This window comes from Oncorhynchus keta, chromosome 1 (assembly GCF_023373465.1).
Source record: "Oncorhynchus keta strain PuntledgeMale-10-30-2019 chromosome 1, Oket_V2, whole genome shotgun sequence".
In the NCBI taxonomy this organism is placed as follows: Eukaryota; Metazoa; Chordata; class Actinopteri; order Salmoniformes; family Salmonidae; genus Oncorhynchus; species Oncorhynchus keta.
The window spans coordinates 54,005,737-54,288,463 of record NC_068421.1 but is presented as its reverse complement, the minus strand read 5'-3'; the positions used below and the strand labels follow the sequence as shown (position 1 = coordinate 54,288,463).

The window sequence follows — 282,727 nt, the reverse complement described above, 5'->3', positions numbered from 1 at the left end:
TGTGTAGGCCTCCTTGCTCACACATGCATTTTTAGTTCTGCCCACAAATTTTCCACAGGATTAAGGTCAGGGCTTTGTGATGGCCCCTCCAAAACTGTGACTTTGTTGCCATTTTGCCACAACTTAGGATGTATGATTGGGGTCATTGTCCATTTGGAAGACCCATTAGCGATCAAGCATTAATTTCCTGACTGATGTCTTGAGATGTTGCTTCAATATATCCACATAATTTTCCTTCCTCATGTTGCCATCTATTTTATGAAGTGTTCCAGCCCCTTCTGCAGGAAAGCACCCCCACAACATGATGCTGCCACCCCCGTGCTTCACGGTTGGCATGGTGTTCTTCATCTTGCAAGCCTCCCTCTTTGTCCTCCAATCATAACGATGGTCATTATGGTCAAACAGTTCTATTTTTGTTTCATCACACCAGAGGACACTTCTCCAAAAAGTATTAGCTTTGTCCCTGTGTGCAGTTGCAAACTTTAGTCTGTATTTTTTATGGCGGTTTTGGAGCAGTGGCAGCCTTTCAGGTTATGTCGATATACAACTTGTTTTACTGTGGATAAAGACACTTTTGTACCTGTTTCCTCCAGCATCTTCACAAGGTCCTTTGCTGTTGTTCTGGGATTGATTTGCACTTTTCGTACCAAAATACCTTAATCTCTAGGAGACAGAACGTGTCTCCTTCCTGAGCGGTATGACGGCTGCGTGGTCCCATGGTATTTATACTTGCGTACTATTGTTTGTACAGATGTACATGGTACCTTCAGGCGATGAACCACCAGACTTGTGGAGGTCTACAGGTCTTGGCTGATTTCTTTTGATTTCCCCATAATGTCAAGCAAAGAGGCACTGAGTTTGAAGGTAGGCCTTGAAATACATCCATAGGTACACCTCCAATTGACTCAAATTATGTCAATTAGCCTATCAGAAGCTTCTAATCCCATGACATAATTTTCTGCAATTTTCCAAGCTGTTTAAAAGCACAGTCAACTTAGTGTATGTAAACTTCTGACCCACTGGAATTGTGATACAGTTAATTATAAGTGAAATAATCTGTCTGTAAACAATTGTTGGAAAAATTAGATGTCCTAACCGACTTGCCAAAACTATAGTTTGTTAACAAGACATTTGTGGAGTGGTTGAAAAACGAGTTTTAATGACTCCAACCTAAGTGTATGTAAACTTCAGAATTCAACTGTATTATAGGCAGGTGTGTGCCTTTCCAAATCATGTCCAATCAATTGAATTTACCACAGCTGGACTCCAATCAAGTAGAAACATCAAGGATGATCAATGGAAACACGATGCACCTGAGCTCAATTTCGTATCTCATAGCAAAGGGTCTGAATACTTATGTAAATATAGTATTTAATGTTAAAAAAATAACTGTTTTTGCTTTGTCCTTATGGGGTATTGTGTGTAGATCGCTGAGGAAATTGTTGTATTTAATACATTTTAGAATAACACCATGGCCAGTGTGCGCAAATAGATTTAGTCCCCCACACCAAACGCGATCATGACACGCAGGTTGAAAAATCAAAACAAGCTCTGAACCAATTATATTAATTTGGGGACAGGTCGAAAAGCATGAAATATTTATGGCAATTTAGCTAGCAAGCTAGCTAGCTTGTAGTTGCCATCCAATTTGTCCTGTTTATGTAGCTAGCTTGCCGTTGCTAGCTAATTTGTCCTGGGATTTAAACATTGTGTTGTTTTTTTAACCTGAAATGCACTCCGACAATTAATCCACACATAAAAATGGTCAACCGAATCATATCTAGTCATCTCTCCTCCTTCCATGTTTATTTTCCTTCTTTGGACTTTATATGGTGATTGGCAACTAACTTTCATAATAAGGTGCATTACCACAACTGACCTCAGTTCATCCTTCAATCCCCCACGTGGGTATATGTTCCTAAAAACCAATGAGGAGATGGGTGAGGCGGGACTTGCAGCGCGTTGTGCTTCACAAATATAATCAATTTCTATTTTAGCGCCTAGCAACGCAGACACTCGTTGGCGCACGCGAACAGTGTGGTTGCAATGATTGAATAACATGCATGTGTACATTTAGTTTGCAATGCTCGAGCACGTGACGCGACCGGTGTGGTCAGCATGTAAGGCTGTAAAGTAACAACATGTGGAAAAAGTCAAGGGGTCTGAATACTTTCCCAAGGTACTGCACATTTATTTTATTTAACATTTATTTAACTCGGCAAGTCAGTTAAGAACACATTCTTATTTACAATGACGCCTACCCCAGCCAAACCCAGACGACGCTGGGCCAATTGTGCGCCGCCCTATGAGACATGCACCTATCTCAAGTTAGTATCGGGCCTCAATTGTCAAGATTTCAACACGGAATAGACCGTGACTGCTCCCTCCGTGAGCTAACATGGTGTTTCCCATGTAAACAGCAATTTTTCAAGCATCTTTTGTGCTTTTCAGAAAGGAGGTGTTTCTTCTCCATTGAAAAGCTGAGCTGGCAGGGTCAGGTTGTCCTTGGACACAAAGCGAAGATAAGAACAAATGTAGTTTACGTTCAATCAGGAAGGCTGGTCTTAATGGTCGTTTAACCTTATTCTACATTTAAGTAATTTAGAAACTTACAGTTAGTTTATTCAACTAAATATAGCTAGGTGTCAACCACATATCAGTGGGAATAGTGGGAATAGATACAAATGTATCATCAGAATAGCGTCTTGTTTATTCTCCTCTTTCCTGTTAGCCATGTGTTGAATGTCATTCACCTTTACAGCCCATTAGCGCGGCACAATCGTGCACATTCTTCACGCTTGCTGTTTAATAGATGAGCTCACTATCACAATTATCACCTTTCTCTCTCTCGCTCTCTCTCAATCAATGGGCGAAAATCTTGGGATGCATTTTTATATGTCAACTTAGCCTTGTTCTCTCGCTTGCTGTTTTTAAGCAACAGTTTGAGACAACCATCCACCTCCCCACAACCACCAGCAAAAATAACCTTCAGGCCCGTCATTGGAACTCCTTTCCCCAGGTGGGAGGTTTCAATGCCTGCTACCACATCATCTGGCTCCGAGGAATTTCCCTCAGAGACAAGGCCGTTCCCCAAACTATTTCATAAAATGTCATATTGCATTCTGTCTTTGTTGTTCATTAAGTTAAAGCCAGTACTCGATTTTAACTCGCGGGAAACATTCACAGGCTACGAGAGAAAATGTGGTAACCACAGAAATGAACAAAATCATTCTTTCTGCAGTGGCTAGATTGATATGAAATGACAAGATCATCAATTCAAAGAGGGACTTTTTCAACCAACAACAACACACAGAATGAGTTGCAGCCAGAAGTGTCTCAGCGGTTCTTAGGCATCCCATCAGACGCCTGAGATAATACCTCCGTTATTTAACACAGGGGCGACTCCCGTGTAAATAGGCTTGGTATTGGGCCGCCACTTTCCCAGGCCTCTCCCTGACTGACTCCCTCTCTCATCATCCCTTTCTCACAGCTCCCAGTCATGTGATACTGGGCACCCTGCCTGCTCACCACACACACTTTGCAAGCAGAAACACACACACTCCTGCGGGCTGTTTGAGAGACTCTGGAATTGAATCCCGAAAAACAGTTCTTTTTTTTTTACATCGACAGTCAGGAAAAAGAGAGAATCTTTCTCTCATAAGATATGATTATTTGTTTTCCCGTCATAGCCAGCACTGGAGTTTCCCCCTAATAACATCAAGAAGACTTGTTTTGCATGACTGACTTGACACCCTTTGTGGAATACCCCACTTACAGAGGTCAACGCTACAGTCAAGGCTGCAGATGTTTTGAGTTGGTGAAAGCTGATTGGCTTTCTATGTTTTTGGATTGCATTTTAAAGATGCACTTTGCAGAAATCGCTCCACCTAATTTCAGTTTATGTGACAAAGGAATAGTGTAGAGAGTCATTGAACCATCTAAACCGCTGTGAAAAATATTTTCAATAACGAAAAATAAGTTGGTGTTCAAAGCCGAAAGTAAAAGAAGCAAAAATTACATTTAAGACCGGGAAGCATAGAAATAGTGCACATAAATCTGTTCTAACTCTCCTGAGACTTGCTTTCAACCAGATTTGGTCAGGTTGCCCCAAAAAGTGACATATTGCAGATTTAACTGAAAGGTGGAGGTGGCACTCAGGTAGGCCATCCTTCAGTAAAATTCCAACATGATGAAGACAGGTTTATCATGACAGATAGAGAGGATCCTATTCAATTAAAACATATGCTCCTGCACAGCGAGAGAGCATGTTCAAATCAACCTGCAGTTGAGTTCCGCGTATGGTGGCTATGACCAAACAAGTACACATACACATATAGTTGTGGCCAAAAGTTTAAAAAAATGACACAAATATTAATTTCCTCAAAGTTTGCTGCTTCAGTGTCTTTAGATATTTTTGTCAGATGTTACCATGGAATACTGAAGTATAATTACAAGCATTTCATAAGAGTCAAAGGCTTTTTATTGACAATTACATGAAGTTGATGCAAAGAGTCAATATTTGCAGTGTTGACCCTTCTTTTTCAAGACCTCTGCAATCTGCCCTGGCATGCTGTCAATTAACTTCTGGGCCACATCCTGACTGATGGCAATGCTTGGAGTTTGTCAGAATTTGTGGGTTTTTGTTTGCCTTGAGGATTGACCACAAGTTCTCAATGGGGAGTTTCCTGGCCATAGACCCAACATATCGATGGTTTGTTCCCCGAGTCACTTAGTTATCACTTTTGCCTTATGACAAGGTGCTCCATCATGCTGGAAAAGGCATTGTTCGTCACCAAACTGTTCCTGGATGGTTGGGAGAAGTTGCTCTCGGAGGATGTGTTGGTACTACTCTTTATTCATGGCTGTGTCCTCAAGGCAAAATTGTGAGTGTGCCCACTCCCTTGGCTGAGAAGCAACCCTACACATGAATTGGTCTCAGGATGCTTTACTGTTGGCGTGACACAGGACTGATGGTAGCGCTCACATTGTCTTCTCCGGACAAGCTTTTTTCCGGACGCCCCAAACAATCAGAAAGGGGATTCAGAGAAAATGACTTTACCCAAGTCCTCAGCAGTCCAATCCCTGTACCTTTTGCAGAATATCAGTCTGTCCCTGATGTTTTTCCTGGAGAGAAGTGGCTTCTTTGCTGCCCTTCTTGACACCAGGCCATCCTCCAAAAGTCTTCACCTCACTGTGCATGCAGATGCACTCACACCTGCCTGCTGCCATTCCTGAGCAAGTTCTGTACTGGTGGTGCCCCGATCCCGCAGCTGAATCAACTTTAGGAGACGGTCCTGGCACTTGCTGGACTTTCTTGGGCGATTGAACAATGAACCGCTCTCCTTGAAGTTCTTGATGATCCGATAAATGGTTGATTTAGGTGCAATCTTACTGGCAGCAATATTCTTGCCTGTGAAGCCCTTTTTGTGCAAACCAATGATGTTGGTACGTGTTTCCTTGCAGATAACCATGGTTGACAGAGGAGGAACAATGATTCCAAGCACCACCCTCCTTTTGAAGCTTCCAGTCTGTTATTCAAACTCAATCAGCATGACAGTGATCTCCAGCCTTGTCCTCATCAACACACACCTGTGTCAACGAGAGAATCACTGACATGTCAGCTGGTCCTTTTGTGGCAGGGCCGAAATGCAGTGGAAATGTTTTTTAGGGATTCAGGTAATTTGCATGGCAAAGAGGGAATATGCAATTAATTGCAATTCATCTGATCACTCTTTACAACATTGTGGAGTATATGCAAATTGCCATCATACAAACTGAGGCAGCAGAATATGTGAAAATTAATATTTGTGTCATTCTCAACTTTTGGCCACGACTGTACACACACACACACTCTGACGTGCTTCCTGCTCTCTGGTTGCATCTTTCTGGGAAGCAGAGCACAGAGGTGTGTGGACACACACATAAGCACGGAAGCAGAGATCTGTGTGTGTGTTTATTTCTGTGTGCGTGTGTGACAGGAAGCCCAAAACATGTTCAGCAGTGTGAGGCCGGTCTCGTACACACATACACAGTCATACACACATGGAGGCAATCTGGCTCGCATTAGGCACAGTGAAAAAGGTGGGCGAGGGCCTCTACATTATATCCCACCTCCCCCGCTCCTTTCACCCTACCAGTCTCCATCCCGCCCCCAGGCCATGCGGCTCCATCCTGCCCCCCCAGGCCATGCGGCTCCAACTCGCCCCCCCAGGCCATGCAGCTCCATCCCGCCCCCCCAGGCCATGCAGCTCCATCCCACCACCAGGCCATGCAGCTCCATCCCACCACCAGGCCATGCAGCTCCATCCCACCACCAGGCCATGCAGCTCCATCCCACCACCAGGCCATGCAGCTCCATCCCACCACCAGGTCATGCAGCTCCTATGCCCCTCTTCCCCCTCCTTCCTTCCTACTTTTCACAGTTCCGTTGGAGTTTGTCAGACTTTTATGTGCTGCCACCTTTGCAAAAACCACATCCTCCCTATTGGACAGCACACCCTAATTCATATCCAGTGTGTGTGTGTGTGTGTGTGTGTGTGTGTGTGTGTGTGTGTGTGTGAGTCTGTTTGAGTGTGTGTATGTTTGTGTGTGTGAGCATGTGTGTGTGTGTGTGTTTGCGTGCGGGCGTGCATGTGTGCATGTGTGTAATGGGATATAATGTGCGTGCGTGGATGCATGTGAGTGTGTGTGCGTGAATGGGTGCATGTGTGTGTGTGTGAGTGAGTTACTACCCATCACCACAATTTGCCTGCGTGGCATTCTCTTTGATACCCTCTTTGTTCCATCAAAGCTCAATGGGTGTTACAGTAGTCTAGTAGTCTAGATGCCAATTAGTCCTCAATAAGAAGACCACACCAGAGCCATGTGGGCACAGAGCATGGCACGGAGATAAAAGTACAGGCAAAGGAGGAACCTTAATAGTGCGTAGCCTTGAACACGCACCAGCATCAAAGACGACTGAGGTTAGCTCGAGGACTAGACGAAGACCTTGCAAATGCAGACCTTGAACTACAGAACAAAGTATTTACAGATTACAGTCTGGCTCAAAAACAGAAACCATATGAAAGTGCTTCAAATGTAGCTACCATATTGCACCTAAAATTGTTTTACATTTACATTACATTTACATTACATTTAAGTCATTTAGCAGACGCTCTTATCCAGAGCGACTTACAAATTGGTGCATTCACCTTATGACATCCAGTGGAACAGCCACTTTACAATAGTGCATCTAAATCTTTTAAGGGGGGTGAGAAGGATTACTTTATCCTATCCTAGGTATTCCTTAAAGAGGTGGGGTTTCAGGTGTCTCCGGAAGGTGGTGATTGACTCCGCTGTTCTGGCGTCGTGAGGGGGTTTATTCCACCATTGGGGAGCCAGAGCAGCGAACAGTTTTGACTGGGCTGAGCGGGAACTGTACTTCCTCAGTGGTAGGGAGGCGAGCAGGCCAGAGGTGGATGAACGCAGTGCCCTTGTTTGGGTGTAGGGCCTGATCAGAGCCTGGAGGTACTGAGGTGCCGTTCCCCTCACAGCTCCGTAGGCAAGCACCATGGTCTTGTAGCGGATGCGAGCTTCAACTGGAAGCCAGTGGAGAGAGCGGAGGAGCGGGGTGACGTGAGAGAACTTGGGAAGGTTGAACACCAGACGGGCTGCGGCGTTCTGGATGAGTTGTAGGGGTTTAATGGCACAGGCAGGGAGCCCAGCCAACAGCGAGTTGCAGTAATCCAGACGGGAGATGACAAGTGCCTGGATTAGGACCTGCGCCGCTTCCTGTGTGAGGCAGGGTCGTACTCTGCGGATGTTGTAGAGCATGAACCTACAGGAACGGGCCACCGCCTTGATGTTAGTTGAGAACGACAGGGTGTTGTCCAGGATCACGCCAAGGTTCTTAGCGCTCTGGGAGGAGGACACTATGGAGTTGTCAACCGTGATGGCGAGATCATGGAACGGGCAGTCCTTCCCCGGGAGGAAGAGCAGCTCCGTCTTGCCGAGGTTCAGCTTGAGGTGGTGATCCGACATCCACACTGATATGTCTGCCAGACATGCAGAGATGCGATTCGCCACCTGGTCATCAGAAGGGGAAAGTTCGCAAAGTCACCACAAGTTCTTCAAAAGATACGGTCAGAGAAGAAACAGGGGACAAGAGAGGTAAAGAGAATCTTCCTAAATCTCTTGCAAAGAGCCAGAGCAGGCAGAGATGTGGAAGGAAGAAAGGAGGGAGGGAGCGAGGGAAAGGTAAGACTCCTGCCCTTCTCAGTGGAAATATGTTTGGGAGCAGAAACCTGTTGAACCAGGTGTGGAGCGAGAGAGACAGGTACAGCAGGACAGACAGAGAAAGGGAAGGTCACACACAAGGAGAAAGGGAGAGAGATCAGAGTGTACTCAGCTTTGGGCTACAACATTGGGCATTGTCCCAAAAAGTATGAAGGAGGAAGCTGTGGAAAGCTTCTCTCCTACAGCCAAGACTTCAGACAAGACAATAAGAGACAGGATGTGTTGTGTGGTGGGTGCACCCCATGGCTCAGTATCGAGTCTGGGACAAATTATTTTCCCAGCCATTGTTAACTTCAAAGAACATACTAAATACTATGTGGTGCCGAAGTATCATTCTTTGAGCTTGATGTCGCCAAGAATTCCTAGGTAAATGACTATCCAAAGGAGTGTCATGGTATGCCTGTAATTCCTTTTGATACTATGCATACTTGCACACAAATTGCATTGAAAATGCAAATGTGTGGTTTGCATAGGGCAGGCCTTGGGTGAATGAAAGGGAGTACAATTATCTCCCTGAGAAGGTGGGTGTATTTGCATACAGGTAAAGGTGATTAGTGAATGTGTTTTTTTTAGCCCCCGGATGTACAGTGCCTTCAGAAAGTATTCATACCCCTTGACTCAGGGGCACAACTTTGGTTTTAGAAGTGAAGGAGGGTATTACCTGACGTGAGGTCTGGGGGCATCTAAAGCCCACTTGCCTAGTTAAATAAAGGTTAAATAAATATAAATGTTAAAAAATCCTGCATTTCCACTCAATCTAATATGACAAAATGTCCCTTCTAGCTGGCTCTATTTAGAACAAAAAGTATACAAAAATCGCCCAGTCATCATGCTAGGTAAGAGATCCTTATTAAATATGTTTAAGTGATAAAACTGAACGAGATCAAAGGTCATTTAATAATGAATATTGTGTTGCACCTTTAACCAATAGCCTAACAAATGAACAAACTCTTTCAAAAAGTAATTGTCATTTTTAAGACATCCTCTATATCAACTTCCATAACTCAACTCTCCCCAATACAAATTCCTTCCCATCTTTTTAAGTAAATCAACAACAAACAAAAAAACACCTACACCTACCGTATACATTAACACAAATACACGGCACATCCTCTATAGAATTAATATCATAGGCCCGAAATCCAAAAAGTGACATATTGCAGATGTAACTGAAAGGTGAAGGTGGTACTCAGGTAGGCCATCCTTCATAGTAAAACTACAACATGATGAAGACGGGTTTATCATGACAGATAGAGGGGATCCTATTCAATTAAAACATATGCTCCTGCACAGCGAGAGAGCATGTTCAAATCAACCTGCAGTGGAGTTCCGCATATGGTGGCTATGACCAAACACACACACACACTCTTCTGACGTGCTTCCTGCTCTCTGGTTGCATATTTCTGGGAAGCAGAGCATAGAGTAGTGTGGACACACACATAGGCACAGAGGCAGGAGGAAGCAGAAATCTGTGTGTGCGTGTTTATTTCTGTGTGTATGTGTGTGTGGCATGAAGCCCAAAACATTTTCAGCAGTGTCAGGCCGGTCTCGTACACACACACACACACACACGGAGGCAATCTTGCTCGCATTAGGCACAATACACCCCATTCAGCTTTAGGATCTGAGTGAAACATTCTTTATTGGTTTCAGGTGTGTTAAACCAGGTACAGGATTCCCAAACTGGGGTATGGTTAACAGTGACAGTTGTGAATCTGATGCAGCCGAAGAGCTACTGGCCCCTTACCCGGGAAAGCACCGAACAACAGACAGGGACGTTGGACCATCGAAGAGGTGCAAATATAATGAGAACTACTGAGAACTTTGGGGTTCACTTATATTGGGAGTAGTGCCTTTCCTCAGCCACAGTGTGCCATAGTACTATCTCACAACTCGATAAAACCTTCACTCTTTCGCAGACATTTAGAAACTAAACATGCAAATTTGAAAAATAAGCCACGGGAGTTTTATTGAGTGAGAATTAAGACGACTTTCGAGTAGTAAGACATGTATAAAAGCAACAGATGCCATTAATAAGAAGGGGATAGAAGCGTCTTATATGGTGAGCTACCGAGTGGCTAGGAAAGGCAAGCCCCATGCTATTGTTGAGGACTTAATTCTTCCTGCTGTCGCTGATATGGCTGGGACAATGCTGGGGCAAAATACCCAAAAAATACCCCAAAAAACTATACAGACAATGTCAAACAACACTGTTTCACGATGCATCAGGAGATGTTTTGAAACAATTACTGTTTCACGTACAAGCCATTGAATTCTATGCTTTGGATGAATCAACAGACGTGGCGGGCCTGGCACAGCTCCTGGATTATGTCCGTTACATTTATGGGGTTCAATTAAGGAAGAGATCCTCTTTGGACACTACAGGAAGACATTTTGAACACTACAGTGAAAATGGTTAACTTCGTTAAAGCAAGCCCCCCGAACTCTTGTGTATTTTCTGCACTATGCAATTATATGGGCAGCGACCATGTAATGATTTTACAACATGCAGAAATGCGCTGGTTATCAAAGAGCAAAGTATTGACGTTTTTTTTAAATTGAGAGACGAGCTTAAAGTTCTCTTTACTGACCATAATTTTCACTTGTCTGACCGCTTGCATGATGACGGGTTTCTCACACGACTGGCCTATCTGGGTGATGTTTTTTCTCGCCTGAATGACCTGATTCTAGGATTATTGGGACTCTCCGCAACTATATTCAATGTGGGAGACAAAAATTGAGGCTATGATTAAGAAGTTGGAGCTCTTCTCTGCCTGGATTAACAAGGACAACACACAGGTCTTTCCATCATTGTATGATTTTTTTTGTGTGCAAATTAACTCAAGCTTATGGACAATGTCAAATGTGATATAGGGAAGCACCTGAATTACGCAGGAACTTTCCAGAAACAGATGACACAAACAACTGGATTCGCTATCCCTTTCATGCCCTGCCTCCAATCCACTTACCGATATCAGAACAAGAGAGCCTCATCGAAATTGCAACAAGCGGTTCTGTGAAAATTTAATTTAATCAGAAGTCACTGCCAGATTTCTGGATTGGGCTGTGCTGAGTATCCTGCCTTGGCAAATCGCACTGCTAAGACACTGATGCCCTTTGCAACCACTTACCTATGTGAGAGTGGATTCTCGCCCCTCATTAGCATGAAAACTACATACAGGCACAGACTATGTGTGGAATATTATTTAAGACAGACTCTCTCCAATACAACCTAACATTGCAGAGTTATGAGCATCCTTTCAAGCACACCCTTCTCATTAACCTCTGGTGCCTTTGGGGCAGCAGCGTAGCCTAGTGGTTAGAGCGTTGGACTAGTAACCGGAAGGTTGCAAGTTCAAACCCCCGAGCTGACAAGGTTGTTCTGCTCCTGAACAGGCAGTTAACCCACTGTTCCCAGGCCATCATTGAAAATAAGAATGTGTTCTTAACTGACTTGCCTGGTTAAATAAAGGTAAAATAAAAAGAATTAATTAAAAATTACATTTCGATGAACAAATAAAGTTTTATACGTAAGATGGCTAAATAAATAGCAAAAGTATTGATTATTATTACATTATTATTTATGCCCTGGTCCTATAAGAGGTCTTTGTCACTTCTCATGAGCTGGGTTGTGACAAACTCACACTCATTCTTATGTTTAATAAATGTATCGTATAGAGTTTGTGTGGCAGGCTTACAATGATGGCAAGAAACAACATTTGAGAGTGCGCTGACACTGGTGCTAGAGGGGGTACGCAGCTGGAGGTTGAACATTTGAAGGGGTATGCTAGGCCAGAGTGACAAACCACAGAAAGGCAGCCCCCCGGGCCAGGACTGAACGGCCCGGTAGCTAGGAATTGCCTAAATAAACCTCCCCTGACGTGGGCATGTTTTCAATACAGACTCCTTTTGTCGTACTATATTCAATATAAAGGCATCCATCCAGACCTTGTAAAAGTTGCCCAATACTCCCCCAATCTTGTAATAAATCAAATCCAGTGATACATAACTTGACATTTCTGCCATCCATTGTGACATTGTGGGACCATAACCAATATTCCAATTAATAGCAATGCATTTCTTAGGCTGTATAAATGCTAGGTTACACAGTTTCTTCTGATAACAGTCTCCAATATCAACCTTTTAAAGCAAACATAAACAGGGAGTATCTGCACATGTTGAGATAAAATAGCATCCTCTTTGCCAGAAGCCAGCCAGCCTTCCTAAGACCATAACATATGTTCCTCCAGCAGAAGAATGACATTTCTGAGTGTGTTTTTCAGTTTCACTGGCATTTAGTACATTGTGATTGGTCTTAAAAACTTATTCTGGATCAAATCCCATTAACGGGATCGATTTGACAACATTCAAAAGAAATTATTAGAAATATTTAACTTTCATACATTCACAAGTGCAATACACCAAATTAAAGCTTAACTTCTTGTTCATCTATCCACCGTGTCAGATTTCAAAAAGGCTTTACGGCGAAAGCAAACCATGCGATTATCTGAGGACAGCACCCCATCAAACAAACACATGACAATCACATTTCAACCTGCCAGGCGCGACACAAAACTCAGAAATAACGATATAATTCATGCCTTACCTTTGAAGAGCTTATTCTGTTGGCACTCCAATATGTCCCCTAAACATCACAAATGGTCCTTCTTGTTCGATTAATTCTGTCGTTATATTTCCAAAATGTCAATTTTTTTGGCGCGTTTGATTCAGAAAAATACCGGTTCCAACTCGCCCAGCATGACTACAAAATATCTAATAAATTACTTGTAAACGCTGTCCAAACAACTTTCCTAATCCAACTTTAGGTATTTTAAAACATAAATAATCCCTAAAAATTTAAGACGGGATAAACTGTGTTCAATATCGGATAAAAACAACGTGAAGCGTGTAACCTGGTGTCAGGGTTTTCCTGTGGTGAAGTAGAGGAGGACCAAAACGCAGCGTGGTTATATTGACTCATGTTTAATCAAAAACGGATAAACATGAACACTACAAAACAATGAACCTGGAAAACCAAAAACAGCCCTATCTGGTGCAAAACACAGAGACAGGAACAATCACCCACAAAACCCAACACAAAACAGGCTACCTAAATATGGTTCCCAATCAGAGACAATGACTAACACCTGCCTCTGATTGAGAACCATATCAGGCCAAACATAGAAATAGACAAACCAGACACACAACATAGAATGCCCACCCAGCTCACGTCCTGACCAACACTAAAACAAGGAAAACACATACGAACGATGGACAGAACGTGACAGAACCCCCCCCCCCCAAGGTGCGGACTCCGAACGCACAACCTAAACCTATAGGGGAGGGTCTGGGTGGGCATCTCTCCGCGGTGGCGGCTCTGGCGCTGGACGTGGACCCCACTCCATAATTGTCTTAGTCCACCTCCTTAGTGTCCCTTGAGTGGCGACCCTCGCCGATAACCTTGGTCTAGGAAACCTAACAATGGGCCCCACTGGACTGAGGGGAAGCTCGGGACCGAGGGGAAGCTCGGGACCGAGGGGAAGCTCAGGGAAGCTCGGGTGAGGGAAGCTCAGGCAGGGGATGGATCTACCAGGGGATCTCAGGCTGAGAGGAAGCTCAGGCAGGTTGATGGATCTACCAGTTCCTGGCTGGCTGGTGGTTCCGGCAGATCCTGGCTGACTGGCACTTCTGGCGGATCCTGGCTGACTGGTGGATCCTGGCAGACTGGCGGATCCTGGCTGAATGGCGGATCTAACTGATCCTGGCCGACTGGCGGATCCTGGCCGACTGGCGGATCCTGGCGGATCCTGGCTGACTGGCGGATCCTGGCTGACTGGCAGTTCTGGCAGATCCTGGCTGACTGGCGGATCCTGGCAGACTGGCGGACCCTGGATGACTGGTGGATCCTGGCAGACTGGCGGATCTAACTGATCCTGGCAGATCCTGGCCGACTGGCAGTTCTGGCGGATCCTGGCTGACTGGCGGATCCTGGCAGACTGGCGGATCCTGGCAGATCCTGGCTGAATGGCGGATCTAACTGATCCTGGCAGACTGGCGGATCCTGGCTGACTGGCAGATCCTGGCCGACTGGCAGATATGGCGGATCCTGGCACACTGGCGGATCCTGGCACACTGGCGGATCCTGGCAGATCCTGGCTGAATGGCGGATCTAACTGATCCTGGCAGACTGGCGGATCCTGGCTGACTGGCAGATCCTGGCCGACTGGCAGATATGGCGGATCCTGGCACACTGGCGGATCCTGGCACACTGGCGGATCCTGGCAGACTGGCAGATCCTGGCAGACTGGCGGATCCTGGCAGACTGGTGGCACTGGCGGCGCTGGGCAGACTGGCGGCACTTGCGGCGCTGGGCAGACTGGCGGCGCTGGGCAGACTGGTAGCTCGGACGGCGCTGGGCAGATCTCAGACGGCGCTGGGCAGACTGGCGGCACTGGCGGCGCTGGGCAGACTGGCGGACTCCGGCACTGGCGGCGCTGGGCAGACTGGCGGCACTGGCGGACGCGGGGCAGACTGGCGGCACTGGCGGCGCTGGGCAGACTGGCGGCACTGGCGGCGCTGGGCAGACTGGCGGCGGCTGGGCAGACGGGTAGCTCAGGTGGCGCTGGGCAGACTGGCGGCACTGGCGGCGCTGGACAGACTGGCGGCACTGGCGGCGCTGGACAGACTGGTAGCTCAGACGGCGCAGGGCAGACGGGTAGCTCAGACGGCGCTGGGCAGACTGGCGGCACTGGCGGCGCTGGGCAGACTGGCGGCACTGGCGGCACTGGGCAGACTGGCGGCACTGGCGGCACTGGGCAGACTGGCGGCACTGGCGGCACTGGGCAGACTGGCGGCACTGGCGGCACTGGGCAGACTGGCGGCACTGGCGGCGCTGGGCAGACTGGCGGCACTGGCGGCGCTGGGCAGACTGGCGGCACTGGCGGCGCTGGGCAGACTGGCGGCACTGGCGGCACTGGCGGCACTGGCGGCACTGGCGGCGCTGGGCAGACTGGCGGCATTGGCGGCGCTGGGCAGACAGGAGAAAAAGGCCCTGGTAGCGCTGGACTGAGGGGCGGTAGCTCTGACAGCGCCGGACAGGCGGGAGACTCTGGCTGCGCTGGAGAGGAGGAAGGCTCCGGCAGCGCTGGACAGGCGGGACGCACTGTAGGCCTGATGCGTGGTGCTGGCACTGGTATGCCGTGCATACTATGCCAAACCAACAGCTTTCTTTCTACTCTGTCCAATACATCCTCCACACTCTCAGACTCAGCACTCTGCTTCACCGACAGCTCCAATTCCATCCATGGCTCTGCCCAGGGTCCTTCTCCATCAAGGATCTCCTCCCAAGTCCATTTATCCAAATAGTGCAGCATCTCCCACTGCTGCTGCTCCTGTTGCTGCTGCCTCTGTTCCTTCTCCTGCTGCCGCTTTTGGCGTTGCCCGTTACCACGCCGCTTGGTCCTTGGTTGGTGGGTGATTCTGTCAGGGTTTTCCTGTGGTGAAGTAGAGGAGGACCAAAAATGCAGCGTGGTTATATTGACTCATGTTTAATCAAAAACGGATAAACATGAACACTACAAAACAATGAACGTGGAAAACCAAAAACAGCCCTATCTGGTGCAAAACACAGAGACAGGAACAATCACCCACAAAACCCAACACAAAACAGGCTACCTAAATATGGTTCCCAATCAGAGACAATGACTAACACCTGCCTCTGATTGAGAACCATATCAGGCCAAACATAGAAATAGACAAACCAGACACACAACATAGAATGCCCACCCAGCTCACGTCCTGACCAACACTAAAACAAGGAAAACACATATGAACGATGGACAGAACGTGACACCTGGAGCGCGCATCAAAACAGTAGAGTCCACTCGGCTGGACCCTCGTTCTGAAAAGCCGTACTTCTTAATTTATCTAAAGTAAAACATCAACCATTTCTAAAGACTTTTGACATCTAGTGGAAGCTATAGGAACTGCAAGCATATTTCTATTAAAACTGGCTTACCACAGAAAACCAATGGAAAACAGATTGATCTCCAAAAATAATTTCCCTGGATGGATTGTGCTCGGGGTTTCGCGTGCCAAATCAGTTCTGTTATACTCACAGACATTATTCAAACATTTTTCGAAACTTTAGAGTGTTTATCTATCCAAATCTACCAATTATATGCATATCCTAGATTCTGGGCCTGATTAGCAGTCAGTTTACTTTGGGCACACTTTTCACCCGGACATGAAAATAGTGCCCACTAGCCTTAAGAAGTGTTTAAACTGCATTAATTTATTTCTGAGATTATATGAATATGACCGGGCATTCAATCATATCTGTATCCATTCATCATCATCAATAGCTTCTACTAGGTCTTCATCACATTTTTGTATTACATGTTTAGTGTCATTGGGAAAAGACTCTTTCAACCCTTGATACAGTTTGGAAATCAACTTTGTAGATTGTCAGACTGCCTTAAAAACCTTATGGCGTATATAGTGTTTGCTGCACAGTGAGAATAAAGTGTTGTATCTGAAAAGAATTCACTTCAGCTCCGTCACAGACTGGTTCACCCTGGCTGACTGACCCTGCTGAGACCCCTGTCACTCTTTGATCCCGCTAAGATGTGGCATGACAAATATTTACCTTGGTGTACAGTGCCTTCGGAAAATATTCAGACGCCTTGACTTTTTCCATGTTTTGTTATATTACAGCCTTGTTCTAAAATGGTTTACATATATTTTTTCTCAGTAATCTACACACAATATCCAATAATGACAAAGCGAAAACATTTTTGCAAATGTATTAAAAAAAAATTGATCATCCTTGAGATGTTTCTACAACTTGATTGGTGTCCACCTATGGTAAATTCAATTGATCGGACATGATTTGGAAAGTCACACATCTGTCTATATAAGGTCCCACAATTGACAAAAACCAAGCCATGAGGTCGAAGGAATTAGAGAGCTCCGAGACAGGATTGTGTCGAGGCACAGATATGGGGAAGGGTACCAAAACATTTCTGCAGCATTGAAGTTCCCCAAGGACATAGTGGTCGCCATCATTCTTAAATGGAAGAAGTTTAGAACCACCAAGACCCTTCGTAGAGCTCGAGTTTGCCAAAAGGCACCTAAAGACCCTCAGATCATGAGAAACAAAATTCTCTATGATGAAACCAAAATTGAACTCTTTTGCCTGGAGGGAACCTGGCACCATCCCTACGGTGAAGCATCCCTAATCCGCTATTCAAATCTATCTAGTCCTACAGTGTACCTCAGGCCAACAGCCTAAAAGGATGTGACACCACCACTTAACATACCCTGTAACTCTTCTAATGTCCCAGCTCTGCAGATTATCCTGCAAAAAGACAATCATTAGATCACTTGTTTTGGTCGAAAAAATGCAACATTTACTTGGAGCTAACTCTGCAAATAGCACTGCTAGGTGAATCAATCAAAAATATAATAATACTCTTAGCAAAAATGTCTATCTTTAATTTACAATCTCTAGAAAATGTGAGAATAGAAAGGTTCAGAACTTTTGTGAAACATCACAGCACAGTGAAAATCAGAGATAGATGATAGATGGGAGGGGTTGTGGGTAGCTGAAGGCTGGGACCATAAAATGTATATAGTATGTATAAGCTGGAAGTAGAAGGCTAACTATTGTTGTCCATTAGTTTAATCCAATTAGGGGATGAGTGGCAGGGGAAAATAATAAAGGAAAATATATTTAAAAATATATACTCTACATGAACACAAGTACGTGGAAACCTGCTCGTCGAACAACTCATTCCAAAATCCTGGGGATTTATATGGAGTTAGTCCCCCTTTTGATGCTACAACAGCCTCCACTCTTCTGGGAAGGCTTCCCACTAGATGTCGGAACATTGCTGCGGGGACTTGCTTCCATTCAGCGACAAGAGCATTAGTGAGGTCAGGCATTGAAGTTGGGCATTTAGGCCTGGCTCGCAGTCGGCGTTCCAAATCATCCCAAAGCTGTTCGATAGGGTTGAGGTCCAGGCTCTGTGCAGGTTAGTCAAGCTCTTCCACACCGATCTCGAGAAACCACTTCTGTATGGACCTCACTTTCTGCACGGGGGCATTGTCATGCTGAAACAGCAATGGGCCTTCCTCAAACTGTTGCCACAAAGTTGGAAGCACATAATCATCTAGATTGTCATTGTATGCTGTAGCTTTAAGATTTCCCTTCACTGGAACTAAGGGGCCTAGCCTGAACCATGAAAAACAGCCCCAGACCATTATTCCTCCTCCGCCAAACTTTACAGTTGGCGCTATACATACAGTCAGGTAGTGTCCTCCTAGCATCCGCCAAACCCAGATTTGTCCGTCGGACTGCCAGATGGTGAAGCGTGATTCATCACTCCAGGGAACACATTTCCACTGCTCCAGAGTCCAATGGCGGCGAGCTTTACACCACTTCAGCCGATGTTTGGCATTGCACATGGTGATCTTAGGCTTGTGTGCGGCTGCTTGGCCATGGAAGCTTCAGCACTCGGCGGTCCATGTAGTGTATACTTTAATCACTCTACCAACTAACCCTATACTCATTAAAACTCATCACCTTATTATACAACTTTAACCCTATCTGATCCTAACCGTCTGATCCTACCCCAGGCCAACAGCCTGAGCTGACAGGACACTACCACTCAACACACACTGTAACTCTTCCGAAGTCAAATCTCCTATCCCCAAGTACTTCTTTGTAGCTGCCACCACAACAACTATTTTCTGTGATTTGCGTTCTATTTCTGCGGTACGGTATAAACCCTAGTGAAGCATATATCACTCACTGGTCTATCCCTCTGTGCTGGCTCTATTCATAGGGATCCACTCAGAATCCTTCTCCCTTGACCCATCCTCCTCTACTTTCTTCACTGCCTCAGCATACAACACCTTCTGCACTACTCGGGACTCTAGCCACCTCAACCTGCCTCTATTGCACCGGACACTTCTGATCCCCAGCAACATGGGCACCCCTATAGTTGACACACACAACTTTATCCACCGAAACTACACAACCCTTTATCCCATGCTCTCCTGCCCACTTCCCACATCTTGGAATCCCCATCCTACACATTGCTGCGACAATATTATTCTTCTCCCGACTTTGTTTGCAGCCCGGTGGCATCCTGACTCCATCTCATAATCGTCCAGCTCACCTCCGAAACTCTGTTAAACTCTGCTGTGCCAGTCCAGAGATGTTAGGGAAAGAAAAATATAGTTTCCATTCATTTTCCAATGGGATTCTTGTCGACCAATCCATTCACGTTGTCATACTGCGTCACGCGGTTGCTAGAATTATCGTCACGCAATCCCTTCTCAAAGTCAGGGTGTGAGTCGAGAAACGCGCATATTATACTCAAAAGTACAGTACCAGTCAAAAGTTTGGACACACTTACTAATTTCCTTTATTTTTACTATTTTATACAATGTAGAATAATAGTGAAGACATGAAAACTATGAAATAACACACAAGGAATCATGTAGTAACTCAAAAAGTGTTTCAGATTCTTCAAAGTATCCACCCTTTGCCTTGATGACAGCTTTGCACACTCTTGGGATTTTTACCCATATACCAATAGGTGCACTTCTTTGAGAAGCATTGGGAAACCTCCCTGGTCTTTGTGGTTGAATCTGTGTTTGGAATTCACTGCTTGACTGAGGGACCTTACAGATAATTGTGTGTGTGGTACAGAGATGAGGTAGTCATTCAAAAAATGTTGCACACAATGAGTCCATGCAACTTATTATGTGACTTGTAAAGCAATGTTTTACTGTTGAACCTTATTGACTAAAGACATTTCAGCTTTTCAATTTTTTATTCATTTGTAAAAAAAAAAAATGAAAAACAGAATTTCAGTTTGACATTATGGAGTATTGTATTTACACCAGTGACCCAAAATTGTATCCATTTTATATTGAGGCTGTAACACAACAAAATGTGGAAAAAGTCAAGGGGTGTGAATACCTTCTGAAGGCACGGTATTCTGTAGAGTCAGGTGTGTGTACTTTATTTGGATAATCTGGATTTGTCCTTCTATCAACAGCATATGAGCTGATAAGAAACTGCTCGCTAAGGTCACAGTTAGGGTTAGAATAAGGGTAATGATTAAGGTTAGGGTTAGGGTAAGGGTTAAGCTTAGGGTTAGGATAAGAGTTAGGGTTAAAGCAAGGGTTAGTAGATAGTTAGTTGAAATGTTACTGATAGTCTTGTAGAGAATCTTCAGATGGACCACCAAGATAAAGTGTTACTACTGCGTGTTCAATGCATGCTGGTCATTACTCTGTTTGCTCACTTCAATTTGATGGACCTACGATGTTACGGCTACATTTCCCAATTCAGCAGAAACGTGCATAAAGAGTAACACTGTTGACATTAGCACAAACACACACACATATGGGAAAGCTAGGCTAACACAGGCACACTCACAAAGCAAGGCACGCCGACGCATGTTGCATGAGAACGACAAAGGTCACAACGCTCACACCGTCCTATTTCTATGTCTCAAACAGCTCCTGTAAAAAAAACAGACAGACAAAAGCAACAGAAAAATGTAAGTTCCTCCATTTACCAACTAGCACCTTATTTTCAGCATTACAATGCTGGCATCTGTCATAGATCAAACTCAGCGTTCAAATAGAAAAGCATATTTTGACAGAGCACCGAACACTGGTTGAATGAGATAGGATAAGCCCGCGTGGTATTCTCTTGCACAAAGAGGGGAATGCCGCGTTCCCTCATGCTTACGGTTCTACAACCGACATTGTGGGAAATGGAGACGTTTGGCCTCTGTTCCTCTCCTGCCCTTTACCAGCGATGGTACACTTCCTCTACCAGGCACTTTCTCTCCACTCAACAGCTTTCCCAGAACACCACACAGAAAGAACTTTCGCTAAGAGCGTCATTGGAGAATGTGTCGATAGGCTACTGATAGGATCGAAAGAAAGGCAGCGCTGCTCTTGGATCAGCTTACTCCAGTCACATCTTACCTGAATATTATACGCTGATTGTACAAAAATTAAGAACACCTTCCTGATATTGAGTTGTAATAATATATGCCATTTATCAGACGCTTTTATCCAAAGCGACTTACAGTCATGTGTGCATACATTCTACGTATGGGTGGTCCCGGGGATCGAACCCATTACCCTGGCGTTACAAGCGCCATGCTCTACCAACTGAGCTACAGAAGGACCCCCCAAGTGCAGCTTTAGTAACAATGGTTCTCTTAATTATTTGTTTCGATATCTCACAAGTGGGATTCACCAGAATTAGCTTGAAGAACCAAATCATACATGCCTGTGGCGAATGAAGGAGCCCCTCCCCTCATACTAAAGAGCCAATTGCCCGTCCTCTGATCATTCTCGTTCTTCTGAGTCAGAATGAGGTAAAAGAAGGGGAGGACGATGAGGCCGTGGACAAAAAGCTTGTCCAGAACAGTGATGGTGTACCAGTCCAGCTTCTTTCCAAGAGTAGATGGGTCCTGCATGTCCAGGATTTTTCCAGCAATGAGAAATATGATCCCAAATGGAAAATACCTGTCCGGAAATTTAAAAAGGAAGAACTGTGTTTCACTGTTGTTCAATAAACACCTCCTAAGACTTTCCATACAACCTACAAGTAACTGCCAAAATAAAGTAAACATCAACATAAAGTGTCTTAATTAACAGGGAGTTGGGCCACAACGAGCAAGAACGTTGATTGTTAAATTTGGTTGAGATCTGGTGACTAAGACGGCCATGGCATATGGTTTACATCGTTTCATGCTCATGAAACCATTCAGTGATCACCCGTGCCCTGTGGATGTGGACATTGTCATCCTATGGGGGCTTAGCCATGGTAACCAAAATAATGGTCTGCCCAGCATTATTATACATGACCCTAAGCATGATGGGATGTTAATTGTTTTAAATAACTCGCAAACCACACCTGTGTGGAAGCACCTGCTTTGAATAAACTGTATCCCTCATTTCCTCAAGTGTTTCCATTATTTTGGCAGTTACCTGTAGCTCTCCTCAGCCTGACTTGATCTGTTTCCTGTTAAACTGTTCACAGGTGTGCCATCAAGTTTATGTCGCCAAGCGCAGGTTTTTCAGCTATTAAATATTTTTTTTAAATGCTCACAAGCGTGTGAGGATGTTCAGCATGCTCAAGAATGATCAGAGGGCAGGAAAGTGGCTGTTTAGTATGAGGGGAGGGGCTTCCTCATTTGCAACTCGACCTGTCTGTCTCCGACAGACTTGTATAATTGGTTCTTCAAGCTACATAGAGATTCTGGTAAATGGTGAGATATCTCACTCATAATATCAGTAACCTTATGTGTTGGGAAACAGCTCAGGGCCCGTATCCACAAAGCATATTTAAAAAGGTCATAAGAATCCTGTTAAAACCTGTTTTAAGACAACGAAGTCTGAGCCAATAAAACCCACTCATGAAAGTTTATCTCAGCTGGTGATCATGACAGCTTGAGGTACCACAAGTTATGGAGATGGCGCCTATTGACAATGTTCCAAATTATGGGGACTAAGCAATTGCAATGAGGCATCGCCAGCTTCAAATGTTGCAATGATAAAATGTTTGATATCATTTTGGCCTGACACGATCACTTTGCCTACTCTTAATTCTTGGCTAACATATTGGCATGCATAACCCTTTTTTCTAAAAGCAATTCTGATGGTTGTTAAAAGCGGAATTTTGATAATTATACTGTTATATCAACACACTCGTCACTCCCGTTTAACAACTCCAAATCGCTTTGGTACAGTTGGCATCAAACACAAAGTTAACATAGGCCCTAGATGCCTACAATTGTCCAAATTACAGGCATGCCCAATTTTAGCATATTTTTTAAACAACGTGATATTGCGCTTAGGGTTGCAAAGTGAGGGTATATTACTGGAACCGTTCTAAGTTTACCAGTAAACTACCACAATTTTGGTATCTTTCATGTAATCTATCACAAAACACCTCGTGGCCTTTTTAAGGTACTTCAGATTATCACAGGTGTCTGTAATTATCTCTGGCCCCCAGTCAAACTGGTGGCAGTTGTAAAAAAAAGTCAATAGATGGACAATTGGCAGAGATAATTAAAAAATTGTAGATTACATGCTTTTTTCATTAATTGCGCTATTTTCTCTTGAACTGTATGGTCTATCTACTAGAAACTGTTGGACATCATGGATAAAGATATTTTTAAAAATCACTATATATGAATACATTTTATAAAAGTTATTAAAGTATTAATTACCAAAATTACTGAAGATTATGATAATTTTGGTCAATTATTGGTAGCTTTGCAACACTAAGGGTTAACTTGAAATAACATGGACTGTAGGTTATTTGGCATATCCTGTGAAATCATTTTCAAAACTGCTAGAGATACTGTTGCATGTAGGTCTAGACTATTTATTATCATATAGTAATATCAAAACAGTCTTTGAACAACTCCAAAGCAACTGCATATGGCGCAGGAACCACTGACTCGCTGCATTTTCCTATTATCAGGATACCTTCTGGTAACTCTTAAATGGTTAAATATCTATTGGCTAGGTCTGACTCTTATGACTAAAGAGGCTTCATGCATAGCTTTTATTTTTATCCATAAGAGTCGGAGGAAAATGCATCTATTCCAATTTCCTACTCTAAGAAGCTTTGTGGATATGGGCCCAGAGGTTAAACAATGCTCCTACGAATGTTCTTACAATGACTTGACCCTTAAGATGCTTTTGGGAAACCAGGCCCAGGTATTTCTCCCAATGCAAAGTTTTAATTCTTGACTGTTTTTTTTTTCTCCAAAGGGGAATAGTGCTAAAATATAAAAGCATAGCAACAACCGGAAATTGTCTTCACTATAGTTCATCTCTATTTATTTGGAGGACTCTGAGGAAGTCGTCAGATTCCACTCAGGCTCCCGAGGGGCGCAGCGGTCTAAGGTACTGCATCTCAGTGCTAGAGGCGTCACTACAAGTCCCTGGTTCGATTCCATGCTGTATCACAACCGGCCTTGATTGGGAGTCCCATAGGGCGGAGCACAATTGGCCCAGCATTGTCCGGGTTTGTCTGCGGTAGGCCGTGATTGTAAATAAGAATTTGTTCTTAACTGACTTGCCTAGTTAAATTAAATAAAAATAAAATAAATCAATAGCGAATTGGCTCTTCAAAACTTGCATGACCATCTGTGGACTAGAGACATACAGTATAATGGCAGTGAAAATGTGAAGGAGGCGACTGGAGTGGAGATTAGGGGAGACTCGCAGAGTCCCTTCTGTCCTCCACAGCAGCGGAAACACAAAGCACAGATCCTATCGGAAGCATCCGCCTACTGGTTAACACTGGCTACCGCTCTCGCCCACACATGGATGAGGAGGAGGGGGAAATGAGGGGAGAAAGAAGGAGGACGGATGATTGTTAAGCACAGTGGTGATGTGGAGCAGGGTTGGGGATTTTGCCACAGAGATTTAATGAGCAAGCTCCCGGCAGAACCACCACGACGCATGGTCTATTCAAACAAGCTGCACTCGTAACGGAACAAGAGGGAGGTGCTTGCACGACACACACTTGTATTGCTCCTGTTGGTCAAACAATGTGCAAAAAGCTTTTCATGTCAAAACAGTGGCTCAATACTCGCTGTGTGTTATTACAGCTGTAACACAAGCCTTGCAACAAAATGTTTTATAAACCAATGTGCAATTAGGATTGTCTATGCAATCCTTGACCAGGGCTCATATAGGGACTAGGGTGCCATTTGGGACCCGGCCAGACAAAACACTAACGACTGCATATAGAAACAGCTCACAACTGTGAATCTGTTCAGTAGCCATTTAAAATGTGGCACAAACTAGATCTTTTTTTCCATGCAAGTCAATTGCTTGTTATAAATCGAATCATTTGATTCATTGTTCACAGAATAATATATTAGATAAAACACCCAGAAAACAGAACAAATTAATGTTACGGTGACCCTAATTCCTAACCATTAAAACCTACCAGGACCTTCTTAGGAACCAAGGACAATTAGCTGGCGACACATGGGTGGGTGTGGGTGAGGGGGGGCAGAAGGCTACACAGTGATAACTCTGCCAAGTAGTGCCAACAGCTGCAGAGAGGCTGGCTATGATAACCGTGTGTGTGTGTGTGTGTGTGTGTGTGTGTGTGTGTGTGTGTGTGTGTGTGTGTGTGTGTGTGTGTGTGTGTGTGTGTGTGTGTGTGTGTGTGTGTGTGTGTGTGTGTGTGTGTGTGTGTGTGTGTGTGTGTGTGTGTGTGTGTGTGTGTATATGAATGAGAGAGAGAGAGAGCGAAAGAGAGAATGACAAACCACATTCCCTCCACTCTGCTGCGACTCTGTCAGTAGAAGTGTGTGACCCAGAGACCGGTGCAACCATATAAGGAGAGAGGAGGAAATTAGACCAGGAAGTGGGAAGTCCTGCTTGTGTGGAGCCACGTGGTTTCCAGTATTCTGATGCGGTCGCTGACAAACATGGGCCGACACACACACACACACACACACACACACACACACACACACACACACACACACACACACACACACACACACACACACACACACACACACACACACACACACACACACACACACACACACACACACACACACACACACACACACACACACACACACACACACCTGAACACTACGCGTAGCTTACGACTGCCAATAAAAACATTTCGCTAAAGTCAATTGCAAGAACAAGACAGTGGGGAAATGAGGCAAGCCTGGTGTGGCGCTTCCTTCAACCTTGGACAACCGTTTGGGCAATCAGGTTAATTAGTGCATTTCCAATAATGACACTAAGCACTGTGTTGCAATCTTAACAGTACTGCCATGGCGTACAATGTCCGCAATAATTGTAATGCTCACACAATGTGGGCGCGCGCCTGCCAGCCTGCCAGCCTGCCAGCCTGCCTGTCCGTCTGTGTATGCGAGTGCATACTGTATGTGCATGTCTGTGTGCACGTGTACACACACACACACACACACACACAAATATGTATACAGAGCCAGACACGCACTGTATGCCTGGCTTGGCCTGTCCGTGGTTTGGCTGGAACATAGCAGGGGGCCAGCGTGGCTGGGCTGTGCTCTATAGACCCCTTGTGCATGCAGAGATGACACAGACCAGTCAAGGCAGCCACTGACGTCTCCAATCCCAGAGTCGACGCACCACGGCTGGGCACCCAGCCACTCCGCCTGCCCCTGCTCCAGCACTGACTCCATGCAGCAGACCTTGAGACAGACATACAGTACAGTACTAGATGACCCAGGGTCTACTGACAATAAATGGGACACTACCAGTTCAGTATCTCTTCCTTGTCTACGGTCTTAGTCTTATCACAAGGGCTACAGCATTGGCTGTCATTCATTCAGACTCAAGCCTTTATCCAGGCTTAGGCATAGTTCTCGACGCAACAATTCAGGAAATGTATTTCGACTGAATACAACATGAATTGCGGTTCATTATCTGTATTTTTGCAGAAGGGTTAACTATGTTTTTGAAAGAGGTACATTCAATTTCCCATTCATTCATTCCCTGAATCACACAGTTGAAGTGAACGGAGCTTATCCTGTCCTTCAAAATGGGCATTGCCGATGTGTACGTGATAGGTTCCTAAGGAACATAGGAAATGTCCGTCCCTCTGAATGTTACAGTAAAGATGTCAGGAATCAGGATTGCGTATGCCACAGTTTGTTCCTCAGAAGGGAGGCTTGTGTTTGTAAAAGTCAACAAGCTGATAAGATAAGACCTCAGGCCCAGTTCAACAGACTGGCAGCTGGCTAGTTGGCTGCGTTTCTGAGTCAGACAGAGCACTCGTATCATGCTGTGAGAATGTAGGCCTAAATTTGAATAGATTAAATCAACAAAACCATATTTGACACCATTTCATTTCTATTCAACAATGATTCTTTCTTACTCGTTCATTTGATTAAATTAGGGCACTTGTCGATACGGTTTTGCAAGGGGGTATCTGTTCTGCTATGTTTGCAGGTGTATGCATGTTCAGGCATGGTGTGTGGGGGTTGCTTTGCCAGCACCATTGTGAGTAAACCAGACAGAAAGAACAACATTGACCTTCAAAAGGTAACCTTTTCTCACAGTAAATAATCCACATCGGTCGACCTCAAGTTGAGTCACAATAGAAAGCCTCATGGAATCCCTCTCTCTTTTTTGTCTGGGTGAAATATCATCACATTTGAGATCCTATTCAGAGATGAGCCGGTAGGCAAAGCCCACTCCTGCCTGCCCACTCACAGCGTCATTCACAGACCACGCTAGAATCTTCCTCTGCGGTGCAGCTGTAGTCAACCACACACACACACACACACACACACACACACACACACACCCATACTCTCTCTCGTTCTCCCACACGCAAAGCGCCCTCTGGGGGCTGTATAACTTTTGAGATTATAGACACCCCTCTTCACACTCCCACCCCCGCTAATTGTTCTCTTTGACGTACACAGGCGTGCTGGGGTGTGAGGATGACACACAGGCACAGGCTTTGCCTATCACTGTTGAAACCATTGTGTGATTCTGCTTGTGTTCTCAGCCATCTGCTAACACTGTCCTGCTTACCGGCGCAGTATTTCACTCAGTATAGTGCTGAGATAAAGCAATGAACACTCTTTGGAGCTTTCTACCACGTACAATTACTGCTGCACAAGTGACACCTGCACTACAACAGAAATGTAGAAGAAACATTCGATTCATGTATTAACAGCAGCAGAGGTCAACAGAAATAAGTTGTGTTCTGTCCTTACAATTAGCACTTACAACCCTGCACCCAAAGAGAGCGTGCAAATCGTTCACCGACACATTAGCAATCTATCTGTCCAAATCCAATGTATACCCGGGGATCACAGCTGCTAATTAGCTTGACAGCTTGTGCAGCGTACAGGTTGTGCACGGTCCAAACCAATGACTAAAACAAACAAGTCTCAGCTGTCTTCATCTCCTCAATGGCTGACTTAAATCGTTGCTCATCATGCTGTCCCGTGTGCTCTCTTGCTCTCCGACGTAGCCTGTGTCACCTTCCGCCAGGCCAGAGGTTTATAGGTAAACACGACCTGTGCAACGCTGATATGGTCCTGATTGCACCTGATGGAGGGAACTTATATTAATGAAGACACATATAGGCATACTATGCATACTGTATATATATTAAACAATATGGCCATTATGAACACGCAACAATCAATGAGAAAAAAATACACAACTACACACACGCCAAGATATACAAGATACTGTACAAGAAATCATGAATTACCGTGCAATAACAACAGCTCTGTACTGAGTTACTGTACTGTAAAAACAGCTCTGTACTGAGTTACTGTACTGTAAAAACAGCTCTGTACTGAGTTACTGTACTGTAAAAACAGTTCTGTATTGAGTTACTGTACTGTAAAAACAGCTCTGTACTGAGTTACTGTACTGTAAAAACAGCTCTGTACTGAGTTACTGTACTGTAAAAACTATTCTGTACTGAGTTACTGTACTGTAAAAACAGCTCTGTACTGAGTTACTGTACTGTAAAAACAGTTCTGTACTGAGTTACTGTACTGTAAAAACAGCTCTGTACTGAGTTACTGTACTGTAAAAACAGTTCTGTACTGAGTTACTGTACTGTAAAAACAGTTCTGTACTGAGTTACTGTACTGTAAAAACAGCTCTGTACTGAGTTACTGTACTGTAAAAACAGCTCTGTACTGAGTTACTGTACTGTAAAAACAGTTCTGTACTGAGTTACTGTACTGTAAAAACAGCTCTGTACTGAGTTACTGTACTGTAAAAACAGTTCTGTACTGAGTTACTGTACTGTAAAAACAGCTCTGTACTGAGTTACTGTACTGTAAAAACAGCTCTGTACTGAGTTACTGTACTGTAAAAACAGTTCTGTACTGAGTTACTGTACTGTAAAAACAGTTCTGTACTGAGTTACTGTACTGTAAAAACAGTTCTGTACTGAGTTACTGTACTGTAAAAACAGCTCTGTACTGAGTTACTGTATTGTAAAAACAGCTCTGTACTGAGTTACTGTACTGTAAAAACAGTTCTGTACTGAGTTACTGTACTCTAAAAACAGTTCTGTACTGAGTTACTGTACTCTAAAAACAGCTCTGTACTGAGTTACTGTACTCTAAAAACAGCTCTGTACTGAGTTACTGTACTGTAAAAACAGTTCTGTACTGAGTTACTGTACTGTAAAAACAGCTCTGTACTGAGTTACTGTACTGTAAAAACAGCTCTGTACTGAGTTACTGTACTGTAAAAACAGTTCTGTACTGAGTTACTGTACTGTACCTCTGAGACACCCCCAGGGAGTAGGGTAACAGCCAGGGTCCCCATTGTACCGCACCCCTGGAGCAATTGGGGTTAAGTGCCTTGCTCCAGGGCACAGGGACAGATTTTTCACCTTGTGGGCTCTGTGATTCGAACGATCTTTCAGTTACTGTCCCAATGCTCTAACCTCAAGGCTCCCTGGGGACAGCTCACGAGAACCGTGGCTAGGGTGACAATGTCAGCCGAATGCCAGTGTGGAAATAGGAATGCAACATGAGCGATAAGGGAGGAAGAAAACGAGCACGGTCTCAGCATACAGCAGCTCTAGCCTAAGAACAACAACCACCGGTAGAGAGAGAGAGGGAAAGCCCAACTGAGGCAGGCTCGGGGCTGGTGTGTATGTGTGTGTGTGGTCTTTCACGTGTGATATGATGAAAACTCACTTCTACACACAGACACACAGACACACACAGTTCTGTACTGAGTTACACTGACCGCACACACATTTGCAATAGATTGTGCAATAATAGTCCAGTTGCAGAAGTCATGGAGCGTGTGTGTGTAAATAGGGTGATTGTAATGTCCGGGGCTTGAACCAGTAACCTGGCTACTGGTCCACCTAACCTATAACCTCTATCCTCCTGGCCGTTGGCCGACTCGTAAAACGAGCCTGCTCTAGTCCTTTACTAATGCTAACTGCTACTCCAGTGATAGCATCTTTAGAATATTATTACCACACAACAGAAGTCCCTTGCTCTGTTTTCGCACCTGTCAAGCATCATCTCGTGGTCATTCTTATAGTAAGGGGGGATTCCAGAAAATGGCATTGGGACTTTAAGTAACTCTCCCTTTTTGACTCAAACCGTAGAGCTAAACATCTGTCCAGTTCTACTCACCCTTCTTTTCAAATAAACACCTTGCACCTTGAGCCTGGGGGGATTTCCAGGGTCTGTATGCTGGGAATCACACTGTCTTGGTCTGACAGAATCAGAAAGTGGATAGAAGGTCTTTCTTCTTCTTCTATGTGTGCAATGAATCAATGAGAGCTTCATTTCAATCAAAAAATCTTTTGGAAATGTAAGGTCTATGTTAAATTAACAATTTATATTCAGTGAACAATCTCAACTCAAAGTGTGCAGAGAAAGTGTCGAGTCTTCAGACGATGGTGCAAATTACAAGGGAGCCAGGGGGGGCTCAGCTCCCCTGAATGAGACATTAGCTCCCCTAAATGCAACATAAGTCAAACTTTTGGAGGGTCTCCTAAATAATGCCAATTTCAACTATTCCCCTATTTGTTAAAAATGCAGTGGTAAATATGTTTTACAGTAGTAGTACATTTGAGTAGTAGTAAATATCACAGCACTTTGTGACATTGGCTGTTGTAAGAAGGGCTTTATAAATACATTTGATTGATTGAGTGGTCTCCAAGTACCTCTTGAAGAATATTATGTTTAAGGGTTACTTCCAATTTGGCTCAGTCTCACTCTCCCTCGCCCTCTCTCGCTCTCCCTCGCCCTCTCTCGCTCTCCCCCGCCCTCTCTCGCTCTCCCTCTCCCTCTCTCGCTCTCCCTCGCCCTCTCTCACCCTTCCTTCGTTCTCCCTTGCTCCCTCTCGCCCTCTCTCGCTCCCCCTCGCCCTCTCTCGCTCCCCCTCGCCCTCTCTCGCTCTTCCTCGCCCTCTCTCGCTCTCCCTCGCCCTCTCTCGCTCCCCCTCGCCCTCTCTCGCTCTCCCCCGCTCTCTCTCGCTCTTCCTCGCCCTCTCTCGCTCTCCCTCGCTCCCTCTCGCCCTCTCTCGCTCTCCCTCGCCCTCTCTCGCTCTCCCTCGCCCTCTCTCGCTCTCCCTCGCCCTCTGTCCCTCCCTCTCGCCCTCTCTCGCTCCCCCTCGCCCTCTCTCGCTCTCCCTCGCCCTCTCTCGCTCTCCCTCTCTCGCTCCCCCTCGCCCTCTCTCGCTCTCCCTCGCCCTCTCTAACTCTCCCTTCCTGCCAGTTCAGAGCGGCAGAAAAGACACACACTCTTCAACCTTTTTCCTCCACAGAGTTCCCTCTTTTTCTGTTTCACTCCCTCTCTTTCTGTTTCCCTCCCCCTCTCTCGCTCTCCCTCGCTCCCTCTTGCCCTCTCTCGCTCTCCCTTGCTCTCCCTCGCCCTCTGTCCCTCCCTCTCGCCCTCTCTCGCTCCCCCTCGCCCTCTCTCGCTCTCCCTCGCCCTCTCTCGCTCTCCCCCGCCCTCTCTCGCTCTCCCTCTCCCTCTCTCGCTCTCCCTCGCCCTCTCTCACCCTTCCTTCGTTCTCCCTTGCTCCCTCTCGCCCTCTCTCGCTCCCCCTCGCCCTCTCTCGCTCCCCCTCGCCCTCTCTCGCTCTTCCTCGCCCTCTCTCGCTCTCCCTCGCCCTCTCTCGCTCCCCCTCGCCCTCTCTCGCTCTCCCCGCTCTCTCTCGCTCTTCCTCGCCCTCTCTCGCTCTCCCTCGCTCCCTCTCGCCCTCTCTCGCTCTCCCTCACCCTCTCTCGCTCTCCCTCGCCCTCTCTCGCTCTCCCTCGCCCTCTGTCCCTCCCTCTCGCCCTCTCTCGCTCCCCCTCGCCCTCTCTCGCTCTCCCTCGCCCTCTCTCGCTCTCCCTCTCTCGCTCCCCCTCGCCCTCTCTCGCTCTCCCTCGCCCTCTCTAACTCTCCCTTCCTGCCAGTTCAGAGCGGCAGAAAAGACACACACTCTTCAACCTTTTTCCTCCACAGAGTTCCCTCTTTTTCTGTTTCACTCCCTCTCTTTCTGTTTCCCTCCCCCTCTCTCGCTCTCCCTCGCTCCCTCTTGCCCTCTCTCGCTCTCCCTTGCTCTCCCTCGCCCTCTGTCCCTCCCTCTCGCCCTCTCTCGCTCCCCCTCGCCCTCTCTCGCTCTCCCTCGCCCTCTCTCGCTCTCCCTCGCCCTCTCTCGCTCCCCCTCGCTCTCCCTCGCCCTCTCTCGCTCTCCCTTCCTGCCAGTTCAGAGCGGCAGAAAAGACACACTCTTCAACCTTTTCCCTCCACAGAGTTCCCTCTTTTTCTGTTTCACTCCCTCTCTTTCTGTTTCCCTCCCCCTCTCTCTCCCTCCCTCCCCATCTCCCCATCTTAAGTGCTCAACTTCTATGACTAGACCATGTCAATACAGTCCCACTCCCTCAGATCATTACAAGTCAATATCACTGCCTCAGTGGCTCCTCTCAAGCCTGAAGACACACTCAAATGTCCACTGTGTCTGTTTTATTGCTGTTGAATCACTCCGTGCCCACAATACGGGGGTTTAACAGATCCCGAGCTCCAATACAGTTGTAATATCGGTGATTCAGGGCCACAATTTTGCCGTTAGGAATTTACTCACAGCCGCTGACGTCTTTTCAGACTCGAGTGCACAGTGATTCAACTAAGAGAAAGCCTTAAAGGTCCCAGCTGACCAGGAGGGAGCCATAGTATTATTGTGTTGTAGCTCACCGTTCCTTCTACATATTATCTGATATCTGTTTCAAATGGCACTTTTTCATGTTGGGCTCATTCTTTCATCATAAATGGTAGTTACAATGAAATTGTTATTTTTTAAAATTATTATTATATATATTTTTTGTTACAGTGAAATTATGAACAGTTTATCAATATATTGATGTTTCCTGTTATGCCTAATGGAATTCTACCAGTCTGTAAAAAAAAGTGTTTGCTAGTGGTATTTCCCATGACATGGTTTCTCTGAAAATACAACTAAAATGAGACGTTAACCTTTTCATGAAACTCGCATTCATACCATGAAACTCGCATTCATGGGTTCAAGAGCATCACACAAAATGCTGCAACATACAATGTCAGCACAGTGTTGAGTTCCCCACCTCCCCGCTCCCCAAGGAAATATAGAACTGATGGTGGCTAGTACGTGAGCTGGACGGAGTGTGTGTGTGTGTGTGTGTGTGTGTGTGTGTGTGTGTGTGTGTGTGTGTGTGTGTGTGTGTGTGTGTGTGTGTGTGTGTGTGTGTGTGTGTGTGTGTGTGTGTGTGTGTGTGTGTGTGTGTGTGTGTGTGTGTGTGTGTGTCTATACATGAGGTTGCAGATAACGCTTCTGTCCAACATTGATGACATCAGAGAGGGACTTTGGGTCAGAGCTGCTGACGTCATTATGCGCTCACTGTCATACTCAGAGAAGAGGAGGTGGGCGTGTGTGTGTTTGTGTGAACGAGAGAGAGAGAGTCACACCTGGGGCAGAGAGAGATACATATTGAGTAAGATGGTGAGGGAGATGCAGAAAGCAGGGGAGAGACAGAGACAAAAATGAGAGAATGGTAGAAAAATAGCGCAAGAGAGTCAGGATGCCAAGTACCTCCAGGCCATGCATGGCTCTTACTCCTACAGTCAGTTCAAACGACCATTGACTTCTGTGACCTGCTGGGCCCCTGGGGGTAAGGTTGATCTGTGGTCAGTATGGATGAGCAGCCAGTGTTAACCTATAAGTCAGCCGGTTCATATGAATGGGAGACATGGCTGCAATTTGAATTCAGTCAGTGGCTTTAATCACCCCATTCACTATACCAGAGAGAGAGAGAGTGTTCTGGGCAGCTTAGAGTTGTTACCCTGGCAACAGACCTCTGCCTATCCAATGCATTTTAAGAATTGCATAATATGTGTGTGCGTGTCTGTGTATAGAAGTGAGTTTTCATCATATCACACGTGAAAGACCACACACACAAATACCCATATATCCCATATCCTACTTAAATTATTTTGTATTCTTCTATTTTTGCTACATTTGTATCCTCTTTTTTTTCCATTGAGCTTTTATTGTTTTTTACTCTTTTATTCACTTAAAGTGAAGCTCTATAACTTTTTTATAATTTCAGCCAGTAGTTTTGAAAGGGATGCGCACCATTTTACAAATGGTGCCGAAGAACATGGCTGACGTTTTACATTCTCCCAACCAATTGTGCTATTTTGTTAGTTTTTTTGCGTAACTTATTTTTTATCTTATCGTGTACATAATGTTGCTGTTGCCGTCTCTTATGACAGGAAAGAACGGCTGGACATCAGAACAGCGATTACTCACCGAGGACTGGAAGAAACGTTTTCCTTTAACGAGTCCAACGAGAAGGATAATCCTGCTTTCACTGGAACAGGCCCAGATCCACGCCTTTTGCCACAGATCAGGCAGCCTTCTGAGAATCCGTAGGCGAGCGAGTAAACTCCTACTGCCATCCGTTCTTCTTAGTAATGTGCAATCATTGGAAAATAAAATTGATGACCTACGATTAAGATTATCCTACCAACGGGACATCAAAAACTGTAACATCTTATGTTTCACAGAGGCGTGGCTGAACGACGATACAGACAATATAGAGCTAGCGGGATTTTCCATGACCCGCAGAACAGAAGCGCTACCTCTGGTAAGACAAGGGCTGGGAGTGTGTGTCTATTTGTCAATAACAGCTGGTGCGCGATGTCTAATATTGAACCCTATGATAAGCAGATGACCACACTATCTACGAAGAGAGTTCTCATCTGTATTATTCGTAGCCGTCTATTTACCACCACAGAACGAAGCTGGCACTAAGACCGCTCTCAACCAACTCTATAAGGCCATAACCAAAGAAGAAAATGCTCACCCAGAAGCGGCGCTCCTAGTGGCCGGGGATTTTAATGCAGGCAAACTTCAATCTGTTTTACCACATTTTTACCAGCCTGTCACATGTGCAACCAGAGAGAAAAAAAATCCTAGACCACCTTTACTCCATACACAGAGATGCATACAAAGCTCTCCTCTGCCCTCCATTTGGCATATCTGACCATAATTCTATCCTCCTGATTCCTGCTTACAAGCAAAAACTAAAGCAGGAAGTACCAGTTACTTGCTCAATACGGAAGTGGTTAGATGATGCGGATGGTACACTACAGGACTGTTTTGCTAGCACAAACTGGAATATGTTCAGGGATTCCTCCAATGGCATTGAGGAGTACAACACTTCATCGACGTGCATCGACAATGTCGTCCCCACAGTGACTGTACGTACATGCATGACAGCATCAGCTGTTCTGGATGACTGTGTGATAATGCTTTCGGTAGTTGATGTCAAGAAAACCTATAAACAGGTCAACATTCACAAAGCCGCTGGGCCACCAGGACGTGTACTCAAAGCATGCACGGACCAACTGTCAAGTGTCTTCACTGACATTTTCAACCTCTCCCTGACCGAGTCTGTAATATCTACATATTTCAAGCAGACCACCATAGTCCCTGTGCCCAAGGAAGCGAAGGTAACCTGCCTAAATGACTACCGAACTGTGGCATTCACGTCGGTAGCCATGAAGTGTTTTGAAAGGCTGGTCATGGCTCACATCAACAGCATCCTCCCGGACACCCTAGACCCACTCCAACAGAGCCACACCCGCCCAAACAGATCCACAGATGACGCAATCTCAATCGCACTCCACACTGCCATTTCTCACCTGGACAAAAGAAACACCGTATGTGAGAATGCCGTTCATTGACTACAGCTCTGCGTTCAACACCATAGTGCCCACGAAGCTCATCACTAAGCTAAGGACTCTGGGACTAAACTCTGCAAATGGATCCTGGACAACAACACATCTTCCACGTTGATCCTTAACACTGGGGCCCCTCAGGGGTGTGTACTTAGTCCCCTCCTGTATTCCCTGTTCACCCACGACTGCTTGACCAAGCAGGACTCCAACACCATCATTAAGTTTGCTGGCAACACAACAGTGGTAGGCCTGATCTCCGACAACGATGAGATGGCCTATAGGGAGGAGGTCAGAGAACTGGCAGTGTGGTGCCAGGACAGCAACCACTCCCTCAATGTGAGCAAGACAAAGGAGCTGATCGTGGACTACAGGAAAAGGTGGGCTGAATAGGGCCCCATTAACATCGACGGGGCTGTAGTGGAGCGGTTCGAGAGTTTCAAGTTCCTTGGTGTCCACATCACCAACGAACTATCATGGTCCAAACATACCAAGACAGTCGTGAAGAGGGCACGACAAAACCTTTTCCCCCTCAGGAGACTGAAAATATTTGGCATGGGTCCCCAGATCCTCAAAAGTTTCCTCAGTTGCACCATAGAGAGCCTCCTGACCTGTTGCATCACCTCCTGGTATGGCAACTGCTCTGCATCTGACCGTAAGGCTCTACAGAGGGTAGTGCAAACGGCCCAGTACATCATGGAGGCCAAGCGTCCTGCCATCCAAAACCTATACAATAGAGGGTATAAAGCGCTTAAAAAGTGCATGACTCTAGTCACCCAAGTCATTGACTGTCGCACGGCAAGCAGTACCGGAGCACCAAGTATAGGACCAAAAGGCTCCTCAACAGCTTCTACCCCCAAGCCATAAGATTGCTGACCATTTAATAAAATCACCACCGGACAATTTACATTGACCCCCCTCCCTTTTGTACACTACTGCTACTCGCTGTTTATTATCTATGCATAGTCACTTCACCCCCAACTTCATGTACAAATGACCTCAACTAGCCTGTACCCCCGCACACTGACTCGATACCGGTGCCCCCTATATATAGCCTCGTTATTCTTATTCTTATTCTTATACTTTTTTTTCTTATACTTTTTATTTTAGTCTACTTGTTAAATATTTTCTTAATTCTTCTTGAACTGCATTGCTGTTTAAGGGCTTGTATGTAAGCATTTCACGGTGAAGTCTACACTTGTTGTATTCGGCGCATGTGACTAATAAAGTTTGATTTGAGAGTTTGTGTTTACTCCTCGTTTTGTGTGTACTACATCATCCAATTTGTATGAGTTACGTTGTTTTTTTAAGGGGTGGGGTGGATTGCAATTTGTATTATATGTTACGAATCCAATTAGTACAAGTAACTAATTTGTTGTGCTTAACTCTAACTCTGTCTGTTAGATATTTAACAAAGAACATTATGCACATCTGCAATATATACTTCCGAGTGTGTTTATTCTGACAAGACTGCATCCTTAATGACTTTTCAATTGCTGTTGCAGTGTCCAGAGGTGATCCTGCAAGTAAGCATTTTGTTGCGCTGCATATATTATGTGATATGAATGATTAACAAGCTTTAACCAGAGGGCTGCTGGTTCATGATTTCAGGTTCAATCCACTGCTGTGCCACTGTGCCCTTGAGAAAGGCACTTAAACCCCACAGCTAGGGCGATGCAAGAAGCAAAGTCCTGCCTCATTCCACACACAAACTGACGGAGTCAAGTTGCATGAATCAAAAATGCATCCATTGTAAGAGAAGAATGCCTCGGCAAAATAGGACGACTGCATACAGCGCAATATAAACCAAAGTATCTTTATTCTAAACAATATTCTAACCCTTGTCAGAATAAACACACTCGGAAGTATATATTGCAGATGTGCATAATGTTCTTTGTTAAATATCTACCAGACAGAGTTAAGAGTTAGGAGTGCAGTAGGCAAAACTAACACACACAAAAGATCAAGAGGGATCATGACATCTTGTGCTCTATGGAATGGGCAACTGTGGGTAGGTACTGACTCATTATTCCAATGGGAGACCTTTAAACTGGGCCTGCAATCCATAATGACTAGTATTGTTGGCTACAGTTGGGTTGTGCACAGTTCACTCCTCCTCTCCTCCCCTTCTCTCCCCTATACAAGTGCTCTACCTCGCTGCTCTTTTTCACCCTGGCTCTCTGCAAAGAGTAGATGAGTCACACTGCCTGCCCCTGAGAGGGGTGTCCTCCTTGACACTTCATCACTGATTGAACACATGAGTGAATACACACACACACACACACACACACACACACACACACACACACACACACACACACACACACACACACACACACACACACACACACACACACACACACACACACACACACACACACACTCTACCTCTTTCCGGCAATCCCCTTTCACCCTCTCTTGCCCTTTCCCTCCACATTATTCTCTCTATCCTGCCTCTCCCCTCTGTTTTTCCTCGACCAACACTGCTCTCCCTTTCTTTCTTTCTTTCTCTCTGTCTTTATTTCTTTCTTTCTTTCTTTCTTTCTTTCTTTCTTTCTTTCTCTCTTTCTTTCTCTTTCTTTTCTTCTTGCTCTTTGAATGCCAGACGTGCAGTCCAGTGAGACATCCTTCTCATCAAGGTTATGGATGGGTTACTGTGTGCGTTTTTATTCCCCTTAAAACTGCAGCTTCAGTTGTGACTAAGAACAATAATCTGTAGCCTACTCTGTAACTTAACCTGTTCCTGTTTCTACTCTGGGCATTAGGACCTACGTGTCATTTGTACTTATTCTGTGCATGAATTGTATTGTGTACACACATCCAGATGCTCAGCTCGTTTGTGTGGTTTTGGGAGAGGTTCTCGGGAATATTAATGTGGACTGGTTGAGGTTATCGGGACAGTATTATGCCCAGTTTTAAATAATTGCATAACAAAATTAGGCTGTAATGATGAGAGCATACAACTATTGACTATGAAAGTGTGCTGTTTTCTGCTGACTTAGACAGTTTGTGTCATAAAGCAGGTTGGATCATTTGCATACAGGGAGGGACCGGGGAATCTGGTCACAATTCAGACTCAGTGGGCGGATAAGAGACACATTTTATTACCATGTGTAGACGCAACAAATCTTGATCACATACTGATCGGATCATCTTGATCGGATGACGTCAACCACATGTTAATGTAAGGTGTGTTATGTCAAACCAACCAGTGTCTGTGGTGTATCACAGCTACTTTAAGCAACATAACTTAATCATGAATAAGGAAGAGAGAGTAAAATGTGAATTGCTTAGCTATATAAATAGGACAGGGAAACACAAGTTAAGTATATTAATTCATTATTCATTGCACTTACAGAAGATAAGCACCATTATCATTGCAAAATTAGCATCACCATTCAATTGGGCACTCCGTACCACCACACACAACAAGTCTCTCAGAAGGCAGCATAAGGTTTTTCAACAGAAGAGTCTGCAACTCCCATCAAGACAGACCAGCATTTCTCACACTTTTAGAAGTTTATTCACCATCATTTAGTCTAAGGGGTTTTCACACCTCTGCCCTGGAAGAGGCCAACACAACCGTTCACACACCACATCCAACCCCCTTCTAACCTCCTTCTCCCTGTGCCCCTACTCTGACCTCTCTGGCACCCCCCCACCAGCTGCCCAGGTGTAAACATTTTGCACCTCTTCGCTCACTGAAGAATTTACCAGGGGAGACATGCCTTTTTACTCGTCCTGGGAAAACCCAACTTTAGTTTAACTGAACTTACAAAGGCAAAACAATATTGTCTGAAACAACAGCTTGACAACAACTTGAAAGAAAAGTGACTTTAGCTGAAATAATCTAAATCCCTCATTACATTTTGTATGTTAGGCATTTAGCAGTAGCTCTTGTGCAGCGGCTATTTAGCTTGTATGGAAACAGGTCTGCTATTAATGCATTGGCTAAATCCAGCTAAAAAATGTAAGTAGAATGGTTCTCGAAGCGCAAGTGTTTAACACAAGGAGTAAATTCAACATTAGGCATCCACATTTGTCTGCCCGGCCGGGGCGTATATGTGGATTAGCTTGAAGAAAACAACTAGCGAATGAATTAGCGTTAGCACTGATTAGCATTAGCATTAATATGCTCATTAGGTGATGATATATAGATGACTCTGACACTCTTGAATCCACTAAGGTTAAAGGCAGTAGAAATCCAATTGAGCCTCAAGGAGGGTACGCTAGCCATGCTACAAGCCCCAGGAGTTACACTAGCTAACATGCTGTGTTCACTGCAAAACTGTGAAGAGAAATTAGGAAACTAGCCAGACCAGTCATTGCGGAGGGTTGTTGTGTTCTTGTGAATATTTTTCATAATTCATAGACATTGTTACTTTTCTCAAATGCCGAAAATCCAGTGTTTTTATATCAAAGCGTTTTGTTATTATTTTAGTATTCTGTTATGTATATAAAGTGTAATATTGGGATGCAAACTCAAAATTGAATACATTTCAACTCTATATCTGACATGGTACAAGTGTCTTTTATTTAAAGACCATAACAATGCATGTGAGGTGTATACTTTTGTTTTAAAGTAGATTTGTTTAAGACTACCAATAAACCCTCTGTGTGACCCTTTTACTGCAGTAAAAGGTTAGGAGCTAGTAACTCAAGCATTTGGCTGCTAAACTGTGTATATCTGCTAAACTGTGTACGTGACCGATAAACTTTGATTTCTAAGGTTACATACTGTATATTAATATGGGCTATTCTTATCCCTTTTCTTGGTAGCTTGTCATAGATAGACATAATATGGAGAAAAATAGATATATTTGTGTGTATGTGTGTGATGTTGGGCTCTCTCATTCGTCCCAGGCTTTTGGGAGGGAGGGTTGACAATGAGCCGGGTGTAAGTAATGTTCCCATGAATGCATAAGAATGCATATTCCTACTGTCTGCATTCAACCTCCATTCATCTATGCCAGAAGTGACAGCAACAACACCCAAATGACACCATTCTAATTTCCTGACAATGAGCCACGCAAGTGGCAACATGTATGGCATCGGTTATCAAAGCCATCGTTGGTGAGATAATTTACTGAATATATAGGGGGCACGTAAGGACTAACGTCGGACTAATACACAGAGAAAAAAAGTCCGCTAGTAACATTAAAGAGAATGCCGACTCCTTTCATCCAGAGCAGTGGTTCCCAAACTTTTTATGGTCCCGTACCCCTTCAAACATTCAACCTCCAGCTGTACCCCCTCTAGCACCAGGGTCAGTGCACTCTCAAATGTTGTTTATTGCCATCATTGTAAACCTGCCACACACACACACACACACATACGTACGATACATTTATTAAATGTAAGAACGAGTATGAGTTTTTGTCACAACCCGACTAGTGACAAGAGCTCTTATAGGACCAGGGCACAAATAATAATATAATAATAATCAATAATTTTGCTCTTTATTTAGCCATCTTACATATAACAATAATCCAGTTGTTTTTGTTGTCTGTTTTGGGTTAGTACCTGTGTAATTGCGCACCCAACTCACTCAGGTGCTTTCGCTATATCACATTTGGCATTGTCTGTAAGCTTGAGTTAATTTGCACACAAAAAAATCATACAATGAAAGACCTGTGTATTGTCCTTGTTAATGCAGACAGAGAAGAGCTCCAACTTCTTAATCTTAACCTCAATTTTGTCCCCCACATTGAATATAGTTGCGGAGAGTCCCTGTAATCCTAGATTCAGATCATTCAGGCAACAAAAAAAACATCACCCAGACAGGCCAGTCCTGTGAGAAACTCGGCATCATGCAAGCGGTCAGACAAGTGAAAATTATGGTCAGTAAAGAAAACTTTAAGCTCGTCTCTCAATTTAAAAAAAAAGTGTCAATACTTTGCTCTTTGATAACCAGAGCATTTCTGTGTTGTAAAAGCGTTACATGGTGGCTGCCCATATCGTTGCATAATACTTTAACAAAGTTAACCATTTTCACTGTAGTGTCCAAAACGTATTTCAAGCTGTCAGGCATTCCCTTGGCAGCAAGAGCCTCTCGTGGATGCTGCAGTGTACCCAAGTGGCATCGGGAGAAACTGATTGCACGCGTGTTACCACTCCACCTTGTCTCCCTGTCATGGCTTTTGCGCCATCAGTACAGATACCAAGTACATCTTAACCACCAAAGTCCATTTGATGTCACAAAGCTGTCCAGTACTTTAAAAATATCCTCTCCAGTTGTCCTGGTTTCCAGAAGAGGATGTCTTCCTTAATTGACCCCCCATAAACGTAACTGACATATACCAGGAGCTGTGCCAGGCCCGCCACGTCTGTTGACTCATCCAGCTGTAACACATAGAATTAACTGGCTTGTATGTGAAGCAGTAATTGTTTCAAAACAACTCCTGCCGTGTCACTGATGCGTCGTGAAACCGTGTTCTTTGATGAAGACATTGTCTGTATAGTTTTTTAGGCCTTTTCCCCCAGCATTGTCCCAGCCATATCTGTGGCAGCAGGAATAATGAAGTCCTCCACAATAGTATGGGGCTTGCCTGTCCTAGCCACTCGGTAGCTCACCATATAAGACACTTCTAGCTCCTTCTTATTAATGGTATATGATGCTTTTATATGTCTTACTCTCAAAAGTCGCCGTCATTCTCGCTCAAAAAAACTACGTAGCTTATTTTTCAAATTGGCATGTTTTGTTTCTAAATGTCTGCACAAGAGTAAACTTTCGTTGAGTTGTGAGATAGTACTTTTGCACATATAACACTGTGGCTGAGGACAGGCACTACTCCCAATATAATTGAGCCTCAAATCAATGTTGTTCTCATCAGCCTCTTCGATGATCCAACGTCCCTGTCTGGTTTTCGGTGCTTTCCCGGGTAATGGGCCAGTAGCTCTTTGGCTGCATCAGATTCACAACTGTCAGTGTCCATGCCAGCTAGAGCAAGCAACAAATGTAGAATTACTGATGCTAGCATTGGATGTGCTTGTGGAAGCAGAACAACTTGTGTCGTCGAAAGGTGCAGGTGTAGTAATGCTGGTAGTACTACTACCAGTAGAGCTGGTATGTGTCTCTATGGAGGCGGGCACTACTTTTTTAAACCATGTATCAATTTTTGAGCAAACGGAATGAGCAGCAGCTATGTTTGGCTACATACGGACCGTTAGTGGAATTCCCACCAGAGACCAACGGTTAATGTGATTAGATGTTATTTATTTGACTATGCTACCTGTATTTGACATTGTGTTGTTATTTCGCTGAACACTAGATGGTTTAATTTGATTTCTGGCAGTGAAACGAGGCTACTCAGGCGAGAAAAAAAACATCACCCAAATGTATAGCCCCGTTGGAAAAGCTAAATGGACTGTTTGAAAATGTTTAAACATTTTATTTGGCGTACCTCAGATTGGGTATAGTAGGTTAGTAGGTGAGCAGCTAAAATGTCACGTTACAAAGATGTCTGCAGTGACAGTTAATTAAGCAATAATGCCTGAGAAACCAAAAATTATCGTTTCATTTGAATTGTTCTAATGATTCGATGTTGACTTCAATAACTAATGATTTAATAAATATCCAATAGGCCTACATAGGCAACAACTATTATGTTTGGCGAGTTTGACCTAACCAAGCTAGTAGGTGATGTTAATAGTGACGTTTTCATTGATGGCACACGAGTGGAAGAACTGTCCATGGTCCTGGAAATGTTTGGTGACAGCCAGTGTTTTCCTCCTCTTTGCTGGCATGGGAGAGATCGCATTTGTAAAATGATACATTGTTGTACAGGCCTTAGAGGTAGACAGGTATGTATATACAACCCCCAACTGTTGCAAACCAGATAATAGCATGTAAATGTGTAGATGCTCTTTGTTGACCCACAACTCCAGCATATCAACCAATCAGCATCCAGGATCCAAACAACCTGTTTTATAATGAGTAAATACCTCCATGCAATATCATATCGATTCCTCACTGATAATGCAGGTGGAGCCAAATCATACAGGGATATTGGGAAATGATTTCTGCAACAGTTTTACTGAAAACTTTCCACAATGAGGAGCCTAAAGAGAAAGGTCATGTTGATATATATATATATATATGATCTGCTGTATTTTATTTAATATTCGGGCATCTCGGGAAATATCTTTCTGGGGAGATAAACACTTCAATGCTCTCAGGGTCCACCACTCTTCTGAAGGCTTTCTTTTGTTTGTGTTCTTTTGTGAGAACATCTCGTACACAGGGGCACTTGAGGGGCCTTGAACATACATAGATACCCCCTGAGCTTCTGCACATTTCTTGAACCTAGGGTACGAGTCCTCGACACGCACACCACGTTTGTTCAAATTGGTGAGAAAAGATTTCACGGGAAAACAGGGCGATAAAAAAACAGCAAGGGCTTTCAGAGTTCAAGATGATAAAATAGGAATCCTTGTGGATGAAGATATCATTTGAATACTAACTTTGAAGCGGTCTTTGGGTAACGTAAAAAAGTGCCATTTACAGAATATGAAGTTCCAAAAATATGAACCTATAAGCAGACCACCTCCACCACTAATGGGAGGCCATGAAAGGCCATGCTTTAAATATCAGAGCAAAACCCCTGGCGACTCCACTGTACAAATACCAGTCTGGCTGGAAACTCTGGAGCCCGCGGGACAGTGATGCACAGACAGCAGTATTATTGGCTAACACCAACGACGACAACCGTCAGGCAAGCAGGCAGTTGTCAAATGTGGCACTATATTTACACACACACACGCACACACACACACACACACACACACACACACACACACACACACACACACACACACACACACACACACACACACACACACACACACACACACACACACACACACACACACACACACACACACACACACACACACACACACACACAGGGCTAGTGGTAAGGCCTGCTGACTTGCGACCATGTTCGCGCCCATGTGAAGTCTGCGCTGATGGTTTCCAGCTGTAAGCTTGAAACAGTGATCTACTGTATAACTGACAGTGCTGAATAATTCATGGCACAGTTTTAAACCTCAGGCTTTGTAGTGGTAGCTGGACTTTTATCAAACTCTAAATGTTTCGGTGTGAGTTTGACCCTCCCCTCTTTCACTCCCGTTTAATTGGGGGGCATGGAGCAGACAGTACCACACACAAACACACACAACACACACACACACACACACACACACACACACACACACACACACACACACACACACACACACACACACACACACACACACAGTGACCTGTACCCCCCAGTGTGTGTGTTTGTGCATGTACCCGTGGTAAATATGTGTTTGTGTACGGAAGAGAGTGTGTCTGTGCAAATAAGGGCAGAGAACACCATGTTAGCTAATGTGTCATCTGGGAATGCTTGGGGACAAACAGCTCTGTTCCATTGTTGATTGATGGGGACACGATTGCTGCCAGGAAATTTTGACAGGTACATACAGTGCCTTGCGAAAGTATTCGGCCCCCTTGAACTTTGCAACCTTTTGCCACATTTCAGGCTTCAAACATAAAGATATAAAACTGTATTTATTTGTGAAGAATCAACAACAAGTGGGACACAATCATGAAGTGGAACGACATTTATTGGATATTTCAAACTTTTTTAACAAATCAAAAACTGAAAAATTGAGCGTGCAAAATTATTCAGCCCCCTTAAGTTAATACTTTGTAGCGCCACCTTTTGCTGCGATTACAGCTGTAAGTCACTTGGGGTATGTCTCTATCAGTTTTGCACATCGAGAGACTGACATTTTTCCCATTCCTCCTTGCAAAACAGCTCGAGCTCAGTGAGGTTGGATGGAGAGCATTTGTGAACAGCAGTTTTCAGTTCTTTCCACAGATTCTCGATTGGATTCAGGTCTGGACTTTGACTTGGCCATTCTAACACCTGGATATGTTTATTTTTGAACCATTCCATTGTAGATTTTGCTTTATGTTTTGGATCATTGTCTTGTTGGAAGACAAATCTCCGTCCCAGTCTCAGGTCTTTGCAGACTCCATCAGGTTTTCTTCCAGAATGGTCCTGTATTTGGCTCCATCCATCTTCCCATCAATTTTAACCATCTTCCCTGTCCCTGCTGAAGAAAAGCAGGCCCAAACCATGATGCTGCCACCACCATGTTTGACAGTGGGGATGGTGTGTTCAGGGTGATGAGCTGTGTTGCTTTTACGCCAAACATAACGTTTTGCATTGTTGACAAAAAGTTCAATTTTGGTTTCATCTGACCAGAGCACCTTCTTCCACATGTTTGGTATGTCTCCCAGGTGGCTTGTGGCAAACTTTAAACGACACTTTTTATGGATATCTTTAAGAAATGGCTTTCTTCTTGCAACTCTTCCATAAAGGCCAGATTTGTGCAATATACGACTGATTGTTGTCCTATGGACAGAGTCTGCCACCTCAGCTGTAGATCTCTGCAATTCATCCAGAGTGATCATGGTCCTCTTGGCTGCATCTCTGATCAGTGTTCTCCTTGTATGAGCTGAAAGTTTAGAGGGACGGCCAGGTCTTGGTAGATTTGCAGTGGTCTGATACTCCTTCCATTTCAATATTATCGCTTGCACAGTGCTCCTTGGGATGTTTAAAGCTTGGGAAATCTTTTTGTATCCAAATTCGGCTTTAAACTTCTTCACAACAGTATCTAGGACCTGCCTGGTGTGTTCCTTGTTCTTCATGATGCTCTCTGCGCTTTTAACGGACCTCTGAGACTATCACAGTGCAGGTGCATTTATACGGAGACTTGATTACATACAGGTGGATTGTATTTATCCTCATTAGTCATTTAGGTCAACATTGGATCATTCAGAGATCCTCACTGATCTTCTGGAGAGAGTTTGCTGCACTGAAAGTAAAGGGGCCGAATAATTTTGCATGCCCAATTTTTCAGTTTTTGATTTGTTAAAAAAGTTTGAAATATCCAATAAATGTCGTTCCACTTCATGATTGTGTCCCACTTGTTGTTGATTCTTCACAAAAAAATACAGTTTTATATCTTTATGTTTGAAGCCTGAAATGTGGCAAAAGGTCGCAAAGTTCAAGGGGGCCGAATACTTTCGCAAAGCACTGTAAACATGAAGGAAGTTAACAAAACTACTACACTATAACTACACTTAGTGCTGTTGGTAGAGATCAGAAGAAAATCTGAATGAACTGAAACTTGAGTACACAGGGTTTTGTTGTCATCAACAACATCAGGGGGTATGAACACAGGCATACTCCTACCCACACACCCACACACACACCTGGTCTGCAGGGGAACCCAGTTATCAGCAAGTACGGTCAGCTCACCCAGAGTTCACCATAGGGGATGGGGGAGGGGTGTCCGTTCCTGTGGCCAGTCCTGGGAAAAGTGCCTGCACCCTGGCTAGAGGGCGTCAAAATCAACCAGCCAGAGGACCCCTGCCTCCAGGGAGCGGACCCCTCAGGGTTTCACACCTCCAACTCTGGGTCATGGGAGAGCCAGGGGAACACTACAGACCACCGTGACATCAGGAACTAACCAGGGCCTGTCTGAGAGAAGAAATTAAGTGCACTAACCTGACCTGAATCAGACAGGAGGGAGCGAGTGGGTGGGAGGGATCAAGGAGCAGCTAAAGAGGAAGTGAATGATGGAGGGAACGTAGGAGGAGAGATGGAAGAAGGAAGGGAGAGGGGTGCAGGGGGGATATTCTACTAATGATGGAAGTGGGGGTTAGGGCACCCCACCCAAGGAGGAGAAAGTGGGGGGTTGAAGTGTGGGAACCAGCACCCCTCGAAGGAGGAGGGTGAAGCTTGACACGGAGGCCTGAGAAGAGACACGGCTTCTTGTTGATCTAGCTGATAGAGGCTATTAAGGCTGGTAGACAGATTTATGAGCAGACGGGGCTGGACAGGCTTGATTGGGCTTGGCTGGGAAGGACCCCTGGTCTTCTCATCTCAGAGAAACAGAGAGAGGTACACACGAGACACAGCAGGTTCAAGCTACTGGTTCACTGGTGTAGATTATAGATGTTTGGGGTGTCTCTGGGTGACACTTTCTGTTAGCTTGAATGCTCAAAAAAGAAGGCATTACTCACAATCCTTTTCATCGGGATTAATCATCAAAACCTCTCAATTTACCATGTCACAGAAATGGTGGCACTGAAATGGTGGTGATAATTTACGCAGTAAATAGTGAAGTAAATAGTGGATAAACCATAGGCGATGTGCACAATACAATCGTGAACTGCAATATTCCAAACTCATTTTCCCTTCCCCTCTTTTTAAATGTGATGGTTGTTTTCACACAGGAAGGTTGAATGAGAACACATTCTCTGAGGGCGCTTATAGGTGGCCATAATAAAGCAGTCCGTTTCACCAGTAACTCTTACAGACACGGTGTTCTGCATGCCAGAACTCTTTTCAGTTCCACTTGGCATCATCATATGCCAGCTAAGTGGTGCCCACGCTTTGGGAGTGCCAGGCAGGCACCGTAAAGGAGAGTTGACCCCTGTGCCATGGCCGTAGGCGGGCAAGAATGCCAGGCGGTGAGACGTGGTGCTCTATGTGCTGAGAGAGGGTGGGAAGAAAGTCAAAGACAAGCACACCCTGTACAGAATGTTCCTATAAAGGCCCCCAGATAAAGTAGCACCTGATACGAGCCTGTGAGACTGTGGATGTGGGTGTGGGTGTGGGTGTGGGTGTGGGTGTGGGTGTGGGTGTGCGTGCGTGAGTTTACATGAGAGCATCAATCGAAAGTGGGTCAGAAGTGACTAATGACCAGCCTGCATATAATTCTAGATCCATCTAAAAATAAAAGCCAATAAATGAGTCCTCGTGAAAATGAGATGACCCTCTGACAGCTGAGCTGAGGTCAGTTTGGACAGTCTTGGCTTGGGAGAGGAAGGTCGGTGGGGGAGGATGGTCTGATTTGAAGTAAGTCTGTACACAGAGCCAGCCTCTGTGTGAAAGACTTTCCCAGAACCATCCAACATTGAACATAGAAAAATAGCTGTAAAATCCTGACTTTCTTCAAAAAGGGAGGAGAGTAAGTACAGACAGACAAACCAACTTGGACTCATTGGTAGACGTAACATAGTTAAAGTATATTCAACAGCCCCAATTAGTATAATATGTTAGGTTACGCATGGTATGTATTAATTGTGGATGTCCATCATCCATTTGGTATGACATGTTACGAATTACAATTCGTAGAAATGACAATTTGTTGTTGCTAACATTAGCTAGGTGGCTAATGCTAACATTAGCAAGGCCAGGGGTTAGGTTTAGGAGTTAGGTTAAAGGGTTATGGTTAGCTAACATGCTATGTAGTCCCTGATGAGATTCGAACTTGCAACCTTTGCGTTACGAGACGTTCGCCCTTTGGGTTGCCGCATATCGACCCAGCCCAACCACCCTACTTTCGTTTCGCCTTAAGAAATCTTCTGTCTTACGTAACCAAATTAACTAATTTGAGCATTTCGGGATTTACGTTTACTATGTTACGTCTAGTCTATGAGACCAGGCTGGACAAACACAGACAGACAGGCAAGCACACACACAGAGAAGGGAAGTTGAGTGACGAAAGATTCAAAGATGAGTAAAAACTACTGGAATTCTCCTAACCATGAAACTCCCTGTGGGTCAGGGAGCAGATTTACCGGTTGATACCACCCTCTAACCGACAACATAATTTCCCCCATTTTTTACCCTCCCTTTCTCCCTCTCCCTCCCTCAAACCCCCGCCTTTTACAACTTTCCCTCCTTCCCTCTCCGTCTTGTTCTAAGCTCTCTTTTCCTCCTCCCATCACCTCTCTCCCCCCTTTCCCTCTCTCACTGCCCGCCCAGTCCCAGCAGACCTTGCCCTAGCTGGCAGTGTTATGCCGCTCTGGACTTCCCGCGCCTTGCCTTTCCCGCTCCTGACGCTCTAGTGTCAGGTTTCCTTTCAGTGTCTAACGACTCACGTGGTTGGCCGTGCCGGCCAAACGGACGTTTGGAACGAGACAGGAATGAATGACGGGAGGGGAAAGGACTCGTGGAGCCAAGAGGCTAAGCGTCTCCACCGCTAATATAACTGTCAGGAAGGCCACGCTTGTTAAAGTTCAAGGCCACGCCTGAGAAAGAACAAAACAAGTAAAGCCTGCCTGACAGAAGTTATCAGATCCAATACACCAGTCGCATACCACAAAACCTTAGTCTTCTGCTCAGGGGAATGCTAGCACTACTATCAGTACCTGAATTCCGGCAACATCATAAAGTCAACGAGATTTCACATGCTATGACACGCAATTGTTGAATCTGCACTCTTCTCGTCACGAGACCAAAATAACATTCAAAGTTTCAAAGAAAATGACATGCAGCGTAATGACATTTGCCTCCAGCATTTTTTTCTCCAGCCAGGGTTGATTCTTGACTGCTATTTCCAGTATTCTCTCTCTACCTTCTGTCCCCCAAATCTGACCACCGCATCAGCGCTTTTATCGAGCCGACTACAGTACTAGTCTGGCTAGCTGCCATTCCGTTCTTTCCTGAAATACTTAACTTAACAACTATTCCAGTCCAATGCAGCAGCCATTCTTTGGACAGGAGGTGGCCGCATTCCATTCTCATTGGACAATTCAAACGGCTCCAAACAAGTTGGCTTGCAGCTGAACAAGACAATGCAGCCCCTTTTCTTATGGTGACTGACTGACTTTGTCTTTCCGAACATCATTCCAACATTACACACTCAGCGTCAGTGACATCATGTCACACTTTGCTAATAGCACAGGCTAAATGTCGTTGCTTCCTTGGTATGCTAGGGCAGATGAGCGGGAAATGCTGCGTATGACTTCATTCTGACATTCTATTCAAACCTTGCTAGGTGTGCAAGATAGCGAACTGAATTGACGAATCGGTGCGTTGTAAGCAGGACGGCCATATTGTCCTTTAGGTGCACTGTAGATTTTATATTTTAGTTTGATTCTGGAGATACTCTGCTGTATACTATGTCAACCAACGTCATGTGCATATACAGTATAATGTCACTGCTTCTCGCTCTCAGAGCTGGTATGGATGCAGTGAAATCTCTTCCATACATGTTTTCCTTAGATGGACAATAACTTGATATAACAGACATTATAAGCAGACATGATAGCTGATGCTGGGTTTTCAGTTATGGAGTAACCCCAAAGTATATAGACGAATCCTGCAATGGCAACACTACGATGGTTCAAGTCCCTCCTAGGCTCCCTAGATTAGTTGAACGATACTGCTTGGAAGTGCATAAGCTGTACTTTTTCACCCAAACCCACAGGGGGGCTGAGTACATAGGAGATGCATGCACAGATCAAGTTCAACCAGCCCCTCCATCCGCGGGAGCCAGGTAAGCGTTCTGCTCAGAATACGGCTCAACACGTGGCATGTAAAATAAAGAGAGGGAAAGAAACAAGTGTAGCCTGAAACGGCTGGGGAGAGGATGTGAATGCAGCCTGCCTCTGACACCCTCTGGCTCACAACGTCCTCACAGTCCCGCCAATAGAACACTGGGAATGCACACGCAGTGCCTGTGTGGACCCCAGGGCTTGTCAACAGACTCGCTCCATTAGAAACCACCACCACAATCCAAATGACGGTGCCTGGAGCAGGGACACACAGTTCTCTTGCTGATGTACTTAACAATAACGGCTGGAATGCATGCAATTCTTAAACAGGGTCGTGTCTCTGGAGATTTCCCAGAGATATAAATAACAGTATATCTGTTCATTTACAGTACATCCCCAGGAAGAATGACGCCTTTTTCTATATAGTCATTTTCACATTTTCATACTTTTATAGAATGTTTGGGAATGACATAGAGTAAGACATTTGTGAAGATTCTACAGCGATATAGAGTGGGAAAGTGGCCGTGAGGTTGGACAATTAATAGACAATGCAGTAAATAAAACCTAATAAAAACGTGTCAATCTTGTCCAAGGACCGGATGCTACACAGACCTGTGCGCCATAGCCAATCAGAGCAACTGTAAGCCTATAAGCCATTTGCCACAAGGGCCTTGCCATAGACCTGGGCAGTGTGTTTATAGGCAGGAGCAACAGCGCAACTTTAGACCATTACAATGCATTCGCCAAAAGCCACAAAATGCACCTGAATTGATTTCTGCAAATATATAAATACCACAGGAGTCCTCTTACATTTGGGAACTTACAGCCCTATTGAGTCCTCTTACATTTGGGAACTTACAGCCCTATTGATCAAACAAGCGTGAAAAGGTAGGCTCTCTCTCCCTCTCTAAGATCAACAACTAATGTTAGCCAGAGCGATATGAGTTAATATCAAGCGAGGCAAGAGTAGATAAACCCTCAAACTTTTTCAGTTGTATAGTGAACACAAATATAAACACAATGTGTAAAGTGTTAGTCCTACGTTTCGTGGGCTGAAATAAAAGATCCCAAAAATGTTCCATACAAACCAAAGGCTTATTTCTCTCACATTTTGTAAAGAAATGCGTTTACATCTCTGTTAGTGAGCATTTCTCCTTTGTCAAGATAATCTATCCACCTGACAGGTGTGGCATAATAAGAAGCTGATTAAACAGCATAATCATTAGACAGGTGCACCTTGTGCTGGGGACAATAAAATGCACAGTTTTGTCACACAACACAATGCCACAGACCTCTCTGTGAGGGAGTGTGCAATTGGCATGCTGACTGCAAGAATTTTACCAGAGCTGTTGAGTGAGAATGTAATGTTAATTGCTCTACCATAAAACGTTTTAGAGAATTTGGCAATATGTCCAACCGGCCTCACAACTGTAGATAACGTGTAACCATGCCAGCCCAGGATCTCCACATCCGGCTTCTTCACCTGTGGGATTGTCTGAGACCAGCCACCTAGACAGCTGATAAAACTGTGGTTTTGCACAACCAAATGATTTCTGCACAAACTGTCAGAAACTGACTCAGGGAAGCCCATCTATGTGCTCGTCGTCCTCACCAGAGTCTTGACCTAACTGCAGTTCGGCATCGTAACTGACTTCAACAGGCAAATGCTCACCTTCGATGGCACGCTGGAGAAGTGTGCTCTTCACGGATGAATCCCGATTTCAACTGTACCGGGCAGATGGCAGACAGGGTGTGTGGCATCATATGGGCAAGTGGTTTGCTGATGCCAATGTTGTGAAGAGCCTGCCCCATAATGGAGGTAGGGTTATGGTATGGGAAGGCATAAGCTACGGACAACGAACACAATTACATTTTATCAATGGCAATTTGAATGCACAGAGATGCCATGACGATATCCTGAGGTCCATTGTCATGCCATTCATCCGCCGTCATCACCTCATGTTTCAGCATGATAATGCACAGTCCCATGTCGCAAGGATCTCTACACAATTCCTGGAAGATGACAATGTCCCAGTTCTTCCATGGCCTGCTATCGCATTTCAAGGTAAGGCCCAAATGCAGACTGTGTCAAACTAACAATTATTTACTACAGCAACAGGCGCAGGCAAACGACAGGTCAAGGCAGGCAGGGGTCGATAATCCAGAGGAGTGGGGCAAAGATACAGGAAGGCAGGCAGGGTAAGGGCGGGCAGAAAAGGTCATACCCGGGAAAAAACAGGAACAATCAAGAGACAGGAACAGAGGGAAAAACACTGAAAGGCTTGACGAAACAGGAGACAGGAGACAAAGGGCTGTGAGACATGGGTTTAACCCTGGTCACATGAAAGGTGGCATGTATACGAAGGGTTCGGGTAAAACAGAAGACGAACAGCAGATGGGCTAATCATTTTGGAGATGGGAAACAGGCCGATAAATCGGGGGGAGAGTTTGCAGGATTTCAGCAGATCCCGGGTGGATAGCCATACCTTCTGCCTGAGGATCCGGGGTCCGATGGTGATCTGCTTGTCTTTTATTTTTTTTATTATTTTTATTTTACCCCTTTTTCTCCCCAATTTCGTGGTATCCAATTGTTGTAGTAGCTACTATCTTGTCTCATCGCTACAACTCCCGTACAGGCTCGGGAGAGACGAAGGTTGAAAGTCATGCGTCCTCCGATACACAACCCAACCAAGCCGCACTGCTTCTTAACACAGCGCGCATCCAACCCGGAAGCCAGCCGCACCAATGTGTCGGAGGAAACACCTTGGTTAGCGCGCACTGTCCCCGGCCCGCCACAGGAGTCGCTGGTGCGCGATGAGACAAGGACATCCCTACAGACCAAGCCCTCCCTAACCCAGACGACGCTCGGCCAATTGTGCGTCGCCCCACGGACCTCCCGGTCACGGCCGGTTACGACAGAGCCTGGGCACGAACCCAGGGACTCTGATGGCACAGCTGGCGCTGCCGTACTGTGCCCTTAACCACTGCGCTACCCGGGAGGCACGATCTGCTTGTTATTGATACCTGGGAGGTGGGCCGACCGGTCTCTCCTCCAGGTACAACGACAGCGACAGACAAACATCTAGGCAGAAAGTATGCCGACCTCTTCCTCCAGCTCAGGGAAGACTGGGGTGTAACCCAGAAGAAAGACTGGCCGATGACCCACTGAGGGTGCTGAACGCCTTCCAGAACCTGGACGAGAACTGATGACCCCGGTTGGAGATCATGTCCACGGGCAGTCCATGGACTCGGAAGACGTGCTGCACCATAAGTTGGGCCGTCTCCTTGGCCGAGGGTAGCTTGGGAAGAGGAATGAAGTGGACGGCTTTGGAAAACCGTTTGACCACAGTCAGGATGGGAGTGTTGCACTCAGACGGGGGGAGACCCGTGACAAAATCCTGGGATATGTGGGACCAGGGACGTTGAGGGACAGGCAGTGGTTGCAGAAGACCAGCCGGACTTGCTGAGGAGTCTTGTTCTGAGCACAAAACGTGCAGGCGGCAACATAACGTGGCGACATCTGGAACCATAGTAGGCCACCAAAAGCGTTGTCGCACGAAGGCCAGGGTTCGATAGGAGCGCAGGTGGCAGGCAAGCCTGGAGGCCAACGCCAACGCCAACGCCAACGCCAACGCCAACGCCAACTCCAACTCCCCCCCCCCTATCACCAGGCATGAAGGATGGTCTCGGACTCCAGGGTGGCTATGGCGGCGAAACAGGGCATCCGGCTTGACGTTCTTGGACCCAGGCCAGTTAGAGAGGGAAAAGTTGAACCGGGCCCATCTCGCTTGCCTGGAGTTGAGGCACTTGGCAGTGCAGAACTAGTTTTTGTGGTCGGTCCACACAATGAACAGATGTTCCGCCACTTCCAGCCAGTGCCTCTATTCCTCCTTCACCGCAAGAAGCTCTCGATTCCCCACAACGTAGTTCCTCTCTGTGAAGTTGAGGAGGTGGGAGAAGACGGCGCAGGGATGCAGCTCAAGGTCCACGGCAGAACGTTGGGTCAGGACACCCCTCACTCCGACATCCGAAGCATCGGCCTCCACCACAAACTGACAGGAAGGGTCAGGATGAACAAAGATAAGAGCAGTGGTGAAGCGGTGTTTGAGGTCCCGGAACACCTGGTTATTGGCACGTGGAGCACGTGTTATTGGGGGGATCGGGAGAAGACAAGGATGTCATCAATGAACTGGTTCAACACGTCGCGGAGAACATCCTTTACTAGTGCCTGGGGCGTTGGTGAGGCCAAAAGGCAACACCAGATACACCAGATACTTCAGCCAGCGTTTGAACCCCCTCCATAAGACCAGGAAGCAATTCCTTGTGCCTACTGATGGTGGCTCCTTGGGAGGAGATGGTGTTGCGCAGCTGGCCCGGGTCTGCGGGGTCAGTCAGGGCCAGTTCGTAGTACCACATTTCAAGGTAAGACCTTTCTTTTTAAAGGTATCTGTGACCAATCGATGCATATCTGTATTCCCAGTCATGTGAAATCCATAGATTAGGCCCTAATGAATGTATTTCAGTTGACTGATTTCCTTATTGTAACTCAGTACACTTTAACTCAGTCATTTTTAAAAAATGGTTTCATGTTGCATTTATATTTTGGTTCAGTGTAGCTATAAAAGGTCAATGTTTTTACTCTGAGTACTTTTTAAATGAACTACTTTTTACTTGGTTCGTTTTTTACACCAGTAGTTTTACTTCTATTTGAGTATATTTTCATTAAAGTAACAGTACTTATACTTAAGTAAGATATTTCAGTACTCTTTCCACCCCTGACCTTGAGGATTCAACCCTGTGGGGATCTTCAAGTACCATTGACCTCAAGAAGAAGATGAGTCAAGGGCCTATACCGGCCAAAATGGGTCTGGTACAGCCTATATATCAACATAATTTAAAAGCATGGTTTGGCCTTTTGGCATATTTAACACTGGTATGGGAGAACACTTTTGATAACAGCCATTATGATGACACTAAGCTATCATTGTAATGATGCCTCTATTAAGATACCTAAATATGAGCTCTTGCATAGCATGAATGCGCTATAGATATGCTATGGATATATTTCATTAACCTTTTAATAATCAGACACAAAAAAGATTTTGTAATACCTTTTTATCAAAAAGATAGGAATCAAAAATATTGGTACCCGTTTTCACTACCTCAACCTGCGAGGATCACGTCACTAAACCTTCTTCTAAAATATTTTATGAGATTGGAGACGACATTGGGAGGAATCTTAATCATAATCAGACACCTTATAGCTACAGCTCATGGTCCTCCTGGAATCAGAAGACCCAAGCTTTGCAGGCTAGCTCAACCAGCATCAAAGCCACTCCAAGCACTGGAGCCGAGGGAACTAGCCTTAGCCTAACAGCTATGCTAATGCTACACAGGATTCTATGAGCTTAGTCAAAAATTATACAAGAGCACTGGCTCAACTGAGTCTAGCCAATTCATGTCAACACTAAAATGTTTGCTTGGCTTAGCATTAGCTCAGCTATTTTACTGCAAGTTTACTGCTATTCATTAAAACAAATGATGAGAGTTATGGTTCTCGGGAATTAGACTCTCACACACATGCAATGTGACACGTTCTGGGCATTTATCTAAATAGCATGCCTTATATATGTGTGTGTAGATGCAGCTAAGTAGGGTACATCCTCATCAATATCCGTACGACTCCTTACATGCAAATGGCTTGAGATTGTCATGAGTTATAAATGAAAGCATATAGATATGCAAAGCATGTAAAAGCAGCTTGTATTTATTTTAATTAGGATTGGATTTGAATTGGGATTGGATATATTACACTGAAAACCGGAGTTAGCCCCATATCAAGGTGAACTGTGTTCCTCACAAAGGATGACGATGCACATTTGGCCAAAACGTTGACTACGCTGACTAACAGGTATGCCTAACAACTCAGAAAGGAAACCGAAGCTGATAAGTGCAGCAGGAAGCAAATGAAATAGAAGAAATGGTTTATTCTGATGTACTTGGACACACACCCCTCTTACAGTAAAGCTAATAGTGAATTGCCTTCTGTAGAAGGGAGGGTGTACTTCCAGGAACTGATACTGTTTGCTGGAGTGTTGTTGCATAAGACCATATTTTTTTCTCTTGCAACCCAGTCTATGATTTGTCATGTCGACAGTCAGTTTCAGCAGCGGAGTGGAAAAATACTGCTGTACGAGGACAAACAAACTCTGGCTTTTGTATATACATTTTATAATCAGAGTAACTACAGAGAAATAACCAATGTAATTACGCTGGGCTTACAATAGAGCAGAAAGAGAGAGGGGATCCCTGTGAGAGTGGTGTGTGTGTTCTGCAGAGAAGCATTGTTTGGCTCAGCAGATACCTAATATGTATGACTCTCTACCTGTGCTGTTGTGTGGAATGGGAGAGAGTGTGAGTGCGAGAGAGTGCGCGTGTAGGTGTGTGTGAGTGTGCGCATGGTAGCGATTCAAATTATTGTTATTTTTTTTAAACGAAAGGTTAGATTACACATGTTGCTTGCCTCTCTCAAACACACACTGACCGACAAGCGTGGGTGGAAGTGCGAGCGGAGAACAGAGAGAGCCACGCAAAAGGGTAGAGAGAGTAGGAGGAGGGAGAGGAGACGGTATCTGTTGCCTCATCCTGTATTCATATTAATCCATCTTATCCATTATAACACAAGGCGAAGGATGAAAGTGTCCAGTGCATCTGTGAAGAATCTTACTCACGGCAATCCAGCATGTCGAATAAAAACAAAGACCTTGACTGATAGCAGAGAGAAACACGGCCTCATCCACATCGACAGCACCACAGTGGAGACGGTCAAAAGGTCCTCGGCGTCCACATCACTGCGGACCTGAAAATGTTCCCTCCACACTTACGTTGTGGTAAAGAAGGTGCAACAGCACCTCTTCCACCTCAGGAGGCTGAATAAATGTGACTTGGCCCCTTAAGTCCCTCAAAAACCTCTACAGATGCCCCATCGGGAAAATTCTGTCAGGCTCTATCACCGACTAGTACGACAACTCTGGCGCCTGCAGCCGCAGGGCTTTCCAGAGGGTGGTGTAGTCAGTCCAACGCGCCCCCGGGGTCACGCCGCTTGCCCTCCAGGACATCTACTGCGCCCGGTGTCACAGGAAGGCCAACAAGACCATCAAGGACTTCAGCGACCCGAGCCACGGCGTGTTCACCCCACTACCATCTAGAAGGAAAAGGCAGTACAGGTGCCTCAAAGTTAGGACCGAGAGACTGAAATAAAGCTTCTATCTTCAGGCCATCAGACTGTTGAACATCACTAGCCGCCTACCACCCGGTACTCTACCCTGCACCTTAGAGACTGTTTCCCTATGTACATGGATGGAGTCATTGAACACTGGTCACTTTAATCATGTTTACATACTATTTTACCCACTTCACATGTACATACTGTATTCTAGTAACGGCTCCTCCTATATAACTACTGCTGTACACACCTTTTCTATTCATATACTGTCCATATTGTCTATACACACTATTTATTTAATATATATTATATATATTCCAGACTGTGACTATTTCTTATTTTTGGGGGTTAATGTATTGGCTAGATACTACTGCACTGTTGCATTTCTCTGCACCCGAGATAACATCTGCAAACCTGTGTACGCGACCAATACAATACAATTCGATTTGATATTTTTTGTGATGATGTAGGAAAATGCTTGCCGACATATACAGTAAACACGTAGAGTCAGAATGTTCAACTTAAAAGTCGTGGAGTCATCTCTTCACCCAGGTGGGGAGGGAGGAAGGTGATATAGGTCAGAGCATACCAAGGTAAACAACCCTGGTAGTATCACTACCCAGACTATGAGGCAACTCAAGTGCAATGCACCAGAATCTGCCCTCGGCAACAGCTAGCGAATGAAAGGGGTTTCTCACTTAACCACAGAGGAGAGTAATGGGTTTTCCCCCCTGAGAGAGCAAGAGCAGGATAACTTTTCTCCATCTGTCCCTTTCTGTAGTGATGTGACTGTGCAGCTTATTAACTGCTGCCCTCGCCCTTTCCAATTGGCTCTCTCTGTGTTAATGTTGGTGTGCTGCGCAGCAGCTGCTACTTTACGGTTTTTAATGCTTGTTTGTTTAACCTGAGTGAGTGGTTCAAATTAAAAAAGGGTTGTTTGAAAGTACATCTCGTTCTTGTGTTTCCAAGAAGGGGCGATAGGGGAGTGTACACCCTATGCAGCCCGCGTGCCCTCATTTCCATGAGGCCAGCCAGCGGTGGTAGTGTGTGTGGTTCAAGTCAATTGAACGGGGAGGCAGCCAGCCAGCGAGCCTAGTATGTGTGAAAGGGAAAACAACATGCATCAATATGTGAGGAATCTAGACAGTACCCAGCTTGCACAAATCATCCTGAGAGCTTTCTTAGAGCTTGGTTGACCGATGGGTATTTTTCATACGACCTTCCTACAACCTTCTGGGAATGGTGCAGGATAGTTGCATGGCTTTTGAACATTCTCCGCATACTTAAGGAACTTCACAAAGAAAAACATGATTCTCTTGGTATTTCATTCCTTTAACAGAATGTTTCCTAAGTTCAAACATGGTTACAATTATTAAAAATGTTGGTATGTTCTAGGAATGTTCTCCAACTGGTTTGACATTGGGGAATGTTCTCAAATGATTCATAACGTTAAGAAACAATGTTCTTCTGTGGGAATTTCAGTACTTTTGCGTAACGTTTCCTACGGGTTTTACTCGTGGTTCTATTAACCTTCTGGTAACATACGTCTCTTAGAGCGTGTTTGTCACTTGGTTATTTTGCATACAACTTTCTCAAAATAGTCTTGGAATGTTGCAGGATACCCAGCTAGCATATAACGGTCTGAGAACCACATGTTTCTTAGCTGGCCATTTCAGTACTTCAGCATAAGGTTTTCTACAGGTTTCCTCACGGCTCTATTTAGTCATCTTCTCTGAACTTTCCATCATTTTTTTTTTTTTTTAAACACAAGAAAACATTAGTAACGTTGTAAGAATGCTATTTAAAAACGTACACATTCCGTTCTCAGCATCAACCAAATCAAATCAAATCAAATTGTATTTGTCACATACACATGGTTAGCAGATGTTAATGCGAGTGTAGCGAAATGCTTGTGCTTCCAGTTCCGACAATGCAGTAATAACCAACCAAGTAATCTAACTAACAATTCCAAAACTACTGTCTTATACACACAAGTGTAAGGGGATAAAGAATATGTACATGAAGATATATTGAATGAGTGATGGTACAGAGCGGCATAGGCAAGATACAGTAGAACTCTCTATAAGGAGTGTGCTCAGGTGTGTTGGCCACGCCCACTAACGGGCCACACTGGAGCTTGTTTCCTTTGAAACGGAGTCTGTTTGAACAGACAAATGAACAGCTTTGTATGAGTTAAATAATCATGGCACGCGAGCTCCATCCTGGTGGTGCATGGATAGAAAACAGAATATCATAGGTCTGAATCTCACTGATGCTGTTGGCCCAATGAAAATAGAAATGCGTTTGCATGATTAATGCCTAAGCAAATTCATTTCCATGTGTCCTATCTGTGTTTGGAGTTCAAAACAGTTGTGTGTATGCTTAGCCGAGGTTTTAAAGGTCTTATTGAAATATTCAGTGAATGTTTTAAAGGACGTTATTCAAAAACCTCCAAATAACCTTTACATTTTGTTCAAAACATTCACAACATTTATTGCACATTCTCAGCACGTTTTTCAAATGACCTTCACCAACCTCGAATTTCCATTCTCAGAACGTTAAGAAAACCTCCCAGGAAAACTTTCAGGGAACCATAGTCAGGAAACGTATGGCTTTAAGTTCCCAGAACCAATGGGAATCCAAAAACATACAACCCCAACACCTTCCTCTCTCTCTCTCTCTCTCTCTCTCTCTCTCTCTCTGGGGGATTGTTTCCTGTGGTGGGATTCTAGACGGGGCCCCAAACCGTCTGTTAGTTGCCCCCGTTGAGTCACAGTCTACGGGTGAACTGATGTAATAGGGCAGGAATCCGGCCCATACACTGCCAGTCTAGACAGCCTGGTCCGCTCCCTCAACCTGAAGTGGAAAACAATAGTCTGGGGAACAAGCTCGGCCAGGGGGCGCCATTTTGTGGTATTATATCGCCCCCCTGTGGCTGCTAGGTGTAATTCTGTTGAATGACCTCAGTTCTTGCAAAAACAGGTGGAATCATAAAACAGTCAAATGAAAATCACCAATCATAAGGACACAGATCCATACTATAGAAATACAGATATATTCCCCCATTGTGGTTATGCATATTTTACAGTATTTATAGTAACATTTGCCTTTTAAGGGAAAACCCACAACTCTACCCCTGAACAAGGCAGTTAACCCACTGTTCCTAGGCTGTCACTGTAAATAAGAATTTGTTCTTAATTAATTGACTTGCCTAGTTAAAAAAAAAAAAAAAAATCCAAAGACCTTTAAAATGCCTATATAAATGTCAGTAGCTGTGCATTCTGATGAGTCATTGTGACCAGCATCCTGCAGCATCTGACTGGAACAGAGCTCTTACTGCAAAGAGAGCATCTCCAGGTAATGCATTCATTAACACCTTCCAGCTAGCCCTCCTCCCTAACAGCCTACTGGAAAATTGATAACCCACATGTACAGTGCACACACACACTTCCTGGAAACTCAGAGCTGTCGGGAGAGGGGAGGGTTATGATGCTGGCATTTCCTCACATTCTTCCCCGCAATGCAATTGCAGCATCACGGGAGATAGCAGTGGAGTAAGCTGATAGGATGGACCCATCCTGTGGCTGGCCAATCCCTGTGCAGTGCACAAACAATCAGAGAGCAGCCGATAGAATACAAATCGGGTAAGGAGTTTCCCGGTTATTGATGTTACTGCAGAAAATGCTGTGTGTTCTGCAGAGGCGGTGTTTGAGTTGAGGTGACAGATCAATATATGTGTGTGTGTGTGTGTGTGTGTGTACTACGCGAGTATGTTTGTGTAGGTGTGCATGTGGGACTGTTATCACTGATAACAGTCTTGTTTTTTGTTTTGTGTTCCAGTACTAGTAGGGACATCACCTTGTTCTGTGGGTCAGGTCCACATGAAACAGGAACAAAACACACGAGAGGCCCAGCAAGCAACCAACAGAGGAAAGCACTAAATGACAAAGCAAGGATTTCAGTAAGAGTTGGGCAAATAAGGGTTTCACTGACCGAGGACAGAAAGAATAGTCCACGGCTCACCAATTTGGGTTGGTGTCAAATTACAAATGAAAATGAGGGGTGAAATCCTCATAGATAGATAAATGCACTTGTAAATGATTGAAATGGTTGAATTTAAATCAAATTGGCCTCGACTAAGGTCACAAACAAAGGTATAAAGGAGCAGCAGGTAGCCTAGTGGTTAGAGTGTTGGGCCAGTAACCGAAAGGTTGACGGATCGAATCCCTGAGCTGACAAGGTAAGAATATGTAGTTCTGAACAGGGCTGTTAACCCACTGTTCCCCAATAGGCCGTCATTGTAAAAGATAATTCATTCTCAACTGACTTGCCTAGTTAAATTGTAAAAAATAAACAAACAATCAGATTTTTTTGGACAATGCATAGGCCAAACTGCATTGGAAAACTGGCCTGAGCCATTTGGATGGAAATGGTGTTAAGGTGTAGTCACCTCCGTACACAAAGCCGGAGGGCCTGCCTTTTACAGGTGGGGCTCCCGAACGAAGAGCCTGGTAATATAGCCTCTCCCACCCCCTAACCACACCAGCCCAACTCAGGAAAAAGAGCGAGGACAGTGGGCCACCAACCGACAGGGCAGGAGAGCACTTGCTTTGTGAGAAAGAGACAAAGAGGTAGAGGGCCAGAGTATAGTGAGAGGTAGGAGAAGGGGTGTTTTTCATCCCCACCTCTCTGTTGTTTTTGAGGACTATCAGGGGCTATAGGAAAATGGAGAACCTGCAGTGAATTGTTCCAAACAATTCCAAAAAACTTTAGTGCTGGGGACATGTGATGGTGTCCTAAAAGAGTTGTAATATTTATTTGTACATTCATCCATTTTCAATGTTTATGGCAATGGAATGCAGCATCAATGCAGAACTCTTCCAGCATAACTGGACAGTGGAGATGAACTTGTATTTTTTCTGCTGCTTTCCTGGACTAGTCTCGGAAAGTGTCACATAAAATGTGGGTTTTGAACAGCCTGCTAGTTTAAAAATGAGCAAATACCAGTTATGCAATTAGACAGAGGTGCTGTGTCTGACGTTGGAACTAAACTCTGTTGCCATGATACCACAGCCACATCAACACATTTTGAAAAAGGGGCACCTAGGCTTATACAGTAGCCTTAAGTGGTTGGCTGAATCCCAGAGCCTCCCACAAACATTTTAAGGGAAAAAACACACAATAAAACATTTCTCTGACAGAAATCCTTGCCACACGTTGGGGTTTCTATGGCGAAAGCAACAACAGGGTTTGCAGTGGTCTCCCAAAATGACACAAAAAAACCTTTAAGAGTTTCCTCCACACTAAACTCTCCACAAGAGATCAACTCTGAGGTTGGTGGTATGACTCATTTTGCACACAGCAAAAGTGACCAGCATAGACAGCGGACAGCCATATATTCCTATCATGATCAGAAATACTACACTTTTTCCTCAGCAAAAGCCTCCTTTTTTGGGAGAAACCCCAGTTTGCTAAATCAATTTCTGGGAATAGTGGAACACCCCACCAGAACACTCCCTAAAACGGGATGTGTGGTTTGTCTGGGCATTTGGGAGGAATGAAGGGGGGGGGGTAAAATAGGACCAATGTGTGTGTGTCACACTCATATTTGCCCCTCGTTAGGGTCTCGTCTCTTGGCGCGTGTCGGTGCCAGTTGATGCCCTGGTGCGACTGCTGGCCAGCGATGGCGAGTGTGTATTGTGACCCTGAAGCTTCTAGACACGTGTGCGGGGGGGGAGGTTCATGTTCACAGTTATCTGACCAGGCAGCAGCAGCCATACTGACGTCGGTGCAAGTCAAGGAGGAAATGGAAAAACACATCATGTACCTCATGGTCAATTCTTCTGAGGACAGACAAACAGCTCTTTGTTACCATTTATGACGAAGATGTTATCAGCCAATGTTTTATCACTCCCATACATTTTGACCTTGTACTCTGTAAAAATGTATAAAAATAAACTACTGCGTTAGTGTGTACATACATGTTACACACACACACACACACACACACACACACACACACACACACACACACACACACACACACACACACACACACACACACACACACACACACACACACACACACACACACACACACACACACACACACACACAAAACTAGAACACTCCAGAACACCAGCTTAGATTACTTACACTACAGCCAATCATCACAAACAAACATGGGTGTCTGTCCGGTCTGTCTGTCTTCATGAGTCAGCACCGATCCACTAACACGCTGAGCATCGAGTCACTACAGGACACAGGACACTCAACGACACATCAGAAAACCTTGAGCAAGTGTCTATCAGGCTACATCAGCAAGTTCCCAACTGCCGAGAGAGAGAGAGAGAGAGAGAGAGAGAGAGAGAGAGAGAGAGAGAGAGAGAGAGAGAGAGAGAGAGAGAGAGAAAGAGACAGAAAGAGAAACAGAGGGAGAGCGAGAATGAGAATGAGAAAGAGAGGCTGACATGCTCCAGACCTCCACCTTTGACATCATCCTCCATAAATTTCCTGGTTCCCTCCCCCTGAGTGACGATCAGCGTGCGCACAGCAACAACAACTCGAATGACAGGCCTCTCTCACAAGTTACTCTCTCACAAGGCCTGTTCCAAGCTCAAAACCTATTACAGAGACCTACTGGAAATGCAGATTTTTATTCCAGACATGCACTAACACACCCGTTAGGAGGTAATAGAGGTCTATGCGGCTGATTAGTAGAATCAGAGCGAGAATGGAACAAAATCCTGCACAACGGGTTGCGGTCCTTGAGGAGGACTCCGCGTTACAGTAAAAGGTTGTAAAGGTCAGCAAAGGTCAAGAAACTCTTCCCTTTTATTGTGCCTTAGACCGCTGCACCACTCAGGAGGCAACGTTGTTTCTTAACTAACCTTCTCGAAACAATTTCAGAACATCCCTTTAAATAGAACCATGAGGAAACATATAGGAAACGTTACGCTGAAGTACTGAAATTCCCACAGAAGAACATTGTTTAACCTTTTCTGAACTACTGTATTTTAGAACATTCCCAATGTCAAATCAGTTGGAGAACGTTCCTAGAACATTGGCAAAATTGAAATGAAATGTAACCACGTTTGGTAAAGTAATGAAATAAGTAGAAATGTACGTTTTTTTTTTGTCAAGTTTCTTTAATGTGCTGAGAATATTCCAAAGCCAAACATGTATTTATGCCAATTAACCATAGCACAACCATGCTCTCACCAAGCTCCAAGAAGCATTTGGTTCTCAGAACGTCACGTGCTAGCTCGGTTGATTTGCATCTCTGTCCTTATTTCTTGCAGCTTCCTATCCTCATCTCCTTTTCTTTAGAGTTGACCATAAGAGCAGTGCAAAATAAAGGAGTTGCCTTCACCTACATAGCCCTTTGAAACCCACTGAGGAGAGAAGACGCTAAGGGGGCTTTTCAGACAGAGTTTGGAAAGCAGCCTAACCCCCAGTCTGAGTAGAACTGGAACCCATCATGCTGTAATTGTCTCCGATTGCACACGGCTGCTTCTTACGCCACTACCAAACACTAGATAATGCTGAGCAAAGGTAGTGAGGTCATCTCATCCAGATACACACTTTCTCACAGACACACTCAAGCAGTGAGCACACACACACCCAGGGTGGCTAATAGAACAGCTGGCTTCCATTTAGCTCTGGCTTGGCCTCCCTGTCCCCCACCCTGGGCCGTTCCACTGTGCCTGGCCCCTGATGGCTCAAAGATGTGGGTAATCTACAACTCCAAAACAAGGGGGGAACACACAATTCAAGACTGTATGTGTGTCGCAGAGTAGCTCCTTTCTCATCCGGCTGACACACAAAGCCTGCTCTCACAAGTGGAGAAACAATTATGGGTTGTTGATTTTTCTTTGTTGCACTGCTCTGATGCAGATGTGTCTCCCAGACTCCCACAATGCAAAGCCCTCCTGGTGTGGAAAAAGAGAGACACACACATACAGACACAGACAGTGGCGTCATGCCCATTTCAGTGTTGTGGAGTAGTGAACTACATGTAGTTCAACCAGTAATATAGCAACATTTTTCAGTAGTTTGGTGGTAGTTGAACTAAATAAAAATGTTGCAGTGATTTCAGTAGTTAATTACTTTTTTTGCCATGTAGCGGTGTAGCGAACTATTGGAACTACACACAACTTTTTTTGCTCAAATAAAATACGCAGTGAAGTAGGCAATCATTTCAGACCTGCCTAATTCTCACTTGAAACATATTTTGTGTGTGTTTTAAAGGTTAATTTACACATTCTGTTAATATCCGACTCTGATCTGATCTACAATCTGTAGTCTATGACATTTCAGATTTAGATATGATCATTTATCGCAAGGTAGTTTGGATGTAGTGAACTACTTTTTAAAAGTAACTTTCGTTTAAGGAAACCACATTCTTAAGGAGTTGCTTTAGTGTAGCTTAACTTCCTCCAGTGTGAAGTAATTGGTAGCTTGGTAAACTATATTTTTCCGAGTAGCTTCCTCAACACAGGCCCATTTATCCACTCCACTCGTATGCTAAAAACATTGGCGATACTGTTTCTTTTATGCCTAATTACCCAATGCACGTTTCAGAAATGTGGAGTTTAGTAGCTGCACTACCTTTGTAGCTACGGCCTGCGTATTTCTGTCTGTAGTATTTTTTCCAGTCTGTGTGATGGATAGCGAGTGCTTTCACTGAAGGGGGGGAAATCAGGCACTTGTTGTTTTGACCTCTTGACAGAACAGCCAGGGCCTATAGCCTTGTCTGTATGGCGTGTCCTTGCGTCACACCACCATCAACCGTGCTCACCCTACTGTCACCCGAGTAACCGTGCTTGTATTACTGCAACAACAGTTACAGTTCATGAGGAGAAACAACTAAGAAAAATAAAGCCACTCGAAGCCTTCATATTTACTCAAACTGTCCTTACACTAGGAACTTGCTGTGGACTGGAGCCATGTTTTTTCATGCTTTATGTAATGAACATGACAGGGAGGTAAACAAACATAAGCCGATATATCTCAATCTGCTTCTGGGAAGCTTTACAGTCCGAGTGGCGGGAGGCTCGTATACTAGGAAACTAGGAGCACGTACTGTAGACTTAAGCCTTGGGCCTGATGCCAAGACGTCTGAGAACTGTGCTTGTAAAGCGCGTCTTTCACCACCTCGTAGTTCATCTTGTTCACACCTAGCCGCCACATACAGTAGGATATAGATCACATCAAGACCGTTCGCATGGGGCTAAGGCAATGTAATGGTTATGAGTCACGAATTTGACCCTACTGGAGTTGCCGTAGGAATTGTGACGATTGCATTAGGGCACAATATTCAACATTGAAGTGTTGTAACAAGACAACACTTGAAACAATGTTGACGTCGCCTAATGTCACTCAATTATTCGTTGCAACACATGATAGGGCAAACTGAAACGAAAGCAGACCAGAAAGTTAACGGTCAATGGCGTAAAACTGTCATTAATGCGACCCTCTCGTTTCTTGTATTTCCTATCCTAGCCTTAACGGACTTGTGAGAACCATGTACGGGCAACTAAACCCCAATGCTTCAGTTCAGCATTTACAGTAATCATTATCTACCGAGGGATTTCTCTGTGGAAAGAGAGCACTTCCCTGAGCTGGGCTTGTATTTACTGCTTACTGTTTCTTTTGCACCATAAACCCCAATTCCCAGGAGTCCAAACCTTGAGCTTTCCCTCAATCAGAACAAACTGTACCGAGCCTCTGAGATAAAACACAACAGCACATCTGCATGGCTGTGTTGTAAGCAGAGGGGGAGAGCCTGTTAAGACGTGAGCTGAAACCGTATGCACTAGCAGGGTTGACATTTTAACATCCAGCCATACTAGTTAGAGTTGAACTGAGTACAGAGTCAGCTGATCCTAGATCTGTGATTGAGGGCAATTTCTGCTCGAACCTGCCTTCCTTCCGAGCAAAGCCTGTGTGCTAAGTGTTCATTACCTATAAAGCCATTCCACACACACACACACACACACACACACACACACACACACACACACACACACACACACACACACACACACACACACACACACACACACACACACACACACACACACACACACACCTCTGAAAGAGCCTGAGTCACTGTATCCTCCCTAAAGCTCACCCTCTATCACCATCGATACACACATAGGAACTCTTCCTCTTTAATCATTACCACATCCTGGATGAAATGATATTCTCCTTCAACACAACGGGAGACAAGAGGCTACACTACACAATAGGACACACGTGCATGTGCGTGCGTGCGTGCGTGCGTGCGTGTGTGTGTGTGTGTGTGTGTGTGTGTGTGTGTGTGTGTGTGTGTGTGTGTGTGCGTGCGTGCGTGCGTGCGTGTGTGTGTGTGTGCACGTGTGTGTCTGCACGCTTAAAGGGGAAATCAGCAGTTGCTACATCCATTTTGGGACTTATAAAATTAATGATATGTACCCATGGATTCTTGAAGATATAACTTAAAAAGAGCTGAGTTTAACTGTCGTACCCCATTTAACTGTCGTACCCCATTTAACTGTCGTACCCCATCAGAACCCCAAATATAAGCTTGTTTTGCTCCAATGTTTGTAAACAAAGTACATGTAAACAAACACTGTATAGTCTCAAAACATGGTTAAACCCATCATTTTGATATCATGGATTGTCAGTCCTTGCAACCATAGCTCTGTCTATGAATTTGAGAGTGGTTGCATTTCTCCAGCACCATCCCTCAGCTTTTTATCGAAACAGTAGTGGGACACCCTTTGTTATTGTTTCAACTGCTGATTGTCCCTTTAAGTCAAGAGCCCAGGTGTGTGCGAGTTAGGCAATTACCCCTCTCTTCCTGAGCCCACTGGGCCTTTGTTGCCCACCGACACCATGATACCATGTGTTGTGGGATGCGTCAGCTAGACCTGAAAGACTTTATGCAACAGCCGTGGGTCTGAGATGGGTGTTAGCTGGTTAGCCACCCGCGCCGCACGCTAGTAGGCTAACTGAGAGATATCCGTCCGGATGTCTGTATTGTTTTGAAGTAGCTCCGAAATCAAGTGGGGCCCCTGTAGTGACGACATGATGAGATCACATGGGCAAGGGACAAAGCCCTGGGCATGGGACCAATTACACTCTCCTCTACAGCAACTCCTCTGCTCTCACTTACGCACACATGCGCACACACACAGACACAAACATGCACTGACACACACACAGGGATATAGGTCAAGGGTCGAGGGCAATAGGCCAAACTAATAACACACTAATCACCAGAGAGTGAGATGTGACTGACGCCGTGAACCAGGAGAGGTTATGAAATTAAGAAGCTTTTGAGGCTGTGTGCAGTGGCTAACTGTGTCATTAATCATAGACTGAGCGAAGATTTACGTGGCGCTGCATGGGAACAGCACAGAAATAATCCCATTACTCTGACTGTGTGCCAGATAATGCTGTCATCATCATCATGCCACGTTTACCATGCACAGCTTCCCTCTCAGAAGACTCAGATACACACTGATCTAGTCTATACCTAATGGAATTAAATTCATTGGGTAATTGCTAAAGTCCATTATTTAGGGTCTTGATCTTAGGCCTGCTACGTCGTAAAATAAACAGAGACATTTCCAACAAACATCACATCAGCAAGACATACCCGACTCAAGACGGAGTCAAACACAGCAGAACAGTGGTACTCCGTAGAACATGTAGACAACAGGTTTAGATTCAAAATGACAATGGCACCATCTTGTGGGGGGCAATAAAAAAATAATAGAGGGACGCGTTGACACGGCACGACTTCTCCCATCAATTTGCATCGCAAATCATTTCAAAAGCAAGTCCGATTTGTTTTTTACACCAAGACATACAGTATTTAAGATCCTAAAACAAGCCCTGCTTATTTGACGTCCTAAAGGGGAGCGCAAAAGGTTTGCAACTCTGCGAGCCAACAGAAGCTAGTTTTCAACCACTGATGGATTGCACTCTTACCTGAGAAGCAGATACCAGTCAGCCTGACTAGTATACATCTTCTCGATTCACTTTTCCCAAGGCCACAAGCACTGAGGAAGAATTGGTGGACCACATAAGTAATTAAACGTATTACGAAAGCATCCCATTCAAGGTAGACTAAACTCTCCACTGGTTTATGTTCAGGGTCAGGATCTTCATTTCAGATTCAGAATATACTCTCAACTCTCAGGAATGATGCTTGTCAGTACTATGTAACTGTACTACTAGAGCACAGGGCTTGCTGGGCAAGGTTTACAACATAAGGCAAGAATTATAAGGCAAGTACCACAAATGCAGATATTAAACGGCACAGTAATGTGAAAGTGGAAATGTGACAGATCGCCACAATACAGTGTTCTCGCCTGAAAACAAAGTAACCGTGACTGAAGGCTCCAACCTGTTATGAAACAGCCCTTAGCTGTGGTAAATTGGCCATATACCACACCCCCTCGGGCCTTATTGCTTAAACAGGCTTTTGAAAAAGTGGCGAATCGCATCTCTGCATGTCTGGCAGACATATCAGTGTGGATGACGGATCACCACCTCAAGCTGAACCTCGGCAAGACGGAGCTGCTCTTCCTCCCAGGGAAGGACTGCCCGTTCCATGATCTCGCCATCACGGTTGACAACTCCATTGTGTCCTCCTCCCAGAGCGCTAAGAACCTTGGTGTGATCCTGGACAACACCCTGTCGTTCTCAACTAACATCAAGGCGGTGGCCCGTTCCTGTAGGTTCATGCTCTACAACATCCGCAGAGTACGACCCTGCCTCACACAGGAAGCGGCGCAGGTCCTAATCCAGGCACTTGTCATCTCCCGTCTGGATTACTGCAACTCGCTGTTGGCTGGGCTCCCTGCCTGTGCCATTAAACCCCTACAACTCATCCAGAACGCCGCAGCCCGTCTGGTGTTCAACCTTCCCAAGTTCTCTCACGTCACCCCGCTCCTCCGCTCTCTCCACTGGCTTCCAGTTGAAGCTCGCATCCGCTACAAGACCATGGTGCTTGCCTACGGAGCTGTGAGGGGAACGGCACCTCAGTACCTCCAGGCTCTGATCAGGCCCTGCACCCAAACAAGGGCACTGGGTTCATCCACCTCTGGCCTGCTCGCCTCCCTACCACTGAGGAAGTACAGTTCCCGCTCAGCCCAGTCAAAACTGTTCGCTGCTCTGGCCCCCCAATGGTGGAACAAACTCCCTCACGACGCCAGGACAGCGGAGTCAATCACCACCTTCCGGAGACACCTGAAACCCCACCTCTTTAAGGAATACCTAGGATAGGATAAAGTAATCCTTCTCACCCCCCCCCCTCCCTTAAAAGATTTAGATGCACTATTGTAAAGTGGCTGTTCCACTGGATGTCATAAGGTGAATGCACCAACTTGTAAGTCGCTCTGGATAAGAGCGTCTGCTAAATGACTTAAATGAAATGAAATGAAGTAAACCATGCTGAAGTACGGATGCAAAAAACCATAACATAAAGTTAAACCATGCTGAAGAGAGTATGGACGCAAACCACAATATCATCATTTAGTGTCATTCCTATTCAGGGTTGTTGTGCACTGACATAGGTTAGGATGGCATGACACGTATCAGCTTGCAAACAATGTTAAAAAATACAAAATAAATCATTGAGTTAATGAGCCGCATACAAACATGTTGTCTTTTTTACTTGAGTGAGGCAGCTTCAAAATTCAGGTGTTTCAGCCTAGCTCAGTGCTATCTGTGGTGGGGGGGGCAGCCAGCAGAAAATACGGAGCGTAGGGGTTGGTCATGTTCCGTAGTTTCGCCATGATTGGCTCAGTGTTCTGTCACTCATGGGGACATTACGTTACCTCCAAATCCAAGGGTAGAGCTCGAAAATTGAAGCCCCTTGGGTGCTGCCATAGAGTTACATTAGAGGCGCCCATCCAAGAAGGCTCAAGGTAATTGGCCACAGATAAAATTATGTCAAATCACGTTATATCTACAGTAGCTTTGATTGGACTGATCATGTCAACGTCATACTTTCTAAATCTTAGCTAGAAGTCATCATCATGAATCAAGTCGACAATCTACTGGCAAATACTCTTTAATCCTTGTCATATGAAGATAAATAATGTAGAGAAATGATAGCTAAAACGCATCAGTGCTCATCGGCCATTGGACATAAACATTACACAAGTTGTTGGAAATTGCAAATTCAACAATGAGTGGTTTGGAAGGAATCAGTGGCTAACTGCAAGCATGGCAAAGCAATCAGTAGCCTGTTATTCAATGGAGTGGTCTCTTTTACACGCTTAAAAGGAAAAACATTCAACATTGGCCTTGCTGTCAATCAGCATGACTTCTGCCGTGCTCAAAACAATTGGAAACTTGGAGCTGGGAAATCTGACTTCAGCGAGTTCAAGACAACTGGGAACTCAGGAAAAAAGGAGCTCTAACTGGGAAAATATGTTATGAAAAGACATTCAACTCGGAATTGTAAGTCGGGAACCCGGGCCTCTTTCTAGAGCTATGACCTGAAGATCACTGACGTCATCATGATTTGACCTTTTTCCAAGTTTCCAGTCTAGAAAGCACCATAAATCCAGAGAATGCCAGACTTTGATGACAAAATGTGCTCACAATGGACCAGTGTGCTACCTTCCTGTTCAAGTGAGGACAGCACAATGAGGTGAGTACAAAAATGTCTTGTATGGTGCTGCATAAATGATGTAACATGCCAGGGAGATATGTATACTGTAGCTATGACATCACCGAAGTCGTGGATCGGTAGGATAGTCAGTTTTACGAGGGTATGTTTGGCAGCATGAGTGAAGGATGATTTGTTTGCGAAATAGGAAGCCAATTCTAGATTTAACTTTGGATTGGAGATGTTTGATGTGAGTCTGGAAGGAGAGTTTACTGTCTAATATTTGTAGTTGTCCACATATTCAGAACCGTCCAGAGTAGTGATGCTGGACGGGCGGGCAGGTGCATGCAGCGATCGGTTGAAGAGCATGCATTTCGTTTTACTTGTATTTAAGAGCAGTTAGAGGCCACGGAAGGAGAGTTGTAATGACATTGAAGCTCGTCTGGAGGGTTGTTAACACAGTGTCCAAAGAAGGGCCAGAAGTATACAGAATGGTGTTGTCTGCATAGAGGTGGATCAGAGACTCGTGGAATCGTGTCAGCTCTTTACTTTTCAGCACGGTTCTAAACATTTCAAGGTTTTCTGAACAGCCAATGGGTCACTTTCAGCAGGCACAAAATGAGAGAAAACGGTTTGAATCTTAAGAGTTTTGAGCTAGGAGTCTAATCTGAATTTGTCTAATAAGAATCATGTTGATTTGGGCAGTGCCATTGACGTCACCAGACGCGGGCTTTCGTCCTGAATGATTTTGTTTCAGTCCTGAATGATTTTGTTTCAGTCCTGAATGATTTTGTTTCAGACCCGAATGATTTTGTCTCAGCCCCGAGTCTTTTGCCCTGCTGGGATAAACTAGGCTATAGTGCATTTACACACTGCAATGAATACTCCAAACACAAGACCCGGTTTGCCCTGCATTTTTAGTTATGCCTGAGACCAACAAGTGTGTGTATGGTGGCACTTTAGGATGCGGAGTCAAAGTTGTTTTCAAAATCATTTTGGATTTGTCCAAAGAAATTCTATTTCGGCGTGCACGGGTGACTGCTCATTCTCTGAGGGCGAAAGAGCAAAGATGAGAAGGGGGACTGAAGGTAAACTTTGTTAATTTGATGCTCCTATAGATAGTTTTGTTAGCCTGTGATGAGATTATGACCTCACAGTAAAACAGATTAGAGTAATTTACATCATTAACGTCACCACGCACTCTGGCTTCTATTTCTGGTCAATTGCGCAGCCCTACTATTATAAACTGAATTTGCCATATGTGCTACATCTACATCTGATTTAGATTTGCACATGATTGTGGCAGGGGTTTACTCACAACTGCGTGTGGTTAACTGTAGTATCCTGCCTGCTTTCCCCAGAACACACTTTCGCTGTCCAATGATGTTTACATCCTGTTGCTATGGTGCACTGCGCCGCATTGGATTCAGCTGACCTAGTCCTGCTCAAACCACTGTGTTTGCATTGCAGTTTTTATTATTATTTGGGAATAGACAACTGGAAAGGGACTACTGTAGTTGTATCTATTAATCTGTGGATTTCCAATAATCGACAGGGAATATTTCTCTGCTCAGCTTAGTTTTTTTCCATCAGGCTTGTTTATGAAGGCCCCGTTTCCCACCTAAATTCTATAGGGGCCCTTCGTAGTGGTAATTACATCTAGACATGCTCAGAGCACTAATTTGTTGGTATCAATCACTTCAATTAAGACAGAGGAGCTGTAATTACATCCAAAGCTTTTATGGCTACTTGTGGGCCATGTAAAATGCATGGGAGATCAAGTCAAATAGGCTGATAATATGTTCTAATGACATGACAGACTTGCTGTTTGTTAGCGCTATCAATGCAGATCCAATAACTTGACATTAACAACTTACTTTATGGCAACAATTGTCCATGGTTCAACTTCTTAGGACACATGCATTGTATTTGATATGTTACCCATTCTTCAGTCTTACTTCAAATATGTATTTGGTTGTATAAAAGCACATACTATAAATTGTACAAAAGATATAGGGAAGGGAACTAAACACCAAACAGGAGGGATACTTGTTTCACGTTAGGAGTCCCATGACTGTTCACATGCTCAGTGGAGATTTTAGTGTGTAAATCTTGGTGGGGCAAACAAAAAAATGGTTTGGGATGCATGCCAGCAAAGCCACTACACAACAAATCACTAAATAATACATGAATTGCACTATAACGGTGACAAACGGTGCCCACAAACTGTTAGGGCCAACATAAAGCTGTCTCAACACCTTACCACTGGCTATCAAGAGGAACCTTGTCTGGCAGCGAAATAGTTAATTTACTGCCTTTAAAAAAAAACATAGTTGATATGGCTGACTTGCTTAAACAAATGTGTTTTTTTACTGACAATTGAGATGTACAGACTATGGCATAAGGGGATGACGAGCGGATAAGAAGAAATCTGTAATTTCGATTAAGACATTAATGAGCGAGCTGGGACGGACAAAGTCAATATTAACTATTTGTTCAGCACTTTTGAAATGTACAGTGACAGAATTCAGAACATGGGCTGTTCTTACAGTATTCTCCCTGTACACCAAGTCAGAACTGTAGGATAAATAAAGGAGGCATATAATCAGACAATGGAAGCTCTTACAATATTCAATGATTACATTTCTCTAAAACAGGCTATAGGGAACATGTGCACCACCTTTAGTAAGATGGCGCCGACCGATATGGCAGCTCTACTTCTAGGTTCTAAGCAACTTTGCAGTATTTTTTGTGTGTGTTATTTCTTACATTATTAGCGAGAATGTTTTTGTGTGTTACTATAAACAGCCGGAAACAACCTTTGGATATCAGAGCAACGGTAACTCACCAGCATTACAACCAGGAATACGACTTTCCCAAATTGGATAATTTGTTTGTACCTCCCAGGGCAATTGAACTTATTTCAGAGGCTGCTCCAAAACACCACCAGCTGAGAAGAGGTATTTGGAGTCGACTTCTAGTCTAACTCAGGAGGCGTTCACACAATCCACCGCTTCAGAGTATATTACTCGCTAATGTACAGTCTCTGGATAATAATGTAGACACGCTCAGGGTGAGGATCTCTTTCCAGAGAGACATCAGGGATTGTAACGTACTCTGTTTCACAGAAACATGGCTCTGTGGGGTCCCTGTCCATACAGCCATCTGGGTTCTCAGTACATCGCGCAGACAGGAATAAAGAACTCTCTGGGAAGAAGAAAGGCGGTTGTCACGCCCTAACCTTAGAGATCCTTATTTATTCTCTATGTTTGGTTAGGTCAGGGTGTGACTCGGGTGGGAGAATCTGTGTTTTCTATTTCTTTGTTGTTTTTGCCTAGTGTGGTTCCCAATCAGAGGCAGCTGTCTATTGTTGTCTCTGATTGGGGATCATATATAAGTTGTGATTTTCCATTTGGGTTTTGTGGGGAGTTATTTTCTGTTTAGCTGTTTTGTTGCCTGACAGAACTGTGCGCTTTTTTTTCTACTTTGTTATTTTGTTGCGGTGTTCAGTTTATTAAAAATCATGAACGCCTACCACGCTGCACCTTCGTCTCCTTCTTCAACCCACGAAAGTTGTTACAGCGGGGGTGTATGATTTGTGATTAATTACTCATGGTGTGATTGTGATAACATACAGAAATTCAAGTTCTTTTGTTCACCCAACTTATAATACCTCACAATCAAATGCCGACCGTATTACCACCCATGAGAATTCTCTTCGGTTATAATCACAGTCGTGTATATTCCCCCTCAAGCCGATACCACTACGGCCCTCAAAGAACCACACTGGACTTTAGGCAAACTGGAAACCACATATCCTGAGGCAGCAGTTATTGTAACAGGGGATTTTAACAAAGCAAATTAGAGAAAAACACTATCGAAGTCTACCAACACATTGACTGTAATACTCGCACTGGTAAAACATTGGACCACTGCTACTCAACTTTTCGAAATGCCTACAAGGTGCTCCACTGGCCTCCCTTCGGCAAATCTGATCACGACTCCATTTTGCTCCTCCCTTCCTATAGGCAGAAACTCAAACCGGAAGTACCTGTGCTACGGTCTATTCAGCGCTGGTCTGACCAATTGGAATCCATGCTTGAAGATTGTTTTGGTAACGTTGACTGGGATATGTTCCGGGTAGCCTCTGAGAATAACATTGAAGTCTTGCTTCCGGACAAGCTAAACACCTTCTTCTCTCGCATTGAGGATAACACAGTGCCACCAACGTGGCCTGCTACCAAGGACTGTGGGTTGTCCTTCTCCGTGGCCGACGTGAGAAAGACATTGAAGCTTGTTAATCCTCGCAGGGCTGCCGGCCCAGACGGCATCCCTAGCCGCATCCTCAGAGCATAAGCAAACCAGCTGGCTAGAGTGTTAACAGACATATTCAATCTCTCCATATCCCAGTCTGCTGTCCCCACTTGCTTCAATATGTCCACTATTGTTCCTGTACCCAAGAAAGCAAATGTCATCATGAAGTACTTTGTGAGGCTAGTTAAGGATCATATCCCTTTACCTTACCTGACACCATAGACCCACTTCAATTTGCTTACTACCCCAATAGATCCACAGACAATGCAAGCGCCATCGCACTGCACACTGAGGACAAGAGGAATACCTGTAAGAATGCTGTTAATTTCTTATAGCTCAGAATTTAACACCATAGTACCCTCAAAGCTCATCATTAAGCTTGGGGCCCTGGGTCTGAACCCCTCCCTGTGCAACTGGGTCCTGAACCTCCTGACGGGTCGCCCACACGTGGTGAAGGTAGAAAACAGCACCTCCAGTGCAGTGATCCTCAACACAGGGGCGCCACAAGGGTGCGTGCTCAGCCCCCTCCTGTACTCCCTGTTCACCCATGACTGCGTGGCCACGCATGCCTCCAACTCAATCATCAAGTTTGCAAACAACACAACAGCAGTAGGCCTGATTACCAACAATGACGAGCCATCCTACAGGGAGGGGGTGAGGGCCCTGGGAGAGTGGTGCCAGGAAATGATCCTCTCTCTCAATGTCAAAAAACAAAGGAGCTGATCATGGACAGCAGAGGGAGCACGCCCCTATCCACATCGACAGGACTGCAGTGGAGGTGGAAAGATTCAAGTTCCTCAGCGTACACATCACAGACGATCTGAAATGGTCCACCCACACAGACAGTGTGGTGAAGAAGGTGCAAATTTCGCTTGGCCCCAAAAACCCTCACAAACTTTTATTTTACAGATGCACAATTGAGAGCACCCTGTCGGGCTGTATCGCCTCCTGGTATGGCAACTGCCCTGCCCGCTACCGCAGGGCTTTCCAGAGGGTGATGTGGTCTGCACATCGCAACACCAGGGGCATACTACCTGCCCTCCAGGACACCTACAGCACCCGATGTCACAGAAAGGCCAAAAAGATCATCAAGGACAACAACCCCCCGAGCCACGGCCTGTTCACCCCGCTATCTTCCCGAAGGCGAGGTCAGAACAGGTGCATCAAAGCTGGGACCGAGAGACTGAAAAGCAGCTTCTATCTCAAGGCCATCAGACTGTTAAATATCCATCACTAGCTGGCTTCCACCCGGTTATGCAACCCTGCACCTTAGATTTGGAATCACTGGCAACTTTAATAATGGAACACTTCACTTTAATAATGTTTAAATAATGTTTACATACTGCTTTACTCCTCTCATATGTATATACTATTCTACTGTATTTTATTTAATGCCACTCCGGCATTGCTTAATCTAATATTTATATATGTCTTCAAGTCCTGGGGCATGGTCCTAGGGCTCAGGTCCTCCGAGAGAAAGAAAGAAAGAGAGAATTAGAGAGAGCATATGTGGGGTGGCCAGTCCTCTTCTGGCTGTGCCGGGTGGAGATTATAACAGAACATGGCCAAGATGTTCAAATATTCATAAATGACCAGCATGGTCGAATAATAATAAGGCAGAACAGTTGAAACAGGAGCAGCAGCACGGCCAGATGGACTGGGGACAGCAAGGAGTCATCATGTCAGGTAGTCCTGGGTCATGGGTCTTAATTCCGTTCTTTTACTTTTAGATTTGTGTGTATTGTTGTGAATTGTTAGATACTGCTGGACTGTTGGAGCTACACCCGCAATAACATCTGTTAAATATGTGTACGTGACCAATAAAATTGGATTTTAATTGATTTGACCAAGTCAGAACAGTAGGCTAAGTTATGAGGGGGAAAGGGAGAAAATTATTAGGGGGAGGCAGATGGACTACTAACAGCTTACTACACAACATACACTTAGTATTACTTTCTTAGCTACAGTATACATATCTCCCTGGAATATTACATCATTTATGTAGCAGCATACAAGACATTTTTGGACTCACCTTGTTGTGCTGTACTCACTTGAACAGGAAGGTGACGCGGCGGTCCTTGTGGGCAAATTCTGTCATCAAACTTAGTTTGGCATTCTCTGTATTTATGGTTCTTTCAAGACAACTGGGAATTCAGAAAAAAAACATGGTTGAATAATGACGTCAGTGATGTTCAGGTTGGATAGAGGCCCAAGTTCCTGACTTGGAATTCAGAGTTGGATGACCATTCAAAGCATAATATTTTTTTCCAGAGTTCCAAGTTGTCTTGAACTCACTGAAGTCTTGCTGGATTGACAGCATGGCCAATGTATTCAACCTTTTCTGGCCCATGGTATGTTAATCCTTATAAGCTTGGAAAAGAGACCCTTAAACCCAGACTTGGACCACACACCCACTCCAACGAATAGCAGGCTAGTGATTGCTTTGCAACACTTGCAGTTAGCCACTGATTCATTCCAAGTCATTCCAAGTCATCCCACTGTTTCACTCACTGGGATGCTTTCTCCAGTGAGAGAGTTTCAGAAGAGAGGAAGAGGCGAAGCGAGAGGGCTCTCGCCAAAATTTGTCCAGAATAAGCCCAATGCATAATAAGCAGACCTAAACTTTTCACCTGCCTTCCCGCCCTTAGGACAACGACTCCCATTGATAGGGCGGAAACATGAGCATTTTGTCATTTATATACATATCTCTGGTTTCAGACCTGTGAATTGGAAAGGAAAGTTGTCGGGTGTAGTGCACTGATAGGATAATATATTCCCCTAAAGTAAACTGGTGTTTTGCCAAAATTATGTAAGTACTACTGTCTAAAGAAAAACATTCAAAATACATCACCAGAGAGCATGACTTAGCCACAGAGGATCATTAGCTTGTTTAAAAAAAATTGCTGTGGGATTGTTTCAAATCACAAGTGTGTAAGCCTATGCTTATTTGGGAATTGCACAATTTGGGCAGCATGAATAGCAATATGTCGAGCTGATTGAGTTGTGGCTGTCAGTGAAAAGATAATGATAATGTGTCCTGAAAATAACAGCAAATGTTGGCATAAGGAGGTGACGGGTGTGTGGCGAAGATATGGCTTGTCTCTCTCCAGAATGCATGCACTCAGCTCTCCAGAATGCATGCACTCAGCTCTCCAGAATGCATGCACTCAGCTCTCCAGAATGCATGCACTCAGATCTCTAGAATGCATGCACTCAGCTCTCCAGAATGCATGCACTCAGATCTCTAGAATGCATGCACTCAGCTCTCCAGAATGCATGCACTCAAATCTCTAGAATGCATGCACTCAGCTCTCCAGAATGCATGCACTCAGATCTCTAGAATGCATGCACTCAGCTCTCCAGAATGCATGCACTCAGATCTCTAGAATGCATGCACTCAGCTCTCCAGAATGCATGCACTCAGATCTCTAGAATGCATGCACTCAGCTCTCCAGAATGCATGCACTCAGATCTCTAGAATGCATGCACTCAGCTCTCCAGAATGCATGCACTCAGATCTCTAGAATGCATGCACTCAGCTCTCCAGAATGCATGCACTCAGATCTCTAGAATGCATGCACTCAGCTCTCCAGAATGCATGCACTCAAATCTCTAGAATGCATGCACTCAGCTCTCCAGAATGCATGCACTCAGATCTCTAGAATGCATGCACTCAGCTCTCCAGAATGCATGCACTCAAATCTCTAGAATGCATGCACTCAGCTCTCCAGAATGCATGCACTCAGATCTCTAGAATGCATGCACTCAGATTTCTAGAATGCATGCACTCAGCTCTCCAGAATGCATGCACTCAGCTCTCCAGAGTGCATGCACTCAGCTCTCCAGAGTGCATGCACTCAGCTCTCCAGAGTGCATGCACTCAGCTCTCCAGAGTGCGCTCAGTGGTCTGCTGACAGTTATTGCGCATTCATTGTTTCATTATGTGAATAGATCAAATAAAATCCCCATTACATACATGTATGTTACCAGTAGGCCTAGTAAATATACATACTGTTAATCCACCTTCATTTGGTTACATACATTTCTGTTTATTCATATATTAATCATAGTCATTTAACGTTTTTCATTCTTGGAGTGGAAACATTGTTTACAAAGTTCACAATCTGTTACACTTGTGAGAAACAAGTTCATGTAGATAAGTGCCCTTTTGGCAATGTCTGATTTCTGATTGTCTTAACTCGCCACGTCAACCACTAATAAGATGAGCTTCTCGGTACATGTTTTCTTCACCTTGCACAGTAAGTCAATGAAGTCACTCTAAATTCCAAGCATCTGCCTCTAACCCTAGGAAGCTCTTTGCCACCTTCTCCTCCCTCCTGAATCCTCCCCCCCCCCTCCTCCCTCTCTGCAGATGACTTCGTCAACCATTTTGAAAAGAAGGTCGACGACATCCGATCCTCGTTTGCTAAGTCAAACGACACCGCTGGTTCTGCTCACACTGCCCTACCCGGTGCTCTGACCTCTTTCTCCCCTCTCTCTCCAGATGAAATCTTGCGTCTTGTGACGGCCGGCCGCCCAACAACCTGCCCGCTCGACCCTATCCCCTCCTCTCTTCTCCAGACCATTTCCGGAGACCTTCTCCCTTACCTCACCTCGCTCATCAACTCATCCCTGACCGCTGGCTACGTCCCTTCCGTCTTCAAGAGAGCGAGAGTTGCACCCTTTCTGAAAAAACCTACACTCGATCCCTCCGATGTCAACAACTACAGACCAGTATCCCTTCTTTCTTTTCTCTCCAAAACTCTTGAACGTGCCGTCCTTGGCCAGCTCTCCCGCTATCTCTCTCAGAATGACCTTCTTGATCCAAATCAGTCAGGTTTCAAGACTAGTCATTCAACTGAGACTGCTCTTCTCTGTATCACGGAGGCGCTCCGCACTGCTAAAGCTAACTCTCTCTCCTCTGCTCTCATCCTTCTAGACCTATCGGCTGCCTTCGATACTGTGAACCATCAGATCCTCCTCTCCACCCTCTCCGAGTTGGGCATCTCCGGCGCGGCCCACGCTTGGATTGCGTCCTACCTGACAGGTCGCTCCTACCAGGTGGCGTGGCGAGAATCTGTCTCCTCACCACGCGCTCTCACCACTGGTGTCCCCCAGGGCTCTGTTCTAGGCCCTCTCCTATTCTCGCTATACACCAAGTCACTTGGCTCTGTCATAACCTCACATGGTCTCTCCTATCATTGCTATGCAGACGACACACAATTAATATTCTCCTTTCCCCCTTCTGATGACCAGGTGGCGAATCGCATCTCTGGCAGACATATCAGTGTGGATGACGGATCACCACCTCAAGCTGAACCTCGGCAAGACGGAGCTGCTCTTCCTCCAGGGGAAGGACTGCCCGTTCCATGATCACGCCATCACGGTTGACAACTCCATTGTGTCCTCCTCCCAGAGCGCTAAGAACCTTGGCGTGATCCTGGACAACACCCTGTCGTTCTCAACTAACATCAAGGCGGTGGCCCGTTCCTGTAGGTTCATGCTCTACAACATCCGCAGAGTACGACCCTGCCTCACACAGGAAGCGGCGCAGGTCCTAATCCAGGCACTTGTCATCTCCCGTCTGGATTACTGCAACTCGCTGTTGGCTGGGCTCCCTGCCTGTGCCATTAAACCCCTACAACTCATCCAGAACGCCGCAGCCCGTCTGGTGTTCAACCATCCTAAGTTCTCTCACGTCACCCCGCTCCTCCGCTCTCTCTATTATTATTATATTATATGCCATTTAGCAGACGCTTTTATCCAAAGCGACTTACAGTCATGTGTGCATACATTCTACATATGGGTGGTCCCGGGAATCGAACCCACTACCCTGGCGTTACAAGCGCCATGCTCTACCAACTGAGCTACAGAAGGCTTCCAGTTGAAGCTCGCATCCGCTACAAGACCATGGTGCTTGCCTACGGAGCTGTGAGGGGAACGGCACCTCAGTACCTCCAGGCTCTGATCAGGCCCTACACCCAAACAAGGGCACTGCGTTCATCCACCTCTGGCCTGCTCGCCTCCCTACCACTGAGGAAGTACAGTTCCCGCTCAGCCCAGTCAAAACTGTTCGCTGCTCTGGCTCCCCAATGGTGGAACACACTCCCTCACGACGCCAGGACAGCGGAGTCAATCACCACCTTCCGGAGACACCTGAAACCCCACCTCTTTAAGGAATACCTAGGATAGGATAAAGTAATCCTTCTCACCCCCCCCCCTTAAAAGATTTAGATGCACTATTGTAAAGTGGCTGTTCCACTGGATGTCATAAGGTGAATGCACCAATTTGTAAGTCGCTCTGGATAAGAGCGTCTGCTAAATGACTTAAATGTAAATGTAAATGTAAGTCTGATACAACTTTGATACAATGTTGCACTTCACTAGCAAGTCAAGATAGATAGAAAGGGAGGCAGACAGGCGGAGTAGAGAGATTAACGTGATCGAAATTACCTGCATTTTTCCATCGGAATATTTTCTGATGTTTTTATTTGTTGACTTGAGGCCAATGTATTTTACTTAGTTGACATGGAAGTTAAAGGCCTACTTCTGCATTGGCCTATAGGCTATCTCTGAGTTCTATGCACTCATTTCTTTAGCCGCCATTGGACCACAGTGTTTCAATGTGTCCATATGGCAGAGGCTGGTGCTCTCACTTTAGTTGAAATGTAACTATTAGATTTGTATCATTGAGCTTTTAAAAAAATTATTAACCACGTGACAATGATTTTGAAAAACGAAAACGTTATTATTGAATTGAAACGGTTCAACGAAAATGCACATGTAAAAATAATGATAACTGTCATGCTGATCGGCAGAAATGGTAGGATAAATAAGCTTCCCCAAACTTGAAACCAGTGGCGGCTCTAGCTTGTATGGCTCCCTGGACGAACCCCCCGACGAGGTATCTGCTTGGGGAGGATATACACATCTGTGACTATAATCAAAGAGAATTCTCTTGGAAGATATTGCGGTCGGCATTTGATTGTAAGGAGTTCTAGGTCAGGTGAACAAAAGGACTTGAGTTCCTGTATGTTGTTGTGATTAACGACTCATGGTGTAATCACAAGGCATACACCCCCGCCCTTCTTCTTACCAGAGAGATGTTAGTCGTGCCCTAATTTCGTCCACCTTGTTATCTAGAGATTGGACATTGGTGAGTAATGTGCTAGGAAGCGGTGGACGGTGTGCTCGCCTTCTGAGTCTGACCAGTAGGCCGCTCCATCTGCCTCTCCTGCGGCGACCACGTTGTTTTGGGTTGGCCTCTGGGATAAGATCGCATGTCCAGGGTGGAGGTCCGAACAAAGGATCCGCTTTGGGAAAGACGTATTCTTGGTCGTAATGATGGTAAGTTGACATGTCTTTTATGGTAGCGAAGTGAACAGGCCGGGTGGCTGAGGTCCTGGATGATCTTCTTGGCCTTCCTGCGACACTGGGTGCTGTAGATATTAGCCTCTGATGATGATATTGAATCTGATCAACCAGCCAGGAATAGAACTCGCCCCCTGGATCAGATAGCACTTTGACAGCTAATCTGCCTGCAAAGAGCCTTATCTATAAAACGGCCTACAAGGCAGTACCCTGATTTATCAGCCTCTGAGGCTGAAATTGAATCTGATCAGCCTGTCAGGAATGGAGCTTACCCACTGTAAATGTAACTATTATCCACAAAAAATGAAGTGTCCCTTATAATTATACACATATCAGTGATGCAAGCTAACAACCAGCATGAAAAACAAGCTAGCTTTCTAACTAACAAGACTACTGAGCTAACTAGCTAGCTCACAAGATTAGCCAAGTCTTGGGGGCGGCATGCAGCCTGAGAAACAGAGCTGCATTTCAGGCATAGTTCAGGGCTTGAAAGCCGCAAGGCTCCTTGCTGAAGTGGCTATAGTGCATCTGAACAAATTTAATGGACGATGCGTGGTACTTTTGTTATGTCGTGATCACAAGAAAATGATCTTGTGATCATGACCAAACAACTTTTGTCATGTAACGATCGTGAGATAAATAAGTTGTGATCTCGACGTAACGAGTGTACTATTTTCTTATACATATATCCTCTGTGGACTTCCATAACATTGAGTGCTTTTGACCAAGAACTGGCAGGTTGGCATGAAATCTCCTCTGTGCTCTATCGGCACCATGGGCAGCGCCTTACATACTAAAGCAATGCCTTTGAAAACCTAGTCTGACTAAGGAATGTATTTTGCCATTCCATACCCTACATTTTTGCTGAAACAACGCTACTGGCTATACCACCAAGGTTTTGAACAAAACCACCAGCAAGATTGTTTCTTACCTTTCTAGAAGATTTGCAGCCTCTTAATGCTCTGTGGAACTTCCTGAGTGATAGATCATTCCATTCTCCCTGAAATCTTCTTGTAAGATCCCCCTCAAGTGCCAATGGGATTAGTTGAGCTTTCCTCGGGTGTAGCATGCTTCCTCTGTGCTGACTGAACACATTTGTTCAAATGGAAAATTAGTTCTCGCATGTAGCTGTGGACTCGCCACTCATGCGGCCTATGATTTCATTTTGAATATTGTTTTTTTCAAAGAGTATGTTCCATCACAGACAGAAACTCCACTGCCCCCATCCCCTCTTAACTCTATTGCATCTAATGTCCCCCTCAATGGTTGCTGGTTTGAAACAAGGAACTCAATCATTTCCACAATCGCAGACAAAATACATATGATTTATTGTCAGTTAACAAGTGTTGACACCAATGTTACCATTGCACTTCAAACTCTTTCTTTCCACAGTGCAGTGCATTTTAAATGCTCTTTGCTTGATGCGTGTCTAGCGAATCCTTTGGTACTATCAATGGCATGCTTCAATTTAGAATACCCAGCTCTTTGTGAAGGCCTTGTCTGCGTTAGCATTGGACCCAACAAAATGCAGTATCTGCAGTAACCGAGTATTCCAGCCACTCTCTTCCTATTAACCAGCAGCTATTACATGAATACATCTAGACAGAAACTCTGTGGCTAAGTTTGGATTCTAGGCTAACCTGGGCTGGCTCCTCTGTTCTAAGATTGTCAGGAACAGTCGGAGGTGGAAGGGGTTGTGGCGCCATTATCCTGGCAGCGCTTGTGGAAGAGTGAGTAGGCTCTGCTAGCTGGATCACGGCAGCATCATCGCTGATGGTCTTGGCGGTGGCCTTGGTGGTTTAATGCTGCTGCTGCTCATCGCTCTCTTTCTCCGTTGGCTTTGTTTGTGTAATTTGCTGATTCTGATATCCATCCTGGCAGATTAGCTGGTTTGAGCTAGCTAAACAGGCTAAGGCTAATAACACTACCGCTTTTTACAGCTAGCTAAGAAGCTAGCTAACTGAACTCTAGTGGTGGAAAGTGAGGCAGAGTTGAGTGAAGCAGCTTCAACAGTAAACTTGACCCCACCTGGAGGCATATCACGTTATTCACTTAGCCTACCACAGATGAAGCGTTTTCTCCCCACTTTTTTTATGGAAACCCAAATGAGTCCTACATAACCACCCCAGTGGTTTCCATAGCCTCCCAACACACACACAGCAGCACGCTCTGTCCATTGTGCTGACACTGTGTAGCGGAGATACAGATTTTGCTCCAACCTGTCACTCAATTTGAACTTTTTGGAAATAAAACTAAAACTGAGGGGGCACAAGTTTCAACTGAGGGGAGCTAAGCACACTTTTGCCCCATCGTGGAGCCAGGTCCGACTAAAGTCCAGGAATGTTTTTTTAGGTCATAATGACTGTGTTCAGATGGACCTACAAACAGTACCGTTAGGAGAGTAGGGGGGGGGGGGAATGATTAATCAACAGAAAAAATGATTATACTCTTAGGTAAAGTATTTATTTTTAGGATAATCTCTGTAAAACATTTTAAATAGAGAGGTGTAAGACCCTCGTAATACATCACAGTCAAATAGGATGTATTACAAAAGGAAATGGTAAAATGGTAGTGTCCTGGGTAAGATGGGTTAGTCTGTGGCTGTAAATAGCAGTAGAAGAAGTGTCGTTGTTGAGGTAGGGTAAATAATAAGTAATAGGGGGATAAAAAAAATATTATTATTGTTTGTTTTTTAAACGGTTTTGATAAAACAATCAAAGGATGCTGGCTCCATATTTTGTGCAATCTACAAATTACTGTTTTAGTCACTGCACAGTCATTTGTCAGCAGGAATTGAAGGACTACTCATTTTTAGGGAGAGGGCTTAATGAGGGATCACTCAAATGTGAGACATCTCTCCCCCCAAAAAATATGACTACAGTGACAAATAGCAAAAATGTCTGCCAAGCATGACTAAATGAAAAATTATAGCTGATTGTTGATAAATGAAGCACCTTGTTGTATAGTGGAAAAATCTATAATATTGAAAAGTCAAGGTGTCAAGCATCCTCAATCCGTAAAAAGATTACGATAGAAAATTGTATGAGATTGTACAATTTTGAAAGCATAAGTCACTCCCGATCCTGTGTAGTGTGTGACCTGGATGTGGTGTCATTCTCACCCAGAAATACAGCGGCGCGTTACGATATATGAATAGAACGAACATGCCTCTCTCTGATATGTACAATAAGGACTCTCTCGCAGGGCAGGAAGAATGCTATTTTTTATCATGCCCTGAAAAGGATCTCATCATCTGATCTGATCAAATCAAAATAAATAAATACAGAGGTAGCTACATTTAGGTGTTACTCCTCTGTCCATAACATTGTATCTCTGGATGATGGCGTTAATATAAAGCAACACTGAGAAATGTCATGGGGAACATCTCTTCTTGACCCTTCCCCAGTCAGAGCACATGGGAGTCAGTCATGTGTTGCTAATGATAGGGTACGACAGCCTTGAATCTGTATCTGTCGGTGAAACAGTGACACTCTGTAACCCTGTATACTGTAGTGTACACATTGTCCTCCTGGATAGGCTACTACTATGGCCCATTGGCCGTGTGTAATCCCCTTATAGCTGTCTGTTGACTTCTTCCTCTCTCTCTCTTCTGCCCTCTACTTAGTAAGCATCCCAATGGCAGCTCGTACTTGTTCTCTGCAGTGATCAAACACTGTCGCCCTGCAACCTGTCCAATCCTCCGAGCAAATCCCCCCATTGATTTCAGCCCGCTCCTTCCAACCGCCGGACCCGTGGGCTTTTTCGCCGCTAGCCAATCAATGAAGAAGACAGCTTGTTCGGTAGCCATCATCCATCCATCCAGCTGCAGCTTCTGCACAGAACCTCCCTATGCTTCAATAATGCATGACACGACAAGTCAGTATTCAGACGGAGTAGAATAACATCTACAATGTAATCATGGTGCCGTTATAGCAACACTGTCTGGGAGGAAATAGTGAGCATGTACAGGAATGACAGATGTCATTTTCTTTCTGGGAACTAACTGAATACCAAACAGTCAGGCTGTTGAAAAGATAGGGACATCTATTGGGATGAGGGGGTTAGTGTTGGATAAATGTTCTATCATTCTATTCATATTAGGCAAGGAATGAAATGGTACAGCACACCTAAGAACAAGTATTTCTCCAAGTAAAATGATCATGTACTTACTCCTGCAGGACTCATTCCTTAAACTAGTGGTGTAGTGGAGTGTAAACGCAAGTAAAGGCAGTTTACCCACAGTTTACCCACTTTTTACCCGTAGTTTACCCACTTTTTACCCACAGTTTGCCTGCCTTTTGTGGAAAAATGCATTAGTTACTTTTCTCACTGCGACTCTGGCAATCAGAGTTTACCTAACCATTTTATTACCACTACATCACTGCTTTAGACCTTGCATGTAACAGTGTGCGTGTAAATTGACCAATTAACCATTATATGTACATTTAGTTGTCTTTATTTGGCAGTTCCTTTATATGATTCAAATTGCAAAATCCCCTCAAGTGAAATGATTCATCCAGAGCACGTCAAAGGATTTACCAAAAGATCAAATGTCACTGTGCTCCAGATCCTCAAAGTGCAGTCATATTGCTAAAGCAATGCCATGTGCTTTCTGGATTGCAACAAATATTCAATAGGGAGGAGAGGCAAAGCAAGACAATATGAGCATTTGGAGAATAAAATATATTAATTACAGTATATTAACAGAAGATAGGCATATAATGTGATCAACATTGATATAGACACCTAATTTAATGATATGAGGGTCCAAATATTTGTGCTATAGAGATTCATTACATTTCTTCAAAAACGTTTACATTTCGAACGTGCTTTGACTGCTTGTTGCTTTTGTTATTTGTTTGTGCTTTGTTTGGCTAAAGCTCACTTAAATGTTGAAATGATGCAAAATGTCAAGTCAACTGGTAGGAAAGGCATTTCAAATGTACAGCAAAATGCAGAGACCACTTGCAGCTATATTTCCTATATTTGTATTACTACACATGCTAACGTTAATTAGCAACCACTGATAGGCCTAACCTGCACCTGTAATATACAGTGCATTCGGAGAGTATTCAGAGACTTTAACTTTTTCCACATTTTGTTACGTTACAGCCTTATTCTAAAATTGATATTTATATATTTTCCTCCTCAAATCTACACACAGTACCCCATATTGGCCGAGGGAAAACAGGTTTTTAGACATTTTAGCAAATGTAATTCAAAAGAAAAATATGTGAAAAATATATTTACATAATTATTCAGACCCTATGCTATGAGACTCAAAATTGAGCTCAGGTGCACCCTGTTTCCATTGATCATCCTTGATGTTTATACGACTTGATTGGAGTCCACCTGTGGTAAATTCAATTGATTGGACATGATTTGGGAAGGCACACACCTGTCTATTGTAACGGATGTGAAACAGGTAGCTTAGTAACTAAGTTAGCTGTTTCACATCCGTTACACTATATAAGGTCCCACAGTTGACAGAGCAGAAACCAAGCCATGAGGTCCAGGGGATTGTCCGTAGCGCTCGGAGACAGGGTTGTTTAGAAGCACAGATCTAGGGAAGGACACCAAAACATTTCTGCAGCATTGAAGGTCCCCAAGAACACAGTGGCCTCCATCATTCTTAAATGGAAGAAGTTTGGAACCACCGAGAATCTAAGGAGAAGGGCCTTGGTCAGGAAGGTGACCAAGAACCCGATGGTCACTCTGAAGGGGCTCCAGAGTTCCTCTGTGGAGATGGGAGAATCTTCTAGAAGGACAATCATCTCTGCATCACTCCATCAACCAGGCCTTTATGATGGCCAGACGGAACCCACTCCTCAGTAAAAGGCACAGTCCGCTTGGAGTTTTCCAAAAGGCACCTAAATACTCTCAGACCATGAGAAACAAGATTCTCTAGTCTGCTGAAACCAAGATTGAACTCTTTGGCCTGAATGCCAAACGTTACACCTGGAAGAAATCTGGCGCCATCCTTACGGTGAAGCATGGTGGCGGCAGCATCATGCTGTGGGGATGTTTTTCAGCGGCAGGGATTGGGAGACTAGTCAGGATCGAGGGAAAGATGAACGGAGCAAAGTACAGAGAGAGCCCTGATGAAAACCTGCTCCAGAGCGCTCAGGACCTCCGACTGGGGCGAAGGTTCACCTTCTAACAGGACAACAACCCTAAGCACACAGCCAAGACAATGCAGGACTGGCTTCTTTGACAAGTTTCTGAATGTCCTTCAGTGGCCCAGCCAGAGCCCGGACTTAAACCCGATCAAACATCTCTGGAGAGACCTGAAAATAGCTGTGCAGCGATGCTCCCTATCCAACCTGACAGAGCTTGAGAGGATCTGCACAAAAGAATGGGAGAAACTCCCCAAATACAGGTGTGCCAAGCTTATAGCGTCATACCCAAGAAGACTCAAGACTGTAATTGCTCACATAGGTGCTTCAGGTCTGAATAGTTATGTAAATGTGATATTTCAGCTTTTTATTTTTAAGAACTGCTCAAATTTCTAAAAACCTGTTTTAAATGTTTGAATACGGTAGTAACATAACAAAAGGTGGAAAAAGTCAAGGGGTTTGAAAAATGTCAGAACGCACTGTTTAATGAACAAATAACTTTCCGTCAACAACTCTATTCAATCTGTTTCGCTGCAGAAATGTAAAGGTCAACATACAGTGCATTCGGAATGTATTCAGACCCCTTCCCTTTTTCCACATTTGAATTACAGCCTTATTCTAAAATGGATTACATAAATACAAATCCTCATCAATCTACACCCAATGCCCCATAAGGTCAAAGTGAAAGCAGGTTCTTAGAAGAAAAAAAAAGAGTAATTTATTTGCAAGCATTTCTAAAAATCTGTTTTTGCTTTGTCATTATGGGGCATTTGTGTGAAGATTTATGAATCATTTTTCCCCCATCCATTTTAAAATAAAGCTGTAACGTTAAAAAAATGTGGGAAAAGTCAAGGGGTCTGAATACTTTCCGAATGCACTACTGTATGCAGCGTTTACCGTGAATGCAGTCTCCTCTAACGCAAGAACATGCTGTAACGCTGAACTTCTGCTATACAGATTGAATAGAGCCCTTTATTGATGACAATGTCTAGTTCTCAACTCCCATCCAATTACCAGGTAGATACAGAGAGACTGAACGGCGAAAGTCCAACTTGTGCTTATGGAAATGGCCTTGAATTGACGAAAGTCATGTTTCCATTACTTTCACATTAAACTTGATACACTCTCATCTCCCGCAAATCAACCCTATTCCCTTTCACAATCATAAGAGTCAAGTGGCTATCTCATATTAGCAGGAGACAGACAGCTATAGGGAAAAGAGGGTGTACGTGGAGTGAATAATATTGAAATGGGCACTGTGTCGGGAGTTCCCCCTTTTTGTCATTATACCCTGAACAGGATATGAATTCTCAGGGTTCCATATTATTTCCTTTTTCCCATCACAGCAGAGATGCATCAATATTTGACCTTCTCTTAGAACTTGACTCTTGTGTCCCAAACTTTTCTATTCGGGCCTCTAGTGGCATACATTTTTTGATGGAGAGGCAAACCTCCAAATCAAAACCAGTGAGACAGACGGGTTGACTGTGCCCTAGGGGCAATTCCTGGTTAATGGTATGAGCAGAGTGGGGGAAAGGTGGAGATGGGGCAGTGGTATAAAGTAAGGGGGGGGGTTGCCTCTCTCGGGATAACAAAATCCCTCTCAGACGACCCCCACCCCTACCCCAACCTTCCCTCCATTCCTCGAAGTGAGTCTTTTCAAGAACGCACACCCTTTCCACCACCACCACCACCGCTACCCTCCCCAACCTCTGTCTTTCCTCCTAGTGGTCAGGCATCATCTCTCCCTCCCTACATGATGCTGCACTTGCCCTTAAGCTTGTCGGCATGCTTCTGCTTGCCGGAGCGCTTGCCGTCGACGCTCAGACTCATGTTCCTCTTCTTCTCCAGTGTGAGCAGCTCCTGGAAGAGCTCCTTGACGTTGCAGTTCATCTTGGCCGAGGTTTCCATGAAGGCACACTTCCATGCTGTCGCTTGCGCCTCACCCTCCTTGGTCTCCACTTCACGCTGGGTCTCGTCGCTCTTGTTGCCCACCAGCATGACGGGGATGGCATCCACGCTGCCCTTGATGGCCAGCACCTGCTGGTAGATGGGCTTGAGCTCCTCCAGAGACTGGCGGCTGGTGACGGAGTAGACCAGGATGAAGGCGTGGCCCTTGGAGATGGACAGGCGCTGCATGGCGGGGAACTGGTGGCTGCCCGTGGTGTCGGTGATCTGGAGGGTGCACACACTCTTGTCACAGCTGATCACCTGGCGGTAGGTGTCCTCCACGGTGGGGATGTAGGTGTCCCGGAAGGTTCCCTTGACAAAGCGAAGGACCAAGGAGCTCTTGCCCACACCGCCAGCCCCAAACACCACAACACGGTAGTCATTACTCTGCTCCGGCATGTTGGGGGGGAGGGGGGGTTGGGATCCCTGTTGTTATCTGTTTCCTGAGGAAGAGAAGGAAGAGAAGATCAGGAATGGTCATCAAAGGATGGGATCAGAAGCACTATCAGAAAAAACATGAATGCCATTCAACTATGTTGATTGGAATTTGCCTTGTAGTTGAAGCTAACCCAGCAGCCAAAGTTGGTTGACATGATGTCATTTCAATCACTTTTGCCAGCTGGGACAAGGCAATAAAAATATCCCCACTACAATCACATTAGAGTGAGATCATACACAATAGCATAATCATGACAAACAGTGAGCTTTATCTCGAAATAATACATTTTCTTATCTAAATAGCATCCTCGCTATCTTCTTGTGCACTTGAACAATATCTCAGAGACCCTCGACTGAGATTTACAGTGCAACAAGCTGGTCCCTTTAAAGCCAGGCCTGCCATCATAGATTATCATTAACCTGAACAAGACACAGGAGAGGCAGTTAATTGATGGGCTCTCAGATCTATGAAAGCACAGTGCAGTGGGAAGCAGAGGCCAAGCACATTGTCATCAAAGGTGTGTTTGTGTAGCCTGGGCCCACATCTGTTTGTGCTGTCTTGCCAACTCCTATGTAGATTGTCACAGCAAGCAAAAAAAAACACGTCTCAGACTAGGGTATTTTTTTGTGGGATTCAATGTTCCATGAGGACTGCCTTGCGATAATACCAGAGAGTGGAAAGGTATGGAATACATCGACACAATAGACTGATCCAAATAGCCATTGAAAATGTATTACATGTACCATTGATCTTAGTGCTCAGTGGTAATGGATAAAAATGGATGTTAGGAAAAACAATACTATAGCTTCACAGTTGGGGTGTTATGTAGTACTATTGCATTTTCAAATGTGAGCTCAGGTGCATGACAATGAGAGTAATGGAGATAGTTCGGTAAGCTATGCTTGCATGATGAATAACCTTACCTAGGCTTTAGCTCAGAGGGCTAACACAATCCTGAGGCGACAGATAACCCAGGTTCAATACCCAATCAGTCACATGAGAACACTTTCAGACATGAGAGAGAGAGAGAGAGAGAGAGAGAGAGAGAGAGAGAGAGAGAGAGAGAGAGAGAGAGAGAGAGAGAGAGAGAGAGAGAGAGAGAGAGAGAGAGAGAGAGAGAGAGAGAGATAGATGCCATCAACACTAGTCAGATTGCATTAGGGAGTCATTCATCTTGCTGTGGGTATGGCGGTGATGGAGAAATAAAGTGGAATGGAAGGGGGCTAAGCCTGGGGAGGGCTGACAGATTGCCATTGAGTGGGAAGATGACTGAGTGAGAGACTAAGAAGAAGAACAGTGCAGATCTAGATTCAAAATGACCAATTCAAGGTTTTTGTTGGGGGATTTACTCAAACATAGGGACATGGTCAAATTAGCATTTTGCCAGCTATCTGTCACTTAATCAAGTGATCGGTATCAGTTCTGTGTCGTTAAAAACACAAAGCATCACCAACATAAAGTGTCTTAATAGGGCATGGGCCACCTCCAGCTGCCAGAACAGATTCAATGCACCTTGGCATAGATTCTACAAGTGTCTGGAACTCTATATTGGAGGGATGCGACACCATTCTTCCACAAGAAATTCCATCATTTGGTGTTTTGTTGATGGTTGTGGAATACGCTTTCTCAAGCGCCGCTCCAGAATTTCCCTGCTCAATTGGGTTGAGATCTGATGACTGAGATGGCTATGGCATAATGATTTACATCGTTTTTATGCTCATCAAACCATTCAGTGACCACTCGTGCCCTGTGGATGGGGACATTGTCTTCCTAGAAGAGACCACTCCCATCAGGATAGAAATGCTTCACCATAGGTTAAAGGTTATCAATCAGAATGGCTGTGTATTTATTGGTGTTTACCTTGCCCTCTGGGGGTTGCGTGGACTTAAACCATGCCAGGAAAATGCACCCCACACCATAACTGAGCAACCAGAGTTCTATGCCGTGCTTATCTTGTGAATATTTATCTTTAAAACCTCTACAGGATCGGTGGGTCCCCCTCGGGAGGGTTGAGCTAACGTAGGCTAATGCGATTAGCATGAGGTTCAACTTGAAAAGAACCAATTAGGCACATTTGGGCAGTCTTGATACAAAATTTTGAACAGAAATACAATGGTTCATTGAATCAGTCTAAAAACGTTGCACATGCACTGCTGCCATCTAGTGGCCCAAAAATTAATTGCACCTGGGCTGGAAGAATAAATCATGGCCTTTCTCTTGCATTTCAAAGATGATAGTACAAAAAATATACAAAAAATGCATGTTTTTTTCTTTGTATTATCTTTTACCAGATCTAATGTGTTACAGTGCCTTGCGAAAGTATTCGGCCCCCTTGAACTTTGCGACCTTTTGCCACATTTCAGGCTTCAAACATAAAGATATAAAACTGTATTTTTTTGTGAAGAATCAACAGTAAAGGGGCTGAATAATTTTGCACGCCCAATTTTTCAGTTTTTGATTTGTTAAAGTTTGAACTATCCAATAAATGTCGTTCCACTTCATGATTGTGTCCCACTTGTTGTTGATTCTTCACAAAAAAATACAGTTTTATATCTTTGTTTGAAGCCTGAAATGTGGCAAAAGGTCGCAAAGTTCAAGGGGGCCGAATACTTTCGCAAGGCACTGTATATTAATTTCACATTTGCACAAACTACAAAGTGTTTCCTTTCAAATGGTATCAAGAATATGCATATCCTTGCTTCAGGTCCTGAGCTACAGGCAGTTAGATTTGGGTATGTCATTTTAGGCAAAAATTGAAAAAAAGGGGTGGAAGAGGTAACAAGCCTGGGCAGGTAGAAACAATATTGTGAAACTCATTACTCGTTATGTTAAAAGGATAATCCATTCCATCTTGACAGGGTTTGAGGTCTGAAAACATCTGAGCAACTTGGATTTTTCAAGCAAAATATCACTTGAATGTACTGTACTTCCAGACCCTGCCATGTTGTTCCCACCTATTAAGTGCCTTCAGATCATTGAGCAGCAGGAGACATTCCCTCCGTGGGTATCTGAGCCGTGTGTGTTACAGCCAAAGGACTCCCATGGACCAGCCAGATGCTAGCTGGAGCTCTGGCGTTAGTCTCTAGAGTAAGGCTCCTGTTGGTACTCCATGCAGAGCATTCTGTTTGAAGTATGTGGGAGCCCTTGGTGTTTCCACAGTAAGAGCAGACACCTCTCTGTGTTCATCTAAAAGAGGTGTTGGTTTCTCTCTCTGTCTCTCTCTCTCTCACGTACACTATTTTTATCTTCCTTTCTCTCCCTTCCTCTCTTTCTCTCCTTCTCCCTCCCTCTCTCTCTCTCTCTATTGGAAGTTGGGCTTTGATAAGTACACCACACAGCTCTGTGATCACTGTATTGTTCTCTGAGGAGCTGCCAATGCTTCCCACCAACACCTGGTCTTGTCCAACATATCAAACAACACTCTGATTCATTCATGTTCGAGTAGAGCGGGAGGCCATCGCGTAGCTACAGAGCTCTCCGCTGCCTTACTGGGTCAAATATACCTGGCTATCATCATAGACGTCTGAGTACATTTGTTATGTCTTTTGGGTTTCATAACCACGTCTTTATAACAATTAAACGATGATGATGCGGGAGAGAGGAATTCAGTTCCGCCATTTATACAGAACGCGATCGTCTCAACACGTACAACCCAATGATGCTCGGCGGCATAGCCCCAAATCACATCGCCTTACCTCCTACATAAATTGTTGAATAACAGACCCGAGAAGGTGACTGCGAGCCTCCAGGGTCATGGTGTCACCCAGTAACAGTTCTGGACCACTCATGACTGGTGGTTCTGTCGGTGTTGCGTTACTCAACAGTAACTGAGCTGTGTGCCTTTTCCAGACAACGTCCTCTGCAGTGTGGACCGTGTACCACACAGGACGAGTCTGAGTGATGACTGTGGCACGAACCCTTTGAGGTAGTTCCTAGCTAAGGCAGTTTCTCCCAGATTGAAAGCTCTGTCCTTTGCTCTCAGTTCACAATGTTTGACTTGACTCCCCTGTTGACGTCTCCTTTGCGTTCAGAGGTTTGAGTAGGTTGAAGCTTGTGCATAGTTCTTTCTTCATGAGTAGCGATGCAGGCCAGGCTTTGGTGGTTGCATGAGGAGTGTTCCTGGAGGATAGCATGTGTATGCGTTGCCACGCTTCCTCTGGCCAATTCCACGGATTAAGAGGTGAAAGTTTGAGGTACGTTGCGAACCTTCTGACATGGGGAACGTGTTTTTGCTTTCTCCTCAATGCTTCCATCTTGTCCAGGCCACCAGAAGTAGCTAAACCTGCGAAAAGGTTGTCGATGTAGCAGATATTGCTCAGCAGACAACACAAGGTTTAGCGTGACTTTAAAGTCTTCACATATCCTGATTCCACCATCCTTCCTAAAGGGAAACTCTAATCAAAACTATATTTTGGTATTTCTTTCATTAGTCCATTGTTGACATAGTCCCAAAATGTTTTGATTGTCAGCAATCACGTTTTCAAGATATGTACCTTTCAAAATACAGGTATCATCCCTGTATGATGTATTTTTCATCATATGATGCAAAACGCAGCATCGTAGGATGCACAAAGCATCATACAGGGAGGATTTGTGTATTTTGAGTCACATAACTTGCAAACATTCTGACAAGCAAAACATTTTGGGACTATGTCAACAATGGATATTTGTTGGGTGGATATAGTTGTTGGGTGGAGTTTTCCTTTAGGGACTGGTAAGATGAGTGTCGCCCATTCACTCACGCTGACCGGCTCCAGTGCTTTGTTCATGACTAAAGTGTCCAAGTCAGCCTAAACTTTTGGTCTGATAGCATAAGGTACTGGTCTTGCTTTCGGAAACTTAAGATTTTCTGTCTGGCTTAATGCTAAGATTCACTATAATGTCTTTCATGCTACCCAGCTCTACATTAAAGAGTCCCCCGTGATTCTTTAAGATGACGGGTAGGCCTGTGTCTCCAAGCGTCATTGTATGTGCTGATGGCCAGTCCAGTGTGATCTCCTCCAGCCACGAGCGTCCCAGTAGTGATGGATAGTCTCTTTTTATTACGTAGAGTGGCAGCTTCAGTTTGTCCATTTAACTGAACTGTGACCTCAGGGATGCCTCTTCGCCTGTAAGTCCTAAACACGATGTGTACTGGCTGAAGTGGAAGGTGTTTCAGTGTCTTTTCGGAGACTGTGTCTGACACAGAGATACACCCCCCCCCCCCCACCCCCCACAGTCACTATTTTCAATGTGACTTCCTCATCTGAGTCACTCGCCTCTGTTTTCTCTTGCTCAACAGCGTGAACATGTCTCTTTTTTGCTTTCGTAGGAACGTCTCTTTCTTGGATATCTTTTTGTTTTTGCAGGCTTGTGCATAGTGGCCATTTTTACCACAGGCTCAGCAATCCATGTCCTTACACCAGCATGTACTGTAGATGTCCCGCTTTGCCACAGTGGAAGCATGTGCCTTGAGTTCCCTGTCTCTGATTTTCAGTTCCGCTCGTGTGCACTCGTCCTGATTTCCCTGTCTGCTGAGCCTCTTTAGCAGCTAGTTCCACACTGACTTCAATAGTCTCTTTTGTGTAGCTTCACTCCGTAGCCCACATACTAGTCTGTCTCTAATGGTGTCATTTTCAAATATCATTAAACTCACAGTGCTCTGATAGTTTCTTTAGCAAACATTTTCACTGATTCTCCCTCTTCCTGATTTCTTCTGTGGAACCTAAACCTTTCAGCAACAGTGCTTTATTGAGTAAGGCAGCTCCAAAATACAGGTGTTTCAGCCTAGCTCAGTGCTTTCTGTGGTGGTGGGGCAACAAGCGGAAAATACGGAGCGTAGATGTTGGTCATGTTCTCTATTTGCGCCGTGATTGGCTCAGTTTTCTGTCACTCATGGGGACACTACGTCACCGCCGAGTCTAAGGATAGAGGGCGAAAATTCAAGCCCCTTGGGTGCTGCCATAGAATTACATTAGAAGTGCCCATCCAAGAAGGCTCAAGGTCATTGGCCACAGATAAATTACGTCAAATCCTGTTATATCTACAGTATCTTAGATTAGACTGATCACGTCAACATCATACTTTCTAAATCTTAGCTAGCAGTCATCATCATGAATCAAGTCGACAATCTACTGGCAAATACTTTTTAATCCTTGTCATATTAAGAGGAAAATTGAATAGAAATTATAGATAAAACGTATCGGTGCTCATCGGCCATTGGACATAAACATTACACAACAAGATGGTAATCACAAACAGTACAATGAGTGGTTTGGAAGTAATCATTGGCTAACTGCAAGCATTGCAAAGCGATTATTATTCTGCTATTCATTGGAGTGGCTGTATGGTCCCAAGTCTGGATTAAGGGTCTCTTTTCCAAGCTTAAAGTTATAAACATTCAATATTGGCCATGCTGTCAATGAAGCATGATTTGTGCCCCACTCAAAACAACTTAACTCGGAACTGCGTTTTGAACGGTCATCCAACTAGGAATTGGAGGTATGGAACTTGGACCTCTTTCTAAAGCTGTAACTTGAAGATCACGGATGTCATCATGATTCAACCTTCTTTTTCAGAGTTCCCAGTTGTCTTGAAAGCACTATAAATCCAGAGAATGACAGACTTTGATGACAAAGTTTGATGACAAAATTTGCCCACCTCCCTGTTCAAGTGAGCACAACATACTAATTGTATGCTGTGTGGTAAGCTGTTAGTTGCCCATGTGCCTCACCCTAATAGTTTGGTCTATTTTCCACTCTTAATGTTGCCTACTGTTCTGACTTGGTGGTGCACATGTAGCCTATAACTTGTTTTAGAGAAATCTAATCATTGAATATTGTAAGAGCTTTCATTGTCTGCTGATATGCCCCTTTATTTATCCTACAGTTCTGACTTGGTGTACAGGGAGAACACTGTAAGAATGGCACATGTTCTGAATTCCGTTGCTGTACATTTCAAAAGTGCTGAACAAATAGTTTGTGGCAGACGGCAGGGAGTGGTTATTAAGGAGAGATATCTTGCAGCCTGCCGGCTCCACCCCGAGCCTTATATGGACTTCCTGCCTCAACGAGGCAAGGCTGTGGGTCGTTAAGCCAGGGAGAACTTGGGGATAAAGGAGGGAGCAGCCTGCACAAATGGGCAGAGTAACGAGAGAACAAAGTGCAATATGAAGAGTGGGAGAAGAGAGAACAATAGCTGTGTTGTGACCTGGACAGTGGGACTACCCCCCTTGTGTACCGGATTGGTTGAGGACCACCACTGGATTGGTTGAGGACCACCACTGGATTGGTTGAGGACCACCACTGGATTGGTTGAGGACCACCACTGGATTGGTTGAGGACCACCACTGGATTGGTTGAGGACCACCACTGGATTGGTGAATTCCCCCTTCTTAGTGGTGTAATAGGTTAGGCCTAGGGGTGTTTCTAGTTGTGTGTGTGTGTGTGTGTGTGTGTGTGTGTGTGTGTGTGTGTGTGTGTGTGTGTGTGTGTGTGTGTGGTTCCCAATTGGAGGCAGCTGATGATCAGTGTACCAAAATCCCTAATAAACTCCCCATTTGCATTCTATTGGTGTCAAGCCCAGACCATAGACAGCCCTCGGGGCTTCTCTGTTTGTGTAATAGGTTAGGGCATGACTAGGGGTGTTTCTAGTTGTGTGTGTGTGTGTGTGTGTGTGTGTGTGTGTGTGTGTGTGTGTGTGTGTGTGTGTGTGTGTGTGTGTGTGTGTGTGTGTGTGTGTGTGTTTGATAAAGGTTCCCAAGAGGAGGCAGCTGATGATCGATAAAAATGCCTCTAAATGAGGATCATTTAGATGAGGATCCTACATCTAACTGTTCTTATAAAGATAACGGTTGGTTGACGCAAAGAAAGGTTGACCTCATGCTGCTGTGGCAAACAGTGAAAAGCGTTGGTTCTTGCTTATGTTAATGTCCTGTAAGAACATCGAAAAACAACTCAATGTTTTGTCAGGTTTGCTATATAATGAAATGGTGCTGGGTCACTCCTAGGGTTTGAGTTATTGCCCTGTCTGTCAGTTTCCCCCCAGTGCCTGCTGTACAGCTGTGTCCAGACACTACTGGGTTGGTGTCCAGACACTACTGGGTTGGTTATGGTGGCCATGTGGAGCAATTGGGTCCCTCATCAGAGACATTTCCATACTTCCACCCCCATCTATCTGCCTGCGATATCATGCATAGTGACAGCCTGGACACTGCTGCATGTCTGGTGGCCATTTCAAGTGGCGGGGTGATTGTCAGATCATACAGCCCAGGAGGCCACTGTTCAACATTTTGGATGGGAACTAATAATCCAGTTATAATTCAATAGATTTTTTTTATTATATGTTTCGTTATTGCTTGAGTTCAGGCTTGATTGAAACTGCTTTCAATGGGGAAAGATTGGAAGCCCCTCTTCTGGCGTGTGAACCTATGGCTACATTGTCATTTGTGACATGATTTATATGAGGAAACTAACCACGTGGCTTGTTCCCAGTTTGACTAAAAATAATAGACATCTAATATTGTTTCCCTGACATATGCTTTGTGTTTAAAAAATATATACAAGTACCTTACAAAATAAATCAAATAAATCTCTCTGGTCTTAAAGGGAGAGTGTTTGTTTGATTCTAGTTATATTGATTTACTGTATGAACAGAGCGTCAAAGTAGCATTTCCAGAAGGAGATTTTGACGCTCATGTTTGACACCAGTCCTTTTCCCCCTCGGTGAGAGACAGATTTAGAAGAGTGACTAATTGAAGGTCTGTTAATCGATCTAGTCCCCGGATTTGGTCCATGTATGCTCTCCCTCGGTGACGACTGCAAACCACTTGACGACAGCAGACGAGCTGGGCAGGCAGGTGTTCTTGCTGTGTTGGTGTATCTTGCTATTATGTATAGGTGTGTGCGTGCGTGTTCCCTCCCTCTGCAGCTCTGGGATTTCTCCGTTGTGTTTTTTTCCCCCCACATATCTCTGGGAGTTCTCTGGTTACTGTGGAAACAGGGCCCAGAGGAAAATCTATGACAGAGGAAGAGAGTGTGTGTTGCGCGCGTGGGTGCGCACACATAAGGGAGATAGACAAAGGGAGGGGGTAATGACTTTTGTATTTGGGGACGGGGGCATAAACATGTCATCACCCCTGTCAGCATTCAGTTGCCATGGTTACCTTCCCGCACCCTTCTATGTCATATCCTTTTTCAGAGAGGTCAACAACACAACAGGAACATTTTTAAGGATTTACGCCAAACTCTTTCTCACTAACAGCTTTCTGACATTGACAGATTGGTAATTCCTATGTTTGGACCACTACCGAGATTTGACAACTTGCTAGCCACATTCAGTCTCATCTCTGATTGAAGGCATCTGTAGGCTTGAATAAAGGAGGACTTTGAATTAGTATGCACTACTCTATGTGGTTACTCACACAAGACCATTCAAACATTTGGAGATGGGCCATCTGCACAGACGCACACACACACACACATACAAATACCCACTCAGATCTATTAGAGACATTAAGTGCCGTACATACCAGTATTGCCAGAATGGTGTGGAGGATGTAGTAGACAGACCAAAATGTCTGATAAACAACATTATGTCAAGAGAGGGCGATTTCGAGTGTCATGAGAATGGCCTCAAATCTCTTGATTCCTGTGTATTTCAGCAAGGAATAACTGCCAAAACATGGCAACACACACACACACACACAGTTTGATATAGGGGGTAGTTCCTCTTTGATGGAAATTAATATGAACAATATCTCTAGATCTATGAATTACAGTTGAATTTCCCAAAGAACAAAGACAATGCTGACATGACATACTGTATTATATTGTATGCTATTATTACTACAGATCTCGGGTGTAGGTTTATCCAAATGTTGCCATACAACACTTAGGTGGTGGCCTTGAGAAACGTGGGTAGAGGACATGAGAGATGGACTCCTGGCTAGATGTATCCACTGTCTTTTCTCAGTTTGTGTGTGTATGGTTTCTCCTTTTTCAACCATTGGACAGATTGCTCCACTGGGACTAAGTTTCAATGCTTTTGAAAGCTCCCCTGTGATACCCTACTACAGGTTTATAGTGGCAACCACCCCCTGCCCCACAACCCCATGACACGATAGACCCATCTAGAAACATGAACAACGCCTAGTTCCTCCATACCTCTCAATGTTTAGATCTGAAAGGATTGGATATGGTAAAAAAAAGTCACACATCAAATCAAAATTTAACAGGGGACAAGTAATTGTTATATGATGTAGGCCGTTATTGTAAATAAGAATTTGTTCTTAACTGACTTGCCTGGTTGAATAAAGGTTAAATTTATCAAATGAAATCAGTAAATGGTTAAAACATTCATAGATTCTTAACATCTGGTGACGTCTGAGGAAATGTTTATCTAGTAGATATGATTGTATTTCAGATTGATAATAAAATGTGTTATGGCCCTTGAGAGGCATTCCATGCAGGGGTCATTGATGTGAAGCTGGTTCCCTATTGGCTGGTGGTGATAAAAATGGTTGATAATTCCCTGGACGCTAGTGATCAAGCAGTGACGATTGCCCCACTACTTTCCTAACACATGCTAATGCTAGCAGTTATAGAGTCAGGCTCTTTATCGTTCACTTCAAGAGGGTCTCACCATATAAAATGCATTATTTATGCATCTCACATGCTACCATTGCTTCTTGCAATGTAGAAATGTTTGCCTTGAAAATCCCTTTCTGTCTCTCACAATAATTACATTGATTTCCAATATAAAATGTCCAAGTGTAGTATACAAGTTGAAATGATTGATTGTAATTCTAGCAGTAAGGCTACATCTTTGGAGTGGTCTTTCTAACGTTCTCAGATGAAAAGGTTCCCCTGCTGAACCCTTGAAGAAATTGAGAACCTTTTCATGTTCTAAGAGTGTACTGTGCAAACACTGTATTAACATGTAATTATAACAGTGCTTCAAAGCTATAAGCAAAGAAAATGACATACCTGTATTTGTGTTAAACCCCTTGAGTCACCTTTGACAGTGTCACACCCTGACCATAGAAAACCTTCTTATTCTCTATTTTGGTTAGGTCAGGGTGTGACTAGGGTGGGTAATCTAGGTTATCTATTTCTATGTTGGCCTGGTATGGTTCCCAATCAGAGGCAGCTGTTGATCGTTGTCTCTGATTGGGGATCATATTTAGGCAGCCATTTCTTCAATGTGTTTTGTGGGATCTTGTTTATGTGTAGTTGCCTGTGAGCATTCCTTTATGTTCACGATTCGTTCATTCTTTGTTGTTTTTGTGCGATTCAGTTAATAAACATGTGGAAACCATATCACGCTGCACCTTGGGCCGATAATTCTTACGACAAACGTGACAGGCAGCAATTACAGATGTGAAACCTTTCTGGGTAAGTCTCTAAGAGCTTTCCACACCTGGCTTGAGCAACATTTGCCCATTATTATTTTCTAAATTCTTCAAGCTCTGTCAAATTGGTTGTTGATCATTGATAATCAACCATGTTCAGGTCTTGCCATAGGTCTCCATGCAGATTTAAGTCAAAACTGTAACTAGGCCACTCAGGAACGTTCACCGTCTTCTACATTCACTGTCTTCTTAGTAAGCAACTTCAGTGTCGATTTGGCCTTGTGTTTTAGGTTATTGTACTGCTGAAAGGTGAATTTATCTCCCAGTGTCTGGTGGAAAGCAGACTGAACCATGTTTTCCTCTAGGATGTTGCCGGTGCTTAGCTCCAATCTGTTTCTTTTTTATCCTAAAAACTCTCCAGTACTTAATAATGATTACAAGCATACTCCTAACATGATGCAGCCACCACTATGCTTGAAAATATGGAGATTGGTACTCAGTAACGTATCGTATTGGATTTGCCCCAAACATAACGCTTTGTATTCAGGACAAAACGTTATATTGCTTTGCCACATTTCTTGCAGTATTACTTTAGTGCCTTGTTGCAAACAGGAGGCATGTTTTGGAATATTTTATTTGGTACAGGCTTCCTTCTTTTCACTCTATCAATTAGCTTAGTTGGTTATTGTGGAGTAACTAAAATGTTGTTGAGCCATCTTCTGTTTTCTCCTATCCCAGCCATTAAACTTTGTAACTGTTTTAAAGTCAACATCCCTGAGCGGCTTCCTTCCTCTCCGTCAGCTGAGTTAGGAAGTACGCCTGTACCATAGTAGTGACTGGGTGTATTGATACACCATCCAAAGTGTAATTAGTAACTTCACCATGCTCAAAGGGATTTTCAATGTTTGAATTTTGTATTTTTACCCATCTACCAATAGCTGCCCCTTGAGAGACATTGGAAAACATTTCTGGTCTTTGTGGTTGAATCTGTGTTTGAAGTAGCCATTCAAAAATCATGTTAAACAGTATTATTGCACACAGAGTGAGTCCATGCAACGTATTATGCGACTTGTTAAGCCCATTTATTTAGACTTGCCATAACAAACGGGTTGAATACTTATCGACTCAAAACATTTCAGCTTTTAATTTTTAATTAATTTGTAAAAATATAATTCCACTTTGACTTTATGGGGTATTGTGTGTAGGCCAGTGACAAAAAAAATCTCTATCTAATACATTTTAAATACAGGCTGTAACACAACAACATTTTTAAAAAGTCAATAGGTGTGAATACTTTCTGAATGTACCTCGTCGAATATATGCAGACATTATAGCCCACAAACATAAACGTACTATGTACGTCACAACATTCTTATACAACAAAGACGTGGGTATACTACAGAGTAGCTTACGTCAAAGCAGCATTGCTCAGGCTTGCCCCCTTCTATGCCATGCCCACGCAAATAACGAAGTGTCAGTCTCCCACGAATTTTTAGACTGACATAGTTGCTACCGCGCATCTTGGATAATTACACAGGAATTTGACTTAACGGGCTCGCGATACCGATTTAACGGAATTAAATCAAAACATCAATCACTCATTCCCTGGCATAATGCTTGGCGGCGACATCCACACTGTTGGATGAATGAACGAAACATTTATACCCCCCCCGCCCCGAGTCCCACACACGCTTTTAGGCTACACAAACACACACTCCATATTGTAGCACATCCCATATGGATGACCATATCCTACTATAGCAGCGACATGCCTATATAACCGCACCATGGTCAACTATGGGAAGTCAGAAATAAAATATAATTCCAAACCCTGTAGAGAAAATAAGATTATCTGTGCAAAGTGTATTGTGTGGTTAACTTTGAGAAAGAAATGCAGAGTTTCGAGTCCTGTGTACCACAAACACACATTTGAAAGCAAAGGTGGTTGTCGCTCAGACCCTAATCAGACGCACCTGACTATTTATTTATTTCATAAAGAGGGTATGTTAACCCACACTTGTCTAGAAAGCGTCGCTACAGTGTCTCATCCTATGTCTCATCCTCACTCGTCCAAGTTGGATATTATCACACAGTAAAGGACTGGCCTCACTATTATGGCTGTCAAATGTAACCTAAGGCAAGTATACATTTCCACCAAATACTGATGAACAATGGAGAGAATGATGAATGAGTCAGTAGGCTAGATGAGTGAGGGAATGAAAAGTGAATGAATGGATGAACGTGTTGAGTTGAAATTAATCGAACTTACCTCAAGTTTACTTTCTCAGATCCGTTGTGATGATGCGGATTTAAATATGCCCGCATTCAAGTAAATACATTGGCGCTAGAGTTCTTCTATAGCAATAACATTTGACAGTAATACGTGATGTGTTGATGTAGCCAGGTCCTCCCCTTTTCACTGCAGCTCTCTCTCTCTGTTTTTCTGATTTAAACCCCTTGATGCCAAAGATAGGAGGTGCTTTCCTTTCTATTCAGTCGCTCATCGAATACTGACGCAAGCGAATGGGCAGTTATAGAAAAATCGTGCGCTTTTGACACTCCTTGTCCTGCTTGTGCTGAAGATGTGTGCGCTTCCTCCATCATTCAGCTACGCCTCTGAGACACGCCTCTCATTCCGCTCCGTCTTTATCTTGATCATTTTTTTTTCAATTGTTGTTTTCAACACCTAATATGATTGCTGAATTTAATCATGTGGGTTGTTTTTGATCGGGTTTTTTTCTCTCACTCCTCGATTATTAGATTATAGCCTGTTTGTGAAACCAATCCGTTTATTTTGGAGAGAAGCTGGAATAGTATCATGTCAGTCAAAAAATATATGATTGCTTTTGATTCGATCGGGTTCTTCCAGTCAGTCCATGTGATATACTGTTACATGTGGTGCTTTGGGCTTACATAATTTGTGTCATTGAGTAGATGCTATTTTCTGATGTTAAACAGCATAGGGGCTCCCCGGCGTGCTAGTCCATATAGCTTCTTGAATCTGTGTAGACCTACTGTAGGCTATATGTGGCATGTCATGTATCCTAGGGCTAGGCTACACCTCATTTTCAGTTTTTACCCCTTGTTTCAAACTCAAATTCACACATGAAATGTCAAAAGAATATTACTTTTTTTTGTAAACTTGTCAATACCTCCAAAACTTTGTTAGCAAGATGCAAGAGCCACCATAAACTGTATTGTGAGGTACGTCATGGACTTCTCACAAATTTGCCACATTGGTGTCAGGAGAGTAATGGCGCCACAGTCTGGCCATTAAAAATGTTCCCACAAACGCATTCCCACTTCCCAGCCAACCTTTCTTTGGTGCAGCTGACACAATTAGATGAGCCTTTGTCTCGCTCCAGTGGTAAACTGAGAAACTCCAAGAGTGAGACGACACCCACCTCCATAACAATGGGCCATGGTTAACCAATGATGAATGGGGTCATGCGCACTTCTTTAATGTTTATCTTCACTGTGTACGGCCAGGTGAATTAATAAGAATAAATAATACCTGGGAGGCAAAGTACACTGGGGATCTGTCCGTTCAGCACCTCGCCACCCTGGCCAGCAACTTCTGAAAAGGCAGCAGCGCCATCCACCTGTTCAGCACCATGGACAACAGCCATGGCAAGCCTGTAGCAGAACACGTCAAAGGGACCGAGCCTTGATTCAATAAAAGTGTGCACAGTATTATAATTCACAGATGCACACATTATAGGTGGGTACAAAATCGGACGTCTGTTTGCTTGTCCCGCACTTCCACGTACACGTTTTAAGTTTAAGTTAAAGTTCAGGCTTTGCTGACCATTCTTTACGCCGAACGTCTGAACTAAATCATTTTAACCCAGATGGCTATGTTTACTGCATTCATGCTTTGTAGAGTTTCTAATGTTTCCATTGAATGCAGCTGATGCAATACATTAAGAAATAGACATTGGCTAGAGGTCAAACGTATTTCAAAAATAGTTATAATACCTTCTATATTCAACATTTGCCTGCCAAGAGAAATAAAGATATTTTACGTGGAATTGAGAGAGAGAGAGAGAGAGAGAGAGAGAGAGAGAGAGAGAGAGAGAGAGGCTGTGATATGTGACATCAGACTATAGCGTCACAGCACGCAGCTAGTGGTGAATTCAGCATCCATCCCACAGAGTCCGCGCTCTCATTCCACGCCCTACTGAAATCAACACGGCTCGGGAAATGAGGTAAGAATCCAACACAATTGTAACGCTTAGAATTGTCTTACATGACAACATTTTAAATCTACGATAATGTTTTATATTATTTCTATCTACGGATGCTGCATATTAGATTGGTTGTGTCGCGAGCTGCACGGAGGGAGAGTGGTCCTGATGTGAATAGAATGTTAAACAGGCAAATGCATGAAAGTGGGTTTGTTCAAGATATACATGACGCTTTTTTAATTGAATAGATTTTATGTTCAATCTTTTGGAGCCCCAATTGTCCAATGTATTTGGATAGTGTAGGCTATAGGTTAGTAGCCTAATACCTGAAAATGTATGGGGTTGTAGTGGGCAAGGTCGATTGAAATAGGTAGGCTTATCCAGGTAACTTAATTTGATGGTTTATCCTAAAGGGTAAGTGGCAGGCTATTTATCAAACAGATAACAACCCCTCCATTTGAAGTCAATAAATCGTGGACATATTTTGCATTGAAATTGATTCGTGCATGTTGGTGCATTTTGTTCGACGGTGGCCTATTTGGAAGGTGAATCATTGACGTCGTCAATGGATGAAAACGAGACCATCGCTGTTGTGTGATGTCCTCCTTCATAGATGCAGTTTATTTTCCGTACAGCTAGTTGGAGCCTTTTTTATAAAGTTGTCGGACTAAGCAATAGTGGACTGACGTTCATAACCTACGCTGGTTGATGAGAAGGAGGCTTCATTGTCTGTCATTGTTTTTAGCCTATGGATTACACAGTGTATCGCGTTTACATTAGAATGCTTGCACACACATTTTCATGAAGTATCATTTGTGTCCTTTGTTTGAATCAATCACCTGAACCTCATCAGGGTAAAATATAATTGATTGTGACATTTCTGGGCAAAATATCCCACCAAGAAAATAGATAGGGTATGTGAAGAAGGAAAGCAGTAGACACAGAGCTAAATAAGACAGGCTTCATATAACACATAAAAAACATGGGGATTAAACCCAGCAGCAGAAAATAATATAGCATCATTGATCTTATTCTCACACACACACACACACACACACACACACACACACACACACACACACACACACACACACACACACACACACACACACACACACACACACACACACACACACACACACACACACACAAAGCAATGGTAACCAGTGCAGATCCTACTCTAATGAGTCTCTTAGGGACTGGCCACTCACTGTGCCCATGGCTTTGATTATACTTTGAGTGGCTTCAATCATACAACTACCGGGTGTGGCTGTGCCCTATTAGGTCTATTATCATCTGTGTAGGCCTATGTCTCCTATCAGGTCTTCACACCAACATCCAGGAATCCAATATTACTATTTCCCTCACCGTTTTCACTTCCTCGTTGCAGTTGGCTAAACTGTCCAGGGGAACTGAACTGGACCACAGAGAGAACTGCCAGGTCTGGAAACTTGGGCCTGGATTCTTCCAAGAGCTTTGGGCCAGTAACCAAAATGTCGCTGGTTCAAATCCCGGAGCAGACTAGGTGAAAAATATGCCAATGTGCCCTTGAGCAAGGCACTTAACTCGAATTGCTCCTGTAAGTTGCACTGAATAACATCGTCTGCTAAATGACTCAAATGTAAATGTAATCCCCAGGCCTGACAATCCCAACAAAATGGAAAGCGCTTATGTAATATTACATAACGTGATGATTTTTTTAGGGAAGGGATGGGCTACTAACTGACACGCCAGATATTGTGGAGGAAAACAGCTGAGCCCTGGTGTCGTTGGCATCACTATTTATTCTGTATATGGATGTCAATGGACAACGACAAGCCTTGAATTGAGATTCAATAAGGTTGACAGGTCAATTTGCTTTAACCAAGAGAGCGTTAATTGGCCTGCCTCCCATAACTTCACATCATTCTCTAGTCCTGAGAAGAAGGGAGAAGGGCTTTACTGACAGGTCCAAAACATTTTACATCATATTTGAAGGGAGATTAGGATGTAGATCTATCTTGAACCTTTCATAAGCGTTCTATGTGAATTGACATTGGCAACCACACCCAGAGAATAAGTACGAAGGATTGTCAGCATTGTCTTTGTATGACTTTGTTATTGAGGGAAGCATTTGCCAGTCTAGTGTAGCTGTGATATATTTGTTTTCCTAATGATGTGTGTTTTGTCTTGACGCACTCAAGGGAATATCCAAGTTTAGCAATGTCGGCAGATTACAAATGTATAACACCTAATCAGAGAGATTTCTATTTTCTGACTATTTTGACAGTCGGTTACAGAACCTCAGATCAAATGCATGTCTATGGTTCTCTCTTCAATGTCACTGATAGGGAAGAACCCCTGTCATCTACATTGAGGAAACAACCATATAGACATGCATTTGCCAGTTTCCCTTTAAAAATAAATAGCCGACTTTTCCAATGATTGGGAGGTAGGAACGATCATTTATTTGTTTTCCTCCTCTGCTTCGTCTCTCCTACAGCTAAGGGCCTTATTTCCATTATCACTGAAAGCCTTCTTTCCTCTAATGGATGCTGAAATGCTGCTCTTGTTGCTGCTTCAGATACAATCTCTGAGGCAGTGCCTTTCAGCTCTGAGCCAAAGTTATTGACAGAATTAGCTGAAGTGAACTAATGCCTGCCCTACTCACCATTTGAATGCTCGTCACTCAGAATGCAAATGGATCTCTTATCCACAGAGGTTATAGTGGGATAATGTTAACCTCTGTCACTAGAACAATGGGAAATGTCCTCCGGTCTCCCTATGGAAGCCTACCACCTCTTTACATTGTACATTGCTAACCTCCTCTCTTGACTCATCGTTACTGTATTAGTTGCTATGGGAGACCCACTTAGGTTAAAGATCATAGCGTTAGTCCATCATTTGTCTGACATTTGGACCCATGAATGGTTTAGAACCTGTAGACGGCTATAGCTAGCGAAAGCCTTTCCCTTCATGATGTAAGCCTGTATAAACAAAGGGCCAACGGCAGGTCACTAATTATGCAGTCTTCTTGAGTTGTTTTTACCACACGCATATCACCCTTTACATCTAGCATCCACGTAATTGATGAAAACAAAATGTTGCGGTCACCTTTGAAGGACGTGTCCCCAGAGAGACGGATCATTTTGTGTCTGGGTCATTTGAGAACTTCGGCACAGAGTTAGACTGTCGATGAGAGGCTTTTTGGCAAGTGAATTCTAGTCAACTCCAATGCTAACACCGTATTGATTCCTCACTTAATGAACATGTACAGAATAGTCAGTCCCAGCTGTGACAAGCTGATGGAAACACTCTAGCTCTCACAGTCCAGTCCCTAGGCTGGGATGGCCATTTAGTTCCAGACTAGCAATGATCTGTGCTACGCTGTTAGCATTAGCTGTAACGTTAGCAATGAGCTAGCTAGGTAGGTCTACTGACTACATGTATGTTGTGTTAGCTATGTGTTAGACCCCGAAAACTCGATATACATCTACAAATAAGGCTGCTCTGTCTTATTTTCCCATGCAAGGACAGCTTTGGATGTGTCCAATTGCCATGAAAGATGCTATTTTGAAAGAAGAAATAATATCGATGTCTGGAAACCTCACCATTAGGAAATTACATTTTGATCAGATTGCAGGACTTCCTCGCCCGTTCGCAATATCTGAATAATTGATGTTCTGGATTTCATTTTGGATGAGCATCTACAGTAGATGCTCCTCCTACCTGGCTCACTCTAAGAATATTGGTATGACAGTATATTACCTGGCCTTTTGACCCCATAAGCTCCGTCACTGTCAGTATGGGCTGGTCTGACCCCATGCTCAATCCATGGAAGTGGGTTTCTCCATTAATGAAAAATGGCGGTGAGGTGACGCATTTCTCATGAGATGGGAAATGCCCTTTAATGCTGTGTCGTGTCATTTAGGAACTCACTTTCATTCAACACCTCTGTGTTTCACTGTATATTCCTGACCAAAGGGACCATAATAATAGCTAGGAATAAACAACCACGGCACTGCTGCATCGTTGATCCGTAGACTATATTATTTCATTGCACTTTATACTAGAAAAAGACTTATCGGCGGTTTGGGCATTTATCAACACCTTGAATGCACCTGAGCTACTGCCCTACTGTGAGAGCATTGTACTTCTTTCAGCGACACCTACTACAGCACAATACGATTGATTCCACCGAAGAGTGCACAAAGAACGAGACAGTCTGGTTGAGGAGAGGGAGATCCTCAGAGGCTCGCCATCTTCACGGGTAGGTGCCGTTGCCATGGTAACCAGACGGTCTTGGAGGGAAAGGGTGGTGGAGGAAGAAATAATGCAGCAGTGTTGGTCGGGGGGGGAGAATCCTAGCTGTATGATACTCGTGTTCTTTGTTCTGGCCTCACACTCTGCGCAGCCATTCATGGCCTACTTTCACTGTACAGAATGAGCTGCGGACCGTTGGACTGTATCGAAATGACTCACCCTGTAAACAATGTAATGATAACCTAATGATAGGGTAAAAAATAAACATATCATGATGATCATGATAATGCAAATCTATTACTTACCTACTGTTTTTTTGGACTGAACTACATTTAGAAACTCAGTAATGTTAGAAAATTAGTAGCTTATTATTATTTGATATTTATAATATGGTTATTGTTAATGAATATGTATTCATATTATTATTATTATTATTATTATTATTATTTATTTTTTATTAGTAGAATTAGTATTATTATTACAGCATCCTTGCTATTAGTGGCTAAGTATTTAAACATATGACCATAATGACAAAGATGGGAGAGGCAACAAAAAGCTTATTTGGCTCCTACAAACCCTCATGGACCTCTAAACGTAAGCCCTTGACTGTTTCAGCACAACAAGACAACACTCAGAAACCATGATGTCTGCTTGTTTCTTGTCAAACCCAGAACCCCCTTTTCCCCTTTTATGCCCACACAGCCTTTGAGTCATCGTCCATCGTCAGGGGACAGTGCTCTTGATTAGCCTTTTTGTTTCGCCTGACTTAGTTCGCTGACTTCACAAGCGCCAGTTGCAGCCAGTGGATGTGGCTCAGACCTTTGGCTCCTATTGTGTTTGCATGACTGGCGAGAGAGAGAGCCTGTAGAGTACAGAGCTGACTAGCTAATCACAGCACGGCTCGTCCACAGCCCACTGCTGCTGAAGGGCATTTATGCTCTAGCATGGCTAATGTTCAGCCTAACCTTATAGGCGTGGAACAAGGCTTTGTTTTTGTTTGTTTACATTGTCTAAACATGGCTATTACTTAATCCTAAACATAGTTATTATGAAATCTGAAAATGGCCATATATCAGTTCGGAATCATCTTGCCACATTTCTCTATAAAGTGTAGGTGTGTAATGTGTTACTCACAGTAGAGGAGTCGAAGATAGCCTCCCGGGCCAAGGGTTGTGTAAACTCTGGTTACTGCATATACACTATATATACAAAAGTATGTGGAAAACCCGTCAAATTTGTGGATTTGGCTATTTCAGCCACACCCGTTGCTGACTGGTGTATAAAATCAAGCACACAGCCATAAAATCTCCATAGACAAACATTGGCAGTAGAATGGCCTTACTGAAGAGCTCAGTGACTTTTAACGTGGGATGCCACCTTTCCAACAAGTCAATTCGCCAAATGTCTGCGCTGCTAGAGCTGCCCCGGTCTACTGTAAATGCTGTGAAGTGGAAGCGTCAAGGAGCAACAACAGCTCAGCCACAAAGTGGTAGGCCACATAACCTCACAGAACGGGACTGCCTCGGTTGCAACACTCACTACCGAGTTCCAAACTGCCTCTGAAAGCAACGTCAGCATAATAACTGTTGGTGGGGAGCTTCATGAAGTGGGTTTCCATGGCCGAGCTGCCGCACACAAGCTTAAGATCACCATGCTCAATACCAAGCATTGGCTGGAGTTGTGTAAAGCTCGCCGCCATTGGACTCTGGTGCAGTGGAAACACGTTCTCTGGAGTGATGAATCACACTTCACCATCTGGCAGTCCAATGGGTGAATCTGGGTTTGGCAGATGCCAAGAAACCACTACCTGCCCCAATGCATAGTGCTAAATGTAAAGTTTGGTGGAGGAGGAATAATGGTCTGGGGCTGTTTTTCATAGTTTGGGCTAGGCCCCTTAGTTCCAGTGAAGGGAAATCTTAACGCTACAGCATACAATGACATTCTAGATGATTCTGTGCTTCCAACTTTGTGTCAACAGTTTGGGGAAGGCCCTGTTTCAGCATGACAATGCCCCCATGCACAAAGTGAGGTCCATACAGAAATGGTTTGTCGAGATGGTTGTGGAAGAATTTGACTGTCCTGCACAGAACCCTGACCTCAACCCCATCGAACGCCTTTGGGATGAATTGGAACGCCGATTGCAAGCCAGGCCTAATCGCCCATCATCAGTAGCCGACCTCGCTAATCTTCTTGCAGTTAGCTGAATGGAAACAAGTCCCTGCAGCAATGTTCCAACATCTAGTGGAAAGCCTTCCCAGAAGTGCGGAGGCTGTTATAGCAGCAAAATTGGGACCAACTCCATATTAATGCCCATGATTTTGGAATCAGATGTTTGACGAGCACGTGTCCAGATACTTCTGATGATGTTGTGTTTTTAGTCACTCACTGATAGAAATAAACAGTGATTCAACATCAGATTGTGGTTCTGAATGGAAACTGCACAAGCCAGTTGTGAAGTACGCAGCACATCATGTCAATAGCATTTGGCTGGTATTAATAGACTTGCACTATATGAATTGCTTTCTTAACCACGCACAATAGGGATGTGCCGTCCAACATAGCTGCAGGATGGAGAATATAATATAGAGTTGTTTGACTCTGCTACATCGATTACTCCTACCCCCTATTACCCCTTCTGATTGGTTCGTCCTTTATTCATCTCATCCTCACTTTTACCACCTTTTCCAGAGTGTGAAAGGGGATTGGCTGTTTCCATAGAAACAGTCTCGAACTGTTACCACTCCGTTGGCAGGCTCGCTAACACTCACACGGCTTCGTCTGAATTCTATTCCTCTGGGGGACAATTTCCTCACAGATTACCCAGCATGCATTGCGGCCCCACCAGCAGCAAACGGGACACAACAGAAAGAGCCATGTTGGGGATAAAAAGAGAGCGAGGCAAAAAATGCAAGAGAAATAGCCATCACCTGACATAAATATGTCACTGCAATTAATGCTTTTGCCATAAGGGCAATTAAGATGGAAGGACGTTGCGATAACGTTGAACTGTGAGCCAGCTCATGAATATATTCCTTTTGATGGAAGAAACCTAATTGGAAAAAATCAACCAGCTGTATTGCATTCCCATAGGACCACAATCCAACACGCCCCCTCAGTACCTACTCCCTATCCAGCATTGCTCAAGCATCAGTGGCTGGCCTTCAACAACAGACTGCCACACTGCCTTCAATGCTGTCCGGCAGAATAACGAATGTGTTTCATGTCCTCCACTTTGAAATGATAAAGAGCTGTGTGTTCAAGGCATTTGGCATTGATGTGTCCCCATATGTCCACAGCCATTAGATGGACACGCTAAGGCTGCTTTGTGTAGGCTGGATGCATATCACCACCCGCCTAATTGCAGTAACATACTGCGTTGCTTATCAGTACATGTGGACACAGATAACAATGTGTGAGAGAATGTGACTCGCTGGTGGAAACATTTGGAAAAATACCACCACTCTCATTGCTCCAACCCATTGGATATTCAGTATTGATTTGCGAGTCTGTATTTGAGTTACATTGATTTTTCCAAGCTTGTGGATGTCCTTTGCATAACACTCTGGCCTGACATTCACTTTAAATGAACATTACGTAATTGCTCAGTTTGCTTGTTGAGAGAGAAATTATGGGATTTGACTTTAGCGGAATAAGGCAACAGAGTACACAGACAGGACAACAAAAGAATGGACCGAATTCAATCAAACCCACACGTTGGAAAAATAATTGTTGCAATCAAAATGTGCTTTTTTTCTGTTTCACTAATAAACATTGTACAATTAATCACATACAAATGTGCATTGATGTTGCGTAGTAACAATTATATTTTTCTCAATGCAAATCAGATTGAGTTTGAGTATATGCCAGTCCTCTATTTTCTACTATAAAACATTTTAACACGTTCAATCCAATACTACATCAGCCCTATCTCCTCCATTTTGTTCCACTATGAATTCCCTAAAAGGGTGAAAGACAGACACAAGGTAATGAAATGCAGCACTATTCCAGCGGAGGGTTTGCCGCACTGACATTGCCTGTCTGCCCCCAGAGCACCGTGGTCCATAGTCGCAGACGCCCTCCTCCTGTAATATCGAAGTGGGCTGGATTGCACCTCCCCCTTATCAGCGCTACTGCTGCGGGAAGGGAATCTCATCACTAGGGCTAACAAAGCCTGGCCGAGGTCCTTTAGCAATTCAGATGGCTGCGCTGTGCAGGAGTGAACGTTTGTTCAAGTGAAATGAAGGGTCATCAAAACCCATTGAAATTCATTTGAATAAGACTTGTCTTTTTTTGTATGTCTCGGTTTGTATTCATGTGGGGATTTGATGACGAGTAATTCTTCAACATGTAATATTTCTAACTATTAATTACCCCCCAAAAATGTATGCATTTCAATTCTGCGTTACCTTTCATTTCTTTGTTAAAAATAGCAACCATTGTAATAGAGCAGACGATTGCTCTTGCTCTCTCTGAAAAGCAAACATCCTCAAGTAGTCAAAATGTCACACCACTTGTCGTGCAAGTCTGACACATAAAAATTATGTGTCAAATTACAGACCTAGGAGAATCACTGTTGCAGTTGTTGTCATGAAGAGCAGGAAGGCTTTAATAATGTAGATCTGTCACTGCCGTCGGAGTCTCCATAAAAAGCAGAGCGACTGACTGCTTCAGGCATTATGCACAAATGCGTACTGGCTTCATTTGGTTTCATTGATGTCAAGGTGACTGGGGATGAAATTGTGAATTTGATTTGCTTCTATATAATTGCATCAAAGCCACCAGTAGTGAGATTGGAGTCAAATTCGATTTATTGTACCATATATTTATGAAACACTTCCACTCCTTTAAACCTCAGAAAATTTATCAAAACGGCTGCATTGTTTTCCCTCACTGACAACATTTCTTATCTAGTAACAAATTATCAAATAACATGTGCAGGTGTAGGATCTTAATCTGATCACTCTTTTGTTGCAGAACATTTCCTGCACCACAGGAAATGCAGATAAGCTTTGTGATTTACATAAATTCACTGAAAACCCACACTAACACACAGTTATATTAACAGTATTGCACCTTTCATGTACCCTAATTTTACTAAACTAATAGCTTAACCACTGCTCATTATGGGAGAACCGTTCAAATCCTGTTGCTGCAGGATTACTTTACTGTGAAAAATACTGGTCAAATTAAGATCCTACATCTGTAGCACAGACAACTTATGAGATACAATGTGATGTATACACAAATGATGCACAAAAGTTTCAAATGATCAGCAACTATAATAAATACTGTATGCTCCAATGACATTTTGATATGGTTTTATATTCAACTGCTGTAACCAGCGGTATCAACTACCATAATATTATCCAATATCCATAACAACCATAGACTCTAAAACCAGATTAAAGCGTTGCTTAAACAAACTGCAGAGCACATTGCCAATATTGAATGGCCACACTGAGAGTGAATTCAGGCTCGGCCAAGCACAAAGATTGATCAAAACCGAGCTAAACTTGATTTGACAGATGATTAGGTTCTCTGTGTACCATCTGCTGCCAACCTTACACTGCAGAGAGGAGAGAGAAGGGATATAGCCGGAGGAGCCCTTCGCATGTTCTACATTGTTTATATCGACACTGCCACTCAAAAGTTTGGGGTCACTTAGAAATGTTCTTGTTTTTGAAAGAAAATCTTTTTTTTTGTCCATTTTAAAATAGCATAAAATATATCAATAAATACCGTGTAGACATTGTTAATGTTGTAAATAACTATTGAAGCTAGAAACAGCAGATTTTTTTATGGAATATCTACATAGGCGCACAGAGGCCCATTATCAGCAACCATCACTCCTGTGTTCCAATGGCACGTTGTGTTAGCTAATCCAAGTTTATAATTTTAAAAGGCTAATGGATCATTAGAGAACCATTTTGCAATTATGTTAGCACAGCTGAAAACTGTTGTTCTGATTAATGAAGCGATAAAACTGGCCTTCGTTAGACTAGTTGAGTATCTGGAGCATCAGCATTTGTGGGTTCAATTACAGGGTCAAAATGGCTAGAAACAAATAACTTTCTTCTGAAACTCGTCAGTCTATACTTGTTCTGAGAAATGAAGGCTATTCCATGCGAGAAATTTCCAAGAAACTGAAGATCTCGTACAACTCTGTGTTCTACTCCCTTCTAACCAGAATAGAAAGAGGAATGGGAGGCCCCGAGGCAGAACTGAGCAAGAGGACAAGTACATCAGAGTGTCTAGTTTGAGAAACAGATGCCTCACAAGTACTCAACTGGCAGCTTCATTAAATAATACACGCAAAAAAACAGTCTCAATGTCAACGGTGAAGAGGCGTCTCCGACTCACATTAACAATGCTTGCACTGTATTTCTGATCAATTTGATGCTATTTTAATGGACAAAAAATGTGCTGTTCTTTCAAGAACACGGACATTTCTAAGTGACCCCAAACTTTTGAACGGTAGTGTACGTATGGAGGAGCCCTGAGCATCTCTTTTTATCTATGTGCTGTATAAGTATCAATTGGGAAATCAAACGGGCAGTTTTCCTATAAATAATTCTGCAAAGACAATGAAATAACCTTATAATAAGAAATGCATGATATGCCAGAGTTTGCTCCACACCACACTAACCTTCAATCTCACATGTTTCTCCTTCCGTGCAGGGACCACAACACTGCCTGAAGATGGCGAACTCCACGGCTTCCTATGACCAGCTGGTCTACCAGGTGGAAGCTCTCCGCCAGGAGAACTCCCATCTGCGTAGAGAGCTGGAGGACAACTCCAACCACCTGTCTAAGCTCGAGAACGAGACCACCGACATGAAGGTGAGAGAGGGCAAAGGGACGACCCTAGGGCTATGGGGGAAATAATAATAGGATAGGATTTGAGTGTTGATTTGATGTCGCAAAGGTGGAAGTTCAACCATTGCATTGACCTTATAGTTTGTTGTTTCGTTGCATATAGACCAAAGATTTTAAAACGTTTAAGACACAGATGATTAAGTGTTGCTAAGATAAAGTGTTGCTTTGGTATCTAAAAGACAATGTTTTCATTTTGGAATTTATCTATGCCTACAGATGTAGGATCTTCATTTGATCACCATGTTGCAGGAGAAATGTCAAACCTGTAGTTTATTTGAGGATTTAAAAAGGCTTCTGATGTTAGTAATTTCCACATTGAAATTTCAGACGATTCTCCCTTACCAAAAATGTATCAACCACTACAAAAATGTCCATGAATTATAATCCACATAATTCACATTTCCTGTTGCTGCAAGATTATTCTCCTGCAGTAGCAAACAGGCTCAAATTAAGATGTAGGATCTTTCCCTCTATTTTGTCAAGTCGTGGCTAATAGCATAATTGAGATACAGATAGGACTTATTCCAATTCAAAATCCACTCAGTTCTGCCAAAGATGGATAGAGTTCAACCCCAATTCTGGAGGATGCTGGAGACTTCATGTAACTCCTTCACTAGTGACCCAGTTTCCCTCCTGAGTGACTGGAGACGCTAATGCTTCATGGCTAGCATCCCTAGCCTAGATAGACGAGGCACTGGGCCACACTTGAATCATTCCTCTTTCTGCACGGATCCATCCGGTTGTCTTTGTTACAGTAATGATGCCAGCAGGGATTGAGACAAGCCGCTGAGGAAGGAGGAAATCATTAGACCAATCAGCCCATAAGATGTTTTCTCATTATAGATTTTTTTTTTGCTGTTTGAAATCCCTGCGTGTCTGACCGGATAGTCCTTTTTTTCCCCCTCTGTGGCCAATCCTCTCCCTGGATTCCAGGAAAGAATCCGCTTCAAGTTTCTGTCACACCATGTGTCATTGCAAGGATGGTTTGCTGTTTGGTATTCGTCTGTCTATCGACAAAACGGTTGGCCTTCAGACATTCATCATAATATGATATCTGTGTGGATTAATATGATCGGGATCAGATGGAGATTAAATGGCACACCCCGACTGTGTACCATTTCATCTCCTGCAGAACATTGCAGAGTCCTTGCGTTACCTCGGGAATAAATCAGCTCTAATCTGCATAATCACCCAGCTCTTGTCACTGTTACTTCAAATCAAACTGTGTTATTTGGAAAATTATTTCCTTCCTGAAAAGACAGAGAGGAACTGCAGCACTAGCTGTGCCACCAGAGACTCTGGGTTCGCGCCCAGTCTCTGTCGCAGCCGGCCGCAATCGGGAGGTCCGTGGGGCGACGCACAATTGGCCTAGTGTGGTTAGGGAGGGTTTGGCCGGTAGGGATATCCTTGTCGCGCCCCAGCGACTCCTGTGGCGGGCCGGGTGCAGTGCGCGCTAACCAAGGTCGCCAGGTGCACGGTGTTTCCTCCGACACATTGGTGCAGCTGGCATCCGGGTTGGATGCTCGCTGTTTTAAGAAGCAGTGCTGCTTGGTTGGGTTGTGTTTTGGAGGACACATGACTTTCGACCTTCGTCACTCCCGAGCCCGTACGGGGGTTGTAGCGATGAGACAAGATAGTAACTACTAACAACAACAAAAAAAGACAAGAGGAAAACTGATTAGAGATAGTAGGGACTTCTGCCTTGGCATATTTTATTCACAGGGAGGAATAGACCTATTGGTTCTCTACTGGCTCTGAATAGAGATTTGTATTCCCAACGATGTGCCATCATTTGGTTATTAAAAAAAGCCCCACTCATCCTTCTTTCATAGTGAATCATTTCAAAATGAAATGAACAACAAAACATACCCGAAATACGATTTCTCCAGTTCCATAGCTGCAGCCAGCAACATCAATCATGGTCGTGATAGTTCTCAATCTGAAACTGTAATCGTAGGTGCCAACCCCAATGCACGTGGGTTTGTCCCACAACTCCTCTGGCACATGTGCCCAGATGCTGAGCACAGCTGGATAATCCCCAGCTAAAGCCTTTAAATTCCTGAGGTCGGCTTTGGCTATCAGCAGAAAACCAAGATTCTCTGTAGAGAGCTCACACTGCCGGATACTGGTGGCAAACAGACCAAACCGTCCATCTGAAGAAGAAAAAAAATGTATCTTTCCAGTAAGAGGACATTCATTCGAAGAGAGGCTGAGATTTCAGGCAAGCTGCTATGATATGCCATCTTACGAGAGGATAAAAAGGAGCGTAACAGGGGGCATATACTGTGTTTTCATTGCTTGGTTTATTTCACCTCTAGGTCATCAGAGACCCAGCAGGTTGTGACTCTTTTTTTTTGGTTTTACTGTGGCCACAACAGCAATTTGAAGTTGACACAGTAATTATGATTTGCTTTCTCCACTCTAGGGGGTATTGAAGGGCCTGCAGAATAAACTGGAGCTGGAGGCTGGCACTTTGGCCTCCTCAGGGAGGACTGATGTGCTGGATCAGCTCAAAGGTACATCTGATGTAGTTTTCCATCTATTTTCTCCCATTTTAATGTCTGTCTTGCATTAAACTGATATTGTACACAGCTCATTCAATAATAGGACATTTCAATGGTTCATTAAAAAAAATAATCTCTCTCTCTTTCTCTCTCAGAGTTGCACATGGACCTGACCAACTACTATGAGCTGAAGTACCAGCCGCACAATCTGCGCGTCCTGCCAGACAGTCTAGCCAGTCTGGCAGCTCAGTCGAGTGACATGGACGATCGTCTGGCCTGCTTGCCTCCCTCCTCCTCCAGAGCTAGGAGCCCCCTACGGCCTTCATCCCGCCAGAGCTCCTCTCTGTCAGGGGAGGGCACGGCCGTGCATCCTGGACACCCCCACCTCATGGATGGAGCCCTGGCCAAAGCCATGCTGGGAGACGGACGTATCACGGCCCAGCATCTGGAAGACCTCTACAAAGAGAGGTAAGCGCTTTACCATTTTTCAATCAGATGCATGCATTACTTGTGATACTACCTTAAACATCATCATTCACTGTAACTCTGCAGTCCCCCCCCACATTAAAAAAGGTGAGGCACTATGAATCCCCAGTGATGTTGCGGATGGTAGTCTGTGTGTTAAAGGTTTGTGTGGCTGTGTGTGTTCCAGGGCTATGCTGGTGAGTGAGATAGACAAGGAGGAGAGGGAGCGTCACTGGTACTACAGCCAGCTCCAGGGCCTGTCTCAGCGGCTGAACCAACTGCCACGCATCGACACAGTGAGAGCAAACTCAATATACTTTCAAATGCATAAAACAAAATTGAAACTGTGTAGAAATTATAATGGACCTACATTCATACAGTTTCATGACTGTGTCCAGCTCGTTAATAATCAGCTAAATGAAAGCTAAACAGTCAGGGAGCATTTGAAAATTCCAAAACCGATGGATAGAGGACTACTTTTTGACAATTTTGACAGCGAGGAAATATGACCAATTTTCAGTGCGGTGCTCCAGACCTTGTTGAAGACCGAATGCGGCCCCTGGGGAAGAATGAGTTTGACACCCCTGGTTTACATAGATATAAACAACAACAAAAAATTGTTGGTATGCTTATTGTCATGAAATCAACTCATTATTGTTTAAACAGGTGTGCAAGTGAGATTCAAACTAGCAACCATTTTGTTTCAAAATTGATTCTTGTGTTGCGTGGGAACTAACCTCCTCTTCCTTATTGTCATAGTTCTCCATACAGATGGACCTCATTCGGCAGCAGCTGGAGTTCGAGGCGCAGCAGTTGCGTTCTGTCATGGAGGAACGCTTCGGAACCAGCGATGAAATGGTCCAGCGGACTCAGGTAAGGAGAAGGACTCTCTGCCAAGTCTGTCTCTGGAATGGAAACACAGACGGTGACATTTGGCAGCTGTTGTCAAAGCATTCACTTACATTATTGAGTGTGGTACTTCTTCCTGAATCGTGTTTGGGATGCAACAGATGGCCCAGTTTGCCCTGCATGTCCACACACAGTTGACATGTAAAAACCGCAGAAATTAAAAACTGTGCTGTTATGGAGGGTGTTTTACAATGTTTGTCACCTCACAAAATGTCCGTGGCGACCAAAGACTCTCGCTCTCCCACTTGCTCATCCCTCTCTGTCTCCCCTCGCAGATCCGTGTGGCTCGTCTGGAACAGCTAGAGAAAGAGCTACAGGAGGCGCAGGAGTCCAGAGGCACCCAGGAAAAGAACCTGTGTGAGGTGAAATAAACAGCACACACACACACTTGAGATACAGGTAAAACAAAGGGGCCTAATGTCGACTGTCCAACAGAGGCAGCACAGATGAATTGGTTTTCTGAACTATGTACATACGACTTCGACTGCAAAGGCCATTATGAACAGTCAATACACACAACGATTGAGGTGCGGTAGATAATCCTGTGTTCTGTTTTCACAAAATGATTTTGTACTGTAAAACATGAACGATGACAAGGATTAGTTTCCCTCCGATGTGATTGATTTCACGTTGTCCCCCGCCTCTCGGCATCTGTCGGTGTATTTTAAATCATATTGTCAGTTTCCCTCGTCCTGTGACTGGTTTAATATTTCCCTCTCGAATTCCTTTCCTGTGTCTTGTCAGCACCCCGCTGCATGTTTTATCGGTGCTTTGAGGCTATGCGATCACTATAGGGGGGCCGGTACACAAACGGGCGCAGTGCCACGCCGCTGCCTTCAACATCGACACGTGCTGAAACTGAGTGATGTTTGATGTGTCTTCTAGAAACATCTTTATTGATGATCGTTGTGAGAGTACACAGGCACACCACCATATTGGATTTTAAAATAAATGTTTCATGCTGTGCGGTGGCGCAGGCAGAAATCTGTTGATGGCAGGGCCAGAAAAGAAATGTGGGTTGGGCAAAATTTGGGCACTCAAGTCCTCATTAAATGATCATAAAAGCATAGCCGACCTTATACCCTACTGTAATGGACCGCACACAACAAACCATAGAACATGTGATTTCGCATTACAGACCAAATAGTCTCGTAGGCCAACGGAAATCCTTGACTTGCATTTAACATGCGACTCACATAGACCTACACGCAGGCATATAAATAACCATAGACATATAATTAATAGACAATGAGACTATAATATAATGCCCTTATGTAACAGTAATGATTGCAATAGGCTTGGTAACCTCTCACTGGCTCAGATACCAGGAGATGCTAGGCTAGGCTAGGCGGCCACAAATGTAAGCATTTAACACTAGGAAAGCCGAAGCGTCATATTGACTAAAAACAAATGGACTTTTTTAAATTGCTTTGCCATTTTTAAACTTATGCCCCCCCCATGCTTGACTTTTCCTAACTAAGTCTATGTAACACACTATCGTTGTTAAAATCTTAATATCACAAACAGAATTTGTGTTAGCAGTTTATTAAACAGAGGACACGTCTTTTCTTTTCATGCCCATCAAACCTGTGAAGCTGGTGATGACCCGTCGAAACCACACCTAACTTTATCGAAACTAATTGCACACGCAACAATAGAGTTAGCCCAAAGACCAGATTAAATTGACAATAGTCTGATGGGTAAGAATATTATCAATTGTTAAAATGCATATGGAGAATGTAATGAACCGTGCAGCTTGGAATTGACACAGAGGCAGGGAAATGAAACAGTGTGCCAAAAGGGGTCTTTGCAAATGATCCTACAGTCGCAAGCAGGTAAGATGTTTTGATGTCTATATAGTAACAGAAAGAGCAGACAGTTAGAATGTTGATTTTCAAAAGACACGTCATTGGCCCGAAGGGGGTGTCCAACGAGGCCTGTTTAGTGTTAACCACTGGCACGGAGGCCAATCAAAGTAGCTCCGGTTTGCATTAGACATCATCAAAGGAAACTTAAATAATAGCCTAGTAGTATGCTAATACACATAATACTAGGCCATAGTCTATATAGACTAAAACAGTGGTCACCAACCTTTTCTTAACCGAGGTCACTTTATGAGTCAAAATGCAAGCAGAGTGCAATTCTCTGCTGGGTGCGGAAGATGGAGTGCCTACAATGTATTGTTTGATATCAATGAAATTATCAATAGCCTATAGGGCCTAACTACAGGGCAGTTTTACCCCCCCCTTTTTTTTAAATAAATAAATGACAGGCTATTTATGTTCACTGGAAATAAATACTGTTTCATGCATTTGCCTATTTTCATATATAGTATGATAAGAGATGTGGAGTCCCTTATATTTCAAAACTCGATTCTCAAGCTAGGCTATATGATAACACTGGTAATAGGTCAGTTGTTATAGCTAGGCTATATGATAACACTGGTAATAGGTCAGTTGTTATAGCTAGGCTATATGATAGCACTGGTAATAGGTCAGTTGTTATAGCTAGGCTATATGATAACACTGGTAATAGGTCAGTTGTTATAGCTAGGCTGTATGATAAAACTGGTAATAGGTCAGTTGTTATAGCTAGGCTGTATGATAACACTGGTAAAAGGTCAGTTGTTATAGCTAGGCTGTATGATAACACTGGTAATAGGTCAGTTGTTATAGCTAGGCTGTATGATAACACTGGTAATAGGTCAGTTGTTATAGCCTATTACTTGTGAGGCACATCGGAGCATAAGTTGAAATAACTTGTTTATTTTTTTAAAATCTTTTTTTATTTCACTGGACTGATTTCTGAAAGTGTTGCATAAAAACAGTGTTGTAGTGGTGATCAGTGTCTCTGAATGTACCAAAACTGTCTTTCAGGCCCTCCGATTAGATCAATGCAATCAGTGATTGATCTAGAGGGTGGAGGCCCTTCATGGCTAAATCACTGATATCAAATAACTTGACAAATGCTCCAACATTCTCGTCTATACACTGCCTCTTGAAAAGAATATCATAGTGAGCTTCATTTGGCCATTTTACTTGTTTACTTTACAAGTTGTCAATCTCTTTCGTTTTCCCAGTACCCCCTTACTGCTTGCTATGAATTCTATCTGACGGTGAATGCATGTTTAGGCCAGTGCTTGAGTTGGGTACCGGTACCGTTTATATTTAGGTGCAGGAACTCCTCAATTCTTTCGAGATAATATTCTATAGGAGGTGCCGGTCCTCCGTTCCGGTGAGCTCATGCCCAAGTCAAGTAAAAACACATCATGTCCCGTTTAGAACACTGACAGGTAAAGCATACAAATGAAATCAAAATGATTTATGTATATTAGCCAGTCTTATTGGGTGGACCCGGCTCCCCGTGTCTACGCATGGAAAACCCACAAGTTGCTCCCGTTCATTTGATATTGATGAGCAACACCGATGAGATCCTTTTGTTTTTGGTTGAAACTTGATCATTGTAAATTTGAAAACCGGTGATTAACTGGTTACACCAAGTTTGGGAATTTCAGGTTTTAAACGAGTTCATATATTCTTCATATGTTGATTCACAGTTATTTTACTTGAGGGGGTTCCACTTTGTGTTAATTAATTATGAACTAGTTTAAATAAATCATTGTAGACAATTCGATTGAGGCAATTTCATAATTGATCAGATTCAACCTGGGCGAACCTTTGGCCTAGAAAAACAGGGATAAACAAAAAGAGATCTGTTGTTTCACCCAAACAATATATTGTACATTTTATGAAGTGACAGTTTGATTGGGCATTCGTACTATTCTGTTATCAATTCAAACTAAAATTCTAATACAGAATCACCTCTTTTACATAAGTATAATATTTTGTTAGTATTTACTGTACATGCCAATGATGTTTATTCCATCCTATATGGTTTTTATGGGGGGGGTTGATGCTTGAACATATGATTCTAATAAGGACAGTGCACTGTGACTGTTTACAGAATACCTATTATACAGTGGGATCTAATCCTGTAGAGTGTGGAATGCTGTTATCCTGTAATATACTGAAAATCCACTTTTATATTAACCTTGAGCTGACTGAGCTTAGCTGCTGCACTGCGCAGCAGGCCCAGCCGCATCTCTCTCTCTCTCTCTCTCTCTATCCCTCTCACCTTGTGTCGCTCCTTGGCTATGCTCTCCAGTGCTGCCGTGCTGCTATGCAGAATGCAGGCTTTACCCCTCTTTAGCTCGGCTCCAATTGGTCGCTCCTCCCAGAAAGTCTAGAGTTGCTTAGGGACTGCAAACTTGGCAAAGAAGGGAGGTGTGTTTCGGTTGCCTAAAACAATGTTACCTGGGTCCCAGACTGGCCCGTCTATGTGTCTGTGTTTCTGTCTGTGGGTGCTCTATAGGAGAATAGCAATGATCTCTATAGTGCCAGGATGCAGGGATAAATAAATAAAAGGGCTACAACAAAGATTTCTTAATGTCCAACAAGCTTTCTCTGCCCTTAACCTTGTTCTGAATACTTCCAAAACAAAGGTCATGTGGTTTGGTAAGAATGCCCCTCTCTCCACCGTGTGCCCCACTCCCCACCGTGTGATTACTACCTCTGAGGGTTTAGAGCTTGAGGAGTATGGCTAGACAGTACACTGTCCTTCTCTCAGAACATATCAAAGCTGTAGTCGAAGGTAAAATCTAGACTTTGGTTTCCTCTATCGTAATCGCTCCTCTTTCAAACTAACCCTGATTCAGATGACCAGCCTACCCATTCTAGATTACAGAGATGTCATTTATAGATCGGCAGGTAAGGGTGCTCTCGAGCGGCTATCAGATTTGCCACCAATGCTTCTTATAGGACACATCACTGCACTCTATACTCCTCTGTAAACTGGTCATCTCTGTTTACCCATCGCAAGACCGACTGGTCAATGCTTATTTATAAAACTCTTAGGCCTCACTCCCTCCATCTGAGATACCTACTGCAGCCCTCATCCTCCACATACAACACTCGTTCTGCCAGTCACATTCTGTTAAAGGTACCCAAAGCACACACATCCCTGGGTCACTCCTCTTTTCAGTTTGCTGCAGCTAGCAACTGGAACGAGCTGCAAAAAAACACTCAAACTGGACAGTTTTATCTCAATCTCTTCATTCAAAGACTTAGACACTCTTACTGACAGTTTTGGCTGCTTCTTGTGATGTATTGTTGTCTCCACCTTGCCCTTTGTGCTGTTGTCTGTGCCCAATAATGTTGGTACCAATGTTGTGCTTCGGCCATGTTGTTGTTGCTACCATATTGTTGTCATGTTGTGTTGCTGCCATGCTATGTTGCCGTCTTAGATCTCTCTTTATGTAGTGCTGTGTTGTCTCTCTTGTCGTGATGTGTGTTTTGGCCTATATTTTTATTCCAGCCCTCGTCCCTGCAGGCTTTTGGTAGGCCGTCATTGTAACTGACTTGCCTAGTTTTTTAAAATTTGTATACAATAGACACATTGTTCCATGTTTTTCAGGCCTATTGTCATCCATCTTGTAGCAGACAGCAGGTTCCTGGTCAATATATTGTAAGCGATTGATTATGTATTTGAACTGCGACAATTAATGGGGTAAAAGCTACTGCAGATTCAATCCATCAAAACACAGACACATTTAGCATGGTTGTCTTGTTATTGGAGAGATAACACTTTATTGCTTACAACATGGAGCTATTCAGACAAGCATATGTCTATAGCCCTCCCCCTTTGTCTGAGAGTGAGTCTTTGGTGTGATCAAGCATAGGCTCTCTCAACACACACACACCCTGCAGCACCAAGGGTTACCATGGTGATGGGTTGGGAGGATAAAAGAGTGGATAGATATTCTCTGATTATTTGTGATGTAGCCAATTGGTATGTCGAATGTAAATGGAGTGTGTCTGTATGCTTGGAGTGTGCAGCTGGTACCTGATGAAGAGTATGTCTGTCTGCAGGGCCAAGATATTATAGAGTTTAAATTAAATTAGCTGAAATTAAATGTATTTATACAGTGCCTTCAGAAAGTATTCACACCCCTTTGTCCACATTTTGTTGTTTTACAGCCTGAATATAAAATGGATTTTACATTGAGATTTTTTGTCTCTGGCCTACACACAATGTTTTTGACCTTTTTACAAATTAAAAATGAAAAGCTGAAATTGAGTCAATAAGTATTCAACCCCTTATTTATGGCAAGCCTTAAGTTCAGGAGTTTAACAAGTCACAATACGTTGCATGGACTTTGTGCAATAAGTGTTTAACATGATTTTTAAAATCATTACCTCTATGTACCCCACGCATACAATTCTCTGTAAGGTTCATTAGTCGAGCTGTAAAGGAGTGTGTAACTGGCTGCAGGGAAGTCAGGCGCAGGAGAGCAGAAATGGGAAGCACACGGAGCCCTTTATTTAGGCGAACAAAACACAAAACAAAACACACACGGGTTACAAAAACCCGGCGCAAACCAGCCTGGAGTACACATACATTTACATATAACAATTCCACACACAGACATGGGGGGAAACAGAGTGTTATATGCAAGACGAGTAATGAGGGAATGCAAACCAGGTGTGCGAGAAAACAAGACAAAACAAATGGAAAATGAAAGGTGGATTGGCAATGGCTAGAAGACCGGTGACGTCGACCACCGAACACCGCCTGGACAAGGAGAGGGACTGACCTCGGCGGAAGTCGTGACACGAGCAGTGAATTTTAAACACAGATTCAACCACAAAGACCAGTGAGGTTTTCCAATGGTCGCAAAGAAAGACACCTAGAAAAAGCAGACATTGAATATCCATTTGAGCATGGTGAAGTTACTAATTACTCTTTGGATGGTGTATCAATACTTCCCGTCACTACAAAGATACAGATGTCCTTCCTAATTCAGTTAACAGAGAGGAAGGAAACAGATCAGGGATTTTAAAACAGTTAGAGTTTAATATTGTAGTTACTCCACAATAAAAACCTAATTGACAAGACTGAAGCCTGTACAGATTAAAAAATATTCAAAAACATACATTCTGTTTGCAACAAGGCACTAAAGCAGCATTTTACAGACTTGTAATTGTTAAGTTCTAGAACGTTTTTCAGGATAAAAAATTAATGAAATAGAAAATCTGGTGCAGTCTGCTTTCCACCAGACACTGGGAGATTAATTCACCTTTCAGTAGGACAATAACCAAAAACACAAGGCCAAATCTACACTGGAGTGTCTTACTAAGAAGACAGTGACTGTTCCTGAGTGGCCGAGTTACAGTTTTGACTTAAATCTACTTGAAAATCTATGGCAAGACCTGAAAAAGGTTGTCTAGTAATTTGACAAAGTTTGAAGAATTTTAGAGATTTACCCAGAAAGAATAACAGCCGTAATCCCTGCCAAATGTACTTCTACAAAGTATTAACTCAGGGTGTGAATCCTTATGTAAATAATATATTTATTTTTTTATTTTTACATTTTAAATAAATGTTTAATTATGGGGTATTGTGTGTAGATGGGTGAGAATTTAATCAATTTTAAATTCAAGTTGCAACATCAAAATGTGGAATAAGTCAAGGGTTATGAATAATTTCATAAGGCACTGTAGCTGTTAGTGGTCTATTGACAATAACATTTCACTCTGGTTTTTGACACCGACTCCTAAATACTTAGGATTGAACAGAAAATTTAGAACATTTGTTTATTAACTTGTATGAAATTCCAATGATCTACCAATGCCAGCAGCTGCATACATTTCTTATTTATTTAGGCCTACCTATCAGGTATAATTATATTTGTACAATAATTCATGAGATACTAGCTAACACACTGTGAATAAATAATGTATCAATCTCTCCATTCAAATGGCATTATTTCAAAATTAAGTCTGTTAGATCAAAGAAACATACACAAATGGAAAGTATAGAATTTATATATAACGATTTTGTTCTCAATTTACATAACCTTTAGGATTGAGCCATACATCTCTACGTAATTTAGAGATTTAGTCTGCAATTAATGACCATTTTCTCGTGGGCACTTGGGGACCGGCTTGATCGTGAAGACTGTTTTGAAAGTTCAAAGCAAACATGACTCTCATGCTGCAAAACAAGCAATAAGGCACATTACTTGACCCTCATTGACATGAAGCATTTTAAAACCATGCCATTTCCTATCCCTTTCTGTATTTGCAGATCTCAAGCTGTGACACAGAAAATGCGTTGTCTTCTTCTGCGATTGATGCACAAGGAGATGGAAGCAAAGTAAGGGCACCATTACATATTTAGTATGATGAATGCCAGTTCAGATCTACAATGCAGTTTACATTACTGGCTTTGCATTATCTAGATGAGTATTTGTTTAGGTGGACAATAATGGTCCCATTGCCCTGCCATGTGTAGCAAAAGTGGAGCTTACATGCATATGATACTATCCATCCACCATTTTACGATTCGTTGGTCATGCATGCCAATGTTATAATATCAAACATTCTTCTCAAGTCGTTGTTGTAAAATATTGTAGTAAAATACAAGTATTTAAAATACAAAAGTCAAAATTAAGGTGAATTAAATACGTACTCACCACGGCCATTTTGTATTTTATCTGGATTAGGTGGAGATGGTGTTCTGGCTGCTCTCCATGTTGGCCAACCGGGACAGGGAGGAGATGTCCCGCACTCTGCTGACCATGTCCAGCTCCCAAGACAGCTGCATCGCCATGCGCAAGTCAGGGTGTGTACCCCTGCTGGTGCAGATCCTTCACGACGGCCCAGGGGGCGCCGGAGAGCCGGATGGAAGTACAGGGTGCAGCCGGGAGGCCCGATCCAGAGCCAGCGCTGCCCTGCACAACATAGTGTACTCCCAGCCAGACGAGGGCCAAGCCCGGCGGGAGATGAGGGTGCTGCACGTGCTGGAGCAGATCCGCTCGCACTGTGACAGCGGCTGGGACTGGATCGAGAGCCACGTGGGGAGGCCCTCCCCCGGAGGTACTACAACCACAGGTTAGTAGTGGAGGGAAGCAGGATTATTTTAGCCGATTAATGCCATCTCTATAGCACACTGTGGATTATACTGTGAATGTGAAAGTAATTCCAGCTGTACTTGTCTGTGTTGTATTCAGACATCCCTGAGACATTGGAGCCCCAGATCTGCCAGGCCATGTGTGCTGTCATGAAGCTCTCCTTTGAGGAGGAATACCGACAAGCCATGAATGAACTAGGTTAGTGAACAACATGTCAATGGGAAATATACTTCCAGCAAAGATGATAAAGCATAACCTTACTGACAAATATTATATGTGAATGAAGTGATTGTTCAGTTTGTGATGTGCATGGCTGGTGTGTCTCTGTTTAGGGGGGTTGCAGGTAGTCGCAGAGCTAATGCACTTGGACCAGGAGCTGTACGGAATGAAGAACGATCCCATCAATATGGCGCTTCGACGCTACGCAGGCATGGCGCTGACAAACCTCACGTTCGGAGATGTCGTCAACAAGGTAATGTATCATGAGAAAAGCATTAAAACAACTGAGAGGGATGCATATTTATCCCAATTGTTAAGAATATTTTTTTATTCAAGATAAATGACTCCTGTCTGACCTCTCTTTTACACAGGCCACTCTCTGCACAAAGAAAAGCTGCCTGCAGGCCATTGTTGCCCAACTTGCATCTGATAGTGAGGAACTACATCAGGTACAACATGGTTACTACTATCCTAACTACTTGAGAGTTTTATTTTTTGTCAACATTTCAGAACCACGAGACATTACTCTTTTCAGTTTCCGTGGTTTAAGTCAATGTTTCCAGTACCACATGGCTAAAGAGATATCTATTTTTCCCCTCACAGGTAGTGTCTAGTATTCTGAGAAATCTGTCATGGCGTGCAGACATCAACAGCAAGAGGGTCCTTAGGGACATAGGGAGTGTAACAGGATTGATAACCTGTGCTCTTCAAGCCACAAAAGTAAGATCACACCGAGATGATGTCATCGATGCATGGTGGCAATTGAAACCAAAGCAATAACCAAAGGAAACAATGGCAAAATATCTGCACAATTCTAATCTTTAATGCAATGTAAATGTAAAATCCCATTTTAGGAATCCACGTTGAAAAGCCTCCTCAGCGCTCTGTGGAACCTGTCAGCACACAGTCCTGAGAACAAGGTAGCCATTTGCTCAGTAGATGGGGCTCTGGGCTTCTTGGTCAGCACCCTCACCTACAGATGTCAGACCAACTCACTGGCAATCATCGAGAGTGGAGGTGGCATCCTGCGCAATGTTTCCAGTCTTGTGGCCACACGGGATGATTACAGGTATTTACTTGAATTGAATTCTACTGTATATCAGTGCAACAGTTTAATAATTATTGCCATACAGTTGAAGTCGGAAGTTTACATACACCTTAGCCAAATACATTTAAACTCAGTTTTTCACAATTCCTGACATTTAATCCCAGTAAAAATATTCCCTGTTTTAGGTAAATTAGGATCACCACTTTATTTTAAGAATGTGAAATGTCAGAATAATAGTAGAGAGAATGATTTATTTTAGCTTTTATTTCTTTCATCACATTCCCAGTGGGTCAGAAGTTGACATACATTCAATTAGTATAGCATTGCCTTAAAATTGTTTAAAAACTTGGGTCAAATGTTTCGGGTAGCCTTCCACAAGCTTCCCACAATAAGTTGGGTGAATTTTGGCCCATTCCTCCTGACAGAGCTGGTGTAACTGAGTCAGGATTGTAAGGCCTCCTTGCTCGCACACGCTTTTTCATTTCTGCCCAAACATTTTCTATGGGATTTAGGTCAGGGCTTTGTGGTGGCCACTCCAATACCTTGACTTTGTTGTCCTTAAGCCATAACTTTGGAAGTATGCTTGGGGTCATTGTCCATTTGGAAGACCCATTTGCGACCAAGCTTTAACTTCCTGACTGATGTCTTGAGATGTTGCTTCAATATACCCACATAATTTCCCTCCTTCATGATGCCATCTATTTTGTGAAGTGCATCAGTCCCTCCTGCAGCAAAGCAGTCCCTCCTGCAGCTTCACGGTTGGGATGGTGTGCTTCACGGTTGGGATGGTGTTCTTCGGCTTGCAAGCCTCCCCCTTTTTCCTCCAAAGATAACGATGGTCATTATGGCCAAACAGTTCTATTTTTGTTTCATCAGACCAGAGGACATTTCTCCAAAAAGTACGATCTTTGTCCCCACGTGCAGTTGCAAACCGTAATTTGGCTTTTTTAATGGCAGTGGCTTCTGCCTTGCTGAGCGGCTTTTCAGGTTACGTCAATATAGGACTCGTTTTACTGTGGATGTAGATACTTTTTTTACCCGTTTCCTCCAGTCCTTTGCTGTTGTTCTGGGATTGATTTGCACTTTTCGCACCAAAGTACGTTAATCTCTAGGACACTGAACACGTCTCTTTCCTGAGCGGTATGACGGCTGCATGGTCTCATGGTGTTTATACTTGAGTACTGTTGTTTGTACAGATGAACATGGTACCTTCAGGCGTTTGGAAATGTATCCCAAGGATGAACCAGACTTGTGGAGTTCTCCATTTTTTTTTCTGAGGTCTTGGCTGATTTCTTTTGATTTTCCAATGATGTCAAGCAAAGAGGCACTGAGTTTGAAGGTAGGCCTTGAAATACATCCATAGGTACACCTCCAATTAACTCAAATGATGTCAATTAGCCTATCAGAAGCTTCTAAAGCCATGACATTTTTTTCTGGAATTTTCCAAGCTGCTTAAATTCACATTCTCCTTAGTGTATGTAAACTTCTGACCCACTGGAATTGTGATACAGTAAATTATAAGTGAAATAATCTGTCTGTAAACAATTGTTAGAAAATGTACTTGTGTCATGCACAAAATAGATGTCCTAACCGACTTGCCAAAACTATCATTTGTTAACAAGACATTTGTGGAGTGGTTGGAAAATGAGTTTTAATGACTCCAACCTGAGTGTATGTAAACTTCCGACTTCAACTGTAAATAACCACAAAATTAATTCTAATATGTTTTTTCTCTCTTTCAATTCAGGCAAATCCTCAGGGACCACAACTGCCTCCAAACACTGCTTCAGCACCTGCGCTCTCACAGCCTGACGATTGTGAGTAACGCTTGTGGGACCCTCTGGAATCTCTCTGCCCGCAGTCCAAAGGACCAGGAGCTGCTGTGGGACCTGGGAGCAGTCAGCATGCTGCGCAACCTCATCCACTCCAAGCACAAAATGATAGCCATGGGAAGTGCCGCAGCTTTACGGAACCTGCTCACAAATCGGCCCCTCAAGTATAAGGATGCTGCGGTCATATCCCCTGGTTCCTGCATGCCCTCGCTCTACATGAGGAAGCAGAAAGCACTGGAGGCTGAGCTAGATGCAAAGCACCTTGCTGAAACATTTGATTCCATTGAAAAACAAAGCAGCCCCAAGCATCCAAGCATTAACAAGCCGCTGCGGCATATTGAGAGCCTGGCAAAGGATTATGCATCTGACTCAGGCTGCTTTGACGATGATGAGGCCCCTAATGTCTCCAGTAGTCTGGATACAGGGAGTTTCTCCATGCTCTCCATGTTCCTGACCAACTCCAACTTTCTTCAAAACCAGCCTCGCAAGAAGGACAGTGAACCGGAGAGAGACATGGAGCCACCACAGACAGAGGATAAGAGGCCCGCGCCTCCAGAAGACGAGGTGTCTGTTGCAGCAGGAAAATTAGCAAAAAAGATCACCAACACTGTGGCCAAGATTGATAAGCTTGTGGAGGACATTACCATGCATACATCTTCGGAGGACAGCTTCAGCCTTAGCTCAGAGGACCATTTTGCAGACTGGCCTTATGGATCAGATGAACTCCATGAGGCCCGGGCCAAGTCATGCTCCCCCTGCCGCCTCTCTGATACCAGCAACTTTGCAAACAGGGAACGTCTAAACAGAGCCTATGCTCTCTTACGTCTCAAAACCACCCATGCAAGTTTGTCCACTGACAGTCTCAACAGTGGCAGTACCAGTGATGGCTATTGTGGTAGCAAGGACCAGATTAGGCCCTCAGCGAGATCAGCAACAGCTCAAAGACGACCTAACAAGCTTGATCTTAAGGTGGCCCATCAAGAATATCTTAACATCAGAGCTCATGTTCTCAATGCGACAAGTCCGATCGATGTGCCAGAGAGAGATTCTGTGGACAACAAAAAGGTTCAATTGCTTGAACTAAATAGCACAGAAACAGAGAAGAGCCAAGAGCTGCCCCCACAAACACCAGTTAGTGCATCAACTAAACTCTCTTCTGATGTCAGCATGACTTCCATAAAGCTGTCCCCTTCCTACCAACATGTCCCTCTAATTCAAAGTGTCTCCAAGTTTGGTGTTGCAAAAAGTGCCATCAATGTGCAGGCAGCTCAAGCAATGAGGAGACAAGCCTGGGTCCCAACTGTGATGACTGGAGGGAGTTTAGGCAAGTTTTCTCCAATGAGCTCTGCTAGAAGTCCAACCATTGGCCCAATGGAGACACTGCAGAAGTATTCAGTGGAGAACACCCCAATCTGTTTCTCCCGTTGCAGTTCCCTGTCCTCCCTCTCCTCTGGTGATGGAGCTCTTGACGGACAGAGTCAAAGTGAAAATGAGTTGGAGAGTGACTCATCACTTGAGATCATTGAAATGGAAGATGGGGATCTGGTCAATAGGGAGGAGGAGAATGAGACCCTGGAGGATTTAAGTGATAGCCAACTGCTAGTCACTGATTCAAAAACCTGTCTGAGCATTGGGTCTGATCCTATTGAAATTCCCTGCCCCACCAAACGTGAAAAGGTGTTCCTCAGGGGTGTATCACCAGGCATACTTGAGGACAGATCACCTTCAAGTTCATCAGAGAATTACATCCATGAGACCCCACTTGTGATGAGCCGTTGTAGCTCCGTCAGCTCACTGGGTAGCTTTGAGTCTCATTCAATTGCCAGCTCCATACTTAGTGATCCATGCAGCGGAATGATCAGTGGAACAATAAGTCCAAGTGATCTTCCTGACAGTCCAGGGCAAACCATGCCCCCCAGTCGAAGCAAAACCCCATGCTTTGCTGAATCAAATGGACCAGAAACCCAAAATGCTGGGACAGCAGGGCAGTGGGAAAGCAGCTTGCGCAAGTTCATGGAAGTTGCAGACTTTAAGGAAAGGATCAACTTACCTCCAGATTTGGAGACCATGATCTATTTTACAGTAGAAAAACCCACAGAGAACTTTTCATGTGCCTCCAGCTTGAGTGCTCTACCTCTTCATGAGCACTACATTCAGAAGGATGTGGAACTGAAATTGACTCCCTTACTCCAGCAAAAGGACAACAATCCATCATTCCCAAGGGCTCATGGAGATAGAGATGACAATGAGCATCCTTCTTTTATGGACCAAGGGGAGAGATATAGTGAGGGCAATTCAGATGATGATATTGAAATTCTCAAAGAATGCATCAATTCAGCAATGCCCTCCAAGTTCAGGAAAGTAATGCCCTCCTTAATCTCCACCTTACCCACACATGTTCTAAACTCACAAACCCGAAAACCTATACCTGTTTATATGATGGTTCCTAGCAATGCCAATCAAATGTGCTCAGGGAGAAGGATTGTGATGCAACAAAAGGACTTATATCTTGATGATTCATCATACACTGATTCTGCCGAGGGCACCCCTGTCAACTTTTCCAGCACGACATCGTTAAGTGACGAAACACTTCAGTATCCAGTGAGGGACAAGGGGGCAAAAGATTGGAGGGTTAGAAGTATGAACAAACAGGAATTGTTGGATCAAGAGGCAAAGAGAATTGAAGACCTTCGGGTTTTCTCGCACTTCCACAAACCCACTAAAATTACCAGTCAGCCTGACATACCAGTCAATCAAATGAGCAGGTCAATCAAACATGTCATTCCCACTCAAAGAGTACTGATGCAGAGCAAAGAAGTTGCTGATAGAGTGGCTAATCAGAGAAACCGTGATCAATCCCCCAATCAACAAAGACAAAAGCAGGGACAGGTCCTGACAAGGAAACTGGATCTACCTATCATAAAGCAAAACACAGAAGGGAACCAAAATCAGAGAGCACTAGAGAGAAATAAGGCTTTTCAGTCCATGCCCCATCCAACACCTACAGGGGAAGCGATTTACTGCTTGAATGATGACCAGACAGACAAAGAGGAGGGAGTGATGAAAAGGACAGGGAGAAAACAGATGAGAGAGTCCAGCAGAAACACTCTCTCCCGAAGTATGACTAATATTGGTCGGATTGACAATTCCCAGACAAGACCCAAAGGCTTTAATAGGATCAAGCACAAACTAATCATGGAGGAAACACCCCCATGTTACTCTCTTAGTTCATCTCTTAGCTCTTTGAGTGATGCAGAATTTGAGGAACACCAATCAAAATCCCAGCAAGTATGGGTGAAAAACAAACACAACAAGATATCTAACCAGGTCCAACAAACAAGACCAATGCACATCCACAATCAGTATGAGGAACAAAGCTCACCAAGCTCAGTCAGTATGGATTCAGAGGATGATCTTCTGCAAAAATGCATAACATCTGCAATGCCCAAGCAGAGGAAGAAGCTATCTGCAAGAAAGAAAGCAGAGAAGAAGCAGAAACAAAGAAACGACATGCAGAAAGTGTCCGGTGGATGGAACAACGAACAAGACTTTGACAGTGACGATATAGCATCTGATAAAGACTCAGACCTCAACAGTGTTGAATGGAGAGTAATACAAGAAGGAGCTAATTCTGTTGTCACAAGGTTACAAGCATCAAAGTCTCAAGAACATTCCTCTGAAGAGACTGAATCTGTCCTCTCATTCATGTCTGGATCTAGCTTTACGCCTAAAGAAAAGAAGATCTTTAAAGACAAAAAAGCAAACAAACCACTGGACTTTAACCAACGTAAACCAGTTCCAAATCTACCAGTGGTCTTCAGAGGTAGAACAGTGACATACACGCCTAAGAAAGAGACAAATCTTTCGCAAAGGCCGCCTCCTAATAAAGAATCCCCCAAAACAGATGCTCCAAAGAATCCAAACCTTGCTCAACAGAGGTCAAAGAGTCTCCACCGTTTGGGACAACCCCTAGACTCCACACAGTGGTGTTTGCCGAAAAGAAGCTCAACCCCACCTCCGAGGATACCAAAGAGCTCATCCTCTGGATCATCTCAAAGCTCTACTCCATCGAGACAGTCACAGAAGAAAATAATCTCTCCCCCACAAACAAGTAAATCTGTTCCCAAAAAAGATAACACACCAGCAAGTAGTCCACCTGAAAGGAAGGGACGTTCCACTGTTCCTTCAAATCAGAGCCCAATACCTCCAGGACACAAAACACAGAAGTCACCCGTCCGAATACCCTTCATGCAGAATGCAGCAAGACAGTCCAGAACTCTATCGCCATTGGTAACCAACCAACCCACAAGTATCAGCAGACAAAACAGTCAGGTGGCTGGAAAAATAATCCCTCCAGCCAATCGTTTTGACTTAGTCCGCATGACATCTACCCATTCAAGCAGCAGCGAGTCTGACCGCAATGGGTTCCTGAGGCAATTGACCTTTATCAAGGAATCAAAGACAAGGATGAGACGTGACATTTCGTCCTCACGCTCTGTGCCTACCTCGCAGCACGCATCTCCCAGAAAAGCAATTCCAGGTGCTCCTGCAGTCTTCCTATGCTCATCCCGATGCCAAGAGCTAAAGGCAGTTGCTCAGGGACCAAGAAGAATGCAAGGAAAGGGCCCAGGGCAAAGGCAAGAGCCAAGGCAGGAGCAGGGGCTTCAAAGGCAGACTGTGACTCTGTCCAGAGCCTGCTCTAGTGACCGAGACCTCTCAACGAGGTGTCCAGCCAGGAGAACCAGCTCAGAGAGTCCCTGCAGGGTGCCTCCGAGAAACGTCTCCGCAACCAAGCAACAGGCAAGAGACAACATCAAGCGACATTCCTCATCGCCCAGCATAAACATACTAAGCAGAGTAACCAGCCGCTCCTCGCTCCGCTCCTCGTCCTCCGACTCAAGTGGGCGAGCCAAGAGTGAGGACGATACAAAGAAGAAGCAGCAGAGAACTGGATCACACCTCAATGACAGAGTCACCTGGAGGAGGATTCGGGATGAGGATGTGCCTCAAATCTTGAAGAGCACTCTGCCATCTACTGCATTGCCTCTGTTGCCTGTTCCTGAAGGGCCAAAACCAAAACCACCGGCACTGCCAAGGAAACTGCCGACCATTTTACTAAAGTCAAGAAAGACGAGCGACGCTACAGTCCAAACAGAGGATTTCTCGTCCAACAAGACCAACTCAAGCACCTCTCCAACTGTTGAGACAGCTCCAATCATCTCAGAGGAGGCAGCGAGACTAGCCCTCCTTAGAAAGATCAGCATTGGCTCCGGCCAAGATGGAGACTCTGATGGATCCCTAAAGAGTTACAGCACAGCATCCTCTGGAAACGCTCACTCTGTGGAAACTCACACAGGCGGCGTCGGCCATTTCCGTCAGAGCTCTCCCAGCAAGGCAGTTCGGGTCACCCCATTCAACTACATACCCAGCCCCATGGCCTGCTGCCTGCAAGATGCACAGAGCCAAGCAACAACAATCAATGAGAAATGTGAAAAATCTGAAGCCTAGTACCTACTACGTAGTACCGTATGTAATTCTGTACAATTGAGATGAGAAAAATCCTACTGTGTTCCTGATTGAAACTAACACAAATACTTGTGTATATCAATCCTTTTACCTCGGGTATTGAACCTTCTTTTTCCTCACTGCATCAGAAACATGTCTTCAAAAAAGAACACTCGTCATTTCAAATCATCTGATCCCACATGTCATTCATACAAGTTGGATGTATGCATTAAGACAGGACTTCATTGGATAGAATAACACTATCCTATATTTAGAGAGGAGTTACGGGGAGTAGTCTAATCTCGTACAAAATGCACATTTTTGTACTTTTTGTATTTGTATATAAACCATTGCTTGTTAGGAGATTAGTGTAGACATGACAACGTAGGAAAAAAATACAATTGTCTGTGGATTTCAAGACATACAGCACCATCATCAAAATGAAGGAACAACCATTATTGAAAAACAATATGCAAATCATTGAGTGAAAACCCAGCTGGAAGACTTGTGTGTTTTTGAAAAGGTACTACTGTGGCTCCAAACTCATTTGAAAAAGACTGTTGAAATACATCAAAATATGGACATAATATTATGTAAAGTATTTACTATGTACCCACATGTTACTGCTTTGCCTTCGCCACACTATTTACTACTGAGGATACGACACTGTCAGCCTTCACTTTAGAACCACTGCAGGAATTATTATTGCCAATAGTTAACGTTAAATAATCAGCACTGCTGGAACACTATGATAACTGTATTCTGTTTTAGAAGCGGTATTGTAAATGCATGCAGACCAATGTTCCCTCAAAATTGAGCGCATGCGCAGCCGTGCACCTCCTCCAGGATTGCCACGCAGAAAAAAAAGCCAGATGGCTCAGAGATTCAAGAGTTTGAACTTCACTGAGTTCACATTATATATAGCAACATTTTCTGTGATCGAATCAACATTATATCAGGCCATTTTTAATGCAACAAAACAAATCCATATTTGCAAGATTTAATTTTGTTGTAGGCAAGGCCAGAGCGCAACGGAGAATAATTATATTTGCGGGTGTAGCCCACGATCTGAATAAAAGTGAATGCGCTTTTCAGATCAGAGCCGCGCGTGTGGACATTTGTTGATATTCTTTGCGAGATAGCAAGTTATTAGCCCAGTTCTAGATAAGTATAGGTCAGCAATGGAGAGTTACTGCTTCATACAATAGCACAAAACGTGTAGGCTACATTTCAAGCTCGTTGAAAAGCCAATAAAAAGCTTGTGTCTTAATTAAAGGGGCAGTGTTGTATTTTGAGACAGGCGTGAATATGCACATAAACCAATAGGAAGAGGGGTAGCCTACATTGTCTAATTCGCTGTATGGTAATAATAATTAATTGAATTTTGTAAAGTGATTTCTTGCATCATATAATACTATACAATACCATTTGTTTTACCCATGGTGTTACAGAATAATTTTTAAAAATAATGAATTAATGTCAAGCCCTTCATACTGTAAAAACGTTTTTAAAAGACTCATGCAATGTAGGCCTGCATTGAACACCACATATACTGTAGGCTATTTCATAGAAATCAAAAGCTATTTCCATGTGAATGTTATGGGATTTGCTCCATTCGTTTTGTTGGTAGGCCTACATTATTTGTATTTTATTTATTTCACCTTTATTTAACCAGGTAGGCAAGTTGAGAACAAGTTCTCATTTACAATTGCGACCTGGCCAAGATGAAGCAAAGCAGTTCGCCACATACAACGACAGAGTTACACATGGAGTAAAACAAACATACAGTCAATAATACAGTATAAACAAGTCTATATACGATGTGAGCAAATGAGGTGAGATAAGGGAGGTAAAGGGAAAAAAAGCCATGGTGGCAAAGTAAATACAATATAGCAAGTAAAACACTGGAATGGTAGATTTGCAATGGAAGAATGTGCAAAGTAGAAATACAAATAATGGGGTGTAAAGGAGCAAAATAAATAAATTAAATACAGTAGGGAAAGAGGTAGTTGTTTGGGCTAGATTATAGGTGGGCTATGTACAGGTGCAGTAATCTGTGAGCTGCTCTGACAGCTGGTGCTTAAAGCTAGTGAGGGAGATAAGTGTTTCCAGTTTCAGAGATTTTTGTAGTTCGTTCCAGTCATTGGCAAAAGAGAACTGGAAGGAGAGGCGGCCAAAGAAAGAATTGGTTTTTGGGGTGACTAGAGAGATATACCTGCTGGAGCGTGTGCTACAGGTGGGAGATGCTATGGTGACCAGCGAGCTGAGATAAGGGGGGACTTTACCTAGCAGGGTCTTGTAGATGACATGGAGCCAGTGGGTTTGGCGACGAGTATGAAGCGAGGGCCAGCCAACGAGAGCGTACAGGTAGCAATGGTGGGTAGTATATAGGGCTTTGGTTACAAAACGGATTGCACTGTGATAGACTGCATCCAATTTGTTGAGTAGGGTATTGGAGGCTATTTTGTAAATGACATCGCCAAAGTCAAGGATTGGTAGTATGGTCAGTTTTACAAGGGTATGTTTGGCAGCATGAGTGAAGGATGCTTTGTTGTGAAATAGGAAGCCAATTCTAGATTTAACTTTGGATTGGAGATGTTTGATATGGGTCTGGAAGGAGAGTTTACAGTCTAACCTGACACCTAAGTATTTGTAGTTGTCCACGTATTCTAAGTCAAAGCCGTCCAGAGTAGTGATGTTGGACAGGCGGGTAGGTGCAGGTAGCGATCGGTTGAAGAGCATGCATTTAGTTTTACTTGTATTTAAGAGCAATTGGAGGCCACGGAAGGAGAGTTGTATGGCATTGAAGCTTGCCTGGAGGGTTGTTAACAGTGTCCAAAGAAGGGCCAGAAGTATACAGAATGGTGTCGTCTGCGTAGAGGTGGATCAGAGACTCACCAGCAACAAGAGCGACATCATTGATGTATACAGAGAAGAGAGTCGGTCCAAGAATTGAACCCTGTGGCACCCCCATATAGACTGCCAGAGGTCCGGACAGCAAACCCTCCGATTTGACACACTGAACTCTATCAGAGAAGTAGTTGGTGAACCAGGTGAGGCAATCATTTGAGAAACCAAGGCTGTCGAGTCTGCCGATGAGGATGTGGTGATTGACAGAGTCGAAAGCCTTGGCCAGATCAATGAATACGGCTGCACAGTAATGTTTCTTATCGATGGCGGTTAAGATATCGTTTAGGACCTTGAGCGTGGCTGAGGTGCACCCATGACCAGCTCTGAAACCAGATTGCATAGCAGAGAAGGTATGGTGAGATTCGAAATGGTTGGTAATCTGTTTGTTGACTTGGCTTTCGAAGACCTTAGAAAGGCATGGTAGGATAGATATAGGTCTGTAGCAGTTTGGGTCAAGAGTTTCCCCCCCTTTGAAGAGGGGGATGACCGCAGCTGCTTTCCAATCTTTGGGAATCTCAGATGACACGAAAGAGAGGTTGAACAGGCTAGTAATACGGGTGGCAACAATTTCGGCAGATAATTTTAGAAAGAAAGGGTCCAGATTGTCTAGCCCGGCTGATTTGTAGGGGGTCCAGATTTTGCAGTTCTTTCAGAACATCAGCTGAACGGATTTGGGAGAAGGAGAAATGGGGAAGGATTGGGCGAGTTGCTGTGGGGGGTGCAGTGCTGTTGACCGGGGTAGGACTAGCCAGGTGGAAAGCATGGCCAGCCGTAGAAAAATGCTTATTGAAATTCTCAATTATGATGGATTTATCAGTGGTGACAGAGTTTCCTATCTTCAGTGCAGTGGGCAGCTGGGAGGAGGTGTTCTTATTATCCATGGACTTTACAGTGTCCCAGAACTTTTTTGAGTTAGTGCTGCAGGAAGCAAATTTCTGCTTGAAAAAGCTAGCCTTGGCTTTTCTAACTGCCTGTGTATAATGGTTTCTAGCTTCCCTGAACAGCTGCATATCACGGGGGCTGTTCGATGCTAATGCAGAACGCCATAGGATGTTTTTGTGTTGGTTAAGGGCAGTCAGGTCTGGAGAGAACCAAGGGCTATATCTGTTCCTGGTTCTAAATTTCTTGAATGGAGCATGTTTATTTAAGATGGTTAGGAAGGCTTTTTTTTTTAAATAGGCATTTAAAAAAAATAGCCACAATACCCTATTGGTTACTGTCTAAAACTGTAAACACACGCCGGAAGTTGGACAAAATTCTCACAACATTCAAATTTCCGTTCACAAGACTTCACATTTGATTTGCGCAGCGCACCATAAAATTGAGGGAACATTGGTGCAGACATGCAGTAGAACTCTATAAGCTTCCCAGTGAGCAAAAACAACTCTGTGTTGCTCCTTACAGCATGCCAAATACACCTGTATTACACATGTTAATATTGTAGATGTTGAACTAAAATTAACTTCTCCTCAGTGGCATTCTTCCTCATTTAAAAAGAACAAACATAAAATAACCAGCCATGGAAACCAACATGCATTTCTTGTCCATCTCCATTCTGGATCAAGTGGCAGTGAGAATATGCCATGCTCATTGATTCTAATTGTAGATGAACAGCCTGAATGACTGTATTTCAACATAATAGCTGTAAATGCCTTTGTCTATTGAATGCTATGACATATGTGTTCGCCTCTAGAATCACTTAAAGTAATCAGAGAGCAGGTACTGTACAATATGGTGTGATGGTGGATGATGATCGTTAAGAAACAACTGTTGGGTTCTACACAAGAGTACACATACAGAAATTATTCTGTAGAAATATTTACAGAAAGGTGTTAATATCCGCTTAAACGTCTTGCTGTCAGTAGTGATAGGTCAACGAACTCAAGCATAAAGACCGTAGAAATAAAAATGCATATTCTCTGTAGTTGTACCATCACCTGTTCATATGTTCTCTTAAGAGATGTAACCAAGACAATTCGATTGAGAGAAGTGCTTGACAGAAATGAAACTAATCTGGCGTGATTTCCATGGAATTTAAGAGCTGTTTATTCTCATTTAATGTACAATGTTAAATTGAGTCAGGTAACATTTCCAAAGCATTTGAGTAATGCAATTAACCAAGCCCCTTTGTCACAATTGCCATTGATGATGTATAAACAGCCCTTAAAGACTAGTAGTGACAATGGAGTACATAGGAAAGTTGTCAAAGACAGTATTCTTTAAATCTTTTGTAAAGGTTCTTACAACGGAAATGTTGTATAATGTATGTTACGAATCAGATTAAAAGATCCAAGGTTGTACACCATGAACGTCATAGACCTTGTTTATACCTGGCATTAAATTACGTAAAGTTAGATTCAATGCTTGAAAGCACTGGAAAGATTTGTGAACGAGTCTAGTGAAATCCCCTCCCAAGGTGGAATAGAAAGCCGATTTAGATCAGCCAGGACTCGGGAACTGGAATACTGTATTAGCAATTAGGTATCCTGTAAGATCAGTGTCATTTTGATATTACTCACTTTGCTTCAACTAGGATAGGCTAAATTAAGTTGGACCATGGGGTGAAAGGAAAGAAGGATTATAGCAGATCAGATATGGGGTAGAAGAAATCTCATGCCATGTATAAACAGGGCCATAGGCAAATGGTACCATGTGATATAGGCCAAGGAATGAAAGTCATCATAATACATTTTCTCATCAAATAAATTGTGGACGTGTATCATTTTCCTGGCTGACTTAAAGCTTCATTTGACTTTTTCTTGACTATATCAGAGCAATATAATATGAGCTTTCAATTATATCGACTAAACATGCATTCATGCCAATGAAACGTGGACATAGACCGACAGTTTTCTGAGCTAATTAAGAAACAAATATATACTCTACAGTGACAAGTACTTGATCATTGCATTAACTACATAATGAGCTTTAAGTTAAAATCTAACATTCATATGAGCCGTAGCCTGACTCCTGCACATGTCAGTGTTATTGAACATTAAAAACAAAGTTATATTTGTTCACAAATAATTATTTTTATTAATTGTCATTACAGAACATGTAGACAATACACAACTAATTTGCTTTAACATTTAGTGAAAAGTCACACCAATTTATTGAGACACATTTAAACTCCAATGAGTCGGAACAACAATCTGTTGTGTCCAATTTCTATTTTCTGCTATGAGACCCTCCTCTGCGAGATTGAGGTGGCATGACTCAAGGAAGCCAAGTTAATTCCTGATGAATCTGTTTAAGCTGAGGTAATGTGCTCCCCCAGCCCTGAGGTGTGAGGGAAGACTGGTCAGAGGGCTCTCCCTTTGACCTCGGCCACACTCTTCTCCAACTGCTCTTTGGCCACCCACAGTTCCTCCCTCTGCTGCACAAGTTCACCTCTAACCTCCTGAAGCCGCTCGTTCATCTCCAAGTACCTGCGGCTCTGAAGGTACTTTGTCTCTGCTTCATTGTCTGAGGACCCCCTTTTGGTATCTGTGGAAAGGGACAACATCCAGTTTAGTTCTATAGGTTTGTTAAAACATATAGGCTATCTAATCAAGAAGACCATTTGCTGAAAACTCAACATTACATTAGGTGAAATAAAGTGAAAGTGTCTGTTTGAATTCACAGTAATAAGGCAGGCTACCATGGTAATGAACAGGATACTTAAAGGTAGACTCAGCGATATGATGTAGATGCAGAAAGTAAACAGTCGGTAAATTTCCGAAACCGTGAAGCACGAGGTTCAACCTTTCCTCGCGGTTTTGGTGCTACTCGTGGCAACTGGCAACGTCATTTCGCTGAGCCTACCTTTAATGATTTGCCATCTGTTTGACTGATGAACTGGGGTGTTTTCATTAGTAGGATTCTTTGCCGTTTAGGAACAAACCGGAAGCAAACAGAGCAAACGGAACGAAACGGGAAGTGACCTAACCGAATTTGTCCTATAGAAACTCGTTTTCGTTGCAAAACGATTTACGTTTGGAGTAAAACTGCTTCCATTGTAAAATATTTTGCAACGGAATCAGACGAATGAATACAACCCGGATTCAAAGGCACATAGTGCGTACCTTGGTTGCCATCTCCCAGGACGTTGAAGACTGGATCATTCGAAAAGGCTCTGTTGATGTCCTCAAGAATTTGCTCCACAGTGGGCGGATCTGGTCGACTTGGAAGTACCACTCGCTTCTTATTTTTGGCACCCATGCTGATATTCATTCTGCAGAGCGTACTATTTGGAATAATGATACCGTGGAATATTATGTCTATACATGTAGCATGAAACAGTTTGCATCAGAGTCCTGTTGTCTGATTTCCACCACTTCTCTGTTGGTAGCTAACTGAATACTTTCTACGGTGCAATTTCACCAAGCTGTCGGGCAAACGTCGCTAACTCTACATACAACATAACTTGAAACAATATTCATAGCGAGCTACAAAGGTAGAGGCTAAACAACGGATTGTGCGTGGAGCTGAAGTTGACACGTCATTCGTGTGAGACGGACACGTCATTGCTCATATATATATTATTATTATTTTTTACCTTGTTCGCTGTATTTTTAATCCTATGTTTTTAGCAAGAAAATAAATTAATTCATAATAATAATACATTCAATTGTATATATTGCCCTGGTGCAATTTAGAAGTTGAACCAATCATGACGACTAGAGCACTTTCCTCTAAAATGCTTTTGCCGAGTTCAGGCGCTATTCGGAACTAGGAAATGTCGGACATTTCCGAATTTCTAGTTCTGACAAACAAAATGCCGCGTTCAAAACTCTCGTACTGCCGACTTCATTGCGGTCAAAACAACTGGGAACTCAGAAAGAAACAAGCTCCGACTGGAAAACATCGATTTGAACGGTCTTTCAACTCGGGAACTCGGGCTCTTTCTAGAGCTCATTTTATTTTATATAATGTAGAACACTCTGTATACATACAAGAAGTACATACATAGACAATGATAACATGCTAGGGGGTACAACAAATTACAGATTATACAAAGACCTTAAAACAATCCATATGTGTGCTTCTTTTAACAACTTTCTTATTAGAAGAATGTGGAATGGTCTTATTGTACTGCTCGAATTCCTTATAGTAAACACGGAAGTGGGTTTTTTTATTAGTGAATTTACATTTATGAATATGACATTTTTCCATTAGCACAATTATATTTGAGGTAAAATTGTTTTTATCTTTATTATGGTTAAGGAAAACGAGCAGCACATTCACCCATAACAAACAAAAGTAATCAAGAATATTAACAATTATAAAACTGAATATCGTTCCATGATGGAATTAGCATCAAAGACTATGGCGAACTCTCTAGGTGTTACAGGGATATTGTAACGAGATAAAAATTCCTCATAATTGAGAGACAATCTTTCTGCATTAAAAAGTTGACTCACCAGCAGGATATGATAAGTGAACCAGTTCTTGAAAAATAAAGACTTGTTTCTATACAAAATGTCCTTATTGATCCAAATGAAATACCTATGCGGGGAACAATTATGTTTATATATTAATGACCACGCTAAGAATACTTCTCTATGAAAAGCAGATCATTTTGTGTAACCAATGTGAAATGGCTAGCTAGTTAACCTGAAGTAGTTGTTCCCCTTGCCCTGCAAAGGGCCGTGGCTTTTGTGGAGCGATGGGTAACGATGCTTTGAGGGTGGCTGTTGTTGATTTGGGTCGCTGGGGCGAGGAGAGGGACGGAAGCAAAACTGTTACATTTGCAGGAGTCTTATCAATGTTACAGTTACAAAGTAACATAAAATTGAGGCCACCAAAATGGGAGAAGATATAATGAAGGATGAAATTCCAATTTGAAGTTGGATTCTTTAAACAAATGTTTAGCCCAATTTATCTTAAGTATTATTCAAAGTAGGAAAATATTTTAAAAAATGAGACCACCATATTCATACGAGTTCATAACAACAGATTTCCTAATATGTGTACGATTTTTCCAGATGAAGTTGAAAAGCACCTGGTCAACCGCTTTACCTATTTTGTTGTCAAGATATAGGGACTGGGCTGTATAAATAAGTGTGGAGATACCTTCAGAAAATAATACTAGACCTTTCAAGGATAAATCCCTCTGAAACCAATGATTAAACTTCTTTTTGTTTTTTTCAATAATAGGTATACAATCTAATGAGCATCTTTCCTGTTGATCCTTCGATATGGTAATCCCAAGGTATGTTACTTTTCCCTTGACTGGAATATTGCATATAGAGGTTATCACACAGTCTTTAACAGCAAACAATTCACACAATTCTTTTTAGAGCTCTGACTCATTGACTGGAAGATCACTGACGTCATGATTTGTCTCGTATTTTTCCGAGTTCCCAGTTGCTTTGAATGCAGCATTAGTTCCTATGATCCATGCCAAAGAATCAGTGATCATCATAATGACAGGCAATACACTGAATAAGAAGAGGACACTTTTATTGATACACAAGGTACAACTTACTTAACGTCCTTTTGAGAGTACAACATATGTACATGTATAATAAAAGGAATAAAGGACTGTTTTTGAAATAACTTAATTGCCTAACTCATGACGTACCATTTATTACCCTTTCTCCTTCAACTTAAATGATTGGTTAAATACACAGTACTAGTATTTACCATTGGACAATATCACTAGGATTCCAAGACCCAATGCATTTCTAACTTACAGTAGAGGTAAGTGTAAATTTAATTTTCATATGGCCTAGATCCGACTATACAAAACTGTTACAAGACACAAAGAGAGAAAAACATGTCCAAAAAGAAACAAAGAACAACGGTGAAAACTAAAGCAATGAAGTCCAAGACCAGAACACTGTGGGCTATTGTTGAAGCATTGAGCCCACACACTCCTGCAGACAAGGACACTGCATTGATTGTAAACCAAAGACCAGTTTAAATTCAGTTACTCTAATCAGGTGATGATAAGGTCAAAATATCAGACATTGCATACCATTCAACTAACCACCCACAACCTTGCGGATGTGAAGTGTTTTTCAGTTGCAATGGTTTTTGTCGATATAAAGCAGAATTTTACCTTGGTTATGTTTTTTTCCTGTCCCGTTATCTGTCTGTGTAATGGTATCTCAATCTCTGTCAGACTTGTGTCATTGTTTTCCAATCATAAGTATTAGTGGTTCAGCAGTTTGCAATTCAACATGGAAACCCGAAGTCTTTCCTGTGAATCTGGCATGGTTTGGTTTGCTGTCATCAGTACCATCACTGAGACTTGTCTTGGTGGGATGCCTCTACCTGTTGGTCTGTAAAGATAATGAAATGCACTTGCTCAAAGTTCACTCATAGTTGCTCATATTTCACTCGTAGTTGCTCATGGTTCACCAAATAAAATGTAAGACACTCAAAGTAGTTATGTCAAAATGACATGAAATATAGGCAAATGAAAGAAATATGGGCACAGTATACACTCCCCTTCATATGTTTTTGGACAGTGAAGATACCGTTTCAAATTTGGTTCTATACTCCACCATTTTGGATTTGAGATCAAATGTTTCACATGACTCCCCAGTTGAGGAAGTCATACGTATTTGGACAAAGGAGGGTACAGGAATTAGATGGTGCCCATATCTTTCTCATTCATTTGGGAAAACGGCATAGCTGGATCTACACAACAAATGGCATGGGGCATGGACTCATACGACGCGAGACGAATCTGGAAGTCTAAAACAATCTGACAAACTTTAGTAATGAACTATTCCTTTAGGAGGTTAGAGCACTTGGTTAATGCAAATAGCAATCTGTGCCACCAGATTCAGCCACTGCCCACAAAACCTTGTGGTTGACCGGGTGAATACAGTGAGTGATACTGTATACACACACTGTGTGACACTTACCATTAGTCTACAGTGGGTTCAGTGTAGATCAACTCATTGATAATCTTCTGAATAGACATGGAATAGGAACAGACAAGACAGTGAGGAATAATTACTTTCAAAAGAGCTTCACAACCATATTACGAAAGGGAAGCACAAAGCAGCGGGAAGCATACATTTAGAATCATTGAAATATTGGCTACTTGGCTGATGGTCGACTACCTCTTTTCACAGTTCAGGTAATGCCTGCTGTAGTGGGCCTTGATTTGTTTTTAAACCTGAGGAGGGAAGCCTAGCAGAATCTTTAATCCAGCCATGTGCTCTTCTCACAAGTCGGATTTGCTGATTTACATCCTCGTTTTCATTCTTGAGAAAACAGACTTTGCCATCTGTTGCTGTGCTAAAATCTCTGAAAAAACATTTTGAAAGCTTATTTTGTGTTGAGGCTGTGCTTTCTACTGCATTTCCTCCAACAAGACACTCCCAAAATTAAACAATAGACCCAGATTCCAAGCTTGCAGAAAGTGACTATGTGAAAAATAACTAATGGCAGCTTTATCAGTATCCATTGTCTACAAATTGCAGTGGAGTGGGATTAGTTAGTTAGCACCCACTAACTTCCACATGACTGTACAGAGTATGTATATCAGTATTAGGAATGACCAATAACATTTACCAGCCAGAGGAGAGAAAATAGTGGTCCACGGTGTGGACTAGAGGCTTGACACATGCTCCATAAAATACATATCTGTATTCTATTTTGATGACATGCATTTCAATAGTGTTGGCACTTTCAATCACACTGTGTTGTCCTCTTCTGTTGTTCAATTAAACCATTGAATTATTTCTGACAAATAATAGAAATCAAATGAGATATTAAAACGAAGAGTTGATACTGGCTACTAGAATGAAGGAGTGGTTTCTTAGAGGCTACAACAGGGGTTACAGTGCCTTCGGAAATGATTCACACCTCTTGACTTGTTCCACATGTTACATTTACATTTACATTTAAGTCATTTAGCAGACACTCTTATCCAGAGCGACTTACAAATTGGTGTTGTGTTACAGCCTGAATTTAAAATGGATTAAATGTATATTTTGTCATCACTGGCCTACACACAATACCCCATAATGTCAAAGTGGAATTATATTTCTCAAAATGTTTACAAATAAGAAAAAATGAAAAGCTGAAATGTCTTGAGTCAATAAGTATTCAACCCCTTTGTTGAATATCCCTTAGAGCATGGTGAAGTTATTAATTACACTTTGGATGGTGTATCAATACACCCAGTCATAACAAAGATACGGGCGTCTTTCCTAACTCAGTTGCCGGAGAAGAAGGAAACAGCTCAGGGATTTCACCATGAGGATGGATCAACAACATTGTAGTTCTTCCACAATACTAACCTAATTGACAGAGTGAAAAGAAGGAAGCCTGTACAGAATAAAAATATTCAAAAGCATGTATCCTGTTTGCAACAAGGCACTAAAGTAATGCTGCAAAAAAATGTGGCAAAGCAATTAACTGTTTGTCCTGAATACAAAGTATTATGTTTGGGGCACTCTCCATATTTTCAAGCATAGTTGTGGCAACATCCTAGAGGACAACCTGGTTCAGTCTGCTTTCCAACAGACACTGGGAAAGGAAAGGACAATAACCTAAAACACAAGGCCAAATCTACACTGGAGTTTCTTACCAATAAGACGGAATCAAATCATATGAAATCAATGAATGTTTCTGAGTGGCCGAGTTACAGTTTTGACTTAAATCTACGTGACAATCTACGGCAAGACCTGAAAATGGTTGTTTAGCAATGGTCAACAACCAATTTGACAGAGTTTGAATGATTTTTTAAAAAGAATAATGAGCAAATGTTGTAAAATCCAGGTATGGAAAGCTCTTAGAGACATGCAGTACCAGTCAAAAGTTTGGACACACCTACTCATCCAAGTTGTATTTGCAGCACCCCCTGAAAAATAATTTTAAAAAAGGAATAAAAAGAATACAAATATATATATTAGTAGTGCTCTGGGCCTTTACTAGTCCTGTGTTAGCAGACCGATTATAGGTGTCTGTAGCACGGGTTAAAAAAAAGTGCAGCACTCCCAAACATCTTCCCGCTGCTATGGAGACATACCCAGAAAGACTCACAGCTGTAATTGCTGCCAACGGTGCTTCTATAAAGAATTGGGGCGGCAGGTAGCCTTGAGGTTAAGAGCTTTGGACCAGTAAACGAAAGGTCACTGATTCAAATTCCTGAGCCGACTAGGTAAAACATCTGTCGAAGTGCCCTTGAGCAAGGCACTTAACCCTAATTGCTTTTGTAAGTCACTCTGTTAAATGTTTAAAATGTTAAATGTATATTAAATGAGATATCGCTGTATTTCATTTTCTATACATTTGCAAAAATTTCTAAAAACATAAATATGTCTTCACTTTGTCATTATGGGGTGTGTGTAGATGGGTTAGAAAGAAAAATCTATTTAATCCATTTTTAATTCAGGCTGTTACACAACAAAATGTGGAATAAGTCAAGGGGTATGAATAATTTCGGAAGGCAATATATATAGACAACACATACTCTAGGGAAACAACACACAGCTAACATGCAAACAAGCTAATAGTGAGACTATATTAGCTTAGCTGGAGCAGTGTTAGGCACTAACTAATGGCAAAGGAAATCAAGTGATAAAGAGTTTGTTACAGAAATAAAGAGTTTGTTTTACATACAGCTGATTCTGATGTGCTGAGTAAGGCTTTGGCCCCTGATGCATCTGATGTGCTGGGTAAGCCTTTGGCCCCTGATGTGCTGGGTAAGCCTTTGGCCCCTGATGCTTGTGGTACTATAGTCTTGTTTTTCACCAGTGATTGAAGGACTGAGGGCAGACAGGAAAGAGAGAAAGAGACAGGCCCCATGCAAACAAAGGTATATGAAGGTTGCTTCAGAAACAAGTAAGCGATCTGTGCACATGAAATTGCAAAAGCAGTTGGAAAGGATGTATACAAACAATCAAGGTTGAAACACACATGCATGTACACACACACAAACAGATACACACAAAAGTGTATCTCAGTTTTTCCTGAAACTTAAATGGATAGCAATATTTAGGCTCATTTGTTTATTCTGTATACTTTGCATTATTTTCACAGTAAGTATGCATTCTTTCACAGGTTGAAAATAGCTACCTCTATATCAGCTGACCTGGTTCCTGCCATCCTTCTGTCTACCTTTTATAAGCTGTCTATGACCTCAGTTGACATTATTAATCCCTGCTGGACCATTTGCCAGCTTATGAAATCCATCACTTGTGTGACCTCATAGCCAACAGCACATTAAATATATCCTCATTGTTTTCTCAATAGTTGCAGTAAAGAGTTCAAAGGAACTCAACCGAAACAATGGAAATGACATGGAAACGTGTGGGGGAAAGATCCTGAATATCCTCATTGCCCCCAGCAAAATTAGCCTACATTTAGGCTATTGATTATATGTACATTTCACACTACGTTGAGGTAAAAATCGGAGTATATTGTTTGTGTGGATGTCAACCCCAATACATATGTCCATGTCATCGTCACCAATCAACTGCATTAGTTTAAAAATGACTGAATACCACCACCCATATCTGTAGGCTAGCTATGCTACCAGCTTATACGAACAGGCGTTAGCATTTAGCATTCACTTCTTCTAAACCCGAAAAGGGACAACTTCTAAAATGGTATGCAGCGAAAACAGAGAAATATATCCTAAACGAACTTTAGTAATCGCATTGTCTGCCTGTTACAATACATCAATCATGACAGATTTGACCAATATCCACTTTGTTAGATCAGATTGTCTGAATCTGCACCAACACGGCGTCCTTCTTCTATCCCCCACGGCCTGCACTCCATTGACCTCTTTACCGCATCTATATGGGTGCAGTGTTACACACAGCTCTCTAATAGGATTTATACTGTGAAATACCAAGCCATTTAGGGACTTCAGAGGGAAATCAGCTATGTAGCTAAATCAGGTACAACATTTATTGGGCATGCTTTTGAATGTACTGACCGCAAAATCATATAATCTGTTTCCACTGCCATCGATTGCTACAGTGCATTTGAAAAGTATTCAGACCACTTGAATTCTTCCACATTTGTTACGTTAGTTTTATTAAAAAATGTATACAATAGTTTTTTCCCCTCATCTACACACAATAAATACACCATAATGACAAAGCAAAAACAGGTTTTTAGAAATGTTTGCAAATGTATTAAAAATAAGAAACTGAAATATCACATTTACCATAAGTATTCAGACCCTTTACTCAGTACTTTGTTGAAGCACCTTTTGCAGCGATTACAGCCTCGAGTCTTCTTGGGTATGACGAACAGGCGTTAGATTAATGTTCCATTAATCTTTCCCTCGATCCTGACTAATCTCCCACTCCCTGCCGCTGAAAAACATCCCCACAGAATGATGCTGCCACCAGCACGCTTCACTGTAGAGATGTCAGGAGTTCAATCTTGGTTTCATCAGACAAGAGAATCTTGTTTCTCATGGTCTGAAAGTTCTTTAGGTGCCTTTTGGCAAACTCCAAGTGGGCTGTCATGTGCCTTTTACTGAGGAGTGGCTTCTGTCTGGCCACTCTACCATAAAGGCCTGATTAGTGGAGTGCTGCAGAAATGGCTGTCCTTCTGGAAGGTTCTCCCATCTCCACAGAGGAACTCTGGAGTTCTGTCAGAATAAACATTGGGTTCTTGGTCACCTCCCTGACCAAGGCTGTTCTCGCCCGAGTGCTCAGTTTGGCCGGGTGGCCAGCTCTTGGAAGAGTCTTGGTGATTGCAAACTTCATCCATTTAAGAATGATGGAGGCCACTGTGTTCTTAGGGACCCTTCAATGCTGCAGACATTTTTTGGTACCCTTCCCCAGAGCTGTGCCTCAACACAATCCTGTCTCGGAGCTCTACGGACAATTCCTTCGACCTCATGGCTTGGTTTTTGATCTGACATGCACTGTCAGCTGTGAGAACTTATATAGACTGGCGTGTGGCTTTCTAAATCATGTCCAATCAATTGAATTTACCACAGGTGGACTCCAAACAAGTTGTAGAAACATCTCAAGGATGATCAATGAAAACAGGATGCACCTGAGTTTAATTTCAAGTCTCATAGCAAAGGGTCTGAATACTTATGTAAATAAGGTATTTATGTCAAATATAAAAATAAATGATAATTTGCAAAAAAATGACAATTTCCAAAAACCTGTTTTCAATTTGTCATTATAGGGTATTGTGTGTAGATTGATTAGGATTTTAATTTATTTAATCAATTTTAGAATAAGGGGGGATGTAACAAAATGTGGAATACTTTCCGAATGCACTGTATTCTCCAAACATGCTTACAAGAAGATTTTGGACACTGGTAAATAACCTACTAACATATTTTAAAACGATTTGGAGGAAATGACAACACCCTAGGGAAGTCTAAAATAAGATAATAATTCACTTTAAGGTGTACATGAAATGCATTGGGGCTAGGAGCTAGCTGTTTCTGGACTGGGCCCTCAGGGGCCTCTGTACCTTCTCTGGTGACGGACTCGGCTGCATTCATGGCCTTCCCGCTAAGGTCATTGACCATGCTGTCCACGGTGGCCTCGTGCTTGAGAAAGAAGGGCCGCACCACCCGGTTGTACAGAATCTGAGAGCCGTTCCACGTGACGGGGGCCATGCACCACAACAAGAACAGGCACTGGCAAAGAGGGTGCGAAAAAACAAGAACATGATTGACACATGTTGAAGGGCAGCACATACAGTACTGCCGTAACCCCATAAGCAAAGCATGACACCTCCATGAGCCAAAATAAAGCATAAATACAGGTGTTTGATCACAGGTATTTCACAGCATACCACAAATGTATTAACATGTACTTATGAATGTTTATGTATAGCAAGCTTATAATAGCTTGTTAATTGCTTATTAAGTGTTATATGCGGCTATATTCAGTAGCCTATAGTGATTTTGAATTATATTGTAACTGTAAGGTCAGTGGTTGGTCACAATGAGTGACTTGAAGCAGTTTTCAGTTTGCTTAGAATGTAAGGCACACAGTCTGTCTGTGTGATACACATCTGATTATCACCTTACCTTGAAAGCATAGTAGAAAGGAAACCAGTAGAGGAAGATGTCAGAGAAGAATTCCGCCAAACTGAAGATTCCGTAGACGACCCAATAGGTCAGCCATTTTGTGTCATCTTCTTTGTTTGTGCTCTCGATGGCTTTGATTCTACATGGAAGAGTGGAAACAGTACCCGACATTACATAGCCCTAATTGAGGTAAGATACTACATAACACAAAATGGCAACGCATAAACGGTCTAGCTTAAAACATGTAACTTTAAAGCTAGTTTGCTACCGTTCTTACGAGTAATATGCAGGATACACAAATCCAATCATGTTACAGAGGAGGGAGGCGCCATAGCCGTATACCAAATACAGTCCCGTCAGAGACACTGCACCTGTCGATAACACAAGACACACGACGAGAGGTCAAGCGTTATACTGCACAAAGATGCTAATCAAGCAGTGAACTGCTACTTCATGAGAATGTACGTAGTCTTAGGGAAATTGTGAGAGGAGTCTCAAATGCTGCTATTGACTGATAGTGAAGGATTTACAGAACTTTAGAATGTCATGCAAATTGCATAATTGTCTTGATAGCAACACAAAACTGATTTCATAATTCCTGGGAAATACATTTTTAAAGAGAGAGAGAGAGAGAAGGAGAGAATGTCTGGTAACTGCTGCAGAAGAAACATTTAAGAAATTAGAACTTGAGAATAGTCCAATCTACAAAAGGATGTGTTTGCCAGTGATGATATACTTACATCGGCCTACTCTCATATTTAGGTCTACAGGTGACTACAGTTCTATGGCATTGTTGATTCCTTGTTAAGCTCTACACCCAGAGACGACTCTCTAGTCTCGTGCATGCTTGTAGCTATTCATTCCTCGTGGAATAAAGCAGTATTGAGAATTTGCTGGAAGAAATTGTGGGTTCATGGAAGTATGTGGGTATCATTGGGCACCAGGCACGGGTAATTACATCATCACAACTGAACCCATGGCACAAGGGAACATGGCTCTCTATGGTGGTGCTGTCTAGGGCTAATACCAACATGTGACATGGAACAGTATTACAGTAAGTGAAACCCACTGGCATGGACGCACTCCTGGCCCATGTCTTGCCAAAGTCCTCTGGAGGGTGACAATGAATTATTCAACATAACGGACAGTCTGAAACCACCAAGACATGGCACTGTGGATGGATTTGTGACAGTGAAGTATCTGAAGGAAGTTGGGTTGTTTTTTGTTTACATACAGTAATAGCTGTAGTATTTTCAATTATAATACTGCACCATTCAAATATGTATGTTCCTAAAAATCTAATGGAAATAATATTTCATTACAATATTATTAGGTAGATCTAATATTTATAATGTATACAATGTAGGTAGAGGTACATCTGAAGAGTGTGCGTCTAAAGAAACACAACTTTTGGTCAATACCAAACTGTGCGCCATAGCATAACCTACTTATAGGCCTTCCAATTGGCTGCAGTTCGTGTTCACAGCAAGGACTACAAGTGTGCTGCGCATTCGACGAATGTAGGCTTCCAATGAATCAATAGCCTACAGGAATCCATCTTTGACATAATGGTATGTAAACATCTACATCAAATTAACATGACAACAAATTTGTCCTCCGAGTAGGCTACACAAAAATTACATACCTAGGGCAATAATTTTTTTCTTGATTCCCGTTTTCTCCTCCAGTTTTCCAAGGAAATCTGTAACCATGTTTTTCTCATTTAGAAATTTATCTGCGCGATCTCGAAGTTTGTTAAGTACTTCTGAGATACCCATGGTGACGGGTTACAGAATTCGGAGTTTCTTAAGGCCAAATTCTAAAAATAAACATATAAATAAACTATATTTTTCCTGTGGAAATCGGAGTCCTCGTGCAGTTCAAATCCGCTGACGGGACAGGTTTCGTCTCCTTAATCCGCTTTGCTGGAGAGTCCCTCTGTGCGTCATTTGGCGGTGGAGAGGGAATGGTCAAGGATCATGACTGGCTAGAAGGAAACCAATAGGAATACAGATTATAATTATCTGAAGTTGTACAGTGCCAAATTCCAACAGGTGTTTGTTTATCTGCTACACTGTATTCATTTCAATAGGTAAAACAGCCTATATGGGTGTGTGCCTATAATTTGTCTATATTTCTAAAGGGAATGTGTTGCTGTGTGGAATGTATTAGGATACCCAGCAGGTGTCAGTGTACGCGCATTCTTAGTGATCCCTCCAGGAGTGTAATGAAGTTGCCCTTAGACAATGATCTAAGGTCAGTTTTGCATTCACACAAATTGTTACGTTTAGTGACGGTACACTTACGCCTCCGAGTAGCGCAGCGATCTACCAGAGGCGTAACTACAGACCCAGGTTCGATCCCGGGCTGTGTTTACAACCGGCCGTGATAGGCAGTCCCATAGGGCGGCACACAATTGGCCCAGCGTCGTCCGGGTTAGGAAACAAATAGGAGGAATACAGGTCAGTTAGGGGAGGGTTTGGCCGGGGGGCTTTACAAGTAGGCTGTCATTGAACTTGCCTTGTTAATCAAATAAAATCCAGTGCCTAATGGCAACTTTAAATGGTTTTACACAGACTAGTATCAAACTTTGCTTTGGCCGGGGTCTTGAAAGCACAGTAGGCACGGTGATTTGAGCTATCCGATTGGCCAGGGCAGTATGCGCACTCGGTTTAGCCACATATCTCCCGGTCGGCGGGGTAGGAGGAGTTTGTCATTTCAGATTTCAGATAAGTGAAATGGTTAAAAAAGGGAACACTTACCCGGTGCGTAGGGCTTCTGAATCAAGTGCACTTAGTGTCAAGAGCTCAACACAAATACAAAAAAAGGAGTGCAGGCTTATATCATTGGTTTTTGTACAGAAATGTTTGATGATCCACAAGGAATGCCTTGAACATCTACCAGTCGATCGCGATCGGCCGGTTGGTGACCACTGCATTAACATATGATGACAAAATATAACAACAAGCCTGATGTGTTCATTGATTATTCTGTGAATGACAGCCCACCTACACGGAATTCAAAATGATTGGCTATTCTAAATGATTACATTCATCAGTCACATGCCCCTAGTGGGGTTATAATGGACATACTGTAATACAAGTTTGAAAAACACAACTGCATGCTGTACATATGACAATGATTTTAACATTCCTTTTCCCAGGCATCCAGTGCTGTTCTTATAGCAGTAGGAATCTATGCCAAGGTTGCCAAAGAGAAAAGTCAGGCATCAATCTAAATAATAGGTAGTGAAATGTATATGTTCAATGGCAAAATAAACTCAATGATGGGCGACTATTAATTAGGTGTGTGTGCTTTGCCAAAGATGTGAACACTGACGACTGACCCAGCAATCTTGCTGATCATCATTGCCTCAATGTTTAGATTCACCTTCTTTGGGTGTTTTGGATCATTGTACAATCTGTCACGTTCATCTGAATGGACCAAGGCACAGCGTACTTAGAGTTCCACATGTTTAATAAATATGAAGCTCAACAAAAACAATACAGAAGAAAATGAAACGGGGCGTTCTGGGCTGCTCACAGGCAGCTACACGAAAACAAGATCCCACAAAAAAACAGTGGGGAAAAGGCTGCCTAAATATGATCCCCAATCAGAGACAACGATAGACAGCTGCTTGGGAACCATACCAGGCCAACATAGAAATGGAAAAAAAACTAGACTACCCACCCTTATCACACCCTGACCTAACCAAAATAGACAATAAAAAGGATCTCTAAGGTCAGGGCATGACACAATCGAAGCTGCCTACTGAAGACAGTAGCTGAGCTCCTTGCTTGTTACCATTGTTTACAATATCACTGTGACTTAGCCATGCGTACAATACTGCTTTCTGTATATTGGAAAGCCATAGATAGATTATGGTAAATAGTAGTACCTGTAATTATCTCAACACTGTAGTTGTCTTTATGGTGATTGCAGAAAGTAAGTAATACCATCCATCATGTCTTGCAACTGTCCTAGCCTACTACAAGGTTGAAATATAATTTATTTTGTCAGGTTTTAGGGATATTGGCTGGCAATCCTCCTGCAGATTGCAGCTGCAGGGCTTAGTTTCCTATTCACTGACAAGGTAATGTTAGGACCCTGAAAGCCGGTATTTTGCTGAGAATTGCATCCCCTGCAAAGCCAAAGCAGAATTTAATTCTCTGCATGACACCATTTTAGAATAAAAGTTTCACCAAAATTAAACGAATTTGCTTGTAGGTATCAGAGATCACTGAGATGTTTTCTGGTGTTCTTTCAGGTTTTGGAGAGGACTGAAAAGTTAATGAAAAGGCAATCGGGATGATTTGGACTTGAAACATGTTATTGACTTTGTTCTGAAACACTGGTTCAGTTGGTTGGAGCATGGTGCTGGCCATATAAATAGAATTACTAGAATTGTGGATTTGATTTCGTTATGGGCCTCATATACAGAGTATTTGTGTATTGGTGTGTTCGGATGAAGGAGTCTGCTAAATGAAAATATGACTATATTATAACATGATCATTAAATGGGGAGAGGGGCATCACATGAATTATTAATAATGTACTAATTACTAAAGAATTACAGTATATAAATGACCTTTGGGAACAACCTTTGCTATGAAAATGAAATGAGAAGAAATAGACCACAACACTACGCACTGCATACTGACAGAACAGTGGACAGCGGACTGCTGAAATACTTCCTGTATTAGCAGAATCCAAGAGCAATTTAGCACAACCTTCTATCATAGAACAGAATGACAGAACTGCAGTGAAGCAACTCAATCTAAACCTGGAAATGTTTATTCACTATAATTCATGAGTTGGCTTTGTATCAGAATCAGGGGTTTTAGAGCCAGGCCTGAACAAAATCCTGCACACCCAACAGTCATGCTCACGAATGTTATATCCACGGTATTTCCACAGTGTTCAACACCATGTGTGGCTATGAGGCCCAGAGTATGGAGCGGAGTTCGACAGGGGGCAAGAGTGTACACCGCTGGCTGCCTGGATAAGGTTGTATGGTGGGGGAGACAGAACCTCTTCTTAATGGGGGGGATTACCGTGGGTCTGCTCTGCTTAGAGGTAAGACATGGCTCAGTAGTTCACATTTGAATTTGATTGGGGAAAAACATGTTTAGTTTGCTTGGCTGGATATTCTAAACATAGTCGATCCCGTGCAGATCAGACAAGTGCAAATCCCTATCGATGTGAAATAGCAGTCCCAAATTAAATATATTTGTTTTTACTTGCTCTGGATGTCTTTATGCCCCAGTTAAGGCAACACATGTCATTTTCAAGTCATTAGGAATCAACTGTATGCAGGACCAGTAAGAAGATGGCACGTACAAATATACAATTATACCATGTAGATTTTTAGTGAATTGTCAGCTGCAGAGGGGCCATAAAAAACACACACAATTAGATTAGCTCTCCAATAATATATTTAATCACATTTCAAGATATAAGTTCAGTTGAGAACAAGCAGAAACCCATAGGAAGCTACACAAGTCACAGAGAACAGGAAGGCAATGCTTGACATTGGAAAAGCTCTGATGAGCTAGTGTTCATGGAGTGGATGAACATGTTGATTAAAACGTTGCATGAGATCGTGTTAGCAAAGAGACTGGAGAAAAATAACACAGACTCTAAAAAGACATGGGAACGAGTCTTGTGTTTCTTTAAGGACACTTAAAATAATCATGACCATGAAAAAGCATATCACTTAAATATGTATTTGTGTTTTGCATGTGTGTGTTTTTTTGTGTAATATGTTGGTTATGTTAAAGATAATTTTTTTTGGGGGGGGGGGATTGTCTATACAAAAAAAGAAAGGCAATGCTCTCTAAATAAACATAAAGACGGTGCTTTCAAAAGGACTTGAAAATATGAGTGATTGTACAGCATGTTTGTAGAATGCCCAACCTTATTTCTCATCATGTACCAAGTTTTTGTGTCTTTTTCTTGCAAGCCGTGTATAAAGAAGGTCCAACAGAGGGGAAAACAAGATGGTGGAAGAGAGCCTTCCTTCACTAGAGAAAGACTAGACAGCAATGTTTGGTGCCCTGCTTCCTGGGACTTCAATAATAAATGAGAGGGCCCTCCTCTTGGTCCATTGGAGTTGTTGAGCAACAACTTTGAACAGAAGTAGTCTGTACGCACTGTGAATCTCTGTACTTTAATGTCAAAAGATTGTTCAAGAGAGCGCCTGAAGGCAAAGACATTAACTATTTAATATATGATTTCAACAGGAAATGTCAGAATATTTTATTTTAGCATTCTACAAAATATGAACCTTTCTACACAGAGTGTAAAAAACATTAGGAACACCTTCCTAATATTGAGACACACCCCCTTTTGCCTCAGAACAGCCTCAATTTGTCAAGGCATGGACTCTACAAGGTGTCGAAAGCATTCCACAGGGAATGGCCCATGTTGACTCCAATGCTTCCCACAGTTGTGTCAAGTTGGCTGGATGTCCTTTGGGTGGTGGACCATTCTCGATACACACAGGAAACATTGCAGTTCTTGACCCCCTCACACAAGTGAGCTTGGTACCTACTTCCATACCCCGTTCAAAGGCAAGACAATCTTTTGTTTTGCCCATTCACCCTCAATGGCACACATACACAATCCATGTCTCAATTGTCTCAAGGCTTAAAAATCCTTATATAACCTCTCTCCTCCCCTTCATCTACACTGATTCAAGTGTGTGAAGGAACATTTTATGGTTTGTGCTTTTTTAAGAACCAATTTGACGGATTGATGGCGCCTGGGAGGTATCCTCACAATCAGTATAAGCAATTTGGCAGTATGCCCAGAACATTGCTTTGAGAACTGAAAGGGGTCTCTCGGTTTCAAGGTCTTAGCTTGGCGAGAAGAAGCCTTGTGAGGTATTGGTTGGTCACATGCATGAACCAAACGTTAATGATGAATTAATTATGAATAAGCTAAATCAGACAAATACAACTATAAGAGAACTAACGGGACTGCCCCGGCATATCGCCCGAACAACGTGTACTATTGTGCATTAAGTTGGTTGGAACCTCTCTAGCTTACTGATAATAAAGAATGAGTCATTTAATGTTTGACTGAGTCCCTGGTGGTAATTTCCATGACAAGTGGACTTAGCAAGTGACATCAATAAGGAAACATAGCTTTTTCACCTGGATTAATCTGGTCAGTCTATGTTATGGAAGGAGCAGGTGTTCCTAATGTTTTGTACACTCAGTGTACATGTGTGCTTTGTACAGCAACTAGCCCTTAAATGTTCTGCATATTGATGCTTTTATACATAATCACGGCATTTTGTAACAGTTTGTATATTTGTCATCTCTACGTGTCATGTGATGAACATGTGCGAACACAAATTCCTACGTTTCACAGAATGTTTTATAATAAGTAATGTGCATAGCTGATTTAAAGCAAGTGAATTGAGCTGACAGACATAGCCCCTATTTTCATATAATTCATTGTGGGAAACTGAAGTCAACTTACTGTATACAGTAGCAGCACACCTTAGAGCCGTATATGACGCTAGATCTCTACAATTGACACTATGTCTGTTATGTTATGTCAGTTTCCTTACAACAGTTGGCATGAGTGAGAGGGTTTGCTCTTGAGCATCAGGGCCATGAAGTTAAACTGAGCGGGATTGTACTCAGGGATCTCTGTGATGACGCTGTGAGGGCTGTCTGTACTCTTCTGCCGGGACGTGACCCTGTAGTGTGCGTTGACGTTCCGGAGTGGGTTGTATTCCGGACAGACGCCATCCGGACAGCGGAATCCTTCCTTGATGACGTAGCCCAGCTGAGAGATTGCCACAAAGCCATTCCTGTAGGTCAACATTTTGGTGACAGGAGCGTAGACGTACTGGACGAATAACAGACTCCCTGGGACAAAAAAAATGATACACAATATGTAGTGTTAATTTGTGTATACCAATATGGGTTTGATATATGGTTTGAAATAGTAGCGAGCAACATTTATTTCTAATAGTAGTAAACAAACCATGTAAAATTTAAAATAAAAACTCAAATGTAGTGACCACATACCACTAGCAACATCCCAGACTTTAATAGTTCTATCCTGTGAGCCAGTGAAGACGTGCTTGTCACTCTCAGAGAACGCTGCACAGAGAACCCCTTCAAACAAGAACCCCTGTATTTCAAAAGGTACAAACACATCTATGTCAATGAGTCAATCTGAGGTGTGTCTGAAAAATATATTCTCCCTGACTAGACCGTTGACCTTTAACCTCTGACCTTGTACTCCATGGTGTGATCCAGCACCAGGGGGGTCAGCCCCCACAGCCTCTGCACGGCGTCCTCTGAGCCCACCAGGGCGTGCGTCCCCCAGTTGCTGGTCGTCACGCAGTTGACCCTGCTGCGGTGGCCGTCCAGGATGGCGGTTGAGGCGGACTTGAAGTCGTACATGGTGACCTTATATTAATAAGGAGACAGGACACAATGCTAGCTTCAGCAACATCTTTACTAAGTTCAAACTAAATATCTTGTAGGCCTACAGAGCATTATGGGTAATGTCGGCCAATGATGCTACAGACCTCCCCGCAGGCCGTTCCGTACAGCAGCCTACAGTCTGGGAGCAGGGCCATGGAGGAGACGGGCGAGTGGAGCAGGGATAGGGCAAACCTCGCGGAGGGCCCCTCCACGCTGGGGAAACTGTCCCTGGCCGTGATCTCGAACAGACACACTGAGTCCTCGTAGGCCACGGCCATGTGCTTCTCCTGGCCGCCAATGGCCATGCAGCGCACCGTGGGCAGGGTCTCAGGAGGTGGGATGCACAGGGTCTCTTTGGGGAAGGCTAGGGGGTAGATGAGGACCGTGCCAGTCGTGAGGCCACAGAAGAGGAGTTTCTTGTTCTGGGCCAGCTCTAGGCAACACACCTCAGCAGAGACGGCCATGGTGTCAGTGGAAGAGCCTGAGACAAACAGGAGAGAGATTCTCTTTAACAGGACCCCATTGTCAAATACAAGCAAATATTCTCCATGTTGCATGTGGATATTGAAAACATACAATGAGACATGTCCGTTAGCCCCTCTAGGTTCACATTATACACTCACATTTGTAACATTATTTCTTATTCTTTCTCTATGATAAATACAGTGGGGAGAACAAGTATTTGATACACTGCCGATTTTGCAGGTTTTCCTACTAACAAAGCATGTAGACGTCTGTCATTTTTATCATAGGTACACTTCTTGCTTTCTTTTTTTACCCCTTTTTCTCCCCAATTCCGTGGTATCCAATTGTTAGTAGCTACTATCTTTTCTCATCGCTACAACTCTCGTACGGGCTCGGGAGAGACGAAGGTTTGAAAGTCATGCGTCCTCCGATACATAACCCAACCAAGCCGCACTGCTTCTTAACAAAGCGCGCATCCAACCCGGAAGCCAGCCGCACCAATGTGTCGGAGGAAACACAAGTGCACCTGGCAACCTTGGTTAGCGTGCACTGCACCTGGCCCGCCACAGGAGTCGCTGGTGCGCGATGAGACAAGGATATCCCTACCGGCCAAACCCTCCCTAAACCGGACGACGCTAGGCCAATTGTGCGTCGCCCCACAGACCTCCCGGTCGCGGCCGGTTACGATAGAGTCTGGGCGCGAACCCAGAGTCTCTGGTGGCACAGCTGGCGCTGCAGTACAGTGCCCTTAACCACTGCACCACCCGGGAGGCCTATCGTAGGTACACTTCAACTGTGAGAGACGGAATCTAAAACAAAAATCCAAAAAATCACATTGTGTGATTTTTAAGTAATTAATTTGCATTTTATTGCATGACATAAATATTTGATCACTTACCAACCAGTAAAAATTCCGTCTCTCACAGACTTGTTAGTTTTTCTTTAAGAAGCCCTCCTGTTCTCCACTCATTACCATATGTATTAAACTGACATTAAACATCATTCATCAGATTATGGTTGAAATGTTATGTGATTGCATATCACATCAATACAATTTGTAAGTCGCTCTGGATAAGAGCGTCTGCTAAATGACTTAAATGTAAATGTAAATGTATTAACTGCACCTGTTTGAACTCGTTACCTGTATAAAAGACATCTGTCCACACACTCAATCAAACAGACTCCAACCTCTCCACAATGGCCAAGACCAGAGAGCTGTGTAAGGACATCAGGGATAAAATTGTAGACCTGCACAAGGATGGGATGGGCTACAGGACAATTGGCAAGCAGCTTGGTGAGAAGGCAACAACTGTTTGCGCAATTATTAGAAAATGGAAGAAGTTCAAGATGACGGTCAATCACCCTCGGTATAGGGGATCCATGCAAGATCTCACCTCTTGGGGCATCAATGGTCATAAGGAAGGTGAGGGATCAGCCCAGAACTACACGGCAGGACCTGGTTAATGACCTGAACAGAGCTGGGACCACAGTCTCAAAGAAAACCATTAGTAACACATTACGCCGTCATGGATTAAAATCCTGCAGCACACGCAAGGTCCCCATGCTCAAGCCAGCTCATGTCCAGGTCCGTCTGAAGTTTGCCAATGACCATCTGGATGATCCAGAGGAGGAATGGGAGAAGGTCATGTGGTCTGATTAGACAAAAATAGAGCTTTTTGGTCTAAACTCCACTCGCTGTGTTTGGAGGAAGAAGAAGGATGAGTACAACCCCAGAACACTATCCCAACCGTGAAGCATGGAGTTGGAACCATCGTTCTTTGGGGATGCTTTTCTGCAAAGGGGACAGGACGACTGCACCGTATTGAGAGGAGGATGGATGGGGCCATGTATCGCGAGATCTTGGCCAACAACCTCCTTCCCTCAGTAAGAGCCTTGAAGATGGGTCGTGGCTGGGTCTTCCAGCATGACAACAACCCAAAACACACAGCCAGGGCAACTAAGGAGTGGCTCCGTAAGAAGCATCTCAAGGTCCTGGAGTGGCCTAGCCAGTCTCCAGACCTGAACCCAATAGAAAATCTTTGGAGGGAGCTGAATGTCTGTATTGCCCAGCGACAGCCCCGAAACCTGAAGGATCTGGAGAAGGTCTGTATGGAGGAGTGGGCCAAAATCCCTGCTGCAGTGTGTGCAAACCTGGTCAAGAACTACAGGAAAGGTATGATCTCTGTAATTGCAAACAAAGGTTTCTGTACCAAATATTAAGTTCTGCTTTTCTGATGTATCAAATACTTATGTCATGCAATAAAATGCAAATGACCTATGATAAAAAATGACAGACCTCTACATGCTTTGTAAGTAGGAAAACCTACAAAAATCGTCAGTGTATCAAATACTTGTTCTCCCCACTGCATATCCCTTTGAACTTTTGCTTGACAATTTTCAAGTAGGTCATATTTTTCACCCAAACATAAGGTGCACATATGTATTTTTACCTGTGTGACAATTCCATGTAATCACTTCTTTCTGGCCTACGTTTCTAACATAGTACACCGTGTCACCATCTTTAGTGAGGGCAACCTGAGGGCACCCGGCTGGAATGCAGTAATTGGGTCTCTGCTGAGGGTTGTTGGGTGAGGGCAGATGCCACAGCTTCAGGTAGTAGGCTGAGGAGGAGGCGGAGACGACAGTGCCCTCATACAGAGCCAGAGTGGTGACAGGGGCATCCATGCCAAGGAAACAGTCAAGGAGGTTTCCAGTGGTCATAGACCACACCTGTAAAAAGCAGAGCGGATCAATGTTAGCCTGGTCCCAGATCTGTTTGTGCTGTCTTGCCAACTAGTAGGTGCCGGGAGCACCGGTTCGTGTCAAGAACTGCAACGCTACTGTGTTTTTCATGTTCAACAGCTTCCCGTGTGTATCACGAATGATCCACCACCCAAAGACATCCAGCCAACTTCACACAACTGTGGGAAGCATTGGCAGTGCAACTCAATACACTCAGTGTATATTTGGGGCACAATTTAGAAACGTAGGATATCACAAGGCCACATTATCTAGGGATGTTTCATTAAAGTTGTAGCTATACCAATGACAATGGCAGTTGGCAAAAACACGCAAACAGATCTGGGATCAAGATAAGACATTCGGATCAAAGTTCGTCATTGGGAACGAGTGACTTCTTTGAATAAGCCCAGTATGTGACTTGCCATCTATATCCTCTATATTGCCATCTATATCACTGCCATCTATTATCAGTAATAATCAATAACTACAGTACAGTCAAGAAACAAGTTGTATACAAGTGCATCATTTTCATGGGTACCAATTAACCAATACTGACCCGTATAGTTTGGTCCTCAGAGCCCGAGACGACCACTCTGCTGTCGCTTGACACACAGGCACACAACACCGTGTCCTCGTGGTGCAGATCCAGGAAGCTCTGGACACAGTCTGACTCTCTATGGAAAAGGACCAGTGTCCTCTCACAGCCTGTAATGATATGAATATTACTGTATATAATAGTCATTTGCCAGACACTTTTCCATTTAGCACATTCAGTATGTGTGGCCTAGCCTGGTCTCAGATCTGTTTGTGCGGTCTTGCTAATTCCTATAGTCAAGAAGTCAGCAAGACAACATGAACTGATCTAGGACCAGGCTATACAGTGCACTCGGAGAGTATTCAAACCAATGGACTTTTTCCACAATTTGTTATGTTACAGCCTTATTCTAAAATGGATTAAATATGTTTTTTTCCTCATCAATCTACACACAACACCCCATAATGACAAAGCGGAAACGGGTTTTTAGACATTTTTGCTGATTTATAAAAAAACAGAAATACCTTATTTACATAAGTATTCAGACCCTTTGCTATGAGACTCGAAATTGAGCTCAAGTGCATCCTGTTTCCATTGATCATCCTTGAGACGTTTCTACGACTTGATTGGAGTCCACCTGTGGTAAATTAAATTAATTGGACATGACTTGGAAAAGCACACACCTGTCTATATAAGATCCCACCGCTGACAGTGCATGTCAGAGCAAAAACCAAGCCATGAGGTCGAAGGAATTGTCTGTAGAGCTCCGAGACAGGATTGTGTCAAGGCGCAGGTCTTGGGAAGGGTACCCAAACATGTCTGCAGGCAGCTTTGATGGGTCCCCAAGAACACAGCGACCTCCATCATTCTTAATTGGAAGAAGCTTGGAACCACCAAGACTCTTCCTAGAGCTGTCTGCCCAGCCAAACTGAGCAATCAGGGGAGAAGGGCCTTGGTCAGTGAGATGATGAACCTGATGATCAATCTGAAAGAGCTCCTGAGTTCCTCTGTGGAAATGGGAGAAACTTTCAGATGGACAACCATCTCTGCAACACTCCACCATTCAGGCCTTTATGGTAGAGTGGCCAGACAGAAGCCACTCCTCAGTAAAAGGCACATTTGCCAAAAAGCACCTAAAGGACACTGACCATGAGAAACAATATTCTCTGGTCTGATGAAACCAAGATTGAACTCTTCGGCCTGAATACCCAGTGTCATGTCTGGAGGAAACCTGGCATCATCCCTACGGTGAAGCATGGTGGTGGCAGCATCATGTTGTGGGGATGTTTTTCAGCAGCAGGGACTGGGAGACTAGTCACGATCAAGGGAAAGATGAATGGAGCAAAGTACAGAGAGATCGTCGATGGAAACCTGCTCCAGAGTGTTTAGGATCTCAGACCGGGGCGGAGGTTCACCTTCCAACAGGACAACGACCCTAAGCACACAGCCACACATTTACAAACATTTACAAAAAACTGTTTTTGTTTTGTCATTATGGTGTATTGTGTGTAGATCGATGAGGGAAAAAAACTATTTAAATCAATTTTAGAATAAGGCTGTATTGTATCAAAATGTGGAATAAGTAAAGGGGTCTGAATACTTACCGAATGCATTGTATGTGGCCCATATGGGAATGAAACTCTACTCCAACTACCCTGAACCATAGAGACACAGAGGTAGGCTACATAGTGTCAATGCCATTCATGGGGTTCCTCCTAAGGTCCTCCTGTACTGTCGTACTGCTACCTGCCAAAAGTATCCTTTCGTCATCTGAGGCAGAGAGAAAGGTTGCACAGACTGGAAGCTCTGTGACTGTCTGTCTCAGAGTCCACTGTGACTGTCTGCCCTGTAACGTGCTGGAAACCTACAAATGACAGATGGTCGAACAGAATGCGATGAGAAACCAATTATGCCATTAAAATCAGAAATACAGTCTATCTAATAGGAAATTGAATCATCTTCCTCCAGGACATGTTTCGACAATCTGTACCTGATAGAGGAAGCCCTCCTTGGATGCTATAAGTAGTCGGCCATTTCTTTGCAGTGTAAGGGTTGCCGTCAGCGTCAAACTATGTGAAGATTTTTCCAAATGTATCTGCGCTGTCTTGTCCTCGGCGGATGGGTGGGAAAATGTGACAAGTCCTCCGTCTGAGAGGGAGACGACCATTCCATTCAAAAATCCAAGAATAATGGAGACACCGGTATCTTTGACTTGGAAGAGTAGTTCTGTTGTGTTAAGATGCCATACTTTCACCTGCAGGTAAAGCAGAAGCGTTACAGATTATAATATTTTTGGGGAGTACATACTGTAAATATAAAAAAGGTTGGTTAACAGAATGATTGAAAAGGTGCATTTGAAGGAAAACTCCTCAAAGAAAACGTATTTGATAGAAGACAATTAACCCCTTCACATGTATGTCATACCTGGCCTCCGGAGTGAGTGAAGACAAGCGCCCTCTCCTCAGACACATGGATGTGTGTGGTGGAAGGTAAGGAGCTAATGGACACCGCCTCCTGGGTACAGTACAGCTGCCTGCCACTCAACAGGCTCCACTTCCTCAGACTCCCGTCAGCAGCCAATGAGAGACAGTGAGCGCCGCTGTCAATCACTCTCACTGATAGCACCTTAGCTGAAGAGCATAAATAAATAGACACACAGATAAATAATTTGCAAGAATAAGCAGAATGTGGATACGCTTGACAGTGATTAATTACAAACTCAAATACCTTTCCTTAGAAATACACGCACACACACACGCCCTCGCCCTCACCTGTGTGTCCCACTAAGGTTTGGATGACCTCTAGATCATTGAGGTCCCAGGCAATCACCTTCCCGTCCTCTGAGCCTGCCAGCAGGATCCCTCTCTCTGGGCAAATATCCAGAGCTGTGACCCCTTCAGACAGACAAGACAAGAAGCTGTCCTTAAGCACAGATGTAAGATCAGCTTACCCATGCCATATCCTAACTTTAACCATTGGAGATGTGAAATACAGACTGACATTAGATCAGCACCTGCTGGCTACTTCATCCTACTCCTGGGCTCAATTGCAATGAACAGGCGAATCCTACTATGTGTACAAACCTTTCTGGAAACCAGCAAGCGTCGTCTTTAGCGCTCCCCCTGGAGGCTGGAGGAAGGTGCATTTGGGGACAAGGATGGGGTCGGGACAGCACGAGAGCCAGTCGTGACACTGGCAGCAGAGTCGTCCTATCAGTGAAGGGTACATCTCAGCGAAGGAGTGGAGCCTGGCCAAGACCTCTGTGTAGAAGAGGGGGGGGTCTTTGGAGAGGAAACATAGTATTAGAACAGAGTGAGATAGTTGGTGAGACAGTGTCGCCCAACCACCCACCCATCCGAGTATAATGTCAATGTTTCTGGTTCCAAGCCAGAGGGACGAGAGTCATCAATAACCTACCCTACAGTTAGCACTCATTCTCTTAATTTTTTTGTTGTTGTTGTTGCATCGCTCGTAAATATGTGAAATAGTGATCCAGCTACTTTACCTGAAACCGGGCAGATTTAAACCCAACAGAACGTGCATTAATTGAACATGTAACACTCGACTACGATACCACCCCCCCTGACCCATCTGACCCATCTGTCCATCTAGAAAGTCCAGGGTGGGCTTGAGGAGAATGAAAGTGTCTCGGATCAGTTGAGTCTCGGGGCAGTCCATGAGCTTGGTGCAGAGGGTCAGGTCCTCAATGACACTGGCCACGCCACAGGTCAGAGTCTTACAGTACAGCCACTCACTACTGCCTGTGGGGCAAAGAGTAGCAGCTAGACTTCGTAATATGACATCATCATACACAGTAAGACAACTTCCTGACATCAACAATAAGAGAATTCAAATCATCCAAGCCTGTCTGTCAGTATTGGCTCTTCCCACCATTGACTTTTGCACTGTGGCCTTACCTATGACCTCCTGGCGCAGCTCCTCCCAGAGGCCTGCGTGGAGGAGGTGGTAGGGCAGCTCCTGCAGCTTTTTGACATTTGCCACTCCTTCAGCGAACCACAGAGGCTGAGGGGGCACCTTGGCAACATGCCAGGGGAGAGAGTAGACAGGTGTACGTTAATGATTCAACACGACACAACTAACCCGCGGAAACATTTTCACTATGGAAACACGTCCGGTTAGCTTCAAGGTAGTATCAAAAGCAACCGTCCATTTCATTAAATGAAAAACATGTCCTCTTGTGCATCTCTATCAATTGGTCTTCCTTAGTTTCAGTTCTTATTTACTGTGATATTTGTTGTGTATTGTGCTCCCTCTAAAAAAAGGCCCTGAGGGTCAGAGACCTTTATCCAGCTCAAATGGACCACACACACACACACACACACACACACACACACACACACACACACACACACACACACACACCACCGCACAAAACGTTGATCTACTATTCATCTGCCATTTGTTTCGTGGAAGTCTGTTTTAGTTGACCACCCTGGTGGACGTCTGTCTGACTGCAGACATGTTCGCGTCATTCAACCGCTAAAATCCGTTTGCACTTGGTTTGCAAATCATGGCCGTCACTCTTTTGAGGTGCTGGCCTTGTTTGCGTGGCGCTACAGAGGGCGGTGCGGACAGCTCAGTACATCACTGGGGCCGAGCTCCCTGCCATCCTGAACCTCTACTTCAGGCGGTGTAAAAAGAAGGCCAGGGAAATTGTTAATGATTCCAGCCACTCAAGCTGTTCTCTCTGCTTCCACAAGGCAAGCGGTACCGGTGCATCAAGTCTGACACCAACAGGCTCCTGAACAGCTTCTATCCCCCAAGCAATAAGGCTGCTAAATAGCTAACAAAATGGCTACAAGGACTATCTGAGTTGACCCTTGAATTTTACACTGTAATGACTAGAGGAGTACACCGATTATTATTGAAAACACATCTAAGGGTTCTTTGAGGTGCCATTCTATGTCATCATAGGAAACTGAACTGAAATCTCATCATTCTGTTACCTTGCGGTCAGCGTCCAATGTGGTCGTCAGTGGGGGTAGGAGGACAGCTTTGAATCGGCCTTGGCTCCAGCTACCCAAGAAGTACTCAGCAAGGACCCTGTGTCTGTCAGCCTGCCGCTCTGACCTCTGGTACCTCTCTCGCACAGTTTCAGTCAACAGCCTATTACCATATTAAATTGCACAGACAAAGTACAGGTTTGGAAGTTCTGCCATAAGCAGATCAATACAAGAAGTATTGTCTACTACTGGACTGGAAGCATGCTCAATGGGAAATCTACATTATTAAAATAGATTTTTAGCAAAAACAATTGGCTTAATCTGGGTTTGGAACCCCAGACCCTAAACCTATTTGGCTGAGATATATAGAGGGGATCTTTACTTGTGGTGGAAGTCGAGCACCGTGACGCCATTGGCCTGTCCCTCCACGAGGAGTTCTCCCAAGTCGTGCCTGAGGCGCACCCACAGTAGAGGGGGGAGGCGGATGAGGGAGTGGTTGGGGGGAAGCCAGTACTGGTAGACTTCAGCCAGGACATTGTCATCAAGGGACAATATATCACGCAGCTCTGCCTCTGATAGACTACCCCTGGAGAACAGAATGAGTAATAATCATTTGGAAAATAAATCATTATAAATAGAAGGATGGATTTTTCCGTTTCTAACCCCAATGTATGATAAGGGGGGGGGGGGGATACATCCGGCAGCTTTTGATCTGGGAATTTGTTATGTGGATTGTCTGTAGGTTAAAGTATGACTCTGGCTTGATATTCCAGTGGTCTATTGATTGAAATATCAATGTTGTATTGTCGGTTAATGCACCAGATGTGTGTGGGCGTGTGTATGTGCGTCACAGGTGGCTGGTGGCACCTTAATTGTGGAGGATGTGCTCATAATAATGTCTAGAATGGAAATAAATGGAATCAAACACATCAAACACATGTGTTTGATATCATTCAATTCCAGCTATTATGAGCCGTCCTCCCCTCACAAGCCTCCTGTGGACTGTGCATCTGTGTGTGTACACGAACACCTCACCTAGCAGAAACGATATATCCCAAAGCTGCGCCAACCAGTTGCTTCCCATGCCTCTCCTCAAGGGCCTGGAGTAGTTGTGACATCACTTCCTGTGCACTACTGCTCAGGGCCAGGTCAGTCACGGGTGTAAAGGACGCCCATCGCCTGGCCATGTCCAGCAGTAGCTTCAGATGCAGAGGATTTCCACTCAGCTGAAAGCTACACAGTACCACTTCACACTGTTCTGGAGTCAGGCTTCGTTGCGCTTCACTCATGTAGGCATTCATGATCTCTCTACCCTGGTCACATGATAGGGGTTCTACATCAAAGAAATTTCCCGGCACCTCGACTGTTCTCCGAAGGTTAGCCAAAACTGGAGAGCCTGTATCTGCGGTGGACACCACCAAATGGACATTGGGGGGGATGTCTTTGGGCAGCCAGTGGAGTTTATGGCCCTGGTTGGCTGAGGACAATTGGTCCAAGGAGTCTAGTATCAGAAGAAGTGTGTCTCCTCGCTCCGAAACCTCAGCTAGAAGGCCATGGAAAAACCTCACCAGGTCCTCACTCGTGTGTGCTGTTATTGGGGTGGGAGGTGACAAACTGAACACAGAGCAGATCTGGAAACAGACACTCTGGAGGACACGGCCCAGGTCGGAGCTCTCTGCCGACGTCCCCAGCAACCTGAGCACCACCACAGCCCTGGGGTCCAGGAGGCCACGCATCTCCTGTGCCAGCTTGCAGAGCAGCGTTGTCTTGCCCACACCTGGTGGCCCATGCACCACCAGGGGCATGTGGCGGGTGTTGGTGTGCTCCCACATGGCCAGGCAGATCTTCCCAAGGAGCCCCTCCCTGCCGCGAAATACGCCTGAACACTTCCCGGCACTCAAAGCCATGTGGTGACTAAGCTCCTGGAGCAGCCAACCTCTGTCCTCTTCCCCCTTCCTCTGACTTGCATCTCCTCCTCTTGCCCCATTCGTCCTCACTTCACCAGCCTCCACTGACGAACCAGCACCAACCCTCCTGGCAATGCGGGCCTTCGTCTGGGACACGAGCTGCTCGCAGAGGCTCTCCAGGTACTGGGCATGCTCCTTGCAGCTGGGCTCGATGGCTCCCTTGCACAACTCCACACTGTGCAGGTTGAGCATGCCCGGCGAGGCAGCGAAGAGACGCGACTTGAGGCCCGAGAGGAGTTCCTGAGCCTCGGTATCCAGCAGGCCATCAGCCGTCACATCCATGTACTGGGCCAGCCGCTTCGGGCCGTCCTTCTTACGCAAGTTAGGTAGCTCCCGCACGAAGAGGATGGCGGCGGGCTCGCTCTCGTCCCCATCTGGAATTCGCAGACCCTCCTCTATCTCATGCTCCGCCACTGTGGAGGAGGGAGAACACCAGAAAATGGGTTGATTGGTTCTACAAAATGTGGATTTTCTACAGCTAATGAGCAAATAAGCTACCAAGTCATTGCGAAGAAATAGTAGTTTAAGTGGAAATGTAACTAGAAAGCCACCAAGACTGAATCTAGCAACACTTGTCTACACATCACAAGGCAGAACATAACAGGTTTTTAGCTTGCTCCTATTCTAACATGACTGGTCCAAGACATTGTCAAGCTCTGACCAGATTTGAAGAACTGGTGTTTTTGTTCAACAGTTATATCCCCGTCTTTTTCAGCCTGCACGGCCGCAGTGCGTAGGAGCTGCAATAATCGAGCCTCTGTGTAGCGCCAGGAAATGACACTGTCATCCTGCAGCGGCCTTCTCTCAGGCTGAAGGTCATTGTAGTGGGGCAACAGAGTTGTGATTGGCTGAAGAACGTAGACAGGCGGAACAGCATTGTTGTCTTTCCTGAACCATTGGTGGAGAAGCCCCACCTGGTCCTGTGGTAGCTTGGACAGCAGCACCTCAAATTGTTTTCCTGGGAGGACACGGGGGATAGGGCGGTGGCCATACCGGTTCCCCAGCAGAGCCTTGAGAACAAGGGAGACATATCGAATCAAATTAAATTAAAACACATAACACCCTGCTGGAAATATATATTTCAAGAACCATTGAATTCAAGGAAAAGAAGAGCTAATTAACATTTGTGCAGGGTTCTCCAACTCCTGTCCTGGCGAGCTAGTAGGTGTGCAGGTTTTTGATCCAGCACAGTAGACAGCACTTACATCCCACTGGGTACACTGGTTGAATCAACATTGTTTGCGCATCATTTCAATGGAATTACATTGAACCAACGTGGAACAAACGTTGGGATACAGGTATCAAATGATCCGTCTTCAGTCTGGGCCACAGTTATTTCATGTCATGGGTTAGAACAAAAGCCTGTAGCTCTCCAGGTTCAGAGTTGGACCCCTGTGGTAGAGGAACAGTATTGATCAACACTTACAATGAAACTTGGTCCTACGGATACTTTCTTGCAAGCCTTGATTTCCTGAAGACACAGTTCTGTGGTCATGTGGTCCACAGCAATTGCATCCTGGAGACCCCATCTCATATCCACAACCTTCAGGGATAAAGAACTAAATACAGAAGTTCCTCCAACAACACTAACATCACACTTCTCCGAATAATGATCTCCGAATTCATACGAAATTAGAATTAATTGACATGTGTCTGATGGCGGCCCGTAATGTACTGCTACTCACCTCAAACACTAAGCCCAGACTCTGACAAAAAGCTTGAAGTTCAGGATAGGTTTTGTCCAATAAGGCATTCCTTTCACTGCTCATATCTGCCAACAGTCACATCAGGTCAGAAAACACTAGGTTTTCAGTGTTACCCAAAACTAAACACAAGCCTATTCACCGAAAGATTACAAATTAGCAGGGGCGCAACTTTCACTGGGGACAGGACCCCACATTCTGAAATTGCATTTTTGCCCCCCCAGTTTACTTGGAATGTGTTACAAAACGAGGCAACGGTGTGCCATGCGGACACCTCTGAGCAGTCGGGTAGGTTGTTATGTCCTCCCAACTTCTAAAACCAAAGTTGCGCCCCTGCAAATTCGGGATATGATTCTTTCAAAACAGATACAATGGCTGGGCCGTTGTAGTGATGATGTAAGCATCTGCTAAATAAGGAATAATCACATCTCTGATAAATTCAGTTGCAGCCAACTATATTGGCACCCTTGCACGTTTCTTAAATAATTCACTATTTATTTTAAAATAAGTTGCTGTCTCCACATCTTATTGGATTTTCAACATTGCAGAATGAATTGTATTTTTGTAAACTTAAGTTTTAATTTAGAGAATAAAGACAAATGCATGGACAAAGTTATTGGCACTCCAGAGCTTGTATTTGGTTGCACAGCCTTTGGCCTAGATAACTGCCAACCAAATGCTTTTATGGAGCTACTAATGAGCTTGCTGCACCATTCTACTGGCATATTTCCCCACTTTCAGCAGCAAAGTCCTTTTAATTCTTCAATGTTTGAGGGATACCCTCCAACTGCTGTTTTCAGCTCTCACCATAAGTTATGGATGCGATACGTCTTCGAAATATGGGTGTGGCTATGATTGGTAAATTGAAAGCAGACCACTACCTGAAATCTACTTCAGGTAATTTAAATAATCCATCCAAATTTTGGCAAGTAGTGAATGGTTTGGAGTGCAAAAAAGATACACAAGCTTCCAAAACAATTGTTGGAAGACACACAGATTGTAACTGAGAGAACCTCCACTCTGACAGCATTATCTAGATGCAGGCAGTTTATTTGAGAAGGTCAAGGTATAATTGAGCCCCCTATGAATTTAACTGACACCCCTGTGCTCTCCATCGCCAGGTTCCCTTTTCATCCTTCTCTGTTTCAGAAGTGTGTAAAGCCCTGAAATAAATTGATAGAAAAAAAATCCCCTGGCCCTGATGATCTAGACCCCAGTTTCCTACACCTAGCTGCAGGCATCATTGCTCCCCCTTACCATGTATTTTTAACCTTATGCTTGATGTTAAGGAAATCCCCAAGTTATGGAAATCAGCTTTTGTACTGCCTCTCCTGGAAGGTGGAGATCCTTCGCTACTTGACAACTATCGACCCATGTAAAAATTGTCTGCACTGTCTAAGGTATTGGCGTCTTTAGTAGGCAGCTGAAGGCCTACCTCCAAGAAAATAACATCTTAAATGGAATGCAATCAGGCTTAGATCTGGCCACAGCACTGATTCAGCAACATTGAAGGTTTTAAATGACATCCACTGTGCTCTTCACAAGAAGTTACACTGTGTGTCTTTATTAATTTGTCGAAGGCATTTGACACTGTGGACCATGCTGTGTTAGTGCAAAGGTTAAAATGTTGTGGAATTACTGGTCATGGTCTAGATTGGTTTATAAATTCCCTATCAAATCGTACACAATGTGTAATGGCGGAGTTTCTCCCACTTAAAAAGATGAGAGAGGCCTGTAATTTTCATCATAGGTACACATCAACTATGACAGACAAAATAAGAAAAAAAAATCCAGAAAATCACACTGTAGGATTTTGAATTAATTTATTTGCAAGTTATGGTGGAAAATAAGTATTTGGTCACCTACAAACAAGCAAGATTTCTGGCTCTTACAGACCTGTAACTTCCTCTTTAAGAGGCTCCTCTGTCCTCCACTCATTACCTGTATTAATGGCACCTGTTTGAACTTGTTATCAGTATAAAAGACACCTGTCCACAACCTCAAACAGTCACACTCCAAACTCCACTATGGCCAAGACCAAAGAGCTGTCAAAGGACACCAGAAACAACATTGTAGACCTGCACCAGGCTGGGAAGACTGAATCTGCAATAGGTAAGCAGCTTGGTTTGAAGAAATCAACTGTGGGAGCAATTATTAGGAAATGGAAGACATACAAGAACACTGATAATCTCCCTTGATCTGGGGCTCCACGCAAGATCTCACCCCATGGGGTCAAAATGATCACAAGAACGGTAAGCAAAAGTCCCAGAACCACACAGGGGGACCTAGTGAATGACCTGCAGAGAGCTGGGACCAAAGTAACAAAGCCTACCGTCAGTAACACACTACGCCACCAGGGACTCAAATCCTGCAGTGCCAGACGTGTCCCCCTGCTTAATCCAGTACATGTCCAGGCCCGTCTGAAGTTTGCTAGAGATCATTTGGATGATCCAGAAGAAGATTGGGAGAATGTCATATGGTCAGATGAATCCAAAATATAACGTTTTGGTAAAAACTCAACTCGTCGTGTTTGGAGGACAAAGAATGCAATCCAAAGGGACCAGGGGTGGAAACGACTGAAAGGGACCAGGACGACTCATCCGTGTAAAGGAAAGAATGAATGGGGCCATGTATCATGATATTTTGAGTGAAAACCTCCTTCAATCAGCAAGGGCATTGAAGATGAAATGTGGCTGGGTCTTTCAGCATGACAATGATCCCAAACACACCGCCCCGGGCAATTGATGGAGTGGCTTCGTAAAAAGCATTTCAAGGTCCTGGAGTGGCCTAGCCAGTCTCCAGATCTCAACCCCATAGAAAATCTTTGGAGGGAGTTGAAAGTCTGTGTTGCCCAGCAACAGCCCCAAAACATCACTGCTCTAGAGGAGATCTGCATGGAGGAATGGGCCAAAATATCAGCAACAGTGTGTGAAAACCTTGTGAAGACTTACAGAAAACGTTTGACCTCTGTCATTGTCAACAAAGGGTATATAACAAAGTATTGAGATAAGCTTTTGTTATTGACCAAATACTTATTTATTTTCCACCATAATTTGCAAATAAATTCATTAAAAATCCAACAATGTGATTTTCTGGATTTTGTTCTCTCAATTTGTCTGTCATAGTTGAAGTGTACCTATGATGAAAATTACAGGCCTCTCTTATCCTTTTAAGTGGGAGAACTTGCACAATTGGTGGCTGACTAAATACTTTTTTGCCCCACTGTATATATATGCAGGCCTTAACCACCACCCTGAGAGCACTTGATTCAGTATATCATGCGGTCCTCAGATTCATTATCGAAATTAATCAAAAACGTCTTACACATCATTGTGATCTCTACAGCGATGTTGGCTCGTCGTCATTGACCTTGCGTAGGCTTAAACACTGGTGTACACTGATTTATAAGGTCATATTGGGGATACTATCTTCTCTGTTCCTTTTTAATCAGGTTGGTAAATAAATATAAAAATGACGGTCCTATTCTCATTTGCTTTTATCAGTACCAAGAATTAGAACAGGTTTTGGTAGAAATAGTTTTAGTTACTCAGGTCCTGGCACTCTCTCATGAACATTAAAACATATGATTATCTAGTCTTGTTGGTGGAGTGTATATGTAAATATCATAGAAGAGTGTAATTGTCTTTAGGACAACAGTTTTTTAGTCGAGACATGTGTTTTTTTTTAACGTAACATGCAATTGTTGTACTGTATGTGTGTCTATAGTTTTGTTTCATGTTGTGACAGTGTATGCTTTGTTCCCCCTGCTGCTATTGGACCAGGTCTCTCTTGAAAAAGAGATGTTATCTCAATGAGGAAAAAACCTGTATAAAAAGGTCAAAGAAATTAAATAATAATAATCATCCGGACTCTTCGATGGTCACTCCAGAGCAGTCCCGTGTTTCATAATGAACCATCTCCAGGGTGCACACATCAAAAATGGTTCAAAGGGAGATGCTGGACTGTTCTGGTGTGGCCAGATCAGAATCACATCCATAAATTATAGCAAGAGCTGAACACAGCAGTTGGTGGAGGGTACCCCTCAAATATGGAAGAATACGTGGAACGGTGCAGCAAGCTCATTGATGGCTACAAGAGTTTGTCTGAAGTTATCTTGGCCAAAGGCTGTGCAACCAAATACTGGCTCCAGGGTGCCAATCATTTTGTCAATGCCATGTGTGTGGGGACCAAAGGTTTTCTTCAATTTCAACTTATTTTAGAAGAAATAGGAAATTATTTATGTTCAAGGGTGCCAATATACTTGGCCACAACTGTATATGCCTTGTGTTATAACGCGAGGTTGAGCCCATGTTACAATGAAAATACTGAACCCATACCATTATGAAAAGACTGAACCCATACCATTATGAAAAGACTGAGCCCATACCATTATGAAAAGACTGAGCCCAATGCCATCATGAAAAAACACCCACCTGTAAATGTGGAGCTGACAAAGACTCGGACCACGTTGGACCTGAGCTTCAGTCCTTCAGTTGCCTGGCCTCTGAGAACCTCCATGAGAGCCCCTCTTGGCGATGCCATGGTCCTCCTCACCTAGCACTGTCCCAGGCTAAAACCTCCCTCTCATCTCACAATGACCCACAATAATTGCTCAGCTTCCAAAAGTCATCAGAGAAGCATGTGAGCAGACTTATCTATTCTGACTGTAAGCATGTACTTGTGTTACAGTTTTTAGATAATTATTTAAGCATCCAATCCAATCGCCCCTTGTTCCTTGTGCTTCATGTTGCGAAGTGAAATTAGATGCGACATACACACCTGAATGTTTTTTCCCCTTCTCCCGTTGAATCCTATTTGTCATATCCTTGGAGATCAAGCTCTCCAAGACAACCTTGGGCCCTGTTCAAATACTTTCAAATTGCACCCTTCGTTCCTCTTTTCCTTGAGGTAATCACCGGTGTAACACTAGCGGGTAGGTGAAAGCCAAGGTTTCTCTGAAATAGCTCTCCCCCACCCAGTCAGTGATTGCATTGAGGGGAGGAAGGTAGGATGCCCTTTCAAAGTATTGGAGCAGGGCCTTTGTTTACGAATGGTGCCTTCCTGGGACTGGAGGTCCCTTAGGGTAAGGAAAGGAGAAGAGGGAGTTGGCTGTTGCCTTGCAGCTGAGGCTCACCTTTAATGACATGGGGGAGAAGGGGCCAGACTAATAGAGTGTTTTAATATACAGTCATTGGTTTCAACTTATCAGACTGTAGCATTCACCAAGCACTTTTAGGAGCCGACGGGCTTGATGCCACTAAACAAATCAATTATCAGAAATCTCAGAAACTGAGCTTTTATTTTATCGTGGGAACACTTAAGAATATTCTGCAACAAGGGTAGCTGTGGATTATACTTAAGCATAACATGTATTTAATGCTTCATTAAGCTTTTCTGAAATATCCCATTATTTATACTTAATAGAAATAATATATTTCAGAAAAGCTTCATACAGAAGTATAACCTGGTTATAGTTGCTTGCCTCTCAAATAAGTTACGAGATCTGAGATATTGTATTAATGTACTTAATTTTCAGAATGACTAGGCATTCCAGCTCATTACCCTGACCATACATCATGATGTTTGTTCCCCAGTACTGTACTACCCTTAAGCTGTTTTGACACGGGCTCCATTTTAACAAACGAAATCCTCAGAACACGACAGGAATATCCCTGGAGTTAATTTGATCATCAGGGTATTTAACTACAGAGCTTATAAAGTGAGTCGAGCCTGAGTTTGCCTCTGCCTAGGACTGGCAACAACATCTGCGACAATATTCATGGTAGTGCAAGTTAAAAAACACCTAACAAAACACCTAACAAAATCTTTGTAATACGAGGTTATACTTCATTTGGAATGTACTACTGCTATACAACCATGATGACTAGCGTTGTAACAGCTTTATGGCAGCGAGTGTTCTTCAAGGCTACAGACTCATTCTCAGGGTAGTTAGTCTTATGTAATACTAATGAGACACAGTATTACGCCTTGTTTCACCAGAAAGGATACTGAATCTATATGATACTGGCTACATATCAGGGCCTCAAACATGCAGCCTAAGACCCAAATGCGGCCTAAGAGCTGTTTTAATGCGGCCTGTGAACATCTTAGTATAAAATTAACAAAATAAGTTTGAAACCCCTTAAGAGCTACCATTTTGAGAAAACTGACAGAAGGCGACAAATGGGTCATGTCAATTCTTAATGTATTTTGTTCAACCTTACTTGCATACAATAGTTTAAAACATCTCCAAACTAAAAAAAAAAAAAAACACAGCACAAAAGGGTGAAATAGCATGCATCAATTCTTGTTTTCATTGTTTTTTCTAGAACATGTATGTCCCTTGTGCCCGTGTCCTAAGTGTATGATTGGTTGGGGTGGGCGTTTACACTGAGCTGGTTCTGATTGGTCAACAGGCACATGGAGTGTCTGCCTCCAGCTCTACTGTTAATCCTTTGCTCAGGAGGAAAGCTTCTTGCTTTGGCTCCCTCCCTAGGAAGTTCTTGAGCATAATTTCAGCGTCCTCCGAGCCTCCGGGCTTTAGGATACAGTTTCTGTAGCCCAGCCCCACCTAGAAGAGATAGAAATGTATTTCATCAGCATCAAGCAGATGATCATTGAAGCTGACAACAATGACATTTTTGCCATGGTGAAACCATTTGGAGTTCAAAAAGGCCAGTCAGACTACATGGCTCCAGTTCTGGAGGGCTGCATGCAGGCAGTCACTGCTCACTAGCATCAAGAACCAACGACGCCTGATACCAACTACTCAATCAGAGCGGAAGGTCAGGTGTAAAAACAGCATTGTAAATAACTAGCTGTGCCAACCTTGGGGTTCATGATGCCCTCCTGCTTGAAGCGGGCGTAGAACATGTCCATGGAGTAGACCTCGCTCCAGAGGTAACCGTAGTACTGGGCATCGTAACCACCCGCCAGGTGGCCAAATGTGGCTGGCATGTTGGTTCCTATGGGCACAATGGCGAAGGAAAAAAAAGTGTTTGTTTTAAAAAACGGACAATAACTAAAGGAGTTGGCAAGACTGCAGAAACAGATCTGGGAACATGCTCCCAAACTACAGCTGTGATAGTGCTATGGCCCATTGGTTGCGGTTGTCTCTGACCTGAGGATGCAGGCACGCCCAGTATCTCCTGGCTCAGCCGGGCGTACTCCTCGGCCGGGTCCAGCCCATTCTTGGTGTGTAAGGCCTGGTCCATTTTGGCCAGTACGATCTGACGCAGGTTAAACAGACCTGCATGGGAGGGAGAGGGTTAACACATTAACACACTGAAGCATCTAAACCCAGTAGCTCTTCAGGAGTCGTGTTGGTGACCACTGCCCAGTAACCTAAACACCAGCACTGGTGTAAGAGGTGTTATTAAGCTGGGTGTTCTATGAAAGAGCCAGGGTTGTTGTTTCATGGTGACCCACCCGTGTTGGCCAAGCGGGACTTCATGAGTTTGTCCAGCAGGTCGTCAGGGATTGGGGCACCCGTCTTGTAGTGTTTGGACATGCGCTGCAGGGGCTCCTTCTCCCACACCCAGTTCTCCAGCATCTGGGACGGCGCCTCCACAAAGTCCCGCTCCACGTGTGTCCCGCTGAACATGGCAAAGTCCGCCTGGGAGCAGCAGAGGTGGAGAGACACATGCATCTGTTAATCCCCGCATCCTGTGGTAGAACTACTGTTAGACATCAAACTGGACAGGAAAGGGGAGGGACATATTATTTTGGTGTTCATATAAGTTTGATTACATGTTCTATACCATATTAAATATAGATTTTATAGTGAATGGTCATTGATGGAGTACACTGTGCTCTCAGGTATTAAAACAGGATAAAAGTCACTGCTTACAAACGTGTTTTAGGTTGATTTTACAGTTATTAAATAGCCAATGACATATTGAGAGCAGGAAATATATTAACCATCACACTAAAATGCCTTTACTCAGTCAAACATTCATTTCAGTGCTTAGGAATTACACAACAATGTATACTCTATCGTAGCAATGACACCACAAACACGTATACATACACACCTGAGCGCAGAGCTGGTGCATGACGTGGCCAAACTCGTGGAAGTAGGTCTCCACCTCGTCGTGCTGCAGCAGGGAGGGGGCGTCGGCCGTGGGCTTGCTGAAGTTGGCCACCATGGCCGCCACCGCCATCTGCCGGGTCCCGTTCGACAGCAGACAGCCGGGCTGCAGGCCAAAGCAGGCCGCGTGGCCGTACTTCCCCTCGCTGGGAAGGGTTACACACAACCACCATGACTGGCTAAACATTTTTATTTCAGTGTCTCCCCCATAACGTGGAGGAGGAAAAGGTGGACTCTTCTCTGTTTCAATTGCTGTCGACAAATTCAGAGCAATGAAATAAAGACTTTCCCCCCCAAAAAACGATTAAAATCCTCATTAAAAAACGATGGTTATATCAAAACAATCATCAGACATAACTAATTGTATGCGGCCATCTTTAAAATCATCTGCCCTTTTCAATCTCTTCCGTTTTCCTCCGACTCACCGTGGGAAGAGGTCCAGGTAGAACTGGCCTACCACCGTGCCCGTGGTGCGGTCCTTGACGGAGTAGAGGGTGACGTCATCGTGCCACACGGGGGCGCCCCCCTCCACCAGGTCAAAGGTGAGGTTCAGCAGCTCCTGGTAGATGTCCAGCAGGCCCCGGGTCACAACCTCCATGGGGAAGTACTCCTTCAGCTGGTTCTGGTCCACTGCGTATTGGGTCTCCTCCACCTACAGGGGGGGGGGAGAGCAAAAGATTCAATTCATCACTTCAAAACATTATCCCTTCAGGGGCAAATATAGACCACACAGCCCACTGGGTCATCTCTAACACCGCAGTGAAAAACACAGAGCTATGATTTTTTAAAAAAGTGTGTTATATATTTTGAGTAGGGATTTATTGATGCTACACGTTAAATTGCAATCTTCCTACCATCATATCTAAGGTAATATGACACCAACGTCAATGAAACTTTGCAAATAAACTTGAAAGTACACAACACACTCTTGACACACACACACACACACACACACACACACACACACACACACACACACACACACACACACGACATGATCCGTTCAGCCGTTACGGAGAAACACATGCCGGATTTTTCACAAAGTCATTAGCATAATTGCCCAAACCTAGCTCAAATTCTAGACGTCGGATTAAAACAAGACTACAGCATCCATAAAATGACCATCAGACTTGGTTTTATTTGGACGGAATAAGTTGAGATGCAACCTGCTTGTACATCGTACAATTTATCACTCTCACATGTCCAATTAGAACCAACGATGTGACACCTTTTTGAAGCATTTCCAACACACACTGGGAGACAAATTCACCTTTCAGCAGTACAATAACCTACAATACAAGACAAATATACACTGCCAAGTCGCTTACCAAGACGACATTGAGTGTTCCTGAGTGGTCTAGTTACAGTTTTAACTTAAATTCACTTGAAAATCTATGGCAAGACTTGAAAATGGCTGTCTAACAATGGTCACCAACCAAAGTGAAAGCGCTTGAAGAATAAAATAAAAAGGTGCAAATATTGTACAATCCAGGTGTGCAAAGGGATTTACCCAGGAAGACTTAAAGCTGTAAATCGCTGCCAAAAGGAGATTCTAACATGTATTGACTCAGGGGTGTGAATGCTTATGTAAATGAGATATTTCTGTATTTCATTTCCAAAAAATGTCATCCATTTTGAATTCTGGCTGCAAAGCAACAAAATCTGGATTAAGGGGTATGAATACTTTCTGAAGGCACTGTAAATATCATGGCTGTTTTTTTAGTTTTTTCTAGATATAGGCATATTGTAATTTTGTTTTATTGTAGCGTGACCATCTTACTACAATTTTTCTATTTGTATAAATACAAACATAATATTAAGCTGCATATTAAATATGACAAGAGGTAATGAACTGGCCATTGATCAGAACTGGCCATTGATCAGAACAGCACATGATAAAACAGGACCAAAACAAGTGGTTCTGAGTTTATGTCAATATTGCACAGATTAGATAATGGTTACAGAAATCAGGAAGGCAGAAAGGCTCTAAAGACCTCTACATCTATATGAATGACTCTGTCCAACACAACCTGTTGTTATGTTAAGAACCTACGGAGAAAAGAAAAGGATCTGATTCCCCCCTCAATGACAGAAAAGTATTCAGACCCTTTTTCCATATTTTGTTACAGCCGGATTAAATGGTTTTTCCCCCCCCTCATCAATCTACACACCATACCCTATAATGACAAAGCAAAAAAAGGTTTGTTTTTTTAGAAATGTTTACAAATGTATTAAAACATAAAAAAACAGAAAAACCTTATTTACATAAGTATTCAGACCCTTTGCTAAGAGACTCGAAATTGAGCTCAGGTGCATCCAGTTTCCATTGATCATCCTTGAGAGGTTTCTACAACTTGATTAGAGTACACCTGTGGTGAAGTCAATTGATTGGACATACTTTAGAAAGGCACACACACCAGTCTAGATAAGTTCCCACTGCTGACCGTGCATGTCAGAGCAAAAAGCAAGCCATGAGGTCGAAGGAATTGTCCGGAGAGCTCTGAGACGGGATTGTGTCGAGGCACAGATCAGGGGAAAGGTTCCAAAAAAAATTCTGCAGCATTGAAGGTCGCCAAAAACACACTGGCCTCAATCATTCTTAAATGGAAGAAGTTTGGAACCACCAAGACTCTTTCTAGAGCTGGCCGTCTGGAAGGTTCACCTTCCAACAGGACAATGACCTTAAGCACACAGCCAGGACTACACAGGAGTGGCATTGGGACAAGTCTCTGAATGACCTTGAGTGGCCCAGCCAGAGCCCGGACTTGAACCTGATTGAACAGCTGAAAACAGCTGTGCAGCGATGCTCCCCATCCAATCTGACAGAGCTTGAGAAGATATGCAGAGAAGAATGGGAGAAACACAACAAATACTGGTGTGCCAAGCTTGCAGCGTCATACCCACTGCCAAAGGGGCTTCAACAAAGTACTGAATAAAGGGTCTGAATACATATGTAAACATGAATCCGTTTTTAAAATTCTATTGTAAATTTGCAAAAATGTCTAAAAACCTGTTTTGGCTTTGTTATTATGGGGTATTGTGTGTAGATTAATGAGGGAAAAACTCATTTAATCCTTTTTAGAATAATAAGGCTGTAACATACATTATTTATTTAAAGTCAAGGGGTCTGAATACTTCCCGAAAACATTTTATATTGCTAAAATAAAGCTTTAAATAAACAAAAAAAACAGGCAAGCACCACATACATTACGACAAGACAAAAAAGCTCATGTGATCAAGCCTAATGGTCTTTTTAATTATAGAAGCAAAGCTGACTTACATATACATTTTAAAAAGCAGCTTGAAAAGGGTAATGGAATGGGATAATGTCTTAGTGTGGGTTGGGAAGAACGCAATACACGATCTTGCATGCGGTACAAACCACATTATTGTGGGAGCCCCTCTACGAGTATAAATTAGAATGTTTGAGAAAGTTTCAATCCTAAGTAACCTGCCTACACATTGATTGAAGTACAACATACATATAGTTCATGTAGTAGGTGTCAAAGCTGTGTGATGGAAAACCTTGGTAGTGCATGGGTGGAGTAGGCATTGTGGTGCTAGTGAACTTCCTTTCTTTTTTGGGCTTCAGACCAATCCCTGCTTCTCACATTAAACTGTTTTGTGTCTTTAATAAATATAGGCTTTCCACATACTGGTATGGCAATTATGTAATACAACAGCAGAATAACCTTTGCAATCTGCAACTCTGACATCCCCCCATGCCAATGTATTTATGGGTGTTAAAAAAAAAAAATACTGTTGGGTCCCCAGAAAAACAGAGCTGCAGACATTTGTCGTTTTTACCTATGGCCTACCTGGGTCATGAAGTAACGTGTGTCCCAGGCGTATAACTCGCCCTTGAAGGGCAGGCCCCTCTTCTGGCACTCCTCCTTCTTCAGCTTGAGGATGACACGGCGCTCCTCCTCCCCCAGGGGCTTCAGCTTACGGGCCAGTTCCTCTGGAGAAAAGGAAGATGACCTTATTGTCAAATGTACCCAAAGGAAATGAGTCTTCTGCTTTATCCCAATCCCTCCCAAACACAGAGAGACACACACACACACACATTGGAGCAGAGACGTGAGGGGTGGAAACCGTGTGTGTGTAAGGTTTTTTGTCTGGATCAAAATGGACTTTAGGCTGCACGCGGGGCATAGCAGTGTGTGGTCAATGGCAGTCACCGACTGAACATTTTAGAGGCCCTATTGGCCGCAGAGACAAAATGTTGCTGTTTTAAAGGAATACTTCCAAGATTTTGGCAATGAGGCCCTTTATCTATTTCCCAGAGTCAGATGAACATGTGGACACCATTTTTATGTCTCTGCATGCAGTTTGTGGCATTGATATGAGTCAAACATTTATTCTAGTGTCAAAATGGAATACAACCTGTAAGTAGGATAACTGGTCATAAAGTAAGTCTTGTCCAAAACAGAGTTTTGTAAGTGCGTTCGTCACAACTTACTTGAGGGTTGGGTATGAATTACTTACATGCCCACTTTTGCCAATGATGCCCAATTGAGACAATGCGTTGTGGTCAGCACCCAGCTGCCATGTGGAATTACTGGACAATGTTGTCAAGCCTGTATATGGGTGCAACGCACGCACATTTCGCTCAACAAATAGGAGTGAAAATGGGCTCCCATTAAATTGGTGCAAACTTCCAATGCATTTAAACAATATGGTCAGGAATGGATTATATCTGTTGAAATGCTTTGGAAGTTTGCTAGCTAAGTACAAGATAGCTGGTACTACCTAGCTAGTAGCTACCTTTGGCTGTACAACATAATGCTAGCGAGCCAGGGTTAATTTGCTAAATTACTTCGCTACTATGGCCTAGTTATTGCCTTACCTCCTCACGCCATTTGTACACACTGTATATATACTTTTTGTTTTTGTAAGTGCTGTGAAGTGTGAAGTGGAAACGTCTAGGAGCAACAACAGCTCAGCTGCTAAGTGGTAGGCCACACAAACTAAAAGAACGGGACCAGAGAGTGCTGAAGCATGTAAAAATAGTCTCTCCTCGATTGCAACACTCACTACAGAGTTCCAAACTGCCTTTGGAAGCAACGTCAACACAATAACTGTTAGTCGGGAGCTCCATGAAATGGGTTTCCATGGCCGAACAGCCGCACACAAGCCTAAGATCAACATGCGCAATGCCAAGCGCCGGCTGGAGTGATGTTAAGCTTGCCGCCATTGGACTCTGGAAATGCGTTCTCTGGGGTGATGAATCATGCTTCACCATCTGACAGTCTGATGGACTAATATGAGTTTGACGGATGCCAGAAGAACGCTACCTGCCCCAATGCGTAGTGCCAACTGTAAAGTTTGGTGGAGAAGGAATAATGGTCTGGGGCTGTTTTTTTTATGGTTGAGGCTAGGTCCCTTAGTTCCAATTAAGGGAAATCTTAAAGCTATAGCATACAATGACATTATAGACTATACTGTGCTTCCAACTTTGTGGCAAAAGTTTTGGGAAGGCCCTTTCCTGTTTCAGCATGACAATGCTCACGTACACAAAGCGAGGTCCATACAGAAATGGTTGTTCGAGATCGGTCCGAAAGAACTTGACTGCACAGAGCCCTGACCTCAACTCCATCGAACACCTTTGGGATGAATTGGAACGCCGACTGCGAGCCAGGCCTAATTGCCCAACATCAGTGCCTGACCTCACTAATGCTCTTATGGCTGAATGGAAGCAAGTCACCGCAGCAATGTCACCGCCTTCCCAGAAGAGTGGTGGCTGTTATAGCAGCAAAGGGGGGAACAACTCCATAATAATGTCCATGATTTTGGAATGAGATGTTCGACGTGCACGTGTCCACATAGTGTATGTGTAGGCATACCGTCTTCATAAGCACATCAATATGATATTTACAGCATAAAAAGTTTTTATAAATGTATCTACACTCAAGCTGGGCGATGTTTCCACGTGTCCACACATGTAGTCTAGGGACATTAGTCATTCTGGGAATTGTCCCCCGGGAAAGATCTAACAGCGGACATAAGGAGAATAGAGGAGAGACAAAACTGGCCAGTTATAGAATACTGTGTTGTAGGACAGCTGAGCTGACTCCGGACAGGTCAATCAACTCGCAGTTGATACTATTTCCATGGTAACAAGTCTTTGCATGACACAATGACATTTTGAAACTAAGTTGCAAGCTACTTTTGTTGCAAGGTGTTGTAGAACTAGTGCCTTATGAAACACATTCCAGGCACTGGCTCTTGCTATCAACGCCATAACTGATTTGACAGAGAAATCAGCTAGCCAGCTGCTGTCAGCTTGGCTAAACACAAGGTCTGTGAAGGCTTTAGTCAACACATAGAACTGAATTAGCAGAACATCTTGAGATGGCGAGTCAGTCAGGAGGAGAGAAGTCCTCATCTTCAAATTAAATGGCAAAGACATTAAACACACACATCAAACCACGCCCCCAATGCAACTCTTGATTGGCTTCAGTCATGGCCGCTAAGCATTTCTTAACGACCAAGCTTCAAAATGAGGCCAAATCAGGAAGCTCAGTTGCTCTTTAAAGCTAATTTCCTGCAATACTACACCTTTTGCCATATCTTAGGCTGTGTTCTTATGCTATCGGAATGACTCAAACATAACAAAAAGCAGCTGAAGCACTACATAGTTTCTGATACAACTGACAGCAGCTAAGAATAGTTAAATATACACTGGTCAGTTGGAAGTGGAACAACGGACCATAACAACCTTTCAGATAGTTGTACCCCATCTCGATCACCCACCTAGGAAGCCGTCCACCTTCTTGCCAGACTTGGCCATGTTCATCTCCAGGACAAAGTCAGCGTGGGTGGTGAAACCCAGCAGGGAGCTCTTCTGGGCTCTCAACTGCACTAACTCCTTCAGGATGGCAGAGTTCTTCTACACCAGGGTAAAAGAGAGGGTGAGGGCTGAAATTCATTCCAGGGGACCATTTTAAGTAACTTTACAGGTTATCCTCGGTCCTTTACAGGTTATCCTCCTTGGTGCTCAGAGAAAAAAAACACAACTGTTGTCTATTATCAATTTTGGCCGACATAAACTTAAACATTCATTTCGGGCAGCTTAAGACTTTCTTTGAGTTTCTCAGGGGCTCAGCGATTTTCTCTAGTCAACGCTCTCCCAGTACAGGATAGTATCTCGGTCTCACACAAAACGGCTCACCTCTTTGCACCGAGAGTTGAAGGCCTCCTCCAGCTTCTTGCGGGTCTCGGGGATGAAGCACTTCTTCATGGTGGGGAAGTAGTGGGGGTACTTGAGGGTGATTTTCAGCTTGTCCCCATCCTTCTCCAGCGAGCTCAGGAAGTCCTCAGGGAGACCGCCTAAAGTGCATCGTCAGACATGTCACAAGTCCTACTTATGGATTTACTTTCAATGTTAGTGATTTTTGATTCTTCTTTTTTTTGTAAAGCAATCAAATTAGAAACCTGAAAACACATTAGATCTTTCATATAGCTAAGAATGAAACGTTGAAATTCTACAACAGTTTCCATAAGTGTCCTTCCCCTTAATGTTGCGGAATCAGTTAAGGTCGAACAACACAGCAACTGTCGTAGGAAGTTAGGTTTTTTGCATTCTTTTGATGGTGACTGCTACAAGAGAACAGAGACGGGTTCGATAGGAGCCTGGGAGCTTATAGCTTGTAAAGAGCCAGGTTGGGATGAATTTCACTTCAGGACACTGACTCAATTCAGTAGAGAGTATACTGAAATTCAAATTCAGAGGGCCATCAATTTTTAATGAAGATATTTTAACAAATTGGAATTGATACCAATACTATTGAGTAATATTTAGTTACTATTAATGGATAGTACACATTATTGATATGAGCAAAGGTCCAACAACAGAAATGGGGTCTCAGAACAGGCCGCATGAACATGTCTCACCCAGCTCCTCTCTGGTGAAAGTCAGACTAGTGGTGTCTTCGTTCAGGTGCTTGTTGAAGTCAATGCACAGGTTGCTCAGCTTCTTCTTGATCCTCTTGACTTCCTGTTTGGATTAGATAGATAAAGTCAATAAGTTGACAACAATGAACCTACTGTAGATCAGAGTATAACACGAGTCATTCCACCTCAAAAAAACACAAGAAAGAAGATTGACATCCACCATCTCAGATTGTTCTGAAATAATTTGTTGGGAACAGATAAGATTAGCATTCCTGAAACATTGTTTCAAGATAATTTGAACTGTGAGAAATCAAGCTTAATCGACTGCACCCAAAATTGGCCATTTCAATTTATAGGATTCATATACTATTCAATAAATAAAGTATATTAAACCTCTTAATGATTAAGATGTAATCCAAAACCTACGGACCACCCCAAAGGCAAGTATACAGTATTAATTTAGTATGTTTGACAAGTAGTATGAATCTGCAGCTTATATTATTCTTTATTCATTCTATGTAATGTATTCAGTGAATTTGGTGGATTTTCCTCCGCTGTTCAGAAAAATGAGCCATTGAAGCCCCCCAAAAATGAGCCATTGAAGCCCCCCAAAAATGAGCCATTGAAGCCCCCCATAAATTGTGAGAGAGTGAAAATACCAGATTTTTCTCACTAGATGCTGCTGTTACTGCCACACACTTTTATCCATGTTGCTGGTCTCTTGTGTTTCTTAAATGGATCACGAAAATGCTCGTGCAACTTTGGGTAGACGATCAATAGTTTTTGCTCATGGTGAAAATAAATAGTGGTCATCCTCACAAACCAAGGCAGTCCTCAATGAAAGCAATTCAGTTGGTCTCTTAGCAACCCAACTCCTCTCAAATAATCCAACAAATGGCAGCTGTCTGAGAGGGTTATCCCTATGGTGCAATTCTCATATGAAGACTTTTCCTACAAGTCCAAAAATGTGATGGAGAAATGGGCTAGTGACTAAAATGTGACATCCCTAATAAAATAATACAATTATAAACCATTACAGAGCAGTCTTTTGTTTTTCAATAAAAATGGTTAGAAAACATTTCTATGTTGTTTGACTAGTGACATTTAACATTAAACTCAACCCAATACCATTTCAAAACAATATACAGTGTGTATTTGGGACTTTTACCATTAGAGACTATAACATTGAAACCATATGAACTGCTGTTAGTTTGCTTGTTCACCGGGCATGTTGAATCCAGACATTTTTGGAAGGGAATAAACTAAACATACATTGTCTGTTTCCTGGACACAGGTTAAGCCTAAGAGGTGTGTGTTTAAATTGCTTTCATTGAGGACTGGCTTGAATTGTATGGATGACCAAACCTTTTATTTTCATCATGGGCAAAAAGTTATTAGTTTTCTACTCAAATTTGCAAAAGGGTCCATTTAATAAGCACAAGAAATCAGCTATATGGATAAAAGGGTGTGGCAATAACAGCAGGAAGAGCTGCATCCATGGTCAAAAGTGGTACTTTCACATTCAATTATGGGGGAAAAATACAAGACTTCAAAATGGCTAATTTCTCTGACTAGGGGGGAAAAACGTCACCAACTTCACTGAGAATACATTACATAGTATGAATAAACAATACACCAAGCCGCAGTTTCATACTACCTGTCAAACATAGAGAACTGATACTGTATACTGACCATTGGGGGGGCGGGGTTGTTCCGTGGGTGGCTTTTGACCATTCATTTGGATTCCTCACGTCACTGTTAACCCCCCCGGGGTCGATGTCCACGCCCCAAGGTAATCTAAATAGCATACTACAGAAATCCCCATAATTGTCTGTCAGTTTAAGAGATATCAGGTTGTTTTGCATTGGATGCGTCTCAATCCACAGCATCCACCTATATTGCACTTCCGCATCTGCAGTGAAAGGTGACAGAGCTAGAGCAGTGCTTGTCAGACCATGAGACATCCCGAAAATCGGCCATCACAAAATCGTCTGAACAGTTTGGCCTGAAAACTATTATGACCCCTCTATGGAAGGGGGTGTTCTCTATTTTGCTCTATGACCTCCACAAGTCAGTACAGCCGATCTGCCTACTTCTGTCTATAGCGTCTGAACACTCTAGGCCTCACAAGTCTTATCTGAAGGTCAGCCGGTACCAGTTGCAAAAAAAATGTGGAGGTATATATGGAGACTTTTTAGAGCCAAAAATGAGTTAAACACGTAAATAATTATTTTAAATATTTTTGTGGATATTTCAAAGAGTCTTAAAATTCTAAATCAAACAGCTAAATGACCCTATGAATTGAAAAGGCCAATTTGGGTTCATTTCTCAGAGATACCATTTGAAATTAAATGGAACGATCCACTTGGAAATGAGCGTGGCCGTGATATCCATCAAGGTCACTTCATTTGAAAACGGTAAAGTCTCTTACATCCTGTGTTTCTTTGGGCAGGTGGAGACCATTCCTTTGGCCCAGCTTGATCAGCCTCTCCATGTACCTCTTGGATTCCTGAGTAAGCGTGTCACCGTCAACCTTGCGCTGTGAGAGGTTAAAAGCAGAACTCAGTCAATGAGAATGATACTCCACGCAACCTTTACATAGCCATGGGATAATTCTGAAGACAACATGAGGCAAGAGCATGTTGATTTTATTTATTTTACCTACCTAGGCAAGTCAGTTAAGAACAAATGTAAAAACATGTAAAAACATACAGGCTATAGAGATCTTCCTAGGTACAGCTCAATAGGTCAAAGTGGATCACCTTTTCCTCTCCTTTATTAGTACTGATATAATGAAGTGGGAAGATGAAAGCACATCCACTGCGTGCATTTTCAGATCAGTGTAGATGAAGAATAAGGAGATGAGGAGGAAGCAACTACAGACTATTGACATCTTATCTACGAACTATTGGGACCTTCCATATTGATCTCACACGGCCCTCCTCACCTCCAGTGCCACGATCCTCTGGTAGACGTCCTCCCTCATGCTCATCTCCACGTCAAACTCCGACAGCTTCTTGTCGGCGTCGGTGCTGGCCGTGCGCACGTCCTTGGAGGAGGACACATGCTGGGGGAAGTCCAGCATGTTGCGGTCAACTGGAGTAACACGTCAAAATGTAAAAGGGAGCAGTTATTATGAGTGTCATTTTCATTGTACGTGATGCTATGTATCATGAGGATTATATATCGTGCTTTTTCAGTGGTCAACGTGCTTTCATACTGAAATGGGGAGGGACTCAATCCATTACCAATGTGTAGCACGCACCAACAGTTTATAAAACCAGTCTAAACTGACCATTGTCAGCTTTAAACATAGGCTTAGGTTTTGTAGATTATTTCATCACTACGCACAGTCTTAACAAAAGACCTAAAATTATGAAAAGCAGTAAGGCGATGATAAAAACAAGCTCTTTTGGATTAGGTCATTTGCTGCCTTGAGTCTATAAAACGGCTACAACTGACTGATTTAACATGTAGAGTCCAGTGTCCACTGCCTATTGTAGGGAGCATTGGCTTGTCAGCTAGTTTTTATGTAAAAAGTGATAATTTGTCTATACCATTGCATACCTCGACGGTGCCAACTCAGACATTTTCCCAATCGCTTTCAAGGCCAGTGGAGTAGATGCTAGTTGTGGTTGCTATGGACTGAACCCGCTACACATCATAACCTATTCGTTTCAATCCACTGTGGTCATACAGGAAAGGGGTTGAAGAAATGATGCTATTTTGGAGTCACACCCACCTGTGTACTCCACCTCCACATCAGCAAGAGCCTTCAGGGTGTTCTCATAGGAAACACTGGCCAGGTCCAGGGCCCCGACACAGTCATATACCTTTTTGGTCTTGGCAATAACCTCATCCGAGAGCTGATTGATTTGCTCGGGGGTCAGGTCCCAGCGCAGGCGGTTGTCAGCACAGACTGGCGCACCAGTGCCAGATGCCAACTCTTCTGTTGGGTGAAAGAAAGGTTGGACATGAGATGGATGGTTCGTCTTGGAAAAGGCCTACTTCTAAAGCGTATGAGGAAATGTTTTGTTTCACTATGCAGGGGATGAGTCATGGCATGTGGTATGAACTAGGTAGAGTTTCAGTATTGTTCATGTGATTCGAAGATACTGTGGCAGGTGTACTATCAGAAGTACAGTCGTGGCAGAAAGTTTTGAGAATGACACAAATAATACATTTTCACAAAGTTTGCTGCTTCAGTGTCTTTAGATATCTTTGTAAGATGTTACTATAGAATAGTGAAGTATAATTACAAGCATTTCATAAGTGTCAAAGGCTTTTATGACAATTACATGAAGTTGATGCAGAGTCAATATTTTTCAATTGACCCTTCTTTTTCAAGACCTCTGCAATCTGCCCTGGCATGCTGTCAATTAACTTCTGGGCAGGATGTGCATAATTCTTGCATAATCAATGCTTGGAGTTTGTCAGAATTTGTGGGTTTTTGTTTGTCCACCCACCTCTTGAGGATTGACCACATGTTCTCAATGGGATTAAGGTCTGGGGAGTTTCCTGGCCATGGACCCAAAGTATCGATGTTTTGTTCCCCGAGCCACTTAGATATCAGTTTTGCCTTGTGGCAAGGTGCTCCATCATGCTGGAAAAGGCATTGTTTGTCACCAAACTGTTCCTGGATGGTTGGGAGAAGTTGCTCTCTGAGGATGGGGCTGTGTTCTTAGGCAAAATTGTGAGTGAGCCCACTCCCTTGGCTGAGAAGCAACCCCACACATGAACAGTCTCAGGATGCTTTACTGTTGGCATGACACAGGATTGATGGTAGAGCTCACCTGGTCTTCTCTGGACAAGATTTTTTCCGGATGCCCCAAACAATCAGAAAGGGGATTCATCAGAGAAAATGACTTTACCCCAGTCCTCAGCAGTCCAATCCCTGTACCTTTTGCAGAATATCAGTCTGTCCCTGATGTTTTTCCTGGAGAGAAGTGACTTCTTTGCTGCCCTTCTTGACACCAGGCCATCCTCCAAAAGTCTTTGCCTCACTGTGCGTGCAGATGCACTCACACCTGCCTACTGCCATTCCTGAGAAAGCTCTGTACTGGTGGTGCCCCGAGCTCGCAGCTGAATCAACTTTAGGAGACGGTCCTGGCGCTTGCTGCACTTTCTTGGGCGCCCTGAAGCCTTCTTCACAACAATTGAACCGCTCTCCTTGAAGTTCTTGATGATCTGATAAATTGTTGATTTAGGTGCAATCTTACTGGCAGCAATATCCTTGCCTGTGAAGCTCTTTTTGTGCAAAGCAATGATGACGGCACATGTTTCCTTGCAGATACCTTTAATCACTCCCAAAGGTTCTTTAAGAATGTACTGATTAAAGGGTCTGAATACTTATGTAAATTGGATATTTCATATAAATTAGCGAACATTTCTAAAAAAACTTTTTTTTTTCATTCTGGGGTATTGTGTGTAGATTGAGGTAATTTTAAAAACATTTAAATACATTTTAGAATAAGGCTAAGGTAACAAAATATGGAATAAGTCAAGGGGTCGGAATACTTTCTGACGGCACTGTAAGTGATTCATTGCCACTTGTTAAAACGAGTTTTTAGTGCTTGTGCAGATTATAAGGGTCTCCTCAAAAAATGTTTTTTTTATATAAGTAATACGATTAATGCACATGTATGAGCAGATAAACATAACATTTGCTATGTTTTCATTATAATCACGAACTGTTTCTGCATATTGGTTAGGACGCCGTTAACTGTGTTTTGACATTGCACTATTTATCAAAATGTCTTGTCAACAGGAAGTAGCAACGGAATAATTTTGGTTCTTTCTGTTTTAGTCACATAAAATTGAACTTTCAACCTTAATTTCCAATGGTAACTGCAACTCCAAAAACGTGCTGCGATTGGTTTATTTTGATGATATACCAGAAATCACCAAAAAGGGTTTGCCCTGCCTGCTAATGGCACATGTAATTAAACATAATGTTCAAATGTGAGTCTTTTGAAGACTCACCTAGTTCCTCTCTGCTTACCTAATGTCAAAATAGAAGTCCCACACAGCACAAGTGCTTGCTTTTTTTGTGCAGGTATAGCGCACGTTCAGAGCGGAAAAGGAAGTGAGTCTACAACAGACCCACGTTTGGAAAGTCTGATATATGTTTTATTAGACGTTTATGTCAATACCCCCCGGCCCAGCATAAGAACCAACCCTATAGACAATCGGCAAAGTTGAACATTACTTGTATTTGACGTCTGCCTTCCGGCAGACTATTCCGTTATTTTGTCAACTAATTCCTAGTAAAACTAGTGTGTAACGTTAAATACTAGCTAACGTTAATAGCTAGGTAGCATCCAGAAAACCAGGAAGCCAAGCACAGACGTATTAATATGCATAACTTTGAGTTTGTATTCATTTGGCAATGAAGTGTTAGGAAAGACTAACTTGGATTCATTTCGTACTCACCTGTCGGTGCCATCTTCCAGAAAACCAAGTACCAACGTTTTCAGAGCGCTTCGTAGTCTGTGTTTGCCGATAAAGCGACGTGCGGGCATGCTTCAGCTACGTCGTGATGACGTCTAAACACTTGCGACGAAGTCAACACCTTTTTTGCTATCATCACCAGACCTATCAGCAGAGATACCTTTCTAATATCACTGGCACCACCAGCTACTGCAAGAAGCACCTGAAGTAAAGGCAACTGGTAAGGATAATTTTTGCTAGCTAACATCTGTTGTGTGCCATAACGTATCGTTTTTTAAACCACACGTCAATGTCAACGAAAGTCGAGTAAATCGAGGTAAAGTGCTCCAAGCATTTTGTTATTGGCGTCATGTCAGTAAAGCTAATGTGCTAAGTAGGCTATATAAGTAACATTATTTAGCTACAAGCAGCTGGATAGCCCTAGCTAAGATATCCACGTAGTTAAGCTTAATCATTTCTCATGCAAAACTAGACGCCTAACGTGAACGAATACACGGTCGGAGCATTTTCACATGGTAGGCCAACTGTTAGCTCTGTTAGCCTTATTAGCTAACAGCAGCCGACCGTAAGCAACTTGCTAGAACATTCTAGCTAGCTCGCGGCGTCTTGTCAAGTTATCAAATTTGCTAGCTAGTTATTAGCCTAGGATTAAGAAGCTATCTAATCAGATGACATGGTAACATATAGGTTTATTTGTTATAATACCGATATGTGTAAATGTCACTGTTTTAACTACCTACAATCCAATCCCAATCTGTTTACAATGGAGTTTTTTTATATTTTTATTTTACCTTTATTTAACTACGGAAGTCAGTCAAGAAAAACATCTCAACTACCTGTTCAGGGGCAGAAAGACAAATTTGTACCTTGTCAGCTCAGGGATTTGAACTTGCAACCTTTAGGTTACTAGTCCAACACTCTAACCACTAGGCTACCCTGCCTCCCTGGTGTACCAACAACATTATATTCTCTTCTTCTTCAGGGTCCCTCACAATACACTTTCTACTAAGGGGTTTGGACCTCAATCCAAAATGACTGACACAAAGCGTCTTGCCTTCTCCATCATTCACTTTCTTCATGATCAACTGGGCTCTGGGAGTCTATCATCAGATGCTCAGGAAAGTTTAGAAGGTAAGCTTGAGTTGGAAGCCAAGATTCAGTAAAAGGAGATGGACTCCTAGCCCATGTTGGAAGATGGTCAGGGACTCAACTGTGTCCAGTCATTGCCATTTCTCAACATCTGATGCTTTCCCAGTTGCAGTCCAATGCCTGGAGACCGCCTTCAATGTCTCGACCGACGACCAGACCCTAGCTGTCACTCAAACGCTACCAGAGATTTTTGCCTCTGCAACACTGAAGGTAAATTTAAGACATCCGCTTTATATGAAGGTGAATATGTGGTCAATAGTTTGTCTCAAATGTGTTGACTGTCTGTTGCAGCATCCAAACACCCTCCACGTGAATATAAACACAGCCACAGATTCCCCCACTGAGGAGGAAGAGGCAGAGGCTGAGCGACTCAAAACTGATGGTAGGACCTTCCCTGTAAATAGTTTGTACATTAGTCAGTCTTCAATATCAGCTCTCTTCAAATGGGTCTATGGTTAAGCTGTTACATTCTATACAGCCTATACATTCTTCTGGCAAATAATTGTATGTGTTTTTCACGGTAGGGAATGATCAAATGAGGGTTGAGAACTATGGGGCAGCTGTGGAATTCTACTCAAAGGCTATTGCCATAAATCCCCAGAATGGAGTTTACTACTGCAACAGGTATTGACCAACAAACTCCTGAACTTGGAGGATAATGTGACAATTATTTACACATTAGGTATATCCAAGTGTACATTGTCAATTTTCAAGCATGTATAGAGTTTGTCAAGCAATGAAAATTAATTCACATTTGTTTTTGTAAGGTACTGCTAATTGTATGGTTTGGTTTTGCTAGGGCTGCTGCATACAGCAAACTAGGCAACTACGCTGGAGCAGTGCAGGACTGTGAACTTGCCATTGGCATTGACCCAAACTACAGCAAAGCGTATGGAAGAATGGGGTATGTTAGACACTAGTGTTCAATATTACAGTGGACATGGGCCAGTGTGTTGCTGATTTGTTATTGACTGATGATTGACTTCAACGTCCCATGCTTCCAGTTTGGCTCTAGCCAGTTTAAACAAACACACAGAAGCTGTAAGTTATTACAAAAAAGCCCTGGAGTTGGACCCAGAGAACGACACCTACAAATCCAACCTGAAAATAGCAGAGCAGAAAATGGAGACTCCAAGCCCAGTAAGTTGATAACATCTCAGCCACTATGGAAAATGCGTAACATCTGGAAGCATGTGGAATGAATCATTGTTGATCATGTTCTTAAATTATCTCCTTCAGACAGGGGGAGTGGGAGGAGTTGATCTGGCTGGGTTGCTCAGTAACCCTGGTTTCATGAACATGGTGAGTTCCAATTAACTAAAACTGGCCCTTTCAAATGAAAGATACTAGGAACAACCAGGCGGATCCACTATACTACTATAATGCTGTGTGCATGACAAATGGGAAACTCTGAAAATACTACTTGTAAACTGTAAGCAACAAGTTGTGTGCATTCAGGTGCCTTGGTTTACCAAAGAGTAGAACTAGTATTTATATTAATTGTTACGGCTGCTTTATCCTAGGCATCTGGTTTGATGAACAACCCACAAGTACAGCAACTGTAAGTTATCCATTTATTTTCTATAACATGCTCTCTTTTTAGATGTAGCACAAGGACTTTGTAAATGCACTCTGAGATTCCATACTTGGGAACTAGCTTTGAGTTTAATGCATGTAGAATATACCACCTTTCTTGTCTGTGTTGTACAGGATGTCGGGGATGATGTCAGGGGCTTACGGGCCAATGGGACCTCCAGCAGCGTCTGGAGTAGGGCCAGGGCCTGGCTTAGGTGCAGGACCAGGGCCTGTACCAGGGTTAGGGTTGGGAGCCGGACCGGCAGCAGGAGTTGGAGTAGGGGGAGCGGGTCCGGGTGACATCTCTGGTCTCATCCAAGCGTAAGTCGACTACTAGCTCTACTCTGTCTGTGCCAAATATGACTTGTGTATTGTATTATTTGTTATTACATTAGGCTATATTATTGTATGTTATACCAATGACATCAGTGATAGACATGAAAGCATTTGACATGTAAGAGTATTAATAAAATCCACTAATGTATGACCTTTTTGTGACTTGTACTTGGTAACTGCCATTCCATCACCTCGCTGTAACCATGTCCATTTAGGGGCCAACAATTTGCGCAGCAGATGCAACAGCAGAACCCAGAGTTAATTGAACAGCTGAGGAGTCAAATTCGCAGCCGGCCGTCTAGCGCTAGCAACGATGAGCAACCTTGACCCTCAGACGGGTAAGATGAACATTTTAAAATGACATTTGATGGGTTGGTCCATGTATCGTAGAGTTGTTTTTCTTTTGTACAAACTGCTCATGTAGCTAATCCTAAAACGGTCTGCTCTTTGTTTTTTTTACAGAGAGAGATTTGTGTGTGGAAAAGTGAAGACGGCCTGTGTCCTTTTTTTTGTAATTTGTATTATTCTCGCAACTCCGGGGACAAAAAGTTTTTCTTCACTGAGTAATTATTGCATGTGCAGCCCCTCCCTCTCCTCCAAGGAAACCAGTCAGTGAAACTTTGATCAGATTTGATAAACCCACTGTCAACAGATATCTAGTCTGAAGTGTATGGATTGAGTGGATCTGTTATACTCCAATCTGCAATGTCATGCCAGTATAGCACTTGGTTAACTGTTTAATGTTACTAATCCTTGCCAGTGAACTGAATCACTACACCCCCAGTGGACTAAATGCAGTTGCATCACTTGAACTTTGTCATTTCAGGTGCACAACAGATTATTATGTGATATATTTCAGCAGCCACTTTAATTTGAGAAGCATCTATTTGTACAGTGATATACTGGTAGGCAGAGATGGCATGTAGAGTACTGTCAACATTATGGGAATTAAATGGACCATTTCAAATAGGACCTTTATGGTTGTTGACTTGTGTTGTTTCAGCATTTTTCTTGAGTTGCACGATAACACCTACAGTCCACTTTGTTCTTATTTTGTCATGAGAAATTTGTTTTTTCTAACAACATGGGTGGCTGTCTGTTTTTGTTCCCAATCTTTGATTAAATCGCACTGGTAACTTAGCCTAACATGTTTACTTGATTGTAAACCTATTGTTTATTTTAACTCAGGGAGTGAGTTGAAATTCAATTCATGGATATATTTTCTAAATGGAATTGAATTCATCAATTGAAGTTCAATTCTTTCTTTGAGTTGACTGAAGATTGAATTGATGCCAAGTACCCTATGTGCACTGAAACATACATTTAAAAAACTGCATTGCATGGTGAGATTGATACATTTAGGAAAGCTGAAGGACATACTCACATCCAGGCATCTCATGGAAAACACTGCTCATGCTTCCATGTGATATTTATAACAATATTTTGACCCTTAGGTCTTCATATCCCAGATGGGGGTGGAGGGTCCTATATATAGAGGCAGTACTCAGTGACATCACTTCCTGAATCCAGGGGGAAAACATGTATCAATGTATCAAAATATATGATCATACACCAGGAATGTGATAAACATGTACAGTAATATACATATATTCAATTTGGACATTTTGAAACTATAAAAACATGTTTTGCCTCCTGAGCAGCAGTGTGCGGATTTCTGTTTTCCATTGATATATTTAGCAAAAAAAAAATGTATTTTCAGGAGCATAGCATTAATTTTCAGGAACTCGTTCAAATGGAGACTTATGTTTACGAAAGCGTTCAACGAAACGTCATCACATATGCTCTCCACCAATCAAACGTTTACGTCGTGTGAACACGAAGTGTCACCAGAACAAGGAATGAAGCTGTGAAGGGAAGGTGTACTACAGAGGTATTTCATATTTCCCATCAAAAAGCTCGATAGAAACTAGCTATAGTCATTGTATTATTATTTACTCGTGTACAATTTAGCTGCTGACAGATTGCAACGTGATCCAAATTATTATTAATTATACCGACTGTAGCATCCACTTAGAAAGCTGTGTTTTATCAACGGGTTCCTCAGATAATTGACTTAACGTTATGCTAGCTAAATTAGCAACAATCTCACATGTTGATTGTATCATGGTAACGTTACATGCTGTCGGATATGTACATATCTATACTTGTGCAGTATTAAAGATTGTGCTTTGCATCATTCAAGATTGCACATCTAGCTAGTACTCGCAGCTGTGATGAGATGTAATCAATTCAAACCAGTCAAGGTGGTCATAGCTTAGCTATCTGTTCTAGTTTGTAACGGACTGTCACTACAGATACATCTCACAGTTGACCTAGTTAGTTTGTTTGCGCATATTTAACTGTTTATTTTAACATTTGTAGTTGATGTCACAGCCTCTCAGACCAGGACCAGCATGACAAGACACATCTCTGTTTCTGACAGAAAATAGGAGAAGAGGCTTTGAGGGTTATGTGCCACTCATATTACTGAGCGATACCATATCTGGACATTATGGAGCTTGTAGTGGCCAAGGTCCTTTGCCTTCTGGGAGTGTTTACCCTCATGTTGGCTGGGATTCTTCTCCCAGTGCGACTCATGATTCAGGTGGACTATGAAAAAGCCCCAAGGTACAGGAAGGCTCTTGCACTCTGCAATTCTTTTGGAGGGGGTGTATTTCTGGCCACTTGCTTCAATGCTCTTTTGCCTGCTGTACGAGACAAGGTAAGTAGCTATGTCTTAAAAATATGAGATTTTGTAGAGGAAAAGGTTGATTGGTTTATAAAACCTCCCATAATCATGTCATCTCAGAAGTAGTTTGGAAGACCGAAGCTGTGTTGAGAAGCCCCCCAAAATGTATTCTGACAATACGTGAAAGCCTCAACTTTTTTGCTGTTGTAGAATAGAAGTAGAATGTTTATGCTGATGTTCATTTACTGGGTGTCTCTGCCTTAGGTGGATGAGGTCCTTAAACTGGTGAATATCACCACAGACTACCCACTGGCAGAGACCATGATGATGCTGGGCTTCTTCCTCACAGTCTTCGTGGAGCAGGCAGTGCTCACCTTCAAGAAGGAGAAGCCATCTTTCATTGACCTGGAAACTTTCAACGCAAGGGGCTCAGAAGCTGGTAGCGACTCTGAGTACGACGCTCCATTCATCTCCCCCACCCGGGGCTCCACCACCACCATGGGCCGCCACCACCACCATGGGCATCACCATGGACACCTCAGCCCCACCGAGCTGGCCAGAGCTGGGCCTCTACGGCTGGCCAGCCTGGTCCTGGCTCTCTCTGCCCATTCTGTCTTTGAGGGACTGGCGCTGGGCCTCCAGGAGGACGGGGCCAAGCTTGGAAGCCTCTTCCTGGGGGTGGGCATCCACGAGACCCTGGCTGCCGTGGCTCTGGGGGTGAGTGTTGCCAAAGTTTCTTTGCCCATGAGGGATGCCATCAAACTGGGTGTGACGGTCAGCCTCATGATACCCATTGGCATCGGACTGGGCATGTGCATCAATAGTGCCCAGAACCTGGCAGGCAGTATTGCATCGGTGGTGCTCCAAGGCCTGGCTGCTGGTACTTTCCTCTTTGTCACCTTCTTTGAGATCCTGTCTCGGGAGCTGGAGGATAAACATGACAGACTGCTTAAGGTGCTCTTTCTCATACTGGGCTATGGAGTTCTAGCAGGCCTAATGTTCATCAAATGGTGATGGAAGGAAGAAGCGTTTTAATGCAATCAGTTGTCTGATTATCACACTGACCACAATTTGTATTGTGTGCACATAGGCACAACCAAAGTAAATGTTTTTTATTTGGTAAAGGGCAACAGTAAATCAAGTATTGTAGTTTTTCCTTTGCACTGGAACATGTTTGCTTACCAAGTCAGGCTATGTTGCTGTGTTAGTTTCTGCCATAGGGAAAACATGCTCCTGACATTGATTAGTAATGGTAAAGCTAGTCACTTTGAGAGAGACCGGATGAAAACGGGTGTCGAGAGATCTAGAAAACAAATTTATAGCATTTATAGTAAAAGACTCATTTTGGTAGTGAAGTGAACGACTTGTAACATAAAGGAAACCTTTATTGAAGAAAATGTGCTAAGTGCAGTGATTTGTAACTGATATTAACATATTGATGTTTGTGGTTGAAGGATATAATGGTGGTTAGTATGAAGTGGTTCATATTGTCTCCTGTCTGGTCTATGTACCTGCTGTTTCCATGATCAGTAAGCTATGTGTTAAAATATGTGCATATTTCAATGTACCATTGTCAAATGTAAACAGTTTCGATTTGTTTTTGTCTGTTGGGGTAAGTGTTTCCTAGAATGAATAGCTCAATAAGGAGTTGAGAAAAAATGTGTGCAAATCGTTCATTGAATTCAAGTCAGAATACCTTCCTAATTGTGTAATTTTAGTTGGATAATTTAGCCTTTTTACAATTATTACCCTAACTCCCTAATCAAATAAGAATCAATTCACTGGAAACCGTTTGTGTAGCCTGGTGTATGGTCCTGATATTTGTCACTTTGAGATTATATCAATGGTTTCCTTTTCAAAAGTCTTAACAAAAGGAAACTTTCATTATTGTGAAAATAGTTTTAATGCAAAAAATATATATTCTGTGGCAACCAGCTTTCCTTTATATAATGAACAGTGAAATGCAAATAAGTTATGACTTCTTTACAACATGGGGTTGGTGATGGTTAAATTATTTTATTTATATTAGGTAATAGCAGCCCTTCAATGAAAACTGTTTGCAATGTTGTGACAAATGTTTAACTCAAACTATTTTTATATATATACCGTGTATTACATGTTTTGGCGGTGAGGTTTTCTATTTTAATTTGATTGAATTGAGCATTAAAGAAGTCCAGCCATGGTGTGAGTAAGGTTATCTTTTCCTTTATCATATTTGGTTCATGTTTTAGAAACATGTCGCAGTCAGATGAACAGTACCACAAACTGTTTTGACCTTGGATGGCATAGGTGTGATTTCTACATTTTAGCTCTGTTTTTCGAAAGGAAATGCCCAAATACGTACACTTAGTGTAGAAAACATAAAGAACACCTTCCCCTCCCCCTTTGCCCACAGAGCCTCAATTCGTCGGGGCATAGAATCGACAAGGTGTTGAAAGCCTTCCATAGGGATGCTAGTCATTGTGTCCCACAGTTGTCAAGTTTGCTTGATGTCTTACAGTGGTGGACCATTCTTGATGATACACACAAGAAACTGTTGTGTGAAAAAACCCAGCAGCAGTGCAGTTCTTGACACAAACCAGTGTGCCTGGCACCTACTACCATACCCCGTTCAAAGGCACTTGAATATTTTGTTTTGCCCATTCGCCCTTTGAATGGCACACATATACAAACCACGTCTCTTGGCTTAAAAATCCTTGTTTAACCTGTCTCCTCCCGTTTCATCTACATTGATTGGAGTCGATTTAACAAGTGACATAAATAATGGATCATAAGATTTGACCTGGATTCATATGGTTAGTCTATGTAATGGAAAGAGCGCTTGTTCTTACTGTTTTGTGAACTCAAATGTATATTTAGATGTGATTTCCTCCATTCCAGTTGGTGAACTAGCAACTGGCCAAACCATTGCGTCTAACCTGTAGTGCAACCTAACTATTTACGTTCACACCTTCAATAACATATTCCAAATGGCTCTCTTCCAAGTAAGGAGATGTCAGGATGTAGCCAGTGTATTTGGTATTTTATTAGGTTGCCCATTAGCTGTTGCAAAAGCAGCAGCTACTCTTCCTTGGTGGCCTCATGAAACATGACATTACAGAACTAGGCAAGAACAGCTCTGTGATAACTAGAATTGACAGTTCTACAGTAGGATCATTTACAAATATAGTTTGAGCCCTCCGTTAAATATGTCTGCAGTGTCAAAGGTCTGGGTTTGAGACAACGCCCTGTTCAGCATGTCAAAAGTTAATCTGGGGTCTTACCGAAGGTTCTGAGTATTCCCCTAGGTAAATGGTTCCTAAGTAAACCATGGGAACATTAAACACTGATTCAAATATACTAATGTAACAGATACAGTGGGGTCTGAAATTATTGACACCCTTGATAACAATGAGCGAAATTGACTAAAATAAATTATTCAAATACTGAGCTGTATTGTATACTCAAAAACATTGGGAAATTAAATTCTCTTACACTAATGCAATTGATCAGAGAAAGCGATTTTGTTAAACAAGTAATAATTATTTTCTCAAAGGCAGGGGTCAGAATTATTGACACCCCTGTTTTCAATACCTTTCGAGAATAAACTCACTGAGCCTTTTTCAAAAATGTTTTATGGGTTGGAGAACACATTGGGAGGGATCTTTGACAATTCCTCCATACAGAATCATTCTAGGTCCTTAGTCTGTGCAGTTCCTTTTTCAATAGATTTCAAGTGCGGAGACTGAGATGGCCATTTTGTGGCCATTTAACCATTTCCTTGTGGGTTTTGATGTGTGCTTGTTTTTTTTAACATTTTACCTTTATTTAACTAGGCAAGTCAGTTAAGAACATTCTTATTTTCAATGACGGCCTAGGAACAGTGCCTGTTCAGGGGCAAAACGACAGATTTGTACCTTGTCAGCTCGGGGTTTTGAACTTGCAACCTTTCAGTTACTAGTCAAACTCTCTAACCACTAGGCTACCCTGCCACCCCTTGCTTGGAATATAACCTTGCGAACAATTTTCAGCAACCTGTTTTTTAGCTAAAATGTCCTGGTACAGGGTAAAGTTCATGATGCTGTTGACCTTTACGGGGAAATTCAACCAAATTACAAATTCACCTCATCATATTAATACTGCAAATCATCATCAGTCACTGATTCTCCAGGTCCATACATTCTATCCATGAGATATTGTTTACTCCACTCATAACTTAATGCAAATGTGGCTGTATAGATCGGCAACAGGAAATATTACTGCTGTCCTGTGCTGGACCAAAGTATACCAAAATGCTTGCATTTGACAATAAATACTGTCACTTAGTTGCACCCAGAGGAAGATAGAGCCCATGTAGACTACATTCTAGGGGTCCATGAGATTAGGTAAATGTATAGCTAAATTGGATAAAGCATCACTTTTTTAACTTAATATTGCTTGATTCTGTCAGTATAGGACAATGCCAACAGAATATGAAATGTATTAACATTAGGATGTTATAATATGTTAATCAAATGTTATAATAGGTTAATTATTATGTAGCGTTTGTAGATGATAAAGATACAGGTCCTAGTGTAAGTCTACACTCCCCTTGCACAGTCTTCACATTTTCTGCCTTAAAATTAAACCTAAAAAGGATGACATTTTTTTCCTAATCGACACAACCTACTCCATATTTTTAAAGTGAAAGAAATTTATAGAACAGTTTCATACACAAAAAATGAAGTTGTATTGATTGCGTATGTCTTCACACCCCAGAGTTATTACTTGGTGGAAACACCTTTGGAAGCCATTTCAGTTGTGAAAAAGATTCTTCCAATTTTGCACAACTCTTAGGGCAACATTATTATATCCATTGTTTTTGGCTTTGCTCCTTTCATATTTCTTTTGATCTTGACAAACTCCCCAGTCCTTGCCGGTGACAAGCATACCCACAACATGATGCCACTGCAATACTTAAAATACAGAGGGTTTCACTCTGTGTTGTATTGGATTTGACCCAAACCTGTAGTTTTTAATTTAGGCAAAAAAGTACATTTCTTTGCTGTGTTGTCTTGCAGTATCACTTAACGGCCTTGTTGCAAACAGGATGGTTGATTTGGAGTGGATTTCATAAAACAGGCTTCCTTCTTTTGACTTTGTCATACAGGCCAGTAATGTGGAGTTTATGCAATGTTGTTGATCCTCTGTTTTTTCAAGTATTGTTATGGCAACATCATGTTATGGGAATGCTTGTCACCGGAAGGGACTGGGGAGTTTGTCAGGTTCAAAATAAACATAAAAGGAGCTAAGCCGGTTCTGTGTAGATCGGTAAGGGGAAAAAATCTAATGTAATCTTTTTTTAGATTTAAATTTAAGGTAGCAGAATGTGAAGACTGCAAGGGCTGTGTAGACATTCACTAGCGACTGTAACTGTAAATCCACAGACAACATTCAGGGACACATTAAGATCTTGAATTAAATACCTTTTGCCACACATCAAGGTGAAAAGAATGAACAGCCACCTTCCAGGCCTCTCAAACCTGTTTTCAGTTGCCTTTTCCATCACTTACCTGATTGGCTGACCTTTCCTCTTATTGACACACCAAATATATGTTCCTCACAGTCATTTCCGTTCCCTTCTCTCCCTCACCTTTGACATTTGGGCTCAATACACAAATGCAACCAGCTTCTAATAGGATTTGACTGGATTGCAGCCGTGCATTTGTTTTGTTAACTAGAACAAAATCAAATCAAACCTTATGAGATTGACTTTAAGAAATATTAATCTACTGATCCTTAAAAGTTTGAGAAGGGGTCAGTTCAATTGGGATCCATTTAATCTCAGTTGATAAATTCGATTTTATTCACAATTTGAATCAAATATGGCCCTGGTACAGAATTGTTCAGTTTGGCAGTGTATGTAAGATGTAGTTTTCTTTGATAAGAGGCTACTACAATGACAACTTAGAATTTGAGCAAATTTGGGGCGAAGCTGGCAGGGCTGGAACCATGAGGGACCTCATACAGTAGCGGGGGCGTCATGCACCCCAAATATCTGAGGGGGCACAAAGTACGTGAGGGTGGCTAGGCCACTCGACTGTAAATTGTAGGATTTAGCATTTTAGCATACTAACCCTAACACCTGAATACGTTTTTTCTACAATCTAGAGCCATTAAGCCAATGTATTTTCTTTTTCTGCATATCTAAGATCTTGAGCTGTCTGTATCCTCCTGACTAATGGTTCTTTTCATAGTTTTTTGTTGTATTTTACCTCCTTTTCTCCCCAATTTTCGATCTTGTCTCATCGCTGCAACTCCCCAACGCGCTCGGGAGAGGCGAAGGTGGAGTCATGCGTCCCCCGAAACATGACCCACCTAACCGCGCTCCTTAACACCCGTCAGCTTAACCCAGCACCAATGTGTTGGATGGTGACCGGGGTCAGCCCGCAGGCACCTGGCCCGCCACAAGGAGTCAGTAGAGCGCGATGAGCCCTAACCCGGACGACACTGGGCCAATTGTGCACTGTCCTATGGCTCTCCTGGCCACGGCTGGTTGAAGCACAGCCTAGGAAATGAACCCAGGTCTGCAGTAACACCTCTAGCACTGCATGCGATGAGGTGCCTTAGACCGCTGCGCCACTCTGGTTCTTTTTTTAAAGAAACTAAATATGCTTCTCTGAATCTTTGCTCAAATCTGGGTCAAATATTGAAAGGAACTTGAGTCTTATTCAGTACATTTAGTTATTGCTTGCTTTTCTGAAGTCGACCAACCTCGCAATAAGGCATCCCAGCTAAGATAGTTAGACAAGCTAGCTACTCTAACTTGATTGATAGCCTTAAATGGCTTCTTGGTAGTTAGTTATGAGGTTGGGAACCTATCTGGGCTAGCTAAAGCCAACTTCCTAAAATTGGTGGCTAGTAGTATTACGTTTGACCAATGACAATAGAGGACATAGAGCCTGTATTGAAGTAAATCTAGCCATGACGACGATCAGGAGCCATTTGCAAACAAGGGAAAATCCTATTAAGCTGTGAAGTTAGCGTGGCATGGGAGCCTTTTGCATTCTAAGAATAGCAGGTGCATTAGAGAGACATCAGCATAAAGGCTGTTCAAACAGCAACAAAAAAAAGAGGCCAGATGGTGAAAGGGTTGTGAGAACCATGGACCAATCTCAGCTCTATGCTGCTTTCCACCAGGTAATGTTCTGGATAAGTTGGGATGGGCTTCATGTCATCCTTGAATCCTTTTACACTATTACTACATGAAATCCATGAGTCTTGGGGATGTCAAACCTTTTCCCTCAGTAGCCTATAACTCGTCCAAGAAAGTTAAAGGTTTTTCGAAAAGCAAGGTTGAAGCAGTTGACCCGGTGGACTACCCAGAACAGCTAGAAGAGTATGAATCCTCGGTTCTTAGCCTAGTTTTTCCGCTGTGCTTCTGCTTCCACCTCTGCTTGCTCTTTGCGGTCTAGGCTGTGTTAACGTGGGAGCACTTTGTGACAACTGCTGATGTAAAAGGGGCTTTATAAATAAATGTGATGATTGATTGAGATGACAAGATATAAACAATGACGTTCAAAAGCATGGCAGCCTGCTACCTAACAACAAATACTTGTTAGATGTTGTTACACGTTTGTAAGCCTCTTAGTTCCACATTCTCCCTAATTGTGGGCTTTGGCTGGCTGGCATTCACTCTGCACAAGCCACGATGGCTTAATCCCCATGTAAGCTAAATTAATTGCACCCTCCAGAAGAAGTTGACTGTCTTCCCAGTGAAGGACTTGGCACTATGGAGGAGCTACTACTGCCCACAGATGGCAAGGAAACACGATACAACAATAGTACGTATTCTCCAAGAGGAGACTCTGGGGGGAAACCCATGTACGAACGCGTCAAGACATTTTTACATGGGACTTTCGTTGTTGACTTGAAACAGTGGGTGAGGGAGTACCTGAAGCTCAACGGCTTGCTGACACTCTCGGTTTTTGCCGTGTTGGCCGGCTGTCTCCTGGGGTTCATGTTGAGAGGGAGCCATCTCTCTACCCAGGTACGTGGCTCTTTATCACAAAGTCGGACGCATGTGCAAATGCTGCTTGATTATTTGAAGTGTTTGCATTGGAGAACATCAACCGGCAGACGTAATGGACCATTGAGAGAAGCGTCTAGTGCCAGTCTGCCAGGTCCATGTGTCTCCCTTGGCAGTGTGTACATTTCTGTGTTTGACCATCTCTCACTCTTTTCGGATGAGGCGGATCCGTGAAAGTGTTCCACTTAAAACGCCCGACAGAGCTCCTGTTTGCATTGGAGAACATCAACCGGCAGACGTAATGGACCATTGAGAGAGGCTTCTAGTGCACGACACCATCAGCAACTGATCGGACTGGAACCTGAAAAGTGGTGTGCGTTAATATTGTTATAGCAACAGAGAGCCAGTGCACAGCTAGAAGAGCAGCCCTGGTAGCATGCATTCATCCCCTTGATTGAAGATGTGGTTGTTAGGGAAGGAGTTAATGACCTCTACTCAGCAACGTGTTTCAGTCCCTGAGAGGAAAGTTCTCCGCTGATGCAAATGTAGCACTTTCAACGCATTTTGTGGCAGAATCAATTCTAATCTAGGCCATTGATGCTGAACCGATTACTGGCTTCAGAAAAAGAAATGCAAGCATATTGTTGGGGAGCAACAGTAGACACCTAGAGAGTTATAGGCCATCTATGGTGCTCATAAGGTAAAGAAGGATAGGTATCGTATGCCCACATTATCACGCCCTTCCTGTCCACTTTTACATGAAAACAAAAGGAATGTGATGTTCAGAACAGTAGAGAGTTGAGGTCAATCCAAGCTCAGTCCTGTCAGGAGAAGGGGATTATTTGATCTCAGACTGAGACTTGGCTTGCCAAAGCAAACATGGCCTGAAGTGTGCTCGATAATCACAGGTGTGTGAGGTGACGCATGACCCAAAGCTGATGTTTGTAAGTGAGTATCGGAGGTTTAACCTGAGGAAATTACTGTGCGAGTTACTACCAAGAACTACACTCAACAAAAATATAAACACAACATGTAAAGTGCCGGTCCCATGTGCTGAATAAAGTATCCCAGAAATGTTCCATGCGCACAAAAAGCTTATTTCTCTCACATTTTGTGGACAAATTTGTTTACTGTACATCCCTGTTAGTGAGCATTTTATCCTTTGTCAAGATAATCCATCCACCTGACAGGTGTGGTATATCAAGAAGCTGATTAAACTCCATGATCATTACACAGATGCACCTTGTGCTGGGGACAATAAAAGGCCACTAAAATGTGCAGTTTTGTCACACAACACAATGCCACAGATGTCTCAAGTTTTGAGGGAGCGTGCAATTGGTATGCTGACTGCAGGAATGTCCACCAGCGCTGTTGCCAGAGAACGCCATTTTAAAGAATGTCCAACCGGCCTTAAAACCGAAGACCACGTGTAACCACGCCAGCTCAGGACCTCCACATCCAGCTTCTTCACCTGCGGGATCGTCAGAGGAGAGGGGGGCAGTATTTCTGTCTGTAATAAAGCTCTTTTGTAGGGGAAAACAGATTCTGATTGGCTGAGCCTGGCTGTCAAGTGGGTGGGCCCCAATCTGAACCAGATTGAATCAACCAATATTATTCACAGTTATTTCTTTACGATTTTGAAAACCAAGAACAACCTTTTACCTTTTCACAAGGGGTGAATCTGAAAAGCCTTTTCCCCAATTTCCCTTCTCAAAACATTGAAGGAGAAGGAGCATTGGAGGAGAAGGAACCTTCTCTGACCTCCTTTTGGTGGTTTGAGAAGGAATCTAGGAGAGAGGACACGAAGAATCAAGCAAAAGGCTTTTGACATTCACCCAAGTGTGTGCTGATGGGCACTTTTTTTCTAGAAGAAAGGAATACTTGAAACAAAAATATCTGTCCAACTATTGTGGAAAGAGACAACCTTTTGGAATGTGTTTCAAGGTGGCCTTTTTTTCAACAATCATCCTCCTCAAATTTGTTAAGTCACCAGCTGCAACTGCTTTGGAGGGAGTGCTTCATCCCTACTTACATTAATTAACATGAATGTTTCATCTGATTTCCCCTCCAGGCTAAGATTTATTTTTCATTCCCTGGAGAACTTCTCATGAGAGTGCTCAAAATGCTGATCCTCCCCCTCATCACGTCCAGGTAAACATCTTTAATGTCAACTTGTTTCCAGTAATATGGTTGCATATTCAACCAGCAATAGAGTAATAAAAGTATAATTTGACCTTCACTGAGAATTCCTATATTGTTGATTGAATATACTTCACACACCACAAAAAAGAGCCAGCCTCAAAAGTGACTTTTGAGAAAAGTGCATTACCGCACTCAATGATAGTCGCTACCCCCTATAGACAGGTAATGATATCACATCTTCATTCAAGTTGAATGGGGCTTAAAACATTACCACGAAACAAGACTTTAGAAACCAGATTTCAGTATATTCCATATGGTCGACATAACATAACAGGTTCCAGTTATATTACAACTGTCAGATAGTATATAGCCTCTGCCAATTCCCCAAAAACCAGATATTCCGGTTTGGAATGGAAACAAGGCGACGCTCCATTTTAACTCCTCCTCCACATTTACTGGATTGGTTGAACAGTGCAGAAGAGAACCTCCTGCAGAAGAGAACCTCCCCCCACAGTTGTTTTATGTTCTTGACAATACCAGTATGTAAGGGATCTAGTTTCAGGCATTTATTTTATGCCTGCTATGTTTGGTTAGGTAGTATAGGAAGTAGTGCTGACAACAAAAACTTGAAAAGGTGTCCTTCTGCCACTTCAATAGAAATGTTCATTACATCACACTTAGATCCAGATTCTCCTGAGTTGCCTTTAATCACTCACTAGAATGGAACCATATGTGGGTACCAATTTAGGCACCTGAGCAATTATTGGGCCATTTTTATTGCATGTTTTCATTGTTTCATCCTAACCAATCCTCTCTCTTTGTTTTCCCTCTCTCTACAGTTTAATGTCAGGCCTGTCGTCTATGGAGTCCAAAGCCTGTTGTCGTGTGGGTGTTCTCACTGTGACCTACTACCTGTGGACCACCTTCATTGCGGTGGTGGTGGGTATCCTGCTGGTGATCATCATCAAGCCCGGGGTGGGCACTGAGATGGACAGCAACAGGCTAGGAGGAGGGCCCGTCATGACTTCTGCTGATGCCTTGCTAGACCTCATTAGGTGAGTGACCAATAACGAAAAACCAGAAGCAAAACTGAAGCGTGATTTCTACTTAAAATATCAAAGGGACGTAAAAAGGCACTCATTCGTGGAATGGCCCTGCTACAGTGCATTTGGAAAGTATTCAGACCCCTTCTATTTTTATACATTTTGTTACATTACAGCCTTGTTCTAAAATTGATTAAATAAGAATACAATTCTCATCAATCTACACACCATACCCCATAATGACAAAGCAAAAACAGGTTTTAAGACATTTTTTCCAATTTATAAAAATAAAAAATAGAAATGTATTCAGACCTTTTGCTATGAGACTCGAAATTGAGCTCAGTAGCATCCTGTTTCCATTGATCATCCTTGAGATGTTTCTACAACTTGATGGGAGTACACCTGTGGTAATATCAATCGATTGGACATAATTTGGAAAGGCACACACCAATATATAAGGTCCCACTGTTGACAGTGCATGTCAGAGCAAAAATCAAGCCATGAGTTCAAAGGAATTGTCTGTAGAGCTCAAGAGACAGGATTGTGTCGAGGCACAGATCTGGTGAAGGGTAACAAAACATTTCTACAGCATTGAAGGTACCCAAGAACACAGTGCCTCCATCATTCCTAGATGGGAGAAGTTTGGAACCACCAAGACTCTTCCTAGAGCTGGCCACCCGGCCAAATTGAGCAATCGGGGGAGAAGGGCCTTGGTTAGGGAGGTGACCAAGAACCCAATGGTCACTCTGACAAAGCTCCAGAGTTCCTCTGTGGAGATGGGAGAACCTTCCAGAAGGACAACCACCTCTGCAGCGCTCCACCAACCAGGGACTGGGAGACAGGATCGAGGGAAAGATGGACGGAGCAAAGGACAGAGGGATCCTTGATGAAAACCTGCACCAGAGCACACAGGACCTCAGACTGGGGTGAAGGTTCACCTTCTAACAGGACAATGACCCTAAGCACACAGCCAAGACCACACAGGGGTGGCTTCGAGACAAGTCTCTGAATGTCCTTGAGTGGCCCAGCCATAGCCCAGAATTGAACCCAATCGAACATCTCTGGAGAGACCTGAAAATAGCTTTGCAGCAAAGCTCTACTCCAACCTGATCGAGCTTGAGAGGGTCTGCAGAGAAGAATGGGAGAAACTCCCCAAATACAGGTGCGCCAATGTAAATATGATATTTTTTATTTTATACTTTTGCAAACAGTTCTTAAAACCTGTTTTTGCTTTCTCATTATGGAGTATTATGTGTAGATTGATGAGGAAAACCAAACAATTGAATCCATTTTAGAATAAGGCTGTAACGTAGTCCTGCATTAGCGGACCAATGTATCCCTATGTAGCGCGGGCAAAAGTCACAGCACCCTCAACCCCAAACATCGTCCCCTTTATGGTAGAGTGGCCAGATGGAAGGCACTCCTCAGTCAGACTCCAGATATTGATTTCCAGAAAGTGCTTTCAGGAGTAAGTTGGATTTGTTACAGCAGTGTGTCTTGAATGAAGGGAGTTGAGACTAGATTTAGAAGCCGGCAGTCCTGTGGCATGGCACCATTCAGTGCTGGCGGCAAATCTAGCACCCACAACCAGACTGCCAGTTTTTACAGTGAGCTCCACTGTATTGGGACAGTGACAATTGTGTTGTTGTTGTTTTGGCTCTGTACTCCATTTTACTGTGCCAAATGTATTGAGATAAATTCACTTACATGTATATTAGAGTAGTAAAAACGTAAGTATTTGGTCCCATATTCATAGCACGCAATGACTACGTCAAGCTTGTGACTCTGCAAATTTGTTAGATGCATTTGCCGTTTGTTTAGGTTGTGTTTCAGATTATTTTGTGCCCAATAGAAATTAATTGTCAATAATGTATTGTGTCATTTTGGAGTCACTTTTATTGTAAATAATAATTTAACATGTTTCTTAAACACTTCTACATTCATGTGGATGCTACCACGATTACTGATAATCCAGAATGAATCATGAATAATGATGAGTGCAAAGGTTAGAGGCATAAATGCCGCTCATTTCTATTAGGAACAAAATGATCTGAAACACAATCAAAACGAATAGCAAATGGATCCAAGTTGGTAGAGTCACAAGCTTTATGTAGTCATTGCGTGCTAGGATTATGGGACCAAATACTAAACTTTTGACTAATTTAATACACATATAAGTTCATTTGTCCCAATACTTTCCTAATACAAGACATGCTGAAGTCCAAGGCTATATCTTAAATTGAGATCTATTGTTTGGGTGTTAATCAAAATGTTTATTTTCCTCACTAAAATTAAGAACTTCAGTGGACATTCCAGTACAAATACCTACTTCTGGTAATTATTAAATGTTTTAAAAATGTAAATGAATACAAATAAATAAATATGATAAAGACATGTAACTTTTTCCCTGTTTAAAAAAAAATTGAATTAGGATATATTGACTCCAGTCCTGTTACGTACAGTACTATAGGCCTGATATGCATGCTACGACCTATCATTGTCTATGCTTGGTAGTCCTACGCAGTAGCAACAACTATCTCAGGAGGTTGGGACGCACACACACACACACAATCCAGTTAACTGACAGGGGTGATGAACGTTTTTTTACTTGTCCAAAAGGGATGATTTACAGATGAACCCAGTCATGAACAGCGGGGATACAAATGATCTTCGTGGAGGATTGCTTCCCCGGCACACGTCAGGAGGGCTTCTGGCTCGTGCCTGTCTGAAAGTACTTCCCTCTTTTAAGGGCCCTCGCAGGAGTCGTCCTGCCCTCTTCATCCACTTATTAACTCGACCTCTGACACTGCAGAGTAAAGAGAGGAATAGAGGAGAGCCAGAGTAAAAACTGATAACGTAGGGGGCAAGTTCTTCATTTCTTTGCAGATGTCACGTTCTGACCGTAGTTTACATTTACATTACATTTAAGTCATTTAGCAGACGCTCTTATCCAGAGCGACTTACAAATTGGTGCATACACCTTATGACATCCAGTGGAACAGCCACTTTACAATAGTGCATCTAAATCTTTTAGGGGGGTGAGAAGGATTACTTATCCTATCCTAGGTATTCCTTAAAGAGGTGGGGTTTCAGGTGTCTCCGGAAGGTGGTGATTGACTCCGCTGTCCTGGTCGTCGTGAGGGAGTTTGTTCCACCATTGGGGGGCCAGAGCAGCGAACAGTTTTGACTGGGCTGAGCGGGAACTGTACTTCCTCAGTGGTAGGGAGGCGAGCAGGCCAGAGGTGGATGAACGCAGTGCCCTTGTTTGGGTGTAGGGCCTGATAAGAGCCTGGAGGTACTGAGGTGCCGTTCCCCTCACAGCTCCGTAGGCAAGCACCATGGTCTTGTAGCGGATGCGAGCTTCAACTTCCTTTGTTTTGTCTTTGTATGGTCAGGGCGTGAGTTGGGGTGGGCAGTCTATGTTGGTTTTTGTGTTCGGCCTGGTATGGTTCTCAATCAGAGGCAGGTGTCGTTAGTTGTCTCTGATTGAGAATCATACTTAGGGAGCCTTTTTCCACCTGGGTTTCGTGGGTGTTTATTTTCTGTTCAGTGTTTTTTCCAGCACCATTCAGGACTATTTGTTTGTCGTTTCATTTATTGTTTCAGTGTTCAATTACTTTATTAAAGAATATGGACACTTACCACGCTGCACCTTGGTCCTCACCTCCTTCCAACTACGACGACGCTCGTTACAGCAGAGGCATAGTAATTGTTTGGCCCGTGCAAATATTTTAAACCTTAAAATACTTCAATTCATAAAATATGTTTTGTATTGTCAAAGAGCTGCACTTTATGCAGACATGCATCAAAAGGTGTATTCATCACTTCTATACATTCTGTTGAATACACATCAATGATTAGACTGCAGGGGACCACTTTCCTTTGCATGGCTCACAAATGACAAATGGCTCACAAATTACTGTGACAATAGCCTCGCTACTTTTATAGCCTCGCTACTGTATATAGCCTGTCTTTTTACTGTTGTTTTATTTCTTTACCTACCTATTGTTCACCTAACACCTTTTTTGCACTATCGGTTAGAGCCTGTATGTATGCATTTTACTGTAAGGTCTACCACACCTGTTCTATTTGGCGCACGTGACAAATAAACTGATTTGATTTGATTCAAAAGGTTGAAAAATCATGTTATTCATGATCATACTTACCAAGTTGGAATTATTATGCTTCCCTCTTATACAGTAATAATTACACTTGACCTTACAAATACTGATCAGGAATGAATGGCCATGCGTTTTACCCTGACTGTATGCACCAACATATCAACATGCTAAGCTAAATCATAACATCTTCTTACAGGAATATGGTTCCTTCCAATCTTATTGAGGCGACATTTCAACAGGTAACACCAGACCAATGCTAATGGCCAGTATGACACATTAGAGAGTGACTTCAGAAAGTATTCACACCCCTTGACTTTTTCCACATTTTGTTGTGCTACAGCCTGAATTTTAAATATATGAAATTAAGATTTTGTGTCACCATACCCCATAATGTCAAAGTGGAATTATGTTTTTAGACATTTTTACAAATTCATTAAAAATGAAAAGTTGAAATGTCTTTAGTCAATAAGTAATTCAATCCCGTTGTTAATAGAGCAATTACAACCGACATGTGCATGATTGCGAGAGTCTCACTTTTCCACAGAGTGTGTTAGTGTGTATCCCAAACTGTTCGTAGGCTGCACACAGAAGTAGGCAGAAGAGGCTGGACCAACTTCAGATGAGTCCCGTGACACTTGTGGGGGTCGTAGAGCAAAACAGAGAACACCCACCACCATGTTCGTGAGAGTTTGTAGGCCAAACAGCTCGGACGCTACAGACTTTTCGTGAGAAGACAGGTTTTGAGGAAGTATCATGGTCTGACAAACACCGTAGATGCGGAAGGGCGATATCGGTAGATGCGATGGATTGAGCCCATGTCAGATATCGATAGTTTAAACAGACGGATTTTGATGACACATTTTTAATTAGGTTAATTAGGTTTCCGCGGGGACATGGAAATTGTACGCTAACTGTTAACGTGAATTTTGGATGATTACCTCGTCTCTGTACCCAAACATAAAATGATCTGTAAGGTCCCTCAGTTGAGCAGTGAATTTCAAACACAGATTCAACTACAAAGACCAGGGAGGTTTTCCAATGCCTCGCAAAGAAGGGCACCTATAGGTAGATAGGTAAAAAATTAAATAAAAAGCAGCCATTGAATATCACTTTGAGTATGCTGAAGTTGTTAATTACACTTTGGGTGGTGCATCAATAAACCCAGTCACTACAAAGATACAGGTGTTTTTCCTAACTCAGTTGCCGGTAAGGAAGGAAACTTTTAATGGCTGTGATAGGAGAAAACTGAGGATGGGTCAACAACATTGTAGTTACTCCACAATGCTAACCCAAATGACAGTGTGAAAAGAAGGAAGCCTCCACAGAATAACAAATATTCCAAAACATGCATCCTATTTGTAATAAGGCACTAAAGTAAAACTGCAAAAAATGTGGCAAAGAAATTAACTTTATATCCTGAATATAAAGCGTTATGTTTTGGGAAAATCCAACAATACACATCACTGTTCACTCTTCATATTTTCAAGCATGGAGGTGGCTGCATCATGTTATGGATATGCTTGTAATTGGCAAGGACTAGGGAGATTTTTAAGATAAAAAGAAACCAAATAGAGCTAAGCGCAGGCAAAATTGTAGAGGAAAAGATTTTTCAGTGTGCTTTCCAACAGACACTGATAGACAAATTCACCTTTCAGCAGGACAATAACCTAAAATACAAGGTCAAATATACATAGGAGTTGCTTACTAAGACGTCATTGAATGTTCTTGAGTGGCCTAGTTACAGTTTTGACTTAAATCGGCTTGAAAGCCTATGGGAAGACTTGAAAATGGTAGTCTAGCAATGATCAACAACCAACTTGACAGAGCTTGAAGAATTATTTAAAGAATCATTTGCAAATATTGTACAATTTAGGTGTGCAAAGCTCTTAGAGACTTACCTCTCAAAGACTCAAAGCTGTAATCGCTGCAAAATGTGATTCTAACATGTATTGACTCAGGGGTGTGAAAACTTATGTAAATGAGATATTTCTGTATTTAATTTTCAATAAATTTGCAAACATTCCTAAAAACTGGTTTTCACTTTGTTACGGGGTATTGTGTAGATGGGTGAGATTTTTTATTAATTTAATCCATTTTGAATTCAAGTTGTAACACAAGAAAATGTGCAACACGTCAAGGGGTATGAATACTTTCTATAGGCACTTTACCATTGTTTATTTAATAATATGCCAGACATAGAAGACCTTCCATTGCTAGTGATTAACAAGTCAAGACAAATCCCTACAGCTCATGGGTATTGTACTTTAGATCACCTTCCTCATCTGCAATGTTCTTATTGATCCAGTATAAAACAGATCTGGTCCATATCCTGAAAGTCCCCAGAGTCACAGTACAGCCCAACTTTGTGTACATCATGCCTGACGATAGTGGCTCCACTGGTCGAACGGTGTTCCTGGAGCTCACTCCACCCCCTGAGATTCACTACAAGACCAGAGCTGGCAGCAGCCAACAGATGAACGTGCTGGGGATTGTCATCTTCTCTGCCACCATGGGTAAAGACAGTTTATCTTCCATTTATCTTTTCTTTTTTCTTCTTTTCTGTATCAATGCTACAGTTGAAGTCGGAAGCTTACATACACCTTAGCCAACTACATTTAAACTCAGTTTTTCAAAATTCCTGACATTTAATCCTAGTAAAAATTCCCTGTCTTAGGTCAGTTAGGATCACCACTTTATTTTAAGAATGTGAACATGTCAGAATAATAGTAGAGAGAATAATTTATTTCAGCTTTTATTTCTTTAATCACATTCCCAGTGGGTCAGAAGTTTACGTACACTCTATTAGTATTTGGTAGAATTGCCTTTAAATTGTTTAACTTGGGTCAAATGTTTTGGGTAGCCTTCCACAAGCTTCCCACAATAAGTTGGGTGAATTTTGGCCCATTCCTCCTGACAGAGCTGGTGTAACTGAGTCAGGTTTGTAGGCCTCCTTGCTCTCACACGCTTTTTCAGTTTTGCCCACAAATCTTTTATAGGATTGAGATCAGGGCTTTGTGATGGCCACTCCAGTACCTTGACTGTGTTGTCCTTAAGTCATTTTACCACAACTTTGGAAGTGTGCTTGGGGTCATTGTCCATTTGGAAGACCCATTTGCGACCAAGCTTTAACTTCCTGATTGATGTCTTGAGATGTGCTTCAATATATCCACATAATTTTACTTCATCATGATGCCATCTATTTTGTGAAGTTCACCAGTTCCTCCTACAGCAAAGCGCCCCCACAACATGATGCTGCCACCCCCATGCTTCACGGTTGGGATGGTGTTCTTCGGCTTGCAAGCGTCCCCCTTTTTCCTCCAAACATAATGATGGTCAATATGACCAAACAGTTCTATTTTTGTTTCATCAGACTAGAGGATATTTCTCCAACAAGTAAGATCTTTGTCCCCATGTGAAGTTGCAAACAGTAGTCTGGCTTTTTTTGTGGCGGTTTTGGAGCAGTGGCTTCTTCCTTGCTGAGTGGCCTTTCAGGTTATGTCGATATAGGACTCGTTTTACTGTGGATATAGATACTTTTGTACCTGTTTCCTCCAGCATCTTCACAAGGTCCTTTGCTGTTGTCCTGGGATTGATTTGCACTTTTCGCACCAAAGTACGTTCATCTCCAGGAGACAGAACGCGTCTCCTTCCTGAGCGGTATGACAGCTGCGTGGTCCCATGGTGTTTATACTTGCGTACTATTGTTTGTACAGATGAACGTGGTACCTTCAGGCGTTTGAAAATTGCTCCCAAGGATGAACCAGACTTGTGGAGGTCTACAATTGTTTTTCTGAGATCTTGGCTGATTTCTTTTGATTTCCCCATGAAGCAAAGTGGCACTGAGTTTGAAGGTAGGCCTTGAAATACATCCACAGGTACACCTCCAATTGACTCAAATTATGTCAATTAGCCTATCCGAAGCTTCTAAAGGTGGTCCTGTAGCTCAGTTGGTAGAGCATGGCGCTTGTAACGCCAGGGTAGTGGGTTCGATCCCCGGGACCACCCATACGTAGAATGTATGCACACATGACTGTAAGTCGCTTTGGATAAAAGCGTCTGCTAAATGGCATATATTATTATTATTATTATTATTATATTACATAATTTTCTGGAATTTAACAAGTTGTTTAAAGGCACAGTCAACTTAGTGTATGTGACCCACTGACCCACTGAAATTGTGATACAGTGAATTTATAAGTGAAATAATCTGTCTGTAAACAATTGTTGGAAAAATGACTTGTGTCATGCACAAAGTAGATGTCCTAACTGACTTGCCAAAGCTATTGTTTGTTAACAAGAAATTTGTGGAGTGGTTGAAAAACGAGTTTTAATGACTCCAACCTAAGTCTATGTAAACTTCCGACTTCAACTGTATATGTATCCATCTCTATCTAAATAATTTTAATTTGGCTTTTTTTAGGGCTGTTACTGGGGAAAATAGGCGAGAGAGGAGCACCACTAGTTCACTTGTGTCAGTGTATCAACGAATGTGTCATGAAAATCATCAACACTGCTGTTTGGTAAGTGGGGGACGAGCTTTGTAAGTAGTTTACATTATCATGGTTCCACTGGCTCAGTGGGTTAGAGAATGTTAACATCAGGTTTGTGGATGTGATGTCCATTCAGTGTGACTTTCTGAGGTTACGACCTGTACACGTGCTTGTGGTGAGAATGGGGTCATTGTCTTGTGGTCAAGCTTTGGTGGAGAAGTCAGGTGACGATCTTGCTTCGTTCCACCCAGCAGCGAACTGCACATGCCAAGGATTAGTCAAACAGGAGTAGCTCACCCTGTGCTCAGGGTCAACAGTGACTTATCCCAGGGGCCTCTGGCACCACCAGGGCAGAATGAAGCCACAGCGGTTCAAGGGCGACCGCGGTACTGCAGGCATTGTTTGCAGAAAACAGGATCCCTCATTATAGTGACTAGAAAAAATGACAATCTTCAGGGTCAATCTTTGGGTAAAATCGAATACAACCATGGTACCAATAATTGATAATTTAGTTGCTAATGGCAGCTTGCAGTACCCCAGTTGGCCTTCAACTTGAGTAACTCAATTAGAGGGAAAAAGCACTAAAGCTAGCCTGCAACGTCACTTCCTGGAGTATTTCAAACTGTGCCGTCACTAGTTACCACAGCCACAAAGTTAGAATTATGGCTAAATCCTGCCTATTTCTAAAATGTATCTTCTTAAAATCTGATTTTAAACCTAACCTTAACCACAATGTTTAACCCTAGCCTTAAATTAGAACTATTAAGCAACAAAATAAATCATGACATGACTTTTATGATATAGCCAGTTTTTACTTTGTAACTAGAGGCAACAATATTATGTCTCCATGAGACGCAATCTTAACCAATTTCATTTGGCTTAAATGTGCTATTGAGTCTTTGCATAAGAGTGAATGGTGTCATGTGATTGATGGCTCTGTCCATTTTTATATATATATATATATATATATAGTCATTAGGCACATTGCATGCAGCTCAGGTTTACCTGAAACTGGCCCGGCCATATTGTACGATGTCACTTACCACAGAGGTTCTGCTGATATAAGACCGACCTCAAAGACTTGAATGGCTCTTGGCTCTGACATGTTTTTAGCGGCAGGAATAAACTCACGTGAGGCAACAGGGCAATTTTATTTTTATTTATTTTTATATACAGTTTTGAGATTTGGTCAATACATAGCATGATGTAAATGACAATTTATTTATTTTTATTCTGTTTTACTGTGTGGAAACGGCTCATTAGGAAAAACACATTTGACCTATAGGTAACTGCCAAAATAATGGAAACACTTGAGTAAATGAGGGATACAAAGTATATTGAAAGCAGGTGCTTCCACACAGGTGTGGTTTCTGAGTTAATTAACCAGTTAACATCCCTTCATGTTTAGGGTGTATAAAAGGTATAAAAATGTTGTTTTGTCCATGGCTATGACCCCATAGGATGACAGTGCCCCCATCCCACGAGTGGTCACTGAATGGTTTGATGAGCATTTAAACGATATTAACCATATGCCATGGCCACCTCCGTCACCAGCTCTTAACCCAATTCAACCCTTATGGGAGATCCTTTTCCACCACTATCAACAAAACACCAAATGATGGAAATTCTTGTGGAAGAATGGTGTTACATCCGTCCAATAGAATCTATGCTAAGGTGCATTGAAGCCATTCTGGCTCATGGTGGCCCAACGCTCTATTAAGACACTTTATGTTGGGATTTTCTTTATTTTGGCAGTTACTTGTAGGTTGTATAGAAAGTCTTTGGAGGTGTTTCTTGAACAACAGTGAAACACAGTTCTTCCTTTCCCGGACAGGTATTTTCCATTTGGGATCATATTCCTCGTAGCTGGGAAAATCCTGGACATGCAGGACCCATCTACTCTTGGGAAGAAGCTGGGCTGGTACACTATCACTGTTCTGGCTGGGCTTTTTATCCATGGCCTCATCCTCCTCCCCTTCTTCTACCTCATCCTGACTCGGAAAAACCCTTTCACTTTCATCAGAGGCCTGCTTCAAGCCTTGGTCATAGCACTGGCCACTTCCTCAAGGTCTGTCTGTGTCCTATTTTCTCATTAAACAATGATCTTTTTCACTGTCCTGGAGGTTGCTGCAGTGTGCAGGGCTCCAGTGTGCAACCCAACAACCTGGGTTGGGGTCAATTCCTTTCTTAATTCAGTCAGTTCAGCAGGAAGTGAATTGACATTAAACACATGTTGAATCGGAAATGTACTTTTTTCAATTTGTGAATCGAATTTCAGTTCACCCCCTGATTTGAAATTAACCCCCATTCAGCTGAGTCATATAAAACCTGATTCATTTGATTCAGGTGTGTTAGTGCAGGGTTGGGACAAAAGCTTGAAAACACTGTGTCCCTCCAGGACAAGGTGTGAAGAACACTGTCCCAGAGGGTTCCTTATAAACATTGTAATGTTTGATTGATTGATTGATCATCTCCAGTTTCAAACACTTTCTTTGAAACTCGTAAAACTTACTCAAATGCATCTGCATCATGTTGCTATTGATCCACACTATGGTGTTTAGAGGTGAACAGTCAAGCACAGAAATGTATTAAGAGAATAATAGCCTAAATGTACAACAACAACAAAAAGCATGAAAGCTGATTGCTGTAATTAAGTTTAAACGAAACTATTCCAAATGGAGGAAAACAAACAATAATATATCCACAGGATATCAGTTAGAGTGGTCCCTTAACTCAACTCTCTCTCTCTCTCTTAAGTTCTGCTACTCTGCCCATTACTATGAAGTGTTTGCTGGAGAACTGCAATGTGGATCGGCAGATAGCACGCTTCGTGCTGCCTGTGGGCGCCACCATTAACATGGACGGAACAGCTCTTTACGAAGCCGTGGCGGCCATCTTTATCGCCCAGGTCAACGATTATGAGCTGGACTTTAGCCAGCTGGTCACCATTAGGTATGTATGGGGATTCAAATCACTCCAATTCTCCTGTAAACCTTCGCATAAAGCTACCCAGTCCATATACTGGGGGGAACTTTGAGTCCTAACTCAAAAGCAGTAACCGGTCTATGTAGTCTGCCATGACAGTCTTGGTTTCTGGGTGCCAGGACTAGAACCATTTCACAAAAAGTAACATCCTGATATGACCAGTTTCACACAACTACATGGGAATGTCACTGTACAACATTAATGTGATGTTTTTCATGATGAGATTTGGTCACTGTTTTTGAACTTTTTAAAGGGTATAGCTCATATCATATTAACCATGGCAGGACAATATTGTAATGCACCTTCTTAGCGGAGTAATTGATTGTGTTGGTCTCTGTTCAAAGTATAACAGCTACAGCTGCCAGCATAGGTGCTGCTGGGATCCCCCAGGCTGGCCTCGTCACCATGGTGATTGTGCTGACATCAGTGGGTCTGCCACCTGATGACATCACTCTCATTGTGTCCATCGACTGGGTACTGTAAGTTCACTATGACAACAATTAGTCATATTCAATATCTACATAGTGGAACATATACCATACCACATGTTAATAGTGACTGAAACGACAGAACATTTTATGGTTAAAAAGTGAATTCATTCATATGTCAAAGGAAATCGTAAATTGTTTCTGCATTCAAGAAGCAAACATTTTTTGGTTGGAGTGAGAGGCTGACCTCTGGAGCTTTTGTATTCCCTGTCCTCTCAGGGACAGATTCCGAACCATGATCAACGTGCTGGGAGACGCCCTGGCAGTAGGAATCATCGGTCACTTATGTCGGAAAGACTTTCCTCGCAGACCTACTGGCAAGGTAGGCAGCTGTCACTGTCTAGCCGCAACCACATCATAACAATTGAGTTATAGTCCTAAGCTCCAGTCAAACTGTTTTCTTGTGAGGTATCAGAGGCCCTGCACATAATAATGATTGTCTTAAATTGATTAAATGTGTCTGCCAGCCAGGGTTACACATTTAATAATCTGAAATCAATATTTCATGGGAATCTAGACCTCAATGTCTGCACAGTTTGTCACTTATTACAGAGATACTGATAAGTGTGTGTGTGTGTGTGTGTGTGTGTGTGTGTGTGTGTGTGTGTGTGTGTGTGTGTGTGTGTGTGTGTGTGTGTGTGTGTGTGTGTGTGTGTGTGTGTGTGTGTGTGTGTGTGTGTGTGTGTGTGTGTGTGTGTGTGTGTGTGTGTTCCTCCCTAGTCACAACCTTCATATGGCACACAGAACTCTCACAACATGCAGAACGGTGTGCCTATGACCGAGCTGCCTCTGCACAAGCAGGACTGCTGCTATGATGTGATGGGGGCCACAGTCAATGAGAGGCCTACCATCTACTACTACAACATCTGTCAAGTTTAACTCCTGGAAAGACATTAACCTCAAATGATGGACAACTTTGGTGCACTTTTCCCCTACTCGTGCCATGTAACGGTACTGAAAGAACCTGCTCCTGCTTTGGTGCACTTTTCGCTTTGTCGGTGACACTGTAATGGACAAATCAGTGTTTTCCACAAAGACCTTTTTTTTTTTTTTTTTTGTTTTAAAGTTAAACAGTGATGAGTTAGGAATCTATGTGGTATTGACTTGCTATTAACTTGAGTCGTCCAACGTGCTGTGGATTCACTGGATGTTTTTCTCTCACTGTTCCTCACCCTGGTCTCTTTGGTCCATGTGACAGTCATAATAACAGCATGCAGATATGCATTTTGAACAACTTGTTTGGCTTGATTTTATTTTTTTGCATGCAAAGGAAGTAGGTCTACTGTCGGGTCATACTGGACATTCTGGGTCAATGGCAATAAACTCATTTCACTCAACTTCGTCTTCTATTTAATGTGCCTAACATTTATTGGCAGTTTCAACAATCTAAAGGGAAAGTACAGGTGGGGGGGGGGATGTTGTTTATTCAAAACACGTCGTCTGATGATCTTTTTTTGTATGTGACCCTGCTTTTCTTGTATTCAAAAACCTAAATGTAATGTTTCCTTAAATAAAAAATGTCACTTGTCCGCAAGATTAAGTCATTGATCTACACAGACACCAACCATTTTGTTTTCCAATGCACACAGACAAACTACCATACCATTCGTCCCTCAATCATAGCAACATAGTACTCAAGGAATTACGTTGTTTCTTCAGATTCATTTATTGTGGTTATTTGAAAAATCATTTGTTTGTTTGTTTGTTTTAAGTTGCTTGATTTCTGGTGTATGTTTGTATGCTTTGTTTTAATTAAACAGTCGGATTCCCCTGGTCCGCACCAGTTCTAAGTCAGCTGCTAGGCGCCGGCCGAGGCAACCCGCCGGAGACCCCGCGTAAACGGAGCCAACGATATGTTGTAATCAAATGCAACGTCATGGATGTGAGTTTCTTTCAGTGATTAATCCAGTTAGTTAGGACATGAGGAAGCCATGAGCATGACGCCCTTGGACGGCATGCACACGCATGTGCCTCCGGTGTTAGTGAGAGATTAAATCACGGTGAAGACTTGGACAAAGAAGAAGGATTACGGGTGAGGGTCTTTTGGCTTTAAGTGCTTGAGATTACAGTGCTTGAGTTGACAGTGCCTTTGTCATCCACAAGGACATTACTGACCTACTAGCCATTTGGGTATGGAAGATAAACTTGTTGTAAATGGCATGCTTTTGACCGGTTTGCAAATCTTGTTTGGTTATCTAATAAGGCTGAGGGTTGCCTAAAACTGTCTCAGATTGACCTATCATGTAGAGGCATAAAACCTTCCCTCCTACTTTTTAAAATGTGTTTTATTTTATTTCCCCTTGTAACGTTGTCGTCTTCCTCTTCTGAGGAGGAGTAGGAAATATCGGACCAATATGCAGCGTGGTACGTGTTCATAATTACTTTAATAGAACACTGAAAAAATACAAAAACAACGTGAACGAACGAAACCGAACCAGTTCTGTCTGGTACAGATACGAAACAGAAAACAACTACCCACAAATCATAGTGGGAACACAGGCTACCTAAGTATGGTTCTCAATCAGAGACAACGATTGACAGCGATTGGGAACCATACCAGGCCAAAAGCAGAAATACAAAACAGAACAAAAACATAGAATGCCCACCCCAACTCACGCCCTGACCAAACTAAAATAGAGACAAAAAAAAAGGAACTAAGGTCAGGACGTGACACCCCTTTATTTAACCAGGTAGGCCAGTTGAGAACAAGTTCTCATTTACAACTGCGACCTGGCCAAGATAAAGCAAAGCAGTGCGACAAAAACAACAACACATGGGATAAACAAACGTACAGTCAATAACACAATGGAAAATCTGTATGCAGTGTGTGCAAATGAAACTCTGGGTCGTTCCATTTCATTTCAGCAAGCCATGACACTCACCATCTCAGATCGTTCTGAAATGGTTTCTGTAGTTAGAAACAGATAAGCATTTCTTCAAAATTGTTTTGTTGAAAAGCAATTTAAACTCTGAGAAAATAAGCTAATTGATTGCACCCAAATTTGCCATTTGAATTGATATGATTCATATAATATTCATACCCAACATACCCAAATACCTCATACCCCTGTGCATTGTACTGGTACTCCCTGATTGTACCTCCATTCTTGTGTACTTTATTTCTCGTGTTATTATTTGTCTTTTTAGTTTCATTTTATCGTTGATTAGGGCTTGTAAGCAAGCATTTCACAGTAAAGTCTACACCTGTTGTATTTGGCGCATGTGATTAATAAAGTTTGATTTGAACCTAACAACATAACAATGGCTCAGATGTGTAAATGTTGAAAAGCCACCCATGGACTCCCCATACCCCACACCAAACTTACCCCAAAGGTCAGTATACAGTATCAGTTCTCTATGTTTGACAAGTAGTATGAAGCTGCGGTTAGGAGTATTGGTTATTCATACTATGTCATGTATTCTCAGTGAATTTGGGGATGTTTTTGTTCCCCTGTTCAGAGAAGAAATAGTCTTTGAAGTTGCTTGCATTTTCTTCTATAAATGAGTGTTATCCACATTGCTGGTGTCCTGTGTTTATTAAATGGACCCTTTTGCAACTGAGTAGAAAGCCCAATAGCATTTGTGCGTGATGAAAATAAAGGATACGGTCATCCTTTCAATTCAAACCTGTCCTCAATGAAACCACCAATGGGGAGTGGTCGGGCTCACTTGGACATTCCATTGGCCCAGCTACAAATCATTTAAAAAACCTGTTCTAGCTGTGTGTGTACAATCAAATGTATTTATAAAGCCCTTCTTACATCAGCTGATGTCACAAAGTGCTGTACCGTACAGAAACCCAGCCTAAAACCCCAAACAGCAAGCAATGCTGTATAAATCGCTTTAAAAATTGGTGCTTCTATCACCAAAGTTACAATCCAAAAACATATCTGCCCCACAACATGGAATTCTATCACTAAGCTTCCAACATTCTAATGTCAATATGGGTGATTTACAATGAACAGTTGTTTACTTAACTAGGTAAGTCAGTTAAGAACACATTCTTATTTACAATGACGGCCAAACCCTAACAACACATACCAATTGTGCACCGTCCTATGGGACTCCGTATCACAGCTGGTTGTTATACAGCCTGGAACTGAATCAGGATTTCTAGTGATACCTCTAGCCCTGAGATGCAGTGCCTTAGACCACTGCACCACTCGGGATCCTCTAGTTGTAGCTGGTGCTTTCAAAGTTGGTTATATTATGACTGTTCAGAACCACTTGTCAAACAAAGTTTCAAATGTAACAGTGTTTCCTTTCTAAAGCAATTTATACTGGTAATTCTGATACAGTATGTACCCTATGTAACAGTATAATTTTAAACCGTCCCCTCGCCCATACCCGGGCGCGAACCAGTGACCTTCTGCACACAACGACAACAGTCACCCTCGAAGCATCGTTACCCATCGCTCCACAAAAGCCGCGGCTCTTGCAGAGCAAGGGGAACTACTACTTCAAGGTCTCAGAGCAAGTGACGTAACCAATTGAAACGCTATTTAGCGCACACCGCTAACTAATCTAGCCGTTTCACATCCGTTACACTCACCCCCCTTTTGACCTTCCTCCTTTTTCCGCAGCAACCAGTAATCCGGGTCAACAGCATCAATGTAACAGTATAATTTTAAACCGTCCCCTCGCCCATACCCGGGCGCGAACCAGTGACCTTCTGCACACATCAACAACAGTCACCCTCGAAGCATCGTTACCCATCGCTCCACAAAAGCCGCGGCTCTTGCAGAGCAAGGGGAACTACTACTTCAAGGTCTCAGAGCAAGTGACGTAACCGATTGAAACGCTATTTAGCGCACACCGCTAACTAAGCTAGCCGTTTCACATCCGTTACACCTAGAAGTCAAAGATCTATTGACCTGAACATACCAAAAACGTGTCTGATGGATAGCTGGGAATCTAACTTTGATGGTTAGTTGAACTGAATAGAAATTAAGAGCGGGCTGGCATGGTTGAGAGCTTTACTTTATGCATATATTGCACAGATTGGTTTCATACAACCGCTCTCAACCACCAGCTCCAAAAGTATTGGGACACTAACCACGCTTCCATACACAGTTTTTATGTGAGTAAAGTCATACAGTATAAAAAAACAACTATGACAGTTTTTTTTTTTTTTTACCTTTATTTAACTAGGCAAATCAGTTAAGAACAAATTCTTATTTTCAATGACGGCCTACCGGGTAACAGTGGGTTAACTGCCTTGTTCAGGGGCAGAAGGACAGATGTTTTACCTTGTCAGGTCTGGGATTCGATTTTGTAACCTTTCGGTTACACTCTAACCACTAGGCTACCTGCCGCCCCTACACTCTAACCACTAGGCTACCTGCCGCCCCTGTAATGGAAACTGGCAGTTTCAATACAATTGTAGAAATACAGACAGATCACTTTGACATGGTGGAATCTTGTTGTGTGGGTAAAATTAATTAGGTGAGAAATGCCTTTATGCGCAAATATTGATATAACAACCATCATATCAAAGTAAACTTGGAGTCACTGGAAGACATGGTGTGTGGTCCTCCCACTACAGACTCGGGGAGCCATGCCGCTCATTAGGCTACAGATTAAATAAATTATGATGAACTTCACAGGGTGGTGAAAGTGCACGTGATCTTGATGCCTATTCAAGGGTCTTATTCTGGTGACATGATGATCGATGTTTGAATGCAGTTTGACAAATACACATATTCTTATCTATAATAATCTCATTGTGTAGACTAGCCTATCTGCACTGTCTCTGCGATCTGTTGCCTAGAGTGCACATGCCAAGTCCAGAGTAGGCACATTTGCTATTTACCGCAACAGTTTTTATGACAAAACTATAGGTAGAGTTGAAATTGCGATGGAATTTTAGATTTTTATTCAGTACATGAAAACTTAAGGGAAAAGTTACATTTTCAGGACTACGTTGTCACACGCTGATTTTTATCTGCAACAAGACAGCTAGGTGGAAACACACCACTGGTGGGAAAAGGCACATGTTGTCTTTACATGGATTTTAGAATATTCGTATGAAAATCTCCCCTTAATTGGTTGGAAACCTACAGTGCCTTGAGAAAGTATTCGGCCCCCTTGAACTTTGCAACCTTTTGCCACATTTCAGGCTTCAAACATAAAGATATAAAACTGTATTTTTTTGTGAAGAATCAACAACAAGTGGGACACAATCATGAAGTGGAACGACATTTATTGGATATTTCAAACTTTTTTAACAAATCAAAAACTGAAAAATTGAGCGTGCAAAATTATTCAGCCCCCTTAAGTTAATACTTTGTAGCGTCACCTTTTGCTGCGATTACAGCTGTAAGTCGCTTGGGGTATGTCTCTATCAGTTTTGCACATTGAGAGACTGACATTTTTTCCCATTCCTCCTTGCAAAACAGCTCGAGCTCAGTGAGGTTGGATGGAGAGCATTTGTGAACAGCAGTTTTCAGTTCTTTCCACAGATTCTCGATTGGATTCAGGTCTGGACTTTGACTTGGCCATTCTAATACCTGGATATGTTTATTTTTGAACCATTCCATTGTAGATTTTGCTTTATGTTTTGGATCATTGTCTTGTTGGAAGACAAATCTCCGTCCCAGTCTCAGGTCTTTTGCAGACTCCATCAGGTTTTCTTCCAGAATGGTCCTGTATTTGGCTCCATCCATCTTCCCATCAATTTTAACCATCTTCCCTGTCCCTGCTGAAGAAAAGTGTGTCCCACTTGTTGTTGATACTTCACAAAATAATTTATGTTTGAAGCCTGAAATGTGGCAAAAGGTCGCAAAGTTCAAGGGGGCCGAATACTTTTGCAAGGCACTGTAGCTACAGAATTTTTTGTTGTTGCTGTTTTGGCTCTGCACTCCACCATTTTGGATATGAAATTATACAATGACTGAGTTTAAAGTGCAGCTGAGTTTACTGTCAGCTTTAATTTGAGGGTATTTTCATTCATATTTGGTGAACCGTTTAGAATGCTCATATATATATATTTTTTTACCTTTACCAAGTCAGTTAAGAACAAATTCTTATTTTCAATGACGGTTCTACAGGGGGAACAGTGGGTTAACTGCCTTGTTCAGGGGCAAAACGATAGATTTGTAACTTGTCAGCTTGGGGATTCGAAACTTGTGAACATGGTGCTCCATGATGGCGGTGGGGTTAAGCTACAGACAAAGACCATAAGCTATGGACAACGAACACAATTGCATTTTATTGATGGCCATTTGTTTGCACAGAGATACCGTGACAAGATCCTGAGGCTCATTGTCGTGCCATTCATCCGCCGCCATCAACTCGTGTTTCAGCAATAGAATGCATGGCCCCATGTTGCAACGATCTGTACACAATTCCTGGAAGCTGAAAATGTCCCAGTTCTTCTATCGCCTGTATTCTCACCAGATATGGCTTGGGTCGCATTCGGTGTTCCAATTCAACCCAAAGCTGTTCGATGGGGTTGAGGTCAGGGTTCTGTGCAGGCCAGTCAAGTTCTTCCAAACCAATCTTTACAAACCATTTCTGTATGGACCTCGCTTTGTGCACGTGGGCATTGTCATGCTGAAACAGCAAAAGGCCTTCCCCAAACTGTTGCCACAAAGTTGGAAGCACAGAATCGTCTAGAATGTCATTAAGATTTCCCTTCATTGGAACTAAGGAGCCTAGCACGAACCATGAAATCAGCCCAAGACTATTATTCCTCCTCCACCAAACTTTACAGTTGTCCCTATGCATTGGGGCAGGTAGTGTTCTCCTGGCATCCATGAAACCCAGATTTGTCCGTCAGACTGCCAGATGTTGAAGCGTGAATCGTCACGCCAGAGAACGCGTTTCCAATGCAGAGTCCAAAGACAGCAAGCTTTACAATACTCCAGACAACGTTGTTCGGCCATGGAAACCCATTTCATGAAGCTCCTGAAGAACGGTTATTGTGCTGACGTTGCTTCCAGAGGTTGTTTGGAACTCGGTAGTGAGTGTTGCAACCGAGGACAGACCATTTCTACGTGCTATGCGCCTCAGCACTCGCCAGTCATGTTTTGTGTTCATGTGTGGCGGCCTACTACTTTGCGGCTGAGCCGTTGTTGCTCCTAGACGTTTACGCTTCACAATATCAGCACTTACAGTTGACCGGGGCAGCTCTGGCAGGGCAGAAATTTGACAGACTGACTTGTTAGAAAGGTGGTATCCTATGACCGTGCCCCCTTGAAAGTCACTGAGCTCTTCAGTAAGGCTAATGTTTGTCTTTGGAGATTGCATGGCTGTGTGCTCAATTGTATACACCTGTCTGCAACGGGTGTGGCTGAAAAAGCCAAATCCACAAATTTGAAAGGTTGTCCACATACTTTTGTGTATATGTAGTGTATCTACACAGTGTAAAACACAATAAGCATGAGTGATCTACAACAGAAAATAGCCTAGTAGCACCACAGAAAAAAACGAATCGCTAATAATTATGTTAAATTGTAATGCCTTCCGGATGGCAATCTTAATGCTAGCGCTAACGCTAGCGGGAGTATGCAAGCTAGCATATAGACGCCATTTGGCTCCAAACAACAAGACACCAAATATTGTGATGAGTGGAAGCCCAGTGGCTAGCAGTTGGAGAAGCTAGAGCGAGATGGATTTTGGACCAGACTCTGCACATTTTCTAATCAATGAAACATTTTATCTCAATACAACTTTTCCCAAATCTTGAATCTGTTACGAACAGAGTGGACACATTTTGGGGTAGACTTGAACCTGTGCCAAAGTTTATAAAAATGGCATTGTTTAGAAGGAGTACAAGTAGGTGTTCCCAAACGGAATAAAAAAAATGTTATTTGTTACATGCCTCGTAGACAAGCCGTGTAGACTAAGAGTGAAACGCTTACTTATGGGTGATTTTCCAACAATAATATAAAAATTCAACAGAAATAGTTAACACGAGGATTAAATACACAGTAAATAATGAATAGAAATAAAAAGTAAAAATAACATGGCTATACACAGGGAGTAGAAAATAACATGGCTTTATATCAAATCAAATTATAGGGAGTTAATGTGCAGGGAGTCATGTGCAGGGGTACAAGGTAATTGAGGTAACTATGTACTGTACATATAGGTAGGGATAAAGTGACAAGTCAACATAATAGATAATAGACCGTAGCAGCAGCAAAAAAAGGGTCAATGTATATAGTCCGGGGAGCCATTTGATTAGCTACTTAGCAATCTTGTTTAGAAATCTTATGGCTTAGGGGTAGAAGCTGTTCAGGGTCCTGTTGGGTCCAGACTTGGTGCATTGGTACCGCTTGCTGTGTGGTATCAGATGGAACAGTCTGGCTTGGGTGGCTGGAGTCTTTGACAATATTTAGTGCCTTCCACTGACACCACCTGATATAGAGGTCCTGAATGGCAGGGAGCGTAGCCCAGTGATGTACTGGGCCATACGCACTGATTTCTGTAGCGGCTTGTGGTCCGATGCCAAGCAGTTGCCTTAGCAAGCGGTGATGCAGGCAGTCAAGATGATCTCAATGGTGCAGCTGTAGAACTTTTTAAGGATCTGAGGCCCCAATTGTCTCAAGGCTTAAAAAAAATCCTTCTTTAACCTGTCTCCTCCCATTCATCTAAACTGATTGGAGTGGATTTAACAGGTGACATCAATAAGGGATCATAGAATTCACCTGGATTCACCTGGTCAGTTTATGTAATGGAAAGAGCTTTTTTTTTGTACACTCAGTATGTCTATGTCTGTGTAGGTATGGACATGAGTGAGTGCATGTGTGCTAAGGTGCGGTGAATCCGAGCAGCTGGTCAGTCCAGTTCAAGTGTTCAGCAGTCTGATGGATTTTAGATAGAAGCTGTCTCTGAACCTGTTGGTATCAGACCTCATGCTCCGATACGTCTAACCGACGGTAAGGGAGAGAACAACTCGTGGCTGGGGTGTGTGGGGTCCTTGATGATGCTGCGTGCCTTCCTAGGCACCGTTTTGAGTAGATGTTCTGGATGGCCTTTATATAATCTCATCATTATATACAGTATCTCTGAGAAGTGTAAATTAGTTAGTAGGTGAATGGAGGAGTGTCATCGCCTCCTCAATAGCCTTCTCCCAGCGAGGAAGCACAAGAGTATCCTACCTAAGTCCTTTGTGGAAGAGTTTTGAGATACGCCACACCCCCTTAGAATCAGCTGTTGTTTACTCAGAGGAGAAACGCATACACATATTTAAAAACATTATGCTACTTATCCTTTTATCTATAAATGTCACAACTAGCTGAATTACTTTTTACAACTTTACACATTTAATTTGGGATTCCACCGCTGTAAATGTAATTTGCATGAGTGAGTCTCATTTCATACATTTGTTTCCACATTTCCTCTCCTCCCCTCCCCGGTTATCTTTGACCTTTTTCAATAGGAGGCGAGGAGAGGACGGAAGATGAAGTTGAGCATACCATTTGAGAATCTCCCATTTAAAGGGCAGCAGCCATACTGACAGTGTTCCCCAACCCCTCTCTGTTTTTTAACTGGTCGTTCAGAACAGCACCGATTCTGTTTAATTGAAGGTTAAACACTGTTTTTTTCATACTGAACGCAGCTCAGGCTGAAGTGCATTGGCAGTTACTTGCTGCCTTTTCCACATGCCAGGACAAAACGGTTCTGTTTTACTGCAATCAGACTTTTTATAATACTGCATCTGTCAGAGGCCTGAGCTTTTGGGATAGGTGGTACATCTCTCGTTTCTGGACTGCTGGATAATCAGATGCCTTGAGATGCATCCACCTGCAGTCTCGGAGGCAAGCCACCAGTCACTAAAACCTGCCTGTCACTAAACGTATTATTCTGTACATAAATCCGTGCCACTCCATTTAGCATTGTAGAGTATGTTACGTTATGTTGGCCAAAACTTGTCCACACTTAGCTACCTTTCGTCATTTCATTATTTTCGGGCTCATAACCAATGATGATACTAGCAAAGAGGATTTAGATAACTTAGTGTGAAAACTCTGTGATACAAGCACATTTCACGGGTAAGACTTTTTTTGATTGTTGATTTTTTGATAATGGCAGCCTTCAATTTGATCATTATTTTCCAGCTCTCCAGGTAGCTGACTAAAAGGTGTGCATTTTTACTATGTGACTTTTTGCATGTGTGTGTGTGTGTGTGTGTGCTCACAGACTGTTCTCTCTCCGCAGTGCCAGTGGTGAGGCGTCCATGGACAGTCCATCCTCTACCAACAAGGGGCCCATCTCCATCTCTGCTGGTTAGTACAGCTGTCACACACGTGGACACATCATTCTCTAACACATACACACCCTCTCTGCATCTTGTATCTATCTCATAGTCTCTTTCATGGCCTCTCCCAAATGCACACATTCTCTTTCACGGTCTGTATTTTTCCTCTGTTTTTCTGTTCCTGTCTTTCTATCTCTACCTCCTGATACTCATTATCTCTCATTCTGTTTCCTCTTCTCCTCTGACATCAGTAGTAGTATGCAGCTCAAAGTAGTAGCATGCATCTGGCCGCCCCATGCCAATGTTTTAAGAGGCTTAGGCCAGCAATCTAAATGCCTGATCAAGGGAGCGTTATCCATGGTTTTTAGACTGTACTTTTAATTTTCCAACTTAATAACATTGTAATTCTTATTTGTTATTCCCAGTGCTATATCAATAGTTTTGTCAAGAGGTGGCCCCAATCCCGTTGGATGACAGTCCCCCATCCCATTTACACCCCCCTATCCCATTTACACCCCCCTATAGATCCCTCTCTGTAGATCCCTACTCTGTTTATAATATATCCTGATGCCTAGTCACCTTACCCCTATACATATCTAACCCTACCAGTCTACTATCCCTGCACATTGTAAATATGGGTATTGGCACTGACCCTGCAACTGACCCTGTATATAGCTTACTTACTTTCTCGTGTGTTTTTGTTCTACTTCACTTTTTTTTTAAATGTATTGTACTACTGATATTGATCACTGCATTGTTGGGATTGTACAAGGAAGAAAGGCATTTCACTGTACATGTGAACGTGACAATAAGAACCTGATTATCTTTCTGAATTTAGTTAATGCTACAACCCTTACATTTTTCATACACAGTTAACTTTGTATATCACATTTTTGTTTATGCTGAATAATTTCAAATGGCCTATTCAGTCTTATCAGTATGCACAGTTGAGATTGCTCTCAGGTACGATATATATATCCTGTTCAAATATAACCCAAACACAGCTATTGACTTATTAGGTCAGAGCCACAGTATGTCATTTCTGTCACTTGTGGTATCATACTATGGATTCTGTCCTATCACTCTAGGCAGAAATTACTCTTGATTGTCGTGTAACTAGTATACACATCATGCATTGCTTTATTCAATTTGTTCTAAGTATTTTTGTGTGAAATCAAGATGTAGGATACTGTACATCCTACAATTTGTATTTTATTGTATGACCGCAGCTCAATTGGTAGCCCAATGTAATCTAGCGTAAGATATCATACTAAAGCAGTCAAACTTAATATATTATAAATGGGCCAAAGCTGGTGCAATCAAGACTTTGGATACTATACGTCTTACAATTTGTATTATATTGTACGACAGCTATTCCATCAATAGCCTAATGTAATGTAACCTAACATAAGGTAGCATATCATACTAAATGGCGTGGCACAGATTTACGTACAGAATAATATATTTAGTGACAGATACTACTGCACTGTTGGAGCTAGGAACACTAAGCATTTCGCTACACCCGCAATAACGTCAGCTAAATATGTGTTTGTGACTAATAACATTTGATTTGATTTGACAGGCGGGTTTTAGGGACAGGAGGCTCGACTCCAGAGCTGCAGCTTGATACTAGGATAGGATGTATGGGATGTAGTATAGGATGCATTCAGGGCCTTTCAGGAGGATCCTGTGATACCTATGGGGTCTTTGTTCGTTGACGGTTCTAGAGTGAGGGGGAATACTGTAGTGCTTAATACATGAGAGTAAAGTAGAAATGTAATGCAGACACGGTCCGCAGGTTTTTCTACTATTCTCTAATTCAATGTATACTGAGATGTAGTACCTGTTCTAAAAAGAAGTCATACCAGTACCCGTCTAAGCAGGTACACGGATGTCAGAAAGAATATCGTATGATGTGACGTCATTACGTTTTAACAATGTTTTTGCAAAGATGGCGGTGGTTGAGTGAATGGGACGAAACAGCCCTTTTAGTTTGAAAAATAGATTTATTCTAAGGTATTTCAGTTTCTTTTCCGACAATCTGATTTAAATAGTTTATTTTCTGAAATTCCTTAATAAATAGATTCTTATTAAACGAAGAACTAGAATGGTAATATGACACAGAGCAAAAAGAAGAAACGGGCGAATCGCAGTCTCCTGCTGGCGAAAAAAATTATTATCAAGGATGGAGGAACGGTGAGTTTCCACCTAAATGACAGTATTTGCCATCGTATTTCTTGAGATTAACTAGCAGCATGTGGTATGTCTACAATATGTCACATTTCGCGAGCTAGCTAGCTCCTGCTTGCTAGCGTCCGGGAAGTTCATCATATGCCTCTTTATAGTCCTCTCAAAAACAACATAGCTAACGTTAGCTAGTTGGCTGGCTAGCACCAGATGTTTGGCACTAGCTAGCTAAGTTAGCTAGCATATCAGTATCTTTGACAGTAATTTAGCTAGATGCCATCTGAGATGGACAAGTATTAGCTAGCTGACTAGCTAGGGAAGTAACTTTAAACACTATTGTTTAAAAGGTGGCTAGGCTAATAGAGTTCCATGGGCAAGCTTTCTAGCTAGCCGTTTGTTTAGTTAGATGATGTTATAGTTATTCAGCAATATGGTAGCTAGCTAAATTCCTAACGTTGCTTACTGAAATCAACAACAACTAAAGTCAAATTTGCCAATACTGCAACACCGCTACTGGCTCTAGTGTCAATTATGAATGTTGTGTAAGCAGGAAGATGCCCCACTGTGTATTATGGTGACTTATTGCAGAGTTGACCTTTTAATATATCTTCTTTGAAAGTAAGACAGTCGAGTATTACTTGTTTCTTGTTGACACACTTAAATAGTTATTCCACTCTGTTCACCAGGCACAAGGTTTTGGAGCTCCCAGCGTGTACCATGCTGTAATTGTCATCTTTTTGGAATTTTTTGCCTGGGGCCTGCTTACAGCACCCACTTTGGTGGTATGTTGTCTTGATTATGACCTATTATTTAATACAGTATGATTTGTTGGCTGCTGATAAAACTATGTTGAAGACCGTCTCCAATTTACAGTATCCACTCTCTGTCCCTGTCCCCTTCCAATCCAGGTCCTACATGAGACGTTCCCGAAGCATACGTTTCTGATGAATGGCTTGATCCAGGGGGTAAAGGTATGGTGTTTGAACATGTGCTATTATTTTGAACAGTTATCTTTCAATTCTGTTACAATTTTTTTGGGGGGGGGTGTCTTGTTGTATTACAGGGCCTGCTGTCTTTCCTGAGTGCTCCGCTGATTGGTGCCCTGTCTGATGTGTGGGGTCGGAAGTCTTTTCTCCTGCTCACCGTTTTCTTCACCTGCGCTCCCATTCCACTGATGAAGATAAGCCCGTGGTACGATGGGTCCCAACCTGAGAGAGTTCATAGTTACTGAGATCACCATTTTAAAAGCTGAATCAAGTGTATTATTAACTGAGTGCCATATCCTGCCTCGGGTTTCAGGTGGTACTTTGCAGTTATCTCGGTGTCCGGTGTGTTCGCTGTTACATTCTCTGTGGTCTTTGCCTATGTTGCTGACATCACGCAGGAGCATGAGCGCAGCATGGCCTATGGACTGGTGTGTATTGAACATTACCTACACAGTTTCTTCTAATCTTGTTTACCACAGCACTTTTTTTGATTCAGGGATTTATGGTTCATTGCTAAAATAGTACATCATTCAGAACCTATTTGAAGATTTGTCCCTCTTAAACAAAGCAGAAATTATGTGCAATTTTTTTTTTAAACTACAATTTCATTCAAAGAGTAGTAGTAGCAGAGCTTGGCAGTAGTAAACCTCGTCTACTCTTGTTCGTTAGGTGTCGGCCACCTTTGCTGCTAGCCTGGTGACGAGCCCGGCCATTGGCGCCTACTTGGGCCGTGTGTACGGGGACGGCCTGGTGGTGGTGCTGGCCTCGGCCATCGCTATGCTGGACATCTGCTTTATCCTGGTGGCCGTGCCTGAGTCTCTGCCTGAGAAGATGAGGCCAGCGTCCTGGGGGGCTCCCATCTCCTGGGAACAAGCCGACCCCTTTGCTGTGAGTACCTGTCCACCTCTAAAGGCTCAGTCAGTTGGTGTTATTATTTTGTGTAGCCATTATTAGTGTGCTTTCAGAACGCAAAATGATAAACCTCTTGAAAATGTGTGCTTCGGTTTGGCACTATGATCAGTGGTATCAGCTAGAAATTTGGTGGGTCTCAAAGAGACCGAGGCGGAATATGGACATTTTTAATTTCGGTTGCATCGCTGTCCTCCTGACTGCTGACGTTGGGGTCATTTAGAAATCCAAAAAAGGTTATAGGGGTAATGTGTGTCTGTTTTCATGGGACAATGGTATCAACGGAATTGGTGGCGGGGGGGGTGGAGGCCGGTATTGTTTATGATTAAAAGAGGGCTTAGGAATAGAATGTGGTGAGAATGGCTGTGCTGCAAGACCCCCCTCCCCCCCGACTGACGCCCATGGTTCCCCTTATGGAAACGTAGCATCTGTTTTTGTGTTGACACTTTCAACTAGCTACTCATGTTACAAGTGGTCCTCTTCAGTCTTCCCATTTCCCTACAATAGCTCTATCACTTAAGCTACTGTTTTCATTCAAGTTCATAGAAGAACAAGACCACCTGATGTTGTATGCATTTGGGAAGAGAAACTTGACAAGTTCTGTGGTTAGTTGTAAACGTAACGATTCATGTATTTGGACCAACTTGTTTGGTACAGGCCATGTTAGTGTTACCTCGTCTTTAATTTATGCGCACTGTTTTCATAATTCCTCTATAGTAGACTTTCAGCGAGTGGCGGTGGTTCTAATTGCACATTGGCACCAACGGTGCCCAAAACAGTGCAGGAATAGTACACAAAAAAATATATATTTGATAAACACAATTGGATTTACCCAGCATAAGGAACAAACTTTCATGCCGCATTTAGACCAGGATGTGGTCTTTGTCAGCCAAACCTGAACTTCCCCTAAGGTGGGTTGTTTGAAGGAGCCAAGGTGGTGTGTGTAAAAGGGGGAGGGAGTTCAACAGGCTGTTAGACAGACGCCAAATAGGGGAACAATTAACCTTTCATAATCCTCTATATTTCTGAGGGGCTGTACAACAACAGTTAAAGCTACATGGCACAATGTACAGCAGCTACTCATTGCACAGCGAAACAGGTCTTCCTCAGGCAATGTTGAGGGGGAAGGCTGACGTGTCGCTGAAATACATCAACATCACATGATATAGCAATGATGATTGCAGGGTACTTACAGTGTCTTCAGAAAGTTTTCACACCCCTTGACGTTTTCCATATTTTCTTATTACAGCCTGAATTTAAAATGGATTCAATTGAGATTTATTTTTGGTCACTGTCCTACACATAATGTCAAAGTGGAATTATGTTTTTAAAACTTTATTTTTACAAAAATGTTAAGATGAAATATGTAGAACTTGCTTATTCTAATAGTTTGTCTAATTTCAGTTTGTGACAAAACAAGTAGTCATTGTGTAGATAATCATTGTAGATCTACCGCTTCTTAGACTTGCTTTCGATACGAATGACAGATTTATAACACAGATTTCTATGTGAATTTGGTCGGGTCGCCTCAAAAATGACATTGTAGCTGAAATGTCTTGAGTCAATAACTATTCACAACCCCTTTTTTTTTTATGGCAAGCCTAAATAGGTTAAGGAATAAGAATGTGCTTAAGTCAAATGATAAGTTGCATGGACTCTGTGCAATGACAGTGTTTAACATGACGACCTCATCTCTGTACCCCACACATACAATTATTTGTAAGGTCCCTCAGTCGAGCAGTGAATTTCAAACACAGATTCAACCACAAAGACCAGGGGGAGTTTCAAGTGCCTCGCAAAGAAGAGCACCTATTGGTAGATCAGTAAAAGCAGACATTGATTATCCCTTTGAGCATGGTGAAGTTGTTAAACTTTGGATGGTGTATCAATACACCCAGTCACTTCAAAGGTACAGGCGTCAGGGATTTCACCATGAGGCCAATGGTGACTTAAAAAAACACTGAGTTTAACGACTGTGATAGGAGAAAACTGAGGATGAATCAACAACTTTGTAGTTACCCCACAATACTAACCTAATTAGAATGAAAAGAAGGAAGCCTGTACAGAATATGCATCCTGTTTTCGACAATGCACAGAAGTGATACTGGGGACAAATGTGGCAAAGAAATCTACTTTTTGTCCTGAAAGAAAGTGTTATGTTTGGGGATAAATACAACTCATTACTGAGTACAACTCTCCATATTTGCAGGCATAGTTGTGGCTGCATCATGTTATAGGTATGCTTGTAAACGTTACGGACTGGGGAGTTTTTCAGGTTATAAAATAAATGGAATTGAGCTAAGCACAGGCAAAATCCTAGAGGAAAACCTGGTTCAGTCTGCTTTCCACCAGACACTGGAAGATGAATTAACCTTTTCAGCAGGACAATAACTTAAAACACAAGGCCAAATCTACACCGGAGGTGCTTACTAAGAAGACAGTGAATGTTCCTGGGTGGCCGAGTTAGAGTTATGACTTAAATCTTCTTGAAAATCTATGGCAAGACCTTAAAATGGTTGTCTAGCAATGATCAAAAACCAATTTGACAGAGCTTGAAGAATATTGAAAAGAAGAATGGGCAAATGTTGCTCAATCCAGGTGTGGAAAGCTCTTAAAGAACTTACAGTCAGAAAGACTGTAATTGCTGCCAAAGGTACTCCTACAAAGTATTGACTCAGGAGTGTAAATAATTATGTAAATGAGATATTTCTGTATTTCATTTTCAAAAGAATTGCTACAAATTCGAAAAACATGTTTTCCCTTTGTCATTGTGGGGTATTGCATCAATATAATCAATTTTGAATTCAGGCTGTAACACAACAAAATGTGGAATAAGTCGATGGGTATGTATAGTTTCTCAAGGCACTGCGAAGATAATATCAAGATTGTGTTAATAAATGTAAGTGTGTTATGATGATCGATCCAGGGAAATAAGCATCATCACACGATTGACCTACAAAACTTAAGCTAAAGGAGTATTTATTTTGAATCCGAGTGAAGTCTCTCTTCTTTTTGCTCTTAACACAATCATCACGATTGACGCTGTATAACGCTGAAGGCCCAAGTCACTGATATTGTAGCATAACAATACAGTATGGGGGTGTTTGTAGGTCAAGGGTTCCCAACCTTTGTTCCCCAGTGTCAACTTTTTCACATTAATCCCCCCCCCCTTTATTTATTTATTATTGTTTATTAAGGTGGCCTATATTAAATACAACAGCAGCTTGACATTGTTTAATTTGAGAGACCTAAGAAAACACATAAGAAAAGTGTTGTTTTGAAGCTACTTTCCTGCAATTCTACATAGTTTAACAAGACTCATGAGGTAGACTATTTAAATATGATAGTAATGGATAAGGAACATATTGGTTTATTATTATGTATATGAACCCTCAATGTAATGATACATAATATAATTTTTCCCGTAAAGTGATTCGATCAGTTGATAGCAACAGTCACGCATTGTATAAGATTACTTCCCAAGCACTTTAGAAGGTCGTAGCTCAGTCATGGAGACAAACCAACGATATTCCGACGTGTACCAGAATTGCGTCTTACTCTTGCATTTCACCACTTGATTATATCCTATAGCATCACGGATTTATGCGTAATTTTAGATTTGTATAAACAAATTGCGAATTGTTCAAAAAGTACCCCCACCCCCCCCCCCCAATCAAGGAAGGTCCCGCACACCGCCACGAATCGTTGGCTCCCCATGTGGAGGGGGGGTGTGGGAACCCCTGTTGTAGGTGGTTATGTGTTGGTGTAATTCTAGGTCTCCTGACTCTCCGACGCAGACCACAGCTGTTTTGTAACTCTACTTCTCTAGTTTGCTCTCTTGGGTTAAGACCCAGTTCTCACAATAGGCCTCCTGTCCGACCAGGAGGAGTGGTTGGGTGTTCTTGCACATCATATCGTTAACACTTGTTATCACCTACCGTCCTCCTAACCCCTTTTTCTTTCTGTCTCCAGTCTCTAAGGAAAGTGGGCCAGGATTCCACTGTGCTGCTCATCTGTATAACAGTGTTCCTGTCCTATCTCCCTGAGGCTGGCCAGTACTCCAGCTTCTTCCTCTACTTACGACAGGTCGGCTATGTATACTGTCAAATATATAAACGGACGTGTAAGATGTCAGCCCATCCCCCTATTTCCATTATCAATGTAACTGAGGTCAAGTCCCCTTCATAGTCAGTATATCATTTGGTAGAGTTGTCGAGGGATTTTGACTATGTAGCTCATTCAAAGTATACAACCAAGTTATCATATTTTGCTTGGACCCCTGCTCTTTGCTGCTCACAGCTAGGCCTGTATATATATATATATATATATATATATATATATATATATATATATATATATATATATATATATATATATCCTTGATGATAGGCATACTCATTTTGTTTCACTAGCAGTACGATCACATTTTTGCTCTCCCTTTTTTCAGATTATGGGATTTTCACCTGAAAATGTTGCAGCTTTCATAGCTGTTCTAGGACTGCTTTCAATCATTGCACAGGTTAGTTGTCATTAACTATCATTACATTATTTATATTTATATATATGTGTGTGTGTGTGTATATCTATCTCACACACAAAATTATGTGGCCACCCCTTCAAATTATTAGATTTGGCTATTTCAGCCACACCTGTTGCTGACAGGTGTATAGAATCAAGCACACAGCCATGCAATCGCCATAGATAAACATTGGCAGTAGAATGGCCTTACTGAAGAGCTCCGTGACAATCAACGTGGCACCGTCATAGGATGCCACCTTTCCAACAAGTCAGTTTGTCAAATTTCTGCCCTGCTAGAGCTGCTGTTTCTGCTGTTATTGTGAAGTGGTAACGTCTAGGAGCAACAATGGCTCAGCCGCGAAGTGGTAGGCCACACAAGCTCACAGAACAGGACCACCGAGCACTGTAGCATGTAAACATAGTCTTTCCTCAATTGCAACACTCACTACCGAGTTCCAAACTGCCTCTGGAAGCAACGCAGCACAAGAACTGTTGGTTGGGAGCTTCATGAAGTGGGTTTCCATGGCCATGCAGCCGCACACAAGCCTAAGATCACCATGCGCAATGCCAAGCGTCGGCTGGAGTGGTGTAAAGCTCGCTGCCATTGTACTCTGGAGCAGTGGAAACTCTTTCTCTGGAGTGATGAATCACGCTTCACCATCTGGCAGTCTGACGGACGAATTTGGGTTTGGCGGATGCCAGGAGAACACTACCTGCCCCAATAAATAGTTCGAACTGTACAGTTTGGTGGAGGAGAAATAATGTTCTGGGGCTGTTTTTCATGGGTTGGGCTAGGCCCCTTAGTTCCAGTGAAGGGAAATCTTAACGCTACAGCATACAATGACATCCTAGATGATTCTGTGCTTCCAACTTTGTGAAGGACCTTTGTTGTTTCAGCATGACAATACCCCCCATGCACAAAGTGAGGTCCATACAGAAATGGTTTGTTGAGATCGGTGTGGAAGAACTTGACTGGCTTGTACAGAGCCCTGACCTCAACTCAATTTAACACCTTTGGGATTAATTGAAACGCCGACTGCGAAGCCAGGCCTAATCGGCCAACATCAGTGGCCGGCTTTTGTGGCTGAGTGGAAGCAAGTACCTGCAGCAATGTTCCAACATCTAGTGGAAAGCCTTCCCAGAAGAGTGGAGGCTGTTACAATATATTAATGCCGATGATTTTGGAATGAGATGTTAGACAAGCAGGTGTCCACATACTTTTGGTCATGTAGTATATATCTATATAGTTATTCCATTCTCTGCCATGTTATAACGACCTTTGGTTTGGCCATATAACAAGGACTTTGATTATAGGCATTATGAACATTCCAATAAAGTGTTTCTAATTATGTTCTTTTGTGTTCCCTTTGTAAGACTGTAATATTGAGTTTACTCATGCGTTCCATCGGGAATAAGAACACCATCTTGCTCGGCCTTGGGTTCCAGATACTGCAGCTCGCCTGGTATGGGTTTGGCTCCGAGCCATGGTAAGCTTTTTCAAGGCGACTCAAACCATTGAACGCATCTGATGATTCAGTTCAGTGATGGATACTCTTTACAGTGATAGATACTCTTTAAAGTGACTATCTCTCTACAGGATGATGTGGGCAGCAGGCGCTGTAGCAGCCATGTCAAGCATCACTTTCCCAGCAATCAGTGCGTTGGTTTCTCGCACCGCTGAGCCAGACCAACAAGGTTTGTACTTAGTTATAACTTTATTTTGTAACTTTCTCTGATTTGTCTTTTGGCAGGGTCATAAATGCAAATGAGAAATGGTTCTGTTAAAGGGGCAGTTAATCAAAAATGACTTATTTTTTTCCTTACATTGAAACCAGTTAATGCTTAGCCATAGACCACTTTTCAAGGTAAGGAAATAAATATGTACTTTTGAAGAACTATCCCTTTAACTTACCTTGTGAATTAAAAGTTGAATAAAATCCAACTAATACGAAAATTATTTTGGCGCTCATCCCACAGGGGTGGGCCAGGGGATGGTGACAGGGATCCGGGGTCTGTGTAACGGCTTGGGGCCGGCGCTCTACGGCTTCATCTTCTACATCTTCCACGTGGAGCTAGATGCGCCCCCAGACGGCAGCCAGGACACGCCGGTCCACACTCAACCCCACCTTCAGCACCTCCCACAGGTTAGCCCCCAGCCCCAAACTTTTCTCCTCCTCCTCATAGATTTGATACGCAGCCTGAACCCGACGAGGCTTGAATTTGGTTGGAGTTCAACAGCCAGCATACCTCCAAAAGTGACCAAGCAGTTCAACAAGGCTCTATCGCTGTCTTAAAAGTGGCTATCATTATTTAGGCACTATGCAATCTTAGAGGTTTGTGGCCACTATTTAATGTTAACTAGTTACCAAGTATTTACGTGACTGTTTTTGAATATGCTTTGTACAAGTGTAACCCTAATTTGTTAAGCATTTTCCTAATTTAGTCAAATTCTCTTGTACCTTTTTATTCCCTCCTCTCCTCAGACGTCCATCATTCCTGGCCCACCCTTTCTCTTCGGAGCATGCTCAGTGCTGCTAGCACTCTTGGTGGCCCTTTTCATACCAGAGCACCCCCACCTGGGCCCCCGGCCTGGCAGCTGGAAGAAGCACAGCTCGCCCCACGGGCACCCCCACAGCCCACAGCCACCCGGGGAGGCCAAAGAGCCCCTACTGCAGGACACAAATGTGTAACACAGACCTGGCTACTCGGGCCTGACTCCCCCCTCTTCAAAACCACACAAAGCAAGAGAGCTCATGTGTCGGTGTAGTAAACAATCAAAAGGCTATATTAAGAGTTACCACTATATATGTATACATAGGAGTATGTTTTTTTTTAAAGAAAGTTCTATCCAAAGGCACTATTTGCAATGGCTTATATTTATTCATTTTTTTGTTTTTCCTCAAACTTTTACTTTTAGTTTTTCTTCAACCGTTGTTTTGATGATATTGGACAGGGCAATGCTCAACTCAGGGACATACCTGTTGGGCTGTTTCTGAACACAGTGTGTTCCACAATCAGAAGAGGGAGTCTCTGCACAAAAAACAACAACCTAGAAAGAAAAAGAAGCATCAAAAAGACTGGTTAGTCCTCTAGAGTTGGGCCTTCAGCTTTACGGAACTGTGTGTGAGAAAAATGACAATGCGGGGCTGAATCGGAAATCCAGTTGAAATTTCCCCCAGATCTTTGCATAAAACAGCCTTAATCCACAAACTAACCACGGAATGTGAAGACGCGATGGACTTGGAATGGTACAGCTGAATTTTTAAAGCACCTTTGTTTTGACGCTTATATCAAACTGCTGCCTATATGAATTCCTACTACCACTTCTTCAGACTGACTGGTGCCTCAATTGGGGTGGGATACTTTTTGGCGGGACCACAAGGAGATATCGTATCAACCCCTGCTTACTCTTTGACATCACAGAATGTGACAGATTGGCTTGATATTTTGTCTTTTATTCTCATTTTGTTCATGTACACGGCCAAGTTCCTGACATGTATGGATCGTACAGTTACAGAAAATGATCATACAAGAAGGGTTTGCCTTTAAAAAATATCTAATTTACACGAAGGACACCCTATGTCAGACAACACGTTGCATAGTTACGGATTCCGTAGATCCATCTCGTGGCCTTCTAAAAACCTTTTCACTTGTACAAACAAAATATGTTCTCGTTTTAACTTGCTTATTGACCAAATACCAAAAGTACATATTGAATCATGAAAGTGTGCTCTAGCTATTTATGAGTTGGTGTTCTGTAAAACAGAAATACTGTATGCAGTTTTTTTTCTTTTCCATGTATTGTCATTGTTTTGCTGCCTTTTATTTTCAATATTTCATTTGTTGACTGACCTTGTAAATATACAGTAAGTATACAACCATGCATTTCAATAAAGTGGAATATTTTGATGGATTTATGGTTGGGAAACTTAGGTAAAGAGAACATTGAGCTAAATCCAAACATGAGATACCAGTATGATGAATCTTGAAGTCAATGCATTTTAGGGTTCCACCCGCAGCCTTTTATTGTACACTATCTGATAGGGTACACACTTATCAATATAATTTAGCATGTTTTGCTGTGTTGGGCAGCAGGCTGTAATTGACGACAGGTGAGATGGACACATTGCTGGCAGTTATTTCACCAAGAAAAAGTTCAATGTCACGCTATATTTCAAGTTTGTCTTCAAATGGTTCTGTAAGCTTGATTTTGCAATGGAACTATTTGAGGAGATTCACAAGATGCAACTTCTGTTTCAAGACGACAAACCAACAGATTTAATTGCAGTTGATCAGAGGCTTGACCACTGACATTTTCGGAAAACAAAACTTCAATATACATATATGTATATATTCATATACCCATAGGTACAGTTTTTACACAGAAAAACACTTCAGTAGCAATCATATCCTGACATTCAAGTGGAGCAATAACCATAGTAAAGGTGTTAAGACTGTTCATCAATGAGCTGGTGATTCCTCGTTAACCATTGAAAAAGGTAACTTCTCAAATGGCAGCTTTTCCTGGGAAACACTATTAAGAACATTTTCACACTGGCTCAAGTGTCATTTGGACCAGGGCTTGAGTATTTTAAAAATGGTATTTAACCACGAAGGGCTCATTGAGATTTGAAATCTCATTTTCAAGAGATTCCTGGCCAAGATAGGCAAAACCAAGTCATAACACAATTACAGACAGACATGAACAACTACAGGTAATCTAGTAAAAAAACATAGAATTCACAGGAGAAGAACAAAATATCCAAAGATGGTTGTCCATCTGCAAGGTTCTCCCATCTCCACAGAAGAACTCTGGAGCTCTGTCAGAATGACCATCGGGTTTTGGTCACTTCCCTGACCAAAGCCTTTCTCCCCGGATAGCTCAGTTGGGCCAGGCGGTTAGCTCTAGGAAGAGTCTTGGTGGTTCATTTCGATGAAACATGGTGAAACCCCAAAATTGCCTACCCTGGAAGCCTGTGTTTCAGACATAAGTGGATGGCTGCAAATGTTGCTTGTTCTAGGTCCTAAGAAACAAAGAGATCTTCTGTTGAATCTGACAATTAATCTTGATGGTTGTACAGTCGTCTCAAATAAAACTGAAGGACCTCGGCGTTACTCTGGACCCTGATCTCTCTTTTGACGAACATATCAAGACTGTTTCAAGGACAGCTTTTTTTCCGTCTCCGTAACATTGCAAAAATCAGAAACTTTCTGTCCAAAAATGCAGAAAAATTAATCCATGCTTTTGTTACTTCTAGGTTAGACTACTGCAATGCTCTACTTTCCGGCTACCCGGATAAAGCACTAAATAAACTTCAGTTCGTGCTAAACACGGCTGCTAGAATCTTGACTAGAAACAAAACAAATTGATCACATTACTCCAGTGCTAGCCTCCACACTGGCTTCCTGTTAAGGCAAGGGCTGATTTCAAGGTTTTACTTGCTAACCTACAAAGCATTACATGGGCTTGCTCCTACCTATCTTTCCGATTTGGTCCTGCCGTACAGGCCTTTCTAGTCGACCTGGCCGGGGTATCCTGGAAGGATATTGATCTCATCCCGTCAGTTGAGGATGCCTGGATATTTTTTTTAAATGCCTTCCTAACCATCTTAAATAAACATGCCCCATTCAAGAAATTTAGAACCAGGAACAGATATAGCCCTTGGTTCTCCCCAGACCTGACTGCACCTTAACCAACACAAAAACATCCTATGACGTTCTGCATTAGCATCGAAACAGCCCCCGTGATATGCAGCTGTTCAGGGAAGCTAGAAACCATTATACACAGGCAGTTAGAAAAGCCAAGGCTAGCTTTTTCAAGAAGAAATTTGCTTCCTGCAACACTAACTCAAAAACGTTCTGGGACACTGTAAAGTCCATGGAGAATAAGAACACCTTCTCCCAGCTGCCCACTGCACTGAAGATAGGAAACGCTGTCACCACTGATAAATCCACCATAATTGAGAATTTCAATAAGCATTTTTCTACGGCTGGCCATGCTTTCCACCTGGCTACTCCTACCCCGGTCAACAGCACTGCACCCCCCACAGCAACTCGCCCAAGCCATCCCCATATCTCCTTCCCCCAAATCCTTTCAGCTGATGTTCTGAAAGAGTTGCTAAATCTGGACCCCTACAAATCAGCCTGGCTAGACAATCTGGACCCCTTCTTTTTAAAATGTTCTCCCGAAATTGTTGCCACCCCTATTACTAGCCTGTTCAACCTCTCTTTCGTGTCGTCTGAGATTCCCAAAGATTGAAAAGCAGCTGCGGTCATCCCCCTCTTCAAAGGGGGGGACACTCTTGACCCAAACTGCTACAGACCTATATCTATCCTACCATGCCTTTCTAAGGTCTTCGAAAGCCAAGTCAACAAACAGATTACCGACCATTTCGAATCTCACCATACCTTCTCTGCGATGCAATCTGGTTTCAGAGCTGGTCATGGGTGTACCTCAGCCATGCTCAAGGTCCTAAACGATATCTTAACCGCCATCCATAAGAAACATTACTGTGCAGCCATATTCATTGATCTGGCCAAGGCTTTCGACTCTGTCAATCACCACAATTCTCAAATGATTTCCTCGCCTGGTTCACCAACTACTTCTCTGATAGAGTTCAGTGTGTCAAATCGGAGGGTCTGCTGTCCGGACCTCTGGCAGTCTCTATGGGGGTGCCACAGGGTTCAATTCTTGGACCGACTCTCTTCTCTGTATACATCAATGAGGTCGCTCTTGCTGCTGGTGAGTCTCTGATCCACCTCTACGCAGACGACACCATTCTGTATATTTCTGGCCCGTCTTTGGACACTGTGTTAACAACCCTCCAGTCAAGCTTCAATGCCATACTACTCTCCTTCCGTGGCCTCCAATTGCTCATAAATACAAGTAAAACTAAATGCATGCTCTTCAACCGATCGCTAACTGCACCTACCCGCCTGTCCAACATCACTACTCTGGACGGCTCTGACTTAGAATACGTGGACAACTACAAATACTTATGTGTTTGGTTAGACTGTAAACTCTCCTTCCAGACCCATATCAAACATCTCCAATCCAAAGTTAAATCTAGAATTGGCTTCCTATTTTGCAACAAAGCATCCTTCACTCATGCTGCCAAACATACCCTTGTAAAACTGACCATCCTACCAATCCTCGACTTTGGCGATGTCATTTACAAAATAGCCTCCAATACCCTACTCAACAAATTGGATGCAGTCTATCACAGTGCAATCTGTTTTGTCACCAAAGCCCCATATACTACCCACCATTGCGACCTGTACGCTCTCATTGGCTGGCCCTCGCTTCATACTCGTCGCCAAACCCACTGGCTCCATGTCATCTACAAGACCCTGCTAGGTAAAGTCCCCCCTTATCTCAGCTCGCTGGTCACCATAGAATCTCCCACCTGTAGCACACGCTCCAGTAGGTATATCTCTCTAGTCACCCCCAAAACCAATTCTTTCTTTGGCCGCCTCTCCTTCCAGTTCTCTGCTGCCAATGACTGGAACGAACTACACAAATCTCTGAAACTGGAAACACTTATCTCCCTCACTAGCCTTAAGCACCAACTGTCAGAGCAGCTCACAGATTACTGCACCTGTACATAGCCCACCTATAATTTATCCCAAACAATTACCTCTTTCCCTACTGTATTTAATAAATGTATTTATTTTGCTCCTTTGCACCCCATTATTTTTATTTCTACTTTGCACATTATTCCATTGCAGAACTACCATTCCAGTGTTTTACTTGCTATATTGTATTTACTTTGCCACCATGGCCTTTTTTTGCCTTTACCTCCCTTATCTCACCTCATTTGCTCACATCGTATATAGACTTGTTTATACTGTATTATTGACTGTATGTTTGTTTTACACCATGTGTAACTCTGTGTCGTTGTATGTGTCGAACTGCTTTGCTTTATCTTGGCCAGGTCGCAATTGTAAATGAGAACTTGTTCTCAACTTGCCTACCTGGTTAAATAAAGGTGAACAGCAGGAGACAGGGCGTTATCCTATAGAGCTCAATTTTTATGGAATGGTCTGCCTACCCATGTGAGAGACGCAGACTCGGTCTCAACCTTTAAGTCTTTACTGAAGACTCATCTCTTCAGTAGGTCATAGGATTTTAGAGAGGAATGGAAAATTCGATATAGGCCGATAGTTTTAATATTTTCTGGGTCAAGGTTTGGCTTTTTCAAGAGAGGCTTTATTACTGCCACTTTTAGTGAGTTTGGTGAACATCCGGTGGATAGAGAGCAGTTTATTATTTTCACCATAGGAGGGCCAAGCACAGGAAGCACCTCTTTCAGTAGTTTAGTTGGAATAGGGTCCAGTATGCAGCTTGAAGATTTAGAGGCCATGATTATTTTCATCATTGTGTCAAGAGATATAGTACTAAAACACTTGAGTGTCTCCCTTGATCCTAGGTCCTGGCAGAGTTGTGCAGACTCAGGACAACTGAGGTTTGGAGGAATATGCAGATTTAAAGAGGAGTCCATAATTTGCTTTCTAATGATCATGATCTTTTCCTCAAAGAAGTTCATTAATTTATTACTGCTGAAGTGAAAGCCATCCTCTCTTGGGGAAGACTGCTTTTTAGTTAGCTTTGCGACAGTATCAAAAATAAATTTAGGATTGTTCTTATTTTCCTCAATTAAGTTGGAAAAATAGGATGATCGAGCAGCAGTGAGGGCTCTTCGATACTGCACGGTACCGTCTTTCCAAGCTACTCGGAAGACTTCCAGTTTGGTGTGGCGCCATTTCCGTTCCAATTTTTTGGAAGCTTGCTTCAGAGCTCGGGTATTTTCTGTATACCAGGGAGCTAGTTTCTTATGACAAATGTTTTTTTGTTTTTAGGGGTGCGACTGCATCTAGGGTATTGCCCAAAGTTAAATTGAGTTCCTCAGTTAGGTGGTTAACTGATTTTTGTTCTCTGACATCATTGGGTAGGGGGAGGGAGTCTGGAAGGGCATCAAGGAATCTTTGGGTTGTCTGAGAATTTATAGCACAACTTTTGATGCTCCTTGGTTGGGGTCTGAGCAGATTATTTGTTGCGATTGCAAACGTAATAAAATGGTGGTCCAATAGTTCAGGGTTATGAGGAAAAACATTAAGTTCCACAACATTTATTCCATTGGTCAAAACTATGTCCAGAATATGACTGTGGCAGTGAGTAGGTCCAGAGACATGTTGGACAAAACCAAATGAGTCGATGATGGCTCCGAAAGCCTTTTGGAGTGGGTCTGTGGACTTTTCCATGTGAATATTAAAGTCACCAAAAATTTGAATATTATCTGCCATGACTACAAGGTCCAATAGGAATTCAGGGAACTCAGTGAGGAACACTGTATATGGCCCAGGAGGCCTGTAAACAGTAGCTATAAAAAGTGATTGGGTAGGCTGCATAGATTTCATGACTAGAAGCTCAAAATACGAAAATGTCATATTTTTGGTTGTAAATTGAAATTTGCTATCGTAAATGTTAGCAATAATGTCTAAAAATGTTTTCGCTTTGTCATTATGGGGTATTGTGTGTAGATTGCTGAGGATATTTTAAATCCATTTTAAAGTACGGCTGTGATGTAACAAAATGTGGAAAAAGTCAAGGGGTCTGAATACTTTCCGAAGGCACAGGATCTTACATTCCAGGGTACTTACATTCCATGTTAATGTTTTAACCTGTGCTCTTTTTCCAAGTATTTATTAAAAGGGATAGTTATCAAGCCACTTGATTGGTTTGCCAAAAATGTAGTTTGTTGGTTGTTTAAAAAAATCACTTGCCACGTTTTACTCGCAATTAAACTCGATACTCTGGGTTGGATTAAATGCATAAGACACATTTCAGTCAGTCAAATCAGCATTTGTCCTAGGATATTTTTCAATCCATTTTAGAATAAGGCTGTAATGTAACAAAATGTGGAAAAAGTCAAGACGTCTGAATTACCTTCCAAAGGCACTGTATCTACTAGCATGCTAGCAGATACCATAGCCTTCCAGTCATTGCTCTAATGCTAGTTAGCAATTTCGCTAATGCTAGTTAGCAACTTCCTTCAAGCTGCACACAGACATAAAAATGGTATCTACAAGTTCATCTGACTCTGGGGAAGTGGATAAAGGTCGTCATTGCCAAAATCCTGAAGTATCCCGTTAAGCCTATTGGGTTTTGAACCTATGGGTATTCAATATTCCATAAAATTATCAAGGATAAACATCATTCACCTACCTACAGTCATGGCCAAAAGCTTTGAGAATGACTCAAATATACATTTCGGTTTGCTGCTTCAGTATGTTTAGATATTTTTTTTCGATTTTACTATGGAATACTGAAGTATAATTACAAGCATTTCATACGTGTCAAAGGCTTTTATTGACAATTACATGAAGTTGATGCAAAGTCAATATTTGCAGGGTTGACAATTCTTTTTCAAGACCTCTGCAATCCACCCTGGCATGCTGTCAATTAACTTCTGGACCACATCCTGACTGATGGCAGCCCATTCTTGCATAATCAATGCTTGGAGTTTGTCAGAATTTGTGGGTTTTTGTTTGTCCACCCACCTCTTGAGGATTGACCACAAGTTCTCAATGGGATTAAGGTCTGGGGAGTTTACTGGCCAAGGACCCAAAATATTGATGTTTTGTTCCCCAAGCCACTTAGTTATCACTTTTGCCTTATGGCAAGGTTTGTCACCAAACTGTTCCTGGATGGTTGGGAGAAGTTGCTCTCGGAGGATGTGTTGGTACCATTCTTTATTCATGGCTGTGTTCATAGGCAAAACTGTGAGTGAGCCCACTCCTTTGGCTGAGAAGCAACCCCACACATGAATGGTCTCAGGATGCTTTACTGTTGGCATGACACAGGTAGAGCTCACCTAGTCTTCTCTGGACAAGCCTTTTTCCAGATGCCCCAAACAAGCGGAAAGGGGATTAATCATAGAAAATGACTTTACCCCAGTCCTCAGCAGTCCAATCCCTACCTTTTGCAGAATATCAGTCTGTCCCTGATGTTTTTCCTGGGGAGAAGTGGCTTCTTTGCTGCCCTTCTTGACACCAGGCCATCCTCCAAAAGTATTTGCCTCACTGTGCATGCAGATGCACTCACACCTGCCTGCTGCACTCACACCTGCCTGCTGCACTCACACCTGCCTGCTGCCATTCCTGAGAAAGCTCTGTTCTGGCGGTGCCTCAATCCCGCAGCTGAATCAACTTTAGGAGACGGTCCTGGCACTTGCTGGACTTTCTTGGGCGCCCTGAAGCCTTCTTCACAACAATTGAACCGCTCTCCTTGAAGTTCTTGATGATCCAATAAATGGTTGATTTAGGTGCAATCTTACTGGCAGCAATATCCTTGCCTGTGAAGCCCTTTTTGTGCAAAGCAATGATAATGGCATGTGTTGCCTTGCAGGTAACCATGGTTGACAGAAGAAGAACAATGATTCCAAGCACCACCCTCCTTTTGAAGCTTCCAGTCTGTTATTCGAACTCAATCAGCATGACAGAGTGATCTCCAGCCTTGTCCTCGTCAACACTCACACCTGTGTTAACGAGATAATCAATGACATGATGTCAGCTGGTCCTTTTATGGCAGGGCTGAAATGCAGTGGAAATGTTTTTTGGGGATTCAGTTCATTTGCATGGCAAAGAGGGACTTTGCAATTAATTGCAATTCATCTGATCACACTTCATAACATTCTGGAGTATATGCAAATTGCCATCATACAAACTGAGGCAGCAGACTTTGTGAACATTAATATTTGTGTCATTCTCAAAACTTTTGGCCACGACTGTACACCGGCCCTTTGACCTTGTTGCTTCTGCATATCTTGTTTAGTTTTCTTAATTATAGTATCCCAAGGGACTTGATAGAGATGACGATGCCACTGCCACCCCGGTCATGGTGACCCTGATCAAATGCAGCTCCCAAAACAGTCTTAACTCAAAACAGGACTGGAGTCTGCCTGCTCACTGCTTCCTCAATTAGACAGGTAGGGCTTGACAAGGACAGAGGCAGGAACATATCTGCTTAGATTTCTTCACTGCAGAAGGAAATGCATTGGTCCTCATAATGATTGACAACATGATTAGCCTTTTTTCAATTTGGACCTCAATTCTTATTCCTACTGCATGTAGTAAGTAACTTTCACATAATTGACAAAAATGATTAAATACATCTCACTCCAAATCGACTAAAGTTCATGGAAGCACCAACACAGTTAATGTATACGTTCAAAACAGATGGGAGCACAGCTGCAGTTGTCCTGTAACAAACCGTCAAATCCTGTTGCCGGGCGGTCGCAGCCAAATTAAATAGTACCTTCTAAATTGCACTAATTTGCATGAAGTAAACCCATGTGCTAAATTCCCTCGACATATCCCTCTTTGTGTATGTTATTGTATTGATGGAATAGCTTCTTTGCTTTGAAAATCTTGTAAGAGTAGCAATAGAGCTCATAGCTTGTCAGTAGTGTTCCTAAATGAAACGTGACTCCGGAGGTTTCATTTTAGTCAGGGGTAGAACACTGAAAATAGTGGTGGTGGTCACAAGCTAAACTTGCCACATGGACTTACAGTCCCCCTGACAACACATACCTTCAGAAGACAGTAGGAAGAATTGTGTGAAATAGGGGTGGAAACTGTTCCAATGGTCACGTAACATGTTTGTCCTCTGTTCAATGGGGTGGGAAATTAGAAGCATTTTAGGACCAGCTCTATTCATTCCAAGTCCTGGAGACAAAGATGGTTACTCAGTTAATTAACTAAATATTTTAAATGAACTGTAGGGCTATATAATACAGACCTTATATTACACCATTAAAATAATTCCCATGGGAAAAATGACTGGGAATTTCCAACATGAACCTGTATCTCTCCCATACTTCCAGGCGAAGACAATTATTTAGCGTCTATAGACAAAATGCTTTATTTTGTCAAACTAGTGAGTGTCAGAATTCTCGGGGAACATAACGCACAACACTCAGCAAAGCCAATAAATCTTTACACCTCAAATTTATTAAAACTTGTTTTCAGGATCCACACAATATCAGAAACGGTGATTAAGTCAGACAGGCATTTCTCACACACCTTCAAATAGTACAATCTCCCTAAAATACAGAGACCACAGTACACATTCCCAAAACCCTACACTAAGGTTATGTTCGAATACTCATACTAACCGCACTATTTGTGACATAAATTGAGTAGGTAGTATACGGTATGTTAGTATGGGTATTCGAACAAAGCTTAAGTGTTCACTTCCACCCATAACTTAATATTTTCCTTTTTTTTTAACATCATCAAACAGCAAGAAAAGCAGTAACACAAATGGATCAAACTAACACTTGGGGAACCATTGGAGTGTTTGATCCAGTAGCTGCTGACATCATACAGTGCCTTCAGAAAGTATTCATACCCCACATTTTGTTGTGTTACAGACAGAATTTAAAATTGATAAAATTGAGAATTGTTATCACTGGCCTACACACAATACACACCCATAATGTCAAAGTTTTTTTACAAGTTAAAATTGAAAAGCTGAAATATCTTGAGTTTTTATGGCAATCCTAAGTTCAGGAGTAAAAATGTACTGAACAAGTCACATAATAAGTTACATGGACTCATTGTGTGCAAATATCATGTTTCACATGATTTTTGAATGACTACCTCATCTCTGTACCCCACACATACAGATAATTGTAAGGTCCCTCAGTCAAGCAGAGAATTTTAAATTATTTCAACCAAAACACCTGGGAGGTTTTCCAATACCTCACAAAGATGGTGGATGGGTAAAAACAAAAAGCAGACATTGAATATCCCTTTGAACATGAAGTGTTATTAATTACACTTTTGATGGTGTATCAAGACACCCAGTCACTACAAAGATACAGGTCTCCTTCCTAACGCAGTTGCCGGAGAGGAAGGAAACCGCTCAGGAATTTCATCCTGAACCCAACGGTGACTTTAAAACAGTTACAGAGTTTAATGGCTGTGACAGGAGAAAACTGAAGATGGATCAACATTGTAGTTACTCCACAATAATAACCTGATTGACAGAGTGAAAGGGAAGCCTGTACCGAATAAATAATTTTCAAAACATGCCTCCTGTTTGCAACAAGGCACTAAAGTAATACTGCAAAAGATGTGGCAAAGTATTTAACTTTTTGTCCTGAATACAAAGTGTTATATTTGGGGCAAATCCAATGCAACACATTACTGAGTACCACTCTCCATATTTTCAAGCATAGTGGAGGCCGCATCATGTTATGCTTGTAATTGTTAAGGACAGAAGTTTTTCAGGATAAAAATAAAATGGCGCTAGAGGAAAACATGGTTCAGTCTGCTTTCCACCACACACAGGATAATAACCTAAAACACAAGGCCAATATCGACACTGGTGTTGCTTACCATGAAGACCGTAAATGTTCCCGAGTGGTCAAGTTAGTTTTGACTTAAATCTACTTGAAAATCTATGGCAAGACTTGAAAATGGTTGTCTAGCTTTAATCAACAACCAATTTGAGTTTGGAGAATTTTGACAAGTATAATGGGCAAATGTTGCACAATGCTGGTGTGGAAAGCTCTTAAGAGACTTACCCAGAAAGATTAACAGCTGAAATTCCTGCCAAAAGGATGCTACAAAGTATTGACTCAATGGTGTGAATACTTACATAAATTAGATCTGTATTTCATTTTCAATACATTTGCAAAACATTCTAAAAACCTGTTTTCACTTTGTCATAGTAGGGTATTGCATCAATTTAATCCATTTTGAATTCAGGCTGTAACACAACAAAATGTGGAATAAGTCAAGGGGTATGAATACTTTCTGAAGGCACTGTAGCTGATATGAACACTAACAAGCGCATGTTGTGCAATGGTGCTTTCCATAGGGAATCACTAAACCGCACATTCTCTTGAAAATAGCTTTCTAGCATTGATGAGGGAATGTGTGGGGCTGTAAGAAAACAAAAAGGTGCAAAGACATTTTTACAGGGTTATACAGTATTTCAGAAATGCAACAGGTTTACTAAAAAAAAAAGGGTTGTTTTCAAACATTCTGCTCTTCAGGAGAAAGCGCTACTGTTCATAGCCATCCTATGTCAGTAAGGCAACCAGAAGAGAGCAATCAAACTAAGGCCACACACAAAGATAAAAACAGCCAGCAACTAGAGATTAGTTTCACAACGTTGAGTAGTAAGGGAACTTGTGGTGTCCGTGGCGTGTGCAGCCATCCATGTTCGGAGGAAGAAAGGTTTGGAAGGCCAAGGGGTCAGGAGCAGTATGGTGACCAGTAACACCCAGTCAAAGTGACTACCCAAGAGAGTCAGAGTACAGCAGACCAACTTCGCATCATCATGGGGGTTGGTTTTGCGTCGCTGGGCACGCGTCCAGGGGATGCAGGCCAGGGTACCGCATGCTCATTTCAGATCCAGGACCATAGAGGCCGGGTTCTCCAAGTAGTCCCTCCACAGGTTGGAAAACCGCGCCATGGTGGCCCCGTCGATGATCCGGTGGTCTGCCGACCAGCTGACGTTCATGACGTGAGCTTTCACCACCTCGTCCCTCGAGTTAAACCTTGGCAGGACCTGGAAGGGGCATAAACATGTCAGGAGATGATTATTCATAAATCAATCCAGACATCCATAACTATCAAATAAATATAAGTCCAGACAATGTCATGAGGCTCAGTCAGGCGTCTGTATCGTGTTGACACCTCCCAGTCAGCTGGCCACATGCCCACTAAGCTGAGAACTAGCACCAACACTCAGCTCCCATTATCAGCTGAGGTCCGTACCCCTGCGCCACTCATCATAGCCAGCATTGACAACATAACTGAATGTTAAAGTAATATCATTTTCACAAACCTGGATCTTTCCAAGAGCGCCAATCGCCACCTCAGGAGGCAGGATTACTGGCTTTGCATAAGTGCCTCCAATCTGATTCAATGGAAAACACAAATACATGACATGTAAAGACTGAACGAGCGGCTTAAGCAAGCATAGGTCCCAAATAATACAGCCGCTAGCTGTCAATTACTATTCAAGTTAACATTAGATGGCTACTAAAAAATGCAAACACGGCTTTTAATTATGAAAAAAAAATCTCACAAGGTTTAAAAAAATATATATATAAATCGGTTTGACTTATCAGTATCACTGCTCATCCTCCTAGCCACTAGTCCCCCTCCCTCCCCCCCCCGCCCCACTCCCCTGCTCACCGAGCCAATGTTGGAGAGGGTGAAGGTGCCTCCTGTGAGGTCGGCCGTGCCCAGCTGGCCCGTGGCACCCAGGGTCTGCATGCGGTTGAGCTCCACTGCGATCTCAAACACACTCAGCAACTGCACATTTTTCACATTGGGTACCAGCAGGCCCTGGCTCGTGTCCATGGCCAGACCAATATTGTGGGATGCCTGGTGGAGTAGGAGGAGACATATCAGCACATCTCAGAACCAGCTCAGGTTCTCAATCACTTTGAAGAAAGGATGAGTGAAATGTCATGTTCATGAGTCATTCTAGTTCTACGTCCAGCATTCTGCTCGCTGTGAGCAAGTACCCCATCTATTTGAATATACACTACATGACCAAATGTATGTGGACACCTGCTCGTCAATCATCTCATTCCAAAACCATGGGCATTAATATAGAGAGTTGGTCCCCCCCATTCCTGCTATAACAGCCACCACTCTTCTGGGAAGGCTTTCCCCTAGATGTTGGAACATTGCTGTGGGGACTTCATCCACAAAAGCATTAGTGAGGTCGGGCACTAATGTTGGGGCGATGAGACCTGGCTTCACAGTCGGCGTTCCAATTCATCCCAAAGGTGTTCGATTGGGTTGAGGTCAGGGCTCTGTGCAGGCTAGTCAAAGTCTTCCACACCGATCACGACAAACCATTTTGTATGGACCTCGCTTTGTGCACGAGTACATTGTCATGCTGATACAGGGAATGGCCTTCCCCAGACTGTTTCCACAAAGTTGGAAGCACAGAATGTCATTGTATGGTGTAGCGCTTAGATTTCTCTTCAATGGAACTAAGGGGCCTAGCACGAAAAAGGAAATTCAAGATGTAGGATGGGACAAACCTAAACTTTAAATGAGTCATTTCTCTTAACAGGGGGGGTAGCGGACATCCAAATTCACAGAGAATACATTACATAGGATGGAGAAACAATTCTCAGAGCTGCAGCTCTTAATTACTTGTTACATAAGTAGAACGGATACTATATACTCGTTGTTGGGGTGGTCCGTGGATGGCTTTATACCATTTCTATGGATCCCTCATGTCCTACTCGTTGTTAAAAAAAAACAAATTTGGTCCAAATCAGATGTTAGGTACTATAATTTATTGAATATTATGAATCCTATAATTATTATTATTTTTTTAAATGGCCAACCCTTTAAATAACACCCGAGACGTTGCCAGACCCCTGGTTGAGTTGGCGCGTACACAGCTAGATAAACACACTGAATCTCTGAAGGGTTAACAGTGACATGTACAGGGTTGCAGGTGTGATTGCAGAGTACAGTGAAAATCATAAGCTCTGACATGCAGGACTAAGTGGAAATAAAATGACAATGCTAATAAATAAATAAATGATAGAACTATATACACATAACTGTAGCAGTGATTAATACATGTCTATTAGGGTGGAGGCAGAGTATAGACTTGAGGCGGTGGGGGGACCAAGTGAAATAAAAACAAAAATAAGAAAATAAGGGGAAAAAACACTAGAAAACAAAGTAGAAATCTGCAATGAGGCGCCCCTCATTAGCTTGCTGCTACATGCCAGGGAGATAGCGTCTCTCCCACTGGATAGTGGAGGCTGCTTAGAGAGCGCCCTGCCACAAGATGGGTTAGCAAAACAGACAAAAAGTTGGTAGGATATCCCGGGTCCGTTCAATGTACGTGCGTAAAGAAGGACCCCGGACACAGGGCATGCAAACTGTTGCTCATCAGAAACAAATGGAGGCGAAAAATAGAAAATAGCTTAAACATTTTTTTAAGGACCTGTAGGACATAGCCATTACTTTCGGGGCGAAGACTGCATTTGGACGCGACGTCACCTCAGAATGGCCTTGGGCGAAGTACCGGAAGGGTGTATGGATGACTTGGGAGGTCCCCAACATGTTTAGCCGAGGCTAAAGCCACAAGAAAGGAAATGTCACAGGAGAAGATCTTCAGATCCAGACTCAGTCATTCAAAAGAAGGCCTCTCACAGAGCATCCAAAACCAAATCCCAAGTGGGCGCAATAGGTTGAGAATCTGTAATCTAATTCCTAGGAATGAAAAGTGTTGAGATGGGGATCAACAGCTCATTTTGGGATTCATTTGAACCAGAGACCGTGTGTTGGACAATAGCATGGTTGTGTCCAGCCCTGATTGTTCCCTCCACTCTGCTTCCAACCACCAACTGCCTACGGGCCCATAACCTGTATCACTAGACACCTCATTAGGGACTAGTGAACTACAGACAGGAAGCAGCAATGAATCCCAGTAATGCACAACCTATGGGAAGGGTGCCCCCTTGTGGAATCATCATAGGGTTTGGTTTCAATACTTCAAACCAAATATCGGTCCAGGTAGTCACAAAAATAGATGGGGGTTGGATTAAATGGTGATTTTAATGAATGGAGCGAATTTGGAGCAGGCAGTTTAAGAGAGCAGTTGGAAAGGACGTGGAGCGTTCAATAAACATAAGAGAGCGGTTGGAAAGGACGTGGAGCGTTCAATAAACATAAGAGAGCGGTTGGAAAGGACGTGGAGCGTTCAATAAACATAAGAGAGCGGTTGGAAAGGACATGGAGCGTTCAATAAACATAAGAGAGCGGTTGGAAAGGACGTGGAGCGTTCAATAAACATAAGAGAGCGGTTGGAAAGGACGTGGAGCGTTCAATAAACATAAGAGAGCGGTTGGAAAGGACGTGGAGCGTTCAATAAACATAAGAGAGCGGTTGGAAAGGACGTGGAGCGTTCAATAAACATAAGAGAGCGGTTGGAAAGGACGTGGAGCGTTCAATAAACATAAGAGAAAGCGGTTGGAAAGGTTGGAAAGGACGTGGAGCGTTCAATAAACATAAGGGAGCGGTTGGAAAGGACGTGGAGCGTTCAATAAACATAAGAGAAAGCGGTTGGAAAGGACGTGGAGCGTTCAATAAACATAAGAGAAAGGACGGTTGGAAAGGGCGTGGAGCGTTCAATAAACATAAGAGAGCGGTTGGAAAGGACGTGGAGCGTTCAATAAACATAAGAGAGCGGTTGGAAAGGACGTGGAGCGTTCAATAAACATAAGAGAGCGGTTGGAAAGGACGTGGAGCGTTCAATAAACATAAGAGAGCGGTTGGAAAGGACGTGGAGCGTTCAATAAACATAAGAGAGCGGTTGGAAAGGACGTGGAGCGTTCAATAAACATAAGAGAGCGGTTGGAAAGGACGTGGAGCGTTCAATAAACATAAGAGAGCGGTTGGAAAGGACGTGGAGCGTTCAATAAACATAAGAGAGCGGTTGGAAAGGACGTGGAGCGTTCAATAAACATAAGAGAGCGGTTGGAAAGGACGTGGAGCGTTCAATAAACATAAGAGAGCGGTTGGAAAGGACGTGGAGCGTTCAATAAACATAAGAGAGCGGTTGGAAAGGACGTGGAGCGTTCAATAAACATAAGAGAGCGGTTGGAAAGGACGTGGAGCGTTCAATAAACATAATCTAGAACTGTAAAAAGGGATATCATTTGTGTTTTGCTTTCATAGATGCATGACGTGTGCCTCGTTTCACAGGAGCATTATACATTTTAAAAAGCCTTAACTCAATGAACTAGCCGTAACGAATTTTGTTTACATACATAGAGTTTGATTGTCCAACAACAGTTTTATAATTTATTCATTTTGTGACCACCTAGTGTCCTCTTTCCACTGCTGTGGTGCTGAATCGCAGCGAGAATGGTGAGTGGGCCGGGCCTGCCCGGTCATGCCTAGAAGGAATCCAGCTTTTGTCAAATTAAGATCAAGTTCAATTTTAGCTAACACAAACCCTGTTCCTAAGCTTAACCCAATTCTCCTAAACTGCTACAAAAAGTCAAATCTGACATTCAATTTGACAAATGCTGGATCCCTTCTAGCCATGACCGGCTGGCCCTGGTGTTTGTAGACAGCCGTGTTTTGTTATTTACTACTCCTAATTGTTCATGCCTGGGCTAAATTAAATTAGAGTCCGGAAAACAGCTGTGTTTCGTTCTTTATTCATTTAAAATGTTCATACAAATAGCCTATTGGACAGGTCGCTCGCAAATTATATAAATATACTTCGGCATTGTTTTATTGCTGTGTAGGTGACTTGTTCAAGGCAAAATGTTTATTTTTTAAATGATAATTATGATTTCTAGCAGGGATGAAGACTCAACGGTTAATATTTTGCTTTTCAATAAACATCTTTAATTTTTGGTATAAGAACATTGTTCTACTTTTACAAGCTAATTTCTATTCTGAATCATGTAGAAACCAAAACATTTTGGATTCTTCAAAGAAGCCACTCTTTCCCTTGATGATAGCTTTGCACACTCTTAGCATTCCCCCTCAACCGGCTTCATGAGGTACTCGTCGAGTAGCCTCCCGTAACTGGTGATAGAGCCCGCAAGAACCGTGTTGATTGTGGACAGCCACCCAGGCATTTAAGACATTCGCTCTAACCAAAGACTTAATCCATCTCCGCATCCTACAACTGAAAATTGATTCCAGTCCTGTCTTGTCAAAAATGTCCCCTGTATGTCCTGATCCCGCAACAGTTCCATAACCCCAGAATGTTCCTGTCCCGTGATCATTTTTATGTGCAGAAATCAGAAATAACTTCCTCCGTTAGCTGCTCGTCTGTCCCCCGTTCTGCATACAGAATCGCTTTAGTGGAAACCAAGACTTCTCAGGACAGGCCTGGTTGTAGCTATATAGTGCCTTCAGAAAGTATTTACACCCCTTGACTTTTTCCACATTTTGTTGTTACAGCCTGATTTAAAAATGGATTCAATTGAGATTTGTCGTCACTGGTCTACACACAATACCCCATAATGTCAAAGTGGAATTATATATTTTTCAAAATGTTTAAAAATTAAAAGCTGAAATGTTTAAGTCGTATTCAACCCCTTTTATGACAAGTGGAAATAAGTTCAGGAGTAAACGTGTGCTTAACAAGTCACATAAGTTGCATGGACTCACTATGTGCAATAATAGTGTTTAACATGATTTTTAAAATGACTACACCATCGCTGTACCCCACACAATTATATTTCATCTACTGGTAGATGAAAATAAATATATTAAAAAATAAACTACATTTAAATAATCGGTGAAGTTCTTAGTGTACACCCAGTCCTAACTCAGTTGCCAGAAAGGAAAGAAACTGTTTAGGGATTTTACCGTGAGGCCAATGGTGACTTCAAAACAGTTAAGAGTTTAATGGCTGTTATAACCACATTGAGATTTTCTACTTACCCAGATGGAAAGTGGATACCTAATGCATTCAAGCGAAATGTGTCTTCTACATTTAACCCAACCTCTGAATCAGAGGTGCGGGGGCTTAAATCGACATCATCTGCGACTGGGAGCAGTTCTTGTGGGGGTTAACTGCTTGCTCGACGCTAGGGCAGAACGGACGATTTTCTTCCCACCTCGCCGGCTCGATGATTGGAACAAGCAACCTTTTTTTTGTTTTTTGTTGACTTTTTACCCCTCTTTCTCCCCAATTTCGTGGTATCCAATTGTTAGTAGCTACTATCTTGTCTCATCGCTACAACTCCCATACGGGCTCGGGAGAGATGAAGTTTGAAAGTCATGCGTCCTCCGATACACAACCTAACCAAGCCACACTGCTTCTTAACACAGCAAGCATCCAACCCGGAAGCCAGCCGCACCAATGTGTCGGAGGAAACACTGTGCAACATGGCAACCTTGGTTAGCGTGCACTGCGCCCGGCCTGCCAAGGATATCCCTCCCGGGTCAAACCCTCCCTAACCCGGACGACGCTAGGCCAATTGTGCGTCGCCCCACGGACCTCCCGGTCGCGGCCGGTTACGACAGAGCCTGGGTGCGAACCCAGAGTCTCTGGTGGCACAACTGGCGCTGCAGTACAGCGCCCTTAACCACTGCGCCACCCAGGAGGCCGAACAAGCAACCTTTCAGTCGAATTAACTCATGACGTGCAACTGTATATTTCTCTACTTGCATCAGAGGTCAAGTGACTGGAGTGATTGGAGCGAGGAAATTACCATTTATTGTTTTCTTGGTTTTTATTATTAAGCAAATTATATATTAGGCCTCACTCCAGAACTTCACTACCATTCCTGTTCCCGTGTCAACCTCTAACTTACACAAAGACAACAAACCTGAGTATCTCTTTATTCATTTGGGCATGGTTATGAACCCAAACCCGGCTTAGCCGTCGTCATCTAGGTCGCATTTTTAGCAATCTTAACTCATTGCTATAGCCAGGCCAAACAATCCGAAGAATAACACATTTTTTGTGATTAGGAAACTATAAGAACCATACAAAGTCCAGCACACAACATCCAGGGGTGCGCACGCTCTTCCACAAAGGGGCAGTTTAGTTGGCGCAACGTGAGACAGTCTCATGTTCCAATTGTTTGTTTTAGTAACGTGAATCGTTCCCGTCTACACCGAGATGAAGAGTGGAATAATGGAAAGAATTCATTCTAGCCTCACACTTATCACCTGTGGAAGGCGGGGCTTCCAGAGACGAAAGGATTTTATTGGCCTTGTCAGGAGTGATTTTAGATTTTCAACAGAAGTTGAGAGAGTGCGACTCCCCATAGTATGTTGTACCAAAGTTGACTGACTGAAAGGGAAGCAATGTCTCCCCAACACCATCCCCCCTTCCTGCAGCCTTACCTTGTAGGTGATGTTCTGAACAGCCTCGTCCACCGAGGCGTTGAGGATAGGGAAATGGAGAAGGCCCAGGGAAGCAGCCTGCTCAAACAGAGAAGATCATGATTATCTTCAAATTACATTTTATTTGTCACATGCGCCGAATACAACTGGTGTAGGCCTTACCGTGTAGCGCTTACTTACAAGACCTTAACCAACAATGCAGTTAGAGTGAAGACCATTTTTTATTTTTATAAACTAAAGTAAAAATAATAATAACGAGGCTATATACAGGGGTTACTGGTACGGAGTCAGTGTGCGGGGGAAAAGGTCAGTCGAGGTAATTTGTACATGTAAGTAGGGGTAAAGTCACTACGCATTGTTAAACAACTAGTAGCAGCATTATAAAAACATCTGGGGGTGTCAACACAAATAATCCGTGTGGCATTTGATTAATTGTTCAGCAGTCTTACGGCTTTGGCGTAGAAGCTGTTAAGGAGCCTTTTGGACCTAGATTTGGAACTCCGGTAATGCTTGCCGAGAACAGTCTATGACTTGGGTGACTAGAGTCGTTGACAATTTTTTGGGCCTTCCTCTGACACTGCCTAGTATTATAGGTCCTGGATGCAGGAAGCTTGGCCCCAGTGATGTACTGGGCCGCACGCACTACCCTCTGTAGCACTTTACGGTCGGATGCAGAACAGTTGCCATACCAGCCGGTGATGCAACCGGTCAGGATGCTCTCAATGGTGCAGATGTATAACTGAGGATTTAGGGACCCATGCCAAATCTTTTCAGTCTCCTGAGGTGGAAAAGGCGTTGTCGTGCCCCCTTCAAGACTTTCTTGGTGTGTTTGGACCATTATAGTTTGTTGGTGATGGGGACATCAAGGAACTTGAAAATCTCAACCTGCTCCACTACAACCCCATCGATGTGATGGTCGGGCCCTCCTTTTCCTGTAGTCCACATTCAGCTCCATTGTCTTAAGCATGTTGAAGGAGTTGTTGTCCTGGCACCACACTGCCAGGTCTCTGACCTCCTCTCTATAGGCGGTCTCATCATTGTCGGTGATCAGGCCTACCACTGTTGTGACGACAGCAAATGTAATGTTGGTGTTGGAGTCGTGCTTGGCCACACAGTCGTGGGAGAACAGGGAATACACGAGGGGCCAACGTGTTGAGGATCAGTGTAGCAGATGTGTTGTTGCCTACCCATACCACCTGGGGACGGCCCGCCAGGAAGTCCAGGATCCAGTTGCAGAGGGAGGTGTTTAGTCCCAGGATCCTTAGCTTAGTGATGAGCTTTGTGGGCACTACAGTGTTGAACGCTGAGCTGTAGTCAATGAACAGCATTCTCACATAAGGTTACTTTTGTCCAGGTGGGAAAGGACAGTGTGAAGTGGGATTGATATTGCGTCATCTGTGGATCTCTTGGGGCGATATGCAAACTGGAGTGGGTCTAGGGTTTCCGGGATGATGGCGCTGAAGTAAGCCATGACCAGCCTTTTAAAGCACTTCATGGCTACCGACGTGAGTGCTAAGGGGCGTTAAGTCAATTACCTTCGCTTTCATGGGCACAGGGACTATGGTGTGATCCAAACCGCAGCAAGCAGGCTATTTACCCAAATCCTCTGGCATAGTACTTCAGGAATGACGTACAATGATTCTTTCATGACACCCCTGTAATAATGAAGTTTCTGTGCAGGGCATTATAACTCTTCCGTCACAAAACACAAGCTGCTACCTCTGTCATAACAAGAGTACATGATCTGGCAGGAGCTTATAACGCTGACATTTCAACTTCATAACGAACACATCTTATTAGGTGTTCCCCATGCATTTTGGCAATAGTGTCACTGACACTAGACATGTCACCTCACAACTTCATATTACATCATGTCAGGAGTCAAAGGTCACCTTGATGAAGAAGGGCATGTAGCTGAGCTTGACACCGCGAGCCTCTGACAGGCCCTTCAGCTCCTTGCGCAAATGCACCAGCCTCGTCAAATCCACTTCATCTTTATAACCAAAGTGGGGGATCTTCAAAGCTGCAGTCATGGTCTTCACCATTGCTTTGTGGAAACCTGGTCGTTCAGAAGAACACATTGGAAAAAAGGGATATGTTTTGATGAAGCCAGTACTATATTGCTAAGTTACCACCCGTCCCATCAGGTCACTTTAGACTGTAACAAACAAAGCCAGAAGGAAGTTGTTTGGAACCTGGACTGAACCTAGATTGGGAATTTAAATACAGTGACAAGCTTTTTGAAACACGTTCAAAACATCACTGCTACTCTAATTATAATAGACTATATTTAACCTGTCTAGCTAATACTATGAGTTATTCTCTGAATCAGAAATGTATCCCAGAAAGCAAACACATTTTTTGGAACCATTAACCGTCTCTGTAAAGCTCCCTCTACCTTTCAGGGGCTCAGTGATGTCCTTGCCCGTGAAGACGGGCCTCGAGACGACAGGGAGCTGGACACTTGGCGTGGGCTTCATCTTGGGCATGGAGGCCGAGGAGGGGGCGGATGCTGCGGGAGGGGGTGGCTGGATCTCATGGAATGGGGTCGGGGGTAAGATGGCCCCTGTCTGTTTGGCCAGGAAGTTGAGGATGTCCTCTTTGAGGATCCGTCCGTCTCTCCCGGTACCGACCACTTCACTCAGCTTGATCTAAGGAGGAATGGAAAGTAGGCGGCAAAGAGGTAAATAGACAATCATCACAAAAGCCTGGACACCCAGTAGTTGGCCATTTCAGGTTTAAGGGGGTGGTGCTAAATCTTGTGCTGTAGTGCCATCTTGCAGTGAATGCATGCTTGCATGTGTATGTGTCGGTCTTTTAATAACAACTCACATTGTTCTCCATGGCTAAACGACGGACTGCAGGTGTGGCCTGGGTCTTATGTCCCTTGATTTCCTGGTGTGTGTGCTCATCGTTTGACATCGCCGGGGTCTCCACAACATCCTCCTCATGGACCACCTCTGAAAGATCGACCAAAGTCACTATTCCCACCTTCCAACAGAAGCCAACGTTGTTTTGAACTTAGATAATTTGGTGTTCCAAAATGTTTTTATTTATTATTATAAACGTGACCCAGGTAATATGAACTGGCTTCAAGTTTCAGTTCTATTGTCTAAACATTTGATACATAAAAAGTTGGGAGATTCCCATTACGCCATTGGTGATGCTTTGGCGGCATACCTACCCGGACCGGGCTCTGTCTCGATATCCACCAGGGGTGTGCCCACTAAGGCTGTGGCATCAACCTCATAGTAGAGCTTTTTAATGACACCGTCATAGCGACTTGTGATGGTGACAGATGCCTTGTCACTCTGTACCTCACAGATGCTGTCAAACTGGGAGACTTTGTCTCCTTCCTTCACATACCTATGGAAACAGAAAGACAACCTTAACATCTTTCTCTTGGAGTAGCTATGCTTAGTAATCATTGAACTTGTGTGGCCTCTAGTGGCAACTCTTTTAACAAAACGTAATTCATATACAGCTTTATGTTGCTGTACTATATTTTGAAAACATACCATTCCTTCACCGTCACCTCCATGATGCCCTCGCCAATATCTGATAGTTTGAATGGCAGAATTGGTCCTGATGTGACTAAAGAAAGCAAATGATCATTAAAAATGAAACATCCATTCTTTAACCTATAACTTCCACATAGCCTTTCGTGCATTTAAGATTGTTTAGTTTACTGTCTGTACGGAGTGTACACTGTCAGCAGTAGCATCTTCCTCATTCCACATCCCTGTGCGCTGATTCCGAAGCCTACTTACCATAACTGGTGTGGAAAAACCTAGAGCTGCACAGCTGAGGGATGAAGACAGTGTGGGGATGACGGGTGTAGTCTGGTCGGCCAGTTTGGACCCTGGAGCAGCAACGCTTGTACCGATGTGCCAAGAGCTGCGATGATAAACGAGAAATAGATCCATGTCATGATCAGTCATTAGATGGGGTCACGTTTCCGGACTAGGCTTTGGATACTTCTATACCATTTCAGCATCTAAAGATATAGCTAGCATGACTTCGTAGCTTTCAACAGTTGACTAGCTGCAGAGCAAGTTTAGTTTAACAATCTAATGTTACACACAGTACCAATCAAAAGTTGACACCTCATTCAACAGTTTCTTTATTTTTACTATTTTCTACATTATAGAATAATATTTAGGACATCAAAACTATGAAATAACACATATGGAATCGTGAAGTAACCAAAATTAAGTGTTAAACAAATATAAATATATTTTATACTTGTGATTCTTCAAAGTAGCACACACTGTATATAGGCTCTTTTTTTCTATTGTGTTATTGACTGTATGCTTGTTTATTCCATGTAACTCTGTCGTTTGTGTCGCACTGCTTTGCTTTATCTTGGCCAGGTCGCAGTTGTAAATGAGAACTTGTCAACTAGTTTACCTGGTTAAATAAAGGTGAAATAAAAATATCAATGAGAAAGACTTTCAAATAACAAAGAAACTGCTACAGTAGGTGTTGCACAAATCCATACGCAATGTATGCCTCCAGTTGACGAACTACACTTCCTCCCCAGTTAAGTTTACACAGAGGTGTTCCGAGAACGCTAAATAGCCAATTAGCCTGTCTTCCGTAAACAAAGGTTGTAATACAACAGAGATGGCCGTGTGGAAACTCTATCACAAACGCTAACCCTATAAAAAAAAGTGTGTCGTAATTTAACCTTTTGATTTTAGAAATGTATTTGTCGCTGAAATGAAAAATACGTAATTTGATTCCAAAACCATACCGCAAGCGATGCGTTTTAACGTTCAGAACGAGCGTAGAAAATGTTAACAAAATATTACAGTACTATCGTCAGGCGATAAAGGTAACGTTAGTTACAGTGGTCTATGAATGGGTTAGGGATGACATTGTATTGGCATTCAAGTTCAATTCTTTCAGACACACCGTGTCAACAGTTTGAGTCAAATAAATAGTTGACCATCTGGGTAGTAGTAACCAACAGATAGCAATTATTCATAGCAATTATTCATAACTACAAAACAATTAGGAAAAATTGTCTATTTCAATCCCACTTCACTGTAACAGACTCGAATTAGCTTGTTAGCTAGTCAGGCTAGCAGCTGCATGGGAAGCGTCTCTATATTGATGTACAGTAGCAATATTTCTAAATGTATGATCCTTGTGCATCATCAACTATCTCGCAAAGCTTTCACGTCGGTATACACATCTGGAAAAACTTTAACAAACCTACCAAGCGTCTCATAAATGTGAATGAGCCTCTGGTAACTGCCGCCATCTTTGTTTCTCTTCGTGCGGATCCAACGCACGCCCCTTTCAATGGCCAATCAGAGATCAGTCCCTATGGAGATGTTGCTGCGTTCGTAGGCCAGTCGGAACAAGGAAACACGTGCCATATTCAAACAATTAGCAAGTCAGAATATCCGGGTTTCCTAGTTTCATACGGGGTTGTGAACGCGGCATAAATCCACGATATGAGTCAGACATACTTTTGAGGAGATGGGAACAAGTACCAGAGAGAATAAATCATATTTCCTGTTGTGTGGGAAAGGTGTCACATTGTTCCAGGTCAGACAGGTAAAATGGTAGAAGTGGATGCTGAGTTCGAATCAAGCAGCACGCTGAACAAAGTTGGTGAAGATGCATGTCCTGATGGGACAACAGTAGTTTCGAAAACTGGAGCAAAAATGAAATGGTCTGAAATTGGAATGGAGGAAACGTCTATGAATGATAATGAATCGCTTCTTGTTGAGTAAGAATGCATGTCTGGGAAACCCGTTTGATGTGTCAAATGGTGATATACACGCTGGGAAAAGTGGAGTGTGTCAGTGACCAGGAGTGGTTTTATTTTGATTCATTGTATTTCTGAAGAACAAAGGAAGATTGAATGGGTGAATGGAGAAAAATAATAGTCTGTTCCACTTATGTTGCTACCACGAGCCGTCTTCCCCAATTAAGGTGCAACCAACCTCCTATGCTACTCGTGTGAAGCGTGGTTATGTAAGACACGCTGTAAGAGCTTTAGTCTCCAAACCACTGCAGTGTAAGAACTGTAAAGGATTTGTTTCAAGTGTGGGCAGACGGAGGGAGTATACTGAAGAACCGTGTGTAGAAGAAAAACGGTGTTGCAGTTGTGGGGATCATGATCCCGAGTTCCTGTAATGCCCGGTAAGGGTGAATGAGATTGAGGTGGCAAAATAATTGAGAAAACAAGTGATGCTTGTGAAGATATGGTAGTGGATGTACCACATGCTGAAATAACTGTTTGCTGCAAGTCGAAAGATACCCCGTGTGTTAAAAATGTGGGTTTTGTGACATTCATTGCCACAATTCTAAACTGTACAACTCAAGCCTCAGAAGAAACTGGACATTGTGGTTGCGCAGAAAAATGGTTGGGACTTGTAAAAACTTTTTACTGGCGCTGGAAGACGCCCGAGCCTGTGTAGTGATCAAATCGGTTTATTTTAAAATAGTAAACTTGTTTGGTGTATTTTATTTTGGTGGTCTATACAATAGAAGTGGAGGGAAACTCGTATTAACGTGTGTACTTTGACCATGCGTCGTCAATGGACCGCGCGATGCATTCTGGACTTTTCTGGGACAAGAAAAGCTCTCCTTCAAGCGATGAATGAGAGTCAATTGGGCGCTAGCTCAAAAACCCAACATTAGCATGAATTTCGTCAACATTACAAATCTTTTCCGAGATAATTAATTGGTTATCTGTTATCGTGTAGCTGGGGAATCGTGACTACGTACTTTCAAGGAAAATATGCAGGTTTCTCGACTCATACCCTGATTTTGAGACGAGATTTCGTGACGATTAGTTTAGCAACCGCGTGACGCAGGATGATAACGGGAACGCGATTGGTCGACAATCTGCTGTGTGAGGCGTTACAGGATCTTCAATTCATTGCCTAATGGCATTCCGATATTCGCCTTTCTCTGGTTTTCATGTGAAGGGTGACCACATCTCCCGGATTGTGCAGGACAGTCTTGTGTTTTTGCCCGTTGTTCCGCAAACAAACAAGTCCCGCATTTTATCAACAAATTCAAACACCGCTAATACCAAATAGTACTTTTTTTATGTGTTCCGTATTTCAGTCAGACATTCCAACCTATCTCTTGGAGTCATGTTGCGCTTATCAAATATATATAAGGATGGTAGCCTAAGCCGACTGGTGACAAAGCCGCTGAGAGTAGTTTGGGGGTAGGGGTGCTGTAAAATGTTTTCGCCAAAGGGGGCTCTCCATGCTCATTAGTTTCTCATTCAACATACACTACATGACCAAAAGTATGTGGACACCTGCTCATTACAAAATCATGGACATAGAGCTGGCAGCAAGCCTATTTGTCCTGCTGTTATAACCAGCAAAGGCCACTTTACCAGTCTTGGGTAGTGGAATTACTTTGGCTTCCATCCAGGCCTGAGGACAAAGACTTTCCTCTAGGGTCATCTACCATCCTCAGTAGCTCTCCATCTAAGTTGTCAATGGCAGGAGGTTAGTCATTATTGATTGATAACAATAATCGTTCCACCTCTCCCACATGAACTTTACAAAATTCGAACTTGTAATGCTTTTCTTCCATTATTTTTTTTTTTATGCATGAATACGATGGTTCGTTGTTGGCATTTCCTGCCTAAGTTTGCCTACTTTGCCAATGAGGTAATCATTAAAATAATTGGCAGCATCAAATGGTTTTGTGATGAGTAAGCCATCTGATTTGTTGGAAGATGGAGTTAAATGTGTCTTTCTGCCCATAATTTCATTTAAAGTACTCCAATGTTTTTTTCCATCTTTATATCATTGATCTTGTCTTCATAATACAGTTTCTTATTTTTGTTGAGTTTAGTCACATAATTTCTCAATTTGCAGTAAGTCAGCAAGTCAGATATGTAACCAGACTTATTAGCCACTCCTTTTGCCCCATCTTTCAACCATACAGTTTTTCAATTCCTCATCAAGCCATGGAGCCTTAACAGTTCTAACAGTCAGTTTCTTAACAGGTGCATGTTTATCAATGATTGGAATAAGCTATTTCATAAATTCATCAAGTGCAGCATCTCAATGCTCCTTATTAATCACATCAGGCCAACAAATATTTTTAACATCACCCACATGAGTCACAGCAAAATATTTTGTATGATCTCTTATACACTATTTTAGGCCCAGCTGTTGGAGCTTTGGCTTTCCTGGATATAGCCACCATATTGTGATCACTGCATCCAATGGGTACGGAAACAGCTTTAGAACAAAGTTCTACAGTATTAGTAAAAATGTGATAGATACATGTGCATGATCTTGTTCCTATAGTGTTTGTAAACTCCCTGGTAGGTTGATTAACAACCTGAACCAGATTTCAGGCACTGATTACAGTAAGAAGCTTCCTCTTGAGCGGATAGCTTGATGAAAACCAGCCAATATTCAGGTCCCCAAGAAAGTAGACCTCTCTGTTTACGTCACATACACTATCAAGCATTTCAAACATATTATTTAGATACGGATTGTTAGCACTTTAGATGTGCCAAGTGAACGTGCAACCACAACACTTCAATAACACATGACATAAGATCTTCTCTAAGCATTACAGAGATAAGGCTATATACAGAAATATATACAGCAACACCTCCCCCATAAGCATTTCTGTCCTATAGATGTTATATCCTTGTATTGCTAGTGCTGTATCATCAAATGAATTATCTAGGTGAGTCTCAGAAATGGCTAATAAATGGAATGTTATCTGATGTTAGCAAGTTATTAATTTCATGAGCCTTATTTCTAAGGCTACACATATATGAATATGTGCTATTTTCAGCCCTTTCCTGGGTAGCTTATCAGAGATAGACATGATATAGAGAAGAACAAACAAAGCGAGATTTTAAAAATCTACATTCAGCAGTCCATTAATCAATTGGTGTGTGTGTGTTCTGCGGGGTTGAAGCAACAAACCAATAGGCTTGGCTTGCTCGTCCCTTCCAGTCTTCTGGGAGGAAGGGTGGAAAATGAGCCTGTCATAGCAGATGTAAACAATGTCTCCACGCACTCTGGCAGCTTTCATGGCTGGGATAAGTTATTTCCTCTTCTGGCGCACAGCTTCCGGATAGAAAAATATCAGGGACAGACTGATATTCTGCAAAAGGTACAGGGATAAAGTCCTTTTCTCTGATGAATCCCCTTTCCGATTGTATGGGGCATCCCAAAAAAATCTTGTCCGGAGAAGACCAGGTGAGCTCCACCATCAGTCCTGTGTCATGCCAACAGTAAAGCATCCTGAGACCGTTCATGTGTGGGGTTGCTTCACAGCCAAGGGAGTGGGCTCACTCACAATTTTTCCTAAGAACACAGCCATGAATAAAGAATGGTACCAAC

The 282,727-nt window shown here is 43.1% G+C and overlaps 11 protein-coding genes and 2 non-coding genes across 16 annotated transcripts; 5 read left to right on the top strand and 8 right to left on the bottom strand.

The window, feature by feature from the left end:
• Positions 1 to 89,381: 89,381 nt before the first annotated feature.
• Positions 89,382 to 107,378, bottom strand: LOC118387886 (GTP-binding protein Di-Ras1-like). Its single transcript, XM_035776702.2, has 2 exons — positions 107,045 to 107,378; positions 89,382 to 93,450 (listed from the first exon to the last, which is right to left on the bottom strand). The coding sequence occupies exon 2, from the start codon at positions 93,404 to 93,406 to the stop codon at positions 92,810 to 92,812; it is 597 nt and encodes a 198-aa protein (XP_035632595.1). The 5' UTR covers positions 93,407 to 93,450; positions 107,045 to 107,378; the 3' UTR covers positions 89,382 to 92,809.
• A 1,525-nt stretch (positions 107,379 to 108,903) lies between these two features.
• On the top strand, positions 108,904 to 147,178 carry LOC118387878 (adenomatous polyposis coli protein 2). The gene is made up of 15 exons (XM_035776690.2): positions 108,904 to 108,983; positions 119,883 to 120,044; positions 122,506 to 122,596; positions 122,740 to 123,052; positions 123,237 to 123,345; positions 123,809 to 123,922; positions 124,234 to 124,320; positions 132,104 to 132,172; positions 132,522 to 132,909; positions 133,029 to 133,127; positions 133,262 to 133,401; positions 133,520 to 133,597; positions 133,752 to 133,868; positions 134,003 to 134,217; positions 135,944 to 147,178. The coding sequence occupies exons 2-15, from the start codon at positions 119,904 to 119,906 to the stop codon at positions 141,534 to 141,536; spliced, it is 7,554 nt and encodes a 2,517-aa protein (XP_035632583.1). The 5' UTR covers positions 108,904 to 108,983; positions 119,883 to 119,903; the 3' UTR covers positions 141,537 to 147,178.
• Positions 147,179 to 147,455: 277 nt separating this feature from the next.
• c1h19orf25 (chromosome 1 C19orf25 homolog) lies at positions 147,456 to 150,061 on the bottom strand. The gene is made up of 3 exons (XM_035776669.2): positions 149,846 to 150,061; positions 148,508 to 148,668; positions 147,456 to 147,929 (listed from the first exon to the last, which is right to left on the bottom strand). The coding sequence occupies exons 2-3, from the start codon at positions 148,653 to 148,655 to the stop codon at positions 147,745 to 147,747; spliced, it is 333 nt and encodes a 110-aa protein (XP_035632562.1). The 5' UTR covers positions 148,656 to 148,668; positions 149,846 to 150,061; the 3' UTR covers positions 147,456 to 147,744.
• Positions 150,062 to 150,865: 804 nt separating this feature from the next.
• On the bottom strand, positions 150,866 to 160,349 carry LOC118387857 (receptor expression-enhancing protein 6-like). 2 transcript variants are annotated; one of them, XM_035776650.1, is made up of 7 exons: positions 160,058 to 160,349; positions 158,690 to 158,783; positions 158,413 to 158,551; positions 157,848 to 158,016; positions 155,013 to 155,158; positions 152,303 to 152,349; positions 150,866 to 151,711 (listed from the first exon to the last, which is right to left on the bottom strand). In XM_035776650.1, the coding sequence occupies exons 1-6, from the start codon at positions 160,188 to 160,190 to the stop codon at positions 152,305 to 152,307; spliced, it is 726 nt and encodes a 241-aa protein (XP_035632543.1). In that variant the 5' UTR covers positions 160,191 to 160,349; the 3' UTR covers positions 150,866 to 151,711; positions 152,303 to 152,304. The 2 variants fall into 2 exon arrangements, with proteins under 2 accessions (XP_035632543.1, XP_035632552.1); XM_035776659.1 differs by having other exon boundaries at positions 152,303 to 152,346.
• Positions 160,350 to 163,829: 3,480 nt separating this feature from the next.
• On the bottom strand, positions 163,830 to 184,057 carry nwd1 (NACHT and WD repeat domain containing 1). The gene is made up of 20 exons (XM_035776588.2): positions 183,672 to 184,057; positions 179,221 to 179,306; positions 178,962 to 179,078; positions 178,197 to 178,545; positions 176,604 to 177,948; positions 175,951 to 176,154; positions 175,572 to 175,731; positions 174,522 to 174,639; positions 174,201 to 174,365; positions 173,688 to 173,885; positions 173,376 to 173,498; positions 173,029 to 173,234; positions 172,595 to 172,858; positions 172,351 to 172,468; positions 170,626 to 170,774; positions 169,778 to 170,057; positions 166,967 to 167,343; positions 166,668 to 166,844; positions 166,458 to 166,563; positions 163,830 to 166,295 (listed from the first exon to the last, which is right to left on the bottom strand). Exons 1-20 carry the CDS (start codon positions 183,778 to 183,780, stop codon positions 165,988 to 165,990), a joined length of 4,959 nt encoding a protein of 1,652 aa, XP_035632481.1. The 5' UTR covers positions 183,781 to 184,057; the 3' UTR covers positions 163,830 to 165,987.
• Positions 184,058 to 185,426: 1,369 nt separating this feature from the next.
• On the bottom strand, positions 185,427 to 201,803 carry LOC118387838 (thimet oligopeptidase-like). Its single transcript, XM_035776610.2, has 14 exons — positions 201,656 to 201,803; positions 198,966 to 199,172; positions 198,171 to 198,319; positions 197,655 to 197,762; positions 195,224 to 195,326; positions 194,502 to 194,659; positions 194,084 to 194,219; positions 191,146 to 191,288; positions 187,753 to 187,979; positions 187,272 to 187,473; positions 186,667 to 186,853; positions 186,359 to 186,487; positions 186,067 to 186,203; positions 185,427 to 185,809 (listed from the first exon to the last, which is right to left on the bottom strand). Exons 1-14 carry the CDS (start codon positions 201,666 to 201,668, stop codon positions 185,648 to 185,650), a joined length of 2,061 nt encoding a protein of 686 aa, XP_035632503.1. The 5' UTR covers positions 201,669 to 201,803; the 3' UTR covers positions 185,427 to 185,647.
• Positions 194,831 to 194,966, bottom strand: LOC118396459 (small nucleolar RNA SNORA16B/SNORA16A family). The gene has a single exon (XR_004828196.1). It is a non-coding gene; the product is annotated as a small nucleolar RNA SNORA16B/SNORA16A family (small nucleolar RNA).
• On the top strand, positions 201,745 to 205,873 carry LOC118387842 (small glutamine-rich tetratricopeptide repeat-containing protein alpha-like). The gene is made up of 12 exons (XM_035776623.2): positions 201,745 to 201,893; positions 202,656 to 202,804; positions 202,929 to 203,032; positions 203,114 to 203,204; positions 203,347 to 203,446; positions 203,622 to 203,726; positions 203,827 to 203,962; positions 204,062 to 204,124; positions 204,346 to 204,383; positions 204,533 to 204,718; positions 204,949 to 205,071; positions 205,196 to 205,873. Exons 2-11 carry the CDS (start codon positions 202,705 to 202,707, stop codon positions 205,058 to 205,060), a joined length of 1,035 nt encoding a protein of 344 aa, XP_035632516.1. The 5' UTR covers positions 201,745 to 201,893; positions 202,656 to 202,704; the 3' UTR covers positions 205,061 to 205,071; positions 205,196 to 205,873.
• A 194-nt stretch (positions 205,874 to 206,067) lies between these two features.
• Positions 206,068 to 209,604, top strand: LOC118387849 (zinc transporter ZIP3-like). Its single transcript, XM_035776637.1, has 3 exons — positions 206,068 to 206,624; positions 207,116 to 207,455; positions 207,687 to 209,604. Exons 2-3 carry the CDS (start codon positions 207,246 to 207,248, stop codon positions 208,434 to 208,436), a joined length of 960 nt encoding a protein of 319 aa, XP_035632530.1. The 5' UTR covers positions 206,068 to 206,624; positions 207,116 to 207,245; the 3' UTR covers positions 208,437 to 209,604.
• Positions 209,605 to 215,157: 5,553 nt separating this feature from the next.
• Positions 215,158 to 231,725, top strand: LOC118394396 (excitatory amino acid transporter 5-like). Of its 2 annotated transcripts, XM_035787992.2 has the most exons (11): positions 215,158 to 215,430; positions 217,481 to 217,560; positions 218,391 to 218,606; positions 222,912 to 222,954; positions 225,021 to 225,228; positions 227,136 to 227,235; positions 229,040 to 229,273; positions 229,963 to 230,157; positions 230,535 to 230,669; positions 230,898 to 231,000; positions 231,399 to 231,725. In XM_035787992.2, exons 1-11 carry the CDS (start codon positions 215,173 to 215,175, stop codon positions 231,555 to 231,557), a joined length of 1,731 nt encoding a protein of 576 aa, XP_035643885.1. In that variant the 5' UTR covers positions 215,158 to 215,172; the 3' UTR covers positions 231,558 to 231,725. The 2 variants fall into 2 exon arrangements, with proteins under 2 accessions (XP_035643885.1, XP_052383755.1); XM_052527795.1 differs by lacking the exons at positions 215,158 to 215,430; positions 217,481 to 217,560 and adding an exon at positions 218,142 to 218,283.
• Positions 231,726 to 240,402: 8,677 nt separating this feature from the next.
• Positions 240,403 to 254,397, top strand: LOC118387820 (hippocampus abundant transcript 1 protein). 2 transcript variants are annotated; one of them, XM_052527790.1, is made up of 13 exons: positions 240,403 to 240,562; positions 241,845 to 241,912; positions 244,758 to 244,853; positions 244,980 to 245,042; positions 245,135 to 245,262; positions 245,371 to 245,485; positions 245,727 to 245,945; positions 249,939 to 250,052; positions 250,414 to 250,485; positions 251,859 to 251,971; positions 252,082 to 252,179; positions 252,462 to 252,628; positions 252,968 to 254,397. In XM_052527790.1, the coding sequence occupies exons 4-13, from the start codon at positions 245,016 to 245,018 to the stop codon at positions 253,172 to 253,174; spliced, it is 1,260 nt and encodes a 419-aa protein (XP_052383750.1). In that variant the 5' UTR covers positions 240,403 to 240,562; positions 241,845 to 241,912; positions 244,758 to 244,853; positions 244,980 to 245,015; the 3' UTR covers positions 253,175 to 254,397. The 2 variants fall into 2 exon arrangements, with proteins under 2 accessions (XP_052383750.1, XP_035632459.1); XM_035776566.2 differs by lacking the exons at positions 240,403 to 240,562; positions 241,845 to 241,912 and adding an exon at positions 243,804 to 244,080.
• Positions 254,398 to 263,473: 9,076 nt separating this feature from the next.
• Positions 263,474 to 278,714, bottom strand: LOC118387805 (lipoamide acyltransferase component of branched-chain alpha-keto acid dehydrogenase complex, mitochondrial-like). The gene is made up of 11 exons (XM_035776531.2): positions 278,593 to 278,714; positions 277,139 to 277,265; positions 276,887 to 276,962; positions 276,553 to 276,734; positions 276,201 to 276,328; positions 275,767 to 276,019; positions 275,261 to 275,427; positions 273,369 to 273,446; positions 266,700 to 266,891; positions 266,347 to 266,418; positions 263,474 to 266,067 (listed from the first exon to the last, which is right to left on the bottom strand). Exons 1-11 carry the CDS (start codon positions 278,635 to 278,637, stop codon positions 265,900 to 265,902), a joined length of 1,488 nt encoding a protein of 495 aa, XP_035632424.1. The 5' UTR covers positions 278,638 to 278,714; the 3' UTR covers positions 263,474 to 265,899.
• On the bottom strand, positions 266,162 to 266,300 carry LOC118396487 (small nucleolar RNA SNORD94). Its single transcript, XR_004828205.1, has one exon. It is a non-coding gene; the product is annotated as a small nucleolar RNA SNORD94 (small nucleolar RNA).
• Positions 278,715 to 282,727: the final 4,013 nt, after the last annotated feature.

Coding starts and splice junctions, on each gene's coding strand:
- LOC118387820 (XM_035776566.2), top strand. CDS start 244,000: ATGACACAGAGCAAAAAGAAGAAACGGGCGAATCGCAGTCTCCTGCTG. Junction 245,263..245,370: donor CTGATGAAGATAAGCCCGTG/GTACGATGGGTC, acceptor CTCGGGTTTCAG/GTGGTACTTTGCAGTTATCT. Junction 245,946..249,938: donor AACAAGCCGACCCCTTTGCT/GTGAGTACCTGT, acceptor TTCTGTCTCCAG/TCTCTAAGGAAAGTGGGCCA.
- LOC118387849 (XM_035776637.1), top strand. CDS start 207,246: ATGGAGCTTGTAGTGGCCAAGGTCCTTTGCCTTCTGGGAGTGTTTACC. Junction 207,456..207,686: donor TGCCTGCTGTACGAGACAAG/GTAAGTAGCTAT, acceptor TCTCTGCCTTAG/GTGGATGAGGTCCTTAAACT.
- LOC118387878 (XM_035776690.2), top strand. CDS start 119,904: ATGGCGAACTCCACGGCTTCCTATGACCAGCTGGTCTACCAGGTGGAA. Junction 120,045..122,505: donor ACGAGACCACCGACATGAAG/GTGAGAGAGGGC, acceptor TCTCCACTCTAG/GGGGTATTGAAGGGCCTGCA. Junction 123,053..123,236: donor GAAGACCTCTACAAAGAGAG/GTAAGCGCTTTA, acceptor TGTGTGTTCCAG/GGCTATGCTGGTGAGTGAGA.
- LOC118387886 (XM_035776702.2), bottom strand. CDS start 93,406: ATGCCGGAGCAGAGTAATGACTACCGTGTTGTGGTGTTTGGGGCTGGC.
- c1h19orf25 (XM_035776669.2), bottom strand. CDS start 148,655: ATGAATATCAGCATGGGTGCCAAAAATAAGAAGCGAGTGGTACTTCCA. Junction 147,930..148,507: donor CCTGGGAGATGGCAACCAAG/GTACGCACTATG, acceptor CCCTTTCCACAG/ATACCAAAAGGGGGTCCTCA.
- nwd1 (XM_035776588.2), bottom strand. CDS start 183,780: ATGGCATCGCCAAGAGGGGCTCTCATGGAGGTTCTCAGAGGCCAGGCA. Junction 177,949..178,196: donor ACACCAGTTCTTCAAATCTG/GTCAGAGCTTGA, acceptor CCTCCTCCACAG/TGGCGGAGCATGAGATAGAG. Junction 167,344..169,777: donor TACATGGAATTGTCACACAG/GTAAAAATACAT, acceptor TGTTTGTCTCAG/GCTCTTCCACTGACACCATG.
- LOC118387838 (XM_035776610.2), bottom strand. Junction 197,763..198,170: donor AGAGGATCGTGGCACTGGAG/GTGAGGAGGGCC, acceptor AACCTCTCACAG/CGCAAGGTTGACGGTGACAC. Junction 186,204..186,358: donor GGGCGTGCCTGCATCCTCAG/GTCAGAGACAAC, acceptor TTGTGCCCATAG/GAACCAACATGCCAGCCACA.
- LOC118394396 (XM_035787992.2), top strand. CDS start 215,173: ATGGAGGAGCTACTACTGCCCACAGATGGCAAGGAAACACGATACAAC. Junction 225,229..227,135: donor CATCTTCTCTGCCACCATGG/GTAAAGACAGTT, acceptor GGCTTTTTTTAG/GGCTGTTACTGGGGAAAATA. Junction 230,158..230,534: donor AGCCAGCTGGTCACCATTAG/GTATGTATGGGG, acceptor CTCTGTTCAAAG/TATAACAGCTACAGCTGCCA.
- LOC118387842 (XM_035776623.2), top strand. CDS start 202,705: ATGACTGACACAAAGCGTCTTGCCTTCTCCATCATTCACTTTCTTCAT. Junction 203,447..203,621: donor GGAGTTTACTACTGCAACAG/GTATTGACCAAC, acceptor TGGTTTTGCTAG/GGCTGCTGCATACAGCAAAC. Junction 204,384..204,532: donor AACCCACAAGTACAGCAACT/GTAAGTTATCCA, acceptor TGTGTTGTACAG/GATGTCGGGGATGATGTCAG.
- LOC118387805 (XM_035776531.2), bottom strand. CDS start 278,637: ATGGCGGCAGTTACCAGAGGCTCATTCACATTTATGAGACGCTTG. Junction 275,428..275,766: donor CATCACTGAGCCCCTGAAAG/GTAGAGGGAGCT, acceptor CTGAACGACCAG/GTTTCCACAAAGCAATGGTG. Junction 266,892..273,368: donor TTCAGAACATCACCTACAAG/GTAAGGCTGCAG, acceptor CTACTCCACCAG/GCATCCCACAATATTGGTCT.
- LOC118387857 (XM_035776650.1), bottom strand. CDS start 160,190: ATGGGTATCTCAGAAGTACTTAACAAACTTCGAGATCGCGCAGATAAA. Junction 158,552..158,689: donor GTGTATCCTGCATATTACTC/GTAAGAACGGTA, acceptor TCTTCCATGTAG/AATCAAAGCCATCGAGAGCA. Junction 155,159..157,847: donor CGAGTCCGTCACCAGAGAAG/GTACAGAGGCCC, acceptor GTCTGCCCTCAG/TCCTTCAATCACTGGTGAAA.